The sequence below is a fragment of the Ammospiza nelsoni genome, chromosome 6, assembly GCF_027579445.1.
Source record: "Ammospiza nelsoni isolate bAmmNel1 chromosome 6, bAmmNel1.pri, whole genome shotgun sequence".
Lineage (NCBI taxonomy): Eukaryota > Metazoa > Chordata > Aves > Passeriformes > Passerellidae > Ammospiza > Ammospiza nelsoni.
Genome location: NC_080638.1, coordinates 52098540 through 52346828, shown reverse-complemented (window position 1 = coordinate 52346828; position 248289 = coordinate 52098540). Strand labels below are relative to the sequence as shown.

Genomic DNA, 248289 nt, shown 5'->3' with positions numbered 1-248289 from the left:
CCTGCTGTGGTCACCCAGACCAGGAAGGGGATTTCAGCCACACCAAAAGGTGTGTGTGTGTTGTTATCATGTTGTATTCATATTTCTAAAGTCTTGTACCTTCTCAGCAATACTTCTTGGGGGCAGTTCTTCACAGCACAGACTTCCTCTTCTGCTTGTTGCTGCTTCTTCATCAGAGCTCCCTCCAGGCTCTCCCTGACTGGCCAAGCCCAGCCCCTTTTATCTCAGTTATCTTCATTAGCTACAGCTGCAGCCCAATTAAGGACATCGCAGCTGCAGCCCATCAAAAACAACCAGGGCTTATCAGAGCGAGGCCTATATAGAGATATCCAATATACAATACAGATATTTTACTAGGACTCCTACTACATGTGTGGACTGAGATCACCTGTTAGGAGTTCCAAAATGACATCCCCTTCCTGCCTGGTTCACATTTGCAGAGCATATCATGCAGTACCCAGCCCCACAGCACGGAGCTGGCAAGGGGTCAGTGCTGCCAGGACATCCCCTGCCTGTCACCTGATATTTTATGAAAAATCCCTTTGCCAGGATTTCTTCTCCTGGGAAGGTTCAGCCTCTCCCTGGTTTGCTGCTTTGGAATGTGATTTGGAGAATTGTTAGCCCGGCATGTGAATTGTTTTTAATTAATGGCCAATCACAGCCATGTGATGGACTCTCTGAGTCTGTCACAGGTTTTATTATTCATTCTTGTGTAACCTTCTGATGTATCCTTGCTTCTATTCTTTAGTATAGTTTTAGAATAGAATAGAATAGAATAGAATAGAATAGAATAGAATAGAATATATATCATAAAATAATAAATCAGCCTTCTCAGAACAAGTCAAATTCTCATCTCTCACCTCGTCCTGGGGACCCTCACAACACAACACCTGTCCAGCACCCAGCCTGAAATATCAGCCCCAGCAAGGGGCACCAGTCCAAACTATGGCCTGAGAAAAACAGAGTAGAAAACAGATTGCAACCTCCAGAGGATTTTTTACTTTCACACAGGCAAGGAGAGACAAGCTGGGAATGCTACTTTTAAATCAGAAGTGGAAGTGTGATTTCCTGGAGGGCTTTGCCTCACTCAGTTCTGTGTGATGGTAAGGGTCTTTTGGAAAAACATGACTCTGGCTTCAGTCCAAAACATCCTCAGAATTCCCAGATCCCTGATGAACCAGCAGCATACACACCTGATCTCCAGCCTTTGCTTTTGTTAAATTGTTTTGAAAGGCAGGTCCTATAAGGAACAGAAAGTGATCCTGGAGACCTGTGACAGCAACCTGGGGTCTGCAACATCTCTGCACCAGGATGAGCCCAAGGGAAGGGCACTTTTTGTTGTCCCTTTTCCCAATCCAGGCCAAATTTTATTTCATTCCATTTCAAATACCACACAAGGCAAAGGTAATGGGTAATGTGACAAATCACAAAGAAATCCCCAGGTTTTGTGTATCACCCCACTTCATGTAACACTGCTGCAGTTCTTCCTTGGGAAGACTGATAATGGATTTTGTGTAAGAAAGGAATTTGAGGAGTATTAATTTTTGTGCAGCATGTACTAAAACTGGATATTGTCACTTAAGCCACTGTTCCTTTAAGTTGTGCTGCTTGACACTATGAATTATTCAGATATCTCTATGATATATAGAAGTGGTGTCAGCATTTTAGGGCAGGACTCTCCTCTCTTATCTGCTATAAAATCCCAGTGGCTTCACTGAACTATAAAAGGCAAAATTAGGTCCTCAGCAGCATTGTTGTCTTGCAAGCAGAAAATACTCTTTAACACTGAGTGAAGGGTACCAACAGGCCTTGCTTATAGTATAAAAGCAGATATTTGTAATTCCCTGATGCATCAATACATCTAAAAGGTCATTTAAGTCGTTCAGGAATGAGAAATCAGAGCGTAATGAAGATGGGGGATAGTGTAACATTGCCTATTTCTCTATTGCAGAGTTACTCAGGTTGCTCTGACCCCATGCTGCTAATACCAATGGGCTCATGTGCTGAGCAGTGAGGTGTCTGTGCTGTAGGCAGCAGGGCTGAGCCTGAGCACAGAGCTGTGCTGGGAAAAGGAGGGTGCATGTGGAGTGCAGGAGCCCAGAATAGCCCAGGGGCTGCTGCATCCCCTACAGACTGTTCAGGGCAAACCTCTCAAGCTCAGAGGCTGATTGGGCTACAAACACTTGCCATGAAACTGAACAGTCCCTGGGAAAAGTGCTGATAAATTTTCTATCCTTGCATTGATTTTTTTTCTCCTGTTTTTAACCAATGATGTCAAAGACAATTCAATTGAAACTGTTATAAATTCATTGTCAAGCATGGAAGAACATTCACTCTGCCTCACCAAAACTGAGGGGTTGTTAGAGCTGTAAAAGAAACAAAGATAGAGGAGACAAGAGAAAAAAAAATGCATGTGTTGTGAATACTCTTGGCAAAGCCAGGGCTTAAATTACCAGTGGCTTAAATGATAGAGATCTAAATTCCTGGAGTTTCCTGTGCCTTGTCAGTGTGTGGATGCTAGGGTCAGGGTAACCGAGGTTTAGTGATGCCAAGGCAGATGTAAATTCTTACTTTCCATTTCTCCCATCTCTTTGTTGCAACACTTGTTGTAGGTATTTACAAAAGAGGTATTTACAAAAGGCAAAGATATATCAAACCTTGCTGGCCTTCTTCCCATGTTGGATAGAATGGTAAATATTTTTGGAGGGGGTGTAAACCTTAATGCTGCTGGGAAAAAGCCAAGAGGTACCAAATGGCAGAGAGGAGGAAACTCACCCTATGGGCAGGTGTTTTTCAGAGTATTCTCATCAGCATCTGGTATTTGCCACTGGCAGAGACAGTACAGGGGCTAGCACTTGGATCCAGTCTGCCTGTCTTTCTATTCCTGCTACTGATTGATTTCTTACCTATTCAGAATAAGTTCTGTCAAATTATTTTCCTGACACACACTTGGATCCAAAATCTCAGCGTCTCTTCTCTTTGTGTGGATGATGGTGGAGGATGTGACAGCTCCCCAGCACATGGCTTCAGCTCACAGGCATTTGGCAATCCTGATGATTCAAATCTTGTAAGTAGAGTTGGGAGATTTTTCTTAGTACTTAAAAAAATTACTCAGATATTGAATGGATTGTATGTAGTCTTCTGACTTCACAAGGAAGCTGGATCCCCACCATGCACTAAATTAGTGAAACTTCTGCTCTAGTTGTTAGGTATGTGTTTTGGACATGTCAGTCACCTGCAGCTCCCAGGTAGGAGCAGCATTGACTATTCCTTCTTAGGATTTAGCTTCCAGTCCTTTCCCAATGTAAAGATTAGGGTTGAAGGAAAAAGACTCCATATTTAGAGTTGCACAAAATGGTTATAAGCTTCCATGAAAATGAAGTGGTAGTAAACATTGTGGGTGAGGGGATTTTTACGGGCTTTTTCTATTTGGCTCAAGCATGCCATGTATGCCTGCTCTGCAGCTGCCACTGCAAGAGATCTGACTTGGTATTGCTCCAACCCTGCAAGGGTGCCTCACAGAGCAGATCTGGACCCAACTCGTGAATGTGCACCTCTTGGGTGACTGCAGGACACTTTGAAATGGACTGAAAAACAGCATTTGAGGCACATCTGGAGAACACACACCTTCCATGCTTTCCTTCAAGGAACAGCTCCTCATCTTGACTGGTCCTCAGTTTGGATGCTACTCTTTGCACAGTGTTTATGCCTTTTGAAGGACCTGTTTTTCTGGCAAGGCAAAGAGTTTGCTGGTCACAACCACAATCCTTCTTGGAATATCCTGAAGTCCTTCAAACAAGTTAGTGCATTGGAGAATTTTACTAGCAGTTTCAGGGCACAAAATAAGAAGGCTTTGTGGACACAAGATAAAAACCTCCAGTAAAACATACTATTTTCATAAGGAGAGAGAATGAACTGGATGGCCCAGTTTTATTGCCAGAAGCCAGCATTTAGGAGTGCTGCATAATCTTCCAAGAGACTGCATTTTCCTCATTGCTCAGCCAGATGGGCAAATGGAGGCACAAAGGCTTCTCACAGGATGGTTCAGCTGATCTGGGAAAAGCAGGAAGAATGACACAAGACAGGTCTTCAGGTCGTTGCTTCTTGGAAAAGTGTTCTGGCTGAAAATACTGCTTAATCAGGCTGGAAGGGAGGTTCCTATCTTGATAGCAGAGTTTGGAGCATCGCTCAGTTTTTATTATCACACAGCTTTGTCTCACAAAGAGAGCTCCCATTGTTGCAATCTGGGTGCTGGATTTCAAAACATTAATCAAGGATTAGGTCTTGGTGCTGATTTACTATTGGGAAAACACCAGTGCCACAGAGGGTATATCCCATGTAAATGATTAATGGAGGATGTGTTCTTCGAGGTGGGTCCTTGGCACATATAAACTGGATCACAGTCTGGATGCACAGGCAGCAGTGTGTATTCCTCAGGCTGCCTCAGAAAACCAAGCTCCGGGAGAGTCTCACTGGGATTAATCCTGCCCCTGTGCCCACTCCCGCAGCCCAGAGGGGGCTTTGGAAGAGCCACTCTCTCCGGGGAAGAGAGGGAAGCGGCAGCACAGCTCTGAGCTGTGTCCTCTGTAATACTGATGTATCCCTGCAGAGGGAATGCTTTGGTAAGACTTCAATGAGGCTGTGTATCATCGTGTTCTATCAGGGACCAAATTCACTTCTTGCATCACCTGCTGAGTTCAGGAGTTAACATCAAGAGCATTTTTACCCAGTAGGTTGCTGGTAGTTGTTTTGCTGGGAATTTTTCCTATAATTCTTATTTTGCTACAATTCGCTTTAAAATTTCATCCCCGACTGAACAGGGTGGAAATGCCCATCTGATTCAATGCAAGGGATAGGCTTTGATGCTGTCTTACATGAGCATCAAAAGCTTAAGATAACATGCATATTAAAAGTGTTTTTCACTGGCAGCTGGCAGAAGGCCCCATGGCCAGATGTAACAAGAGGGAATCCATAGCGTGTTGTTTATCAACTCCTTCTACACTTCATCTAAAATGCACAAGGAAATCACAGTGCCTTCTGAAAAACACTGGGAAATAGGTTTTTTTTTCACTAAAACTGAAACTATGAACCCATCAAAAATACCCCAACATTATGTGTTATTTGTATTGATTAAAGTATGTTTTGCAACACTGGGTATGTAATTGACCATAAAACTGTGCACTGACCTAGTCCTTTCCCTCCAATCTAAGTATTTAAAGACTTATCTACACCCAGCCTTTGGTTTCACTGTGCCCACAGATCACCTGGGCCACAGACACTTTCTGATACCTCTCCTCTAGCACTGCTGCCTTGCCTTTCCAAAATGAGGGGATTTTCCTCTACTGCAAGGCCCACCTTGAAGGGGAGATGAGGGAGCAGTACAGGTGATGATGTCCTCTTTATTCAGGTCACAGCCACTCAGACCATTTGCCATCTGGACACCTGGCAGCTTCAATACCACCTCCTGAGCACACAGGCTTCTGGATGCCCAAGCACAGCAAGTCACCATCCCTCAGAGGCCACCTGGGCACCAGAATGGCAGCACTGACAGCAAACCCTTGTGGATGGCATCAGGGTGGATCTGTGGTGTTAACATTTCCAAAAGCACAAACATACCCACTGAGTACTGAAAGCAAGTCTTAATCATCACAGAGACTTCCTCTGTGGATATGAATAATCTCCTCACTTCCCCTGAGGAACCCCCCTGTCTGCTGACCTCTGTTTCTGCAGAAACACCAATAACACTCAAACTTTCCTAGGTAAAACTTTGATGGGTTTTACCTAGGAAAGACAGCTTTTCTTGGGAAAGGGATGAAGCAAACATTAGATGAGCCCAGCAATAAAATGCCCAGGCCAGGCACTGCCACAGTGCAGCTTCATCTGTGTCTGTGACACAGCTGCCAGAGGCTTCTTTCTCTTTTTGACTTTGGTCAATGATGAACAATTGCTCTGCAACATCCCCTGCTCTGCTCCTCCTTCCCCCAGCCACTGACCAGGGACCTGCTAGTCAGATCAGCATGGGAGGGTCTGGGAGAAGCACTTTCCTCTTCCTGTGGGGAAGGATATGATTAAAACCTTGTAAATAAAAGGCTTGACTCAAAAAAAATGCCTGGGTGCCTCCTGGACACAATGCAGCCATGAGCTGTGGCTCAGGGTGGTGAGAAGCAGAGGTGGGACACGGCGTGATGCCATGGCATGCTGGCCATGGCCTGTCTGCCCCAGAGCCCAGGAGCAGTGACCTCTCAGCACAGACACCTGCTGCTTCCATGTCCTAAGGGCTAACTGAGGTGGCAACATCAGGAGAACCTGCCACAGCCAGGACTGCACCTTCTGGAGAACTGTCACCAAGGTGGAACCCGGGTCAGAGCACAGCTCTGGTCCTGGGTGGTGCCTGTTTCACCTGCTCACAGCCATCCCCCTTGAAAGAGCAAACAGGCCTCACCACTGGCTGTACAGTGGGATCCTCTCCTCTCTAGGGAGCTGCCCTGGTGTGGGTTTGTGCCAGGGGAGAATTGTCCTCTTCAGATCTCCTGTGTGCTGTGCTGTGTGCTACCAAGAATCCACGTGCAAATCCCACACAAAGATTTGTGTCTGTGCTCTGTCCTAAGCTCCTCTTACCCTTTTGATAATGGGATAAAAACCTTCCTTAGGACACAGGGACAACATTGTCCATGGAGGGGATGGACTCTTCCAGAAGCAGGGAGGGTCTGCTGTTTTGCTTTAGTAGGGAGCAGGCAGCTGTCTAGTTTGCCAAGGGTATATCTGGGCTCAGAAACCCAGCAGCATAGACCTGTGCAGAACAACAGGAAGAAACTGCAGCTTTACTGAGGCTGAGAAGGATAACATCAAAAGGCAGAAGTTGCAATCCTCCATCCCTCTCTGTTCCCATGTTCCCTCCATGCGCGGGCCATATGCTCTGCATCCCACGCTCTGGCATCGGATTTGATGTTTCTTTATAGCTCGAGGGTGTCTTGACCAGCTTTCCAGTGTGGTCAGAAACCTGATGTTGCACTGGATTAACCCGGGGAGTCAAACCATTTACTCAGGTTCCCAAGGAACACAAAGCTGGCAATTCCCTGAGGCTTTTTAAGGATACTCATGCTGTGTCCTGGTGTACCTTTCATTTTAACAGTGTGATACTGGTCAAAAACCAGTCCACAGAGAGATATCATAGCCCAAGGAAAAGTGCATGAGACTGAAACTCAGGGGATGTGATGCAAAGATAAAGGAAATCTACCCACATGTTGCCTAGGAAATTCACTTTATGAACTTTCCATGCCCTTTACTTGGCTCTGTCCGATGTGTGCAGAAATTGAGGCTGGAAACCCAGCCTCCTGGCAGTAAGGACCAGAACCTGTGACGATATTACCGAAGAACAAGCGATGTCTGCGACTTCAGGGCCGTTTCCTCCCGCACCGCTGAGGTATAAAGGGATCTGCCCTTCCCAGGAGCAGAGAGGCGGCAGGGATGCTGGAGCCATCAACCTGCCGAGGCAGGAGGGACCCGCGGACAAAGGCGGCCACCCCAGAGCGAGCAGGGCAGAGAGCCGCGGCTGACAAAGCCCCCGGCGGGGGCGGAGATGCTCCGGGAGATCCCGCTCCGCTCGCATCCCAAGGCGGCCGCCCGTGGCTCGGGTCCCTCCCCGCGCCAGGGCAGAGCGGGACCGGGGCCATTTCGGCGCCGCTTCCCCGGGCCGCCCGGCAGGCGCGTTTTCCTGCCTGTCCAACCCCACCCTTTCCCGGGATGGTGCTCTCCCCGGTACCTTTTCTTTGAGAAAAACCGAGGAAACCCATCTGAAAAAAAAAAAAAAAAAAAAAAAGAAAAAGAAAAAGAGGCAAAAAGCGGGGTGGCAGCCCCGGGGGGGCAGCGGCGAGGCAGGGCACGGCGGGGCGGGCGGAGGGCGGGCGCAGGGAGGGAGCGAGGGAGCGGCCCCGTCCCTTTGTACCTGCCGTTCGAAGGCGCCAGGCGGGCCCGCATTGGCTGCGGCGGCCGCGGCTCCGTAACCCGAGCCGGGGCGGGCGCGGCGCACCGGGCCCGGCCGGCGCCCAGCCCGGCAGCCAAGGGACGGCTCGGCTCGGCTCGGCTCGGCTCAGCTCGGCTCCGCCGCCAGCAGCCGCCTCTGCCTGCGCGCCGCTGGGCTCGCTGGGGCAGGGCCGCGCCGCCCTGCCCGGCAGGAGGTGGGACCAAGCCGCGGCGCTGCCGCCCCCTCCTCCCTCCCTCGCTCGTTCCCTCCCTCCCGAGGGCTGAGCCATTCCGGGAAGGCGCCGGCTCCCCCACCGCTCCTCGGCAGCGCCGCACCGGCATCGGCCGCCGCCACCGCGCCGGGCTCGGCCCCACGGCGCTCCGGGGCTGCGGAGGCTCAGCGGCGGCAGCGGCGGCGGGCACGGAGCGCGGTGCCCCGGCGGGCGCGGCGGGCGGCGGGCGGGCGGGAGGACAAGTGGACGGAGCGCCCGGGAGCGGGGGGGCGGCCGCCGCGTAGTTGTTTTGCCCGGGGTAAGTTGGCCGATCCCTGCGGAGGCTTCGCTCCGAGCGTGCAGCGCTTGGCTCCCGGCTCCGTGTCGCCCCCAGCCTCCGGGGCAGGGGGGGCGCCTTTTTTTATTTCATCCCCCCCTCCTCCCCCTTTGGTTTGTGTTTTCTTTTTATTATTATTATTATTATTATGGGGTCTATGGGGGAGCAGTATTTCCAGTCCGGCGTTGCTCTTCTTCCTTGTCCAGCGCTCAACGGAGAACTATAATATTTCTTTCCCGAGATGCTGCAGTGATTTTTAGTTATAGGAAATCAGGCGAACAAAATAATCCGAATAACACGAACCATTTGTTATCCTGTGAGAGCGAACGCAGCCTAGGCACAGATGATGGCAAAAAATTCCATGGAAGGGTCTAAAGAAGACCTGAGCAAAATTACGGAAGAGGAGATGCTGAGATGGAGCAAGGAAGAGCTGGTGAAAAGACTGAGGAAAGTGGAGAATGAAAAGATGAACTTAATGGTGGAACACGGCAACTTGATGAAAGACGTGAACCGGCGGCTGCAGCTCCACCTGCACGAGATCCGCGGGCTGAAGGAGGTGAACCAGAAGTTGCAGGACGACAACCAGGAGCTCCGGGAGCTCTGCTGCTTCTTGGACGACGACCGGCAAAAAGGCAAGAAGCTGTCAAGGGAATGGCAGCGCTTCGGGAGGCACACGGCCAGCGTGATGTGGAAGGAGGTGGGCATGTACCAGCAGAAGCTGAAGGACCTGGAGGCGCGGCAGGAGACCCTCCTTCGGGAGAACGTGGAGCTGAAGGAGATGGTGCTGATGCTGGACGAGGAGCGGAGCGGGGCCGGCTCGCGGAGCTCCATCGACAGCCAGGCCAGCCTGACCAACCTGAACGGCGGCTCGGCCACCAGGGACGTGGGGGACGGGAGCAGCACCTCCAGCACGGGCAGCGCGGGCAGCCCCGACCACCATCACCACCACCTCCACCACCACAAGGCCGGCGACAGCAAGGCCGGGGCCATGCGGAGGTCTATGGATGACCTGTCGGCGCCCCTTCACCACCGGAGCATCCCGAACGGCCTCAATGGTGAGCGAGCCCCTGCCCTGCCCTCCCTGCCCCGCGCCGCTCCCCGGGGGGTCCTGGCCATTCCCAACCCTGCCCATCCTTGTGACCACCTTGGCACAGCAGCCCCGGGAGCCGGGAGGGGCACCTGTGTGCGGGGTGTGCGTTATCACTGCGTTCACTGTGTTATCGAGGTCCTGGGCTCAGGGTTGGAGCCTCTTTTATCTCCAGCAGGGTTGGTGGTTGGTTTTGTTTGTTTGTTTTGGGTTTCTGTTTTGACAAAAATCAGCCTGGGTTTTCAGGGTTAAATAAACACTGATTGTGTTCCCACTCTTCCACCTCTTTCTCTCCCCCTTTAAATATTTTGGTTTATGTTTGGTTTGTTTGTGTGCTAGATTGATAAGATTGATAAAGATGGGATGAGATTTTGGAGGCATCTGATGAAAGTTCAGGCTTATCCCACCTGTTAGCTCCACAGGTTCTCAGGGCAGGCTGGCTGTGGAGTGCTCAGCAGTTTTGGAGAGGGGCATCTCGGCTTTCCCCTGTCTCCACTTCAGAAAGAGGAGTTTTGTTTGTAGAGAAGAGATTGCTCTCGAAGGGACGCTGTGCTCACGATTTTGTTCAGGCTAGTCATTGAAGTTAGAAACAAGCTCCACAATGAAATCGTGCCAAGCCTTCTTTGGCAGCTCACATCCAAGCAAAGTTTCTCCTGTTGTCTAATAGTGATCAGGCATTAACATAACATTGAAATATCTTTAAAATGGAGATTTAAAAAAAATCTTTTAAAACCAACAAGACCAAATACATGACTTTTAGAATGTGTTGTCAAGAGGATTCAGTAGGAATCAAACCAGGCAGCAAACTAAAAAGTTCTTATATATAAGACTACTTTTAATGTTCTTAATCCTCTTTTCCCACCAAAGAGGGCTATTTTCTTTGTGGGGTGTCCTTTACCCACCTATAAGCACATAGAGGGGGATGGAGCCCCAGAAGTTGGCTCTGATTGATGTCAGCAGTGGATGTGCTTACTAGATAACCATGCTTTCAGCTCCCAGAGCTTTTGGTGTTCTTTTATATTTCTGGTGATTTGTGGCAAGTCTTTATGTCCCAGGAGACCTGAGGGCATGGAGGATTGATCAACTTGTTTCACAAGTGTTCATCCATGAACGTGCTGTTTGCAGTCCTGCTGCCCCAGTGTGTGTCAGCTCACGGCTGGAGATGTTCTGGCCACCTTGCCCAGTAGTCAGGGATTGCTGTTTTCAAGGATGATCCAGTCACCAGATGGTGCATGGTACAGCAAACATCTTTAAATGTTTGGTGTGGAATTTTTTAATCTCTCTCTCGTAGAGCTGTGTAAATCAGAAGTATCTGCTTTGTAAATCTGCAGATAGCTTCTGCTCTTGACGTGACTTGACTTTATTTTCATAAAGCACTGCTCTCCACAGAGGCTTGAAGAGCACATGACAGGTATTGACTGTTACTGTTATGGAACAGAAAGGATTCACAGCTCTGGTTTGTGAACCTTAGACCGTGTCCCTTTTAGGTGCTGGTAGCAGAACGGGACAAAGCCAGTTGAATTCTTCTGTTAACTCAGGGCTCTTGAGTACACAAAACATAACAATACCTTAGAGCTGTCCCTTCAGTCCGGGGTGACAGCACAGTGGGATACTTCACCTGGGATTCAGAGTCGCCCCTGTCAGCTCAAAAAGGGAAACCTCTGTTTCAGAGCTCGGTCCTCATTGCGCTGTGTGTGGGAATGTGCCCAGCAGCATCTTTTGGACGGGACTGGGAGCCGAGTCTCATGTCCTGCCGTAGGGTAAGGGTAGGAAAGGGAGGGTGACCATCTGCACACAGTGCTTCCATGCCTGCCTCTGCACATCCCTTCTCATTTCCTCTGTGGGAACGATGGGTATGGGCTAGAGCATTTCACTAAAACCTGTAGGTTTTGGTGACTTCTGGTTCTGGGGTGCCTGTGGAAGGTGGTCTCTGTGAGAAGAACTGAAGCTCTTTCCTGCGAACCAGCGCGGCTTCATTTCTGAGGGTGCAACGGAGATGATCGGCACTTTTAAAGCTAATAATCCTTGTAAAGATGTAGACAAGCCTGATCTCTCCACTTAGGTAGTGAAGCTGTAAAATGACTTGAATAGTTGTCATTCTCAGATAGCATCGGTATTCAGCAAGGCCATTTCCCTGGCTGTGCCTTTGGAAATGCCTCTCAATACATATGCAAATGCAGGGCTTATCAGGCCTCTTTTTTGACGGACAGCAAGAAGCCTGGGAGTGTTTGCCTGGGACCAGCAGCAATTCTGTTAAGCCTGTGACGGTGTAGAGGAGCGGGGCAGGAACAGGTGAACATGAAAAACCACTCCAGTGAGTCAGGTGGGCGGTGGAGCTGTCACTGAGCAGCGAGCCGTGTCTGCTGTCCCTGCTCCTGTCCCTGCTCCTGTCCCTGCTCCTGTCCCTGCTCCTGTCCCTGCCTTCCTGCGTGCAGCCGAGAGCTCAGCCTTTTTGTGCTGTCCTCTTGGTGAGCTTTATTTTCCTCAGGAATAAAACAGAAGGAAGCCAGAGGAAAGGGAGTGCGTGGCCTTTCATTTTTTGGTTGTAAGCTTGCTGTTATCTCATGTCTTTAAAGCACTGGAGAGCTGAGCAGAGGGTGAACCAGGGACTGCCCGGCCAGCTCAGCTGCTACTGAAATGAGCAGCCCTGTGTGCTTTCTTAGGGAGAGGAGGTGGCTGAAAGGGTTGCAGTGCAGAATTTAGCATCTCTAGTAAGAACTCGGCAGAAGCTTTGGACAACTGGTGGGAGGAAGGTTGCTACTTCTGAGCTGCTTGCTGGAATATTTTTGCTTATGGAAAAGCTGGAAAGTCCTGAAATTGGGAGCTGGAAAATGCAAAACTACTGCCTCTGCTAATGGTATCCATTGAGCTTCACTTGTTAAGTGCTTTTCTAAAGGAGTCAGGAGTATTGTGGCTGTTCAAACACTTACAGGAAGGTAGATTTTTAGTAGAATCTTAGTGAGCAAAGGTGGGTTAAATGTTTCCAATTTTCTGTTCAGCGATCCTTGGAAGTGAGTTGTTGAACCAGGGCTTGATTTATTTGCCCCAGCGACCCACCCCAGTGTGAGGTGATGAACTCTAGATTTGTAAGGTGAATTCAGAATAAATGATGTAAGTGTAAAAAACACCCCCAACCCAACTGGTGGTCCAGCTTTGCTTCACTTTTCTGAAGTCTATTTACTTCTGCAAGTTGTCTTTCAGAAGCTGATGATTATTATTCACTCATGGAAGATAATAATTATAACATAGTGTGAGAATGGCTAATATTAGAAGACATGTAATCCTGCTTGTTGGGAAAGTGAGAGGTTTGGTCAATCTCTGTGTGCCCAGGGGCCTGGGCTGTGGGACAGGGGCACCCCAAACTGTGGGATGGAAGCTGGCCAGGTGCCTCTGTAAGGATATGTCACAGTTCTAAACCTACCCACATCCAGGGCAGAAATTGAGGCACAGTCACTGTGTGTGCTTGTGAGTGCTTTGGCCCTCCTTTTTATGCATGGTGTGGATCTCTGTGCACACACAATCTTTCTGCCCATCCAGCTTCAGACAGCTCTGTTGAAGCAGCTGCTTGGAATTAGGTTTGAAAAAGAGAATTAAAAAAAAAAGTCGGTACATTTTGTGATATTGATATTAACATGACCTGGGGAAAGAAAAACCCCTCAGGTTTATTCCCACAGGATATATTCCTGGACTGTGAGGTATGTGGGAACATTGGGAGGATGACTCAGAGTTCCCTGAGGCCAGGGCAAGGGCTTCCACCGGTTTTGGCCTTATCTAGATCTCACTGGGACAACTGTTCATCCATCTCCAGCCTGGAGGCATACAGGCTCAACTAGCAATGTGCCCGGGACTGAATCCTGTGCATGCAGGGAAAGCATTCGGGCTTTAGTTTTGGTTCACTCCTATCAGCTGAAGTTGTCATAGAACCTCACCTTCCACTGAAACTGTTTTTTGCTCTAGGTTCCCAAAATGGACTGGGTGGTTTCCAGTGTCTCTGACTTTATTCCAGTTGGGTGAAGTGTTAATTTTCATGCTTTGTTTTTGTAAATTGTTGAAAACATCAACAATTAAAAGTGGTCAGGGAGGCCCAGAAAGAAGCTGTGGGTACAGCAGAGAGCCTGTAGTAGCAGAGATATTAATCTATGGCCTCTTGTTGCTGTCTTCTCCAGTGAAAGAAGAATGCTCTCTTCCTCTCTTCTCTGGGTGAGGGGGTGGGAAGATCTCGAGTTGTATTGATTCCCACTTGTAGATGTCCACATATTTACCTAGAGGGTACAATATATTGCAGTTAAAATGGTGGCAGAGAGAAATGGCTGCTCTCTGTGGGTTGGTATTGATTGGTAATGCAGCTGCCCTTCTTTGCACACCCTTAAGGCCAAAAGACTTGGTTTTATTAGTGTATTAATAATCAATATATTTATTATTTATGATGGCATATTAATGAGGCCTTTGAGACAAGAATATGCAGGGGCAGAGGCAAAAGATGAGGTTCATCCCATTTAATTTGAGATTTCTCCAATAGAGGCTTTAACATCTGCATTGCCCTGGACATCCTTTATTTGCCATGTGGAGAGAGGCACTGTGGTGTGATGATTTATGTGAACCATGTCTGCATCAAAGAGAGCAGAACTGTGTGCTGGTTGTGCTCTTTCCCTCTGCTGATGCCTGGTCAGCTCATTCATATGCAGCCATCTAAAGCCAGATGAGATCAGCCCTGTTCCAGCTCTTGTGTGACCATTGTCCACTTTTGCAGTGCTCCTGTCCTAACTCTGCTGAAAGAGAGGAAATTGCCTTTCTCAGCAGCATTCAGATACCACCCCCTTACAGTCCCTCACTGTGTGGGCAGGCCAGGTCAGAGAAAGTCCTGTTCTCTGTTCTGGAGACCTCTCAGAACTCAGTGGCTCCTGCCAAGATTAAGCACAGATTTGGTTACTTGACCAATTATTTTCTTTCTTATATCAAGAGCACTTTTCATCCTATGAAAATGGCTTTAATGTTGTTTTTTTAATACTGCTGTTTTTAACATGTTGGTATTTTTGGTGCTGTAGGCTGTTACAGACAGACTCCTTGTGATTAAGGCAGGAAATCAGCTCTGGGTTGGTACACTAGATAGGGGTAAGACCTCAGGAGAAACACCTGTTTCCATCTCTGTAAGTTCAATGTGTTCTGCTGTTTGGCTTATCAGTGCTGAGGTCTCAGATATGAAGGGTACAGCTTGAGTTTTTGTAGCCAGCAGCCATTGGCCACTCATTCAAAGGATTTCCATGGAGTGCTTCATTTGAGGCACCTTTGTCATTGTCCACTCCTGCCTTCTGCTGGGGCACTGCCTGTGTGCCAGCCTGCTTGGTTTCCAAGCCTCAGGGTAGCTGGTGTCCCTGAAAACAAGGCTCAGGATGCTTAAATTAAAATTGGGCCATATCTGGAAATATATTCTCCATGGTAATGTGTTCTAATTTTGTTTTCCTCTTGCGTATTATATAGAGATATCTTATTCTCAGCTGTCCTGTTGAAGGAAAAAACCTTGTATTGATTAAAAGACAATTTTCTATGGGCCTTTGATGGAATTATCCACTTACCCTCATTGAAAGCAGTCAGAATAAGGGAAGTAGCCTGTGCTGGTTACATGTAAATGATTTGGTCCTCTGGAGACATTTCATCAAATAAAGCTGAGGATCGAATTAAATGGTGATCTAATGAAGTGGCAGGCTGGGAGCCCAAAATGCAGCCATGGCAGGTGTTACACCTGATGTGTGTGTGGAGAGGAGAGGCATGAATGCCAACACTGACAGAGCATTGCATCTGAAAGCTGAAGGGTTAATACTTTGTGGGGACAAGGGTGCCTGCATCCATGCAACCTTGGGAGTGCTGTGGGCCTGCCCTGGGAGGCGCTGGGCTTTTTATCTGCCCCACAGCATGGCTGTGGCCTTGCTTGCATCTCACACAGACATTCCCATGGCAGGGTCTGCTGACATTGTCTCCTTATAGCATGCTTCTGTACTGGGGCTGCATTTTGGAGATGCTCTGGGAACAGAAAAATGGACAACAGCTGATGGTAGGTGAGATGGGGTGAGGTGCTTAAACTGGCAAAAACATCTGGTATACATCAGGTGTGGAGTGAGGCTAATGAGAAACATCTAAGCCCATTTAAAATTCAGCTAAAATGCTTGAACCCAGAAGGCTGATGTTCTTTCCACACTCAGAGGCAGGCCTTAATGCATCCCACTGCAAAACACACAGCGCTGCTCTCCTGGAACAGAGATGGTTTGGAGGCTGCACATCCAGTTTTCCTGCGAATTAGCTGCAACTGGCTGGGTTTGCTTCTGCATTCTGTATTTTTAACCTGACTTTTTGTCTGCCAGCCAGAATTCATCCTGCCCTGTCGCCAAATGTCATCATCCCCTTGTGGTTAACTTGCTGCAATTCATGAAACACTTGGCTGCCATAAATAGTTATGTGCAGAGGTTCCAGTGCGCGTGGGGCGGGCAGAGCGGCGCTGCGAGGCACTCGCACACGAACATGTCCACCAAGAGAAAGTTGACCCACTTCTGCAAATAGATAACTCCTGGCAGAAAAAGTAACACTGTCTCAGAGAATCTATCTTCCCCTTGCCTACTGAATTGTGAAGCAAAAAGCAAGCCAGCTCCATCTCCTGAATTAGCGGTGATGTGAGCACGGTGCTCCCCATTGAAACCGGGGTGTGTAAATCGGCCCTTGATCTGAGGAGGGCTTAAAATGGCCACAATTTGGTTGTGATTTTCTTTTTTTCAGTATAATGAAAGCTTTTGTTAGTGAACGAGGTGCATGGGGTTCAGGACTCAGCTGCTCTTAGGCATTAGGAAACATTTATCACCATGGCAATTGAAGGCTGCTGGGCAGGTTATTTTGAACACTTTTCTAGTGACTCATGTCTGGGTCAAGACCATTTGTGCCAGGTTACTTTAGCCCCTCTACATACAGGTGTATATAGTCTTCTTTCCCTTAAATTGTTTCTTGCCTTGCTATTTTGCTTCTCTCAGGGAACTCATTGCTTGTTCTGCCTTATGTCTCCAAGATGGTGGTTCACCTTGCTCAGAGCCTCTTTGTGAGGGTCTTTGTGACCTCAAGTCCTTGTGAAGTAGATTACAGGTTAGTTTTGACTGGCTTTGAGACTTCACGGATCTTGCAGTGAGATTGAAGCCATCCTAAATGTGATGTGAGTTATCTCATTGTGTGCTGGGGCTCTCCTAGGGCTTGTAGGACGGGATGTCTCCTGTTTGCCCGGGGTGGGAGGGCTGTCTGCAGCAGAGGGAGCACCGTGGGTGAGTCGGGCTTGTGGCAGCAGGGCTGTGGCCAGCTGCACGCTGCAGCGGCAGGGTGACACGCTAGCTGTCTGCTGCGGTTGTGTCAACGCCGGCTCGCTGGCAGAATTCGTTCAATCAAAGCTGGAGTGCTCTGAAAAGCCCTTCAGACTTTGCTCCATCCCTGGGCTCTGTGCAGTGACACTCAGGACTGCATGCATGCTGCCTTCCCCCCATTTCAGCCCAAACTCCTGTGCTGCTGGGGTTTCATTCATGTACAGCTGCACTGGAATGTCTGTGAGAGGTGAGAGATGAAGTGTGGGGAGCAAATGGATGGGGTAGGGCCCAGGCTGGGAAGCAGGAGGAGATACTTAGCTGCTCTTTCAAACCATCTCCAGGAGAGTAAGATCAAACCATCTCTAGGGGTGCCTGTGCCTGAGGGTTTGATGGCTGTGTCTGACCTGTCCTGCATTCCCAGGACAATGAGAACTCCCTGGCTGCCTCTCTGTCCCTGTGCTGTAGAAGATCCATGAAGAGGAAAGAAGCAGGCAAAAGGACTACTCAAAGTAGAGCAGCAAAACCAAAGCATTGTTTTAGAAAAGAAGAGAAAAGAGAGCATTTCCAGTCCCCAAAGTGTAATATTTCTATGGAAATAGCAGGAAGAGGCTTGCTGTCACTCTCTGATCTAGTGGGACTGACTAGATTTTGTTTGTTCTTTCCCACATCTTCCATCATCTCTGGATCATCTGAAGACAGGTTGCTGTGCATCACAAATGCAAGATTCCTGGTTTCTGACTTTTGATTAAGTGCTAAGCAGTCTCTGGAGGACTGGCATCTATCTTTCATCTGCAGTTTTTTACTTGCTAAGGTACATTTCTCTCACTCTATGACACTTATTGATGATGCCTTGTCCTTTAAATGCCACTTCTGTGACACTCTGCTCCTGGCTGTGACTTTTTATGAGGCCATGGACTGTTCAGTGCTGTGGCACATCTCAGTGGCCAGTGAAGTTACTGTGGGACACTGTTGGACTTGAATGAAATTGAGACTTGGACTCTTTACACTTGCTTTGGTATTTTTTTCAAAGGAAATCCAGAGTGTCTTTAATCTCCAACAAGGGAAGTAATCTGTCCTGTTTAGGCAATGTTCTGCTTGATTTTTGTGTTGCCAGAGGACTACTGCTGGTTATATACATACAGGAATTTACCATTTTCATGTTGATGTTTTCACTGTTTTCCCCTCATTTTTCTTTTTAATACGATCTAATAGAATAGATTCCAGGACAGTCTACATGAAAGTCTACTTTTATGGAGTAGAGTAACATCATCAGATGCTAATGGAGTATCAGTAATTAAAAACAACTAATTTTGGTTGATGCTGAATCTTTTCCAGCTCATAACAAAGGTGTTAAGAAAGTCTTATTTTAATGTACAATCTTAAAGGGCTATTGTGATGCACAGTATTCTTTTGTCTTCTTGGTTTCCTTTTCTTATCTCCCTTACTGGGATTTACAGTCTCATATTTATCTATTTCCCAGCAGCTGAATATAACTTTGATCTATGCTTTGGATCTACGGAGCTTTTAATCCCTTTCCAGTGAGTTAAAAGCTTGTTTGCTGTTGAATGTGATACATAGTTACAGGTTATATGATCTCCACCAGCGGTTCATGCATTGCACAGGGAGGGCACGTTGTGAAAAACTGATAAAATGTTCCCTAGTTCATTTTCCTGATTGCAGCTGAAACCCAGCATGGGAGTCAGTCAATCATTCACTCCTGGTCAAACTGCTGATACAACTGTCCTTTGCTGTTACAAATACCTCTGCACTTGCCTGCTTTAGTTCAGTTATTCATTCATTTCTCTGTGAGGCTTATTTTTGAGGCTGAGTATTTCAGTCAGTGCAGCAGCTTTTCCATCTTTCAGTTCTGCCAACATTTACAGGGTTTTCCTTTTCCATCCTTTTAACACCTTTTATAAATAGGAATCAATTTTTAAAGCCTGTGTGTTTGTTCCTCTTTGATGTCTTGAAGCATGATAATATATGCCTTGTTTGTGGAGATCTTCTCTTGCGGAGTGGCTGCAGTTTCCACCTCAGGAGCAATAATGGTTTCTGCAGCTCTGTCCTCCAGGCCATGTGGGTGTAGCTGCACGTGTGTGACTGTGTTCAACCATCCTCTGAAAGTTCTTTTTGAGTTTAGGTGCAGCTCTTTGCTTCCTGGATTCTGAGCAATTAAGCTGAAAGTCTCTCCCATGCTTGTCTCCTGACCTCTTGTAACAAAATGCAGTTCTCTTTTTATGACATCAGTTGAGACTCTATTGCTTTAGATGTAAGCTTTAAAATAACAAAAGGATGGATGGTTTTGCAAGTTAGAGCACTGGGCTGGGACTCACATTTGGAGTGCTGTCTCATTGTTACGTGGCTTTCTGGTGTAGTCTTTTAGCTAACTTCTGTGATTTGTGGTTCTCCTTTTATACAACCAGGATAATATATTTCCTTTGTCTTCCCCAAGTTTACTGTGGTGCTCAACAGAATTAGACCCTTGCCTCAAATGGGGCCTCTGACCATTGCTATGACACCAGTGATAACAAACAGGTTTTGAGTTATACTGACCTAGCAAGGAAGTAACTCCACACATTTCTAATTCCCAGTTTTGGAGTTGCTTCCAATCTTTTTTCAGTTTTACTGGGATAAAAGCACTTTACATGTTGGGTTGCTTCCCTCTATATTGTATATACTTCTTGGAACCACACGATGATGAAGTGTGGTCAGTCTCTCAGCACCATAAAAAACCAGAAACTTGTCAAATAATAATTCTCTCAAATGAGAAGACAAGCAAAATTAGATAAAAAGCAGGGTTTGCCTCTCCACAAACATAGACAAGTGCAGAAAGATGCTGCTGCTGTCACAGCAACAGGCTACCTTGATATCTTCCAGAGAGTGGACACAGCATTTGTTGTTATTTCAGCTCATCCCATCTAAGTTGCCCAGCTGAATATCATGCTATCTATATATGTGTATTTGAAATGTGTATTTAAAATGTTTATCTGTCAGCCTAGTACAGTTTTGACTGGGGTGAAGAATCACAGCTGTGAAGCAGAAGGGTCCTGCTTGTCACGTTGCTCCCCATGTCACAGCTGTAATTGCTGAAGGCACTCTTCCTCTTTCCAGTTAAATTCTTACCTGATCCCTTGATTGCTTTATTTCTGATGCTGGTAATTTGGTAACTCCTAATGAGTCCTGACTGAAAAGTCATCAAAGTCATTCTTGGGTGTGAACTCAGAGTTTCTTAACCACATGGGCTTTTATTTCCATTTGTGTGGTGGAATTGGGAGGGAGGATCTATTTGTCAGCGTATCACTGATGCCTTAGGAGGGTGACAAGACCACAGTAACTCTTCCTAGGCAATTATGTATGAAAGGTTGTCAGTATGAGTAGTATGGGAAGTTAAAAGCCTTAATTTTCATTTGGAATTGAAGCTCTAATGACTTTCCACTCCCACAGCTCATAAAGACCATGCTTCAGCTTCTAGTTGACCAAGAAAAAAAGGGGAGGGGACATCTTTTGTTTCAGACTTTTTTGTGCAAATTTTTTATGGAAAACCAGATTTATGAGTCACTGTTCTTAGTATAAAAGATGATTACTGGTGTATGAACCTCAGAAAAGTGACATTTTATGACTTTGCCACTAGCCACACAATTTTGCTTTCTCTCTCTTCAATTAGTTAAGTAAAACAACATCTTGGTTTGAAAGGACTGATTTTATTCCTATTTGTTGTTTGCCTTATACACTAATTATTTTCTCTATGTAAAGCTAAACAGCAGAGAGGGGAAGAGAAAGGATCATCCCAAATGAATGCTCTCTAATTTTCAAAATGATGGGTGTAGATCCCATGGGGTTAAGTGAAGTGTATTCAGTCACATCCCTCTCTTGCAGCATAGTAAGGAAGAGAAACTGGATCACGTAAATCCTTTTGTTAACCCTAGGAACATAATTAACTTCCTCTGGAAATTTGTTCTTTAAAAACACAACCCTCTAAACATCAATGTTGTTTAATCTGTGCTTAAAAGTAAAGCTATGTTTTTATACACTTCTCTGTGTTATGTTGTTGTGTTATTTGGTTTTTTTTTCCCAAGAAACAAGGGAGCATTTTGTATCTCAGTAGCATCTGCTGCCTCACACAAGCGAGAGCCCAGGGCAGGAGTGTTGGTAGAGGTGGCATGTGCAGGTCACAGTCCTGCTCTGGCTCTGTAGCAGCAGCTCCAGAGCTCTCACAGTGCCAAGTGATCCAGAGCATGTTTGTCTTTGTGGGTCCACCAGGGATATTGAAGGGCATCTTCTGATCAAAGCACAGGTGCTCAGCATTTTCAAGTATTGAGTATTCTGAGAGTGATGCAGGCTTCATTCTTGCAAGTGGCTGAGGTGATTAGCTGATTTTCTTGGCCATGGGGCTGTGTTCTTGAGAAAGCATTGCTCCAGAGCTGTAAATGACCTCTGTCCATAGCAGCATAGGTCAAACAAGTTTTCTGATCCCACAGCTCTGGAGACAAGTTTGCTCAGAGACCTGCAAGATGAGGGATGGATCACATAAACAGCAGCTGATGCAGTTGTTGGAAAGGCCTCTATTTTTATTTTCTTCTTGTTTTCGTCTTGGCCAGGTTGGACAGAGAAGGTTTTCAATGGAAGATCTGCTCTCCTGTGCTTCATTCTGCCTTATTTGGATAAAAATTACGGGGTTGTCCTTTTTAAGTTTTTCTTCTAGTTGGCAGTGTAAAGTGAAGGAGAGATAATATTTTTGGGACAGCCTTGGAACTGCCCCGTAAAAGGAATGCTGTATAAAGAGTAATACTCCCTGACTCTGTTATGTTCAAGGTTGGCCATATTTGAATTTAATATTTTTTTTCGCAGGAGAGATTTCATGTGTGAATTTAAACCAAAACTGTGTCATGCACAAAGGGACAGGTTTCTTCTGTTGGAAACAACATCTGTAGAGCTGGAGGGAAGGGCTGGGCTGCGTGGAGTGTGTCCTGGCATGGGGAGCCATGGAGGTGCTGACTTCTGGAGCTGCTGTGGGAGGGTAGGGAGCAAGAGGGCAGTTGGGGGCAAAACTTTCATCAAGCTCAGATGAAGCTCTAATGCAGCCCTTGTGTTGTGCTGAGGGGAGAAGATGTTCTCAGTGTGTGAGGAATGGGCTGCAAGAGCTGCCTGCCTAGCTCAGGATGGGGTTGGAGACCACCACAAAGGGATGTGGCAGCAGCTGAACGAGGGGATGGAGTAAATCACTGCAAAGATGTGGTTTGGGAGCTAGCTGTTAAAAATAACAGCTGATTTTGTTGAACTGGATTGAACTCACTCCAGCTCAGCATTGATGATGGTGCCTGGAGCTATTAAGATTGTATTTTGATCAGCAAGTCAAAAGGAAGTGTACCACTAGTTATGAATACATTTTCAGAATTACAAGCAAAGGAGATCTCAGAATAGTAATGGGCAGAAAAAGTTGCCTGAAGGAACCAGTTTCCTTGATAAATGCTGGAAGAGGTGTGGACCTGAACTTTGCACTCCTTCCCATATCAGCTTTTTAAAAATGTGCCAACAGATCTAGAATCTGAGTTTTGAACTTGTTAAAATCCTGAGTAGACATAATGCAATATGGCAGGAAAACCAATAATGTTGAGGTTTTGAAAATACAAATGGTTCAGCTGTAGATGTGTGATGTGGGTTAAGAAGGGTGTGTGTGTCCTGTGCTGTCTGTCGTTGACCCAGTTGGTTATCCAGTGATGAATTCTGATCTGGATGTTTCGAATGACAGATCTGGGTTCTGAAGTGCTGATGATTAGATTAAGACAGTGTAGTAAACCTTAATGGTGCATGAAGAGCTACTGCTGGATTTGCAGTAATACCTACTTTTCTGCCTTAGAATAGCATGAATAATACTTTATGGTTGTATAACTCCTTCCAGACAAGGAGTCTAGGAGTGCTTTGTAAACGCTAATGAGTTTGGCCTCATAGCATATTTATAAGCCTGAGAAGAAGCATTATTCCCCTTTTTTACAGTTTGGATGTTGAGTAGCCTAAGTATGCAAAGAACATGCAGCAGAGCTTTCATCTGCTGACCCTCAGTCCTGGGTCTGCAGGACTCGCTAGGCTTCCTAAATGTGCTCAGAAATTTACTGCAGATTCATTCCAGAAAAAAGGTTGGGGTGTTTTGCAAACCTCTGAGTGTCCTTTGTAAAGCATAAGGCATTGTAATTATTTGATGATAATTTCGTGCTTGCCGTTTTGTTCTACAGCAGCAGAGATTGAAATTAATCCTCTGCTGGAATGAAATCAGATTGGGCATTATGAATATTGTTTCCTTGCCCAGAACAAAGAGACTTAGTTAATGTGAATGCAAACTTCTGTTATCTTTACGTGGGAGTTGCAGGTGGGTAAGGAATGTGAGGTCAGGGGGATTGGGAGCAGATAATTGCCCATGTCAAAGGGCAGTGAGAGTGATGCCTGTGAAAAACGCCTTGCAAAGTAGGTGGGATCAGACACTGCAGTGGGCACACTCAGATCTTTCCTTAGCAGCTTTCTCAGATGTTCATCCCAGAATGTCTGCATTATTTCTACAGATTCATGTAGTGGGATATTCTGCAACATGAGCCCCATGTGGATTGTGGATAAATTTTGTAAATGTTTTGGTGTGAATTTAGTGTTTGGTGACACATGCTGCAAAGACAGGTCTAGAGGGATAAGTCCCTCTTTAGCTGTAGGATAAACATATGCAAGCAGGCATTTCACACAGTGCTTTCACATCCCTGACCTGAAAAACTGCTTCCAAATCTCACAGCTTCTTCATGGACTGGAGACCAGTGAAGATCACAGCAAAGAGTCTATAGAGTTCTAGATGTGGAGATGGTGATCTCCATGATGTGGTGGTTAGAATTAGCAGCATTTCTGGTCTGATAGAATGATAAAATAGTCTGGTTGGAAGGGACCTTTAGAGATCTTCCAGTTCAGCCCCCCTGCAATGAGCAGGGACAACTTCAACCTGATCAGGTTTCTTAAAGCTCCATCCAAACTAACCTTGAGTGTTTCAAGGGGTGGGCATCCACCACCTCTCTGGGCAACCTGTGCCAGTGTTTTACCACCCTCATTGTAAAAAATGCCTTTCTTAGATTTAATCTAAATCTGCCTTCTTTTAGTTTATAACCATTATCCGTGTTCTATCCAAAAAGGCCCTAATAAAGATTTTGTCCCCATCTATCTTATAACCTCCCTTAAGTACTGAAGACCACACTGAGGTCTCCCAGCAGCCTTTTCTTCTCCAGGCTAAACAAACCCAACTCTCTCAGCTTTTTCTCTTGGAGAGCTGTTTCAACCCTCTGATCATTTCTGTACCTCTCTTTTGGACCTGCTCCAAACATGGACAAACAGGTTCATGTCTTTCATTTGTGAAACTGTGTTCAGTGTGTTGCTGCACTTCAGACCTGTGTATCACTGAATCAAGTGCCATTAAAGCAGTTGCCTCTTCCTTATGACTGGATTTCTGTCTGATTCTGGTATATGAAATGCTATATTGGCATGTGACTTTTTCCTTATCTGGTTACTTCTGGAACACAGCTTAGCCTTAGCTCCTCAGCACAGAACAAAAGCTTTCCTGAAACTGTTTGCACATGGCTACAAATAGAAACCTCAGGTGATTAGCAAGAGGTTTTGGCAAGTCATGCAGATACAAGGGCTATTTCAGTGTGTGATGTGGCATCCTTGCAGAGCTGGGGGCAGGAGCATCCTGTAGGGAGGCTCTAGTTGACTGTGCAGTGCTTAATCTTTCTAATACATCCCATAATGTGTAGTGGAAGATCTAGATAATGCAAGAAAACAGTTATTTATCTGGGATTAACCTACATAAAACATCTACATTGAGCAGAAACTAGGCCAGAACACCACTCAGTCTGATGAGGGGTAGTTGAGGGACCTGGGGAAAAGGAGGCTTAGCTCCTTCGTGCTCTCTACAGCTACCTGAAAGGAGGTTAGAACAAGGTGGAGGTTGGTCACTTCTCCCAGATAACAAGCAATAGGAAAACAAGAAATTAGCTTAAGTTTTACCAGGAAAGGTTGAGTTTGATATTAGGAGAGATTTATTCAGCAAAAGGGTTGTCAGGCATTGGAATTGGCTGCCCAGGGAAGAGGTGGAGGCAGAATCCCTGGAGATGTTTAAAAGATGTGTGGATGTGGCACTGTGGGACAAGGTTTAGTGGTGGACTTGGCAGTCCTTGGTTAATGATTGGACTCAATGGTATTCAAGGATCTTTTCCAACTAAAATGATTTGGTAATTCCATGATCCTATGAATTGCAGTGTGGTACATCTTCTAAAATCAAAAGAGCCTTTGTGGTTATTTCAGTGAGTGGACATTAGCTCTGGATTTTGTCTTAGTACCCCTTTTGTTGTTTTGTACCACTTGACTTAGTACTACAGTCTATGTGTATTGATGTTTTTGTATTAAAAAAAAAAATCGACTTTGGCCTTCCAAGCACCCAAACAAGCACACCAAATAAGTAGAGCACAATTAATATAATCTTTTTAACAAACAGGTTGGCTGGTTCTCAGTACTCCTTATGAAGAATAGTCTGCCTGTTTTTCCAAATTCCTGCTCTGTTAGTGGTGCACAAGGCATTCTCCTAAAGATTTATTATGGTAGGAGCTACAGAGTAATGCTTGGTAAATAGATTTATACATGTGACACTCTACTGAATGGGAGATTTATACTTGGCTATTCCATTGCTGCTCATTACCATATGATGTTTCATTGAATGCAATTACGTCTGCCTCTACTCTCTAAAGTCCAGAAAGGTTTCACAATATTTCTATCTTCCTCTGCTCAGCAGAGCCTCACAAAGAGGCACTTTGCTGTGTGATGAATGGGGTTTGAGGGTGGCTTTGTCTCTGGTAGGCCTGGATGTGTGAGGGATGGTGGGTTTTGGCTGTTAGCAAGACTCATAGAGTTGTCGTGCTGAAGGTGTTTGAGAAGATTTGCTCAACTTTGCCTGAACTCTCACAGATTTGTGCTGCAGGACTGACCTGGTCTTATATGTTGTTAACTGTGAAGACCTTTGTAACTCCTGCAGGTTTCAAAGAGGCGTAGGTCTTTCCTCTTGATGGATTTACTGTAGCATATTCATCACACCAGCTCAAGATCACAGAATTTTCTCTGACACTAGAAGGATGATTTAGATTTTTATTAGCTGATATTTTTCACCTAGTTTCTTTGGCCCATATTTTACTGTTTACTGCCATTATCTGCTACATTTTTAATCAGAAAACATGAAATCAAAATAATTTTTTTCCTGCTTTGGAAATCAGCGCAATGTAAAATCTTTTCAAAACTGTGCCCTAAAACAATGGGAAATGCTGGGTATTTTATTTAGTGCAGATATTTTGTGAGACACCTTGACTACACTGAGGTCTGTGGCAAAACTTTCCTTGGCTTTGAAAGGACTGGAACGTTACTTCTTATTTTCTGTTTGCCTGCAACTTTTCATTCCTGGCTATTGCATATTACATCTTCAATGATTTCTCTTCAACGCGCCTTTTAGAAACTATGACCCTTTTTGTCCATGGTCAAGCCCAGTTTTGCTGCACCCCTGTGCTCTGAGACCTCATTCATAAACATCTCTCATAAAGAGCACGGCTCTTTATCCCGTGTCCAGGGATGCGAGAGAATCCCGAACAATGGCGGGGCTGAGACAAAAGCCGGCATTGTGCTGAGGGCGCCGGGGCGGGAGGGTTTGGGGGCCCGGGAGCCTCTCCGGGCTGGGACCATTGTGCCCCTAATTGGATTGGATTGGATTGGATTGGATTGGATTGGATTGGATTGGATTGCTGATGGTCGTGGTGGCCATTCTGAGGGACCCACCAGGACCCACCGGGACCTGCTGCATCAAACCTGGCAGCGACTGGGGTAGGCAGATGACCTCTGGAGTCCGTGTGGTTGAGTGAGACCTAATACGGGGCAAATGCACCAGGTTGCAACTTTATTAGTGATTAGAGCCAGAGATAAGCCTCAGCACGTTGCCTAATCTGCAGAGTCTAATTCCAGACATTGAAGGCAGGGATGCTGATGCAGCCCGAGGCCTGCTCAGGCCCGGGGAGCTGCGGGGACTGCAGACAGCGAGAGAGGGAGTTTGGGGGACGTGGGGTAGGTTCTGATCAGCTCCTGCTGTGGGGGAATTTCTGAGGGGTCTGGGGCAGGTCCTGATCAGCCCTGCTGTGATGGAGTTTCTGAGGGACCTGGGGCAGGTTCTGATCAGCCCCTGCTGAGAGGGAATTTGGGTAACTTGGGTCTGGGGCAGGTTCTGATCAGCCCCTGCTGTGGGGGAGTTTGAGGGACCTGGGCCTGGGGCAGGTTCTGATCAGCCCCTGCTGTGGGGGAGTTTGAGGGACCTGGGCCTGGGGCAGGTTCTGATCAGCCCCTGCTGTGGGGGAGTTTCTGGGTGACCTGGGGCAGGTTCTGATCAGCCCCTCCTGAGGGGGATGCTGGGGCAGGGAGGCAGCCACAGAAAGTGTGAAACTGGAGGCAGAGTCATACAACTGGTGACTTCAAACCCAGTTTAACATTTGCTACAGCTGGTCACAAATATTCACATTGACCAAGGATTGCTCCTTTCAGACGAAAATAAAGGTGCAGGCTATGGCTTAAAGTGACTTGTAGAATATTTAACAGGGAAACAAACTTTCGCATTTCAATTTTTGCATCTGAGGCTGTTCTTGGCACTATTTTGAGTTTTTTGTCATCTTTTTAGACTGGGCTCCCTTTCCTGTGATCCAGGATAATGTCTTAGGTGGGTTTGGCCTGTGGTGATTGATCCATGCTGGATGTATTAGTCTGTGACTGAATCCTGGTAACGTGTCTGCATGAATGGTGGTGGAAAATGTCAGAGGTTGCAGGCAAAGATGAATCACCATAGGCCAGGGGCTAAGACAGCACAGCAAGTATGATGCTGTGGTATGCTCTGTTATTGGATTTTCTCCAGGGTCTGCTCTTTGGGGAGCTTTGGCCTCATGGCATGCTGCAGAGACCTGCTGCTTGGTGCCATCCTTTAAGCACAATGTGGGAGCTCCAGTTGGATTGTGTACAGATCTTGGGCTGTGCTACAAATATATGCATTGAAATGCTTGGCAGATTCACTCTGCAAATCCAGACAAGCCCATGCAGCCCTAACATTTTAATCTGTGGCTTGGAAATCTGCCTCTCAGAGCCACTGCAAACTGCCTTGTTCTGGACTATTTTGGATGGCATCTCTTTTTCTTCAGACCCACCTAGACAAGTACACAAATATGATCCAAGAAACTAGCTTGTTAATACCCAAATCCTCAAAACTTTGTTGTTCAGAGGAGCTGGTTTTGGCCTTTATTTTGGCAAACGGGTATTAAACTAATCCCACCCAATCTCTGTAGTGACAGGATGACCTATTTCTTTTTAATCTTATAAATTAAGTTGTTAAAGTTACTACATCTCACTGGTTATGCCCCTTGCCTCCGGGCAAAACGCATTTGGGATTCCTGCTTCTCTAGTTTTTCTCTTAGCCCTTCCTGTGTTTTGACTTGTATTTTGGAACACCTAGCTCTGTATTTGAGACTGAAAAGGCCTGAGAATCCTCATTTGCTCTAAGAGAAGTATCACTGGGGTAACATTTACCCCCAAGCGGTGGCAGGCCACAGAAATTAGAGATTCTGGAGAAACCAAAATCTTGTCTTTGTGATGTTAAATTTTTTAGTTTGTTATGGGGGAATTTGGAGATGTTAAATTCTCTAATGGTCTGTTCAGGACTGGGAAGTGACCTGGCCAAGGCCTGGCTGTTGGTGAGACCTTGGCAGGTCCCAGGTTGGCATCCCTGTCCCTGGGAGAGCACTTTGCTGGGCTTCTGTGTCAACTTCCCTGTGGCTTTGCACTGTTTTCCCTTTTATCACCCAGCCAGGGCTTGCTGTTGGACCTTTGCCTCCAGAGTTTAGGAGAGGAGCCACTGACTTCCCTTTCTGACCAAGGCAGCTTTGCATTAACTGGTCTTCTCTGTTCAAAAAAGTGGGAATCAAGAGAAGTTTCTGTTGCTTTAAATAAATGTTGGACTGGACTTGATTTTGTGAAGTCAAAATCTGTGAATAGCAAATGATACAGACTAAATATCTGGTGCCAGGTGGCCTGTCCAGGCCATTTGGGCATCTTACCAACAGGTGTAAAGTGGATATTGTTCCACCACTCTTGTGTTTCATGCATCACCTTCCATCAGGGTAGGTTTTGCATTGTTCTCAGGTGCTTGGGGAAGGTGAAGCAGGAGCTGAAGTGAAGTTGCTCAGCCCACAACTTCATGGCTTGCCTGTGATAGGTGATCTGTGTGAAGGTTTCCCGGACAGATGCAAATGTTGGGTTTGTATGTCTGTTTTTGTTTACTGCTTGCATGCTTCACTCCAGAGCAGTGTTAGTGCTGCTGTAGACACCTCCTATGTCATAGCTTCTGATGGAGCTGATCAGAGCAGGATTGCTCCTAAAACCTTAAGAGAAGCCTAAACCCTTCTACCTCAGAAAAGGGGAACTCCTTGTTTGCTCTCTTAGAAGGTGGTGGTGTGACTTCTTCCCACCCACTTCCTTGGTGGTAAGGACAGCAGAAGCAAGACACTTGAGAGAAGAACTTGTATTGGTCCAGAGTGCAAATCTTCATGTGCTGGGAGGAGGTTTGGTGAGCAGCAGGCTCCTCAGCACCTGCTGGCAGCTCCTTTCTGGGAGCCTCTGGTGCTGCATCCTCTGCTGCCAGCCCTCAGCCACCCACGGCCGTGGGGGCTCCCGGCACTGCGGGGTTGGGAAATACTTTATTCACTAATCTCCAGACAGTGTGGCCTTGGTTAGATAAATCCATGCCTATAGGCAGCTTTCTGGGGCTCATTATAATACTAATTCAGTAGAATTCCTAATTAGAGACCAGTGGTTTCGTGTAGGTATTTGAACTTGGTGTAACTTTCTTAGGGTGGAGGAATCCTCCACTGAAAGCTGCTTTGGCAGAAATGAGATTGGAATCTAAGAAAGGATGTCTATAAAATAAAACATCCATTTTAAGTGTGTTGTATGGCTGGTGTATTGCTTCAGATCAGCCAGGGTTTGGAATTATTATTTTAGTTGACTTTCTGTGTGCAAAATATACCTCTTCCTTGGGGTACTAGGAAGGACAGTTTTCAAGCCTAAGTCTAGTGTTTCTCTGCTTCAGATAATTTGAATTATGATTAAATAAGAACAGGCTTCAAGAGACAGAGAGAATCCAAAGCAAGCCTTGTCTGACCCCTTGATAATTGTGGAGAAATCCAAGCAATGCCCCTCTTTGACCATTCGGGGTTAGATATGTTCAGAACAAGCAGAACAAAAATTAATTATAGCCCATGTATTTTAATTTTGTAAAGTGGAAGAAGCAATCTGTCTGCACTGTAACTATGGCCTGGTTGGGCTTGTGATCCCTTCTATTTATATTGCCTCTTCTGTTTGAAAGGGCTGCTTTAGAAGGGTTTAGTTCAGGGAGTGTTTGAGCATGTGTTTTTGTGTTGGTGTTGCACTCTATCATTGCTCTAATGCTTCTCTGGGGAATGTGATACAATAGTTAATGCCAGCTATGCTGTTAAATAATAGCTCTTTCAGGAAGGAAGTGAAGAATAATTTATGTACAGGAAAACAGAGCAGGTATACAGAGAACAATAAAATAGATAAGCTGTGATTTCATTAGAACAGTTGAGCCAAAAGTGGCTTGGACTCCATGATCCATGCTGGTGCCCTCCTGCCTGCTTCCAGCAGTGGCAGCTCCATGAGGATGCTCCATGGATGGCCTGTGGCTGGGGCTCCAGGGCCTTGAACACTCAGGAGGACACAGTGAGGAGTGAAAACCCAGAGCTGTTCAGCCAGTGCTGGGATGTGCATTCAGCAGCCCAAATGCAGTGTCCTTGCCCATGCACTGCCAAAATCCTGCACTGCTAAGGGTTTCAGGTGGGAAAGGGTGGTACCCCTAAAGGGGCACTGGTGGAGCTTGTTTATACAGAGAATGGATTATAAGCTGTGACCTGCCTTTTGATTGTACCAATATGCTCACTCTTATCTAAATAGATTTGTGCATTAGCGTACTTAATTATCTGCTGGACACTCTCAACTTTTGTTTGGATAGCCTTCCTTTTGTATGTAAAGGTAAATAAATACTGATAGAGTAGATTGGGCTCCATGTGGGCTGTGGGGCTGAACAGGAGTCTCTGCTTTGCTCCTGTGAGCTCCTCAAATAAACAGAGATCTTCTCTAGTGCTACTGGGAGAACTCCCCACTAATTTTAAAAGTAACCTATAAATCAAAAGCATATCGCACTCTTTCCTCTAGGATTTTACTTTTAGAGGTGGTTTACTTTTGCAGTGCACAGCTGAAATGGCAGCTTTTGATTAGCCCTTGCCTTTAGTCACAGAGATGTATTATTTAAGTGTAAATACATTTCCATAAGAAGTGGTATCCTGTGTCTGAGCTGTTGGGAAGTGATCACTGTTTATCTTGTCATAGAAACTTCTTACCCTTTCTGCAGGCTTCACCTGACCACCCCCAGCCCCTCTCTCCCCATTTCATGTGTGTGGTGGCCTCTCAAGCAGAGAAGGCATGAAAGCAAAGAAATCCCAGTTGCAATCTCGTAAAGAAACAGACCACCTATGTGATGGGGCACCTGGGCATGTGGATCAGCAGTATATTTTGAGAATGTGGATTACCTGTGGTGGGGCTGCAGTTCACATTCCCATATGACAGGGGATGGGATAATGCTATCCCATCCCTCTGGCTATAGCACCACTATCGCTTTTCTACTGAGGTTCAGATGGTAATTTTAAACCATGGGAAAATATTTTTTCTCTTTGAAGAGTATTGTTAGTCACTTGAAGTCTCCTCCCTTGTTCCTTTGCTGAATGCATCAGCCCTCGATCAGGTTGCAGAGGGGAGCCCAGGATTCCCCGGTGCTGTGGAGGGGACTGCCCTCGCTGGGGGGATGCAGGGGACAGAGGGGACTGGCATTGCTTTTCCTATGGCTTTGACTCGTGTGAGTGTGCTGGTCTGTGTTTGTGAGGGCAGGAACGTGACAGACACTTTGAGTTATTCTTGGATCAGATTAACCAACGTTTCAGAGGAGAACTTCTACAAATTCACAAATTACAGTTAGGTCAAGAAAAGACTAATTGCCTGCAATTTTCCTTCTACCCCTTCTCACCTCCCAGCGTATCTGTGTTCCCTCACTGAATAATATTCCACCTCTCTGGAAGTGTAGTCAAGTGCCTGCATGAATTTCAATGGAAGTGTCATTACAGTAAAAATGCTTGGTGTGTTATGTACTGCCAGGTGTTATTGGCACAGGGGGGAAATCTGCACTTTAACAGATCCTTGGCTTAATGAAGAAGTGAAAATGATGCCTGGTATCTTAGGGTTGGTTGGTTTTTTTTAAATGGAAAAGCTATCCCTGATCTCTTATGAACAATGCACAGTCACTATAAAGTACTTGCATTTCAATAGTACTGTTTTTTTTTCCTCTCAGTGCTGGGTTGAGGGAGATCTGATAATGCAATCCAGGGTGGAAAACTTTGAAAACTTGAGCTGTTAAAATAAAACACAGCGTGCTGTGTTGTATTAAAAGATAAGGCTACAAAGGTGTGGTGCTTATTTTCGTGGGCTTTTCTTTTCTAGAAGCAAGAGGTGGGTTTGACAAAGAGCAGGGAGCGGGGCGGAGGCAAATTGGGACTGTGCTTGTGATGATTGTGTGCTACCAGGCCATAGATCCATTTATAATTGTTAGAAATATTAGGTCTCTCCTAGAGGATAATGACTGACTGTAGGAAGCAACTTGTGAGATAAATATAGTATCTTTTTGAAGCTTTCTGCCTTTTTTTCCTAAGCTCCTGGGAACTGTTTCCACCTGTGAACACCTCTCCAGTCCCGGGGAGGGTGAGGAAATCCCCGCCTGCCGCTGGGTGTGTGCCAGGCGTGATGTTGCCCTTATGGCAAAAACAAACCTCAAAAAAAACCCCAACAAACCCAGGGCTTGTGCAGCTTCAAAGGAAAGGCAGGGCTGTGGGCAAGGGTATGCTGAGAATCTGACCCTGGGAGCACAAAGCCAAAAGGGCAGCGGCAGGAGCAGGTTATGGCCGTGCCGGCACAGCGGCTCTCAGGCTGTTTGTTCAGTTGCACTTTAATTAAAAGCTGGGGTGGTTGCAGCCACATTGTTATTTATTTATTTGTGCTGGTAGAAGCTCTTCTCTTTAGGAAAGTTTAGGTTTCTGGAAGGGAAGTGGTCTGAGTGTTGAAGAAGCTTTTCTAAAGAATAGCTTGTGGCATTGAGGTCCATCTCCAAGGGCCTCAGTCCCATCTTCTTTGGTGGGCATGGTCCAGTGATGATCTCACAGATACAAAACTGACAGTAATGTTGTTTTTTAAATGTTGTTTGTTTAATTTTTATAGTATTGTAGAAATATTTAGGTTGGGAAAGACCCTAGAGATGACTGAGACCAGTCCTTAACCCAGCACTGCCAAGTCTATCACTAACCCATGCTCTAAATGCCTCATTTGCACCTCGATTAAATACCTCCATCACTTCCCTAAGCAGCCTGTTCCAATGCTGGGCAACCCTTTAGGTGAAGAAAGCTTTCCTAAAAGCCAGACTAAACCTCTCCTGGAGCAACTTGAGACCATTCCCTCTTTTTTTTATTAGGATCATCTCCTTCTGCTGGAAACTAGAGACCCAGAAAAAAATGCCCTTTCTTGGTGAGGGAATGTTGGTTGATTTAGTTTTCTTTCCCTGGTGCAGATGCCAGGCCAAATCTCACCCTCTGCCATTTGTGTCCCTGCCTTATTACTGCTGTTTCTGTTCCAGAAGGTGAAAGCACCAATCCAGGTATCTGTGTGATCCAGTTAGATCTGGGCAGGCACAAACATTCCCAAAAATGTGATAAACTGATGGATTTTTTTTAAGGAGTAGAGTGTTGTCAATCCATCCATACCAGATAATTTTTAGATCTATTTTGTTTCTGTGCACCAAGGCCTGTGATCTTGATGACATTCATGATTTGACTTTTTTGTGAGGTATTCAATTAGAATATTGCATTAAAATTCTGCTGTCTTTAATGATACTCATGTGGAAAGTACAGGCAGGTAATTACACATAATTTCCATGTTTTTTTTTTCTGAGATAGACAACAGTCTTCACCTATACTAGGATGAGTGACACAGAACAATCTTTCATCGAGTATGCCTTAATTAATACAAATGTTAACTAGTCTTACAAATAAGTCTCATTTAAATGTCAAACATTTGTTATTCTTTGCCTATGAGTAATTTTTCTTGCTTGCATGTGTGTGAATTAAGCATATGCTTTGAAGTCATTGAGTATCCGAGGTCACAACTGAAAATAGGGAGGTACATTGTTTGTTTGCGATCAAGGGTAAAAGAAATTCTTGATTTCTTGCTGTGTGGTGTTCAAGGGAGAGAGAAGTGCTCTGAAGCATTTGTGTGGTGCTATGGGACCTTCCTGAATGCTGGAGTTCTTAGGGAAGAACTTTTTACTTTTCATTACAAATTTCCTTGTTTGTACAGTCTGCACCAGAGCCATCCTGTATGGGTGTCATTCCCAGCTGCAGAGCTGTGAATCCAGATATGCCACTTCAAAAAAGGATGAGTGACAAGGCAGTGACAAGTCCTGCTATTGCTTTCCCTCTGTATTCACCAGTGTATTTATCCTATTGCCAAATGATCGGCACAGAGGTGGTTACAAGCCTTTGCATTTCAGCAGTCTTTATGTGGAAATAAGTGACAGCAGCCTGAACCCTGCAAGCCTGTGCTGATCTCCTGTTTCCTGGTGGTGACCAGGGGAGCCTGCCCTGCTGCAAGCTGACACACAGCAGCTCCTCTGCTGCTGGGATGCTCAGTTTTAGGTAGGGCAGGCTGCTGCTGGCCTGCTTCAGCCCATCACTGCTGGTGGGAATCCTTGGAAGGGCCATTGGTGAGGATGTTTGGAAGTGCCTCTGTTGGGGATACTTGGAAAAGTCCTTGTTGGGGATCCTCATAGAAGTCCTCAGTAAGGACACTTGAAAAAGTCCTGGTGTGACCAATTCTTTAAGCTATATCTGGAATGGATGTTGGCTTTATTTCCTTCAGGGATCTCTCACTTGCAGCTTTTGCTATTTTAAGAGGAGACAAGTGAGGTTTTCCTGTGGTGAAGGAGGTGAAAAGGGAAGCTTTTGTAGGAAGCCACAAGGCAGGTGCCAAGATACTGCTTTCCAGTTGTACTTTAAGGCTTTGTGCAGCTGCTGCTGAGACAACTGGTTCATGGAAATGCTGCTGGAGCTGTAATTCTCTCCTAAGCTTGGCCATGGGACTGCAAAAGCACCCAAAGGAAAACCAAGCTTGTCCTGCTGGAAAGTCCATCCAACACAGAAAGGTTGATTTGCAGCCCAGCCAGGCATTCGGATCTTGGGTGTTTGGACCTACAAACCCCTCATTGCTGCAAGCTCAGGAGAACTGGCTCTTGTCTGAGCTGGCTTTCCACTGTGGCCTGGCCATTGAAGCTGCTGGATGAGATAGACGTGCAGGAACTGAGTAAGTGTCAGAGTTGGAAACTGGAAATGATGCTCTTCATCTGGGAATGCTACAGGGAAGAAGGCTCCAAATGTTGGCCTTCCCAGCCAAACTTTTCATATCCATTTATACTTCTTCACCATAGCACAGCATTTTCTGATTCTGTTCTCTTTGTGGAAGAGACTGGGGCAGGGTGAGGGAGAAGCTGCAAGGAACAGTGGTCTGTGGAGGAATGCAGAAGTTTAAAGTGTGGAGCAAGGCTGCCAGGAGCAATTGCACTGGGGCAGTTGTTTTGGAGCAGAACTGCTCCCCAGACAGCCTGGTTTGGGGGAGACTGACCTGGCTCACCTCCTCCCCACTGCCTGACCCTTTGCTTCCTCTCATGCTTGGTACTGGGGCCTGGGAAGAGGCCTCTGATTATTTTATTGCTGAGTTTAGGGCTGCTTCTGGAGCTGTCTTGAGCACAGTGCCTTTGAGGAGGGTTAGCCTGTGCTTTGATTAGGCAATCTGTGCTTTGGGCAATAAAGAGCCTTAATTCTGCACTGAGAGTTTTGCAAAACAGACATGAGGCCTGGGAAAACAGATATTTGAGTCAAAGAGTCCATCCTGGGCTGCTGAGTTCCAGGCAGAAGATAGGAAAAAAGTATTTCAGTGGTTCTAATGTCTTGCAGTATCATGGCCTTGGGTGACAACAGAAATAAAAAAAGGCAAGAATTTTCTCCCCTGTAATGAAGGAAATGAAGAGTGACCCCTTGGACTGTCCATAACCTCCCAGCTTGTCAGGGATGCTCTCACAGATTCCCCTGCCAGCCTGGGTTCCTGCCTTGAAACACATCTGATTTATCTAATCTCTGCTAAAGCATCCTGAGTGATAAGGGATGTTTTTATTTCTCCATTCCTCCTCATGCTGTCTGGGGGGCTGCAGTATTTCATGAAAGCACAAAGCTGCTGTTTTAGGCAGCAGTGGGCTTGTTGGCTACTTGAATCAGGCACGCTGTCCTTCTCCAGGTTTTGTGCAGGACTGATCCCACTGGCAGCAATAGATAACAGCAGTTCCCTGTTGTGCAGATGGAGGTATTAATGGTCCTTTTTGGGGATAGTGAGCCAGCCCTGGGGGTTACCCACACTTGGGTTTCCAATGGCTGCATTGAAATTTTTGGTGGCATGATCCTGTTTGTATCCCTCAGAGCCTGATGTATATCAGGGGTGGCTTTCAAGCTCTGAATTGCCATCCCTTGAGCTGGGATTGCAAGCTGATCACTCTGCAGAACTGCCAGAATGTGCCTGTGACCTGCTCTGGGATGGACTTCAGCACCTGCAGGGCTCTGAAGTTGGACTTGTGGGGCCAGCTTGGAGCTGCTCCCTCAGCCTGAGCCTTCCCCGGAGCCAAGCCAGCAAAATGGGTTCAAACAGGCTGCTGCTAATCTGCTTAATGTCTCCACATGAGATAGCACATGAGATAGCATAGAAAATAGCAATGAAATAGTACATGGAATAGCAATGAAATAGCACATGGAATAGCACAGGAATAGCACATAAAATAGCAATGAAATAGCAATGAAATAGTACATGGAATAGTAATGAAATAGCACATGGAATAGCACAGGAATAGCACATAAAATAGCAATGAAATAGCAATGAAACAGCACATGGAATAGCACATGAAATAGCAATGAAATAGTACATGGAATAGCACATGAAATAGCACATGAAACAGCTCATGAAATAGCACATGGAATAGCAATGAAATAGCAATGAAATAGCACATGGAATAGCAATGAAATAGCTCATGAAACAGCTCATGAAATAGCAATTAAATAGCACATGAAATAGCACATTGTCTGCTGCTGCTGGTGGGAAACAGGGCTCTTATCACTGCTGGTTTCAAGTGCCCAGTCACGCTGCCAAAACAGATACAATTAAAGTCCCAGAGCTGATCTGATGAAATTAAAATTAAAAATTTGGCTTATTTATTTGTATTTAAAACAAATCATCCTTCCCTCAAAAGAGCTGAACTCCTCCAAAAAAGTCTCCAGCCAATCCTCACCCTTCAGCTGTGGCTCGTTTGATGCTTTCCAGCCTCTTTTTGTGGTTCCTGTCTGAAAGGAGAGCTGGGGGTGAGTGCAGTGCTGGGAGGGAGGAAGAGCACATGGTGCTTGTCCTGCTCTGTTCTCACATGCTTCCAGGACTGGGAGGTGCAGGAATGGGAGCCTCCCAGGGTGTGTCATTGCTGCAGTACATCCTCAGGTCCGTGGGTCTGGTGCCTGCTTCTGGTGTTTGTTTGCTCTGTGCTGTGCAGTTCCTCCTGTCTGAGCACAGCCTCACTGCAGGAACATGCTGTACATCGCTGTTCTTGGGGGAGGGAGCGTGCTGGAGGTGCTGAACACGTGTGTACCCTGGTGTGATGGCATCAGAGCAAGGATGGAAGGGGCTGTTTCTTCCTTGGCTGCACTGGCATTGTTGTGGTGATGTGACTTTTGTGTGTTCAGACAAGGCTTTGGGCAGAAAAGTGCCATTTTGGAGATGGTTGGCCTGGTGGAAGAAGCTGCTGTTCCCTGCAGAGTGGGACCTTCATTAGTGTCACCACTGATCTGCCAGGCACAAGTTGCCTGGAAAAACTCTTGACTTTCTTTGGCCAGAGCCAGCAATCAAGCTGCTGGGGCAGAAGTCTGTATTTTGTTATAAAGGGAGCAATAGGCATTTGGGATCTTGTTTGTTTAAATACATATTCTTGAAATGAAAGTAAAGCATAAAACAGCACCAAAAGAAGGCAGAGAAGCAGCAAGAAATGAAGATGTGAAGGAGGAAGAACTTCAGCAAAGTCTAGAAGAGATGAAAATGTAGATAGGATCTAAGAAATAAATGCAAGGTGAAGGCATGGTCAGACATGGCTTTCCTTGAGCACAGGGGGTGCAGACCCTCTCTCACAGGCAGCTGTGGTATCTGTGCCTGCAGTGCACTGCAGGATCCATCTGCCTTGGAGGCAGTGGCTGATCTCCCAGGTCAGGGTCCAGCCTCCTAACTCCCCTTGCATCAGCAGGGGTGTAGTCTGAGAAAGGACCCTTTGCTGAGGACTAGAAGAGACCAGCGATACAGCTGTGATCTCCTAGTCAAAGAGTAGAGACTTCAGTGGATCTTTTCTTTCACTTGTATTTGAAAAAAATAGAGATGAGAAGCCTTTTCTGAAGCATCTTGTTCTTTTCAAAGCCTACAGAAGATTTATTTTTGCCTGTTCCACCTATTTGAAAAGATGTGGGAAGACAGGTAGTGCTCTGCAGCACTCATCAATGTGTACTTGAACTCCTGGTACAATAGCTAATGAGATTGCTATCAAAACCTAGTCAGTGATTTATACGAGGGTGGCTGCTAGCATCCAGCTTATGGAATTCTCTGGGATTTGAATAAAACTTTGTGTTTTCATAGGATATTACTCTCCATGCTTTAATAAACAGCATTTCATTGTCACAACTTAAGAATGTCCAACTCTATAGTAGGAGTTCTAGTAAAATCTATGTATTGTATAAGTGGCCTTGCCCCAATCCTAGTTGTTCTAAATGGGCTGCAGCTGTGATGTCCTTAATTGGGCAGCAGCTGTGGCTAATGAAGATAACTGGGATAAAAGGGGGTGGATTGGCTGGGCAGGGAGAGTCTTGGAGGAGTCCTGATGAAGAAGCAGGAGCAGCACTGCTGTGAAGAGCTGTGTGTGAGAAAACCACTCAGAAGGTACGGGACTCTAGAAAAATGATAATAACAATATGAATACAACACAACTCCTTCATCTGAGGGCAGCATTTCAGCACATCACATCCTTATTTGTCTGTGATGTTCTGCTTCACTGCCACTGTCCCACCATGGGGTGAAAAACTTCAATACAAAAGCCCAAGTGCCTTAAGAAAGAAATCTCTTGTCACAAAACTATGTTGCTTTCACACAAATGTGGAACACGAACAAACTCTTCTTTAACAGCCACTTTGAACAAGTTTCCAATTGGTAAGGGAATCACTTTTTCCCCCCCCTTTGAGAAATTCAGAAGTCATCCTCTCTTATTCGGTTGTGTAGGGTGAATTGTCATCCACCAACTGTTGTCAGGCTGAGTTAAAAGTTTTGTGGGAACCACCTGAGGCTTTGGAAACTGCTGTGGTTAATGTGTTCAATCTCACCTGTCTCTGTGGTTAGAGCTGACCTTGGGCTCCCTGCTTTGATGGTGCCTGGGGTAATGGGGCTGTAAGCACTTCCCCAGGAGAAAAAACAATTCAGTGTTACAAAGGAGAGCACAGGCAGGAAGGTGGGATGGATTATCATAGCCTGAGGTGGGGCTGCTCTACCTCAGTGGGCACCACTGCAGGATCTCATGCGCTTGTTGCAATTATTCCCTGGGCAGAAACAGGATCTCATGCACTTGTTGCAGTTATTCTCTGGGCAGAAACAGGGAGGCAGAAATAGGATCTCATGCACTTGTTGCAATTATTCTCTGGGCAGAAACAAAGAGGCAGCCCTTCCCTTGCAATGGCTGCCACGGTCCCCTGTGTGTCCCTTCTTTAGCTGTGATATCTCCAGTCACTTGGGGATGAAAAACTTGACTTTATTTGGTGTCTGAAGAGCAGCTCAGACAAGACTTGTCTGTCTGTGACTAGGCTTATAATGCAAATAGCAACTACATAATAATAATATTTAAGGGAAAGATTGCTAGCAGGATTAAGATTCCAATCTGGTTTTTTCCCCAATTTTTCCTGGGGTTTTGTTGTTAGGTAAATGCTCATCCGCTCTGTCTGACTGCTTGTCACGCAGCATTTGCAGAGATGGATTCTTGTGCGTTAGTTACATCTTTTTATAGAGGTTCATGAGATGAAACTGTGTAGCTGCTTCACTTCAGAAATGCTCTTTTCAATACCTCTGGGGTTTTGTTTCCCACCATTGTTCCCTCCCTGTAGGACTGCCATTTAATATGAATTGAAGCTTCAAAACAAGCCCAAAGATGTCCCTTTCTTTTAACTCTTTGGGGTGGAAAGAGGAAGTTTGAATGTTTTAAACTCAACAGATCTATTAATTTACTTCGCTGAAGTCAGGCTACCTGCCTCCCTCCAGTAGCAAGGTGCCAGATCTGGAAATGGATTTGAGGAGGGGGCTAAGAGGGTGTAGATACACGGTTTGTTGTAATTTGGAGTGGAGCTGCAGCTGAGCCTCATCCCCAATGGGCTACAGCTGTGCAGGGCAGGTGAACAGTGTTGAAGGTGATGAGCCATGGAGTGCCCAGGGGCACTGACCAAAGGGCACACAGGTGCAATGCATGTACCATAGGAGTATAAAAGAATGAAAGGCTGTTCTTGCACTCTTGCTGAAGAACAAGAAAGAGCAGATGCTTGCAGCCTTCTGAAGTGATGTGATGTTACTCTACATGGGCAGATGTCACCTTCTGATGTGGTATGGTGTTACGCTGTATGGGCAGATGCTGAAAGCCTTCTGAAGGTATTTGGTGATATTCTGTGTATTGTGGCCATCTCAACTGTGATGTGCTGTGACAAGAGGAGCCTAAGGACCAGCAGCATTCCCAGTCCCTGGTGATGTCCTTCAGCTGTGGGACAAGGCTCTCTTCTCTCACCCCTTCTTTTGCTGAACAGGGTGGCCAAGGGCAGTTGATGCTGGAGCTGGTCCAGGCCAGGTAAAGGTGAGCTTCTCCCACTTGGGCAGAGGAATGGAGAGGCTGGTGGCTTGCATTGATGTGGTTGTAGTCTCTTTGAGAGAATGGGAAAAGCAAAAGTTGCTGGATTCTGGTTGTATTTCTGCCCTAGCTGAAATGGCCCTTTGCCCTGCTGCTTTCTGATGTTTTCTTACACCTCTTGTGCAAGGGTGGAAGTAACATGATTTCAGGAGGATAGGTCTGTAGCCCAAATTCTCAGCAATGTCGAAGTGCCTCATACCCCTTGAAGGAAAATTGAGTTGAGTACTTAAATGCTCATTGATAATGATGTTGATTGCTTTGGTGAATTATTTGCTCTATTGGTTGGCTAATGTCCAGTCTCAGACTTAAAGGAGGGATTGGCCCTTGCGGCAGCAAAAATACTGCTCCAGAGTGTTTTTATTCAGAGACTGGAGGCAGCAGGGACCCATTGTCACTGTGTGTTGTATCACCCAGCCCCTAGCAGCACTTCTGTAACACCCTCCTGGGGATTGCAACCAGTAATTCTGCACTTGCATTGGGGTTTTGTGCTCAGATCTTCCCTAGCAACTCTCTGAAGTAAGGAAATTGCAGCTCTGGCAATCCCAGGCTTGGGTCCTCTTGACCCTTTCAGAAATGGCACAAACATCATCTGACGCGTTAAAACCTTCCCCGCTGGGCAGTGTAGATGGGAGCTGAGTGTGTTCAGTTCTTGCAGAGCTGAGCTGTTAAATTGAAAGTGCCTGTAGTTACTCTCCTGAAGGGAGAGAAACATCTTAAATCTTTAAACCTCTCATGCCCATCCTTTTGTGCCGTGCTGTGAGAATGTGTATCAGAAAATTCCTACCTGAATGTAGCCGTGCCAAGATGTGCTTGCAGATCTCAGCCTTCTCCTGCTGAGCATGAACTGGTGCCTGCCATGGGCAGGGTCACTCGTGGGGGTCTTTCAAGGCTACTGAGGGCTGTTGTCAGTGCTTTTGAAAGCAATGCATGTTTCAGAAAACCACAGTTATGGTGTAGTTGCTCCATTCACACAATGGAGATCTCAAGGATTATTAGTTTCTATGCTGAAATATTTTCTTCTAAAGTAACAGTGGATGGCATGTGTGTCTGACCAGATCTGTTTTGAGCTCTGGGATGAGTGTGCTTTGTGCTTTCATTTTATTCAGATTTGGTTTAACTAATGAGAAGCACAAGTAAATGTTCTTTGTTGCCTAGAGGGAGATCTTGAATGTGGATCATTAAGAAACGGGGTCAGATAAAGAAGAGAAAATACCACTGTCCCCAAACTGGAACTTGCAAACCCATGCACTGTGCAACGCCCCATGGAGCTGGAAATCTTCTGTCAATGCTCATATGACTGTGATGGTCTGCAGTGATGATAGCAGTGCCTGGCTCCAGGGTCTGTGCTATCCCTACTTGTCACAATCACTGTGCTTCAGAAGCCTGGATTGCATTTCCTCCCGGAGTGTTTGTCTGATTGATTGCCCACAGCACATAACAATTTGAGAACGAGTTTGTTTTTAGTAATGAACCTTTATGGCTTTTGCAAAGTGGGTCTTCACAGTCTGTTTGGGGCAGAACAGCTCCACCTGACCTCTGGTTTGGGAAGAATGCCAGCCCGCAGGGAGGAAAGACAAGGTTATCAGGGAAAGGGGAAATGAAAGGTTTTTCTTACACTTAACACTTACTGTGAGCTGAAAAGTCACAGCTTGGCAAAATATATGTTTCTCCGAAATTCTGAAAAAAATATTGAATTAATGTAGCTGTAAGTTATGTGAAATGAAATCCAAAGGAATTAATTAGAATTCTGAACCATATGGTCATGTGAATCTGGAGACCACACAACTGCGTTTTCGTATCCGATGTTGACACATTAAAATTCATCAGTTTGCAGGCAGAGTTGTCTTAGTTAATTTAACTAATACCATAACATTCCTGAGATGCATCATTACACCTCATAATGTAAACATAAACCAGGATGATTAGTGGAGAACCACTCACTTCAAAGAATTAATATAGCTGAAAAACTGCTTGCAATTTAGAAGGATTAAAAGAAGATGCTAAATATGTCTCCTTATGCCCCTTGTTAAAGCCAGACCTTTATCAGTTTACACAGTACCTGATTTCTGGTGGTGCATAAAAGCCAATGGCTTGTTTACACTTGTTTCTGTACCATTGAGGTGCTTGTGTGTTTGGGATTGCCACAAACATTCTGAAATTAGAGTTTTGAGGAAGAGGTTGTTCAGTTTGTTAACCTGAGTTGTCCCCTTGGCTGCAAAAATGTGTGTTCCCTAATGCGAGGTGCCCCTTGTCATGCCTCGGAAGGAAGAAACGATGCCCTCAGGGAGAAGGAGCTGAAAGGGAAGCCAGCACTTCAGCTGAAATGCTGAGGGGCATCTTGGCTGCACTGTCGTGGGAAGAGAAGAGTGGCCCACCTCTGTTGTCTTTAACCAGGTCCAGGTTGGACCTTCCTTTTGGTGTAGGGAGGTGGAAAAGGCTCAGCTCTCCTCTTGTGCACAGGTTGAACTGGAGACTTTCTGCTCAGAGGTGAAACTAAGGCAGATGGGTGTCACAGGAGAGCTGGGTTCAGAAGGTTAATGCATTCTTGATGTCTGCTTAGACACTGGGATTTTTCCCCCCGATGGTTTCTTGTGGTGTTATATGTTTTATGTATCTGTGGTACGTACGTGTACCAAGAGACAGAACACACTCCTTGTGATTACAGAAGCCAGCTTGCAGACTTCTGTGGCTGGCAACAAAAATGTTCTTAGGGGTTTTATGATTGTTTTCAAAACCTCTCTATTTGTGTGCACAGCTTGGGGCTGTGTTGGTCAAAGGCTGACCAAGGGACACCAGGTCAGGAGAGCACTGGTTGCGCTTCAGAGTGTTGTGTGATCCTCTGCTAGCTCCAGCATAATTTGGAAATCCTGTCCTTGTGAGGAAGGCCAGCAGCTTTGGACCTCCTCCGCTTCATGGAATACAGTGTGCAAAGCAGATAGGCTCGTGTGTTTGCCTGCTTTGTTGGTAGGGTCTGGGACCAGCCTCAGACAGAGCAGTTAGTCCTGGAGGGACTGGGCTTAGCACAAAATATGCAGACATCAATAACAGGCCTCAAATGAACCAATTGATTTGAAAACTGTGATATTGACTTGTGAACTGTTACTAATGGATTAAGCAGCAACAGGATGCGAGTCTTTCAGGGGTCATTTAGCTCATCTCTCTGCCCTAAGGCAAGACCACCTCATATCTAAGTAGGTGTTTTTATAGCCTGGTCTTAAAACCTCCACAGATGGCAACTCCATAACCTCAGCAGGCAGTGGCTTCCAGTGTGGCACTGTCATTCCCAACTGGAAGGATTTTTGTAACCTTTAACCGAAATCTTTATCACTGCAATTTAGGTCTGGTTTTGCCATGTCCAGTCTGCTGTGGGAAAGGAGAACAGGTTATTCTTTCCACCTACTTGTCACGTATTTCAGATATAGTTATCGTGTCTATTCTCAGTCTTCACTAGACTAAACAACCTAGTTCCTTCAGTCATCCTTTGTAGGTCATGTTTTCTAGGCTGCAGAGAAGTCTTGTTCCCCAGTGGACTGTCAAATCAATGTGCTTCCTTTTTTGAAGTGTTATGCCCCAAACCAGCTGGCTGTGTGAGGGTGATGCTAAGCAGAGAGGGAGGAGCTGGTACAGGCCAACTGCTGGTCACCAGGAGCTCAGAGTGCCCATCTCTGTGGGGAGTACTAAAGCCCTTGAGAAAGGCTCACATGCCTCATGGCCTGCCCTCAGAGAGGGAGAAACCTTGGCACAGGGGCTGGTGTCGTTGAGCTTCCCACATGCCCAACAGCCCTAGCAGAGTTTGCAGCCTGAGTTTTTTGACAGGGCTACTGGGTCTTAGAAGTATCCATGAGCAGGCCCTTGCTTTTGTAGTCCAGTCTTCTGTTTAGATTGTTACTGACTTCTGTATCAAGCAGAAATACATGAAAAAGAGGAGGCTGAGGGAAAAGAGTGGAGTATTAGTTTCTCATTTGGCTCATGCAGCGAGCTGCCTGAGTTTCCAGAGAGCCACTCAAGATTTGACTCTTTAAAAAATTGGCAGGTTGCCATTGCTTTAGGAATTAATTTTTTTTCTTTGCTCCTAGAGCTTCTGCTGATTCCATAAGAAACTGTTGGAGTGGGGGCAGGGGGAATACCTTGTGCAATGAAATGAAACCAAGGGATCATCCTTATTTCCTTAGTGTGATATGGGTTGAGGGACCTCCTCTGCCTTGGAATTGCAATTTATGCTTGGCCTCAAAACAGACCTTACAGGGTGACAGGAAAGGGTCCAGCTACCCAGCATGTCTTCTTCAGTGACAAAGCTGGTTGCTTACCAGCCTCTCCTTCCTTGCCACCAGTCTGCTTGTCCTGGTCCAGGAATTCCAGCATTAAAGTCAAGCCAACTCCTACATTCACACTTGGAATAAAGGATAAAACAAAGCAAGCTCCCAAACATGGCCAACAGGTACCTTGCAGCCAAGCTGCTTGCCCAAAGCAGGCATCAAGCCCATGTCCCAACTGGCATTACCTGTGGCAAAGGAATGATTAAAGGAGCCCTCCAGCCTTTTTCCCAGAGCTTAGGATCACACCCCTGTGCATTTTTCTCTCTGCTTGTTGATGGATGCTGCTTCCTTGCTTTCCCCTCCCTGAACCAGTGGGCTGGGTGCCAGCCTGGAGTTGTGCAAGCTCTCAGCCTTGTGAGGCTGCCAGGCATGGCCATGGGGTAAGGGGACACAGGGCTCTTCTTGCAGCATTTGGAGTAGATAATCCTAATTTCCCCCTTTTTTCCCCCACCATTTCTGGCAACAGTTGTAAAAGATGGAAGATAATTACCCTGTGAAACAGATTTGATTTCTTACCAGGTCTTTTGTCTCTGCCAGACACTCTTAAAACTTGAGGGTTTTGGAGGGAGAATTTCATAACACATGACTGATCATTCAGCAGTCCACGTGTGGATCCGACCTTGGAGTGTTTGTACAGACTTGGTGGAGCTGCTGAATACAAATATTTTTCTTTTTCTTCCTCTGTATTTGCAAAACATTTGGGTCCCGATCATCTGCTGTGCTGCCATTTGGAGCTGCACACGCTGACACACCGTTTGTTCCGCTGCCACTCGGCAGGTTAAACAGTAACCTGCTTGGGACACTCATTACTTGGTGAAACATCTCTCAGGGCTTGAAACCAAGGCTCTGCTGCTATACACAGCAAGATTTATGGCCTGGTGGATAAATTGGATTTAGCAGAGCTGAGGCAGTAATAAAATGATTGTATCAGATTGCAGTGTGTGAATGTGGGGGTCATGCAGGACTCAAATACCTCCTGAACATACTCGCTTTTCTTGTATGTCCTCCCTCTCCTGTAAAACTGTGCTAAAGCAGTGATAAAAAAACAAAGCAGATAGGTTTGGAAAGAATCACTTCTGACTGGCTGACTTCAGAAGGATGGGTAATTTTAAAACAACAGCATTGTTTCTTTGAGGTTGAACTGGCTCAGAGTATTTCTTCTCCCCCTTCTCCCACCCCAAAGGAGAGATTTTATTTTCTTGAAAGTATAGGTCCTATCTGAGGGGAAAAAGAAGTGGTGTTTTCTTGCTAAAGGTTTTGAGGGAAACCTTCATGGAGAATTCAACCTGTGTTCTTAAATCTTTGAGAAGTGGACTGTACTGCATGTTTCTTCCTCTGCTCCTTGAAACACCTGTTACCTCAAACAGGGAAAGTAGTAAGAAAATTCTGGCAGTGCAAAGAAAGGAGGCTGGAAGATCAACACAGTCTTCTTAGTCTATCCAGCATCCCACTGGGATTACTATTCTGGCCTGCAGTTGTTTGTTTGTTGGGTTTGGACAGAAGATGAGATGTTACTGATGAAACGCTGGATGAAGGCAGAACAAAACTGTGGGGTGACTGGGCCAACAGTGAAGGCACAACTGTTGATGCATTTGCAAAGGACAGGCCTGTACCTGGCTTCAAAACTTGCTCTCAGGTTGTTGCTGTGCCTACCTGAGTGTGCCTCTGACTGGCTAAAATGGCTTTTGACCTGGATTTTTGGGCCCATTCATAGTGTGCTCTCCCTGGCTGAGAAGGGTAGACCAGCACCAAATCCATACTGGAAGCTGGTCCTGTTTATTTCTGTTCTTATCAACTCAGAATTGAGGTAGAGAGCTTCTCAGACATGGTTGTATGCTCCAGAGCTCCCTGGGAGGGGATGAGAATCAGCCAAGCACGCACTGTGTGATCATTTGGATTAAGTGATCTCTTCCTGGGAAAAGAGGATGGAGGGAGAATCATGTGCTGAGGGCATCGTGATGAGGAGAGGTGTCTCTTCCCTTCTGGAGCAAAGCAGCTGCCCTTCCATGTACTTCAGAGCCTCACAAAGCCTCCGTGAGCCTCCAGCCATGCAGGCTAATACGGATTACATTAATATAGTCAACCCAAAGATTAATTTTATAAAGCGAACTAGATTGGGGAGCAGGTAAACTTTCTCCCTTCAACCAGTTTTCATTAAAATGATTGGGAGGGTGTGCCTGTACCTTGTCATGGAGTGCAACTCAGGGATGGATGGGTACCTGTGGGAATGGAGGCTGCAGTGGAGGATCTGGGCATCACGTAACCTCCTCCAGGGGTGGTTGTGTGTCAGGACTTGTTTCCTTGGCCGCAGCACTATCCTGCTCTACTTGCTCCAGATCTGCCCAGCATTGCTCCTGGTTCTCCCTGCCACACCTTCTGCAGGCAACAGATAAGTGCTTTTGGGGGATGATGTAAGATTTTCCGTGTATGAATGCTACAAAGTTGATTTTAGGGCAGCATGGTTAAATTGCATTCTGCCTAATGGTGAAGTGTGCTTCTTGGATAGGTTTTGCTGAGTTTCAGATTTTGTCTAATCTAAAAAACAGTTGCTGTTCCTGGGAAACAGGCGTTCCCAAAACAAATGCAGTGCTAAGTGAGAGTGGCTGACAGCTGGGGTGCACAGGAGATTTATTTACATTTTATATATATATATATATATATCTTTACAAAGATAATGGTAAAAGGAAATCAATAGCAATAGTGGTTGCAGTCTGAGAGAAGTGTGTCTGGACATTTTGTGGACACAGACATTTTCTGGCATTGATGACTACAGTTGGTAGAAACCCTGCTCGTTCCATTAAAAATAATGTTCATAATTGGTCGGTTCAAAATTCACCAGTACAGATCATTGCTTTCCAGAAGCAGCATTTTATGCTTTTCATTGGACATTGCTTACAGCATCAGTGGACAGTGCAAGGAGAAAATGGGCTCATTAGATATGAACTTAATTGAGAGTGACATGACTGGGTATTAATATTAGTCTTGCCTCAGGCTTTTCCTTTCTTTTTTTTTTTTTTTTTTGTGTGTTTAGAGTCATGCTAGTAGATCCTGAACATTTTATCCATTTACCGAATTCCACAACAGTTCCTTCACTAAAAGGCATAGGTTTTCCTTTTTGTTTCTAAAAGGAGATGCAGCATCTGATGTCCTCCTCCTCCAGATGCAGGAGGGCAGGGCTCTGCCTGGCTCTGAGCACAGGTCACACTTGCTACCGATGTGACCTTTTTGATGGTATTTCTGTTTGCAGGAATCTGCATTTGTGCTGGTTACGGCGGTTTATGGAATTTAACTTGGCATTTATTTTTCTGAGGAATGGTCTGGTGACAAGAAGCTGACACAGATTTCTTCGGGGTCCTGCCCCCTGGGCACTCCTACCTGTTTCCCCTCCCCCCTGAAATATGCCTTGGAGAAGAAACAAATTGTGAGGTGAAATGGAGGGGTCTGTTTTCAGTGGGAGCAGGAGCAGCGCGCAGGGGAGGCGGGTGGGCTGCGATTGGCGCGGAGGGAGGCGCTGGTTGGGATAAATAGCGGGATGCGCTCCTTTGTGCTGAGAGCTTTCCCGTTTGTGTTGCTGTCACGACTGATTCAGCTCTTTTTGGTACCTCGGCTTTTCTTTTAGGGCATGGTTCTTTCCCACCACCCCTCCCTTGCTGGGGGAAGGCAAGGATGCCCCTCGCAGGGTGGGTGCTTTGCGTGCGCTCTCCTCCCAGCCAGGGTGCACAATTATCAGAACGGATTGTCTCACAAGTCACTGCCATCTGTGCAGGGCGCCTCGTTCGCCAAACAAAAGGATTTGGAGGGGATGAGGGGTACGGCTTTAAAAAGCCCAGCTGAGTGGAAGAAAGGGATGCTGTCACCCACTTGTGACTGCACATGGCGGGAGCTTTGTTCCCTCCCGGAATGCTCAGCATCACTCGTGCTACCTGCAGCCATGCCAGCCCCTGGCAGCCTGGTCTGTGATTGGGGGATAGGGTAATACAGTCAGTCATTCTGCCTGCTGCTGCTATGGTTTGTTTTGTTTATAGATATTTTACAGGGTTTGGTCTGACAGTTTTGTCTCCTGGGTAATTAAGCTGAATTATTGAAGGCCCTGAAATTAACACTGTCCTTTTTAATTATTGAAATTAAATAAATCTCAGCCTGTTCATCAAGTTAGGTTATTTCCTCTTTCTGATTTTGAAGGGGTGTGTGAACTTGTTGGGAAGAATGTGAGCACTCAGGTAGCTTGGTTTTAAAATTTTGTTTAACAAAGTATGGGGAAATCCTGAGGTCCAGGTAAGGTCTCTTAAAACATCCAAGCCTTAAAAGAGAAGAGAGTAGGTGGGAAAAGTTCAGAGTCTGGTAAGCACTGCTGGTCAGATTTTTTCTGCCCAATATTAGAGAATAAGATTCTCTTGGCGATTATTCTGGAGCAGGGGAGTAGTTTTAGAAATATGTTTTCATTTTTTTCTTTTAGATTGTAACACTGGCAACAGCCTTTTTACTGGCCTGATTATATGTGTAGGTTTAAAAAATCTTTTTCTTCAAACATTCAAATTTATTTTGTCATTATTTCATTTTTTACTATTTCGTTATTCCTATTTGCTGTGGATTTGAGAATCCTCCTCCTTTGCTGTCTGGGTAATCCTCAGTGGTGGATTTCCAGGAGCCTAATTTGGTTAACTCCAGTATTAGCACCAAGGTTCTGGCCTTTGTTCCCTAGCTTTGGGTCAGCTGTACCCAGCCTCATGCCTATGAATCACCCAGGCTTCTTTCCCTTAACAAGGATTTACAAAGTCTGGCTCTTCTGTACCAAGTTCTATCAATTCTTGCAGGATCAAGAGCTGTAAGCATGGATAGTGATACCCACGTTTGTGGGGCTGCTCCCCATGGGGGTGGTCAAATGGGAACTGAGATGCTCAGATCCCATCAGTGCTGCTGCCTGTTGGGAGTGACATTTTGTGCCAGTGAGGGAGCAATTGGCGTTAGAACAATGACCAGCAGCAGTCAGAGGGTAGTTCAGGCTGGAAAGGGCCTCAGGACATCTTTTCTTCAACATGCTAACCATAGCAGGGTTGTCCATGAGATCAGAGGAGGTTCTCTTGGGTCTGGAGACCATGCAGCCTCTCAGGTCAGTTTGCTGCAGTGTTGGATTGAAGGAAAAGGAAGCTCCTCAGCCAATAAGTCTTTGTGTTTCTGCTTATGCATGTGCAAATGTCTAAAGCCACAGAGGAGGTCACAGGTGGGTTAGGACAGCTGGAGAGCAGGAGGAGTGGCTCCAGGCCCAGCTAATTTAACTGGTTTCTCTGTGCGCACCCAACACTCTTTATTGATAAGCATATTGTTGTATTTCCTTGGCAACAGTGTTATGGCAACTGCTGACTTCCAGTTTGCAGAGTGAAGGTAAAGGAGGGCAGGTGGTGGAGAGGCTGGCATGGGGTAGGGGCCAAGGGGAGAAATATGAGCCCTGATCTCCAGTTGCTGCATGGGGCTTCAGTGCTGCTTTCACATCTGCTGGCTGCAGCAGGAGTGTGCCAAGGAAGGGCTTGAGGATGTGGCTTTGCCTTGAGAAACATCTGCAGCTCTTCACTCCTGAAGAGCCTGGTCACCACATGAAAGAGAGGAGCTGGTGTGTGGTTAGGGCAGTGGATTGGGCCTCCTGGCACTGGGATTGGCCACAGACTGCTGGTGTGACCTTAGGCAAGTCACCTGGCTTCTCTGTGTCTGGGGTGCCATTGGCATGATGGGGATAGCAGGGTTTGTTCCATTCAGCACGTCCAGCTGAATTCTGGGCTCTTTGGGCAGCCTTGGCTTTCCTGGCACTGCAGAACAGGGCTTCAGGCTCTGCTCTGCCTTGTCTGGGTGCTGCTGTCACAGCCAGGCTGACATGCTCAGGTAGGCCACTGCTTTGCAAGTAAGGAATATTGCCTCAGGAGCCAGGAGGACACAGCTACTGAGGATTGCCACCCACGGGTGGGCTGAAGGGCAGAGTGCCTGGTCCCCAGCTTTAGGCAAGGCACAGGGGCTGTCTCTCCTCCAGTCCTGCAGAAGGAGACTCTGCTCCCTTACCTCTCCACAGCTCTGCTGTTTGCTTTCTGAGTGCTCAGAGCCTCTGTCCTCCCTGCAGAAGCAGAAACACCAGCTTGTCCCATGTGGGTTCCTGCACAGCAGTGAGTGGCTCAGAGGGGGTTTCAGCATCTCACTTGGAGGATTTCTTTGGTCTGACTTTGCCAAGCTCAGGGGTGAAATGGACAGGTAGAATGTACTGGAGGTGCCCATCACCAAGGCATTTGCAGGCTTCTGAGTCCTTGCATCTTACTTTTATTCATGCACCTGAGAATTTACAGGAAAATAAGCAGTATTCTTAAATAATACTATTTTTAAAGCACATAATTTAAAGGTTTTAATCTTTGTCTACCTTCTGGCCCACATTGCCTTTCATTCCTTCTCAGATGAATGGGTGAAAGAGGGGATCACTGGGGGTGTGTGTGTTTCTGGGGAATATTCACTAGAGCATCTCCCAGGTCACTTGCAAAGAAGCATTTTAGCATTCAGATGCCAAGCCGGTACTTCAGAAAGCTCCTTCAAATGAAATATTTGGCAAATCCATTTTCACATCCCTTAAAAGTGTGGGAAGATTTTTTTTTTTTTAATTTAAAAATCTGGTTTGGGCCCTTCTAATTTTCAGGAAAGACTGATGGAAGGATTATGACCAACCCTAATTTTGCAAATGAGGTAAGGGAGCAAAGCTTGTATAACAAAACCACAGGATAATGTGTCATCTTGTGCCCTTTCTTCACTCACTGGCTGAATACACTTTACTTGTAATGATGTGTGAACTTTTCTTCAAGTGAATTCTGGAATAAATTTTGCCAGAGGAAAAAGAATCTCAGGACTACCAGATCTCATGATATTTCCCTGCTGTTTGAGGCATGCAAATTATGGGCGAGTTTCTATTCTGTTAAGTTCCCACAAGCCTAAACCAAATCCTTAAGGAGAAGCAGGAGAAGCCAATGGGAAAGACGTTTCCCAAGACTGCAGGACCTTTTTTTTTCCTTTTAGCCTTGCAAAGAGTCTTGGGTTTGGTTTGTTGGGTTTTTTTGTTGTTTTTTACTTTTAATGAGCAGCAATATTAGCTAAGATTCCTGCTCTTAGGAGCACCAGGCATGAATTTTCCCATTGCTGTGTGGGCATGTTGTGTGAGCAAGGAGTGGTGGATTCAATCCACTGGGGCTCAGTGCTCCCGCTGTTTTCATATTGGTGTCTGTGAACTGAGCACTGGGTGCTGAACAGGTGAAAGGCTGGGTCACCATGCAGGAGGGGCTGAGCAGAGGGCATTGGGGCTGGGAGGTGCAGGGCAGGTTTGGTGCCTCTCAGGGGCTGTGATGGCAGGGGAAAAAGCCTTGCCTGGGATCACACCTCTCAATGCTGGAAAAGCCTGACTATCTTGTCCTGCCTATCTCTACAGTGCTCACTTTGAACTGGCCTCTAATGTCTGTTGTCCCCCCAGAAGGATGCTTTTCCAAGCTGGTGATCCCTGGATCTGGCTGAGACCTGGTGCTGTTGTTGTTTTCTTGGATTCCAAGTGCTGCATCCCTTTGCAGTCTGGAAACCAGGCACAAATTGTTTGCCCAATATCTTTTCCTCAGGTAAACATTGCTTAAGATGCTGCAGCTGTGTTATGCAATGCAGATAGGTGGGGACAGTTTTTCCTTCTGCCAGCAGTAGAAAGGGAAAGTTGTTTTGCCAAGATAAAAGTGGGATTTTCTCCAATAGCTGGGTGCACAATATAACATCCCTTTTTCAACTTTGTTATCCTTGGCAGCTAGAGGTGGCTGGAGCTCTGTTCCTGGAGGGAGAGATGGGTGAATCAGACAAGGTTTTCAGAGTGCAGCATTTTTGACCAGGTTCTGGACAGATCCCTGCTCTCCAGGGGCAAAGGAGGACACAAAATGGGCTCTGCACGCACCTGGGTCAGCACAGCATGCAGGGCTGCTCTGAGTGCTGGCTGTGCCTGCCCCTCCAGCTGCCATCCTGCCCATGCATTGTGCTGCTCCTGCCCCTCCGCTGCCATCCTGCCCATGCATTGTGCTGCTCCTGCCCCTCCAGCTGTGATCCTGCCCCTCCAGCTGCCATCCTGCCTGTGCATTGTGCTGCTCCTGCCCCTCCACTGCCACCCTGCCTGTGCATTGTGCTGCTCCTGCCCCTCCAGCTGTGATCCTGCCCCTCCAGCTGCCATCCTGCCCATGCCTTGTGCTGCTCCTGCCCCTCCACTGCCACCCTGCCTGTGCATTGTGCTGCTCCTGCCCCTCCAGCTGCCATCCTGCCTGTGCATTGTGCTGCTCCTGCCCCTCCAGCTGCCATCCTGCCCATGCCTTGTGCTGCTCCTGCCCCTCCACTGCCACCCTGCCTGTGCATTGTGCTGCTCCTGCCCCTCCAGCTGCCATCCTGCCTGTGCATTGTGCTGCTCCTGCCCCTCCAGCTGCCATCCTGCCCATGCCTTGTGCTGCTCTTGCCCCTCCACTGCCACCCTGCCTGTGCATTGTGCTGCTCCTGCCCCTCCAGCTGTGATCCTGCCCCTCCAGCTGCCATCCTGCCCATGCCTTGTGCTGCTCCTGCCCCTCCAGCTGCCATCCTGCCCATGCCTTGTGCTGCTCCTGCCCCATCAGCGGAGATGCTGCTCCCGGCTGTGTCCTTGTGCTGTTACTCCCTCCTGGCAGATCTCACCAGGGGTTTGCAGTGCTGGGGCTCTGCTGCTGGCTGCCTGCACGGCAGATCCTTCCCCAGATGCCAGCAAGGCTGTTGGAGCTGGAATGGGAGCGGGGGCTGTGGTCCCTGATGGTGACACGTGTGTCCCCGCGGCGGCAGGGGCACATCAGGGCTGCCTGCAAGGGCCTGGCAGCTGCTCCTCCCTGTGCCTGGACCTGGGGGACACCCAGCACACCCATGGTCTGCAGGAAATAAAACATTTTGTGCTCTTGTGCCACAGACCCGCTGGCAGTTTGGGGGCCTAGGGGGAAGAGGGTGAAGAGTTAAATTTTGTATCTCTTTTTCTTGTCCCTGGTGGTGTCCTTTATGGGCCAAACCACAGACATGTGTGCATCATTTTAGTATCATTCTTTCTAATTCACAGAAGGTTTTAAAAAGTCAAGGATGACCCTGTAGCTGTGGTAAACTCCCTGTGATAAACTTTCCAAGGGCCTTGTGTACTCAAGGCCCCATGGCTTTTCTGGTGATTGAAAATCCATTGAGTAAGTGTATAGTACCTTAACAAGACAGTTGCTTCATGGAAACAGGAGACTTATTTGAAAAATATTTGGTTGTTGTGTTTTTTTAAGTTATTGTCACTGAACCTGTGGGTCTGGTGTCTCTGTATTTCAGTATTTAAAGCAATGCCAGTAAAAGCAAAAAAATAACCCAAAAAGCAAATCTTTGCCCTTTGTCCACTGTCTAAATCAAAAGTAATTACCCAGAGCAGAAGTATTCACACTTCATTATATGAGGACTGACTTTTCCAATTGAGGAATCGTGAGATTGTGAAGAAAATTCAGTTCAAGTATGAGCCCAACTTGGAGTCTGTTAAGTAGTGTCTGTCATCTTCACTTCTTCAGTCAAGCTGTATTAATCTGTCTGAAAGCTCATATTCCCAAGGGCCACCCAGTGCTTGCTATGCTGTGGCAGTGACCTGAAGGAGAGCGTGTTACTTGTGTTAGTTTGAAGAAAAGCTGAAATGAATTTTTTTTGGCTAAGCAAAAACGGCAGTGAAATCAGCAGTGCTAGAGAATCCTAAACCAAGAGGCACTTTATCCATTGCCTCCAGCCTGGACATCCCTCATCTCTGTATGTCATCATACTTGTCCAAAAGACCCATTACTCCTTTGCAGGTGCACAGCTCATCTGGTAATAATGAGACATGGGTATTCAAGTTGGCCAAATTCATCCCTGAGGTCATTTCAGATGACTCCAGGAGGATTAAAACAGGACTGAATTTGCTCCTGGAATCTTCGTGTTTGCAAATTAATTTCTGTGAAATCTATTTTTAATTATGCTGTACCTAATTATACCAGATTTACTATCACAAGGGAGAAATGCTCTAGCGTCCAAAACACACAATATTTTCTGATATCCAAAGCAGAATGAGTATGCCCAGCCCCTTAGATTAATCTTGCACTGAGGCCGTGTGTGACATGTGGTGATGGATATATCCAAAATGCACCAGTATAAGGAGACAGGAGATCAGAAGGGATGTTTGGGATTGGTGAATATGGTCTTGTGCCATAGTGAGCACTCACACTTGACACTGACTGCCTTCTGAAATTTTTGTTCCTGCTGCTTTTATTGCAAGGCAAATTATATTCCTGAATCTCATGCTTTCCTTTCCATTGTGAATGTCTTCAGATTTAGTCTGTGTTCATATTTCCATCTCTTTCAGTTGCTGAACATTTTGCCTTTCCTGCCATATTATTGCCCCAGGCAAATGCTGCTGAGTCCTGGAGGAACACAAGTCTGTCGGTGTGAATCCTGGGTTCTGCTATCATGATGTTGCTTTCATCCTAACAGCAACATCTAACCTCATGATATATGCTGTGAATGTCACAGGCAGCCTTCCCACCTGGGAACCTGTGCTAATGCATTACTTTGGAAGAAGACTCTATGAACACAGTCAAGGGCACCTTAAAATTCCCACTTGGTTGGTACATTTATAGAGAAACATATTTGGGGCAGCCTAGGCTCACAAAAATGTAGTGTAGCCCCTGTGGTGTGCAGGGTGCTGCTGTGCCTGGCAGCTCTGTGCTCAGCACTGCTGCCTGTGAGCAGGACATGGCCCTACCCTGTGGGCTGTGCCAGGCAGGGGAGGAGGGACAGGGAGAAGAAAACCTGCTGCCTGAGGTGTTGGACTTGGGGGTAGGCAAGGAAAAGATGCTGCTCATGGCTGTGCTGAAGGCTTGTGATGCACAGCTCTGATCCAGAAAAGCATATGGAAGTATGACTGACTCTAGGCAATGGCTTTTTATCATTCCTCAGGTTACTGAGCTGTTCAGCCAGGGTTTAACACTTAGCTCTGGTGGAAGTTTTGCTTAGCTGGTATTAAGTTTATTCAGATTTTGTGTCTTGATGGGGAGGCCCAGGTCAGAACTTGGGGTGGGGAAGTTGTATAGCACCACTGGAGCCTGGGAGTGCCAGGCTGGTATTCAGAGTTTCCCTGAGCTGCGTGGCAAGTGCTATAAGTCCTGTGAAGCACACTGGAAGTCCCAGATTTGTTAATGCTGCAGGGACAGCAGGTTTGCTACCCAGTGTGGCTGGGATGCTGCCCTGCCTGAATTGTGCTGCAGAGCACCACAGTGCCCTTTCCATTCCGCTCAGCCGAGTATCCTGTGCTGTGGAGGGGGAAAGCACTGGGGAGCCATTAGCTCTGCTTCAGTGATGAAGCACCAGGCGTGTGGTTTCACAGGCAGCTTCCACTGACCTCGTTCTGGGCAGCTGCCAAGGGCTGGTGCTGGCTGCCCATGCCCAGCTGCACGTCCCCATGCCCAGTGCCAGCCCCAGACAGGGATGCTCTGCGTCAGCAGGTCATCCCAGGATGGCACGGGGAAGCGCTGCCCCTTTAGGCAGCTGCCTGCGCTCGGGTGGGCACAAAAGCTGAGGCCTTGCCCATTGTTAGTGGCAAGCTTTTAAGCAGAATGTAGGCTTTCCAGGTCCCAGGCTTTGGCTCCCTGCCTCCCCCACACTCCAGTTCTTGCCCTTTTTGCAGTCACTGCTACAGGATTCCCCAGATCTGAGGTCCCTAGGCAGCTCTGGTATCTTCTGTGACCAAAACCAGCCCTTTTATGCATTGAGGGAGCAAGTAGGAATGTTTTTATTCTTGTGATACCTCTTAATGCATTTTGCTTGAGGAAGTGTTTGTTAAAAAGGTCGAGTAGGGTTAGAGAAAGATAAATTTGAGCCTCTGGGCGTTCTGTGGCTTGATGGGCATGAAGCTCTTTCTGTTTCTGCCTCTGTCAGGGGCTTGCAGTGCCATCATGTCAAAGGCTGGCACTGGCTACTGCAGCACCATCAAGACTTGCTTTTCTCCTCCTTCTGGCAAGCAGTTTGCTGGGAGACCATTTGTATTATTTAACTAATGATGACTAATACTTAAGAGTGATATCTGAGCAATGCAGGAGTGTGTCAGTCTGAGGTCTCAGCACTTTCTGTCTGGGTTTTGTGCCTGAGAACACAGCCTTCCCTAAAAAGATAAAAAAGCCAAAAAGTGCTTTACTGGAATCCTTTCATTCCTCCTTTTTGAGAGTGAATCATTCTGAAAATGAGTTCTCTAAAAATTCTCATCTCAGTTTTTGTTGAGGCAAAATTGAGTGATAAGTAGTTTTGGGGGACAAACAGAGAAGTTCGGGAGTCCCATGTCTCTTCTGGGACGGGCACTCTGTGTTTTTTGTGTGTGTGTTTTGTCCCAGCTCTGGGTGACAGCCAGATCCCCACCACGTTCCTCCTTCAGTCCCTTGTGTGTTGACACAGGTGTAGGGACTGAGGACATGTATCTCCATTCTTCTGAGGCTTCAAAAGCAGGTCTTGGCTCTTGGCAGCAGCCAGGGATGGCTGAAGGACCCCTGGACTCTGAGGTTGAGGTGTGGATGAGCCTTTGCAAACACAACCCCATGCAGTCCCATTCTGGTTGCTGCAAGGGGAGCAGCAGCCCACAGCCTGGACACTGCACTGGGCAAAGTCCAAGCAGCTCCTTGGAGCCTCTCACACAGCTCAGGGTGATGGAGTAGCCTGACAAAGCAACCCAAAATGAATCTGCTCTGTGACATGTGCAGCTGGTTGGGCAGAGCTTACCGGGAATGAAGCTTTTGCCTCATGCATGACGTTTTTGAGCATCATGTTGTGTCTTGTGTATTGCTCTGCTTTGGCCTGAGTGTCCTGCTCTTGGGTACTCATGGAGCCTCCAAGGTCTGAGAAGTCTCAGAGGTCTCTGTTTAATTTAATTTTTTTTGTTAAATAATTTATACCCAGTTGCAGCCTTCCTCTTTTTTCCTCACTGCCTTTCAGGACAGCACCTGCTTCCCTCCTAAAGAAGCCATTAGCGTGCATGCTCCGAACCAAAATGTTAGCTCAGCTGTAACAGATGGATGGATATGGGCATCATGTAGCAACTTAATGAATAATATCTATCACCTAATTTCCCAAAAGTTGGCATGTAATGAGTCTGATGCTGTGATTATTACCTCTGTAAATCATGACTTTAGGATGCTGACAGTCCCTCCTGCCCCAAGGATATGGGGCCTCCAGGCAGTGATGTACGTTTAGTTGCTGATGTGTTCAGGAGCTTGCCATCGCCTCTGAGTTATCTTCTGCAGCACAGACACTGCACAGATTAGTGCAGATTGGAGGGGAGGGAGCTGCTGTGTGCATGTGTGTGTGTTTGTTCCCTGGAACCAGCTGCTGGAGGTGCTGTGGGCTGGGCTGTGTGGGATGGAGGTATGACTCCCAGGCTGGCGTTTTTGGTCTCTCCTCAGGACTAAAGAATAAGGGGATGGAAATGGAGATTGCTCACACCTGTGTAGAGATGCTTGTTTGTGGTGAATACCTCTGTAGACAGAGGACTTTGACCTACCAAACACAACCTTGGCTTCAAGGGCTAAAGCTGCCAAACCTCTGCCCAAACCTCCTCCCACTACAGGAAATTTCTGTCCCTGATTTCTTCCTACCACAAACCACATCTGGCCATAAAGCAGAGCCAGTGCCCATATTGTGGGCTCTCAGCTTGCTCATGCAGTTGATTCCTAGCCAGGGGAGGCATCTCTGCTTGCAGGGCCCTCCCATACCTTCTTGTTCTTCATCAATTGATTGTAAAATTATTATTCTGATGGGCTTTTAAGGTGTCTTTCATTAGATCCTCTGCTATGACAGTTGATAGGGATGTGGATGAATCAGATATTGCAACTGACCCTTGGAAAGCAGCTACTGCCAGTCTGTCTGCCTGTGCTGCTGGCTGATGCTGCTGTTTTGCTGTGCTGTCTCCCCTGCTTGGGTACCTCTGTGTGTTTGTTTAATTTCTCTTTTCCTTTGAATTTGCCCCCATCTCATGGTGTGTGGGTGAGTGTGGTTATAGCTGGCTGCATGTGGCCCAGAGCAATGGACACCCTGATGCTGTGGTCCTCTCCTCCACTGCAGTGCCTCTGAACCTTATCACCTCTGTGATAAGCAGAGGTGAAAATAGCCTGGAAACTGTGACAATGGCTGCTTTGGGTCAGACTGAGGATCCCCTTGGCCTCATGTCCTGTCTCCAGTAGTGCTCAGGGGAATAAGAACCAGGGCAAAGTGGTGACCACGTATGATGATGGGTTTCCCTACAATACTCTCCCAGCCGCCAGAGATTTGCAGCTGAAGGACTTCCCAAGCCAGAAGTGTTACCTTTGGGTTTGGTGGCCCCTATGCAGCCACCACTGGCAGTGCCACAGCTGCTGTGCTCTCAATTCCTGCAGCTCAGGCCCAAAGCCCAGATGCTCACCTGGTTAGTGGGGGGATGGCTGTAAAATCAGCCGTGCTGTGGCTGTCTGGGTGATGTGAGCCATAGCTCATTTCCAAAGGCACTGGGTACTCTGGGCTGCATGGGCTGGGGCTGCTCAGCCATGTGCTGGTGTCTGTGTGTTTCAGGGGGAGCCACTGAGGGGCTGGGAGAGGAGACCCACAGTGCTGATGGACCATGTCTTGTGCAGGGGGTGGCATGCCTGAATTAGCCTCTCCTCCCTCTGTCGTGTTGGCTTGCACAGAGGTGACCAGTGTCACCCCAGATGGGTCAGCTCCCACAGTGCTGTCACCCTCATCTCACCCTGTCCTGCAGGGCTCCCTGCTGGAAGTGTGGGCAGGTTCTGCAGAAGGAAGGTGAGGATTCCAGCAGCCTGCTGGAAGTGCAGGGCCAGGGGGGCACATGCAAATACCCCGAGAGCTCATACTCTCAGGCATCTTTTTACAGCTAAAAGATGCCCTGGAGCATTTCCTTGGTTTCCTTTCTTCCCCCAAATAAGCAAACACCATCCTGCCAATGCTTTGTGGTGTTCCCATACCTGCTGGAAAATTCCTATCTGCTCAAGCAAGACTGCTCGTGCTGACGGATTTCCCAGTGAAACACCAGTTTCTTCTCTTTAGCTCTCAGCAGTGAATTGGCTGCAGTTGGTCTGAGTCTGTTGAGCCTTTTTGTCACTAAAGACATTGTAGTGCTTATGGCATTACTGGTTACATAAGCTGGCTGTCTCCAAGGGGCTTTGCTGTGGCAGGATGCTCCTTTAGGGTGAGGGAAGAGCCTGCCTCAAAACAGGGGGACGTGAAAAAAAATACACATACGTGCTTGACTTACTTGAACTTAACCCACCCTGCAGGAAAACGCAGATTTTGGAGTTTTCATGCATTCTCTCTGGCTCCACAGATTAGAAGGGGACCGTGGGAAAGCTGCCAGGGCTTGGAGATCAATCCAGCCTTTGTAAATCCTTTCATCTGACTGGCGGCTCCGTACAATTGAGTATTACCCACTTTATTATTGTTGGCTGATTAAATTCCTGTTGGTCAACACAAATAGTGCTGTGTAGGCTGTGCCTTCATGGGATGGAGATTGGCATTGCAAAGCACTTCCTAGAGAAAGGCAGGGGCAACCTGTCACTTAAAACCACATTCAGAGGGTGTTTGGCAGCCATGGGGAGGAGGGGGGGAGAACAAATCCCCCCATGCAGGCAACTTCCCAGGCATTTCTCGCATGCCTGCCGAGGTTCAGTTGGCAGTGAGGGAGTGTGAGGTGGGGTCTCCACTTTTCTGGCAGCAGTGGGAGCAAGCAGCCTCAGCAGGGATGCACTCACCAAGCCCTGTCTCTGCAAGGTGGGGGAGGTGTGGTGGGGGGTGACTCCAGCCTGTATAACCAGGATTAATAGGATGAAATTAGGTGAAGGAGAAAGTTGTCAGGAAATGTTTCCTCAAGGTGAAAGCTGTTAGGCTGCAGCACAGCTTCTCAAGGGAAGCAATGGGCACTTACCTACCTGGGTTGTGCTTAAATGACAATCTGAGAAAAATCTGCCTTTGGGGAGGAGATGGATGTTATCGGTGACTTCAGGGGCTCCAGGGAGATGTGACTGCTCCCCAGAGGTAGTGCATTTCTAGGAGGGATGGGGGGCTGCAGGGTCGTCAGCTGAGGTTCAGGTTGGGCTACTGTCTTCCAAAGCAGGATGTTACCAGTAAGCGAGCAGCTGGGACTTGCCCTGGTGTTAGGGCTCCTGAAACAGCACCCCCTAATTTTTTTGGCCTTTCAAAATGCTATTTCTATGTAATGCCTGGCTTGTAAGAGGGAGGGCACAGAACATATTTCTCGGGAGTGGGAGTAACTGGCAAACAAATAATTTGGGAACCTCTGTGCTAGATGACCTGAAAGATATTTATGCTTTTATGAATGGTGTTACTTTGACCATCCATGTATTTTTACATCACTGTCCTTGTGCCTGAACCAATGAAACACCCTTTATCTTAGGGTGAATGATTTGTTTCCTATCTTTGTGCAGCATGCACCCCTAGAAAATGAACCCACCACAGAATATGCATCTGAAAGCCAGCAGGCAGAGGTGGATCCTGTGTGCTGCTGCGTGGTGGGTCTGACAGTGAGCCATGAAGGCTGCCTTGGCCCAAGAAAGCACATGTCAAAGGCTGCCTGGCCTAGGAGAGCCATGTCAGCCTGCCTGGCAGAGTGCCCTCAGCAGCCAGGCCCAAGAGCTGGAGAGAGGGGCAATAAACTGGTTAATAAATAACAGGGAAAGCTGGCAGTGTTGCATAGTTTTAGTTTCTGCATGCAACCTCAGAGAAACGTGGCAAAGGTTCGCACAGCCCTTTGCAACATTGTGTGAGCACTTGTTTGGCTTGGTGGATCAGAAGGTCTTTTCCTGCACTCTGAATCATTGTGGGACTGATTTTATTATCCCCAGGGGCCAAATGAGAGCTTGGGCTCTCCTTGGCTACCCCAGGCCTGGTTTGCTGTCACCCCCAGGGATTTTTCCTGTGGGGTGCTGCCAGGACAGCTGCCCTGACAGCCAGGGTTGCTCAGCATCCCCTGTGAAGGCCATTTCTGGCAGAGATCAATCAGCTCTGTAGTGTACTTCCCTAAAACTCTTGGCTCAGGGTGGTAGCGAGGACAAGAGTGAGTTACAATTATTAGGGGAACTTATTTGAGTGTAGACTTGCTGCTTCTAAATGATATCTCCTATTGTTATTGTAGTAGCACTGTACTATTAACTTGTTTTAAAACAGGTTTTGTTCCCTTGTCTCATTGTTTCAATCCAGCCCAGTGATACACTGTAATCTGTGCCTCCACCTTGTTTCTGCTCCCATCAGACACTGCATTATGAAAGTCTTAGGTATGCATTGTCTAGCGTTTCTTTCCAGGCATGAATTGTACATTTGCAGTATTTGGATTCTTAAGCCATACCCTGTGTCACTTGCTTGGGTATCTGGAGTTCTTGTTCTGCTCAGTTCTGGGTTATAGCATATTTCGGTTGGCCCACTGCTGTTCCCAGCTGGTCCTGACAGAGCCCATGCTGTTTTGGCATAGCCAACACATTCCACTTGACAGCCCTTCTCCTGTTTAATTTCCTCTTGCTGACTCCCACGCCAGGAAAGGGCTGCAGGTAGGAGTAGGGGCATTGCTGTTTCCCAAAACAAGGAATTTCCTTTCACCCTCAGGTAAGAACAGAGGCAACAGTCTCTGCTCTCTTTGTGTAATTTGATGGCATAAAGGGTCTCCTCTGTGGCACAGTTGTTTGTGGTTTTTTGGTTGAAGTTTTCTCAGGTGAAAGCTGGCAGGGATTGGATCCATGCCATCTTCCAGCTTGACACTGAAGTACAGTGAATAAAGTGTGCATACTTTATAATTCTTTATGTGTGGCTGTTTCTCCTGACTGTAGTGAGTCCCTGGAGAAGTTTAGGAGGAAGCACATCTTCATCTCATGATCTCACACCACCGTTGGATTGTGTTTATCACAAACCAGTTAAGTTAGAAGACAACTGTAATATGTAATGTTTAACTATAAGCTGCAGTAGGAGAGCGTGAAGCTGAGGGGGTTTCTGCTGCTGGATGGGAAGGAGGAACTGGGCAGGGGAAGAGAAAATAAATTCCTCAGAAAACCCCCAGATCACAGGGGAACATTCTCTTCTGCTCTGGACTGCAGCAGAGTATTTCTTCCCAAAACACTGGGTCTCGGGGAGAGGCCAGCACATTAAGCCAGCTAACTGCAAAACACACAGAGAAATCCCAAACTGAGCTGTAGGTGAACACTGGAGCCTTCCCAGGTGCCCATCCTTGCTGGTAGGAGTCACTGACTCCACAACTGCAGTTATTTTTGGCAAGTAGGACTGGGTGTGGGGCTTCTGCCTGCAGTTTAGCAAAGCTCCATATCCCTGGCCACAGAAATTTGTGTCTTTGACACGTTCATGCACAATCCCCAACTCCAGAAGAGCTTAGTGTGCAGGGATTTAGACATTTCCTGGTGATGGACTCACAGCTATTTTAGGCTTTCTCCCCTTTTCTCTCTGAGGGTCTGACTAGAAATTTCATCCAGAGCTAAAAATTACTTGAAACTGAGTATGTGGGATAAAAAAAAAGAAAAAAGCTCTTTTGATAAAACAGTGTTTTCCTACCAAAAGCTGCTTTACCTAAAGTTTCCCAGCCAGCCCTCATCCCAAGTGGTGTGGCACTGTGAAATGAGGCATCTCCCTGGCCTCTTGGCCAAGAGCCCTCCCTGCCAGCCCCCAGGTGGGAATGAGGTTTGTTGCCATCCTGTGCAAAAATGCCATTTGTAACTGGGGAAATGCTTTTTGCTGCAAAAAGCATCAACACCTTTGCCACATTGCACTCCTTTAGGCTCAGGGAGAGAGCTGGGAGCAGACAGTGCTGAGGTTAAAGATGAGATGTAGGGCAGCCTGTGAGGGGGGGGGATAATGAATTCATGGGCACATGGAGACCATTCAGCAAGCTCTGGGCTCCTGTGGGGCCCTGGGTGGAAGGACTTTGATCTGACTCCAGCCTTGTCCCAACTTTGAATGGTTCCTGCTCTCAGCCCTGCCCTCACTGCAGACAAAGGCGAGGGGAGCAGGGAAGAGGAAGGGGGGCTGTTTACCCTCATCAGAATGGTCGAGTGGCCTGAGTCAATACAGCCTATTTTTCATTAACCTAATCATTAGTTTTTCCTCACTGCCAATTAAATTTTTCCTGTCAGTACTCAGAAGGGCATCATTTGAATCTATGAGATTTTTTTTTTAATTTAATAGGGAGCTTCCTGGACATAGTGGGGTTATTTGAGGAGTGGAAATGAAAGTTGAATTTCTGTCTGGATGGAAGAAGATTTTTTGAGTTTTAATTATCACGCAGCTTGGATTCCTGACGGTTGAGGACTGTGTTGGAAAGGCTGGCTTCCATTGTGTGGAGTGGATAATTATGCAGCCCTCTCCCAGGCTCACTGCATTTATTGTCCTGAAGAATCTTCCCAAGCAAAAGGGGGGAGAAGATTTACAACCCAAAATGCATTTTTAGAGCCTGCAAAACTTTCAACTTGATGTTTGCAAAGGGAAACTTCTGCAACTATTTGAGATTTTGTTTACCCTTTCAACAAAATAACCCCCATCAATTAATCTGGTAATCTGCCTTTCCCCTCACAGGTTGCTTAGGAAATAGTTTTGTAAGCTAAGAGAGCCCTTCTGCAGCTGGATTGCTTTGTGCTATCAGTTTCTAAGCAGAATTCCTGGCAGTGCGAATTTCTGCATAAAATCTACTGTCCCATTTGTATGTAGAGTGTTGAATAGAAGATTTACAGCCATCCAAAACTTGGAAGTGTTTCTTACCTAGGAGGTAATGTTAATCTATCCAGGAGAACGTGTTAAAGGATTCAAAGAAACCAAAAATGCCAAAGCAAAGCTCATTTACAACTGTTCTCTTTCACAAGCCTTTGGATTAACCTCGTGTCTTTCTCACTGGGTTTTGAACCATGGATAGTTTGAAGTTTGCCATGAAAATAGAGACATTTCAGCAAAGGTCTGGTCAAATCTGGGGAAGCTTTTGGAACTGCAACAATCCCACTAAATCCTCCAAGGGTGGGATGAAATCTGCATGTGTTCAGGTGGGATCTGATCTGGGGGCAAACATCCTGTGCAACTTTGATTAGTGTGATGAGATGAAAGAGAAAAATGCTCATTGTGGATGCTCACTCTTTTTCTCCTTGCTGAGAAGTGGAGCAGCAATAGTGCAAACTGGGGACCGGGGAGGAGATTCTGGAAGCACTTGTGCTCATTTCAGTGGATTTGTAAGAGATAATTTAGCAGGACAGCTGTGCATGCAAACATTTCAGACAGGCCATATTTCCAGGGCTTTCTGACTGTGACAGGGTGGCAGAGGACTCTGAACCCAGCCTGACTTTCATTTGCAATTCTTTTTTGTTTGAAGTTCTTTTGGCATGAACCCAAGAGGATTTGGGCTTCTGCTAGCTACGTTCCAGTCTGAAAAGACCACGTGGTTGTTTTGGGGAAGTTAGCAATTTATTGTGGGGGTTTCTGGGTTATTAAAATAGCTTAAAACAACCCAGTCTCCATTTCCCATCCTCACTTTTCAAATCAGTGCTTTCATTTGTGCTGCCCAAAGACCCATAGACACAGACTGTGCTGTCTCTGTAGCCTTCTCCAGCCCTTTCCTCTGACAGGGTGCCTCCAAGCCTTGACCACAGTTGGACTGTCAGTGCTTCTGAGGCTGCTTCCTCACCCACGTGGTTTCCTGGCATTCTCCAGCTTCCCTACATACACTGAGCAGCCTCTTTTTTAAGCTTCTTCAGCTAGAGACCATATGTTGTTACTATAGTCATACCAAGCCTCGTGCATGTTGGCCTTCTGTGATTTAGGACTGTGAATTTATGTGGAAAAGCTGGATAACTCTTAAAGATAAAAACCCTCTTTTTTGGTGGGGAAGTACTTTTGAAACCTCTGTCTGTATTTTACACAGCCATCTGTTTCTAATATAACTTTTTTATTGCAAACATCCCAGTAGTGTCAGAGAGCTTTACCCCAGCACTTGTTCTTCTCCCCACAGTCTTTCCAGCTCTCTTTTCTCCTTTGCCAGCCACTCTGCAATTAGGTGAGACTTTCTGCAGGTGATGGAAAACCAAAAGGCATGGATGGTTTCAGATTGCCGAATCTGACAAGACAACAGAGGCTGCTTAGTGATTTCATTTTTTGCCTTCAAGTAACTCGTGATGTTTGCTTTCTGGAATTAAAGTGAAACATCCACAGTTTTTCCTCATGTGATATTGCACAGGGTAGACATGGAAAACAGGGTTGAAGGGCTCTCAGTTTCACCTAAGCAATCCCTTTGCCCCAGGTCAGACTCGGCTCTACCTAAACTGCTCCTGACAGATGTTTGTTTAACCTGCTTGTGAAAGTCATCATCAATGGCAATTCCACTGCCTCCCAAGGCAACCTCTTCTACCCCTAAATATTGCTGATATTAGAGACCTTGCTCTTCCTGGATGGAGATGGAGTACAATTTATTAACTTTTTAATTCTTCTGGCAATCATTTACATGTTTGAGTCGTTTACTTTATCTATGTTTGGTCTTTTCTTCCCCAGGCTAAGCAAGCTGGATTCTTTCAAGCTCTCCTGCTAGACTGTACTTTCCACACTCTGATCCTCCTTATTTCTCTCCTGAATTTTTTCCAAATAGCCTGCATGAGTCTTGAAGCGTGATGCCTAAAAGTGGACACAGATCTGTATCCAAGATCTTTAATAGTACTGGTAAGGGAGGATTATTTCCCTTGTTTACATACAGGTCTCTTGTTTCTGCATCATGATACGATCTCAGATATTGTTTTCAGCCTAACAACTGGTTCATGCACAGTTTACAAGTTGCAATGTAGTCTCCAAGATCCTTTTTCTCAGGACTGCTGTGTGCTGAATGAGGAATCAAAGGATGCTGCCATAAAGGTTTGGGATCACCTTGGCAGAGGCTGTGAGTGTGGCAGGCTGGCAGTGGGATGGACTGAGCCTTGGGTTGATGCTGTAGAGACAGGGAGAGCAGCGACCTCAGCAGTATCCAAAGTCAGGCAGGAAGGGTTGGGTTTTGGCAATGGGAGAGGGGAATTGAGTAACTGGATTGATACAAACAGAAAGGAGTACAGCCTGTCCCATAGGTTTCAGGGAATTTCCCCTGGGACCATACTCTCATGCTGCAGTGTTCATCAGTGCCCCCAAAAGGAGGTTGTGGAGCAAAATGGGCCACTCTTGCAGAAAGATCCACACTACCCCAAATGTTGAGTCCTTTGTAGCCAGTGGAAAGACACTAATCGGCTTTGGGGCTTTTTCTGACCTGGTCACGTGATTGTGCTATCAAGATTAAAGCAGCACGAGGAAGGAAAAGAGGCTTAAACAGCTGAGGGTGCCTAGCAGGTCATTTTAACCTTTTCATAATCATTAAAGCTGCAGAATCCCATTAGCAGTGAGTGACTTGCAGCTTCTCTCCTCTAACAAGCACTGGTGACACAACTTTCTGTTCACCTTTGTTTTCCCCCCAGGAGAGAGCAACCCAGCTGGACCCAAACATTGAGCCAAGTTTGGCCATTCCTTCATGTGGTTTGAGGAGTTTGTTGTACCAAGGAGAATCAATCCATGGGTCTATCAAAAGCAGAGGATTTATCTCTCAGTTTCTAAAATTAGACTCTCTTGGAAGGTCCTGCTCAGGCCGTACTGTGGTAGATCAGCCCTTGTCCATCTGTGGCTGTAGCAGAGAGGTACAGGATAAGGAAGATTATGATGATCTCCTAAGTCACTTCTTTGGCACTGGTCAGTGGGCTATGGCTTTACTCTGCTGGATTGGTGACAGCAGAAGATCCTGCACTGCTACAGGGCAGCTCTGACATGGGAAGCAAAGCTTTTTGAGTGAAGCTGTGTTAACTAAGGCATGAGGCCCTCAAAGAGCCTCTAGTTTATTGGTGTTACTCATTTTTTTCTCTCTTGCAAGTTTTCATGAGTGCAGCATCATGTCCAGTAGTCAGTCTGATCCTCCTCTGTCTTTCCTCCAACTGTATCTTCTTTTGTCTCCCTTCATATCATCTAGTAAGCTCTGGTGTAGAAATTCTTGCCCCACAGTATCTGGAAGACAGGATCACTCTGATCCACCTGAAACCTGAACATTGTCATAATTTCTTTAGAATTGTCCTTTCTGCATTCAGGCAGAAACCATTGAGTACATCTAGTGCTTGCCCAGCAAATGGCTTCTTAAAGAGGCCAAGGAGACCCTGGATTCTGCCTGGTGTCAGTGGGCTGTGATGGGTGCTGCAGGTATTACAGCACCTGGGATTGATCTGGAGAGCACCTGCTTTCTCAGACAGGGCAGGCTTCCATGTACAGGGAGGGAGAGCACTGCAGGGGATGCAAATCAGCTTTTCTCTGTTACATGAACACCAGTCAAGGCTGTCTGGCTGTGCGTGTCTTGGAAATTAATATTTCTATCAGTGTGTTTGCTTATTTCATCTAATTACAGTCTATTCACTCTTGACTGAAGGCTTAGTCTGAGGCTGAACCATCAGAAACTCACACTGATTTTTCTCAGGGTGATGCCCACAGTCAGGCATTAAACACAACTTATAAAGCAAACACCTTTTTTTCCTTGGCTGTTTACCTTCAGAATTTCTGGGGGAATAGCAGGGAAGATCTCCCCGGGAAACCTGGCTGGGCAGCAGTGACTGGTGCCAGGGCTGAGGCAGTCTGTCACACAGGCAGCACCTCTGAGAAGCCTGGTGAAGGTGCTATCCTCTGCATGCAGGCTTACAGGAGGGCTGTGGAGAGCCACAGCAGCACTGCCAACTGCCAGCAGCAGAAGTGCAGCTCCTGGTTGTCCCTCAGGAGGAGGAAGGTGTGGTTTCAGATGACAGGACTGGGAGGAGTTTTACCACGTTCCTGTTTGGCAGGTTTCATGGTTGTGGGGGTTGGACATCCTCAGATGCAGATGTTCTCCAGTGGTGGCTGCTGTTCTGTGCTGTGATAGAGGGACAGCCCCCACAGAAATTGTCATGTCCACATCACCCAAGCAAGGAAGGAGAAACTGGCAGCCACCATGCTGCAGCACATGGACACACTGCTCCTTCCCTATCAGCCACCTCCTAGTGAAATCCTGATTTCAGGAGCTCCTCAACTGTTGGCAGTCATTGTGGGCAGATATTTTGCTGTGTGCAGAGATGATGTCATGGCTGGGAGTCACAGTAGTGAGCTGTAACAACCAGGGTCAGGAGAGACCGTACCAGACTCTTGCAGACCAGCTTGAGGCTGCTGAGCACCCTGAGAGGTCTAATGAACTGAAACTGAGTCAGGAACATGCAGTCTTGGAAACCTTCAGAGCTCGTAGTTAGAGGCTTGCTATGAAATGTTAATTAAATAGCTGCAGCAGCATATGTTCCATCCTGCCAGAGCTGCACACAGCCATGTTGCCTGTGCATAGCCAGTCTTGTTAGAGTTAAAAATGTGTGTTATTCTGAGACTATATTTCTTTGTTATTCGTGATTGGACTGGCTGCACCCTTCTCTGCTGTTTTGACTGGTGTTTGAGTACCTGAGCTATGCCTGAGCTATCACCTGCACCTTGAGAATGAGGCCTCATCCTACCAGGCTCATTCAGACAGATGTTCTTGTGGGTGGCTTTGGATGCTGCAGATGGGCCTTTTATTTATTTAGTGTAGTCTAAGGCAGTGTGTTCTGTAGATGTGCTGCACCTCAGCTATGGAAATATTTACGATTTGGCCTTAGTTCTCTTTCTGTGAGTGCATTCCTGCCATCTCTTTAACAGTGGCTGACAGAGTGCAGAGGAAATTCTCCCTGCACAAGCCACAGTGAATGAGGTGGTGGGACAAGAGCAAGAGCAGGTTGGTGTGGTTTGCTTGCTGAATATCTTACAGAGGTACAAAACACTGGGAGCTTCTATTTACCATAGACCTCGTTGTTGTGTATTCTCTTACCACATCTCAAGGGAGACCCCAAATTGTGACTAAGATGCTACTGGAAAGGCATGGGATTTGGGAATAGCAGAGTATGATATTTTGGACACGATGATCATGAAGATGTGAAGATGATCAGGGAGCTGGAACACCTCTCCTCTGAGGAGAAGCTGAGACAGTTGGGGTTGTTCAGCCTGGAAAAGAGAAGGCTCCAAGGAGTCTTGGAGCAGCTTTTCAGTACCCAAAGGGGGCTATGAGAGAGCTGGAGAGGAACTTTCTACAGGGGTATATAGTGATAAGGAGATGGGTTAATGGCTTTGGACTGACAGAGGTCAGGCTTAGGTTAGGTATAAGGAAAGAAGTTAGTACAGTGAGAGTGGTGGAATGCTGTCACAGGTTGTCCCAGAGGACATCCTTGGAAACATTCAAGGGCATGTGGATGAGGCTCTGGGCAGCCTGATGTAGTTGAGGATGTCCCTGCTTGCTGCAGGGCTGTACTAGGTGACTGTTCAAGGTCCCTTCCACACAGATTATTCTGAGATTCTGCACCAAGGCCGACCAAAGAGCATTCCCTGAAACCTCTGGTGGTGCCATAGCAGAGGGCAGCACCTGTGAAACCAAAGGAACTCAGCTTTGGCTTTGTGGTGCCCCTGCTCACATTTGAGCCATCCACTGACTTCAGCCTGTTGTGAAATCTTGCCTTGCATACCAGTGTGAAACAGGACTTTGGGATTGGGGTTTTCTGGTAGGGACAGAAAGATGGGGGCTGCCTAGGAAAACCAAGGGTGGTGCATTTGTCCATCTCTCCCAATAGTTTCCCTTAATGACAATATTCAAGATGTGTGAGTTTCATCTGCTTTCCAACTCCTCTGAAAGAGTGCTGTTGCTTTAATAAATCATCTTCTTTACAAGATATAACCACTGGCCATTTTTCAGCCTGCTTGTGTGTGTCAAGAAGCAAGACCAGTAGAGCACTACGAATATGAAATATAGTGGGGAAGAGCAGAGATGTGATAATGAAACTGCCAACAAACAGCAAAGTGTTTTATTGAGCACAGGTGAAGGCCTTCTTATGAGATGATCTTTGATGGAAGGAGAGGAAGAGAAAATGTCAGCATTCTATCATGCAAAGAAGGCAGCTGGCAGAGCATCATTCCTTCGTGTGCCTTTCCTCTGTGGTTTGGGAGAATCCTTTAGGGATGCTGCTTTTTATGAGGATAGGAGGAGCCTTGTTTGCAGGACATTGACAACATATAGCTGTGCTTTGCTGTCATGAATCAAGCTCAGTTAAAGGAGCTCCTGGGGAAGAAGTGCATGGAAGCAGGGGGTGTCCAGCCTGGCTGCTGGGTGTGTGGGGCGCTTCTGAGCTGCATGGGGGGACAGAGCTGCAGTGGGGCACCATGCCCTGGCCTGCCAGCCAGCACTCCAGCTGGGCTCTGTGTAACCTGTGCTTTGTAGCAAAAAGGCAAATCAAGAGTGTTGGAACCCAGAACATCCCTCTGGCTGTCCTGAGCAGCCAAGACCCCTGGCAGGGGGCTCAGAGACCCTGGCACAGAGCCCAAGATGCCTGTGTGCTTTTGATTATGACCCATGGAGCAAGTTACCAACCTTAGATGAAGATCTGCAGGCCACGACATTTGAGTAGAACGATAGTGAATTTATCATGGGGTCAAAAATAGATTTTTGGGGTTTTTAGAATGGGGGTTCAGGGGGCAAGATGGAGGGATCTGGGCATGTCCAGCCTTTCTCCTTTTTCTTCTTCTTGGCCTCCATCTTCTGCTGTGATGTTGGCACTTTTAGATTGGTTTAGAGAAGAAGCTCACTGTCTAACGTAGGTGATAGGTATTGGAAAGTGATTGTAAACATTGTATATGTAATTTTTAGTATAAAGACACAACACCGCCTGGAGGCAGGCAGAGTGCCTGGACTGTCTTGCTGAGTGGACTTCAGCAGGACAGGAGAAAGAATTTTATAGATAAGATACAATAAATAACCTTGAGACTGAGAAATGAAGAGCCCTGGCTCCTTCTTCAAGTGCTGGGCTGGGAAAAGAGACTTTAACTTATCTCGGGGTGTCTCTGACCAGTGAGAGGCCCCGAGACAAAAGGACAAGGCACTGGTGAGGCCTCACTTGGAGTACTGTATTCAGTTCTGGGCCCCTCACTTTAAGAGGGACGTTGAGTTACTTGAGCGTGTCCAGAGGAGAGCAACGAAACTAATAAGGGGCTTGGAACACAAGCCATATGAAGAGCGACTGAGGGAGCTGGGGTTGTTCAGCCTGGAGAAAAGGAGACTAAGGGGTGACCTCATCACTCTCTACAACTTCCTGAAGGGTGGCTGTGGTGAGCTGGGGGTCGGCCTCTTTCTCCGGGCGACAACGGATAGAACAAGAGGACACAGTCTCAAGTTGCGTCAAGCTAGATGTAAGTTAGAAGTAAGAAGGAAATACTTCACAGAAAGAGTGGTCAGAAACTGGAATCATTTACCCAGTGAGGTGGTAGAGGCATCATCCCTTGAAGAATTTAAAAAAAGACTGGATGTGGCACTTGCTGCCATGATCTAGTTGAACAGTTAGAACATCGGCTGGACTAGATGATCTTATAGGTCTCTTCCAGTCTTGAAAATTCTGTGATTCTGTGATTCTGTGACAAATCAAACCTCAGTGGGGTGCTGTGGAAGAGAACTAAAGCTCTGTTCGTTCAGGTCTGCTTGTGTCATTTTGTTTGATATTGCCCCGGCTGGGTGTAAGGACTGTCCTGCTGGGAATGAGTCCTATCAAAGGGCTCTTGACAATTTTCTCCTCTCACAGACACCTACATTAACCTTTTCTGACATCTCTGGTGTGAGCTGCCCTAAGTAAAGGGCAGCTTTTTCCTTATATTCATTTAGGTGCTAGCACCTCATTATGAGAAGATCTTAAATAAAAGTGTCTCAATCCCAACCTTGCAGCTACCACACAAACCTCTGCTCTGCATTACTGTGGTTGGAGAAGTGGCATGCAAGGAAATGAAACCATTTATTTTGCTGCTGTCAAAATAAATGTGTAATTTATTATATTTACCCCTCTGCCAGATTCCTCTGAAATCTCAGATGAGAATCAGAAAGGCTACAAGTGTCTTTTAAAATTACACTGTTCTGTGCTCTGCAGGCTGCAAGATTGTTCTGTTTGTAAAAACAATTTCTAATTTATGTTTTTACAAAGCTTGAGGAGCCAGGCAGTTCCCTGCTCTCCAAGAGACCATTGAGTTAAAACAAGGTAGACTGATTTGTCTTGCCTCCATTTAGCTGTAATGAGTATTAAGTGGTTTATCTGTGTGGAGAAAAGTTACTCAGCTAGATTACACCCAAGCTGAATTGCATCCCATTCCAGATGGAGTATGTTTTTTAGAACAGTAAATCTTGAGGAGGGTGGATAATAACAGTAATGAACCTTCCTGAGCTGGAGTGCAGCTCGTGGACATAATGTGGGGAGCTCTACATCCAATTAGTTTTCCTAAGGCTTTGTAAAGAAACAGGACTTCAGGTTTCTCAGCTCTGTGAACAATTTAGCTTGTAGAATTTACGTGGTGCAAGTGAGGATGGCTGATGGGGATTGCAGTTTTCCCTGTCGTGGGCAGCAGCCTGGCAGGGCACGTTCTGCCTCTCCCCAGCCTCCTCTGCTGTGTGATGGCTGCCACAGGGAGGGAGGCTGCTGAGTGGGATGTGAAATGTTGTGATGGGAAATTTCCTTCCCTCTGGTGCCATCTGGCCCACTGAGGCACCCACTGCTTGTGCAGCTGGTTCTCATGGCCCCAAGGGGTAACTAGAGGAGGATGTTGGCCCCAATGGCATCCCAGGCAGCACTGAAAGTGCCAGAAAGGTTATCCTTGACCACGTGTCCTTGGCCACCATGCTGGTCTGGTCACCAGCAGGGCACTAGCAGGTATGAGTGGACTCAAAGTCAGTGCCATGAGGTGTGGCTGGGTGGCTGTGCAGGGTTACACTGCTCCAGGGCCTGAGTCTGGGAGCTGCTGCAGCCACTGAGGAGAGTGCTTTGGGGCTGGTGAGGGTGGAGCCCTGCTCACAGCTTTGGCACAGCAGTGAGGACCATTTGTATGATTTCTGATGAAAAGGGATGTGAGGGTCTGATCAGTCAGTGATCCAGCTCTGCTGCCTGTCCTGGATGGTCAGTGAGCCTCTCCTTGTCTCCTGGCTCTGGGGGAGGCAGGAGAGGACGGAAGCTCACTGATAAGAGAAAGGTCAGAGGCAGAAAAATGTTGGGAATGTATTTCTTGATATAACATGGGTGAGACCTAGCCTGGAGTTTCACTGCTTAGCCTGGCAGTGTTATTGGCTGCTGCTGTGAGAGTTATGGGCTTTTTTAGAACTGAGATCAAGATGCAAATGGTTCATCTGGCACCTGCCTCAACACAGGCAGGTCCAGAAGATGGAGCTGATTCCTCTCTGAGGGCATAGCAAAGACTGGGATGGCTCTGAGCACTCATTTGGGGTTTTTTTCTATTTTTTCCCTGTGTATATTTTATGTTTTCATAGGGTGTTTTCTGGCTGAGGTCAGACATCAAGCATGGTTTGGGTTTGAACAGTGGTGTCTGAAGAATTCTAGCAGTTCTCAGGTCAGGCTTTCAGAGCCAGTGGTGGGCATTGGTTCCCAAGAATGCAGGGCTTGCCTGCCCGAGGAATATCCTTTTTTTTGGTAAGGGGTATGAAACCACAGAGAGGCAATAATTCTCTATTTCCTTTTCTTTGGCAGTCATGCCCTATTCTTTTCATCAGCCAGACAGTCAGTCCTGGTAGCATTCAGAGCCTGAACATGGCAGCTTTTGCATCACCATTCATCCTCTTAACCTAAATTCCTTGTAGCTGCTGGCACAATGAGGGTACTGGCGGAGCTGGAATGCAGGTGGGAAGGACACCTTATCTGACCAGATCTGCCAGTGGAAGCTGTTGTATTCAGCACACAGCCAGTAGTCTCTGGTTGTCTTCAGACAGAGCTGGAGACTGGTTTTGGAGCTGTTTAGCCAAATGGGTATTGTTGTACTGATATTAGGGGTAAGTTAACAAAGTGGGATGGCCTGGGGCACAGAGGAGGTCAGACCAAAGAATCCATGGTCCTCCTGGCTTTGACAATCTCAAACTCCCCTTGCACCCTGCTGGAGGACAGGTTCATTACTGATTCAGCAGGTCCTTCAAGCTGATCCTGAAATCTTGCTGCATTCAGCACCAATCTGCAGCAGCATTCTGCTCACCACCCTTAGCTGTGCACGGGTAATGCTGTGGTGCACGAGGCCTTCGCAGGAAAGTGCTTTAGATTGATTCTGTAACTGCTTGGTTTGCTCTCTCCTCTGACCTGGAGACTCCCCCATGTTGGGGTGGTTGTTGGGCTGAGTTTGTGCTCCCTGCAGCTCAAGCTGGTGTTGCTGTGAACGTTGCCACCACTTAAGCTGTTCACTGAACTTACATAGCTCCCTACAGTGTCTTCTTAACCTTTCTCATGAGGACTTGTTTGGATTTCCTGGGTTTGAACAAAGCATAATCCAGTCAGAAAACTGAGCATTTTTCCTCTGAGAGTGTGCTTTAGATGGGCACTTGACTCAGATCCATCCTGCTGTTCCTTTGTGTGCTTTGGCACTGGTCTGTTGGCACTTCTTTGAGCATATTCCAGTTTATCCCTTGAGTGGCCAAGGCAGTGTCAGTGATTAGCTGTGGCTCCCCTGCTGGCCCTTCTGCTGAGGGGCCAGAGGAGCATTCAGCCTTAGAGCTGAGAGCCTTTGGCAGCCACAGAGACAGAGAGGAGCTGTTCAGCACAGAGCCAGCCCAAACCTCACCCCTGTGCCTGCTGAGTGTTCCTGTGCCAGAGCTATAGCCAGAGGTGCCTGCTTTCCATGGGGGGCTGATCCCAAAATGTGCTGGTGCCACAGCAGCCCAAACCTCACCCCTGTGCCTGCTGAGTGTTCCTGTGCCAGAGCTATAGCCAGAGGTGCCTGCTTTCCATGGAGAGCTATCCCAAAAGGTGCTGGGGCCACAGCAGCACACCCCACTCAGCACCTGGTTCCTTGTCCATTCATGCTCAGCAGGAAGTCCTGGGGTGGGGCAGTGGCTTCTGCAGTCACACCATAATAAATGAGATGAGGGAAGTTGTAATTTTGCACTTTTTAGAGCCCCTTTAGCAGTGTGGAAAATGTTTGGAGTTTTTAATATATTTATGTTTCAAATCTTTCTCCTGCTGTGGCAGCTAATGGCCTCTGCTACTCAAATTACAAGTGGAGGAGAAATTTTGCAAAGATCCAGTTGTAGTGGGGGAACTCATCAAGCTGTAATGAGACTGGAGAAAAGCTTGTCCCGGTGTCCTTTATTTTCTTCCCTGTGAAATTTTCAGATGTGTTTCTTCTAGGCATGGTTCAAAACAAGAGCCAGATGCTTTGGAGAGCAGTCAGCCACCCACAGAGCTCTCCAGTGACTTATCCTCTGTGCCAGGCCACCCTGTCTGGTGCTGCTGCAGTGCTAAACTGGCCATTGCATTCCTTCAGGTTGAATATTACCATTTTATGTGAGGGTATTCCCTGTTTTATTGTCCTGGTGTTTTTCTGGTTAGTGTCACATGCTTCCACTGGAAAAAACAGATGTCCTGGGCAGGCACTTGTTGTGTGTGTCAGGCTGTGTGCATGCTGCAGCTCTGTGGCCCTGCTGAATACACTTCTCTCCCTTTTACAGCACTGGGAGCTGTGGCACTGACCTCCTCTTAGAGCTGTGCCAACAGCTTGGTTTTGTGAGTTTCTCAGTTGTTTTTTGAAAGAAAAAGGCACGTGTCTGGAGGGGTTGTTTATTCAAACCTAAAAGAAAACATCTTGTTCTGCTGTGGAGTATTTTGGTGCAGTGTAGATGAATGGGAATAGCTTTCAAAACTAGGAAATTACTTTTATGAAAATACAAAACACAGGGTTTCAACTTCACTTTCCTTCTCTATCACCCACCTCTCAAACTGGTATTGATGCAGATCCACAGAAGATATTGCTGTTGCTGAATCTCAACATTTTAATGAAAAAAACCTTTGATGGAGTCCCCCATCACCCTACACACATAGGGTTTCATTCATCAAGTCATTCCCAAACTTGCCTTTTACAGAGTAGGAAAACATGTTGCTTCTGACACAAAACTTGCCTGTACCACAAGAAACTTAAATGTGTTTTTTTTTTCTCTTTTCCTAAAGATTCATCTTCCAACTATATCAGGCAACTTGAAACAAAAGTGAAGCTCCTGGAGGATGACAACAAGCTCCTTTCCCAGGTAGGTTTTATTGCCTAATAGATACTAGTGTGCCCCAGTTCTCCTGTTTCCGTATGGTTGTGTCTGACTGCCCATGTTGATGCACACTGGCTTTTGGTAAACATCCTGTGCAGGAAGAACACAATTCATAGATAGAATTGTGTGATCCTTTTGTTGAAGTTAAAAAATAGATAGAATTTGGTCTCCTTTTGTTAAAATTAAAAAAATATAGGGAAAAAAAGTGAATCCTCTGTGAGTGTCTGTGTGTGTTTCAGAGATGCATTAATGCCTCCCTGCAGAGCTCCTTGACCCACCTCTGCTCCTGGGGATGCCATGAGAGTCCAGCTTTGCCTGTCCTTGCTGTAGGATTTTGCCTTCCTTGCCCATTTACATTGACTTTTATCTTGTTGAAAGAGGAGACTGTTGTCAAAGGACAGCCTTGGGAATAGTTGTGTGTGGTGCAGGCTCCCAGCTTTTATTTGAGATCTTACTTAAATCTGAACAGACTCTCTAAAGGGGCACTTTTTGCTTGCATCTCCCTTTCAAAGTCTACTCCACGTGCCACTGTGCTTTTGATCACTCATGCTGCTTACCTGTCTTTATATAGCAATGTCAAGCAGTGAGAAGAAAACAGCCATTCTGCCTGGGATGTCCTCTGGATCCCCTGTGAAACACAGCAGTTGGTGTAAACAGGGGCAGCTCTGCTGCATTTAATAAGGCACTGTCTATTTAAACCATTGGAAAAATGATCCTTTTTTTACCTGTTCTTTGCATCCTTTCACTGCTTTTATGTTCTACCTTCCTGTGATTTGTAAAGATTTTTTCCCTATACTTTGCTTCTTATTTCAAGCACTATGTTTCACAGTAATTTTGTTCCAGATTCTTCCCAATTATAAGGGCTGGAAGTAGAAAAGCCCTGGTAATATTTTTTTTAAATGCCTTTTTTCCAGTTGTGCTGTTCTTTGCATTTCACCAAATCAGAGAATAGATTGTTCCAGGTCACATTTTTAAAACATTCTCATTTAAAATAAACTCACAAAAATAATAGAGAGCTCTATGTGTACTGAAATTTTAATAACATCGTTTTGTCAATTTTTTTTTTAAATGCATATTTTTACCTGACTCTGAGCTTTTTTTAAAGATTACTCCTTTCTCCCAGCATACTTGTTGGCATTACTAGCCATGAAAAAAAACTCAGAGGGCACCAAAGGGTTAAACCCCAAAGGGTGCTCTACTCACCAGCTTTGTAGTTGCTTCATGTATTAATTGATTGCTAGTTTGATTTTAAGTCCCCCTGTCTTTCTCCCAAACTGTGACTGAGCTGGTGTCTGGTGGCTTTAATTGGAGCTATTGACAGGCAGATGGATGTGCATGGGTTCAGGGATGGGCTCAGTGTGCCCTTGGCCTGGCTTTGTCCTGCCACAGCCAAGCACTTTACTCTGTCACATCTGCCTTGGGAGGTCAGGAAGAAGTTGGTAACTAATGGTGAACATGAACAGGGTCTGCATAGCTGCATGGGCTTGTTGCTTTGGGAGGATGAAACCCAGTTAATTTTGGGTTGTGCAGGGCTGCTTGAGGCTCATCAGCCCTTCACCTTCATGCTGCCCTGGGTGTGAGGGCTGTGCCTTTTCCTCCACTGTCCTCAGGTGTCATCACCTTTTGGGCTGTATTATTACAAATATTTGAATCCAGGAGGGTGGGAAATTACCTTAAAATAGCTCTGTGTTCTGGAGAAGGCCAGTCACATCCTCAGTGGCAGCAGGCACTGATGCCAGCCTGGCCTGGCTCTGATGTGCTGTGCAGCTCCTGTGTGATGTTTGAATGGCTCTCCAGAAACACCAGGACCCAACTTGATTTAGATTACATTCAGGAAATAACTTTCTTTTATTATAAGCAGGGACTTAGTTGTCCTTAGGGCAACAGGACTGTTGAAGCTGCCATGGGCTGGCTGAACTCCCTGGGAATACTGAGCTGCATCACCTCCAGCCTGTCATGCTACACACCCACATCTGGATTTTTTTCTCTTTTAATGAGAAAGATTAGAAAAATCTGTATAGACACAGGCTCACATGCATATGTACATACAGTTCCCAGCACTTTCCCAGAAAGCATAATCCACTTACTGTGTTTTTACTTGCTTTGTCTGACTGGGAAGTGTTTGGCTGTTACCATGTGGATTTTGGGATAAGACTCTACTCAGAAAGGATCCTGGCAAACTTTCTCCTGTTTTCAAAGTTGCCAGGTGATCCTGGCTGTTTGAACTCTGCAGTGCCAAACTGGCTTGTCAACACCAAAGTCACATTTCAGCTCTGCTTGGCTTTCTCCCTGGGAGTATTGACTTTGCAATAATATTTGCAGCCTGGTGTCAAGAAGTTCTATCACCAGTGTGCTGAGGGGTGATGAAACCTGACGTCCTAAGTAACAAACAGTGCCTGTGCATTAAGGGATTAACAAATCAGGGGTGGTTATGGAAGTCTTCCTGGCTTCCTTCCAACTGCTAAACATAGAGCTGAAATAGTGCTTCATCCAGAGAAACCTGAGAAGGCTGGTGCTGCAAAGGATATTTGCAAGCTTTATGGATGGATTTATATTCCAGTGGCCAGTGACACAATACCATTTTGCTGGCTGCTGCATCCTCAGTGAGATTTGTTGCTTTATCTTCTCCAGCATCTCTGGAGTGAAGGTGTGCTGAGAGGTGGTGCCTTTGTAGCCCCTTCTGGAATCCAGATGTTGCAGGGGATCTCAAGCTTGCACTTTTTCTCCTGCTTCCCACATATCCTTTCCCTAGAAGCACTTTAGAAGAAAGCCCCAGTGGGACAGGCAAAAGCTCCCCAGCCCATGCCTGGCAGCTGCTCTGCACTGTACATGTCACCTGCAGCACAGGTGTGCTGGGGTTCACACTTCTGTTTTTCCAGTGACTTGTTTGAACAGGTTAATGAAGAGAGCTTTTCTTATTTTTAGAGATCAAGAAATACCATCTCACAAGCCACACTCCAGTGGGAGGAAAGCAAAGGGAGATAAGGGTATTGCTATAATAGCCATATATGTGGGGTTTTTTTGTTGTTGTTTTGACTTTGGTTTTCTAGGGAAGGGTATGATCTGTATTTCCAGTTGGAAAATGATATGCTTCTGACATTGCTAACCCATCAGTATTCATCACTCTCTCCATTTTCTTTTCTCTGAGGAGAAATAACTCCTGTTTTTAGTTTTTTTGACACAGTTTATGCTGTGATGCTTTGTTGGTGTGACCATGTCAGCTAGAAGGTCATGCTCTTGGCTGGCATCACTGTGCTGGCAAAGTCTCTGGCAGCAATTCTGGCAACCCACAACTTTTGTTGCCCTGGTTTATATTGTCTGGGGAGAGGTTGTAGCAAATGCCACTACCAGAAAAGGCCACTCAGTCCTGCTCTCCAGTGCTGGTAGGTGTCTGTGGTGTGGCCACAGTGGCAAAGACCCCACAAAGCCTGGTGGGGATGGTGTGAACCTTTCTCACAGGTGCAGCTGGGTTCTGGAAGTTTTAGTTGTGCAGTGTGAAGAAGATCAATGAAATCTCTGAGAAATGTTGGGTGTTGGTTTCAGAGAGCTTCACGGGCATCACTTCTGTAGCCTCACATTCTCCAGGGAAGACTTGCACTGAGCTCTGCTGTGTGCATGGATTTGGTCTGTGCAACATCACGTGGGTAAAGTCCTGATATTCCTCTGTGTCATTGAGGGAAGTGCCCAGAAGATCTGATGTTAACCTTTCTTTAGTGGTGTCTGGTTGCCCAGGCAAGGGTGCCTTCCATATTGCTAAGATACAATCCCTGAGGTGGGAGACCATATTTGCTTTCCATTCCTCTGAGCTAAAAGTGTCCAAGCACAAAATAAACCCCTTAAGCTACTTCATGCTGCCCCTTGAACAAACTGGATTTTTTAATTTCACACTTTCCCCTTAGGTTAGAGAGACCTGTATTTACAACATTTGGGAGCTCCAAAGGTCAGTTCTGGGTAGTTTCATAACTAGTGCACACATTATAGGGGTAATAAGGGTAACAAACTTCTGGCCATTCTTTCACATTATTTTGCATTTTCAGCTCATTCTGTACACATGCAAAGGTTGAGCACTTTTAGCTAAAACTGGAGTTTATAGGCTGTGTGGACTTATCACTTTTCTCTCTTTTTGTAACCAAGTACTGTGCACCATGGGCTGGCTGTCAGGGCTCCTTTTGGTTTGTAGTCTCTGCTGAGCTGTGTCTACCTTTTCCCTTGATAGCAGGAATGCCAGAGGCATTTTTCTATTCAGGCATGCTCAGGGCACATTACACATCTTTGTTTCAAAAAGCCCAGCTTTAAAGAAATCAGATGCATTGGGCAGGTGATGCTCTAAGTAACTGGACATTTGGCAATGAAGTCCTGGTGCCTCTTTCACAGGTTCCCTGGTGCAGAGCAGAAACAAAAAATTCTTCTCTAGGGAGTGACAGCCCTTGAGATTTATGAGTATTTAATTAAAATTGCCAAATAGACTTCAGTAGCAGCACTTGACAGCAGTGAAGTGGCTGAGATTTAGAGTTTCCTTGGAAGATCTTTAGAGCATCCCTACAAGTTCTTGAAAACTGTTCTTAGTCTCACTTTTAAGAAATTGCATGCTTTCCCTGAATTAAAAAGCTGCAGCTAAATGAGTCAATAAAATATTAACTAATTTAATAGTAGGAATGGTAGATATTATTAACTCATTAGATAGGAGGCAATGCCTGAAAACTGCTATTGAAACAGGGCTGAGGTGTTTGAGCAAGGAACTTCCATGGTCACAGCATCTGCAGCTGCCACAATTCTTGGGCAAATGGGATCTTGGCACAACCATGCACTCAGCAGGCAGTTTCCAGCACATCCTTCTGAAAATAAGGGGGAAAAGGAGCCTGACAATCATTAGCACTGCAAAGAACAAAGATGTAAATGCCATTCAGTGGAGAGAAATGCCATTCTGATTTCTTCCCAAGGAGGAGAAAAAGAAATTGCTCACAATGTGCTGGCTGGCTTCAGCGGAGTCAGAGTGCAATTTCCCCCTTATTTTATTATCAGCCACTTCTGTGCCAAGTCTGCCATTAACAGTGCCTGCTTGCAGAGTTGCCTCTGGCTCTCAGAGGTGCTGTAAGGTCTCAGCATTGGGGCCTCTCTGTGAATTGGCTCTGGAGGTTTGTCTGAGGCCATGGCTTGTGCCAGGAGCACTGCACACGCTCACCACGACAGGAACAAAATTACAAACCTGTCTGATTTCCCCAAAGCCTGCCTATTGTTTGTGCGTGAGGAGGATAAGTATAATTGCTTTAATTTAAGGCCTCACAAGGGAAATAGAATTTTTTTTGGTAATATAGAGCAACTCAGACATGAAAGTTTTCCAGGCAGTTGGTCTCCATTTAAATTCAGAATACTGAAGGGGATTTGCCCTCAGTTACTCTATTACCATTTTTAGACAGTGTTTCAATGTTTAGTTGCATATTAATTTTAAGTAATGAAAAAGGAGATTCATATTTGGGGTCACATCCAAATATTCCTTTCAAGTCAACGGTGAGAATTCCTACAGGACTCCATGCATTTTGGAGTACAACTCTTGAAGAAAGATTTTCAGAGACCTTCTCTCTTGAGACCAAAACTTTGATATAGTTTTGAGAGAACACTGCATTGCTTACATGTGCAAATGCAAAATATGATAACAGAACCCCTCAAATGTTGCTTCCTTAGTTGTGGAAGCAGAATCTTAATAAAAAAATCCAACATAGGATGCAAAGCCAATCAATATCTATTGTCATTATATTGCAAATGTTCATATTGTTGTTCCCTTATTGCAAGTGTTTCACACCTCCTTGGTGTTTCTTGTAGGCATCTCCTCAGAGCACTGGCTCTTCCTTCTTGTCACAGCAGCCAACTGACTCCAGTTCCCCTCAACCAACCAACCCACTCTTTTATAGCACTCTTCTTCTTATTGGTTACAGCTGGGGCCTGTTAAAGTCAGGCCTGCTCCTAATCTTTAATAATTAGCCCAGCTGCAACTTCTTAGGGGTAAGATTACATTCTATTTTCTTATATTCTATCCCCCTACAAATGTCCAAGTGTGTTCCATTTCACTTCTTCTATGAATTGCAATAACAAGACTGATCTGACCAATTTGCTATCCAATAAGCTGACTTGAGATGTAAGTAACAATATGTACTTGTTGAAATGTTTTTCTTCCCCAGATAAGAAATGTAAACTTTTATAGAAGCAGTTCAAAATACCTTCAAGCCCTCTAAGATAGTGGAGTTCCTTCAGTTTACTTTGGACATGAGAGACTTGAGCTGCTCCCTACCAAAATAATTATTCTCTAAATAAATACTTAGAAGTGCATTTATATACTTCTAAAGTACATGATCAGTGACAGAAATGAGCTTTTGCAACTTGCAATGAAATCTGGCTGCTGTGTCTTCTGGGGGTTGTCACCTGTGGCATCCAGGGATTTTATGAGAATGTAAAGAGAGTTCCCTAAAAACCTAGGAAATATAATTCAAAAGATCTGGCTTCAGAAGTCAACTAACAGATAGAAAGAGACATGCTGGGTTAATTCACTCTTACAAATTTGAGACCATCATATAATTTCTTGCAACTTCAAATTTTGGAAGGGCTGGAGCTGAATTTCAGTGTCTGAGTGTGTGTGAGAGAGATGCACACATGCAAAGCTCTGTCATGCCCCATTTGTTTCTGTTGTGGGTAAGCAAGAACATTGGGTTTAATGAGGCTCAGTTTAACCTCCAGCTGTGAAATACAGGATTAGTCATATCCTGTGCTTAACCAGCTTTGTAATAATTTCACTAAATTCCACTTTTTATCTCTGTATGAGGACAGGGCCAGGGAAAAAGCTCTTAATTGCAGTTAGATCAGGCTATGAAGAAGCAGCTTTTTGTGTCTTTGATACATGTGGAGAAGTTCAAAGTACACAGAGTCTCAGTGATCCGTCCATCTGAGAAGTACTGAAAAATGTCTTGAGGGGAAACTATGCAATAACTGCAGGGGCTTTAAAACAGATTTTTACAATGAGTAAAATGCCAAATTCAAGCCCAGATCAAGAAAGATTGAGAGTCTGACATCTGAAGACTACTTGGGCAACAATGGGAAGGATGTTAATCGTTCATTGCTTTGAGAACAAAAAAGCCTCTTTACTCAAAACTGCAAGTTTATGACAAGACTTTCAGTTTTGTTTTTTCTTGAAGCCAACAATGCAAATCGAAATCTTTATAAGAGACTTTTAAAGAATATTCAGATTATCTCAAAAAAATTGAGACTGGCTGTAATTGATTCTCCCTGGCTGCTTGAGTTCTGGTTCAGCAAAGAGCTTGGAACATCTGAGTGGTCCTCCAGAGGGGAGGCACTTGGCTGCCCAGCATGAGCTGAATCCTGAAAGGGACCTTTGCTGCTTTATCAGCAGAGGTTCAGGTCTTTATTTATCTTATTCCCAGCTCTGTTGTTTCATGGGATGTGGGGATTGCCCCGAGGGCAGCCCAGCAGCGGTGCTGTGGTGTGATTTTGGAGGAGGGACTGGTTCCCTGTAGCCTCCTTGCCTGGAGTGCAGCTGACAGGAGAAAATGAAAGGTGACTCTGGGGGATAGTCCAGAGCTGTGCTTGACCCTACATCCATATCAACATCTGCTTCCCTGGAGGGGCTGGGGCAGCATTCTGTAGTTTCTCTGCTGGCACCCCAGTAAAGATGCTGATTTTGGTTCTAATGAGCCATGATGGGCTCTATTAATCTGTGACTCTGAAACTCCAGCCCTGCAAGCCACAGACCAGACTTGGGCTGCACCAAATGCCAGTGGCTGTAGCTCCATTTGGCTTTGTTAACTACTGAGCTGCATTTCTGTTTGGGTTATAGGCTGTGATACTTGGATCTCTCAGTTGTGCCAGCTCATATATCCTCCTGAGCAAAGCTTGCCAGTTGTGTGATTATAATTATATACTGCAATTTGGTTTGAACTGATTATTTGAGTCTCCTGTGAGTTATGGGCTTGATCTTTCTCTGCAGATCTCAAACAAGAGGACAAAAATGCAGACATCCTTGAATATTAGCAGTGTACTTAAGTTCCCTACCTCAGTTGCTACAGAGAATGGAGAAGTTTGAAACCTGCACTGCTTTTATATCCTGTACCCCACTGAGATGCTAATAAAACTCTTTTTCCAAGAGTGATTTTACATGGTAGAATCTGCTAATCTACTGTCTCCTGCCTTTCCCAAAGTTGTTAGCTGCCCCAACAACAGAGAATTCCAGCTGTCACCAATGCAGCCAGGTGAAATCTGGTTGCCCCTCTGGTTTTGTGAACACGGATCATGATGTGAGGGGGAAGTCAGAGCCTAGGCAGAAATGGGGATCCTCACCCCTGTGTTACATTTGTGAATGGCCAAGATCCAGCCATGGCACAATGCCCAAATGCATTTCCAATTCTACATGGACTACTAAAAATGGATTTACTGATGGAGCTGGCTGAGGCTGTGCTTGTGACGTCCTGGCTGAATACTGAAGAGGGAATCAGGAGAGTGGGTGTTTGACAGACCCTTATCCCCTAAAGCCTTTGTCACCAGTTCAAGTGATCCCCAGATGTGTTACATGTACAACAGGGATATGAACCAGTGTGAAGGAATTTAATCTCTCCTGTTACAGAAAACTCATATTATTGCATGACATGGAAGATGTTAAATAGTTTTAATCTCATCCTTTAATTTTTTTTCCCTATTTGCAGAGTTCTTTCAAAATCAAAACTGTTGATTTTTTTATTGCACTCTCATGTGTGTGATTTCCAGCTTACCTGATAAATGCTGCTGAAGCTAATGGGACTCTTCACATATACTTAAAGTCAGATATGTGCTATGCTGAGCTTATTTTTGCCTGAATATGTCTTGTAGTGATAACTGCAATTACTGAACCTTAATTCAATTATTTGCTAGCTTCACACAGTGAAATTGCCCATCCCTCAGATTCCTGGTGCGTGAGACACTAAAACATGGACTAATGAGATAAGGGGGAAATGTTTGTGCAGGGGTGTGTGGCAGGGGATGCTCTCTGGGGCACGAGGCTGCCTGACAGGGCCAATCCCTCCTGGTGCTGAGGAGCAGTGCCCATTGCCCTAATGCCCCTGTGGGAGCTGGGCAAGGCAGGTGCTTTGCACCACCTGTGTGTTATTTGAGATGTGTTTCTGCTTTGCTTTAGCTCAGTAAAACATCACTGATGTACTGTGATAGCTGGGCCTGCCTTGGGCCAGCTCCTTGTTACAGGGTGTCACCATGATGTTTTCTCTTCACATCTCTTCGCCAGGATTCTTCTCCTGAGAAGCTGAGAAAAGCTCAGAAAAGAAATGTAAACAATAATTATCTAATTGCTTGGAATGTGGCCTGGAGTTTGCTCACCAACAGGTGCATCTTTGATTGGTTCCATGTGAATTGTTTTTAATTAAGGACCAGTCCCAGTCCAGCTGTGTCGGACTCTCTGGTCAGTCACGGGTTTTTGTCATCATTCTTGTCTAGCCTTCTGATGGCTCTTTTCTCTATAGTTTAGTATAGTTTTAGTATATAATTTATATAATATAATATAACATAACATAACATAATGCAATACAATGCAATACAATATAATATAATACCATATAATAAAATAATAAATCAGCCTTCTAAGAACTTGGAGTCAGATTCTCATCTCTCACCCCATCCTGGGGACCCTCACAACACCACAACAACAGGGCTGTGTGCTCTGATAGTGCCTTTGCCCTATGCAGGTGTGCTCAAGTGTGGTAGCTGAGAAGAAGAGTAAGGTGGTCAAGCTTTACCAACTGTTTGGGGGGATCACCATGCTCTGAATCTGGATAGTCAGGTATTAGTGTTTGTGCAGATGGGTTCTGCAAGGCTTCATTCATGAATATAGGGAAAAGGGTTGAAGTTCAGGTAATGATGTTATCTTGCCAAGTAAGACAATATTGACACCTGCATATAAGACCTTTGGTCACCTATGGCACAGTTATGAGTTTTTTTCAAGATAATAAAATAACTTTTTTTCTGTTAGGTTTCCACTTGTATAATGTTCTTCTGTTCTCTTCTAGCTGGCTGAGTGCAACAGCTTCCCAAGGAATTTCAGTAAGGCAGAGAGAGCTAATGCATCCACAAGCAGCTTTTTGGAACTGGGGGGCTGCCTTTTAGTGCTGCTGCTGATTGTTTAGGGCTCTGATTGCTCATTCTTTCACTTGCTAATGTTGGTGATTTCCATTTTTTAATCATCTGAATGTATTAAATATGCCACTAATTTATTTTTATTTCTGCCCTGTACCTGTGCAAGAGACATTGGTTAGTGATATCTGTGTTTTGGCCAAGTTCAAATCAATGCCATTTGCCTATGTGAAGAAAAGCGTGCACTTTCAGCTAAATTGCTACAGGAAATAACAGAAAAAGGTCTTGAGCTAAATCTTCCATTTAATTACTCAGTTGCAAACAATGGGTTGTTGAGTGTCAAAATTGAGGCAGTTTCAATTACTGGAACAATTATGGTTTAGAGTGTTGTTGCTGGTAGGTTAAGAATTTATATTACAGTGACAGACAAGTAATCCAGGTAATGGGCAGTGCAAGAGTCCATAAAGATGAAGGCAGCCTGACACTGAAATAAAACCTTCTCCATTTTTTTTCCTCTTCACAAACGTATATAATCAAAAGCCAAGGTCTCAACAGAGTTTTCCATCTAACATCCAAGATTTATGGATGAAACTAAAATCTGAAGTAAGAGCAATTTTTTTTAAATATTGGCTTTTTTTTTCCCCATATAGAGAATTACCCAAATCATAAACCAAGATCCTTATGGGCATACATGGTCAGGGTGTGATGCCCTTGCCCTATAGCTGAGGACCAAGTTCACTCTGATGTTTAAATGATGGCTGAAGGAAATCCTGTGCTTTGTGAAAGGGAAGTTAGCCACTGAAAAATGGAAATTGTTTGTCTGTCACAGTGCTGGGTGATGGTGTGGCATAACGATTTGTCCAAAGAAAATCTTCTGAACTAGTGTCAATAATGGCATGTTCTCTTGTCAATGTTGAGTTCCTTGCAGTATTCCTTTCCATCTATTTGCATTTCATGCTGTTACATAATTTCTTCTAAAGTTGTGTTGAAAGCAGATACAATATTAATACATTTAATGGTGTGGTGTGTAATCTGCTGTCTCCTGAGCTTAGTGCAAGTGGGTCTGCATTGTGGGAAAATGAGGCTGATTATTATAAACCCTTGGAAATGACAGTCCTTTGGGAAGTCTGCTGTCTGTGACTCATGTATGCTTGATTCTCTGTGTTCTGGACACATTTTGCCATCCCTTTATACTCCCCAGAGGTAAATAAAAAGGGGCTCAGGGCCTTCAATTTGGTGCTTTGTTGTGTGTTTTTAAAAATCACTTGTGAACCAAGAGAGAAAGTTTTCACGGTGCAGGGGGTTAGAAATGAGTTCCAAAGGGGTGGGGAGAGCTGTGGTGCTCAGGTGCCTGCAGGCTGTCCCTCCTTGCCCCTGCCTGCAGCTGGAGGATGCTCTTGGTCTCCAGCAGCTCTTTATCACTTCTGCCAAGGCTCCAGGGGTGCTCAGGCACTGGATGCCAATGTTTAGACACCCAGATTGCTCCCCAATGACCCCACAGCCCATGGGGAGAAGGGAAGCTGTGACCCTTTGTGAAGGCTTTAATATTTCCACAGGGCACAGGGTCAAACTGATCATTTATGATTAAATACTTCTTAAAATCTGTCTTCAGCCTTCATCTGTTAGAATTTATGTGAAGGGAGAAAAAAGTGTTTTCAATTAAAGGCTACTTATGTAACAACCCTGTTTTGAATGCTAATTCATGAATTACTGGGAGCTGACAGTGCTGCTTTTTAATTTTCCATGGTCACTTCAGAACATAATTCTAACTGAAATAATTTTTTGCTAATCTCTCATAAATACTGAGAACTTTCTGTCAAGTAAATTTCCGTCTTTCTGTATTTAATTTATGTTAAGAACAGTCCATTTTGTTGCATCAAAGAATTTCAGAATGAAATATTTGTCTTCTTTTTTCTCCCTTCTAGCAGAAGTAACACTGAAGGGTAGCAGAAAAGATAATTTGTCTGACTTGTCTCTAAGTTTTCAACACTTTATCTTCACAGTTGGTCCAACACGGCCACAGCACTGATCTGACTTTACTGGACAGAAACGAAGAGGAAAATAAATGTTGCTTTGTAGCACTTTGACCTTAAAATACCACAAACACCATCCATCTTCTTGTGTTATTTGTGTTATTTTTCAATTGAATCACTCAGCACAGCAGGTCAAAAAGTCAGAGGCCACCATTTCTTCTCTTTGCTAGCAGGATGGAAAGCTTTGATAGGAACAAGTGTTTGCTGTTTCTTCATTGTTTTGTTTTGCCTTTTTTTTTTTTAATGTAATTTCAGTCTTTGGTAAGTACCAAGACTTTAATTTCTATCTCAAGCATTTAAAATTATACATTATTTGTTATGGAAAATATCCCTTTCCACCCACCAAATTGCTTGTTTTCTACACAGAAAAAAAGTTGGTTTTGCAGTTATTTATACTAAAAAACTTGGTTTGGTGACCCTACACTTTTCTCACTGGTAGGAATAGACCAAACTCCCTTCCCTGGTGGGAGGGACAGGCCTGTGTCCATTTGTTTCATAACAGGCTGGCAAAGTCTTGGGCTTTGGTCCAGTGGCATCTTCTGGGTCATTGTGAAGTCCTGCCCAGTTGAAAAATTTATCCATAAATGTTTTGTCATATTTTGTGAGTGCTGAGGAGTGATTGTGTTGGAATGCTGGCAGTGGGGTGTCAGTGCTGGCAGTGTGGGGCGCAGGTTTGTGCTGCCACGTGAAGGTGCTGGCTCTGCAGGCTTGTCCCTGTGCTTATCAGAAAGTGCTGAGCTGGACCAAGGGCAGGTCTTGCACTTTTGTACCACTGTGAAAGTCAGGACATGCTTGCTTTTTCTTTTTCTTTTTTTTTTTTCTTCTTTGAACTATGGATGAAACTAGGGTTTGAAAAATATTGACAGTAAGACAGCAAGAGCCACTCTTGGAGCAGTCAGAGGCCAGTTGTTGGTGTTTGCTGGGGGTGTGAGTCTCCTGAGTTCTCCCTTGGTCTCCTTTGCTGTGTCCCTCCTTCTGTCTGTTCCTCAGCTCAGGAAACATTTCCAATAAAAGTTCAGCTGGGACAGCATGCTCCCATGGAGTTTTAGTTCAGGTGAAAATGATTCTGCTGATAAATTTCTTGAAACTCCAGAAATGTGAAGTGATTTTACCTGAAGGATAATTTATTATAGATATGTTGCCCTTTAGTTGAGATAATCTCCAGCAATGATGATGAACAGAGATGATCAGGGATTCTACTTTTAAAATGTCTTTCTGACTAGAAAAGCAATTTGGGATCCACTTAAATCTCAGTAATGAAAATTGGGTAAGGTAATAAGAGATTTCATTTTGTGAGTGAATTGACAATGCAAATACCAGGATTTTTAATTTAGGTTTAAGTGGAGTAATGGCTACTCATTCTGATGCATCATTAGTCATATTGCTTTTTAATGAGGGATTCACTTTCTTTCCCTGGTTAGCTCTAACACTGATAGCAAAGCCCAAGGAATGTGCAAATGTTTAGGGAGGTCTGTTGAATATGTGTCACTGCACCATGTTAATTTTAAAAAGGGAGAAAAAGCAGTTTTCTTTCAATGGTGAAAAACCACACATTTCCCTTTAGTACAGGGAAGATAAATAGTGCAGAGCTGTGATTGGTAGCCTGTTGTAAAAACCCACAAGCAATAAAGTAAGATACATTCCCAAATAACTTCTAGAAAATATAGAAGGAAAATTGCACTGAGTGCAGGGCTCGTGGAAGAGGCTTTATGACAGACAGTGGGAGGAAAAAGTTTACTCTGCCCATCTCTGACAGGGATGTCTTATAAATAATGGCAGGTGAAGACTCTTTTTGCACTAGCAAACCCACTCGCTCCAAACACCTTGTTCCTCTTCTGGAGACATCTCTGCTCAGTGTTTTTATTTCTTAGATGTCTTTCCTTTTTCTTACCCTATTTTTTTTTCTCTTTTTCCTTTCTGTTCTTTAATTAAGAGCTCGTTTTGTTGTTCATTGAACTCAGTGGGAATCTTTCCATCAAATTGAATGCATTAGGTCAGATTCATAATCAGCCGCCACTGAAACAACCTAACAATAGTTTTGTCACACGCTAGTGAAATCTTAAATGGGATTTGCTTTAAAAAAAGCAATAGAACTAATCCATTATAGACACTTGTTAGAGCAGAGTTTTGACTGTATCTGTGTATTTACCAACACAATTTCAACCAATTTAAACCAAATTGAAATTAAGGCAGACTTTTTCTCCAGGCAGGAGCATAGGGCAGTTAATTAAATCAATTTAGACTAGTGTGGTTTTAGTGACAGCAGTGTGATACTGGGGGCTCTCTGGACTTGGTTTGGTTGTCTCCCTTCCTTAGCTGGGTAAACCATTTTGACTTTCTGTGAGGATAAGCTGTAATGTGATGAAACACATGGGGAATCCAATGTAGATCAACCCATTCAGATCTGGGGGCAAGACAGCTAGTTTCTGGGATGCAAATGCCCAGCAAATCTCTCTTTGTTCAGGCCTGTTTACACATTTCTGGTACCCCACCATGGTGTGGCATCCTGCAGGTCTCAGTGTGGTTTGCAAAAGTCTGAGTAACCCATGGTCTGTAAACTGCTGAGGCCACACACTCTTCTGGAGCAGAGATTTGAGGGGATCTGCAACCCCTGGGGTCTCCAGCACAAAGATACAACCTCACATTTTGCCTCTGCTGTTTTGTTCTGCTTTTCCCTTGGCCACACATGTGCCCCTTCATCCCAGATGTCAGGGCAGAGTGCCTGAGCTCCCGAGCTGGCAGCCCAGAGCAATGCCAGGAGCTCTCCAGGAGGTTGCTGTGTCCACACACAGGAGGGGAGAAGGGGTTGCACACAGCAGGGATGTGGGAGCACGACCAGCCAAGGAGAAATCCTGTCAGGATAACCACCAAGAGACATCACATGCCTGGGACACTGCCAGTAAACCAAGAGTCTTCTTATCATCCTCAATTGTGACCTGCTAACCTTGCTTTGAAGTGATACACCTCCCAGGAGTAGTGGAAACTCAGTTTTGCAGCAGTCACTTTTCAGCTTCAGAAGGAGTTATCTCCTTCAGATCTCTCTCTCTCTGACTCTCTGTTGTGAAATGTGAAAGAAATACAGGCCACATCTTCTCTCTTCATAAATTCAAGGGGATCCCAGATATCTGATATGCTGAACTCATTCTGTACCACTTGACTCCATGTGAGACACTGCAGCTCCCAGCAGATTGGGTCACACAGGACTGGCATCCATTTCTCATTATGGCTTTCTTGAGAACTGCCCTTCTCTTCACAGCTTATAAAAGGAAAGTTGATAGGGTGAGGCCTCCAGAATGGTTGTGAAAGTACTGGGTCACTGTAGAAGTTTTAACCTAAGAAAACAACACTTTGGAATAAAACCAAAGCTGAATATCAACTGAAACAGGCCATGTAGCTGCAAGAAAATATATATGACACTGATAGAAAATAATGTATCCACTCAGAGTGCATTAATTCTTCTCTTTGAGCAGGAAATGGAAATGAACTTCTGATGTTTCCAGAGATCTGTGCATGACAACAGTCTCCAAAGTCCCTGTTATGTTCAGGCCTTTGGTTTACTGTGGGGTTTTTACATACAATTGATATGATTTATGAGATTTCTTGTTAAATTTTATTGCTCCAATGATTTTTCTTTGGTTCTTTTGAAGTAGAAAACATAATTTCTGTAGTAAATGGCAGTTGAAAGTCTTAATAGAGCATAAAAATCTGAAAGGTCATGATTTTAAAACTTTAATATAGAGGACAGTGCACTGCTTGATACTGCTAAAAATATGAAAAGTTAATGAGATGTTTATTGGTGATAAAGATAGAATCTTCTCACAGACCTTTGATTTGGCTGCTTGTGTATTGGCTTTTTCTGGGTGTACTTTTATAAATGAGAAACACTTCTCATTCTTCACATTTCAAGATCACAGAGAGTTAAAAACACAAGGCAGAAACTTTGTCCCAGGGTGATTGTTCAGTCCTCCTAACACCCAGTGCTCCTTCCCCTGTGAGTGCAGACTATTGGTTGCATTTATCTGGTTTTTAGGGTCATATTAACCACCTTCATTTGTTTGACTATGTTTAAGACCTGTGGGTACAAGCAAATTTATAACCAAATAAGAAACTGTTCCTGTCACAACACACATTTTGCAAGCTTTCGTGAATGACAGTAGTTTACACAGCCTTAATCTAGAAAATGTCTCCTAGTGTGGGTTTTTTTTGGTTAATTGGTTTGTTTGTTTGTTTGGGGTTTGTGGATTTTTTGCAGATTTTGATTTAATCTGCACAACTAACAATTTTTTTTAATTTTTTGAAAAATCTGCAAAAAAATCTGGATTTTTTGCAGATTTTGATTAATCTGCATAAGACTAAAAAATTAATATTGATTAATCTGCATAAGACTAAAAAAATTATTTTTTATGTGCTTCTTGGCAAATGTTTTGTATTGAGCATGTAGGAACTTAGGTAAAACAAAAATGCCTTCCTGCAGTATCACTTAATGTAGCAGACCTTCACCAGTTCACCTCCAGTTGCTTGCAGGTGTTTTCTCTAGGACTGGAATGGAAAAAGCACTTAATTCCAGTGTTCACTGTCACTGTTGGTGCAGGGAGGAGTAAAGAGGGGACAAATGTGGTCATGGCAAAAGCCAGGACATCAGGAGGGGCCCAGCTTTCTTTCCTCCCATTAACATTTCCTGTTTTCTGTTGTTTTTGCAGCAGTCCAGCGCGGGGGACCTGCGGACCCTGAGGAAAGGATTGTCCCCGTACCACTCTGAGTCCCAGCTCTCCTCACTGCCACAGTACCAGGACGCCCTGCAGAACGTAAGAGACATTTTGTGTTTCCCCCCCTGCAGCTGCTGGTTGCCCCAAGGAGTGCTGTTACTCATGATTTTTTGTTAATCTTGTCAGCCAGGCTGGGATACATCCAGTTACAGGGGAGCTCTCACAAGGGATTGCTCACCCTGGAGTTGCAAACATGCAGCAAAAACCTTGGGAGGATTTGGAGCCCCTGGAACATTAATCTTTGCCTGATTTTAGTTCATCAGCTTCCCAGCGTGGGTTTTCAGTAACTGACAGTCACTCTTGTGAATCTTTTAAAGCTGGGGTGATGCTTGGTACACCTGCAGCGTCTTGGTAAATGCCCTGTGCCTGCTGTAAAAAAGCTGGTTGTGGGTGAAGCTTGCCATGTGTCTGGCAGTGCATGGACAGGGTTGTTTAGTGAGTAAGTTCTTAGGTTTTTCTGTATCACAAATGAGGTTTGGGTTTCCTAAGATTTGCCTGCATTGCTTCCCAAACCTCAGAACAACTTTGACTAAAGCCTCCTGCATAAGATGGAATCTGTGCTGCTGTGCTAGGGCATGGCTGAGGAGCCCTGCCAGCTGTTTGCCTTCCAGATGTTACCCTCATGCCTCGGCCTCTATGTTTGGGTGGTGATGCTGTTTTCCAGATTAGAGGAAGAGTGTAGAAACAGTCAGAGAGTCCTGCTGGGAGTGGGCTGTGAGTGTTAGGAATGTGAGCAAAATCCTGATGGCAGCAGAGCTGGAGAACCTCACTGCTCCATGTCTGGAACCCTGGACAGCAGGGCTGCAGCTTCTGTAGGACCAGTCATGTGTTGGCTGCTTGACTGGGAAAAAGTCATTCTGTAGATTTTGTCTATCTCTTACAGTTGTAAAGAAGGGCACAATGATAATTTAACAAAGTTTGCATAAATAAAACTCAAGTATGGAAGCATATCCCCTTCCTATCCCTGCTAAATGTCAGGATAGATAGAGATGCTTCAAGCTAAAAAAAGAGGGATAAAGCTGTCCAGGTGAATATTCACTTCTGTAACTTTGTGCCCCATGTGTAAAGACAGGACACTTTACAGGGAGTGCAGAGAGACTTGAACCAGGAGATGTTTGTCTGGCTGTGCCAGCCTTACAATTTTAGAGATTTTGCTTTGCTTCCCTGGTGCTCAGGCTTTTGATTCCCAGCTTTGTTCCAGGTTGGTGATGCTCAGTCAGCCTGTGCTGGTTGCCCCAAGGATTTTACATTTACTACTCATGATTTACATTGATCTTGTCAGTCAGGCTGGGATACATCCAGCAGCTCTCTGCAGAGGGGCTGTGCTGGGATGGGAGCTGGCAGGAGAGTTTTCTGCTTGAGCATTGGCCCCTGCAGCTCACTGGTGCTCTGTGAGGGCTGGTGGCAGATGGTCCTGCCTGCTGGATTCCTTCCTGGCCAATTGTCCCTGTTTTCTCTCCTTCCTCAAGGAAGAGATGGCACCTGGCATTTATGGAGAGTCCTGGGTGCTGTGTGGCATTCACTTTCATCTGTCACCCTAGCTGTGTTCTGCCTTCTTTGTGGGAAGTCAATAGAGAAAAACAAAAACAGCTTTGGATCCAAATCCACCTTGTCTGAGATGCTTATGTAGCCATTTATTTATTTATTTCTAACAAAATATCTTTGGTTTGTGGCTTGATGTGATACACTGTTTTTGTGACGAGGATAATGACCACAGATTCATGAAAATGTATTTGAATGACTTGAGCATGCCCAGAAGTGGATATTTAGATGTACCTGGGTTTCTCTGTGGCTTTTTTTAACAGAAAGCAGGCATGAGTTTGTGAGAAATCATTCTTCTCTGTGCCTGCACAAGCTTCCTGTGGGTGAGTGATGGCCAGTTGGTGTCAGCTTCAAAGCTGCCCCATCCATTCAGGGTTCCATCACTGGCACTGCCTGTGTAACCCCTTTGGGAAGTTCCCAGCTCATCCCTGTCACTGTCACACAGGTAACGAGCAGGCATCACCCCAGATCTCCAGGCTCTGACATAGCCCAGTGTAGGACACAGCTGGGTGTTCCTGGTGTGTCCTGGATCAGGGACAGCAGTGCACCCTCAGGATGCAGAAGCAGAAGACTCTCACAGTTGTGCTCTGTGCATTGGGCTTCACGCACACAGATAATTACAGATTTGCTGTGTAGTCTGCAGTTACCAAATATCCAGGAACAGCAGTCCTTGTTAGTCTGGCCTACAAGACCCTGTCCTTTGCAGGGGAAGGTGTGATATATTGTTAGGTTGAACTGATAGCAAAGAGTCAACTTTTCCAGCTCTGGGAGCTGCCACCCAGTGTCATTTCATGGAGTACCAGAGTACTGTGTCCTTTGGGAGGTGAGGGTGATTTCCTCTGGCTTGGACTCATGAGAGGAGGCAGCAACAAGCTCCTAATGGGATCTGCCATTTCTCTGGGATGGGACTGGATAGGCTGGCTCTGTTTTTCCCATTGCCAGAGCCTCCAGAGCTGCTCAGTCTCATGTGAGCTGCTGTCCCAGGCATGAGAGCTGCCTTTGAGAGCTGTCTTTGAGGTACCAGAGCCGTGCCCTGCTGAGGACTCTGTGGCCCACCTGGCATCTGGGTGTCATGGTTTCACTGCAGCTGGCAGCTAAACCCCACAGAGCTGCTTGCTCACTGCCCCCTCCCCCAGGGGGACATCCCAGACCCCTGCAGCACAGCTGGGGGGCTGAGGTATAGCCCAGAGCTTGCACTTCTCTCTTTGGCCTCTCCGTGGCTGCCATGTGGACACATGTTCCCTGCAGACTTTCATGTACCTGCTTGCTGCCCACAGGCCCATCTCAGTGCCCAGGCATGAGAAGGTGACCTGAGGGCTGCTGATGCTCCTGTGGTGGTACCATCAGCTTGAGAGGCTCAGAAACCAGCTGCCTGGAGGAACCATTTATCCACACTGGCGAAGAACACCATTAAACATGAACCAGCTTGTTGCTAGCAGTCAGAGCTAGCCTGGCTGGCTTACACTTTAAATCTGCTAGCAGTGTTCATGTGATTTATAATGGGAATCCTGCCTTTGGTGGGAGTAATTCAATGGAAATACCGAGGGTGGTGTGCATGGAGTGTGGGTGGGAAAGTGTGTGTGAAAGCAGCAGGAATTCTAGATGAGGGGATGCTTTGGCCCTGCTGATGGCCACAGATGTGACTGGCAGCAAAGAACTGGGTAAACACCCCAGGATGTGTGGTTTATGTCAGGACTGGGAGGTCTGGGCTGTGATAAGGCCACAGCACAGATGGCTCACCAGCAGAGGACTGGATCCCTGATAACAGGAGCAGTGTCGCACCACAATTTTTCTTCCTGTGGTTCCAAGAGGAAGGAATAGATAAGATGACCAAAGTGATGGAAAGGAGGCAACAGGCAGCAGCTTTCCTAGGGTTTTTGGAGGGTAAACAAGATGCTGAGATAAAGGTCAGCCTGTAATCACCACTGACTCCTAAGGCATGTGAAAAATGTGTCCCAGAGCCCATTTCTTTGCTGTCAATGAGGAGGGATGCTAAGGCTGTCATTAGGGCTTGCTAGTGGGTGTCCCTTGTTTTCTGTGGCACACACAGGGACCCTGGCCACCTTTTGGTGAACTTGTGAGTGTGTGTTTGTAGGTGTGTGGGTGTGAGTGACAGGTTAGGTTAGAATAATCCTCACCTTCCTCTTCCTTCAGTTTTTGTACTAAGTTTGTAGTGTTCCCTTGGTGAGGAGCAGGAGCTCCTTGTGGTTCCCCATGTGGGTGCAGGATGTGTCTGCTGGTGCTGTGGCTGGAGCCCATCCTGGGTCTGGAACTGGGAATCCCTGGGGAAAGTACCTGCAGATACACTCTGTGGGAGCTGAGACAAGCTCTGTCTTTTTGAGAGGACTGCTGATGATGCCAATACCTGTAGGGGGATAGAATATAAGGTAGTATAGAATGTAGTCTTACCCCCTAAAGAGTTGCAGCTGGGTTAATTAGTAAGGATTAGGAACAGGCCTGGTGTTAACAGGCCACGCCTGTAGCCAATAAGAAGAGTGTTATAAAAGAATGGATTGGTTAGCTGAGGGAACTGGAATCAGTTGGTTGCTGTGAGGACAAGGAGGAGTCAGTGCCTGGAGGAGCTGCCTACAAGAAACATGAAGGAGGTACAAAACTCCAGCAATATGGAACCTTTGCAGTATAGTGACAACAGCACTCTTGCACTATACTGACAACAAATACCCAGCTTTTATACAGGTCCCTGAGGACAACAATAAGCATCTCCAGATAAAAGGGAGATTTCTGTTAGAGTATTCAAAGCTGCTTCTCAGGAGTCTGTGTAGACTACAGATCATTCTGGAGAGACACAATTTCTTTTTCCCTTCTAAATCTGTTCCAAACCCAACCAGGTCCATAGGAAAATTCATAGTAGTGTGGTTATGTACTGGAGGGCACTCAGCTTAGAGGGCTGCTGAGTCTCTGGCTTCCTGACACTGTTCCTGACTGTATTTTTCTCCAGTGCCCACTTCTTGAAGGATGCAAAGCCTGGGAGATACCTCTGGCAGCACCAGCCCCTTGCCTTGATTGCCACAAGGAGTCACATTCTGTACCTCTGCCTTGCAGAGATGCCTGAGGGAAGTGGATTTTGTTTTGCCAGATGGCACACTTGCTATTACAACAACAAGCCCAAATGTTTGTGGTCTGTAGGTGTAAAGAGAAGCCATTAGATGGAGTGGGAAGGGATGATGAGTCCTTGGCTGAAGCTCTGGCTGTCTGCTGAGCCTGTGAGAGCAGTGGTGGGAGAGGTGATGTGAGGGAACGTAGCAGCTAAACCCCAACCCCAGTGGCAGTCCTGGCTCTCCCTTTTGGCTGGAAAAACAGTGGCTCCATCCTGCTCAGTACAAGGGCTAAGGCAGAAGAAAAGTGAGAAGGTAAAGGTCTATCTCTCCCTCAGCTCCCTGCAGAGGAAGGACAAAGCTCCTGAACAACCTGGTGTAGGCAAGGAGATGTAACTGGGGCCCAGGCCTGGTCTGGGGACTCACAGGGCAAATCTTGTAGTCCCTCCTCAGCCTGCATGGGAATAAATCTATTCCTCTCAGGGAGAAGAACTGGATCAGCTTCTTAAAGTCAACTTGACTTTTCAAATCAAGCTTGAAATCGCTAAAGATCACCCCACTGTTCTCATTGTGATGTCCTGAAGATGCACCCAAGAAGAGTCAGGGGAACCCTTGGAGCACTGATTGCCCCTGCATGGGGCCCCAAGGTGTCTCAGCAGAGCACAGCAGCCCCTCCCCTGCCAGCAAGGAACCCCCAGCCCTCACAGTGCTACATGAACCCTGGGCATGGGCATCTCCAGAACTGCATTTACATCTTCAGCATCTCATTGTGGCCTCTCAAAATGCCTCCAGCCCCTTCTGTTGCTTCAGAAGCCCCTCCTGTGCTGTTCCCTGATGGTCCCCTGCCTTCTCCCATCCCTGCACCCATCCCCTGTCACTGTCAGGTGAGCTGAGCTCAGCTGGTGTGTGTCAGAGGATGACTCCAGGCTGATTTCTCACCTTCCCACATCAGTGGTGGCCATGGTGCCTTTTTAGGCAGGGGGAAGCAATGATTGAGAGAAACATGACAAGAAGGCAGCTCCTTCCCACTGGCTTCACTGATACCACCAGGATGTTACTGAGCAGGCAAAAAGAGGAATTCAAGGTGCCTGATTTGCCGCTGCAGCAACAGTATCTGTGGAGGAAAATGAAAGGTTTGTCAGGATTTATGGCACAGGGAGTGCTATGGTGAAACTGAGAACAAACCAATTAATTTTTGAAAGCAGGTGCCCTTCATCTGCTGCTGTTGCAGAGGCTCTGAGCAGTGGGTGGCTTTTTCCCCCATGGCAGCTGACCAGCACAAAGTTGGGCAGTGACAGAGTTGGGGGTTTTGAGGAGCAAAAGAGGCATTGAGAGGCCATGCCCATAATCCACCCTTACAGGTGACCACAGGAAGCAAGAAAAATCTATCTGCTTTGAGGATCTGCTGTGGGTTCTCATGCTCATTTTTCGTGTACCTTGTGTGGGGCTGGCAGTGGCTCAGGGGAGCGGCAGGAGCACAAGGGACCCTTGGTCTGCCGCAGGTCTGGAGGGGTGCCAGGCTCAAATGGGCCATGCAGATGTGCACCCTCCTGTGCACATCCTCCACCACTCAGAGGCTTTCACCTGCATCGTCCCCTAAGCAGATTTGCTTCAAAATCATGGAAGTCTTAAGAATGCCCACCGTTTCCTTCTGCAAACAAATGTGCTTGGTGTCCCTTTATCAGAAGCGCCTCTGGGGTTGCTCACGCTGACAGTGCCCCTGTGAGTCAGTCAGGGTTGGTGCACTCGGCTGCTGGCACGGCTGGGCTGGCTCTGTCCAGGTTCTGTTCGCTCCTGTCACGTAATCACGGGCTGGAGCTGCTCTGCACAGCTGTTGGAGGGGGTTTCACAGTCCGAGGGGGCAGCTGGAGCTGTTGGGGGTGATTTTGTGATTTTACCACCATGCCCCATCCCCACTGCTGCCCACAGAGCGAACGCTGCCCTCGCCCCAGCCGGAGGAGCTGTGTGTGACTCACCGGCTCTGCGTGCTCCAAGGAGCCTCCCGAGTCTGGAGCTTCCATCAGCTCAGGGCTGAGAAAAGACACCCTTCCTGTTTGTAATGACATCCATTGCAAACAATGTCCTGACTTTGTTTTTCTGTTCGGGGCAGTCTCTGAAATCTTCCCTTCCCTTGGGTGCCCCAGCACAGCCCGTGCAGCCAGCCTGCCAGGGAGAGGAGCCATTCTTCTGTGATGTTTGCTGAGAAAGCAATGAAGGAGTTAAATTGCTTATTTAATAATCAGAAAGTGCCATGTAAGTCCTTGTTATTACTTAAGCAGACATCCATGCCTGCTGGGGGCACCATGAAGGTGCAGGAGGAGCTGGCTGGGACACACAGACGGGCTCTGTCTGGCTCCCGTGTGGACCCAGCAGTTAATTCATGGATTTGAATGTTTACATGACCAGCTGCTCTCTGTGATTAAAGGCAGCAAATTAAGTAATGCCAGAGGAGATTATCATCTGCAATAAAGTCCTTGATTTGATAAGGAAGATGCTAATACAGGGGACTGATGGTTCTGAACTCACTGCCTGTCAGGGACCTGTGTTGTGCTGGAGAGCTGGGTCTGTCTAGGAATCCTCCTGGTGCCAGGCTGTCAGGTGCTTGCAGCTGCAGGGCAGCCCACCCTGTCTTTGGGACTGTGCAGCCATTGAAGTGTCCCAGAAGGAGCTGGAGGTTGAGTTTGAGGTAGGTGCTGGCAGGATTTCTGTACAATAGGCATGGAATAACCACAGCCAAGCACCATCAGTGCTCTGGATCATCTGCCAGGCAGACAGGACACACAGGGATGCTCCCTGGCTCCTGTCAGGGTGTCCCATGCTCAGATATCAGAGGTCTGGCATCATCTACAGTAGGGTGGCAAAAAGGTGTGGTCTGCAGAGGAGCTGGCACTGTCACTTCTTTGTACCTCCAGGAAATGTTGTAGCCCTGGAGTGCCACCAGTAACCCTGTCCCTGCAGGGCCCTGGGAGGAGCTGGGATCCCTCAGGAGCACCACACGTGGTGGCAATGGCAGAGCTGCCGTGGGCATGAGAAGATTGGGCAGGGAGGGAAGGGACTTTGCAGGAAGGGAGGGTGGAATGTCAGCCTGGAGTTGTCCTGCTCCAGCCGGCCCTTGCTTTGTTTCAGCCATTAACCCTTTGCAGCTGCAGGGAAGGGAAATGTGGCCCGGGATGCAGAACGATGAGGGAATTTCTCAGGCTGGTGGTAACAGGAGATTTTTTTGTGTGTGATCACCCAGGAACGTCCCTCATCTTTGTGTGAAGGGAGATTTCTCACTCTGAATGGACCATCAGTCCGTGTGAACCCAGTGCTGCCCTTGGTGCTGCCTGTGCACTCTTGTGATGGGGACACCGTGCTTCAGGGGTTTGATGCATTCCCTGCCTTCCCTTCTCCCATGCCAGGGTGCCCTTGTGCTCTCAGTCCTTGGTTTGGATGCTGGTTTTCCCTCATCTGCTCCAGGCACTCCCTTTAACTTGCAGCCACATGTGCCATTCACAACAAAAATGTGCCGGGCCCCTGTTCTGTCAGCACAGCAGGGCTGGGGTGCCAGCCATGGCACCTTTCCATGGTCCTGGCCCTGCCACCCACTTCCCATGAACTGTTCCTGCATGTTACTGCCTCCTGCTTGTCTCTTAACACTTCCTAATTTGCAGAGTGGCATTGACACCTTCATTTATTTTTTATTTATTTAAAACACCTGGATGGTGACAGGTGCTAAGGAAGGGTCCAAGTACAATTCAAATCTGGGTAAGCAGGTTGCAAACAAAACCACTGTGAGATAAATAGACATGCCTGGGAATTTTATGATGAGCTGTCTGACAGTGCCTGGTGTAATGTAATTTTCTGTGTTCTGTCTCGGCAATAAAAACTTCACGGTGTCTGATATGACTCCATTTAGCTTTAATGCTGTCTGAGGTATGCCATTAGAAAAATGTGGCTTATATAATCGGGTTTGAATTCTAAATGCTTGTTTTTTGAAATGGGAGACAAAAAGTAATAGAAGGCAAGGGGAAGATGTGAGGTTCAGAAGCATCAATATTTGCTCATATGTTCCATATTGGTCTGAGACATCCCCTGTGCCTAGGTTGTGCCTGCTGGCTGAAGTAAAACCAGCATGATGCTCTCTTTTGGGTTTTGAAATTTAGTCTTTTGCAGTCTTTCTGCAGATCAGGAATAGCTCTCTTGGCAGTGAGGTAGGAAAGGGTGTCATTAAAAGACAGAATGTAATTGAGCAAAAAGAGATTGAAAACTGACGGCAGGCCCAAGGTCTCATGTCTTTCAGATCCCTGGAGGAATCAAGGAGAAATTGTTTATCACAATTTCTTTTTTCTTTTTTTTTAATTTCTGATCCAGAACCTCTAAAAGAGCAGACACCTGTCATGCCCAGTTAGGCTTTTTTCTTCCTGGGTTCCAAAGCATTCCCACTGTTATGAAGAGATGTTAATGTTTTAAGCCTTACTTTACCTCTGTGGAGGTGTGTCATTACTGGGATTTCTCAGTGTGCCCTATTGCAGAGAGTCTTCTTAATTTTAGTCCTCCAAGTGCACAGGAATGGAGTATTGGTACACAGGAATTGGAGTATGGCAGTGCTTGTCAGCATCTGTGCTGGAGCACATCCCATGCAGTCACACAGAGCCAGCAAGGACTCATTAGGAGACTTGGTTTTAGACCGGGGTGATGACATTGTGGTGTGACACTGCAGCAGATGTTGGCCAGCAGCTGCAAGTTGAAGCCTCTGCTTTCATTTTTCTGGTGTCAGATTGAAAAGGATCATTGGCACTGTTTGTGGTCTGGGGATTTTCTCTCTCACATTAGCACTGTTGCTTTGCTGATGATGGTCTTTGTCTGGGGCAGTGAATGGGGCTACTTTGATTTGCTTTGTTTTCTGCTTTGGTTTGGAGGGTGTCAGTGTCATTCTAGCAACAGAGAATTGGGGAACTTATCCCCTGTGTGTAACATGTTGCTTCAAGGGTGCTCTGGCATGAGGGACTGCAGGGTTTCTCTCTTCTCTTAGTCAGTTCTGCAGTTGGACTGTGAGTCTCCATAGAGCCTTGGAGACAAGCCCTGCCAACTCCAGGGAGAGGTTTCTGGGAGGGTCTCAGATGGAATTGAGCTTCTCTGGTAGATTTGTGGTTTTGGTGTGCATGGTGTGGGGAGGGGACTGATGCCACATGGGAGCAGTAAGCTCTGAGAAGTGCATTGGTCCCATCATTGATACCACCAAATATTTGTGCTTGAAATGGAAGAACAAGTGAGGGCTGTTAGGGAAATGTGTTCAGTGGTGCTTCAGTACTGCTGTCTGCACAGAGGCAGCAGAGGAATAGATCTTGTGGTTTTCCCTGTGGAAAAGGCCCTGGATATGGGGGTACTTGGCATTGTCCTCCTTTGAGGGATGCTGAGAGTCTCATCAGGACCCTCTGAGGACACTGCAGTCCCAGAGCCATCCTGGCAGCAGAGACAGGGCTGTTCTGTCCAGGGCTGAGCTCATCAGAGATCCATGCCACAGCAATCTAGAGTGGTCTGAGCAGCCACAGTGGTTTGGAGAGAAGCAAAAGCACCAACTGGCTGAGGAGGCTTGGGATGGGTCACACACAGCTCCACAGCCTCTGGTTCCCTGGGACTTTTGCTTCTTAAGGAGAGCTACCTTTGGGTCTCAGAGGTGCAGTGGTTGATAAACCCTGTGCATGAGGAGGAAAGGTGCTTCCCTATACCCCTCTCCTTAATTAGGCATTACCTTAATTAGGCAATCTCACTGCTGGGCAGCTCTTCCTCTGCTGGGGTGACTGGCTGTGGCTGCAGCTGGAAGTGGTATGCTGTTTCTCAACATCTCTGTTATAAATTTTAATGGCATTTTTGGTGACTTCTGAGCAGTCTTGTAGCACCATTCATTTATATAATTACATAATGCCTCAGCCATGTGTCTGAGGGTGGAGAGTAAACCACCTCTGAACTACCAAACACTATAAAAACCTGGCAAGTGGAAAAGCCATATGTGCATCTAATACAGAGACTGCACGTTCGACAAAAGCAGACGGGGAGAGGAAACTGAGAGTGACACTTGCCTCAGAACACACCATGTTGCTTTTTGCCTATATGGACAATTTCTACTTCTTAGGATGTAACCAGATTAACCTTGCTATTATTGTCTGCCAGGGTGCTGAGTCAGTGGTGTTCCTGTGCCTGTGGAAATGTCAGCTGTAGGGAACAGGAAGGGCATGGGTTTCTGCAGTGGTGGGGCTCCTCAGATTAGCTGAGTTGGAGTGCTGGGGTGCAGCTGTGGGAATTCTTGCCTACAGTTTCCAAATGCATCTGTTCTAGGCATGAGGAATCTCCTCCATCTGTGCAGTTTTACTTACTACTTAAACACTGACTTCTTGAGGTTTTGCCTGCCCTACTTCCAACCTCCTGTCTCAAATCTCTGGTTCCCTCTCCTCTGCATTTCACCTCAATGGATTTCCTGCTGGGTAAAATACACATCCTCCTCTTCCTTCCCATTCCCTCCCTTCTCCCACTGCTGGCAGTTTTCCAATATAGCAACCTTGACCTTTTCTCCAATTCCTTCCATTTCCTCCTCTTCAGCTAACACTGTTGGTGAACTCTGCCCGTTTTCCTCTCCTCCATCCTCCAAAGGCTGGCCATGCATCCTGCTGGATATGTTGTCACTTCTTTCCTTGCTGACTGCAGTTCTGGCCTCCTTTATGTGTGCCTCTGTGCAGGAAGCTGATAGGAGTTTGGCTGAAGCTTTTTTTCTTTTTTGTGAACCACATGAAATCAGTGGGAATGAAGCACCAACCCCTTTAAAAATGCTGACTGTCTGTGTGTCTGGGAAGAGCCTTCCCTGGGGGTGCAGCTGCACAAGAAGCTCTGCCTGCAGTGATGAACATGAAGCCACCCTTAGCCATGTGTGTATTTTGCTGGGTGCATCCCAAAGCTGCAGAGATTGCATTGCTGCCAAATATTGCACCCCCAAAGACTGGGGATGTTGGTGAGATCCTTGCTTGCTCCCCCACCTTCTTCACAGGTGTGTTTGACCTTTTGTAGCACCAGCCTGGCATGGTGGGGAGCTCTCTGTGGCCTGGAGCAATGGCTCAATGGCATGGCCATGGTTCACTCAGCATTGATGATGATGGCACTCAGCAATTTGGAGATCTCTTTCTGCTGGCTGGGGCTTTTGACTTCTAAGGATCAAGGATCATGCCTATTTTAGAAATGAAGCAATCTGTCACTTTGACTACAAGGTTTGGGTCTACCTCTTTTGCTGCATTTCTCATCCTTTATAAAGTTATTTTTCCCTTCATCAGTCAAATTCTCTACCTGTGTTCAGGGGCCACTCAGTTGAGTGCCTTTGTCTGAGAAGGAAGGTGACCCTGTGAATGCTTTTTGTGTGATATAATATATCCAGTGTATCACTGTGTTTGCAAGAATGCTTTTATCTTGTCAGTATGGTGATTGGTTAAGTACGATCAAGCTCTTTAGAAAAAAACATTTCTCTCTAATCATTTTTGTTTCATTTGTATTCTGTAATAACTTTGAGAGTGATTGTGATCATGGAAGTGCTTTGTAGCTCATTAGTGCCTTCAGTTATGTGAGGAGAAGCTGCTGCTGTCTTTCATATGGGAGACCTCGTGATCTACTCTAGTTTGGCCAAGAAACTGTATTTAAAATGTTGTCAGCAGCAATATCCAGCAGAATTCCTTTAAACTTTGTTATATTACTCCCAACTCCAAAGAGATATTAGATGTTAGACCTTTGTTTGGCATTTCCTGTGCTAGTTCTGAAGAGGGCCATGGGAGAAGATCCGTATCAAGTATGACCACAAATTCCTGAATATTCTTCTTTCTTTTGTCATGAAGCTGCTCATTTATGGAAAGAAAGGACTCTGTTGCATTTACCAGCCCTGTGAGAAGTTTGTACCCCATTTTGCAGCTGTAGACTGGCTGGATCCAGTCCCTAGTGCTCCCCTCAGCCTCTGGCTTTTCTGTCTGATGTTATGGATGGGGTGGCTGAGGATGTGTCCCCAGATGGCCAAGCTGTAACACTCTGCCCCTAGGTCCAGAATCGTGTGAGTGCCTCTGCTTTTTCAGGCTGTTAAATAACCTTAGAGAATTTCTGTGGGGTTAGTAAGTCTAACTTTCCTTTTCTGTGATGCCACCCCTCTGCAAAGGAACTTTGTGTATCACCTGTAACTCAGTTCATGAAGGTTGCTATTTTGAGTGAATGGCTGTTGGTCATGGCATGGGTTAGGCACAGATCTGTGGCCAGGGCTTGAAAGGCTCTGTGCTTTTTGTCTGTAGCCTAATGGATTAGCCCAACTTTTCCTTTTTAACATGCCACAAATGCTTTTAGGAGTAAAAAGGCTCCTACAACTTAAAACATTTGGAAGAATGAGAGCTGAGAAAGTGCCCCATCCATTGGTTCTCCTTTGCTGTAAAAGTGGCGAGGCTCTGGCACTGGTTGCCCAGAGAAGCTGTGGATCCCTCCCTGGAAGTGTTCAAGGCCAGGCTGGGTGGGACTTCAGGCAGCCTCCTTTAGTGGAAGGTTCCCTGCCCATGGCAGGGGCTTGGAACTAGAGGATCTTTAGGGTCCCTTCCAACCCAAACCATTCTGTATTTCTATTATTCTGTGATTCTTCTGGCACAACTAACTTGCTGGCCTTGGTATGGAAGGCAAAATGATGAGACAAAGCATAAAAATGCTGTGTTTTTAAACCAGGGAAGAGGTGAATGGAGTGCCTCGTGTGTTGTGTGTGAAAGCATTCCTGTGATGGTGCTACATGCTGCTCTGCCATCCCAATTTGCTTTCAGAGGCCCCCAAGTATAATAATTCTTTGTGTTTCCTAAAGGATGTGAAAGCTAAATACAAGTTTGGTCAATGATTTCATTGTTGATTTCTCCTGGAGTTACAAAGCAATGCAAAAATATTAGGACAGGCAGGGTGCATCTCACTGAATAAAGATATTGTGTCTCTCATAATTCAAGCTGGATGCCTGTAGAAAAAGGAAAGCCCTATGAAAAATGCTTACAAGGCTGGTTGGACAGTAGAAATCTTTTGTAAAATGTAATTTCGGCATCGTTCCCACTGGAATCCTTCATGCAGGAGGACTGGCCAGCATTTTGGAAACAAACCCAGCCAACATTAGATTTGGACATCTGCTTGTTTTAAGGTTGCTTTCACAATTTTCTCTGTAGCTGAAGATGGGTACTTGATGTCAATGTGGAAGCACTGCCAGAGAAGCAATGAAGTTATGCCAACTGTTTCTTTCATGAGCACAGCTTCTTAGAAATGACTGTTTGATGCTGGAAAATCTTCTTGTTTGCATTGCTCCCATGTTTAGAAGGATGGGTACTGTTTGATCTTGTCCTTGTGGAAAGCTATCCTAAATGAACAAAAAATGTTTCTTGAATAAATTTAGATTTAAACCAGGGTGATCTCCTGCCTGAACACATCTAGACTGAGTGCTGGTACTTAAATAGTGTCAAATCAAGTGACTTGTGAGGAAGGAGTAGTGGTGTCCTTTGTCTCTGAAGGTGGCTGAGGGGATTAAATTTGAGACAAGCTAGTGGTCAAATTTTCTGAATCTTTTATTTATCCTTACTTAAATCCCCCAAAGGGGAGTTAACACATATCTTATGTGGTTTCCACAGGGACCAGCTCGCATGGCATCTGACCTTGCACCTTCCCCTGCAGCAGGGTATGTCCCTGTGGGGCAGAAGCCAGAGGCTGTGGTGCATGCTATGAAGGTAAGGCTGTGTGGGGCACTGGGGTGTCAGAGCTGGGCATTGCCCCTGCTTGTGGGAACAGCTGAGCACAGAAATTGATACACAGGCAGCATGTTGGTAACCAGCACCTGTATCATGATGAATAAGCATTGCTTCTTAAAATAGTTGCAGAGCTAAGCAAGATTATGCACAGCTATTTTTTGGGGGTTGGAAGCCTCCAATAAAAGCTGCTGATGCTGAAGGTGTTGGTTGCCCTTTGTTTTCATCAGCCCTGTGTAAACTGGGGCGCTGGGGTGACAGTGGTGACCAAAATGCTGTTTTAAAAAGGGACACAAAACCTGCATTTCCTCATATATTTTGTTATTGAAAATCCTGCAGCACTCTTCAAAGGAGAAAGATTTTATTTTATGAAAATATACAACAAACAGTGTAGGATGTGCATCATCAGTAGGGATTAAGTCAGGACCATTCACAGTGGGACCATGGGAGACTGGTAGGGGAGTTAAAGGAGAAAACTTGTGATTTCACAGCAGCTTTCAGGTTCTAGTGACCATCCATTAGCAGAAAAAGTGTAATTCCCCAGTGCTACATGTTTAACTAGTTAAGCAAGATACTTCTGTGCTTCCTTCTAAAGCAAAAATCCTTTACAAGGTGCAATAGGGATGGCTGGGAAGTCCCTTAACTAAATTAGTCTTTGGTTGAAATATAGTGATTTATAGATTTGGATTTGCTGAAGCATTTTGTACGGGTTTAAAGAGATTACATCAACTCAAAGGAGAATTCCTGGATGGCTGCTCTGGAGCTCAGATCCCTATGGTCCTAGCTGGAAAAAAGGTCCAGCAGTGGCATCACCAGCTTGGATTATCTTAGACCTGGAGACAGATGCTTACAAAGCTCTTTGCTTTGTACCTTTCCACATCTGACACATAAATAAATGGCACAGATTTGCTTGTAGTTGTGATCCACAAATTCCTAAATTTTATAATTTTTAGTGTTTCTGTCTTAGTATATCATGCCTGTCCAGGGTCTCTTGGCTCCAGCACAGATATTGTGATGGTGGTGGTGATGGTAAAACCAACAAATGTCAGGAGAAGCAGTAGTAGTGTGGCTGGCAAGGATATTGGTTCCACTGGGCACTTGCCAGATCCCAGGAGGATTTGAATTAATGCCACTATTTCTCAAGTAGCTATTAAAGGCAAGACAAGTTTGATTTCATTTGGATCTAATTAGAATTTAAATTATAAATGATCCTTCAAATTGAAAATCTCTTGATTTTTCAGCTTTCTTGAGACTTTATACATCCAAATTGTATAACCCCTATTGATTGATTGTATAACTCCTTAAGAGGAGGATATCCAGCATGGCCAAGGATTAAGAAATACCTTTAGCACAGTTTTTGCTTGTTCCCAAAGGAGCTGACCACACAAGTGGCAGTTCACTTGCTGCCATATATTTGTCCTGTGTTTTCCAACAAGTTTCTTCTTTGCTTGTTGTGAGTGGCTCTGTGCTATGAGAAAGCTCCATCCTGTACTATGCTGCAATGTGCTTGTGGGTGACATTTCTCCTCTGTGTGTATAGATATATACATATATTTATATATATATATACATACTGATGGATCTGCTGAACTGTTGCCTTGCAGAATGTTGCAAACCCATGGGAACCTTTGTTTTTCTCTCACTTTGCATTGATTTGTCTTTGATTGCATTTGATCATCAAAGCTCTGATGCAGTCCAGACTACTGCTGTTGGCTTTTTCTTCCCAGTCTGTGGAGTTCATACCTTTCTGCTCCTCTCTTCATTGCTTTTGGCAAGGTGGTGGTGAGGGATAGTACTAAGCAGAGCTGGTAGTGTTTTTAAATTACAAGATCAAATACTTCTAAATTGATTATGATCATATTCTGGGGAGCAGTTAGTTTCCTATTTGCTTTAGGAATTGCAGGACTGAATTTCTCACTAAGGGCAAGAAACATAAATGGTTTTAAGATATGATTTGATAAGTATATGAAAAGGATTGAAAATTAATAAGGAAGATTCACGGAAGCTGGAAATTAAGTTTGGAAAGTCTGGTGCAGTGATTCATTTAAAGGAATTGAAAGGAACTTGGATGGTTGTTTGCACATATTAGTAATCCCTCTGCTTCAGAGCTTTGTGGATTCCTAGGAAGGGCTAGAAGAAATTCAGGAGAAATTCTCCTCTTCGACATCATAGTTTGTCTGGTGAGGTGCATTTGTCTGTCTCCAAAACCCTGGAATCTGTCATGGCTTGAGTCAGGGAGCAGGTGACACAGCAGTCACATCTCATGGGGCATGAATGATCCCCCCAATGTGTTCTGCTCACTCACTTGAGGTTGAAAATGTTCTCACATCTGAGGTGAGGAGGAAATTCTCCTGTAGGCCAGTGTGGCGCAGAGGGATGAGGAGGTGTCTGTTTTTCCATCCTGTGGCCCACTTCCAGGGATCATCTGGAAACCGAAAGCCTGAGGAATCTGGTCATGGTCTCAATCTCTCCTCTCCCTTGTGGCACAGTTAAATAGTTGGTAGGTGCTGGTCTCCAGCTGCAGACCTATTTTGCCATGCCATGCTGTAGCAGATGGATAGGTGTTATTTGCCCCCTGCAGAACTGGGCAGCTTTTCCAGTGGCAGCCCTGCACGTGGGAAGGTGGATGCAGCTGCTGCCTTGCACCCTCACCTCCTGTGGCACAGATCATGGCTCTCTCTTGAGAAGAGAGCAGCTACAAATGAGACTTTGTGCTTTGGCTTTGTACCACAGCAGATATTGGAAGAGACACTGCTTGGTTGAGAAAGGGAGTGCTTATGGCTCAGCAGGCCAGTTCCTTACTGCAAGAACAGGCAAGGAGAGATGGAAAGGGGAATATGATCAAGGGGATGGAGCACCTCTCCTGCGAAGAAAGGCTGAGGGTGTTTGGGTTGGAAAAGAGAAGGCTCCAGAGGCACCCTGTAGCACCTTCCAGTCCTGTAAAGGAGGCTCATAAAAAAGAGGGAGAGGGACTTTTATGTCACATAGTGACAGGACAAGAGGCAGTGGTTTTAAACTGAAAGAAGGCAGGTTTAGATTATCTGTGGGGAAGGAATTCTTTACTGTGAGAGTGGTGAGGCACTGGCACAGGTTGTCCAGAGAAGCTGTGAATGCTCCATCCCTGGAAGTGTTCAGGGCCAGACTGGATGGCGATCTGAGCAAACTGCTCTAATGGATGGCGTCCATGCCAAACCATTCTATTATTCCATGATTCTGTGCAGTTCTGCTCCACTTGTCTTGTGGAACACCTGCATGCAAGCCTGTCCACCAGTGATGAGGCTGCAAGGATGTGGCTCCCAGCAAAAGCCACTGAGGGACTGTCCACTCCACATGGATCTGCAGGGCCTCTGTCTGCCCCCACATACATAATATCCCCTGGGCTTTTTCCTTGGGATTTTCTACCAGCTAAATTCTATCTGTGTGGCTGAAGTACTGCCTGCAATTTAGCACAGGTTCTTCCTTGAGCATGTTTAGGATTTTCTTTATTTTTCCTTCTGAAATAGTTTTGTTTGTTTGCACCTACTAAATAAGGAGCAAGATGACAGGTTGGCACTCCTAACAGCTGTTTTTGCTAACAAGAATAAAAGGTACATATGCTACAGCTCACTATCTCACTGAACATCAAAGCACTTTTCTTAGGAGCTGAGCAAACCTGCTAAAGACGTGGGGAGGTGATGAGGAGACAAATGTAGAAGAATGACATTTAGCCTGTAGCCCAGCTGCCCCCACAGCAGCAGCCTGGACCTTTTCCATGCACTCTGAGCCGTCAAGCAGGTGATCATCACTCCCACTAATTGTGGACAAGATGGGATTTGGCCTTCCAAAACTTGGGAAAAATCCTAGCAGGGCATAGGGACTGTTCCCTTGCTGAAGTGGGATGTTTCCCAGTGCTGTGTCCAGCTGACTTATGAAGCAAGAAAATTAGTGAGGTTTGCACAATTTGGGAAGTATCCCTCAATTTCAGCGTGCTTTGTGTTGCAGAAACGAATACCTCAATTTTCAGGTTCCCTTCCAAAGCTTTACTGCTGCCATTCAGACTCTTTACTACTGTCATTCAGACTCTTTAGTGGTGATTTTTAGAGTGAATATTTGTTTTTAAAATATATTTGGCTATATGGGGTCAGTACAGCAAGTCAGAAGGCATGTGGCATATCAGGTGACTTTGAGGTGACACTGTCTGGCTCACAGACATCAGTGTGGTCTCAAAGAACACTGAGGTGTTCCTCAGTTTATTTATCAGCAGGGAAAATGCCAGAGAAGCCAGCATGCCCACTGAGAGCTAGGTCAGAGTTGTTTTTGGGAGTAACTTCCCTGTGCAGGAGAGCAGCATTTCCCACTCCAGCCCCATGCCTGAGCAGGGCAGGCTGCTCTCACTGCTGGCATTTTACCCAGGGAGACCACAAAGGGAGATCACCAAGGGCTGCTGTGTCAGCAAAGGGCCCAGTGCTGTCACTGCAGCGTGATGAAAAGCAAAAAGCAGGGGATGGCATGAGCCCCTTAGAGCCTGGGGTGCATTTGTGTGTTTCCTTCAGGCTCCTGGGCTGAGGGGTGGCAGAAAGCACAGGAGGACACACCCCAGTTTCCTAGACCCTCACTGAATGCACAGTCCTTGAACTTTACTGATCCAGAGGTAGCTGATGTGGAGGCATGTTTGTATTCCCCAGTGCTGTAACTGGAGGAACATTAACCTGCTCCTTCTAAACAGCTGAGGAGGCATCTGGCAGGGTCTGAGAATAGCTGGGGCTGGGTCAGCACTAAGGAAAGGCCTTCCTGTCTTTCTTCAGGAGGTTATTCCACTCTTCAGAGTGTATTTTCTGCCAACATGCCTTTCCTGGATAGGCTGTTGCATTTTATCACTATGAATCCCATTTTCCCATACCCAAGATGCTAACACATCTTTACCAAGTGCCTAGCCAGACATGGGTTGAGCCTGGGAAGCAGGATGATTTCCAGGGTAAATGAGATTCAGAAATGAAATACAAACATAACTTCCATCTGATCATCGTTCAGCTCCAGCTCTGGCTGGGTAACACTATTAAAAGACATTTCCACTGAAGGAAATAATATGCTGTGCCACCTTTTCACACCTCCTGGGCTAAGGAATGTGGGTTTAGTTTGAGCACAAGTTGTAGAAAAACAGTTTATTTTAGTCCTCTGAGACTCCTGTGCCTGCAGGATGGATGGCTGTGGGGAGCAGAGGCTGGGGCTGATGAGATCTTTAACCAACCCACCCCGTGGCTTCCTTGACTCTTGCCCTGTGGCCACAGGCAGTGTTTGGCTGCAGGCAGGCAGCCCTGTGCTCCCTGCCAGGCTGTGCTCCTGCAGGCTGTGCAGCCAGCTCTGCAAGCACACAGGCTCCAGACAGGCAAGTTCAATGTGTGAGTCCAGCTGGATCAATAATTAATTCCCTCCTCTTTAGCAGAAAATAGATGCTCTCTTTGTCAGCACGTACATGCTTTTTGCATCCCTCTTGCCCTTCCTCTCTTAGAATGGATGTGGATAATTCCTGTCTGTGCAGAGACTGGTCCCAAGTAGGCTGCAGGCCCTAGGAGAATGACCTATTTTTGTTTGTAACTCATTTGGAGTGCAGCAGGATTGCTGTGCTGAGGCAGACCTGGGGATAATCTTCCCTGGTATCCCATTTTGTGGAGCAGCCAGTGCTGTTCATCCCTCAGCAAAGGCTGAATCCCATCCTAGCATGGCTCTGTACCTCCCTGGGGCGTGTAGGAATATTTATTCACACAACTACACCTTGTTCATATTCCTGTGTGTGTGGATGCACAATGGTGAATGAGAGCACGTGGTGTTTGATGATGTTGGGTGGTTGCAGGATCTCTGCCCTGCACACTGAGCTGACCACCTGGCTCAGCACTGGTGAAGCTCTGGGTGAGGAGTGTTATGAGTGTGTAAATCAGCACAGAGGCAAGAATAAAACCTGGGGGCTCCTGTGCTGTGCCCACCTTGTGGGATGTGCCTGTCTGGAGGAACTGTCAGAATGCATGGGATGTGACAGAGGGGTATCCCTGGGGTCAGTGCTTCCAGCTGGAAAAGAAGGCTGCCTTTAGCTCCAGGCTAAAGTCTCCTTTTGTGATCAAAGGACGACAGCTGGGCACCTTCTCCCTGAAGGAGCTCTGTGAGGATGGCCAGGACAGTGGGGTGTGGCAGGGCAGGGCTGGCTCCCACTTGAGCTGCTCTGGAGGTTTGGGGTGTGGGCAGCCCATGGTGAGGGACAGCATCATGCTTGTTGGGGTGCTGCCTGGAAGGTGGGACTACCAGCAGCCCTCCTGGGAGAGAGACACTTGTGGGCACAAGCCACCTGCTGCCAATGGTTCCCAGGACTGGCAGCAGCCCCTCCATGAAGGTGGTGGGACAGAGGTGGTGGGACAGAGGCAGGACATGGCTGGGGGACAGGGAGGACAGAGGTGCCCAGCTTGATGTTACATTTGTCTTTGCTTGTCTTGAGGTTTTGTGAATCCTGCCAATTTAAATACTTGTTAATTATGTTCTTAGGGACACACATAACTGTTTGAGGATCATAATGGTTTTGTAATGCTGTTTTTTTTCTAGGTCCTTGAGGTCCATGAAAATTTGGACAGGCAAATGCAAGACAACTATGAGGAAGACCTAAGTGAAAAGGAGAAGGCAATTGTTCGTGAAATGTGCAATGTAAGAACTCCTCCCAGCAGCTCTTGGGGTTCCTTTTGTGGTCTTAAAAGTATGGAGGAACAGGGATCTGCTGCATGTAAGCCTTGTGAGGTCCATAGGCACAAGGGAAGAGTGTATGCTCTGCTGACCACAGTTTTGGGTAATCTGAGTGCCTTGTTCACTGCACAGAGCAGCCTTTGCTCAATAGATAGTTCCCACTTTGCTGCCTCCCTGCCGAGGAGAGCCCTGTTGGCAATTGTCTTCAACTGTGCCCTTAAGGACTCACTTTGGGTTAAGCAACAATTGCTTGCCTTGTTTGAAGCTGTACAGCTTGAACAGGTTTGAGTCCAAACCATGTGGTAATGTCAGAGGGAGAATCTTGTCTGGAGCCATTGAACAGCATCATGATGTGTGGGGTGCTTTAACTCTGCTGATGGTTTGGGCAGCCACACAGTTAACTGAGCTGGCCACATCCCATATGGTGAGTGCTGTGCCCTGCTGTGGCTGCTGCCATGGCATTGCCTCCAGCCTCAGAGCACCTTGGCCATGCTCTGGCTTTGAACACAAAGTTTGAGATTTCTGCTGGAACACAGCCTGAGCCCCCTGTCCTCTGCAGCTGGGGATGTGCTGTTCAATTGCCAGAGTAGGGAGGAGAATGCCTATGAGCCTTCTTTTTTTTTAGGTCCACATAAGAGGTGGGTCCAGGTGGCATCATTTAGTGCCTTCCAGCAGTTGAGAGAGGCCTGATGCTCTGTTTAAATTCTGAAACCCACCTTAACCCTAAAAGGAGGTGTGAACACGAGTGCACCTTGTCGAGCTGAATCAATGTGAGCATCTCCTATAAGTAAAGCAAAGAATAAATTAAAGCCTCCTTTTTAGGATATTTTGTCTGCTTAATTTCCCTTGTAGCTATGCTGGGGGAAAGGTAAAATACTGTAACTTCATCCTCCCAAACTGACTCATCTCTATTTGTCTATCATCAGCTGTTTTCTTTTTAAATATTCATTCCATGTAGATTCAAGGCAGCTATAAAGTTTTGTGCAGTTTATTTTTTATTTAAATAGTGGCCCTAGAGTGATAAAATGTATGTTTTTAGAAAGTCGTGTATATATAATTTTAATCATTATCTTTTTCATTATCTTTTCTGTTCATGGTAGCATCTTCTCTGTAAGCATGGCAGGGTTGACCTACCATTGAACTTATGTTCTGAATCTAGTGTATTTGTTTTGTACTATTACCCCAGGCAAAAACGGTTCTAATTTCAAGAGGGACTAATTAGAAAAATGCATCAATGGTTTCTTTCCTTGGAAACTGGTGCAAAGATGCCATCCAGTGTCCCTGCTGAGAACTGCAGCCCAGCTCTAGGAAAGGGCTGGTTTTGGCTTTCAGACTGCAATTAAAACAATATTGCTATTCCTCAGTGGCTTTGATGTTGGACTTTTTTTAAATTTTAATTCCTGTCTTTCTCTCCTCAAACCCTTTATTTTTTCTTGCAGGTTGTCTGGCGAAAGCTGGGTGATGCTGCGAGCTCCAAACCCTCCATCAGGCAACATCTGTCAGGAAACCAGTTCAAGGGTCCCTTGTAGGAACACTGTCCTGGCAACTGGAAGTGATGGATTCTGTGAAGACTAAAGAGGCAGAGCTCAGTGTTTCTGGCTGCCTGTTCTTTGGGAGTTGGGGTTGAGGTTTTTCAGGGTTTCTTTGTTTCTTTTTTTTTTCCAACTTTTTTTTTTTTTTTTTTTGTAACAATAGTGTAAATATGGCAGCTAAAGGCCTGATTTCCAGGCTGTGGTGCTCTGGAGCTACTGTTCACCGGGTAACCATCCAATAATGCCAGACTTGCATCATTTTTATTGTAGTTCAAACCTGCTTTGTTGTAATGATCTGTTTGTAGAACTAACTAACTCAAGAGAATTTCTAAGAGGAACAAGAAGAACCCTTAACCAGCGGAGAAGTCACCATTTGTATTGCTCCTGTCCACCTGCTTGTCTGTGATTCGTAGCCAGGTTAGTGGCTCCAGGCAGCCAAGGAAAATGCAATTCAAATTCCTTGGCTTACTGCCTGCCAAGTTCATGGGCTGCTGACACTTTTTTTGGAGGTCCTTGTTTTGAAGAATGACATGCAACTGTTTTCACAAAGCTCTGTGTAAAATACTGAGTGGCAAGCTAAAAACACTTGTACTGCCCCACTTTGTACGGTGGTACTCATCACACAAGTGTTCATAAAGGTTAAGACTCCATGTCAGGTGGTAATGAACAATTTTTCATGATCAAATGACACAAGATTTCTACAGATGTAATGTGAATGAAGTCACTTAGCCACACAACAGTATTCCCTACAAAATGGCAACACTTTTCTTGTAAAGCTTTCACTATGAAATAATTCAGCAGAAACTGCTATCCTGACAGTGCTTATGGCTTTCACAGGATCTTCAAAAGCAGCTCATCTTTCACATAGGAAGATTTGGGGTGGGTTTTTTTAATGTTCTTGCTGGATCCCTCACCTATAATGGTTCCTGTGTAAAGTAACCAAACAACAACCTTGCAGAGCTGAATAAAAACTCCATAAATGCAGGCTGTCAGGTGAGACTACTTCCTGCCATTCAAGCTTTATTTTTATTAATGAACCAAAACAAGTGGGTTTTGCTTCTTCAAATGGTTGTATATAAAACAATGGGACTTACATTTTGCTATTGTGGAGTAGCTGCCTGTGTAGTTGTAAGAATTTGACTCCCTCCTTTTCCAAGTTGTCACAGCAGCTGTCCCTGTATTTCATTAGCTGTTCTTTCCCAATAGTCCAAGGAAGTGGGGCTTCGTTATTAGAACTCATTGGTGTAAAATAATTTTAAAGACAGGCATGTGAAAAGATCAAAGCCTCCTCTTCAAAAGTTGCATTGATTTTAGTGATTAGTTATAGGATGTAATGACCTCAAACACCACTAATTTCTTTTTATTCCCTACAAGAATCAGTCAGAGCTACAGACAGCTGTATTAGGACAGGTTCTTCCTCTAAATTAATTTGTTCTACCAGTTGAGTTCTTGACTTGTGGTATTGTATTACATGGAGCACTGATACAATACCAAGGAAAGTATGTTGTTTATTATGAATTATGAAAGGTAATTGGTCCTGTGGTGTACAATAAACTACAGCTGCCTGGCTGAAGAATTTTGAGTGTCAGAGCTGAAACCTGTAACCAGTAAAAAAATAGAGAAGGAATACAACCAAAATACAAAATAACCAGTAAGAGTAAGCACCACTTCATTATTCATTGCAGAAATATAAATGTAACAGTTGAGTAGGTTATTTAAAAATAACCAAGAACCACCCCCAAAACACAAGTGCATACTCTCACTCACACACCCACCAGTAGATTATTTCCTACTACTGCTCAGTCAGTGAACACTGAGCTAGATAGCTCTCAGTCTAATAGTATTTACATCCCATGGAGTCTGGAAAAATCCATTCTAGAGTCTGACTGTCTCCTTTAAGCATCTTTAGAGGATTCTGGATTTCCTCCTCCTTGCTTTTTATTTTGACCTCCAGTTTCTAGTCACCATTGGTCGGTGATTATTTGTCTTCCTCCTGTACAATTTATACATTGAGATTTCTGTGACAGAAAAGGTGATGTAAAGCAGAGCATCATTATTCCTTAACATCTGAAGCCAAAACGAGGGTTACTTTAGTGTATCTGCTTGAAAGCCCATTTTAACTTTGGTGGCATCTGATTGCTGGATTAAGCAGAGAGTTGAAGTATATTTGGAACAAGGTTGACTTGTGTCAGTGAATTTAAACTAAAGCAACACAAGTGTTGCCAGCACTTGGAGAGAGTTAACTGTGTTCATGACATGCTTGCTATTTAAGGGGTATATGAGGCTTTTAGCAGGTCCTCCCACTAGACAAGAGCTATACTCATCAGATTACTAGTCTCACCACTATGTAATTCCCACTCAAATATTCCCTGCTCTCAAATCTCTCTCAAAATCTATTCATTGACTTCAAGCAAAGCTTGTTTGGTTCCACCTGCAGATCTCACCTACAAGGGAAACAGTGCTGCAGGTGAGTTCAATTAGCCCTGCAAATCCCGAAGAGCCACTTTATAGGGTAGCCAGCAGTTCAGCTGAACAAACTTCATACTCATAGGGTACTGCCCCTTTTCAGATTTTATTTATCATCTTCAATGTAAGATGCACATCACTGATTTTGCAGAAGAACATGGCAGTGCTGTACCTTGCAGTGTTACTGTTTGGGGGTTTTTAGGCCTGCCAATCTTCATACTTATTGCATTTGAGCTATAAAATGTCTTCCTGGGGTGAAATGATGCTCAATGACTTTACAGGATGACTTGGGTGCTGAATTTTCAGCTGTCTAAATAGAAATTTTATATGCATATTTAAATTCACTTACCTATGCGCTCAGTATTCAGTGAAAACTACCTGAGGAGTTTTGTACGTGAAGTTGGAGGGAAGCATCCCTTGCAATAGTGGCCATTAAATTCATATATTTGGGGCAATAGCCCAAGATAATTTCTTCAAGATTGAAGCCCTGGGTTCTGCAATCCTCTGGCAAAGAAAGCATCCACTGTTTACAAATGGACTTTGCTTGCTTAAGGAAAGTAAAATCACATCCTTGACTTTTGTTGGAGTGACTGGAGTAAGCAGTGTTTCCCTACCAGTTCATGAAATGCTGCAGTGTAACCAGCTTCAGTTGGCTCTTTGCACCTTGATAAGACTGCTGAGCACAACCTTGTTTGAGAATGGCACATTTTTATCCAAATATTAGATATTAAATGAAATCAGTGTTAAAGTGACCTTTTATCTTTCTAGAAGCTGGGGGGGAAGAGTACTACTGATCTTTTTCAAAGTGCATGACTGTAAAGTGATAAAATTGTATATTTTTCATAATGTGGGGAAAGTCTATTTGTGCTGCTTTAGAAATCAGTTGAAAGTTTGATTTCTGTTAAACCTGTGATCTTACAGCCCTGCTATATTTTCTGTATGATTTACAAAGAACTGGAAAAGTTAGCACCTGCTGTTGTGTATATAGCAAAATTCTTTAGACCTTAGCACGCGTTTTTACCTATTATTGAACCACTCTGGCTTTTTTGGGGAAGGAAAGTAATAGTACAGTTTTTTTTGATAATGTGTGTAAAACATTCTTTTAAAATATTTTAGTAAAAATGAAGTAAGAGATTGATTGTGATAGTGTATACTTCTAGCTGAATAAAATAAAATACATTCTTTTTAAATAAACTGATGAGTAAGATTTGGGAGACCACTGCTGAAATACCTTGGAGTAAGCCTCTTGGAATAACCATAGTTATGACCTCTGAACTAATATGAAAAACCTGGAAATCCACTAAATTCAGAACCAATTTTATTTGGGTAGAGTGAACAAAGTAGTCCCATTTATAACTATGATGTACATCACAGTAGGCTGTTACATTCAGACTTTCACACTTAGAAAATATATATATTATGTACAGGAATTTGCAAATAGGTGTAAACATACAATATTTTAAGATACCAGTACATTCCAAACCAAAACTATCAGCAAGGCAAACACCTCAAAATTATTCCAGTCAGCTAGCATTCAGAATCTCTCTTAAATAAAGCAGCGTTTATGCTTGACATCGTGTTGGTTTACTTACTATTAAAAATGAAGTTTCTTATTATAGATCAAATATCATAGTATCTGGCTATTTTGATACTTAAAAATAGGCACTGATTTCTAGAAGGAAATTTTCTTCTTACTGATATAATTGAGCCAATATGGCTGGTTTTGCTAGTACAAAGTAATCCAGTGCTGGAATAAGTCAAGACAATTTAAACTTAAGTCAAATGTATAAAAGTTAGAATAGATACTGCAAAGCTGATTAAAATCTAGAAGCCTATATAACTCACCATAAACCATACTGCAAACAGATCAGCTAAATTTTCATTTAATCTCGTTTCTTCATCTAAATTATACAGATTACCCTCCTCTTCATCTTTACAATGTAGGTTTTGGCTATCTACTCCTGCCTAATCAACATAAAGGTATATTCGTGCAAATGACCTCATGCTATCTCATCCAGGTAGCACGTCCAAGTCCTGCTACAGGTGGCATACCAGGTGGTGGAATTGGAGGTGGTACAGGTGGCTGTCCCCCTGGGGGAACAGTAGGAGGGGGGTAACTAGCTGGTGGCATTCCCAGCCCTGGAGGTGGATGAGGTGGCACTGCATGAGTTGGAGGCAGTCTCGGAGGTGGGAAATTAGGGTTGTATGTAGGCGGAGGAGGATATCCAGGAGTAGGAGGTGGAATATTGGGTGGGGGGAAAGAAGCAGGGGGTGGAGGTGGAACTGGTGGTGGAGGGTTGGGAGGGTAGACATGAGGATGATATGGTAGATGAGCTGGTGGTCCATAGGCCGGTGGTAAAGCTCCGTATGTTGGTCCTTCTGTCTTCATCATTGACTGCAGACTCTGGTAACCCTCCCCTGACATGTAGGAATTTGTAGTAGACATCCCTGTAATGTAACTGGTGGGGGGTGGGGGTGGGGGACGATGTGGCAGAGGGGGAGGTTGATGTACTGGGGCAGGATGGGCAGGAGGAGGAATCTGGACCTTTGGCACATCTACTGAGTCCACAGTAGTAGATTGCTCTGGTTCTCCCATTGAAACTGCTGTTGTCAAAGGAGGCTTGCGCTCTGAAAAAGAAAATTTAATTTGTTTTTTTGAAGGATAGTGGCAAGAACAGCTTCTGAATACTTCATATTTTTCCTCCAGTAAATTAGCAAAAGAGAACTCAATGTTGTAAGTCTCTGAATGCCATATGGTATCCAGTCAGACCATCTCAGGTCACTAAAAACCAACTAAGCTGCCTATCAAAGCTTCAAGGTCAGCTTTTCCCATTCTAAAAGTTAAATTCATCTTTCTTATAACTATTTTTTATACTTTAAATATTGTTGTACAATCATCAGAATTAACAGACTGGATGGATGGAATCACAACTAGTGGATTAAAAAGTCATAGGATTTGTGATACCAAAATCTTTAGTTCAGTGCTTACACCTTTAGCTCAGGCCTCCTTTCTACCTCTCTGGTAGTGCAGGAGGTGGCCTGGGATTACCCTCTGCACTTCACCTGCCTCCCATATTGGGAAACTTTATTTGAGAGCACAGGCCAAAGTCTCAAGTCTTTAACGCTCAGTTCTAAACCTGTTTACCAAAAAAGAGAAAAAGAAAACCAAAGGGTAAGTAAGAAGGACATGAAATCTGATCAGCTTTGCCCACTGATTAATTTCAGTGAACTTAGTACCTGACACTCTGGAGAAGTTCATAAAAATGTCAGCATTTAAAGAATTATAATTAGCCACTTCTGGAAAGAACATGCTTTAGGCAGTCTTCTCTTTAAATAAGAATTGTTTGTTTTCCCCTCTTAATGCAGACATTGTAAAGTAAGTAATACCACTAGGATGACTAACTTAACAGCAACCTCTCTGTATGGTCATAGAGATTATTAGAAGAACCAACAAAAAAGAGTTTGGGACATCTAGGTTGTATATATGAGCATCTACAAAATTGTTCAGTAAGAAAAGCTATTTAGAAACACATGCAGGGCTGTCATTTCTAGTGGCATACTACACTGTTAAACAGAATTTGAGATAAATCCTCCTCCTAGTTCACTTGGTCAAGATGCATTCTTTGTTTTCACCTGACTTTTGCACTGAGCTGCCCTTTATTTTGATTATGTTTCAGTGCTTGTACAATTACATCCTTGTATAAACAAAAAAGAAAATTTCAGGTAACAAGGGAAATAAATCCATTACCTGCCTAAGTAGGATTTTAACAGCAAAACTGCCCCCTAGGAAAGCCACATAATTAAATCACACAAGGTGGGCATGCTGGCTGTGGTACTCCTGATTTCAGTGACTTCAAGCTCCTAAATTGTAGCAGACAATAATTTCCTCATTTGCTCATTTTCAGAACCATTCTGGATGCAAGATGTGCATTCAAGATTTAACAACTGAAGGAATAATGACCATGGTATTTAGAAAACCTTCATTCTTAATTAGAATTTAACAAATGAGAAAAATTGTCCTACTATATTTCAGAGCACTGCTTTTCTCTCTCCTAGTTCTCTTTAGAAACTGCCATCTTACAGTTACATTATGGACTATGGGCAGTGAAATATTTATGTCATATTTAAGGGTCACTGGAAGACAACTAATGCATCAGGGTGCTGGAAGCACATTTTTACAACAGTACAGTTTATTTTGCAAACATACAGCATGTGTGCAGTATTAGTGTTCCTTGGCAGAAAAAAATCCTCTTTTTAGGTACAGCAAAGAAAGCATCCCCCTGTGGTGGGTTTTTTTTTGGTATTTTTTGTATTATTGTTTGGAAGTTGCACACCTGCAGAATTCCTGTACGACAGACATAACATGGAAAACTTCTATAGGAAAGCAGAAGGCTGCTCTAGTAATCCATTGTGGCATCTATCATCATTTTGAGATCAAGAAGTTCCTTTTAGCTTCCTATTAACAATTAGTTTTCATCTTCTAGGCCTTTAACTGTTGCAGCTTTGTTTTGCCTTTATCCATCTAGTATAGTCTTGTTTCCATTGTAAGTTTTTTAGTTCTGTCTGGAAAAGCCTGTGCTACTATGATGAAATTCCCTCTAGAGCTTATCAATTTTATATTTTTACTTGCCAAGCAGATGAATCAAGGCAACAAACCCCTGCCCCCACCTGAATGAAAAGCAAGGAAATTAATAAGAATAAATGTTTTTAAGAAAATAAAAGCTTACCTGGAGGTGGATGTGCAGGAGGTATTGGTGGATGTGAAGTTTCAATTTTAGGAATTTTAGATGGAGGCGGTGGTTCTAAAAAACATTTATTAATTTGTGATTGGTTATTGCTTTGCAATATTTTCCAAATTCCAACTCTGCTCTCATGATAATGATTATCATATCACATTACACTATACAAAAGTACAGTGGAAATCCTATTTACTAGGTATGCTTAATAAAGAAAACTAAAATCAACACCTTTGCATAAATAAAGTAGCATCAAGTACCACACACAAGTCTTCCAAGAGAACGTATGCCTACAAGTTCAAGTGACTTTGTAACTAGAGACAAACTCCCAAGAACAGCATGTAAGTGAAGATGAGCAAGTGTATGCTTTCTAGCCCAAAACTTTAACTTGTAAATAGTTGGAACAGCTCTCAGAAGAAGCTGACCTTTGCTCAGCTAGGGAAATATGTGTCATGAACCCAACAAAATAGCGATTGGACAGGGAGAGGAGGGAGAAGAGACAGCTGTCTGGAATCTATTTGCAGAGCTACAGGGGAATAAGTGCCAGGTTTCCTTAAGAAGTACATCCTAGGATCCTGAACTACTTTGTTCCAAACCAGTAAAGTGAAGAAAAACCCCCAAATAAACAAAATAACCAGGCATGATCACTGCAGTGAGTATACATTTCTTTCACTACACTATCTATTGACACAAAGTGCCTTTCAGTGGCAGCCATGCCAACAACCAACTACAGACACTGATTACCAACCACTAACTCTTAGTGCAGCTATTTAATGACATGGTACCTTCAGTCACTTCAGGGCCTCACAGCTTGCTGAGGAACTATTCCCAAATGATCCATGGAGTTATACATTGAGAGTTGACTAGTTTAGCAAGATTTCTACTGAATTGACTCTATTAAGGAACTCTTTGGGCACAGTTATACTCAATTTATTTTAAGTTTTGTAGTTAGGAACATCTTAAAAACAGTTATTGTATATATTTAGAGTACATTATCAGGATCAAAAATAGTTTAGAACTGCCAAGCCTGTAAGCAGACGAACTAAGTGCATGTCAGCAAATTACTTATTCTGGTTTAAACACTAAAATGGAAGCAACATGAATAGAATATTAATATTTACCTGCTGCCTTTGTTTCTTCTTTTGGAGATACAGCCTGTTTGAAAAAAAATAAAGAAAAAAAGGATAAGAATAACATCATTGCAGTCATCTTTTCTCCCAGGTAACAAGTGACAGGACCAGAAGAATAAGCCTCAAGTTGTGCCAAGGGAGGTTTAGATTGGACATGAGGTAAAATTTCTTCACGGAAAGGGTGGTCAGGCATTGGAACAGGCTGCCCACAGAAGTGGTTCAATCACCATCCCTGCAGGCATTCAAAAGATGTGTAGATGTGGCCCTTGGGGACATGGTTTAGGGGTAGACTTGACAGTGCTGCATTAATGACTGGAGTTGATGATCTTTAAGATCTTTCCCAACCTAATGCTTCTATAGTTTCTTATGCAAGATGAACAAAGTTCAAATCACACTGGGAAAGCCCAGTTTAACCAGTAGAATGAAAAGACTGGAAAAATAGCAGGTATTTTATATGCAGGACTTCCTGCTGTTCCCACTGCTGAGTATTACATCTCATTTCATGTATTTATCATCCACTGCACACACGTCATGGTCGGGTTCACTGCTCACTGAGCTGGAAACAAGAGGCTTGGCCTCTGTTCCCAGCTCTGCCTTAACCTGTCACTCAACCTTTGCCAAAATCACTTCAGGCTCTTATGCTTTATTTACCAGTACAGGAGGGCAGTGAAAGTGTTGCACAGCATAAAACATTTCAGAAGCCTTCAGATGGAAAGCATTGTATAAAATCCAAATGTTATGCCAGGAAAAAAATGTATGCACACTGAACAAAATCCACAAACCCTCACATCATCCTTTCAAGCACAAGTTTTTGGTTGGGTTTTTTTATTGGTTTGGTTGGTTGTTCTTTCACTGCAGTTTTATGAAACAACCACAAAATAAAAAAATCTTCCCAGATTACATGGTCCCACTGAGATGACTACTTGATGGTTTCTGAGAAAAGCAAGAGAACTTCACTGAAATTTTAAGTACAAGTATATTTAGATTGAATGAGGCAGGTCAGAGGGGTACAATACATAGCTTCTCTGTCTTTTCAATGAAAATGGTTTTTAAGGGACTGTTTACCTCTAGTAGCTTTACCTGCACAAATTGTTCTGTTTCCTTCATTTCACTTTCCACAGTACACTTCAATCCAACTTGAACAGTACTTTCCCTTAATTCTTATGGGTGTTCTCAAAATTTTTGGTGTCTAATTTTTGCCTGCTTGAGGCAACCTCATTCTTATATTCCTTTGATAGTCATTTCAATTTTCCAGACAACATCCAGCTGCTTTCCTGCTTTTTAAGGACAATCTTTATCTTACCATTTCAAACACACACACAGTTTTTTCTTAGTGACTCTCATGGACTCATCTGCTGCCTTCATTTTACTTGGATAGTCTTTTCTTGACTTTCTAGCACTAAATCCATGCCTGTAAAACTGCATCAGCTCTCCCTGCACTTTCAAATAGAAGCAAATCACTACTTGTTGGATCTTTTCCAAAAATCACTTATTTTGTGAAGTCAGTTGATCACTTCGGGTGAGAAGCAATTCAATTACTGTGCATTTGTTAATACAGAGCAATATTAAAAAAACAACATCAAGGTACACCATTACAGTAGAACAAGAAACTGGAGCAAAATAACTCATGAGAGAAAAAAACAAATACAAATTTAAACTGCATTTATGCTAAAGGAAAAAAAAAGAATCAAGCAGCCACAATTGTCCAACAACAGCAGCTGCTAAAATAGAGATACGCATTTATTGGGTCATTCTACTGCACTGTAGATTGTACTGCCCCAGCCAGAACACCTGAGGGTCACAATAAACAATAATAAATTATCAACATTATCTACTGTCAGGCTGGTGGATATTTAATACCTTCAGCTGAATCTACACAATGGAACTGCTCCTTTACTGCTGTTTCCATGAGCAATAAAATTGTCCCCACAACAATTTCTAGTTTAATCCAAATGAAAATACTATTTACATCTAATGATTCACCAGTATGTTTTTAGTGAAATTAACTGAAAATTCAAGCACTCTTCACCACTGGAGATGTAGAGGATGTGCAGATGCTTTAGACATCTGATATGGGTCTGTAAGTCATGGGCCAATGCCTCAGCTGCTTGAAAGCATCTTGGCTCAGTAGAAGGTAATGGAAGTTACAAGAGTTCATGTAAATTGAAAATCTGGCCCCAGGAACAAAGTGTATTTCTGTTCTGCACAGACCAAAGGAGAAGTCATGCAAAGCCCTATTTATAGAAGCAGACAAAGATTTTAAGTAAGGTTTATGGTACATCTAACTCAAGAACATTCTAGAAGCACCAAGTAAATCTTTCAAACACCACACATCTTATTCTCCCAGACTGCTTTCTGAATAAAGAACAATTCTGGATCATCACATTTAATTTTCTCAAATTCATGCTGCTTGTGGTGTATTCCTACAAAACTCCTTTGAGTTTTGAAACATCCTTTGCTTTTTATTTGTTGTGGCTGTTTAGAGTGTATCTACTATTTTTTCCATGATTATTAGGTGATGGACCTCAAACTAATTTCAGGAAAAGATCAATTCCACTGATGGCTTGACCAGAGGTGACTGTTTGAGAACAACAGATAGTATCCATGCAAAAGCACCACTTTTTTCCACAAGATACTTCATTAATATATGGGATGGGGCAAAATCAGTAGTACTGTAATGGTAGATTCTGAATGATCCTGAATTACAGGAATGAACAAGCATTTGTAACAACTCAGATGGCACACATAGGAAAAACCAAAATTGTTATTAACAGTTTCTGATGTGCCAAACTACCCCAGGCATTTTTGTTGAAGAAAAATACTAAGAGATCCTACAGGTCTGACAACTCAAGCAGAATTTGTGCTGATGGCATAAAAAGTATGAAGTAAAAAGTATAAGAAATACGTAATAGCTATAAAGAACTCTCACACTTTATAAGCAAATTATTAATATTATCACCTTTCTATCCTGAACAATGCTAAAGTTCAGTGCAACAACTAAAAACTTCAGAGCAGGTCTTTTCCTCTAGTAAGCTCTATCCTGCACTTGCAAGACCAAGGTTTTACAGAGTTATAGTTTTGTCATTTTTGGGAGGTTGCCATCAGGAAGATGCTGCAGTTTTCCACTTCCATTTCATTCCAATATTTGCTGCTTACTTCAAGGTTTTGTTTTGGTTTGGTTTTTTTGTTGTTGTTTTGGGTTTTTTTCTCTGATATCTGTTCTCTAGTTTGGGCACACATTCATTGCAAGCTGGAGCAAAAGGTCAGAACAAAATTTACAACCTAAATGGACTTGTTCCAAAGACTGTACTTCTGAAAACACTCCTGTTGCTGAGTACACACAAAAGAAGACTTGGGTAAGACTTTTTTAAACTTGTAAGTGGAAAAAAAACCAAAACAGAAATACACATTAAAATCGGAAAGCTTCATTTGAACTTGATGGCTGTTGAAAAGTGCTCAGACTACTTGTGACACTATCCAACTGCTAACGTAGCTTCTTATTTTCAATTATGATGAGATATTATGGACAAAGTGAGGCTATAAAATCTGATAATATATAGGCTGTGACTGTTAAAGGATTATTTTAAAATACTTTTCTTTCAAGAATTTTGACATAACTTTAGAAGTCACTGTTCTGTTAATATTAGTAATCAGAGTCAAATAACGTCTTCATCAGCATTGTGCAGATCTCTACATTCAGGTGAAGCACAAGAAACCCTCCCTAAGTTAAACCTGCTTAATAAAGAACACAATGAAGTTTGATAGCCCAGAACCACAAGCACTGAGAACCTGAACAGCTCATGTTGACTGCAAAGCCTCTCCATGGCTTTTGGCTCAAGTGGAGTAAGAATGCCACATGTCAGACTGTAAAGGCTTTTTGGCATTAACAAAGCTGCCACATAAACAAGGAAAATCAACTACATAAAATTAATTACAAGGCTCATTCTTAATGCAAACACAAGTCTTCTGCACACTGTGGCCTTTAAATCAAATGGGCATCAGATCAGCCTGAAAATAAATTGCAAGTTAAAGTTCAACTTACTGCTGGTCTTTTAATCTGCCTAGGAGGGCTTGACTGGGGAGAGGGCTTTTTAGATTGCTGTGCTTGTGTTTGCTGCTGCTGCTGTTGCTGTGCTGACTGCTGAGACTCTTTTTGCTGCTGGGTCTGGGATTGCTCTGAACTCTGGGATTGCTGGGACTGCTGTACTGTAGGTGCCTGGGGTGTAGACTGAAGAGATGGTGGCTGCTGCAACTGATGAGGAGTATGATGAGGCATTTGCTGTTTTCCCTGTGAGTATAGATCCAGGATCTGATGGCAGATATCTTAATAATAAAGAAAGAAAATTCCAAAGTATTACAGCCTTATAATGTATAAGTGTATATTTAACACAATTATCAACTCTGATTTTTACTGGACATCAACTTTGGAAAAATTAATTACAAATATTACTCATCATAATAATGAATGAAATAACTTTTTAAAAGCAGATTAATTTTCAACTTATACTTGCATTTCTGAGTTTCTTCTGTCTCTCCTGAGCAATATGTATATGCACACTTTCAGAAGAAGAATACAGTGTCTTGGTAATAACACACTGTATGTCATTACTGTGCCTGGAGAGCCAGGTAGCCACACTCCCAGGACAGTAATACAGCAAGAAAGCACGTGGAAGATTATATGTCAAAACATACATCTCTTGTTAGGCCAGTCAAAAAAGTTTTAGGAAACTAAGCAAAGGATTAGCATTAAATTCTTCTTCCAACATGTTAGGAGCTAAAGGTCCCCCTTAATCTGTTCATCATTCATGGTACAAGACAAAAAACCTTCTATCCTAGCATAATTTGGTCAAAGAGAACAATTATCAATGGGAAAACTGCTGGAAATCAGGCTTCATTAGTTCCAGTGTTTGTAGAAACACTTATTTAAAAAGGGGAGTAGATAATAATTTAAAAAATAGAAAACACATCATGACAATTCTGGCTAATTACATGTGTTATAAACTAAACAAACTGTAAAGCAAACATTGAACAAAAGACTAATCATGATGATTAAATATGCTTCTAAGCTAAGCTAGTTCTATTTAAAACCTGATTAAGGCACAGCACATGCAACCCAAGTTACATACTTGACACAAGGTTATTTTGACTGCAACCTGGATAAAATGCTATTTGCATTTACTTATGACCTAGGCCACACAGTTACAAGAAATATTGTGTGAAATGGTTTTCATACCTTCCAAAACATCAACAGGAACATCTTGGACAAACTGCTCCCACCAGCGCCTGTACATTGGTTTGGATGTCCATTCCTGTATTTCAAACTTACACAATCGGCCTGCTAAGTACATGACTGCAACAGCAATGATCTCAGGCTCCCACTGCAGGGACAGCGTAGTGCAGAGGCTGCAGCAGAGAATAAACCAAGCAAAACACAACCCTGCAGATTACCTGATTGTCCAAATGCACTTTAATGTACAGCAGCTATAATTCACAGGGTATAAAGTCCCACCACAATTTTAACTTCTCAGGCAATTTTAATTAAGAGCCTTGTTAAACAAAAGAGTTTACAAAATCAATTTCTAGACTACCATTGTCATGAAATCAGGTGCCAAATCAGATTTTAGAGCTTCTAAAATGCTTGTCAATAAAATGTAAACAAATACTGAAAAACCTCCAGAACCCCACAGAACAGCCAACAAGAATTTGTAAAGCAATTTGTCAAGCACAACACAAGTTTTAGATCAACATATAAAAGGTTATCTCTTGAATAGACTTTGTTAAAGCTAATGCTAAAACAATTGATGTTATTGGTATTATTGATATGAACTAAGTTTCTGTCATAATCAATTACTGTTTTTTGATATCAATTTTAAATGATGAAATATTTTTTCTCTATTTTCTCCACAGATTCTGTAGCATATAATCTGTTTACAGAATTTTAAATCCAGCCAGCCAGCTGAATTTCCATTAATTCACTGTGGCTGTGTAAGAACAGAACCCTTTATTCTAAGGGTCTGTAGTGCAAAGCACAGAATTATTTTCCCAGGATCCAAAACCAAAGTAAACTTCTAACATGGTGCTTATTAACCAAGCACAACATAAGCTCCTCAGAACAGAGGTAATTATTAAGCATGACTTGAAACAACCCCTCCAACTTCATGCCAGCGTTTTCCTGAAGTGCATTTTAATTGTTAGGTTTTTAAATATTAAACACCATCTAATTCCAAGTACAATGGTGTCCAAATTTTGATGGATAAGTTACAGTACTTTGACAGGCTTAACAGTGACAGTTATGCTATAATTTTGTTCTACATGTAAGACTGACAGCCGCTGAAGTAAACATCTCTTGAGATCCCCATTAATTTTGGTCAAAATAATTTGGAGAGTTTACAAAATCTGAACCCACACAGGGCTAATTCAAATCAGGCACATGATTAAAAATACACCTCTTTTTCATGATGTTCTACTGCTGTAGGCATGACTGAAAGCCATGTATTCACAATTTCTGGACAGTCAGACCATTTACACATTTTCTGAAGGGTTTGCTATGGAAATAAAAAGTAATATTCAAGTCCTTAATAAATTAACTTGCCCAGCTCTGTAGAATCCCCCTGAACAAGATTAAAGTGTGTCAAGTTGTTCTGGTTTTTTTCAAATATCACATGAGAAATGCTTTTACATGCACTCCCATTAATTGATGTCATTCTTACAAGTTCATTATTCAAGAAATTGTAAATCCAGAATTAAAAACTGTATTCCTCAGTGAATTCAATGGTTATTTCATTATTACCAAAATATCACATTAAAAATATATTGATGGAATTCAGAAGTGACTTATTTTTTTCAGAGTGTAAAATATATCATAGATTTGGCAAGAAGCTGGTTTGTATTCTGGGAATTAGGAATTTGGTTTGGCCCTTTCAAACAATAAGTTTCTTTTTAATGCAGCACTAAATTAGTGCTACAACATTGCAGAGATCTTACTGGTCTACTTCATACTCATTCCAGATTCTGTGCTCAATGGAACTATCAGGATAATGATGGAAAGAAAAACTGAGGAACATGACCAAGAAAACATGTAACAAGCAGAAAAAAAATTGGAATATTTGTCAAAAAATATCCAATACCAGAACAATGCAAGCAACAGTAACTATTTCACTTTCAGAATGTTTCCTAGGTGTATCTTACCTGTCATTGACAAATGTCCATGCCATTTGAACCAGTTTTTGAATTTTATTTTTGTCTCCTGAAAAGCAATCAGAAAAAAAATAGGACATAAAATTAGGAGGGACAAACAACTGGAAGTAGAATATTCTTGCACTGTTAATATATTAAGTTCTGGAAATCAGTAACAGGCATTACTTGCTCACCCTGCCAATATTTTACCTTTGAGTTGTTTGGCATACTTGAGAAGAAATTGGTATGGATGTTCCACTTGCAAATCAAACTTTATTGTTTGTAGTAAGATTCTTTCAAGTACCATCACTTCTTCCTATAGAGAGTTACAAGGTAACCACAGTATTATTTCTTTTTTCACTGAAAAACACTTTATGCTAGTACTGGCCATGACTTCACAGCACCTCCAGGCAGCCACGTTTGTCCCCAAGGAGAACAGAAAGCTCTCCAACTTACAATATTATTTTAAACTCAGGTACCTTTTCTTCACATTTATTTGAGAGAGGACAGGGGATGTGATGTTTAAAATCCCCATTCCTCTGCAGAGGAATGAACTGAACTAGACACATCATGAAATTGCCAAAAACACAATCACAACAAAAATATAAGCTCTACCACATTTCACTCAAAAGTTTCAAATCCTTCTGCTATTTAAAATAAACAAATTTTAAGAAAAGCATAGTTTTGCTAAGTCAGTGCTGTAAACAAGAAACTTCTCAATGCTTTTGAGATCTAGTTCTCTTATTTAAGATTCACTATTAACTACTTCCTAAAATCCCATTCAGATGATTTATGTCTTGGTAACATTTCTTGCTCTGGCTGAAATTACTCAATTTACTTTAATTTGCAAAATAATATCAGAATTTACATGAAATAAAATGCAAACTTTCAATGAAAACAATTATTAGTAAGCTCCCAAAGCTACTTTTATTAGGAAGAATTACTTTCATAGCTACCCACCATGTTACCCATAAGAGCAATAAATGCATGCTGAACATCTAATGTAATTTAGAACAACTGAAAATCAGTCAATGCTCTATTGAGTGTGTGTCACTTTACTACAGTACAACAGGATGAAATCAATTCCAACATGAGTATTTTTACCTTTGGGTCATCTCCAAACTGCCCAAACTGTACATCATTTAGCAAGCTACGAGCTGTTTTAATTATGTCTTTACATTTCTTGGGTGTTTCTTCAACCTTTCCTGCCAGGAAGAGACAGCAGGCTCCTGTCACCTGAAAAAAGGCAAGTACTTTCACAAAGTGGTCTGCATGTAGATATGCAATACAGTGTAGCATTACAAAAGCACTGTCTGTTTCCATTAACAGTACTGTAGAAGTCTCCCAGGAAAGACTTAATGAGCATACTAATTTCTATTTTAATATAGTGTTAAACTTTTATTTTTTCAGAGGAAATACACAGAATTTGGAGGACTGTCTATTTTATACAACTTCATTTCAAGGTCAGAAACCCAAAGCACAATTTGTCCCAATTCAATGCTGTCTTGTCAAGCAGTTTTAAAACTGTATTACACTTCTTTTTTTCTTTCAGCTAATACAGAAGTGCCAGCACTACAGCTGCTACTCCTAAAGAACAATATCAGCAAGTCATAACTGCAATGTCAATACATTTCTGGGAGTAAACAGAAATGTGTAAACAGGAAAGAACAATGAACTTTAAGCTGTAATAATTAAAAGAAAAAAATGCCAATTTTCCATCTTTCTGTAGTGAACAGCAATTGTAGCACCCAAATGATTAACCATCATTTCAAATAGTCCCTGCCTAGTGCAATCACTAAATTAAGTCATCAATATTCTAAATACTTACATATCTTGGGAACTGTTTGAAGGAATGAAACATGTAAAAGCGATGGAAATAAATTATTCCGGTTGCTAGAGTGTCATAATGTCTGTGGTGCAGATTAAGGACTTTCAAACAGCACACAAAACAAATTTAAAACCAAACATGCACAATGGATTATGCTTTATCAAGTACTTCAAGTAATTGGTTGTTCAGTGACCATTCAGAAAACACTGCAAGTAAAACAGGAGTTTTAGGGAAAAAAAAAGCCACAAAAGCCCTTAGAGCTGTGTAAACACTGTGATCAGGCCCAGATGCAGCTGATATCTAAAGCATTTGTTGAAGGTGTGCAAAGTCCTGACTGTATTTCCAAGAGGATGCACATAAGGTCACCCCTGGGTTTCACCATACCTGCCTCAGAGAAGGTCAAATCCAGCAGTGAATACACGAAGGAACAGAACAATTATCACTTCACATTCAAGTGCTGGCATGGAGGAAAGACCTAAAAAATGCAGCTAAAATCTGAACATGCTCTGTATTCTTCACTTTAAGACAGGTAAAAATTTTGTCTTCACCATGCCTTATTAAGAAACAACTAAGGAGATTAGAGCACAGGAATATAGGAAGCAGAAAATTTAAGTGGCTGTCTAAGAGGGAGTGGGCCAGTCTGGAGAACTTACACACAGTAAATCCCAAAAACCCAATGAAACAAAAAAACAGCCACCAAGGACCAAGACTGGGGAGGCAGAGGTTAGAAGCCTCAAAGGCACAATCTAGAAAGCTGGGGGAAAAATTCAAAATTTGAGAAGTCATGTAGATTCATATACTGAAACAGAGTTTCATAACTCACAGAAGTTACTCTTAATTGGAAAGTTTGTATCATCTAACTTCCAAATTGGAACCTTGGATGGAAATTTTGTAGGATCACATCACATCAAAAGGCACTTCAACACAAATATATTTCTGATTAGCAATTAAACATCTGAACAGCTGAGTATATCACAATTGTTGTATATTTCATTCTGAAATCTCACCATTCAGAAAGACATGTCACACCAACAGGGGTGCAAAGGATACAGCCCTAAGCGTGTTCCCACGTCGAAAATGAATCTGGCCCCTTCCCTGCGGTATCGTGCCTCTGTAGCTGGATCAAGCCCTTCAAGCTGGGATGGTGTGTGTGCCAAATCTTTCTTATCCCAGTACCAGCATGGCTTTGTATGGTCCAGGTTTGCCAAGTTTACAGAAGGGCTGGAATTTTCTTTATTCTCCTTCATTTATTAAAACAGAATTGTCTTTGCTGTTTAAATTTTCAAAAAATGAAGTCTTCAGAGAGTCACTTTAGGACCTTGAAGAAAAGAAAAAGGAATTTTTTAAAAATAGAGAGAACTGTCTTCTCCAGTTCCTGCTCAAAGAGGAGTAAAGAAGAATAGTGCTTAGCCTTGTCTGTTGGAAAGAACTTTTTCCTACGCTCAAAGACAAGGAATAAAGAATTTTGCCTTTATCCTCAACATATATTGCAAATACAATCAAAGAAAAAGCCATAAGTTTTATCCTTGCTATTACCTGTTTAATAAGGAGACTTCAAGAATACATCTCCAACAATATCTGCTATTTCTTAGTAGAACAACTTCCATCTACTTTGTCAATAAAACTAGGAAAAAGCAGTTCAGTGATGGCTGTAGGGAGATTTGGCAAGTTAGGGGGATTAGCTGACTACTGGTAACTAGGGAAGGCCCTGGTGAGGTGAGCCTTAAATACCTGCCTGCTCCCAGGGATACCCCGAGCAGCAACCACTTGGCAGAAGCTTTGTAAAGTGATCTGCACTTGCATTACTTAAAGAAAAAATGTATCAGTGTTCTTTCACATACCAAAATTGAGACAACCAATGTGAGTTTACAGAGTAAGGCAGCATCTAAAATCATCCCCCAAACAAAGCAACTGAACACACCCCAAGGGTCTCCCACTTGCCTGTGTTTACCAGCACTTTGTGCACACAGATGCAGATCACCAAGCTCTGCAGGCACCTTTCTGGCCTTTGAATTATGACAGACATTCAGCCATGCCTCAGCTTAAACAATGAGCACTCGCTGCCTTTATTTCTTTCAGGCACAAACCTGCTCTTACTCCAATTCAACCAGCTACAGATACTACTCACAGATTACTACAGTCACCTACAAAGGTTTGCATAACAGACAGTCATTAACATATGATGCAATATATCTGCTCTAAGCAAGACACTCACAGCAAGACCCAAAATTTAAGACTCTTAAAATCAGCTATTACTTTTCGAGACGTTTCCCTTCCGAAAACGGAAGGAAGATCACGCGAACAGCCACAGAACGATGCCTACCATCAGCACCTCGCTCACCTTCAAAAAGTTTCTCTTTTTCAGAATAAAGGAAACTGTCTTTGCCTCACGGAGGTTTTGGAATCACCTTCACAACTCGTGGTATCGGTCACAGACAGATCTAAATTCTGCCACAAGAAAAAGTAAATGGCTACTACAAACTATTTCCAGAATCAACAAAAGCGCGCCAGGCCACGACTACACATTCCCATCACATTTACCAGAAAGATGCGATTTTTTATAACTGCAACGATTCTTCTTCCTTACGAGATATTCTGCTTTCTAACTTCTAAAGTACTTGAAACCCAAGTAACACTAAAAGCGCCTGAAGCGACACGATCTGTTTCTATAAAGGAGCGAACGCGTTTCCGAATACGGAACCAGGAATTAAAATCATCACCCGCAAACATCTTCAATGAACCATCTCAAACGTCCCAATCCACACCGCAACGCCCGACAATAATAAGTTTTCCCTGCCTTTTTACGCACCCCAGTAAAGTGGAAGAGAGTTCCAGAGTTAGATCGCGGCTTTTCCATACCTTACCTGAGCCGAACGCACGGACCGCGGCTCCGCCCCGGCAGCCCGAACCGGGCCGGGGATGCTCACACCGCCCCCCACACCCGCCCGCCCGCCCTGCACGGGGCTGCCGGTGCCCGGGGAGGCGCTCGCTCCCCACCCCGGCCTCCCCGCTCCGTTCCCCCCGTGCCCAGGCGGCGGCGGTCGCCGGCGGGCGGCCCGGGCGGGCCCCGCGCACTCACAGGGCTCGCGGGGAGCGGGAGCCGCACCGGAGCGCGGGGCCTCTCAGCGACAGCGCGGCCTCCGCGCCCTGCGCGCCGCCATCTTGGGAGCCAGGCCAGGCCGCGCGCTGCGTCATCACGTCGCCAGGGCGTAGCGCGCGAGGACGGAGGCGCCGCCAATGGGAAGCGGCAGCGCCCCCTCTGCCTCCCGCCCAATCCCGGCTTCGTCAGCGGCTGCTGAGCCGCGGCAGGAGGCCGACGGGCCGCCGTACCCTGGGAGCGAACCAATCGGAACGCTAAGGGGGAAGATTGCGAGTCTCAGAGACCAATTGATACCTGAAGGCGGGCCAACGGGGACTGAATGACAGCCAATGGGCGCGCTGCCGTGCCCTTTCTGAGGTCGCCGCGGGCGCGGGAGGGGCGGGGCCTTCCGGCGGGCGGCAGCTCGGCCAATGGCGGCAGGGGGCGCAGGAGGGGGCGGGGCCGGGCGAAGCGGCCGCCTCCCCTCGGCGGGCAGCGGCGTCCGGCGCGGGCTCGGGTGCGCCGCTCCCTCGGGCCAGGCAGGAGCGGCCGCTGCCGGAGGTAAGGCGGGGCCTGCCCGCGCCCCCTCCCCTGCCGCCGCCGCTCGCCCCGCCGCGCCGCGGGCCCTTCCTCGCAGCCCTCCGCGCGGCGTGGGCTCGCCCCGCTCCACCGCCTTCCCCGCAGGAGGCGCCGCTCTTTCCGGACACCCGCTCGCGCCGCCCCAGGGCGCGCTCCGCGGGCCTCGCCGACCCTGCCTTCCCCCGCGTGGCCGGTGCGGGCTGGGCTGGGCCTCCTTCCCCGGGAGCCGCAGCCTCGGTCGCGGCCCGGCCCGGCCTGTCCCTGTCCCGCTGCCCGGCCGGAGGGGCCGGCGCGTCCCCCGGGTCCGCCGTGGGCGGGTTCGCTCCAGCCCGGCCTGCGCGGGTTTGTGCGGAGCGAGGCGGCGGCACTGGCGTTCTCCCTTGCCCCATCCCCCCTCGAGAGGCTGATCGAAACGAGAGTAAAGCAAATGGCTTAAAACTGCTTTCCTCATGATGTGATTATTTTTGGTTTTGATTTTTTTTTAAATATGTTTGATACGGTGTGAATGCTCCCTGCTCCTAGTTCAGTTTGCCGTGGAGCCTCCCGTGCCCCAGCTCTCGGGGGCGGCTCTGCGGGTGTGCGGCTCCTCAGAGCCCTCCTCTGGCTGGAGAAGAGTGCTCTGCTTTCTTTCCTTTCTCAGCCCCTCTGCTTAAGCAGAGCAGTTAAATCTTCGGAGGAAAAAAAAGGGAGGGGGAGTTGAAACTAGAATAAATCGTAAACTGTTTATTGACAGGGGTGTTGCTCCTGAAACAGCCTCGCTATTTCAGCCTTCCCCTATCGTTACAACAGCTGCCTGTCCCATGAACCCTTCCTCCTCTTCCTCACCCAGCAACACTTGATTAGAGTTGCTCGAGCTGAGGTTGTGCTTTGCCTTCAGTTCTTAAATTTTGAATTTGGCATGCAATTTTTTTAGCCTACATTCAGCTCTCAGAATAAGCTCAGTTCTTCCTTTTGGTAGTTGTCCCTCATGGTTCTAAGCTGCTCTTGCTCCAATCTTGGTGTCTGCTCTTCTGGATGGACTTGTCCTTGGAACCTAAGCTTGCTCCGGAGATGAGGCTGAAAGTAGATTGTTTTTGTCCCTTGTAAGAGCATGTAATGTAGGCACCTGTCTATTCAAGTGACTGCTTTGTTCGTTGAAAATTGCTACAATGTTAGCTTAATGTCTCGCAAGTGTTTTCTGCCTTCAGTTGTTGTAATGCCATGACTGTCAAGTGAAACATAAGTATTTTGTCGGTGAGTGAAAAACAACTGTGGCATTCTGTATGTCCACTATCAGGTTCCTGGTACAAAATAGTCAGCCAGTGTACAAGCTGTGGGAAGGAAAGGCACGATGGGCTCAAAGGCGGGGGTGGCTTCCTGATATTTTTGCTCAATTAAGTAACTTAATATGGCAGAGATTCAAGCCTGCTGGCTTGTGCCCGAGTAAAGTTTTCAGTTATGTTTAGCAGGGATTGAAGTATATATTGCAGTAGAGTTGAAAACACATTCTTGACATTGTGTGCTGAGAAATAGATTTAGGCTGTTGGGGGAAGAAATGCCACAAGCCCCAAAATCATTTGTAATCTATATCACTATTTCCAGAGATGGCCTGATCTGCTGCTGAAATCAGATGTGCTTGAAATAGAATTCTGATTTCAGTATGGTACAGAAATTAAAAATAGACTGCATTATGCCTCTCTGTATGGAAAAGTGTGCATCTTGATGGTGTTTTCATTGTAATAAATCTATTTAGACATGTCTACTGTATCTGTGTAATACTTCATCATAGTGGTGCTGGTTATGTAGTTAATGTGAAAAATTGTGTAGTTCTCAGCAAGTGAGTATTTCAGTGGTTGCTTTTTTGAAAAAACAAAGGCACTTTAAGGGTACTGGAGGTCTTAAGGGATCTGTATCTTTTCTGGTGGGCTGGCATAGTGCTCAGTGCATGAGACCTCATGATGCCTGTGGCTCAACCGTTTGGAAGCCTGTGTGCTTCTGTTAAGTCTGCCCTACTGATGGTTGAAGTCAGGGTGGCTTGCTTTATTCTTAATTAGGAGTTATATTATTTAAAGTGAGGTTAATATTTTCTAAATTAAGAACATTATTTAGGAACATGCAGATAAAGACAGTGCATAAGGGTTTTTAATTAATTCTGCTCTAAAGGAATTAGGGAAAAAAGTTTGTGGGTGTCTTCATGATGAACAAAATTAAAGCTAAGAAATAAAATTACAAAGTGGGCTGGTAAATTGGTAGAGCTTATCAGTTTCTTTTTTCTTTTCTGGTCAAATGGCTGTGTGAAGATCTGATTTAAGAAAGAGGCAAGGGAGTTAAGAGCTTGTTTTCTGTGGATAGATAGTAAACTATCTTCCCTAGAAAGATCAGTCAGGTGTTGATAGTAAGAAGCACTCCATCTGCTTAAGAAAGCTTTAATGGGAGGCCAAGAGGTATGGGGACAAACCTGTAGTAAATAATGTAATAGTTGCAAGTTAGCAAGCTGATAAAAGTGAATTAAGAAGTACATACTTTTTTTGAACTGTTCTGTTGGATCTGGACTTTTTTTTTTTTTTTTGCCTTTCAGCATTTTGTGCTACCTTCAAATTAATAATTTCTTACCAGAAGTTTATATTTAATGCATGAGGCAGTCTTGTGCTTAGTTAGTATCTAGCTAGGTTCAGCTGGGTGGGGAGGGAGATAATGTCAAAATGACAGGACTTCCTTTTTTCAGTAGATTAGTACTACCTCATGCATCTGTAATCAGAATACTGTCAAGACATGTTTTCTTGGATCCTAATTGTAAGAATAAATGTCATTTGGAATTTGATTCCTGACAATTAGCTAAATTTGTGGTAGTTAGTATTTTTTGTAAGTGCATCAGCCAAATGTTTAGCTAATTTTAGGAGCTTCTTTTGATATTATTCTTGATAGATTGGCTTCTTCCCAGTATCACAGTCACCACTATCACCATCATTCTTTCCTTAACCTTACACTGGAGTGGGATTAGCAGTTTGTTCTTTGCAGAGTAGATGAATGCAGTGCATACAGCAGTGGTTCAGTCTTTCCTAGTTCCAAATACTTTATGCTTGTGCTCATGGTTGACACACCTGTGGTGGTAAAGCTTTTTATAGTAAAGGGAATTATTTGATTCTGACCATCCTTTGCCAAAGAACTTGTTAGAGACACTTCAGCTTCCTAGGTTTGGCTTTAGATGACTAATAATGTTTTTAACTTAGACTGTTATGTAAAATATAAGAAAGAACCTCTCAAAACTAAAAGTACAGCTGGAGTTTTTCATTGCTTCATAAAAATGGTCCATCAGTATTGGTTGGCCTTAGTCTTGTGTATTTGGAGCTAGGCTTGTGTTTGTAGCAGTTAAGAGGTGACTTCATGCCCAAGTGTATTTTAACATTGCTTTGCATTTTTGGTCTTGCCCTTCCTCTGCTTTAACCTTCCTTGCTCCCTTTTTCTGTTTTTAGCTGCTCTGCCCTACATTGCCTCTTGATTGCATCTTTTCTAACAAATGACTATTCCAGTTGCTCCATGTATTCCTGCCCTTCCTTTACCACTTCCCATCCTGTTCAGGTAGTCTGTTACTCCTTTTTCTTTCTTTGCAATAAGGAAGAATTAGAGCTGTATTCTTTCATTTCAGTTCTGGGTTCTGTGACCAGGCCAGAGCAGCAGACCTGTCACTGCAGGAGGCTTCCACCTGTGTATCTGACCTGGGCTGCATCATGCAGAGGTGTGAATGACTGGGCTTGAGATCAGTTTTATCTCCAGCACTGGTGTTTACAGGCTCTGAAGCTGGCCAGATGTACCCATAACACATAAAGCAGAAATAAAGGAAAATACATGGTTCTGAGAATCTAGCTGCTAATATCCTATTAGGAATCAAAATACAATATAACTTGTAACTTGAGAGATATCATTTTACTTTTCAGAAGGATTTTATGAGCCTGATGTTAAAGTGTGTTGTGTACTGGGGGATGACAGATTAGTTGGTTTATTTTATTCTTGGGTATATTCCCAATATCTCTGAAGGAATTGGCTAACCTGTCCTGTAAGTGCCTACAGCAGTGTTTGAACATATGGTTTTCAGCTAGTGTTTTAAAGTAGGCCAAAATTGTTTTTGTAATTGAAGATAGATTGTAAAGTCTGACAGTTCTATTCAGTTCCTTTGTTATTGTTTCTGTTCAGAGTGTGATAACCTGCACTGAAAGGAGGGGAGTCAGTCTCTGGGGCTCCTGTGTTAGCTATCTGATTCTAGCCTTTTGCATGCAGATCAGTTTGTAGATTGTCCTTTATATATGTTTGTATATATTTTAGAATATGATAAATAATGATGGAATCATCTCAATAAAACTAAGTCTCTTACGTTACAAATGCTGCCTGCATTTCTCAGTTAATCTTGCTTTGTATTTAATGCTTTATAGCACTGGTGCCCAAAGTTTTCAAGTAATGTTTCAGCAGAGTAGGAAGAGGATGTGGTGTGTGGATTTCTGCTTCCACAGGACCTGAATTGCTGGTTCAGAACTTCCAGTATGCTGGGTCTTGCCTGGTGTGCCCATTCCTGTGCCAAGCTAAGGGAGGATAAGTTACTTTGTGGGAAGGGGTTGGTGCCAACCAAGCATGAGGTGCAGGTGTTTCCTGCCCTTACAGGTCCTGTGGGAGTTGTCTTTGTGGCCACTGTTGGAGGTGCTTGGTTATCTTTATTTGATGACAGTTTATAGATGTAGCCACATAATAACTTCAAGAACTAAGAGAAGGAGATTTTGCATTTAAATATTTCTGACAAGGACTTCTGAAAGATCTCTTTTTACAGGTTTCCCTCTAGGTAATTCAAATGAACTGATGTCTGCAATTATATAATTTGTGGAATTGTATGTCTGCTTTGTCCCACTGCTCAAGTCATCAGTGAGGATGATAATCAGTGTTAGTCCCAGTACTAATCCCTGGGCTATGCTGGTGTGACTGGTCTCCAGCTGAACCTCCTGCCATTCACCACAGCCTCTTCAATCCAGCAGTGCAGCCAGTTTTCACTCCACCTCACTGTCCACTACTTTAGTTGGTAGTTCATCAGCTTGTGTGAGTATGTGGTGGTAGATGATGTTAAAAGCCTTATCAATGCAGAGATGAGCAGCATCCACTGCTCTCCCATCAAGGTTATTTGCTTCGACAGCTTCCCTCCCCTCAGCCCTGTGAGGCCACATCTGGAGTGTAGTGTCCAGTTCTGAGCCCCCAGTGTGAGAGCTGGAGTTACTGAGGAGGGGCCTGAGGTGATTAAGGGACTTTCCTCACATGAAGAAAGGCTGGGAGAGTTGAGACTGCTTGGCCTGGAGAAAAGAAGGCTCAGCAGGATCTCCTCAGTGTGTACAAATACCTGAAGGGAGGGTGCAAAGAATGAGGGCCAGGTTTTTTCAGGGGTGACAAGAAGTAAGAGGCAACAGAGGATGTTCTCTCTGAGCATCAGGAAATACTTTCTTACTGTGAAGGTGACTGACCACAGTTTGGAGACTGAGTCTTCATTCTTTGAGGTATTTAAAAGCTGTCTGGACATGGTCCTGGGCAGCTGGCTCCAGGTGGCACTGCCTGAGCAGGGGGGTTGAACAGTCAGTCTCCAATGGTCACTTTCACTGTGACTTTTTTTAAAGTTTGTTTAAATGTTTGTATTCCTGATCCTATTTCACCAAAGATCCATCAAATCTCAGGACCTTCTTGTCTTTCTTGTACTTTGTCCCTTGCCAGATTCAACTCAAATGGGCTTCAGCTTTCCTGGCATGCTCAAACAATACCTTGGTTTTTGCGGAGTCGGCTGGCCATGCTTTCACTTCTTCTGTTTCTTTGTTTGAGTTTTGTCAGGAGAGTCTTGTCAATTGATGCAGACCTGTCATTTTCACTTAACATCCTGCACATAGAGGTGGTGCATTCCTGAGCTTGGAAGAAGTGATGGTTGAAAGTTCACCTCTTAAGATCTTTATAATGATGGAGTAGTAGCAGAATAGCTTTATTTCTATCCTGTAGTTTTCAAATGTGTACTCTTAGAAGAAGTGAAAGTAGTAGGCCTCTAGAGTGTATTTTGTGAAACCATGAGCAGATGCCCGAGTTAACAAACACCAAGTTAGCCTTGTGCATCAAATCTCTAGTTCCAGGCAGCTGTATAAGATTTGTTTTAGCATGCAAGGTTACTTGTTTTTTCCCCTAAATACAACAGAATAGAATTTATCATTTTCAAAAGTAGAAGGTGTTAAGCATATAGATGCTTTTGTTACATTTTTGATACCTGCTGTACAGACAGCATTCCAGTGTTTGTTAAAATGGTTCTGTTTTATTGCAGTGGTAGTCACTATTCCTTATTCTGGTTTCAGCATTTGTTTTTCCAGACTTTCACTGGGATATGATGAATTGTCACCACTATGCTCTTCTATTCTTTTGATAGAATGGGACAGAGGTTGATATTTTATGGGACAGTGTTCATAAAGTTGGTTTTCTTGCTTCTTCAAAACCAGTGATAAAATGTTCAGATCTTCCAGACTTAGCTGGTTTTCCCTGCGTCTATTTACAGGTTTATTTATTCAGTTTTGTCAATTGAACCCTAGATACAAAAGCATTTCTTTAATGCATCTGCATAGTTTCTTGTTGAATATATTACTCAGAAATACCTACTGGCCTGTATCTAAAAGTCTGTGACCCATTTGTCCAGGGTTTAGTTTTTCACATAAACAAAACTGACTTTTCAAAATAGCCTCACAGCCTTCTGGGTTAGTCTCCACTGCCACATACAGGCTGTGGCATCTGGGTGGTCTGTGAGCTTCCAGGTGGCAAGGTTAGAGCTGCTGGGATTCAGGAAACTGGTGACTGACACATTGCAACAGTCTTGTTGTGGAACTCCAGCTCCAATCTCTGTAAACCAGCAGCCATTCTATAACTTCTGCTGCTCACTTTGAAGGGTAACTGCCTGTCTTTGGATATTCCTGGTATGTCTTTTATATATGTGTGTATATATATATATATATGTATGTATATGTATATATGTGTGTATATATATGCTTATATATATATGTATGTATATATATGTATGTATGTATGTATTGATGGTCCTGCAACTGGATAGTCCTTGATAATCCTTTCTTTGGAAACTGCCATTTTCAAATGAAGTGGATCTCAGCAGGAAGCTGAGCTGTGTATGGATTAATTCCTTTGCTTAAGGAACTTTGTGTGCTGGGATAGTATTTTTAGAATTGCAGAAAGTAATCAGGGTTGGCTGGTGAAGAAAGAAATGGCTGGTTACTTTGGATGACCACCTACAATGTGTAATCTTCCCCTTTGCTAAGCGGAGTTGCATTGATAGCATATTAATATATTAACTTTACTTAAAATAGAGAAGCATCCATTCCCTCTGGGGTATGCTGCACCTGATTCTGTCAGTCAGGAGCAAGGAAAATGGATGTTGTCAGACCAATTTGAGAAGCTCTGTGTGCTGATACAGTGAGTACACTAATAGAACTGTAAAACTTAGAGCTGCAGAAAATGACTGTTGGGTTTTCATGTGGTTGTCAGATTCAGATTGTAGCTGTTCTCTGCCCCTATTTCCAAAAGTCAGCATTCAAGCAGTTATTTGTTCCCAGCTGATGCTTGGGAACAGTGAGCTCTGTAAGGGCTCATGAAATTACAATTTTTGCATTTGTCAATTCCCTATTTGAAAAAAGAATTCCTGTTTTCAAGACAATGACAGATAATATTATGATTTCCTTCTGTCACTGTAGGATGCTTGGCTTCTACAGCCTGTTTCTCTGGCTTTCTGAGTCTTTGAATCCATGCCTGAATATAAAAAACCCCTGACCTGTTGCACTTTGAGTTTGAAGAAAAAAATGAATAGACTAATAAAAAATTGCTTGCTATATTCTGTGATGTCTAAGAGTTGATCTCGAAATGGCTTGGAGGTATAGTGTAGAGTTTCATAATGATATGAACAGCCAAAAACTTTGCAGACTCTAGTAAACAGTGATTGCAGTCTTAAAGGCATGGTGTATGCCTGGTTTGAAAGTGGGAAGTTAGTGCAGTGCTGCTGGTTTTATTTGTCATACTGGAGTTTTACCATAGCACTCCAAGACAGCAAAATTCTGTGCAACTTTGAGGAATATTTTACCTTTTGTAAAGTTAAAGTTGTGTCTTTTCCAGAAAGCTCTCAGATGCCAGATCAGGTTAATAACACAAAGCTGGTTTGAGCACATTTCTGCAGACTTCTGTCCTCACCCTACATGAAGCATTGTCCTAAGGCCTAGGGCATGGCTGCTCTAGGTTTGGAAAGTGCTGCTGCTCCCAAAATGGATTTTTCTCTGGTGGATACAGATTCACCAGTGTCACCTGCAGCAAAATATCAGGTGCAGCTTTGCTACAATAGCCATGGTGTTTGTATTCAGTTCTGTCCTCTGTGTCTCTCAGGAAGAATTACTTGGTCTGAGTAGAAGTCATCTCTGTCTATTTACAATTTGCCTGATTTGTAGATTATGGTTCTATTTGTGGTAGCAGGAAACCCAGCTACAAGAACTGGGAATCCTAACACTGACAGCCAGTCTTTTCTGGAGTCATGGTTTTTCCCTTGTTTGAGATTATATTCATTAGGAACAAATTTTCTTTTTGGGCTGATGGATATAAGTATCCTCTTGCAAGTGTTGCAGGTGTGACTTGTTAACACAGTGTCCCTTTGTGGTCCTTTATGGCCAAAGGAGACCTGGTGGTGTTGCTGGTGGGGGACGTGGGGCTGGGGCTGTGACAGCAGGCCTGAGGCTGCTGCTGGAGCTGCATTCTTGCTGCAGCACAGGAACCATGCAGGTCTCAGATGAGATGGAAGATGAGGGGTCTGCAGGGACCTGGGACTGTTGAAAGTCCAGACTGCTGGAATCTGGCACAAGTGGATTATCTTTGCTGCCTGTGCAGAAGTGAGATAGGCCCAGCAAACTAGCAAGGAAGGTACTTAGAAATAAAAACATTGAAATCTCAGTTTGGAGGGGGCAGAGGCAAGACAAGCTCAGGCTTCCTAGAGGTTTGTAGAAAGACTACAGAAATCTTTTCAGCTCTTTATCTGAACAGTTTGAAACACTGCTTGTAGGGTCTGGTCAGCCCTACTCTGTGATTCAGTGCAGGCTGGGAGTCTGAGGGATAGGCTGAGGAAATTACTAGGGGTGTGCACCAAATTAAGCCAGGGCAGGAAAACAGATTCTCAGCAGACATGCTAACAGTTTATTAGGATACTAGAGGCAGTTACCTTGTGAAAACATGCTGGTCAATCTTTCTGCCTTAATACAGAGAGGAGACCTTTGTTCAGAAAGTTATATGGCCTTCCTAGATATTTTAGAACTGGAGTGGGCAATGTACTTACTCTGTAATGTGTGCTAAAATAAATGTTTAAACTATTTCTTCAGCTTGTGTTGTCACCTGTGAGCATACCAGAAAAACAAGTGCTGCCTAGCAGTTCTCCTATTATTCTTCTAAATGGTGAGGATTAATATTCTGAGAAGATTATGGCAGTTTACTGGACCTTATAGTCTGTATGCATTTTGTTTATTATTTTATCAAACATCTGAAAGCTCGGGGATGAAGCTAGGTAACACTTAATACTGCTGTGCCTTTCTTGTTCCTTAGAGCCCAGTAAATGTGTATGTTAAAAGCTGCTTTATTTCAAACCACTGCAGAGTTTGAGTAAACATGGAAGAGACTGTAAGGTCTCAAGTTGCCAGCTATGAATGCCAGAAGGTATGAAGGGGCTTGGAAGAATATGCAGCTTCATTTTCAAGGTCTAGAATAAAAAAAATCTGAAAACTGCCAGTGTTTTTCCTAAAACTTCTAGACACCTAGTGGAATAATCACCATTTTAACCCCTAGCTAGGGAGTGGGCTTAAGGCAAATGGGTTTGGAAGACTTTCTGACAGTTGTTCAGCCCTCGGTTACATCACTTATCAGGCATTCATAGCAGAAACTTCTTAACTTTTTTTTCAATGTGCATAGCTCTTAAATGTTGTCAGAAGTTCCTCACCCAACTGTCTTTTGGGATTTACAAATGCAGAGTGCTTGGTCTGCCGTGGGTGGTTTGAGGACACTAAAATTGCAGTGAATTGAAGTGTAATCATAACTGGGCTTGAGGGCTGTGATCTCTTCTCTAAGGGTTTGCCAGCAAAAGAAGCAGCTCTGTAATAAATGTAAAATGGTAAAATGTTTATTTCAAGCCATTAAGGAGCATCCCCAGAGTATTTCTTATCAATTGCATTGCAGTAAATCTGTGCACTGCTCCAGTTTATACATTGGCAACCATTGCATGACTCTCCTCCAACTTTACATGGAATGAATGACAGTAATGCTCATTCATTATTTCCACAAATGAGCAGTGATAGATTTATATATATGTGTGTTCAATGAGCTGATGTTGCCCTGAGCCCAGAGCAGGAGGGCAGGCCAGGTGTACCCTCTGTGTGGCTGAAAGAGCAGCACATTCTCATGGAGCTGCAGTGCCACTCTGAACTTTTTGCCTCCATGCAACCCTGATCCTATACCAGCCTGATCTGTCAGGTGTCTTTCAGAAGTGCACAAGGCACACAGCATAATTTAACAGCAAGCCCATTAACTGGCATAACTATTCCCACATCTTGGAAGGCCTGAGAACAGGTACCAAATACCCAATGGATTTCTCCAAACTTTTTGTTGTTCACTCTAGTTCCTGCTGTGGTTCCTGGCTGCTTGGAAGCTCTGAGAATTCAATAGACATTTCTGGACCATGTTTTGTTTCTTGTGGTCTGATAGTGATCCCAAACTCTCCTGGTCAGGATGAAGTGCTGCCAGTACCATCTCTGACTACATCTTTAAGGAATTCATCTGCTTCAGAAGCTTGATGGAGCAGCTGTGCTTCATACTCTTAGCTGGAAAAAATACAGCAGTTCCTTTAAAACTGCTTAGAATCCCTTCTTTAAGGACCGGGTATTCCAGGAAGCAACTTGAAACTGTAGCTGAATTCAGATATTTATAATTTCAAGCACAGTTTAATTGTGTATGCTGGGTAGTGTCAATTCAGTGTCCAAATATAGATACTTAAGTAGTTTTTTGTTTCCAGCAGCAGTATTGAAACATTCAGCCAATTTAAGTCGGTACAAGACATGAATGTATAATGAAACTCGTTTTGAGGGCAAGAATTGTGTGTGTTGCCACATAGCCTAGAAGAAGTCTTGAAGCTTGTGAAACTTGTTTTCAGCTCTGGATATCATCTTTCCTTCCTGCCTTTCATTAGAGTGGTTTGCAAGAGGTGTTTTGTAACTTTGTGAACATATTGGAAGGATTCTGTGGGCAGTAAGTTCTTTTCAGTGAAATGCAGGTGATGAATCTGATGTATGGTTACATCTGCATCACCTGGCTGCTTGGAGGAGTAACTTCAACATGAAGTTACATGGGAAGGTGCCAGGGCTGTGGCCATCCCTTTCTAGGATGTGCTGCCCATGCTGGGACTGGAGCTGTGGTTTGTCAGCATGATGGCCCTACATAATTATCTAATTGGAAGGGAGCAGTGTGGGAGGCAATAGTAAATCATACTGGAGTTGCAGTAGGTGTGGAAAGCAGAGGGTAGGCAAAGGTGTTAAAGCAAAAACTAAGCTGAACTGAGAGGAGAATTTTTCAGTGTGCAGCAATAATTGTGGGCCCAATTGCTACTAGGTTGCTTGAGGGCATTCCACTTATGTGGAATTATTGTTGCAATTAAACAGTAGTCCTTGGCATTAAGTGTCTTTAGCTTTAAATCTCTTCCTTTGAGACAATTCAGTTAATTGGAATATATGTTATTGCCTAGTTATGTGTTATTGATGCTGTTGACTATAATGCAATTAAAAAGGGACTTAAAAAAATTTACACAGTGATAGCCAAGAATTTGTTTTGCTATTCAGCTAGGCTCCTTTCCTTCTGCTCTAGCAGTTACATGAAGCAAGTCACAGTAAATATGTAGTTATATGTATCAATATGCATTAATCTTTTCTGTGCATTCTAGAGAATTTGGAAAAAAGTGGATTGTGTCCACCCACACTTTTTTTCCACTAACACAAATGGAGGAATGGGTTAAATTTTTATTAGTAGTTCTTTCCCCCATTTATATAGGTGCTGCCTCTTTTTTGGTGGTTGAAATGACTATGATTCTTAGTAACCAAGACAGAGCTATATGACAGCCACATTTTGGGTTAAAAGACAATTGCCATGGAAATATGATGCTTAGATAGCATCATTCTGAAGTCCTAATTGCATGCAAGACCTTGCCAGAATTTCAAAGCACATCAGCTCTCTTGGACTGGGACAGAGCTTCTGCTCTTAGGTGCTCGCTCTGGAGCAATGTAGTGAGTGTTACAGTGTTTTGTTGCACCTCTATTAACATAGTATTACTTAATTTTAACTTGTGCCTTCATAGTTATCAATGTAACTAATTTTTTCTACTTTTGCGAAGTAGTCTGACTAAGCAAAATACAGGAAATGGTGATGGCAAGTTTTTTGATCTCATTAGTCATCATTAATATTGAGATTTCCATGAAGTTGCTTGGTAAATGTGCCAGCATGGCCAAGGAGTTGCTGTCTGAAATGACATACTGAAGTGATTTTGAGCCTTGTTGGCACATTGCAATGGCAAGTAGAACAGGTTGTGTTAAGCCATCACAGGACCTATTTTTGAAAATTGTGGAATATTTAGATCTTTACAAAGCCATTTAAGTACAGCAAAGGTAGCACATAATTACTAGTTCATGTCTTAGCATATGAACACTTTTACTTAAGCATTGTGTAGTATGTATGTGCACAGGATAACAGGTAAAATCAAAGTAACTTTCTATTACATACTGGCTAATAAATATTTTGGTCCATATTAACATTTCTGTATTTATGGTTTTGCCATTTGGGAAATTTTCTTATGTAAGCACTGGGAGGCTCGATCTACACAACAATTATCTTACTTGTTTTGTAGACTGAACTTTTTCAAAGTTTCTTTTATATGTTGAGGGTGTTTCTTCTGGGTTTACACTGCCATAGCAAACAGCTCTTCCAGGATAAAACATATAAGTAGTGTTCTCACAAACAATCAGAATTTTGCATATGGGTTTATTGAAGCATATGTCAGTCATGTGACTATCTTATGCCTTAGTAAACAGCCCTTACAAAGAGTTCAGTAAAAAGATGGTCTAGCTGAAAAAAGATGCATTGCAAGAACTGGATTTTCCTGAATAACTACAAAAGCAAAAATGTTACCTAACAATTTTTTTTGTTTACTTAGTTGATGTTAACTGTTTTTAAAGCAATGGCATACATATACTGTAATTGTACTCAAACTCATCCTGTAGGAAGAGAAAGCATTCATTTGGAAGCATTAAGAACATTTCTTTATACATTTCTAGTAATTTTCTTGCCAGTAAATTCTTTTCATTAGTGAAGGCTAGAGAGACATTTTCTGTATCAGTCTTTATTTTTTCCCCATTGGGGTAAAAGTTTATTCTTAAGCAGTTAAATTTATTTAGATGATTGTATTTTTTATATTGTACTGTGTCTTTAGAGAAGAGCAAAGCTTATAACCACTGGTGTGGTAGATTCCTCAAAGAAAAAAAAATGCTTGTGAGAAGCAAGTATCCCAGAGAGGGCAGACAGAGGGAAATGGTACCTGTCTCCTGAAGGGAATAAAACCCATCTGCTAAGTGAGAGAGATGAGAAAAGCTATGGGAAGGAAATAACTGAATCAAAAGACTTGAGACTTTCAAAGACTTTTTCTCAGGAATACTGTTCTTTTTAAGAAGTGATGGTGACAACCTATTTAATTTGCTTTACCTGAGCAATGAAATGTTCAGAGTCCTATTGCAAATAGATCATGCAGTTTAATCAGGTCTTTGAAAAGAAAATAAATGTGAGTTTGTGTATGAAGTAGGAAAAGCTGCCCTGGATAATTTCACAAGGAAGGGAAGCTTACTATATTGCAGCTTGGGCTGCAAGAAGCAGCGTGAACACATCCAGGAAAATCCCTCTGTCCTGCTTTTCCTGTAGGTCTCTAAGTAGCCTGCTCTTGATTGCCGTCACTGTTGCTTTTCCTCTGGTAAAAGAGGTGAGAGGAGAAGAAAAATAAAGGAGACTGTGGTAAGGATGAAAACTGTAGACTTCACAAAGAAACAGAGCAGGCCAACTTCTCACTATTCCTCCAGGAGACAGTGGAAGCTGTTCAGTGCAGTCCTTTGTAGATGGGAAGGTATGAGGGAGTGTAGTAAGTGCTTTTCAACCAAGAAGATTGTGGAGGAAGACCTGTGTTTTTGGCTGGTCTTGAGTCCAGGAAGCAGACACTAGAAAGGGAGGGGGCAATGGTAAGCAGAACCTCATAAAATGGAATTTAAAAAAACCTGCAGCATGTAACCAATATAAGTGTGTTCCAGGATGTCTCTCTTCCTGCAGAACGTGAGTATCTGGGGCTGTGGCTTGCTGCTGGAGGTGGCTTTGGCTTTCTTGACTTGATGTTCAAATGGAAAGCCTAAGCAGCTGGCCTATATTTTATATAGAATAGAGTGTTCAGATTAACTAGCAAGAAGGAGCTGCATTTGAGGGGTGCAAGTTGTTTTGGGAGAGCAGAAGATCCTAGGGCACCCTCTGTTAGCTGTGTTGTGCATTGGACTGATTATAAATACAGCACCTTGTCACAAGGAGCATGTGCATCAAAGGTAGCTCTTCAAGGAAATTGTGTGGGTTATGGCTAAGGGAATCAGAAATTCACATTGTATTTTAAGTGGAATGCAGTCATAAGTGCAAAAAATATGGGGTTTTCTATTATTAATCTTATTAGTGCTTTCTTTAGGTCATTTTTATCAGCGTTGTCATCAGTGTTACAGAAATACTTCCTATCGTGTTTAAAAAAAAATTAATTTGTTATTATTCTTCTGTACAATCACAGAAGGTCCAACTTCCAAAAGAGCTTGCAACTTAAACAGACGAACTGAGACATGCTGGAGAAAGAAAATACACAGACAGTGAATTGCAGTGACATTTGTATTTAGAACAGATTTTGGGACAAGTTTGTAGAGGAAGTGGAAGAAAAAGGAAAAAGCGGTCAGAGGAGAGGAGAATTAATAGCAAGAAGAGAAGGGGTGGAGTACCTCAAAGATGAAAGAGCTGGGGGGAAAGGGATTGAATCAGTAACTAATTAGTCATTTATTTAGTGGGAACATTTAGATTAATACCTTAGGAGTGATGAGAATGCTAATGTGGTTTCCAAGTGACATGATGTAGGTGGTTTTCAGAAGAAAACATAGCGTTCATTGTAAATGTATAAGCTGAATTTTTCTTAAAGATCACAGATCTCTTCCTCCACCCACACTGTTCTTACACTTCTTGATTTCATCTATTTGCTATGAAATGTATTTATCTTTTTAGCCACAGTCATAAGATTCAAGTTTAGGAGAAAAAGCCAGACTTGATTAGTGGAAGCAAAAGATCGCATCCTGTGTAGAACTGGTCATATCAAGTGTAAAATTGTGTTCTCCTACATACAGATTGGAGAGCTCCTGTCAGTTGCCTATAGGCATTAAGTTTGTCCTTTAAGACCCTGGCTTCTTAACATATGTTGATGTAAGAGATGATACACTTCCCTCTCTGAAGCAGAGGGGAAAAGGACTTAGGCTAGGCAGTCAAGCCAGAAAAAGAAGTTGCAAGCCTCATTTGTGTGCATCCCACTCATCTGTCCTCCCTTTTGATGCAGCCAGGGAATGTATCCCACAGCCACCTACAATACTCACCTCTCCTTGCCCTTTGCATGGCTTGAGAATTCCCTTGTCTTCTCCTTGTCTGCCCTTGTTTACCCATATGTATCTTTCTAATACAGATTCTAGATCTGCACCCTCTGCCATCTGTGCATGTGTATGCCAAGTAGATGCATGGAGTGGTAACTATTATGTAATAATGAGAACATAATGTAATTAATATCTACAAGGATCTGTGTTAAAGAAAATACAATGTTAAGATACTGCATTGAAATGTACTGAGTCCTTGAAGCAAAGTTGAACTTGGAGAGATAACTATTGCTGTGGGAATTCCTAACTTGGTTGGTATGTAAAAGTCTGGCAAATTTTGGGTACCTGGTTTACTGCTCTGTAAAGTACAAGTAATAGCTGAAGCTATTCCAAGTCCCAGAGGAGATGAGGAGGGTGACAGAGCATAGCAGGGATTCTGAGGCCACTGGAAAAGAAATTGAGATACACATCCAGAAGAAATCAGATTTCATGTGGTCTGCATCATGTAGGATAAATTTTTTAAGTCCAGCACAGTTAATTTTTAACATAGTGTTTACTTAGCTCAATGATCATATTCACAGTTTTGTAACAAAGGTTGCAACTTGCATTTTTACCCAGTTAAAGAGAGGGAGAGGTAGGTGTCTTTACAGTGGTCAATGACAGATCTTTTAATTTTTTTTTCCTATCAAATCTGACTGCAGCTCTATGTAGCACTACAGTGAACTGAGGCGTTTGTTAATGATTAAATGGAAGTTTTTTTCTGACCTATTATTTGGAAAGATCTGTGTTTTATCATGCAAGCTTGGCATTGCTTCCATAACAAAATGCGGTCCTGTGATGAAGTCAAACTCTCTTATACCAGAAGTATTAGGTTTCTTAAATAGAATACTAAAGCAGTCATGGTTATTTTTTAAATAAAACAACAAAAATGCATTCACTTGGTGGCAGTTCTTTAGTACTTCTGGGGTTTTGTGTGGACTTCTCATGGTTACCTTCTAAAGCTGTTAGGTAAACATGCTCACTTTTTAAAGCTGTAAGTCAAAAGGAAGTGTATTTTACAGCTCATTAAAATATTATTTTTGTGTGTGATGTGGAAAGCAGTTCAAAGTCTGACCCAATACTGCTCTTTGATAGCAGTATTAGGGAGATGGATCATTTACACCCCTCACTGCCAGTTTTGGCATGGTGCTCTTTGTCAAGCCAGCTGATACACTATATTTGGAAATGTGGCTGTGTTCTGTATTACTAAGCTTATTCATCATTGCTGTCAGTGTACTCGCTCTTTGGAAAATGCTTTCAGGAATTTTCAGCAACGTTCATTTGAAAGAAAGCATGGCATAGTACTTAAAAGCTATTCACCAGAATACAGCCAGAAAGCCAAACTCAAAAAGAAAAAAAAAAACCAAATTGCTTTTCCACTGAAATGTGTGCTGCTTCTTCAGACATCCATAAAGTTTGTGATTCATCTGAAGGATTTTTTGTTTTGCTTCCCCTCATGTAGTACTGCTGTATTTTTATATATATATGTATCTTTTATATGTGTTTATTGCTTTTTCTGTTGTCATGCAGGTACTGCCAAACACCCCTTCCTTTCATTGCTGTGTCAAAAAGAGAGTTCATACTTTCTTTCTAAACAATTGTTTTAGTCACTTGCAGAAAAAAACCCCCACCTTTTTGTCTGAAATTTTATTTAAAATAAAAAATATACTGTTTTTCTTCCACACCTGAAGTTACAAATATGCCATGGAATTCTAGGATTTTTTTTTTAATCGAATTGAAATTTAACTCTATAATCTGTTTCATGAGCTGAATTACAAAGGTGGTTTCACAAAGGAAGCACACTTACTTTCTCCATATCGGGTCTTCTGCTATCATTATAATCATCATTTGCTGGTTAAATACAGCAGAGCACTCCTTAACTAAACTTTTTCCCAACCACAAAATTGGATGAAGTGTTCTGTTAGATTTCAGAAGTTTTGAAAAAACATTCATAATCTATTTTTAAATTATTTATTTCATACAATATAATGTGTGACTTTTTAATGATACATAGACTTCACAGTGCTGGTATTTGGAATTCATTTTCCAGACAGCTATGTATAGCAGCAAATCCTTTCAAATTATGGCTCTTGCTAAACAATACAGCTGTCAAATGCATTAGGTTTAAATAGTTATATCTGTTTCATGTTACTGAGCAGTGAATGAAGATGAGTATGTAGGAAGTAGAAACCTGTTTTTCTGGTTGGGAATTGGATCCAAAAGTACAGTTTTGATCAAGGTAGATGATTCCTTAAAAGGAAATACTTCCTTAACCAGATGTCCCAAGATGTCAGTCTGATGGTTTTGCTTTTTTTGTGTGTGTGAGAGAGAGACTTGCTGATTTAATCATGCATGCAGAATATTTTCTCTGTAGAAATTCTGATGGCTAAGAAGCAATAGTTAGACAGGATGCATGTATCAAAGGAGAGAGCAGAGATACTCACAGAACTTATTTCATATTCATATACTGGTAGCAGTATACTGAAAAAATGCATTTCTGATTATGGTGCCATCAATCTTATGAGTTGTGTTCAATGAGCTTGTTTTCTCCTATGGTATGTTTGCTGTGTTTTATTTGAGCATCAGTAGTAGCTGAGACATATCTTGTATTTGTCTTGAATTTCTTACTTGTGTAAACCAGATTTCAGCTAGTTTTCTGGTGTTGGTCTCTGAAACAATATTCATCTAGGGTAGCAATATAAATACAAAGCATTGTTCAAATTTTCCTTTTCATTGTATTTGGGAAGCTGAAGTTCAATCCTCTGAAATCAGCTTTATCTTTAGACATAATCCTTGCCAATACTTTCATTGGAATAATGGATTATTGCTACTAACGTGTTTCATACAAGGAAAAATTCAAAAATGGATGCTGACTGTGTACCATATTTGAACAGCTTTATGTATTGCTGTGTTGTTTTTCTGAATCCACAGTGGCACTTTTCATGTCTCCATTTATAAAATGTGCACAGTTTTCTTTGGTTTTTTTCTTCTCATAAATTTACTGATGGATGTTTATATTTCAAGCAGATTATTCCTCTCAATACAACTTTAAAATAATAATGGAAAGAAAAAAGCATGCAGTATATTGGTAGTTGTTTATACAGAACATTTGCTAAGATTGTTTTTCCCCAGTTTATTGATCAGTTAGCTTGCTTTATTTTTGGAAATGAGAAAACAAAATCCTTCAAAATAATTTCATTTTTTTTTCAACATGCATATCTTAATACTTATGAGTATCTTGATATAAACTATAGGTTATCATTCAAATCTTTTATAATGAAATATACAGTGTATAAGTATTTTAATTTTCTGATGATTCTAAAGATGCAGGGACTTGTGCTTAGAGGGAATGTAGAAAACATTTGTATGAATCAACACAGAACTGTACTGTTCTTGCTCTAGAAATTTTGGACTCCATCTACAGTCCTGCTATTGGATCCATTTCAGACCCATCTGACTTGATTTTTCTCAAGAGCTGAAGAGTCTAAAAGAAATGTAGCAGGATGACATATAGGAGAGTGGAACATGCAATAGGTGATGTGCAAATAAAGTCTTGGTGAAAGATGTACCGTGAGAAAACTCCTGGGGGGTAAAGAAAAAAAAAAAAACAGAAGGAAAGATTGTATAATGGGAAGACCATGAAAATAAACTCTTAAGTTAATTTTTTGTTGATATTGTTATTCTTTATCTTTGTCTCACAGTGCATTATGGCAGGTTGACCTTTTATATGGATCCTATTTCCAGTGAGCACTATTATAAATTCAACATGGATTGCATAATGAGCATTACTGCCCCCTTCATCTGTGCTGAAAAATATTAAGAAATCTCCTATCAAATGTAACTGTTTGTGGTAGAACAGCACCTTTCAAGGGGATGTGCAGTGTTCACTCACAAACATCAAGAGATGTGATCAGACAATGGTTCTCACATTGAATCTGTGGGATCTCTCCTTACCAGCTGCATGTGTGGGCTTTTCATGGTAGAAACTGTATTGGGAAAGTAAGTTATGCAGCTCAGGGGGACTGATAAAATGAAGCAGCCCAGGTGGGTTGTTTGAGCCTCTGACATCTATCTGTCAGAGAGTGCTAAAATCAGGGGATGTGGATATGCCCCAGGACTTCACTGTTTGTGTGTACTCAGAGCTAGTTTTGTTCTTGCTCTATGTTTAATGTCAGAAAGTGAAAGACTCAGTTTCTTTGCCTTCCCTTTGGAAAACACCTTATAGTTTTGCCTTACTTCCCTTTTATGAGGTGTTGCTTTTCAGTCCGTTTCGAGCTCCTTTAATTTTGAGTTAATGAGTTAACAGTGTTAACTTAGCTTGCTTCCTGATCATTCAAAGCTACTATTTAAAATAAACCTTGGGTTTGGTAGCTTCTTGTTCTCTCTAATCTTAATGGAAAAGCAAAGCAGCCAGATTATATACCTTTACTACTAGAATTTTCAGCTGCTGGTCAGTACATTGCAGTGTTAATACCAGTTGCCAAAGAGCAAAACTTTTTGGTAGCATATGAGAGGAAACATGTAATTTTGGGTCAGCTAACTACAGTGACCAAGGATAAAGTTATTTCTTTTATATATACTGAATGTTCAGAACAACTGGAGCCTAAAGTACTGTTTCTGTACAGTGACTTTTGCGTTTTATGGATGTTACTGTGCAATGTGTTGTAACTTTAAGCTGCTGTGGCTGTGGAGATCTTGATGATTTAGGCAGATGTTTGAAATATTTGAGATGTATGAAGTTGTGGACATGACTGTCTCTCTCCCATTTCACTGCAAAGTAACTGGACTGAGAATCTTCTGTGCTGTACAGGAAGATATTATTTACTGTACAGACTACTAGTAGATGTGAAGACTTCAGTTGCAATAACATGTGGAATTGTAAAGAAGAAAACTAGATCTGGAGATTGAGAGGCTCCATTTTTTGCTTTAGCTTCAAAGTTAAATCAGGTTGCTTAGGGCCTTGCCAAGTCAAATTTTTAAATTCTCCAAGGTTGCTTGGAGATGCTGTTAAATCTCCATCCTGTTCAGTGCTCAACCATCCTCAGGGTGAGGAGTTTCCTTATGGCTATGTGGAATTTCCTTTGAGACATTGTGTGTCTGTTGTCTCTTGAGTTTTTGCTGTGTTTTCCAATAAGAATCTGCCTTCACCTTTGCATAATTCCCTATCATGTAGATAGATGAAGCGTAGATGAAGGCAGTAGTGGACTCCCTTTCATCTCCAGACTGCACAAATGATTCTTTCATCTTATGTGTTAGCCCTTTTAGTGGCCTTCCTCTGGATGTGCTTCAGTTTGCCAGCACCTCCTGCTCTGTGTGGCCCAAAGCTGCAGCACTGGGCATGTGGCCTCACCACTGCAAGCAGAGGGGAATAATTGCTTCTCCTGACCTGCTGTTTGTGTTCTTGCTTATGCAGCTCAAACTGCAGTTAGTTTTCACTGGTTTGTGGGTGCTGCCTTTGTTGAACTTGCTGTCTCCTAGAGTCTCCAAATCCTTTTCTACAGAGCTGCTGCTGGTCCAGTCTGCAGCTATGATGATCTTTTCCTTCCCAAATTCAGGATACTTTATCTTTGTATAACTTCAAGTCACTTCTGGCTTCTTCCTCCAGTTAGTTGGGATCCTTCTGAATGCTGCTCCTGCCCTTCATCATGTTGACTGCTTTTCCCATTTTATATTGTTTGTAAATGTGTGAGAATCCTTTCTGTTCTAGCATCCAAATCTGGTGATTATTGGCTGGTATTGTCTACTGAGAAATACTGCACCTAATCTGTGGGCATAAAGGATTATGGACCAAAACTATTTGCCTGCCTATTCAGTCCATGTCTCCTCAGTTTGACAATTGAGGTGCTATGGAAGATAGTGTTAAAAACCTTGCATAAGTCAAAGCACTGGCAACCACCAGTTCTCCCTGGTCCATGAAGCCACTTACGCTTCTGCTTAAGGCAGTGCAGGGTTTGCCTTTAGAAGTCTGTTTTCTGATTCCAGTCACATTTATGTCCATCATGCCTGGAAATAGCTTCCTTTTAGAACTCATTCTACATTTGGTACTGCTGAAACTCACTGTTTTCTAGTTCTCTGGATCCTTTACTCTCTGCTGCCTCCACCTTGCCTTTCAGTTGGATTTTGTTTGTTTGATTTTAAGTTACCATGACTTTTCAAAGCTGGTAGCCAGCAGCCTTCTGGAGACATCAACATTTTTAGTACTTTGGATGTTTCCCATCTGATCCTATGTACTTGCATAGGTCCAGTTTACCTAGATAGCTTTTTGATTTGGTTGCCCCTCTCCCTCAGACTTTGCTAAATGCAGAAATATGGTAAACCTGATAGCGGCACTTAGTGGTAAAGACCATGCCCAAAGTGTCGGGTGTATCAACTTTTTCTGTACCTTTTATCACTAGGTAGCTTCCTGATTTAGCAGCTGAATTACACTTTCCCCAGAGTGTTTTTTGCTCATGGTAAAAGCTTTTCTTCTTGCCTTTCACATTTATCCTCAATATCGGCTCCAAACAAGCTTTGGCCTCCGTCTTTCATCCTCTGCTTGCCCAGATAGTGCACCTATATTCTCCTCCAGCTGGCTGTCCCCAGTTCCAGTTTACCTCTGTTTCTGTTTCATTTGAGCTCTGTCAGTGAGGAGTCCTGTGCACAGTCAGCTGGCCTCCTGCTCTTTGGTGCTCAGAGAATAGAGTCCAGGAAGATGACTGGCTGTCATGGACTCATTTGTAGCCTCCCAAGTCATTCTGCTTACCATTCCCTGAGCAAGCCCCAGCTCTGTCTGCTGCAGTGAGTCCAGAGCCTTTAGCCTGCTTTTTTCCTTCCTTTCTTTTCTCAAGACTTTTGCTATGATTTCACAATTACTGCATCCGAGGCAGTTGGCTGTCTCATGTGTAAGCAGTTCTTCCTTATTCATGAGTACCAGATCCTGCTCAGCCCCTCCTCTAGGAGCCTCTTCAGTGCCAGCATCAGAAATTGCTCCCAGTGCATGTGAGAAATTCCCTGGATATTTCACACCTTACTACAATGCTGTTCCAGGAGGTGTTGTGTGATTTAAGTCCTGCATGAGAACAAGGGGCACTGAATATTGGAATACCAGCCTAAGATGATGTTCCATCTACTTTGGGAACGGAAAATAAGTTTTCTTTAACTAGTTGCCTTGAATCAGAAGAAGCTGCAGCAAAGACATACAGATGGTATTTTGATTTTATTTGAAATTGAATACTTAATTTTCAATTCATTTTGAATTACTGTGTAACATACAGTCAAAATACTAATTCAGCTGCTATTGGCCATGCAGCTGATGAGATAAAATAACCTGGTTTTCTATAGCCTGAATACTTTGGAATCCATAATATTTGTTCACAACTAATGAATTTGCATGTGATTAGAATAATTTTTCTTTTTGTCTCTAAGATTTCTAGTTTCTAATTACCATGAAGTAATTAATATGCAACTACATGAAATACTACTTCAGATTGTACTGTATAGCTCTTATGTTCAGGCCATGCACATAATACTTGCACATATATATGTGTGAGAAATAATTTCTCATTCTTTTCTTTTTCATGTGACTAGTGAAAGAAGATCTTGTTCATTCATACTTATCATATTTTGTTTCACTGTAATTGGTGACAGTGTGCTTCTTAATCTGTTTTAGTTGGAAGATGGGGAAGAAAAGCCGAGTAAAAACTCAGAAGTCAGGTACAGGAGCCACAGCGACAGTATCTCCAAAGGAAATGTTGAATCTAATTAGTGAGTTGTTGCAAAGTAAGTTTTGTTTGTATGCCTCTCTGGGAAAAGGGATGCTGTGCAAACCACACAAAAACATTTTCTTACTGAAGCTAGTGAGTTGTATTTTTTCTGCAACTGGCCAAGCTTGCTATTTCAGAGTGCTTAAGGTGCTTTGAGATGCATACTAAACCACCTCTGTTAATATATGCCACCATTGGCTTATTTAAATGGGTATTTATTGGACAGACCATATTTGTGGCAACATTTGGCTTTTCATCTGAATACAAGTATAAATACTGGGTGAGATTAGATTTTTAAACAACCAGATATCTTGGCATTGAAGCTTTGTCAAAAATGTTTTTCTTGTAACCTTGAAAAATTACCCTGTTTCCATTTATCACTTGAACAGTGCTTTGAACTGATACTAGAGTAGGGAAGTTAACTGTGGGAATCAGTAATACAACTCAGTTCAACTGCACAGATATTTTTGTTGCTTAGATAAATTTGTTGTTGTTGTTGTTTGGAAACTTTTCATAGTGCTTAGATCTTGTGTATAGACCAAAGATTGTTTCACTTGTTGAGGGACTTGGAACTCATCCATTATTTCTAGTAAATATGAAAAGCAGAGCATAATTTCATACAATGATGCTAAAATACTATTGACTCTTTCTACTGTCATTAGTAACTGTGCTGTGATACAGTTCTTTTTGAAACACAACACAACTCCAGATTTTCGTATTCTGGACACATCTAAGTGTTGCCTTAGAAAAATTAAAATTTTTCTTAGCATTGTTCATGAGGAGGAGACAAGGAGTTGGCAAAGCAGTTTGATGCTTATGCTACAATTGGCCTCTGCTTTGCTACCAAAAATAAAATGTGGATCTAATTTGCTAAGCAAAGACAAGTATCAGCTGTTCTTTTTGTCAAGCTTCCATATTTTCTTCAATGCTAAGATTTTTCAAATCACTTGAGCAAGGTAATCTTCAGCTGTCCACTTGGATTTACATGGTTTAGATCAAGAAATCCACACACTGACATTTAGAATATTGGCAGAGACACTGTGGATGTAATCTAAAGCTGAAGCATGGCTTTGTGTTCCTTTACTTGTCCCTGCAGTACTTGTGCATCTATGAAAACAGTAATGACTAGGCAGGTCAAATGTATGTACCAACAAATTTCTCAATTATTTAAGGTATTCTCTGTGCTATTATTATCTACTTTCATTACAGCAAGAGTGATGGCAAGCAGGGTAATTTAAACAGAGTGCTTTGCTTGAATTATTGAAAACAGACAGTTTTTTTGTTGTTTGTCTTATCTGAGATATTATTTACTTAATGGCCTGGTTGTTTACTTTTTTTTCCTTGCCAGCTCTTTAGACATTTGCTATTTCTTATATCTGAAGGAATATTAAAAATAAAATAAGTTATACTGTTAAGATTTCAAAAGTCTAAATTAATTACTTGTCTTATAATAGGATGTTTGTAACAGTGGAGATAGTTTTATTTGCCATATAAACATAAACATATTTGAAGGACAGATAGTACTCAGGTTCTGTTAAGTTACTGTGAAAACATAATTCTGAGATTAAAATATGTGTGTGCATATATATATGTATATATATATATATATATGTAGATATATAAATATATATGTGAATGTTTATATATATATGTTTTCAAAATGTACTTAATTAAAGAAAACATTTCTATTTCCAGAATGCAGCAGTCCTCCCCCAGGTCCTGGTAAGGAATGGGAGGAATATGTCCAGATCCGTTCGCTTGTGGAGAAAATCCGCAAAAAGCAGAAAGGTAAATGTGAAACACTTGCAGTGTTTCTGAAATGTTCAGGTGGGCTTCACCACTGGCATTAACCATTTTAATACTCAGAATTTTGAATGATTATGACAAACAAATGATCCTGTGAGAATTTTGTCTGATAAGTACAAAAGGAGCTTGAGATTGTTTTCTCATCACCATCTGAAGGAGTAGAAATAACAATCCTTAGAGAATAATAGGCTGCCTTGGTTCCTTGTGGCATGGTCTGCTGCTCTGCCTCTAAAAATCTGAACATTCTAAAGTTAAATTTGTAACTGTTTTACATTAAGGCTTTACTGGATGTTGAAACAGTTTCAGCAAGACGACATCAGGGCATCAAGTGATGACAAAAGTCACAAAATAAATGCAGCAGCTAATAAGTCTCTCTCTGCTCTAAATGATGCACATAATCAAAATAAAGAAATTATTGTAATATCACAGTTCATGAGGAATTTTTTTACCAGTTTTCCAAAGTTTAAGGTATGCTTTTTTTTTCATACTAGATCAGTTTTCTTCTATTATGGAATGTAACCTCTTGCTGTTGATAATACTTTTTTTATATTAATTTTTTATGTTTGGAGGCATACTCTAAAAAATCTTTTTCATATAATTTTAGTAAAAGGAACTTCTTTCATGACAGATATATTTTAATGACTGAGAAATAACTTGCAATGAAAAAATTTGGCCTGGATGTACCTGAAAAAGTCCTAAACAATTCTTTCTTCTCTGGTATTTATACAGTTATAGCAAGAAAGCCAGACTACATATAGATGGAGCTTGACTAGTTCATGGTGTTACTTGATAAAGTAAATACTTAAGAGGCTTGAAATTTCCCTTTTACACCTGTTTTTAATATATTTTGACTGATGCGAGAAGATCTTACTCCATGAAAGGACTTTGCACACCTCTGAACATCAGTTTTTGGTAGAGACTGTATGGAAGAATAAATGATTCTCTTTCAGTGACTGCATTCTGTAGTGATGTAGATGTGAACTTGATTCATTTTTAACTCTGCCATGACTTGGTATAAACTTACTGTGCATGTGCAGGTTTTTATGATGTAATATAATTGTTAAAGTAAGTCATAATTCAGGTTAATAAGAGCACACTTAGCACTGGGGTTGGCCTCTCTGAATCTTTCTTCTGCACCAGAAAGATTAAACTATCCACAGGGAAGATGCTGCTGGCAGAGATGGTAGAATTAGTGTAACAGTATCATGTTAATAGAGCATAGTTTTTTCTTTGGATGATACAAAACCTACTAACCACACTGCTATTGACATACAAGTGTCTTTGCATGTAACATTTTTACATACATAGTGAGCAGCAATGGTGTCTTTCAAGACTATTTTTAATAGAACATAGTAGTTAATCTACAGAGTTTTCTAACTTAATAAAGGCTTTAGACCTAATAATATATAATTAATATATATTGCCAAAAATGTTATACTTTGTGCTTTTCTTTACTAGAACATGGGGTTGCAGGATGTGAACGAGAATGATCTTTGGTATGGAAAACTCTTAATTTGAAAACTGAGCTTTTTAAATTTCTAAAATTTTCCTTGTTTGACTCATTAGCAAAATCTTAAATAAAGCTAATTTTCAATATAGATTTTCATCAGTACAGCTTTATTTTGTTCCATGTAGAAACTATTTATTTCCCAGTGGTGCTTATGACTTGAAGGAGGTGACCTTCTCTTTAATTTGGAAAAAATTGGGAAGTATCGGTCCACATTGTATATGAGAAACAGAAGTAGAATTTTAGAGATGCTTGAAGAATGGTCCCAAGTACAAACTGGATGTTCAAAGCTTCCAGTAGTCCCATGCAGTAACAAAAGATGGAAATCACAAGAGCAAAATCTTGGACAGTGTAAATACCTACCAAATTCTGTAGAAACTATGCAACTAGCCGTACTATGTTTGTGAGGGCATTATATTAAAAAAATGCTTTGCAAATGCTTAATAAATTTTTATACTGCATTATCAAAGATGAAAGTTTTAAATGATGCTTGTATTTTTAAGTTAACTACAGATTTGTTTGATTCTGGGCCTTGAAATGCAAAATTTGGAGGCAGGAGGGGGATATTTTAAATACACTAATGCTACTTGCCTAAAATAATTTTGATCTCAAAATGTGTTTTATTCTTTGTGCTTAGCCAAAATATCTTTGGATGTAATGCTGATGACATTTTGTCACTCATAAAATGGCCTGAGCATTTTGGGGTTCTTTGTACTCATTTAATGTTATCTGAGTTTGGGTTGAAGAGAACACACAGAGGCAAAGAGGTACAAAAGGAGCTGGCTGAGAATAGCCAGGAACTATTACAGAGAGATTCAAATGCATTCACAGTAGAAGAAAGCTGAGGAAATGAATGAGGCTTGTGATTCCACTGGTGGACCACATGCTGTTGGAGAATTAAAGTGTAAAAATTTGGATGAGCTCTGTGATGTCAGGAGGATGATCCTTAGATAGTTTAGATCTATCCTTAGATCTATCCTTAGATATTTTAGTAGATCCATATGCTACAGGAAAGGGCTATCTGTCTTGTATGTGAAAGAAGGAACTCAAGATCTGCTTATCATCAGTTGCCGTGCTGAATTAATGAAATTGCAGCTTGCCTCTCAAATTCTTCCTTGTCTGTATCAACATGTTGTGGTGATTGCATTTATCATTGATATTAAGATTGGGAATATTTTGGCTTTTATTAAAAGGGAAAGAAGAGGAGAGTTTCATATTTCATTACTGCTCAGTTTGGGCAGTTGCATTTTTAAGATGACTGGTAAGCCATTTTGGCACAATAATGAATTTGAGGAAAATTGGGTATGACATTTATATAATATTGAGTAACACTTAACAGAGACCAGTTCTGACTCAGCTTCTTCAAAGTAGCACTGCTGTGAGATGGCAGATAGCTTTTAACATGGGCCTCTATACTGAGCTTTTTTATCTTTCTGGATCCTCTTATTTCTGCATTTGTTTTTCAATAAATTGTGTATATAGGTTTGTCTGTTGTCTTTGATGGAAAAAGAGATGACTATTTCCCTGAATTGATAAAGTGGGCAACTGAAAATGGAGCATCCACAGAGGGTTTTGAAATAGCTAACTTTGAAGAGGAGGGATTTGGTTTGAAAGCAACAAGAGAGATAAAGGTGAGCATGTGAACATTTGACTTAGATTAGAAAATTGTGTTTGGAATGTATCTGCAAAACTCTGAAATGCTCACCCTTTTCCCCCTTTTAACTGCTTATGCTGTTCTGAAACATTACCAATTCTATGTACTTGAGAATAACATTATTGATAAAAATTGATAAAATAGAGTATTATTTTTGATGACTACTGATAGTACTGTGAATTTTTAATCAATCTTTTACACTGATGTATCCCTTTATTCCATGTTTTCTAACTATTTAGTCTCTTCTTTCATGTCCCTTTTAAAGAACTGAAAAAGTTTTTGCCTGAAAAAGAGGTATTTGCAGTACCTATTTAGTCTCTTCTTCATTCATGTTCCTTCTTTTAAAGAATTGGTCTTTTTGTCTCAGAAAGAGATGTTTGCAATACCTATTTTCCAGTGAAAAGGAAAAAAAACCCCAAATTATGATATTATGATAATGTTAAAGGATTTTTTTATCATCAGATAAGGAGTATAGACACACACAGAGTTAGGTAACTGCTAAAAAGTAAGCATTTAAAATTGTCTTTCCATTCCCATTTTTAGCTGGGAAACAGGTTTGAAGACAAATCAGCTGTTGTAGAATGACTATTAGAAAATAAGCCCTGTATAATAATTTAAGAGCTTCATTAGCACTCAGTTAATACATTGATAAAAATCCTGATCAGTTCTGCTAGAATAAAAACAGCCAATATGAAAAAACTCTACTGTGAGAAAATATGTGATATGTAATTATTAGCAATATAATGTGTCTGATAGCTTTAAGGTTGTGTTTTACATCTTAGCAGTTCCAAAATGGGAGGGCTTTATTTTGTATCTGAGTGCCTGTTTTAAAGCTTTGTGTAATGCAGATTAAAACACTGCTTACCACAATGTGAAACACAGGTTGTTTGTTGAATTTGCAGTGGAAGAGAAGGAAGAATTTTGATTCAGAATAATTTTGATTTTAAAAAAATAATGGAAACAACTTGTAATTTAAAGTTGGTGTATATTTGAGACACTTGGCATACAATATAAATGCTGGCTGACCTTCTATTGCATTTCTTTCCTTTCTGTAGGCTGAAGAATTGTTTCTGTGGGTTCCTAGAAAACTGTTGATGACGGTTGAGTCAGCTAAAAATTCAGTTTTAGGTAAGAGCTCAAGGAAGTTCTTAAGAAAGAAATTAATATTTATGGGATGTTTCAGTAGGAGACTTTCTTTTTTTAGCTGATCTTCTTTATTACAGGGCTTGCTTATCATGCCAGCCATCAGGTTGGGAATACTTAGAAACTTGAAGTGTCAGTGGAAAGAATTTAATTTCCCGGTTACTTTCTGGCTGAGTGCACTGGATATCTTCCACAAGTGTTTGTGTTATTTTGAACATGTATTATGTAGCTTGTATAGTACTTGGAGATAAAATGTTCTGAGCTATTGAGAATATTGTTCTAGTTTTGTAATGCAATTGTACACGAGGCATTTGCTGTGTCAAAAATCTTGCAGTATAATAAAGCGTAGGCTAAATATTTTAGAAACCTGAAAAGCTTTTTCTTTTTGTTGAGTGCTTACCTGTTATTTAATCATGTTAATTTAAAGCAAATCTAGGATGATATTTTCCATGGAGAACCAATTTAGTTCCTCACCTTTCTTGGTTGATTCAGGATCTCTGTACTCTCAAGATCGAATTCTTCAAGCCATGGGCAATATAACATTGGCATTCCATCTCCTTTGTGAGCGAGCCAACCCCAACTCTTTCTGGCTGCCCTACATCCAGACTCTCCCCAGTGAATATGATACTCCTCTCTATTTTGAAGAAGATGAAGTACAGCATCTTCAATCAACTCAGGCCATACATGATGTTTTTAGCCAATATAAAAATACAGCTCGACAATATGCCTATTTCTACAAAGTTATTCAGGTAAGAATCTTAAATATAGTATATACATGTGGTTCTCATGATCCTTATTGTGGAAGCTGTGAAAGCAGTGATGCTGAATAATAGTACAAGTATATTGCCCTTGAAAGTCTGAATCATTAAAGCAATTTCCTGCCTTTTTTTTTTTTAACTGCTGTTGAAATTCTGCAGTTCTGTAGGGTTATAGATATATAAAAATGTATTTAGGTTGTTGAGAGAAGTGATTATTGCCCTTTGTTTAAAAGTGGGTGAGGCTTCATCTGGAATACTGTACAATTTTGGGCCCACCAGTGCAAAAGACACTTGTTGAGAAACTGGACTGAGACCAGAGGAGGGCTATTAAGATGTAATTTGCTTGAGCCCTTTATCTGTATGGGAGACCAAGGGATCTGGATTTGTTTGTTTTGGAGAAAAGGAGATTAGGAATGATCCAGTCACTGCTTTCATCTTGCTATTGTTAGCCAGTCTCTAGAAGTTTGTGGGTTGGGAACTTTTCTACATGACCTGCAGAGATCTGCAACCTATGCATGCTTGTATGATTCTTTGAAAACTGTGTAATTTGCACTTAAAGTAAAATTATAATTGTTAATTGACAGAATAAAACCATTGCATATGTTGTATTTCCAATGAACTGGATTAACTGTTGTTTTCAGTTCTGTTTAGTGTAATTACTTTTGATTGCTTTCAAATACAAAGATAAACCCATCTGGTAACAGTTAGGGTATGGAGAGGCTTGAGATGGGTGAACTTTTCATTGTGTTCTGAAGTAATGATTTAAACCAAGTTTCTGACAGAACTCTGTTGGTCTGACTGATATCTGGATATAATGTTGTAAGTGAATGTTGATGTGTTGTTCTCAAGGTAGTGCTCAGTGTCCAAACACTCAAAGCTTTTTGTGGCACAATCTGTATAAAAAATGTATGGCTCTGTGTACTGAATCTCCCCAAATGTGTGATCTAGAGACATTTTGTTTGGCCATGACAGAGGTCAGAAGACACAAGGCAATTCTATTCTCCTTTAGTGTTATCAGAGTTCCAAAGCTGTTCTGTCAACTGTTTTAATTTAATAAAAGTTACATTATTTTGTGTAGCTGTTTGGTGTTTCAAGAACTGAATATGTTTCAAACACAAATTCAGTTTATGGAGTGTAAGGAGCAGAGGGATACATTTTGAAAACTGAAGTAATTGAAAAGGATTGGTGAAAGTCAAATCTGATGCACAAGGAATAAGCTAGAAATAGTGGCCTTGATATTGGAAGGGAAATGAACTCTTCCTTTCAGTTGTCACAGTAGAAGAGGCAATAGTTCAGCCAACTCTTTCTTTCTTGCTGTGGCCTCTCCTGGACTGCCAGTCCACACTTGGTCTTCCAGCCTTCACTTAGTTTCTCAAAATATGCTCCCCGATCAAACACAGCTTCTAAATGTTGGGCCTTAGAACATTTTTTTCACCCTAAAAGGGTCTTCTGTTTTTAACAAGTTATTAGCAGAATATTGTGGAACATTATCCAATTCTTCTAGCTGCTATTCTTGCTCTTGCAGTTCTTTTCAGAACTGAGTCAGCTGAACTATCATATGACCAGTTCCTTCATTTTCACTAATCCTGCACCAGTACTATTATGGGAGAGGTTGTGTGGCTGCAACATTAGTTAAAAAAAAAACCTCTGAAATGCAGAATGGTCAGAAAATGAGATCAATTTTTTTTTGGTTCTCCTGACAAATGCTTTTATTGCTTGCCTTGTGTTCTTGTTACATATCTTGTTCTATAGCTATTGTTTCACATTGTTGAACATGAGATGAAGGTAGATCAGGTAGGATTCATTTGCTTTATTTACTTTCCTGTGCAGGATAAGAGGTAATAAGTATTTAGTTAAATTTTAAGTGGGCCCTGGTTGTTTGGTGCCTTACTACAGCACTGCCATGTAACCACAATTTCAGCTGAATGTTTCTTCACTACTATTCAGCAAATAGTGCTGTTCACATTAGAAAATCAAATGAACTCAGTTGGCTCCAGGAATGCCAACTGTATGTATTGGGCAGCTATTATTAATGTTTTTGATGAAAACTTATGGAAAAGTTTAAATTTTTGATTTCTGCTTCTGCTCTCAAAAATAAGAGCCTCTAATTTATTAAATGGTGGAGAAAAGGAGTTCATAGAGGAAAAAATAGAAGTCTCTTTCTTCCCTAAAGCAGTACCATTTTTCCTTATTCATAAAAGCTGAAATTAATTTTAGTATCAGCTTGCACGTACTCATATCATGTTTTGAACAAAATTGACCCACAAAATACTAATGCTAAGGGTAATTCATGAGCAGATGGAAAAGGGAACAAACAGAGAAAGAGAAATTTTTCATATAAATGAAAAAAGCAAAGCAAACCCACTTGTCTATGAAAGGCAGTGTACTCTGCAAGCTTTATTAAATGAGGGTGTTTTAGATTTTTGTATACCATCATTTCATTCAGTATTACTACTGCTTTAGTAGAAGTGTTTAAATGAAAGCTGTCCTGTGTGACCAGGATTTTCATATTGCTTTCAATATGCAGACTAATTTTTTTAAAGTAGAAATACCTTTTAAAGTATATATTTTTAAGTACAGATACATTTTTTATAATACAAAAACCTTAAAACTATGTTTACTTTATTCATAGTTGTTCTACTGTGGGAAGTAATGCTAACAGCATCCTGAAATAGAAGCTGGGGGTTTTTGCTAATTGAAGATACTAAAAAAGGCACTGCTTTCTGCAAACAAAATATTTCTAATGGTGGAGGGAATAAAAGGGTTAACAGGTCCTGTCTTCAAATGCTTCTTTTTCTTTCCAAATAGTGTTGCTAGACTGCTTTTAAAATAATTTGGCTTCTGATGGTGAGCAGTTTCAAACATGGTTTGAGAAGTGCTGCTCTGTTTTATTTCCTTAGCTTCTCCATGAAGGGTGAGTGCTGCAGTCCTGACTCGTTCTCCAAGTGCTTAGTCTGGCTACACATGAAGAATGGGCAGATTTATGAATTTCACAGCTGTTGCAAGCTAAACTGTAGTCTGGTTTGATAAGCAGAAACAGGTGGGATGTTGAGCAGACAAAAATAAACTCTTGAGCATGTTAGCCAGGCTCTATAAACCACACTGACACCTCTCTAAACATATGTAAATTGATAACTAAAAAATAGTTAAAAGTTGTTGCAGATGTACTTCAGTGGTGCATTTGGCCTCTGCATTGGTATCAAAATACAAGGAATGCTCAAAAGATTATTTTCATTGCTGCAGACTTGTAGTTTGCAAGATTTTTTATAGTTTGTTCCAAAGAGAAATTCTGTAAGCTGCAGGGTTTTCCCTTCTCAGGGGAAGAGAAAGGAAGGTATGTCTGTGACTTCCTTAACATTTATGAGCACTGTATGCCTGCAGAAGGGTGAACAAAGCCCAGATATTTATGGCTTAATGTTAAAAATTTTTTGTCCACTGAAATGTGGTAAGATAGACACAAGAGGGAGCCATATAGTTTACAGACAATCACAGTTAGATCATATTCCTAAAGAAAATACAGCCAAGTTTGAAGCTTTTTTAAAAGAATATGCAGTGGTCTTTGTGTTTAATTTTCAGGTGCATCTCTATGCCTGTTTGTAGTCAGCTACAGAGAAGTTTTTGTGAATCAAAACAAGATATGAAGACAAGGAATGCACTTAGAGAAGGTGGAAGTGTCCAAACTATTTACATTTTGAACATGATGAGTTTGAAGCAGTGTTGTATCTTTTCCCCAGCTGCAGTAAAGGCTGTTACTACCTGCCTAAATAAAAGATAATTTTATGATAACTTTTAGTTGTCTTTTAAAATCTTTGAAGTGGTAAGTCCAAAGCCAGCAGACCATTAGCTAACCATACCTTTTGCCATGACCGTATGCATTCAGTGACACTCTGTGAGTAAGTAGTATCTCTACAAAGCTGCCTCTCATGTGCTGGAAAAAACACCAGTTTTGTGGGACTGTCCAGAATGACAGTTTGGCTTTGATGTACACAGTGTTTTCAGCCTGTAGTCTTTGGACCACTGAGGGACCACATTTTTTTTCCTGAAGAGCAAGTTATCAGTCTGGAATAAAAAAACAAAAGACCTGAACCTCAGCCAATATGGTTGACAGTACAGTGGGCCTCTGCTATAAGGCCTGATCAGGAGGAAGGAAGAAGTGAATGAGGCCTTCTACAGATAGCTAAAAACAGCCTCACATTTGCAGGGCCTGGTCGTCAGTGGGGACCTCACTCCAGTATCTGTTAAAGGAACAGCACAGCAGGGCATAAGCAGTCCAGGAGGTTTGTGGAGAGCTTCCTCAGCCAAGCAGTGGAGGGCCCAGTGAGGAGAGGTGCTACTTGCATTCAGGGACCTCAGACTTACAAACAAAGAAGAGTTTGTTAGAGATGCAGAGGTTGAAGACAGCCTTGGCAGTAGTGACCATGAGGTGGTGGATTTCAGGATCCTGAGAGGAGCAAACAGAAAGGTCATGATGCTGGACTTCAGGAGAGCAGTATTGGCTACTTCATGGACCTGCTTGGAAGAGTCCCATGGGATAAGGCTTTGGAGAGAAGAAGGATCCAAGAAAGAAAACATGGTTGCTATTGATAGAGCACCTCCTCTAAGTTCAGGAGCAGTTCATCCCAAAAGCAGGAAGTCAGGAAAAAGTGCCAGGAGACCTTCATGAATCAGCAAGGAACTCCTGGCAAAAACTCAGACCTTAAAAGGAGTCATAGGGAAGGTGAAAGCAGGGACAGGTAACTTGTAAGGAATATGGAGATATTGTCCAGTCATCCAGGGATGTGGTTAAGAAACCTAAAGCCCAGTAGGAGTTGCATCTTACAAGAGATATCAAAGGTGATAAAAAGGGTTTCTATATGTACATAGGTGACCAAAGGACTAGAGGAAATGTGGGCCTGCTGCTGGATGGAGTGGGGGACTGTGACATAGTACATGTCAAATGGGGGTACCAAATGCCTTCCTTTACTGGTAAGACTGGCCTTGAAGAGTTGCAAGCCCCAGAATGCCATCTAGAGGTGCCTGGACAAGCTTGAGAAATGGGCTCTTGGGAACCTCATGAAATTCACCAGGGGAAAGTGCAAGGTGCTGCACCTGTGTTGGGGCAACTCATGCTATCAATACAGCTGTGGGTTGAAGGGATTGAGAGCAGCCCTGCAAAGATGGACTTTGGGAGTGCTGGTGAAGGAGCCAGCAATGTGTGCTTGCAGCTCAGAAAGCCAGTTGTACCCTGGGCTGCATCAAAAGCAGGGTGGCCAGCAGGTTGGGAGAGGGGATTCAATCCCTCTGCTCTGGTGAGACCCCACCTGGAGTACTGTCCCCAGCACAGGAAGGACATGGAGAGATTCCAGAGGACAGCCACAGAAATAATCAGAGGGCTGAAGCGTCTCTCCTGTGAGAAAATGCTGAAAGAGCTGGCCTTGTTCATCCTGGACAAAAAAAAAAGGGAGGTCTTAAAGCAGCCTTTCCATAGTTAAAAGGGGTGAAAAAGATGGGGACCAACTTTTTAGCAGGGCTTGTTGCAAGGACCAAGGGTAATGGTTTTAAAAAAGAGGGTTGATTTAGACTAGGTCTAAGGAAGGTATTACAAAAAGAGAGAGGGTTGATTTAGACTAGAAGGTATTTTTTACAAAAAGAGAGGTGAAACACTGACACAGGTTGCTCAGAGAAGTTGTTGATGCCCTATTTCTGGAAACATTCCAGGTCAGGTTGGATGGGTCTCTGAGCAACCATGATCCAGTTGAAGATGTTCCTGTTCATCACAGCGAGGAGTTGGAGTAGGTGACCCTTAGAGGTCCTTTCAAAGCAAATTTGATGCCTCTTAATGATCTTTGAGCAATGATTTCCGAATCATCTTCCCATGATGATTGGGAAACTTTCCTGAGGATTGGAAGAAAGCAAACTCACTCCTATCCTCAGGATAGAAAGATCATTCCAGGGAACTACAAGCCTGTTATCCTCACTTCAGTTTCTCGTGAGGTGTCATCCAGTGGGACTTTGACAGGCTGGAGAAATGGGATGCTAATTGATATTTAGCAAGAAGTGCAAAGTCCTGCACTTGGAGTGAAATGATCCCATTATTATGTTGGGGGACAAGCTAAGCATGAGCCAGCAATGTGTCCTTGCAGCCAAAGGGCTAATGGCATCCTGGCTGCATTAGATTGCTGGCAGCATGTTGAGAGAGGTGATCCTTCTCCTCTGCTCAGCACTGGTGAGGCCATGCTCAGAGTACTGTGTCCAGTACTGGGCCCCCCAGTACAAGAGGGATCAGTTTAATTCTAAAATTCTTACTGAATGAAGAAGGCAGTCACCTATTTAAGTAACATTTTAGCAAGTAAACTTAGATTCTTTGACTCACTTTTATGTTTCTTTGCAAAGTTAATGAGCAAATACTTGCTTTCTTTTCCTTCTGTCAAGCTCCTCTTACTCAAGGAGACAGAAGCTGCCCCATGAGTCACACTCTTTTAAATATTTTTTAAAAATAGAATTTGGTAGAAGTTGTTACAATTTTTAGGTATTATCTGTAGTCTGATTTTCTTCCAGCATTTCACAGGAACACTGTCAAACAGTTTTCTGACTAGGGTGTATTGACATCTGGACACTGTGAAAATGTTGTTGTAGTCCTGTTGTGAATACAAGCTTTGCAGTAATCTATCCAAAGATGTTTTTATCTGTTTGTGTGCAGTACTGGACAGAGAACTTAATTTCCTGGAGGCTGTAATCCCTTTTGATCAGATACTAAATTTCATATATTCATATAAAATTTGACTAATTGATTTAGCGTGAATGAAATTCTAAAATTCAGCCATTAGCTGTTGGGGACTGGAATATCATTTTAGTTTGGATGTTTAACACATCGAGTTCTAGATTTCATCATAGCATCTTTAAAATCTGATACTGTGTGTGACTTCAATATTGGGTATATTAGATGAGATTTCACATCTCTAGCATAATTTTTACACCAATTTTTGAAGTTGTGATGATACTTTCAATGTGACTTATGCTGCTCTTACATTATTTTTCTGTGTTGTTTTTAATCTATCCTATTCCAATAAGCATATGATTTTCCAGGTCAGCGTGAAGTAGAACATCTGGTGTCTCTCTGTACTTGGCTTGAAGATACCACCATTTAACTTTTGTGTGCTAAATGTTACTTAAGCTGAATGCAGACAAGTATACTGTCTTTTAAAACACCCTATTGAAGTAATCAGAAAATTTTATTATTTTTAAGTTGATAATAATAGAGTAATAATTTTTAAGTTGATAATAATAGAGTAATAGAGAATATTTTAGTGCTTCCAAAGAGATTAACCAAAATGCAGTCAAAAGCAGATGTATTTGAAACAGAAATTCAATTTTGTTTCTGTACCAGGTAGGTCTTCAGAATTCTCCATCTTCCTCCCTGCTTGATTTATACTCATTGGCATACCAGTCAAATAGCTTTTTTTCAGAAATGATGTCAGCGACACTGTGAAAAATGAGTGGAAGAAAGATGGCACAGTTGTAAACCCTGTAAAATCTTTCCCTTTTTTTTACTTGTCTACTATGCATGTCACCTTAAGGAGAGATTTAAAATTACATTGAGTGGGCAGTTGCAAAGGTAAAAATAGTGTTGCTATATAATTTGCTTTGTCTGTGTTTCAATGCCCAAGTTGTTCTTCTTGATCAATAATAAATAAATAGGCAGTTAATAATGAAATATATTTATGCTTTTCTGTGTTTTTCCTCTCTGTGAAGGCCAAAATATTGTATTAATCTGTTTTGCTGGCAGCAGATTGAAGATTGACAGTATGCTTGTACTGTACCACTTAGTGTAGCTATTGTAAGGTGGTTTAGACTTTGCAAACGTGTGCCAAATTCCTGATTTTTGTGTCACTTCTGATATATCCCACCCCCGGCCATGATGACAGGAACAGCGATCCTGGGGCTTCGTGGGGCCATTCCTGTGGCTGCCCCTCTCCACGGCAGAAGCAGCTCCAGGCTTTGCTGGGCTGTGTCTGTCCGAGGCAGGCAGATGAAGAGCTCGAGTCCTTGCGTGGGTGGGAGGTTCTGCTGCCTTCTTCCCCTGTTCCTTCCTTGCCTTCCCCGGGAACACGGCGACAGCTCTGGGCTTGGAGCCAGCCGGACACAGGAGGAGGTGTTGGGCTGTTCAGGCAGCGTTTGCTCCTCAAGCAGCTGTTCCCTATCTCCTCCAAGGGAAAGGTGGCAGGCCATATGGAGGCATCCTGTGGTCCAGATTCAGACGATGGGCACCAGTTGGACCATGCTGGCCTAGATCGGAATACAGGCACATCCTGCTTGGTGTCTGCTATTTCTTAGAGTCAAAATGATTCGAAGTTGGAGGACAGACAGGATAAAACATATCTTTCATTTTGGATATAGATGTTATCTTTCATTGTACAGACATTGTTAAGATCTCCTAATCAGCAGGTTTTAATTTATTTTATATTCTGAATGGATTCTGCTGTAGTGGCCTAAACGCCTGCTTTCCTCTGGAGAAGCAGAGATGTACTTCAAAGCGTATGTGCCATGCAAAACAAAATTTGTTTCTGCTTAGTTTAAACCACATTTGGGAGGAATAATACATTCTCTTGTTAGTAGTATGGGCTTTTAAGGCATTTTTTTGAAGATGGGGTTCTCAACCACTCTCCTAGTTGAGAATGCAGATAAGCATCTCTTTTTACAGCCAATAGAGTGGAGACAGTTTTTTGTTTGCTTTTCTGTTAGTAGCCTTTTTTTTAAACTGAGTTGCACTTTGTGGGACATTTGAGTCTATCCCCACGGATATTGTCTGTGTCTTTTGTGGAAGTGAGTGCCTCAGCAGACATCAGGAGATCATCATGCACTTACAAGTATACTTTCTCATATAAAGTTTGTACTTATTGTGCAGATTTAATATTTTTCCTGATATAACAGCAGTTACAAATGTTCCATAAATTTAAAATATTATAACAAGCTGATGCTTCTTAGAGCGGAATACTCAAAGGATGTATTCTTTAAGCACTGCAAAATTATACAGGGTACTTATCTTTGTTAAAATTAGTAATTTAACTAAATTACAAAGTGGATTATCCTCTTCAGTCAGACCCAATGCTAATACTCCACACAGTAGGACATTGATATGTTGCTAAGTAAACCAAAGTTTATTTTCTTGTACTGTTGTTTGAATGCAGGTTGAAGAGGAAATGGTAGGTTTTTAGTTTTGGATGTGTGTGCCCCTGTAGCCCCGGTACCTGTCATTCCAGGACTTACCATGGCCTGTGGGAGCTTGATTATGAGGTGATCGTGATCCAGCCTTCCACCTAAGTGGCTCCTGGTAGGATTTGTTGGAAAACTTGAGTAATAGAATCACAGGTAACAAAACTTGGCTATGGTGCATAATATTGGTGCTTGTTAGCAAACTCTTTTGTTGAGAAGTGGTTGTGAATTGGAAACACCATTTCTGTCCTTTCAAAGCAGTTCACTTCAGGGTTTCCATCACAGCATTTTATTTGTGGCTTGTGATTCACCTAATAGTGGAGTTCACTAATAGTAGAGTTGTGGGATGGATTTGTGCATGAACGTAGTTCCTGGGTGTTGCACTAAACAGAATCATAAAGTATCCAGAGTTGGAAGGGACCCACAAGGATCATCAAAGTCCAGCTCCTGAAATTAACAAGGTAAAATGTTTCCTGAAATGAAAAATGCTCAAGGTAAACTTTGTACCTCAGGAGGAGCCTATAGAGGAAAAGATGTGTCATGATATACAAACACAGACCCTTGCAAGGAAGCTGTGTTTTGTAGCTATCTTACTGTATCTGTGTGAATGAAACGCTGCAGAATGAGCCTGTAAATAAATTTAAGGCTCAACATGAACAGTAAACTCAGACTTTGCAAGGAGATTTACCACAGGAAATAGTGGAGCTCATGTGTCCTTCTGTCACGTGAACTGCTTTGGGAAGGACTCAGGAGGCTGTCTCATTACAAAACATAGTTTCTCTTACTTCAGCCCAGCTTCTCCCATTTCAGCCCTTAATGGGACTGCACTCAGCTCTAAGTGATTTTGTGAAAGGACAAAAAGTGGTATAGAGAACTTGGTCACTTATTTAAATGCTGTGTCTGAGTGTCTTCTGTTTTGGGAAAGATTAGTGTTTCAGAATTGTGTATGTATATGTACACACATACAGAATAAGTAGTATTCTGAAATGGAGTAATCAAGAAGTGGATGTTAAGGAGTCCATGGCTGTCTTGCCTCTATTTAAAAAAGGAGATGGCACACGATTGGAGGTGGGGTGCTCATTTCAGTCAGTTCAGAGTTGTTTCTGTGTATCTGTCTACCAAACAGTAATATCCACGTTGTATGTAAAGTGGGTTGTCAGTCCTTCAGACCCTTGAGTTAATAGTTAATGATTTGAGTTGTCTGTTGTGCCACTGCTGCCTCATTAACAAAGAACAACTTTGCAGGTAGAAGGTACAGAAAAAGGGACTGCACAGTAAATTCCATTGCACCAGAAGGAGTCATTCCACTTTGCTTCTGCTGCGTGAATCCCCTAATAGTCTGGAACAGTGCTTTCTTGTGTATATTGGCTGAAAGTAAATAAAAATTGCTGACATACAGAATTAAGCAAGAATATTATTTAGATTTAAAAAGTTTCAGTCCTTTTTTTATATTAAGATTCATTCTATTAGGTTTTGCAAAGTAGAATTATCTTTTTTCTGTTAGGAAAATCATATAATGGCATGAGTTTGGGAACATTATTCCTAGCACTTCATGAATTGGCCTGTTTGAAAATTCTATAGCATGCTTCTGTAGTTATAAACTGTTGTTACAAAGTAAAATAATCTTTGGCTTTGTCTCCTGTCCTGTCTCCTGTACAGTAAACTGGCTTCCCTCATTAGGTTAGGCAGCATATGTCCAATGGAAAAAGCGAATTCTTGTTTCCCTGTAGATCACTAGGATCCTCCATTCTGAATTCTTTATTTTACTTAGCTTTAGGGCAGTTAAAGCCTCAGCAGCTCCACAGAGAGGAGTTTCTCTTCAAGGCTGCTGCTTCAAAGGATTTCCAGAGCTGGGAAAGGGACAGTAACCAGCAAATGCTGACAGATCTTCCTGCTTCTGGCCCTGAATGTGTGTGTGTTTGTGTTTTTGTACACCTACACATTGGCCTGAAACCATCAAGTAGCATCCACCAAGGCTCATAACAAAATCTCCCCATGTTAATGAGTACAGTGGAAAGAGGGAAGAATCTGCAAAGAAGAGGAAGAAAAAATTGTTTGGTCAAAAGCAACTAACCCTTGGGGTTTATGTTCAAAGGAATGAAAGTTAACAAGGTGGAAACTTAAAGTGGTTTTGGCTTTAACTGTTTCAAGCACCCTTAGTGTTTTGGGGGCTGTGAAGGGAGTGCAGTGGTAGCCTCAGTTTACTCTTAACACTAGCTATGATCATTTCCTGGGGTAGAAGTGGAGCTGTCTCTGCTTCAATGGGGATACAAGAGGTTTCTGAGATTATTGAAATCTGATTTAGTGATATCCATGCAGTGATTGCCCACAACTTTGCCTTGGACCTGGTGAGTACTTGAAATAGTTGTCACGAAGTCCAACAATCTCTTTGTCTACAAACTCAGGAAACAAACAAAAATGAGGATTTTTTAAAAACCTTTTTCTGGCTATGTATTACAGTGGAGCAGTAGATGGGTCCAATGATCAGTTTATCTCAGCTTAGAGGTGGTGTCTTTTAAAAGACAATTAACTTTGATCACATCTAATGATTAAAATAATTTTTTCTTACTTGGATTATACAAGGGTTAATAGCACAGAGGAATACACTGGGCAATATGACTTCACATAAAAATACATCAGCTCTTTTCAAGGCATCTAGTAATGTAGATGTGAACACAAATTTAACACTAAGTAAACTTTAATTCTTCCTTCTACTCAGATATTGTATTGTGTGTTATAGTAATTGGACTTGTTCTTTGCATCACTTGGTAAACAAGCAAATGTTAAACCAATTTTAATGGAAATTCTCCATCAAGATTAAGAACTCTGATAAATGAGCTGTAGCATTTTGTGATTGAATAGGGAAAAGGGTTACTGTCTGCAGAAGTCTGGCCACTCTGACAGGAGGTGAATGCCTCTGGGCTGGAAAGCAGAGTGAAGGCTGTGATGGCTTCTTAGCTGGAAGGGCACCCACTATTCTGCACTGCAGCCTTCATGCCATTGAAATGAAACAAGTCCTCAAAGTGGGAGTCCTTTAGCATCTACTTTGTGCAACTTGAGAATCATTACCTTGTGATGTCCATCTAAAAGTTTGATGGAGAAATTAATACCACAGAGGCCCCTATGGCACATCAGGAGTGTTGCTTGTTTGTGAGGCATTAAACATGAGATGTGAACCACTGGATATTGCTGCTTCACAGAAAGAGAAAATATGTTTGGAAGTGTCCTTTTTTTCCTTTTTTTTTTCTCTCCCCCCCCACCCCCCTTCCTCTGATTGCCATACTGAGTAACTGGCTTCTAGTCTGATAGTGTTTTAGGTGACTAGAATAACAGTCTGTCTCTTTCCACAGTGGCTGCAGACAATCTGGCAGCAATCACTGTTACTTTTTAATATTTCTGGTTATTTTGAGATATCCTCCAAATGTCTCAAAGAAGCCTTGGAACACTGAAGGGGAAAAAGCATTTTTTATTCATTTTTTTTTTTTTAGGAATAGCAGCATCAGGAGGAAAATGAAATTCAGCATGCCACTATTTGTTTTGCAGTGGTCATCACCCTGATTGCCAGCTCTGACAATATTTTCACAGAAAGGGTAACGAAATAAATGGTATTTGTTCTTTATAATAACTCTTTCAGTAGAATGTCAGGACCTGCATCTAAATGAATATATTCACATTTTCATGTTCCCATTTTTTATTTAAAGCTTTCCCTCCCAACTTTCTGAAACTACTTCATACAGACTTGGTAAGTTAAAATTAGGGTTCATGTAGTGGATAATGTCACATTTGAAAGCTAATCTGTAGAGACCTAGCTGCATGAACCTGCAAAAGCTAGATCTGATTTTTTTTTTTTTTTACATATTAAGTGTTTGTTTAGTTTAAATATGTCTGTATCTTTTTTGAGCAGTCTGAGCAATTTGCATGCTATGCAGCAGTCATCTTCTATACTTTATTAAATATCTGTCAATTATAAATATCAAGGTTTTACATTAATGTCAAGATAGTACATCAAAAATTCATGGAATATGTGACTTTTTTCAAGGGTATTTAATACTTAATGCATTTGTGTCATTTTTCTTTCTAGATATATTGACAGGTTTTATTAAGTGTTTGTTAGGGAGATTTCATTTTTACCAAGGGACTATAAAGAGAAGCTGCATACTAAATCAAATTCTTAATCAGAATATTGTTCTTTTTTGTGTGTCTTCAGATTCTTGTAATCTATAGGGTTTTAAAGTTACATAGTAAAATAGACCAAATCAGAAATCTAACATGATCAAATATGCTGACGTATCTTAACTTTAAAAGAGCTACTAGAATATTGTACCACAAGATGTTATAAATATGGTAATTACATGTGCTGGGATTTTTATTCTGCCCTGCGTCTTTTAGACCATATATTTTGTCCTTTATTGTAATTTCCTAGTGGTTTTATGTGAGTTACATCTGGATGGTGTCCACTTTGGGGCCATCCCAAATTTTCACAGACATACAAACCAGAAGGATGACAGAGCATTTGGCAGCATCCAGGATCTTTGCCCATGGGTTGGGTGTTTAGGTTGGCTCTTACAGGGGGCTGCTTGTGTGAAATGAACAATTGATCTCCCTGCAATCCACTGATCTAATACATGCTTCCTACAGAGAGGACAATGACAACATGTATAGGTCTTGCATCCTACGGTTGTTTGCTCCAGGTTGGGGTTGAGGCTGTGGGCTGGTGCTCCTGGAACGGGGTGTGTGCTGGAACGGCACACAGGGGCTGTAGCCGTCGCTTTTTGGCTGTTGAGCCCCTGCAGTGTCTGTGATGCCTTTTCACTTCCAGTGCATTATGGCCATAGTCATTCTTACCCTTGGAAAAACAGCATGTTCCGCTAAATCCTGCTGTTTCGGGGACAGGAGCAAGCAGGAGAGAACAGAGAGGACACACAGGGGTGTTTGCGTTCCCGGGACCTTTCTCCTGGGATGGACAGGTCGGACCCCGCTCGGCGGGGCGCTTGTCCACACTGCAGGTGCGCGGTGCGGCGCTCGGCCTGTGGGGTGCCGGCGGTGCTCGGCCTGTGGGGTGCCGTGGCCCCTCGGAGCAGTGCGCGGTGCCGCTCGGCCTGTGGGCTGCCCTGGCCCCTCGGAGAAGTGCGCGGTGCCGCTTGGCCTGTGGGGTGCCGTGGCCCCTCGGAGCAGTGCGCGGTGCCGCTCGGCCTGTGGGGAGCCGTGGCCCCTCGGAGCAGTGCGCGGTGCCGCTCGGCCTGTGGGGAGCCGTTGCCCCTCGGAGCAGTGCGCGGTGCCGCTTGGCCTGTGGGTGCCCTGGCCCCGCCGAGGGGAGCGGAGCAGTGCGCAGCGGCGCCGGCAGGGGGCAGTGCCGGCCCGCGCGGCCGGCGGTGTGAGGGCCCGGCCCGGGGGCGGCGGGGCCGGGCACGGCCGGGGGCCGGGGCAGCGGCACCCGCGGGGCTCCGGGCACTGCAGGCGGAATGCTGGATGTAAACTCGAGGCGCACAATGAGACCCCGCTCCTCACACCGATCGCCACGGGCCGGAGGGAAGCACGGCCGTGCTGGAAAGGGAAACTGAGGGGCTGATACTCGCAGTGTTGGTGTTGTCTTTCCCCGCTTAATTTATCAAGCTGCTGCAAAATACATCACTAACACTAGCAATAAGAGTTGAAATTAGATTGTCATGAATAAAAACTACAGGGAGGGTTTTGTTAGCAATAATTAATTCCAGCTGAAGGCTGAGTTTCTGTGTTCGTTTCTGGACTCGGGTCTGGACTGTCCGGCAGCGAAGGTGCCTCCTGAGATGTCTTGGCTTTGTCTCAGTCCTGGGTTTATGCTGAATATTTTTGTGAGAAGAAACAACTGTACAATGTGTTGCTACAATTAAATTCGAAGGGATTTGTTACACAATGACCATGCTATCGATGTGAGTGAAAGTCATATGGAAACGTAGAGTGCTGTACAAAGAAAAAAAAAATTAAAAGTGAGGGGAGGGACAGGAGGCGCTGGAATTGTTAACTTCGGTCGTGTTCCGGAGAAAGCCCATCGGAAGGGTTAACCGAGGGGCTGAGGGAGAGCAGCCACCTGGGACCTCACACCCAATTGGCAGTCTTTTGTAATATATAATTTGCCTAAAATTGCGCGCTGAGCACAAGCTTTTGTTTTCTAATTGATTTACGGTTTGAGCCACTTTTACCTCATCCCCTACTGTCCTGCACACAGTGCCAGCAAGTACATTACAGTGAGAAATGATAAATTACCACGCACTTGTGATGCTAATGCATCAAGAGTAAAAAACTGCGTACTACATGGAGCTTCATGCATTAAAAGCGTCGCAAAGATAGAGCTATGCAAAAAATCATTTGTATCTTCTGAAATAACCGTTTGATCATTTGCTTCAATTCGTCTCAGAGACCTAATTGAACCTGAAGATTAAAATTTATGCTGCTGTGGCTTTCCATTTGTGAATTGGAACAAAGTTCTAAAGAAAATGTGTGAATGTAGGCTTAAAGCTACCTGTATTTTCGAGACTTTAAATAAGTTAATTAGTTAGAAAAATAACGGGTATCAGAGCTTCTTAAAGCTTTTAGACATTAAATGTTTGCTTGTTAATGAGAGCTGCGTTACACATTCTCAAATTACACAGCTCCACTTTTAGATAGGAGCGTGTGTAGATGGGTTAATGTAGATACTGCCTAATCAGTGTTTGTCACCAAAGCTATTTAAATATTTTAATCTGCTTTTGTTTCAGAGGTGTAGTGCAACTTTTACTGAATAACGCTGTTACAGGTATCAAGGAAGAATTGAAAATCTTGTATAATATTTCTTGCATTTCTGAAATACCTCACTGATATCACAGAGGAGAAAAAAATGTGGAAGTTGGTGAAAGCTAATGCACACTTATTGTCTGATTTCTTTCTCCCACTGTGCATCGAGGGCTGGATTGTGTTTTACCTTCACATACTCAGTCCACCTTAAATTTTTTTTATTTTTGTACAATGTCTGTGGGTTCCAGCCTTGAAATATGAAGAAACAGATTTATGGCGGCTGCTGGGCACAACAAATTAAGTTGACAGTGATGTATGAGAGCATAATAGCATGATGATCCCTCTGTAGCGCGGCTGGACGCCTCCTGCTTCATTTGGCTCTTGTTAGGATCTGTTAGGCAGCTAAATAATGAAATTCTGCTGACTGATTTCTGATTTCTCTTTTCTTCCTCTTTTCACCTTTTTATGCAACTTACATTTTGCAGACCCATCCTAATGCCAGCAAACTGCCCTTAAAGGATTCTTTCACTTATGACGACTACAGGTTGGTCTGTCTTTTAATTTTTTTTTCTTTGTTTCTTTTCTGTTTTTACTATGGTAAACTATGGGGCCCTGGAAGTGTTAATTGGTGGGAAAGCCCTATTGTTACTGAAATGTTAATTGTAGAATTTGATACTAATGCACTTTATTAATGAAGAAGAAAGTGAAATAAATATGCAGATTTTAATTGTTACAAAGGAATAGTCATTCATTATAAGCAGTTAGTTTATCCCACTGGCACACATAGTCAGATTACTAAGGTTAATTTCTTGTTTCTTAAGAAAATAATTCACTTGACGTGGCAGGAGTTTTAGGGTTTGGAGAAATTTTTTTAATTTCTTTTTTTTTTTCATAAAAGTCTCTACCAGCACATACTAGCAAAAGTTATTATCTAGAGCTGCTGCTGTTGAACAGGAGAGCTGGAGAATGGAAGTTGTACACATGAAGCATTAGTGTCACTTGGAGGTGCTATAAGGGGTGACAGAACTAAGATTAAAAGAATAATAATTAAGATAATGAGAGCTTTAATTCTGTTAAATGATTAAAATAGCATGAATAAAAGGCATTCATAAGAGATTTTCTAGCCTAGTTGTACTTGTGGGTAAGGCTATGAAAGTGGGATTTCTGAAGCATGCCTCCTTCACTTAAAGGAAGGAACACACCAATTTACAAGTGAGGTGTTCTAAAATTTTACAGGCAAATTGCAACAATTAACATGAAGCATATTATTACTGTGTTTCAAGCAGTGTTTGTATATCAGAATTATCTACAATTTAACTTTAACTTTCTTTTTAGACATTAGGTTGATTTCAGTTTGCCACTGTCTTTCTTATCAATCTAGTTCTTCTGAAGAAATCCTTCACAAGTCTTATTCTGTATATTAAGTACATGTTAGTGGTGGAGTCTGTGGGAATTAAAATTATTTTGACCTTCTCCTGGTGACATCTTTTTTTCCCTCAAAAAACCTCACATCACATATATGTAGTAAGGCCAGAACATGGTGACACTAAGATACTTTTTTCCACTGGTGTTTAATATTAATTTTTTTCAGGTATAAAATAAAAATTGAAATTCTAGAAAGTACTGAAATCCTAAGCTTTTCTAAAGATTTTTATGTTTGAAAAAGTAGCTTGCATTTTGTTTACTTAACCTGACTTACAAGGGTTTTGAATGATGTCCATGTGCTAAAGAATTACATAATACTCTATTGTTTTTACCTGGATATCTGTTTGGAATGTTGTGGGTTTTTTTCCTCTCAATACTATTGAGCAAAAAGTTTGGCAATACTGACCTAAGCCAAAATCTTGCAGATTGAAGAGGAATACTTGGCAAAAGATTGTGCATGTGTCAGGTGGTTGCACTGGTTTCCAGTGCATGCAGTACTTAAGCTTTTTAGAGAGTGAGGGGGAAAACACACCCTGGCTCTTACAAGAGTTTGCACACAGATGAGAGCTCCTGCTGCCCAGCAGGAGAAGCTGCAGAAGCAGGTGACCCTGGGCTTGGGGTGTGTGCTGTGAGGAACATGTGGTGAAGGGCTGGGAAGCAGAAGCTGACACAGGGAGTGGATCCTGGCTGAGGATGCAGGAAATGGAAGGTTCTCTGTAAAGAGAAGGATCTCAGTCCTGGTTTGGTATTTGTTCTGTGTGCATGTCTTGGAAACCTGGGAGCTGCTGCTTTTCCTGCAAGTGATATTGCCTTCTACTGTTCCTATAGTCAGTGTGATCTTGAAGGAAACTAAGTTTGGAAACTCCCAATCTAAATGATTGCTTCAGGTGGGATATGGCCAATTGTGTTTTAATGCTTTGAACATTGACCAGCTCATGGTTTTGCCTTTTGCAGATGGGCAGTTTCCTCTGTTATGACACGGCAGAACCAGATTCCAACAGAAGATGGTTCCAGAGTTACACTGGCTCTAATACCTTTATGGGACATGTGTAATCATACTAATGGACTGGTAAGGATTTCTTCAGTGTTGCTGAAAGACTTTAAAGCTTAAGTATTAAGTCTTTCAACTGCTATACAACAGTTCAGTAGCACTTTCTGTTATGCTTCTTAACACAGGTATGTTATCTTCCCAAGAAATGCTAAAAAATCTAATATCTGAAAGAAAGGTTTGTCAGTTTCTCAAATATCTTATGATAGCTTTTTAGGCAGACCTTTCTTCATCTAGAGAAAACTTTACAATAGATTTGGTACTTGTGTAAAGTTATGTCTTATGTGCATATAATGTACTTTAAAAAGTTTTTATTTACATGACATGTCCAGGCAAGTCTGCAAAGTCTCCTGACATGGAGCTTTGTTTCTGGTGGGCTGAAGAAGATGCACGGCACTGGACAGAATTGTTCTGAGAACAGAAAGCAGGCACTGATGGATGTTGCCTCTCGTAGCTACCACTAGGGAAAGTGGTTAGAGATTTGCAACTAAGAAATACTGCCTGCTCTCCTAACCGTGCCCAAAGAGCCTTGTTACAGAGACAGCAACAACAAGAACAAAGCCTAGTTCAACAAAAACAGTACATCTGTTACTACATCAAAGAAACAAAATGCAAAAATACTACTTTAGGGCATATTAAACATTTAAAAGGTGACATATGTATATAGAAAGTCAGACCTGCTGACATTTTGGCTTACGTGCGCTAGTTCAGGGGATGATTCCTGATTTCATTAACAGACTAGTTAATGCTGAGGTGAGGAAATGGAAACCCAGAGAGGCTGGTTTATCAGTGTTGTTTAGTCATACTCATGCACACTTCAAAAATCATACCCCCTACTTGTGTTTCCAGTAGATATTATTTATTGTAAGCACTGGCTATAACCATCCTATTGAAGTGATCTGGGTCTTTTGTGGGAGGCTTGACCTGAGTGTTAGGACAGCAGTATGTGTTAGTGCTGTTGGTATAAAAAAAGTCTGTTTTAAATGAACAAACTGTAAAGCAAGTTGTTTTTCACTTGACATTTAGCTAATTTAGTGTTACTATGACTGTATCAATTACAGCATGGTAGGCTAGGCTACGAAGGTGCAAGTGTTTGGGGTTTATTATTTATTTATTTTTCCTTATTGCAAGGTGATTACATGTTGTTCTTTAACAGTGATTCTTGCCTTTGCCTATTTGTCATGCAATCTCACAGCTTTGATACAGCACTAAAGTTCATATGAGAGTCTTCAGTATAAAGAAAATTGCTTAAAATTCAGAAATGTGTATTTTTGTAATATAAGTCATAGCTGCAAGCATCAGTACTTCCTGTACCCTTTTCCTGCTGGGCATCTCTTTCAGATGCTTTTGCAGAGACTTGTCTGTATTCATTAGACAACTCTTAATGAATGCCTTCAAAGTTGGGATTAGAGTAAAGAGGAAGAGAATCAAGGTTCTGTGAGGGAAAATTTAAACATATATTAAAAGAGCAGCTATTTATGTTGTTTTACTCATTCAAACTTCTATTTAAATTGATAAAGTAATTTTTATTTTTATTATGCTCTTTAAGAGTGGGTTTGATTTGGAGCCAGCCTCTGGAGCCAAACCTCCTAATGCAGTAGTATATCAGGATTTGAAACATTTTTTTATGCTGAAATATATCCTAAAGGGCAAAGGAGGTTGTGCTGAACTTAAATGTTTTGTATATATATAAAAATTTCAGTCATTTATTTAATATTTCTAGGGAAAATAATTTAAATGGATATAAATTCAGGAAGGATAGAAAACTGTACTATTGGTAATGGGCTAAGAAAAACTACTAAAGCTATTTCTGTTGTGTGCTAGTTGCCTTTTACCATTAGAAATGGGGGGTGACTGCTAAGATAACTGTAGGCTGCCTATATCGTAGTTTATATTATTGGAGACTGAGGTGAGGGTGGGCTCTGCTTTCATCACAGCACAATCCCTGTAAAATACATGAAGGGAACTGTTATTCATTGCAGGAAAGTAAGAAACAAAAGATGACATTGAATGCACCCTGTGTAGTTTATTCCAAATGTAGTGCTGAAACACCTCCCAAATCAATCAGCTACCATACATATCCCTGTTCTTGCTTTATTGCGCAGGGCCCCTTTCCATGAGCTAGATAATAAAATGCTCTTTGGATTTGAACTGGAGCTAGGTCCATCCAGCTTTTTCTTGCCTCTGACACTATTAATTAGATCAACCTGCCTCTAAGAACTATTTCAAAATGGTTGTCTTCATGCATTTCTCATTGTTATTCTTTAGTGGGATTGTATTTTGACAGTCAGAGGTTGATTACCAGTTCTGACAGAGCTTTGAATAAGCTACATTCTGCCTGTTGGGCTGGGTCCATCCTTAATCACTGACCAGGCAGACTATTGCATGCTTTATACACAACTTGAAATTCATGTATCAGTCTGCTTCAGAAATAAAACTGAAGGGATGCAATTTGTCAGCTATCATGTGGGAAGAGAAGTAAACACCCTGTTAATTCTCTTACGTGACTGCTATTAAAAGAAAGAGGAAATAGGAGTCTAGCACTCCATTATGCTTTATAGAAAAGTCTTTCAGAAGTGCTGCTGGGTTTTGTGTGCTGTTTTGGGTTTTTTTTTTTAAAGCAAAACTAAAAATTTAAAAGAAAGATCAGTACTCCAGTGAGGCATGCTTAAACTGACAGAATCCTCCTCTTAAAATAATGGAATTTCCCCAGTCTGTGAAAGCCTTCTGTTCCACCAGCATTTCAAAGGATTGGGGTGGACATTTCACATTCAGAGCTATTTCACTGAGTTTACACACTAAGAAAATTTCAGGACAGGTCAAAAGTTTCTTGTTTGGATGAAAAGTACAGTTTTTCAGAAGATGACTGATTTGTAGAAGGTAGATTTGCTATCCTCTTGCATTTGTAACCTGCAATTCAGGGTAGGATATCTTTCTAAATCGAAAATCTTAATTAAAATTGTGCACTCCAAATTAGAGACTGCACAGGAATTTCTGTGTTCAAGTAGTGCAGCCTGTGTTTCGCAGTGGGCTGTATTGATGACTCTTGTGTTCCTTACTGATCTCCACAAGCCCATTTAACAGACCTGCAGTGAGGCATCTGCACAGGGAGCTTTCTGCAAGCGTCTGCAGGGCCGGGCTGCCCGTGCTTGGGGCTGACATTTTGGATTTGCTCCATTTGAAAGCACTGTTTCGGCTGACAAATGCGCATTTAATGATGCAAGCAGTGCAAAACTATTAATGTGTGAGCCATCAAGCAAGCTTTTGAAATAATCTGAGGAGTTCTGTCTTTGGACAAGCTGCATCCAAGATGGGAATCAGGCTATACTGCAACTCACGTCAGTCAGCTTACAAAAAAGTATGTTTTCATTTTTGAAGGCTGAGAGAGAATTGCTGGCTTTTTCTAGGTTTTTCCCCAGGCTCAGAGCATATTTTTCCGTAAGTTACCTCTGTCAGTACTGAACTCAGACTACCTACCATAAAAGTTGCTTTCTGATTTTTCAGCAGCTTATGTTCCATCCTGTGGCTGCATCTCTGGTCATACTTTTCAAGAACATGCTGTTCATCACTTAATAAAAAATATTACATTTTTAGGATAGCTTTACTTGTTAGTGTGACCCCTTTACAGTTTAGTAATTATTTTGGGGGAAGTGCAGGTTTGTCAAGAGAGTTTATCCTCTTCCATTGCCAGCTACCATCTCAAAAATCCTTTTAGCATTTTAAGAGTATTACTTAACTTTTAGATAAAGGGATTATTTTCAAGTAAATTATAATTCTCTGAAGATTGTATCCCCTAAAGATCCACAGTTATCTAATCCTTTTTCATTGAGAGATCAAAAATGTGTTGGCAGTTGAAGGATAAAGCACAGCATATAGAGCTGTCAGTGCCTTGCTCCCTTGGGCCTCATGGGAGTGACTGAAAGCTCCAGAACTTTATAACAAGCTGCCAGCTTTAGCATGGTACTTTGTCTGTGCTCTGTGGAGGGTACCTTCCTCAGAGCCTTCTGTTCACTTCAGGTAGGTTATTTCCTCCATTAGATTTCTTTAATACAGAGACTTTTTTAAAAAAAAGAGATTGCTCAGGAATCGTAAAGCAATCACTATCAGCTATATTCTGTTGTGCTGAGAAAGAAATGTGTGCAATTCCTATTGTTAATATTTATTTCCAATAGGGAAATTTGTCAGTGGTGGGAGAGAGAAATATAAAATGCTAAAGGTGCTTTTGTCACTCTTTTCCTGGATAGATCACTACAGGCTACAATTTGGAAGATGACCGGTGTGAATGTGTAGCCCTTCAAGATTTCAAGGCTGGAGAACAGGTAGTGTGAAGAGTTGGCTACATTATTGTTGGTCCATTAAGTTCTGTGAACACTTGGTGACTCCCTAGAAAATTTTAATGATGTAGTGGTGTGGATGAAACCCTGCTACATTTGAAATTTATTATGCTGAGCTAATTTTGAGTGAAAATGCTACCAAACTAAATACATGTACATTTTTCAGAATATTTTCTATGACTTGGTAGACCCCGACTGTAGGAGAGTTTTATTCCTTGTATTTTAAAGAACTAGTTGAAATATTTAATAATTGGTGAGTGAACATACAGAGCCACCAAGTTAGGAATTCTGGAAGAGCTTAGTAAAAGGCCCTATCCAAAAGACCAAAGATAAATAATTTTTAGATTTGTCTGTAGTAATGGATTGTAGAGTCTTTTTTAACAATGGTGTTTGTTGGCTTATGTTTCTTGTTAGTCTTTGTTCATGTAAAAGAGGTGAAATGCAGTACAGTTGCCAGTCATTTTAACCCATGCTGTTGTCATTGCAATGCTTAGTGGAAATGAGAAAGGACCTAAAAACATCCTGTGCCCCTTTCACACAGGCATGCATGCATTTACCTCTTCATGCTGAGACAGCAGGAGAGTCTTGCAAAGATGCATGGAACAGTTCAGAATGCAGTCTTTTGATCAGAACTGCTCAAAACCAAAACTGAGTGTGTCCAAACCAGGGATGCACTGGAGACAGTGGTTCCAGGAGTGTAGGAAGCCCCTGTGCTGTGTCAGCTGCCAGCCTAAACCCTCAAGTGGAGCAGCACTCCTTCTCTGACTGCTCCTGTGCAGCCAGCATGGCCAGACAAAGCCTTTGTCTATGAAACATCCTGAAATGTTTTGTAACTCAGCCTCTGAGTTTTTACTTTTACTCTGTTATTTTGCCAGTCTTACAATTTATAATATTGTGATTTTAATTTTTCTTTTGTATGCTACCTTTTTGTAACAAAGAAGTGTCTGGCATTTTTTCTTTATTGAATACATCTTTCCAAAAGTGTATTTATCCTCATTGCTATGCTGAGGTTTAGTGATTGTATATTTTTGCTCTCAGAATTTGTTATGGTAGTCAAATATTTTCTGTTTTTTCCAGTTGTGGTGTGATGAGTTAAAAGGGGTCCACAGTTTTTCCAGAAGTGATCCAATTTATAATTTTCCACAGCTGGCAATGGATGTGTCATATAGCTGTTCTGGCTGCTTTCTCCATTTCAGTTATAGAGGGTTCCTATATTTCAATTTTATTTTAGTAGTTTCACTTTGTCTGCTATTTATCAGAATTTCTGTGCAAACTTTAACTGTTAGTGACATCTTTAAAGCACTGTAATTATATAATGCTTCAGTCCTTTAATATACCATGCAGATGTCATTTCTTACAGTTTTAGCAGGAAGAATGTATGATCCATGCTTTTACTACTAAAAAATGTTAGGCAGCAGAGATCCACAGAGTCTGTCAAACACTGGCCTGAAATAAAGCAATTCTCACTCTGTTTAATTGGATTTTTTGTAAAACAGTCTTGGGGTGTAAGAGCATACTGTGTAATCTATACAGATATGTGACTTTTAGTTTTATATGAGATGTATCACAACAGTTTTAAAACTTGAGAGGGTGAGCAACTCTCTCCTTACCCACTGCCTCAATACACCTGGTCAGGTCACATGTTCATCAGATGAGTGTGTTACAGTATAATGTTCAGTATAATTCAACATCATACTTTAGCATTTAGTGCTTAGGATAAACAGCTCTTATACAAAATGGAAAACAGAGAAAGTAAATGGCATCATTGCTGTTACTGAGCCCTTTTGAGAGCGCTATGTCTTTCTCTGTCAGCTAGAGAGGAATGGAAGCTTGCAGGCATCCAGAGCACTGCTGTACCCTGAGGTTCTGAAGGGAATTCTGTAACTGATGGGACTTCTTTTTCTGACAATTTTGTTATCAAACACAAATGGGAAAATATCCTCTTGATGTGGGAGAATACAATTGCTACTCTGACCTCTAGTCCCATGAATTTCATACTGCCTAGCCCTGAGTTAAATCCATTCTGCAGGTTATATTTAGGAACTTCTTTTTAAATGTGAATTAAAGTAACTATATGCTTTATAAAAAAGAGTTCAGAGTAAAACAAAAATAAATACTGGCTGAACACAGCTCAGATCTCTCTGTGTGCTGTACTGTGGTATATCCATATCTTAAGGTAACATTTAAATGAAAGCAAAGTTGATCTATCAGCAGTATAGTTTTGAGTGGACATTTGGTTGGGGAAAATGATTCCAGAAACACCATTTCTTTTAATGGGCCCTCCTTGTCTCTGATTTTTTTAGCCTTTAATAAACCTTTGAAAGCTTATTTCTGTATGCTGGCACTTTATGTCAGTGGGAAAAACCAGAAAAATTTTTTTTTAAGTACAGAATAAGAATTTCTTCTTGCCTTTCAAAGTCTCTGTTATACATGTATATGTTTACATCTACCTCTAAAGTGTAATTGCCATATTGTATACAGCATTTTAGTCAATACCAGGAAACAAAGCATGTTTCTTCATATAACCAAATATACATTGTACTCAGAATAGTAACTCTTCTAGAAAATAACTTTCAAATTATGTCAATTTTGTGAGCTGATCTTAAGCTTTTTTCCTGTCCCTTCACTTCTCTTTTCATCCTTCTAGATTTACATTTTTTATGGCACTCGGTCAAACGCTGAATTTGTGATCCACAGTGGTTTTTTCTTTGATAATAATTCACATGACAGAGTGAAAATAAAGCTTGGCGTGAGTAAAAGTGACAGGCTGTATGCTATGAAGGCAGAGGTCTTAGCTCGTGCTGGTATCCCAACGTAAGTAAAACACAATGCCATGGCTTTTTCAAAACATTTCCAAAGTCTAGAGTGTCCAGGAAAGCATATATGGAGCTCTTTTGTGATAATTTTCTTAGGTGTTATATTTCTCCTGTTTGTATAGGAAATTAAAGTTATTGTAATAATATTTACAGAAGTTCTCTGAACTGTATTATCATCTAATTTGAACCATATATAAGGAGAAAAGCCTTTGCTTTAATAACCATTTGAACAAAAACAGAGCAAGGATTAATTTGAAGCAATCTGTGGCTTTACTTTCTTTCCTATCCCTTGTAGACATAGTACAATGCTCAGTATGTGAATCACAGCATTTTCCTTTAGTCATTTCAGTCCAGAGGGTACTATTAGGAGCAGCAGACATGAAACATTGCATTTTCATGAATTTATTATGAAAGCTGTGTAAAATAATTTTAAGTGTAAAATAGTAGAGATAATCATTCTTTTCAGATACAAGTTAGGGAAGCTTTTCTGTTTGAGCTAATGTTACCTAATATTTTTTAAGTTACTTTTGTAGCAGTACATTTGTTGTATACTTTATGGTCTTTTATGTTAAAATAAGTTAAAAGGTATGACAATTGGACTTGTATTTACTGTTGTTATTTGATTGTTTCTTTTATTAGTTCAAGTGTTTTTGCCTTGCACTCCACTGAGCCTGCAATCTCTGCCCAGCTTTTGGCTTTCCTTCGAGTGTTTTGTATGAGTGAAGGTAGGATATTTTATGAAGATAACCTAATTTATTTTTGTCTTGTTGGGGGGATTTTTGATTTTTTTTTTTTTTTTTTTGTTAATGTAGGAATGGAATAGACATTTATATAAAACATTAAGATAGGTGATCAGAAAAGTTGAGGAGTTTCAGTTACAAAGAAATTTTTAAGCTACTGAGAAGCCCAATCTTTGGCCATGTCATCTGAGGGAATATTTCAGTAACTCTGAAAGTATGAGATGATACAATTTTTTTATTTCTTTTAATCTCACAGACTCTTGTGAATGAGTGAGCTTTGGAGTTGGATCTCTAGTTCTTAAGTTTCAAAATAGTTTGCAGAACAAGATCCTGCAAGACCTAGGGGTTTACATGCTTAAAATCACAGCATTTTAGTCATCACCACTGGAATAATTTATGTATGAAACTGGAATATTCTATATGATAGAGGAAATATGGAAGAGACATTTCAAAGTTGAGTATTTTCAGTATTTTAGTAATTTGTGAACTAAATATTCAATATTTTGGTAATTGGTAATTGGTAATTTCTGTATTTGCAGACTGTTTTTCTAGTGTTTCTCTTCTGTTACTTTTATTTGTGGGGCAAAATATGTGTACATTTAATAAATATGCACCTTATTTGTGCATGTGAAACTTCTCATTAAATGCTCATAATAGCTCCTTGTTGGTTAGATGCAGTTTTGAAGGTTATGGATGTGACAGTTTGTCATGACAGTGAGAGAACTCCCTTGCAGTAAGGAATACTGTGCAGATGATGTGGATTTTTTGTGCCAGCAGGAATACTGAAGTAGTTGAGTTTCTGCATGTGGTCTATTTGCTTTCTTTAATAAAAACAATGTAACTTAGTGTCATGCCTTTACTTCCTCTTGTCATCTATCTTTTAGAGTTTACTAAGAAATTAGAATATACTGGAACAGTTCAGTTGGAAGGGACTCTTCCATCTCTTACAATTGCCTCATACTTCTGGGAAGTAAATTCAAGGGAAGAAAATTTTAGGATGCTGATGAGGGAGTGAATTTTGACTTGGAGAGGAAAATATAGCTAGTGAATGCTTTAATTGCATTTCTTGGTATATGATTGTGCTCACTTTATTTATATGTCTTAAATAGTGTTTAAGAAAACTGTTTATTGAGAAACTACATGCAAGCTCTTGGTGAAGTTTGTCATAATAGCTTTGCAGTCAAATTTATTAATTAAAACTCAAATGAAATTTGTGTAATATCAAGGAACTCATTAAATATTTTCTGCTCTTGAGTTTTGATGGATGTCTTTTCTGACCACCTGTAGGAAGCTTCTGCTACTGAAAAAGATTATCAAAACAATAGGAAAAAGAATTCCATTGCTATTTGCACGCTCTTTGGCCTGTTCCTTTTATTCTCAAAAAGTTCATTGCGCTCTTTACAAATTTCCTCCCTTTAATTTATGAATGATTTTACAAAACATTCTGTTTCACTGACAGAGATTTATGCTGTGTATGAGAGGCTGTGATGTCTAAAGTATCTTCATTTCCAGGTGGAGAGAAAGCCCATTTGCTGCTGACCTGAAGATTTGCAGTTGTCTCTTTGAGGCAAATCCTAGAAAAAAAGCAGCATATCTGATAATTGTTATTTGAGGAGAGGGTTATTTTTTGCTAGCTGCTCAAATATATACGATTGAAAATAAATCTTTCTGCAGTTTGTCAACTGACAAAGTGAATGATGAGATTGTTTTTTAACAGATTGGTTTTATACTTATTGCAGAAGAGCTGAAGGAGCACTTGATAGGTGAGCATGCGATTGGCAAAATCTTCACTCTGGGGAACTCTGACTTTCCTGTTAGCTGGGACAATGAAGTTAAACTTTGGACATTCCTGGAAGCCAGAGCATCCCTTCTTTTGAAAACCTATAAAACAACTGTGGAGGTAAAATTATCATTATGTGTAATTTAAAAGTCTGAGTTCTTCTGTGCATTGTAATTGTAGGAAAAGATTTTTTGTCCTCCATCTTGTCTTTGCAAACTTCAACCTGAATGTTAGTACATAATTAATTCTGTACTTTTTTAAGTGTAGAAATAGTTTTGCATTATCTAAGGAAAATCAAATAAGATTGCAAAAAAGAAAATTTTGTTAATGTAATTTTGTTAATGTATTTTTCCTTTGATTTTCCAAGTAGAGACTACCTGCTTTTTTCTCTGCAAATAAGATGGAGAATCAGTTTCAACTTGTTGTCTGTTAGTTGCATTCTCCAGACTGCAAAGCAATGTGCATCTATTGCAAATGTATAAGTGCATCTACATGTTGCATGTATTTGTGAAGTAACCTGACTTTGCTTGTCATGCAGACTGATTTATGTGCAGAAATTTTGGGCTTTTTTATGATTTCATGACGAATTTCACTGGGACTCCTTGCAGACCCCCTCATGTCCATTTGGCTCTGCCTGGTGTCTCTCCTGCTCGGAGAAAGAGATGAGGTGAGGGGCTGTTTGGTTGTGTGAGGTGTCAGTAGCAGAGTTGCTTTTTCTTTCCCACCAGGTGGATAAGTCCTTCCTGGAGACCCATGACCTCACCCCACATGCGACAATGGCCATCAAACTGCGCTTGGGTGAGAAGGAGATCCTGGAGAAGGCGGTGAAGAGCGCCGCTGCCAGCAGAGAGTATTACAGCAAACAAATGGCAGACGGAGCTCCGCTGCCCAAGTATGACAAGGGCCACATTGCCTTGCTGGAGAACACTGTGGCAGACTCTAGACTCCCTATTGTCTTGAGAAACCTGGAAGATGTGGAAGAGCAAGGGGACTTAAAGATTGATGAAGCCATTGATGCTGAAGTCACAGAGAATGGGTTTGTAAATGGTGAAAACTCTTTATTTAATGGGACCAAATCAGAAAGTGAAAATCTTAGTAAAGAGAAAAGCAACAGAGGGACTGAAGATGCCAAAGAATCTTCTTCAGAAAGTACTGATGAGGTTAAAGAATAGTCCTAAAATTTTACTTTCTTGTGAAATTAAACTAGCTGAAGTTTATCAACAGTGCATTTATGTTGGTGTGTTCCTTTGTTAACATTTCTCTTTCTGCAGAGAAAAATGGTTTTGCTGCTTTATATAAAAATGAAATTTTAAGTTATTTAAAAGATTTAGCATCCCTTTTCAATTAAGATTGCCATCTTGCTTTCAGGCAAAAACCGGGGAAAAAGGTGCCTTTGGAAGATTTTGCAGCCCTTTGTTGAACCAAATGTATTTTCTTCCTGGGGAAGAATTAAGCTCTTCTATCTGCTGTGCGTTTGTTGTTCTGTCACTCTGACTACCGAAATTAAAAGCTTGCTCTGCCTCCTGCCAAGAAAAGCAGAAGGCAGGACTGACTCGGTATTCAGCATGAAGGTAGGGGAGCAATACAGCAGAAAACTGAATGAGAGGATGAGAAACTTGGGAGACTGGAGGAAAACCTGTTTAAAATCAGGTGTGCCAGTCCAGGAAAAGGTAAGGTGGCAACCTTATGATTGGTAGTTTTAAATGTCAATGAGAATCCAAATTGCATACACTTAAAGTGATCTCTGAAGATTTCAGTTTACTTTGTCTTTTGTTTACTGTATGAAATATCTTTCTTCTTCAGTCGGAGTTAGGCTGCTACAATACAACATTCATGAACTTTTAAAGGCTGACTACTTTTTATTTCCAGGCAGTTTTTATTTACAATGTTGGTAGAGCTACTGGAGATTTTGCAAGCAGATAGGCCAAGCCACAGCTTTAAACTGATCAAAGTGAGGTCACTTCCCAGCTTCTTCAGGTTTTCACAATGAGCTAGAGATTTTCAAAGCTACACTTTTGACTAAACCATTATTAAAAGGAAAATATTAATAATGTTCTTGTCTGCTACTCCTTCATTTCTGTCTTGTTGAATGTAACATTGAATTCACATGGTTACCTGATCTTACTCAACTTTATCTTTTGGTTAAGATATTAATTGATCCTGCTTTCTCAAAGGAAATGGCAATCAGGTTTATGTATTTTTGGCCCAAGTCCAAACCACAGCCAAGTCTGCAGTGGTTTTTGCCATTTAGATTGTGTCTTCATCTGATGCACATTTCTTGCGATACTGCCACAACTTAAGCAGGTCTACTGTCACCAGCAGTTTTGGTCACTGTCATAGTCCATGTTTGAATTTCTGGGTGGAAACCATACAGTCCTAGCACTGTGCAATATCAGAGCAAGGGTAATTCCATGGCTTGACTTTGAAATTACCAGCCTATTAGGAGGAGAGGAGGGCAGAATATTTTTATTTTATGGATCAATTCAGAGGAGTATAAAGTGGTTTCAATCCATTCTCAATATTAAGGACTTTGTCTTTTACTTTTGTATCCTTAAGTTCATGATGATGGATAGAATGGAAAGCTTGGACAGTTGTTTAAAACTCAATAGAGGTTGCAAACTGCTCATCGAAGATCAGTTGCAGTAAATCGTCTTCTGGCACATTTGTAGTTTTTTTAGCCTTGCTTTTTTCATACTGCAACCTGGAACATGTGTTTTTGCATCAATCTTTGGTGCAATACACATTTAAATAGTGACCTTCTTTCAGGTTGTCATAGAAGTTCTGGTGTTCAGCTAGTATCAGTGTGGGGAAAATAGAAAAAATAGTTTTTTAAAACGTATTTCACTAAGAATGGCATGTTGCCATTGCACCTTGGATATTGCTTCATCACTAACAAGATGCTGGACCAGTATTTTTGTAACTATATGCTGCCTTTGGTAGAATGTCATGGAATTGTTGTCTTGACAATTTAAATGTCATACAAGAGTCATTACGTTTTGGTTTTTATTAGGACCAATACTCCACTTCTGTTTCTGCCACTTACATTGCACAACATTGTACTAGATACTATGATGCAATTCTGAAACTAGCCTTCCCTGAAAATTATAACTGTAATTCAGAATTTAAATGCTTTGATTCAATCTGATACACTGTATTTTGTTCCAGTATTTGCTAATATCTATGGCTTAGCAAAGCCTGTGGTCACCACAGGACAGAATGTGTGGGTTTTCTTGAATAAAATATAGTTCTACCATGTCTTCACTAGTGAGTGTAATATACAAACAAAACCTCTACCTGATACTGACTGCTGTATCTTTTGGGGTCTGTGGGGAGAGGAATATCTGTCCAGGTGTACAGATGAAGATTAAAGGACAAATAGCTGGGGAAAAAAAAAAAAAAAGGATTCAATTAAAAGAAAGGAAAGTGTTCTACTGAGTGCATGGTCAAATTCTTACTCTTCATCTGTTAGTGTTATTTAGAAAAATATGTTACACACAATAAAAATAGTGAGTAATCTAATTTTGTAATTTGCATTTTTCCTCTATGCATGTAATGGTTCCTTCAGAAGCACTAACCTAAAACTTAAGCTTTTGAAAACTGAGGTGAAAACAAAAAAAATTGGCACTGATGAGCCCTTATTACCATCTGTCATGAAAACAGACCTTTCAAAGCATTTTAAAGTTAACTTTCTTCATAATGTTTGGTTAAGAGGCTGTTCACACTAATCCCAGGCTAAATGCCAAATCTTGCTTCTGTTTAGCTATCTAAAGTATTCCTGTAAGAAAGACATCACTTGCATTTCTCGGACTGTTCTCCAAAAGCAAAACAGGGGAAAAAAAGCCTTTTGAATTTTACATGAACCTACCTACTGATGAATCATTTCCCTAACAACCTGTAACTAGTTTGGGTCCGTGCCACGAGGTGATGTCCATATTTCCCTCTTGATAAAGTCAAATATACAAAATTGAGCAACAACTGCCAGCCTGAAAAATGTTTTTAAAGTGTAAATGCAACTGTAGCTTAAGTGCTGTCATGAGTGAAGGAGAAATGAGAGCCTTCTGGCTGGGGAGGTGGGATGGTTTTTGTTCTTGGCTAGAATATTTATTCTTTGCCTCAGACATTATTATAAGGTGGCACGTACAGAAAATCTGTGCAGCCCAACAGTAGATGCCTTCTCGAGGCTGATTTGCCTTTAGGGAGAAATGATCATCATGGAGTCCTGAAACTCGCATGATTCAATGGTATTCTGGAAGATTTAGTTTACAAAATCTCCTCTAGTTCACATGTTTGAAACCAGTATGCAGTATCTACTGCTGCCCCTTCTTTCTCCCTCCCTAGTTGTATAGAAAGGCATGTGAAGTAATTATGAAACATTTGAAGTATTTCAATCAGACAAAAGAAAGGTGCTCCCAAAATCTTCTTTTCTGATTTTATGTAATGAAACTCAGTCCAGGTATTTCTTATACTCTGTTCCAAACAGGAGTTTTCAGTAAAAACATTGCCCTCCCAAATTTATCTGATGAAGCATACCCATCCCTTTTCCTCTAGAAGATTTTTAACTGATCCTTGTTGAAGTCAGATATGACCACATGATTTTCACGTAATTACCATCTATATTTAATAGTTTCTATCGAGTTTCCTTCTTTGCATGCACTGCATGCTGTGCAAAGTACAGCACATAAATTGGTGACTCATGGTTAGGAGAGCTTTCTTAGCATTTCCTGGGTTCTACATCTATTTCCTAACAAATGCCACAAGTTTGGAAACCATGTGGACGATTTTTCAGTCAAAATTAAAAAAAAAAAAAACCTCTCAGTCCATAATTAAGAAAAAAGCAAACCACAAATGGTCCTGGGGTTTGGATCTGGTGTAATTTGTAATCATGGAAGATTAAGCTAGGTAGGGGAGGAAGCTGAGGAGGTGTCCTTTCCTAAGTGGAAAAGAGGAGCTGGACAAGTGATCAACAGCTGGTTTGTCTAGCTACCAGTTTGTCCCCTGCCAGGGAGGCAGGGGTTGCTGTTCTGAAGAACAGGAAGTTCAGGAATTATTTCAGTGCATGTTCAAAATCATCTCAAATTAGTTCTGTAATTACTGTGAAATTTCACAATTAGGCAAGGCCTTCACTATGGATCACAAACACATATGGATCACAAACAGTTGCGTTGAACTGGCAGTGAAGAGCAGATGTGAATGGCTGCTGACACCGAGACTTGACTTTGTTTCTTCAGAAAGGTGCTTAAAATCTGTGGGAGTATAGGGGATAGAATCTTACTCGTGAGTAATACTGGTTTCAGAACTGAGTTGCCATTACTTAAGCACAGATTCAAACACCATCAGAAGTAGATAATTGAACTTAAACAGTGGTATTTTATGTAAGTTTGCTGTTTTTAAAAAATGGGCTAACTTGCCAGCCCTGAGTGCACAAGTCAGTTGTCCTTTGAATAGGATTAACAGGGGCCAAAAGCAAATTTCTCTGTAACATCCCATGCATGGCAAACACCAAGAGTAGCTTCATTCCAACTTGTAGCCTTGTTTCACTTACACATGGTTCTGACCAGGTTCCCTCTTGCTTTGTGTTCAGCTGGGGCAACCTGCCTGTGCCCTAGATGCTTTTCTATCTCTGGAGAAGTGTGGGCTGTCCTCTTGGCCAGTTCAGCAGTGCTTGACATGGTGCTGTGGAAGTCAGTAGATTCCTTGGACCCATGCAAATGGAGCATTTATTTCTTTCTTTTAGCTTTCTTTTTGCAAATGCTCTTTGATTTAAATATGCTGCAGTTTGTTGTCGAATTCACAGAAGTTGCCTGTTCCTCCTGTGTAAGGCTGAATTTTGGAAACTGTGTAGGTGTCCTGCATCCAGCAACTGCTTTATGATATGGGTTTAAGGGAAATTCCATTCCCTTTGCTGTATTCCACACTGGTTCACTGCTTTCAGTAATGTTAATACCTCAGCCAAGGCTCCTAATTTCAGCACTACTAAGTGGGCTTGTACACAGATTTGTGCTACAAAGGTATGAATAATGTGCTTTAAAACTGAATCTCCATGCTGAAACAGGCATGCACAAACAGCCTTCTATGAACTGCAAAGGAATTTTTAGATTGCCTTGAATATCTATAAGTCCCACTGCCTTGCAGCAATTAATTCAAGTGATTGGATGCTAGGAATGGTTTATTATAATTGCACACAGGTAGTAATTTATTAGGGTGGCTGTTTCTTTTGGCATATGTCAAGAAGGTCAGAGTTTAGGCTTTTTTGGACATTAACCTAGTCTTCTGAAACTCTGAAGTTCCACTTTTTGGTCATTAATTTTGTACATGCTGAGATTGTGACAATTAACCCACTTAATAAAGGTCAAGTTTCAATTTTTTCCAATTTCTGGAACACTTAACTTTATTCCTTCTTGAAAATGGGCAGATACAGAATGATAAATAGTTATTAAATGAGAACGAAGATGTAGTTCTGCTGTCAAGATACTATTGAATGGTTAGTAACAAAAGGACCAGAGCTGCTATGGATTTGAAATAAAAGGAGTAGCACAGATCAAACTATAGGTAAATAAAATAGAAAAGTGTACATCATAGTGAGTGTTTAAAGTCATTTCTACATACATCCCTGTTGACTGACTCTACCTAAGCTTCTAAATTATGCAAATCCATAATTTGTCCCTTTAATTTTTTCCAGGTACACATGTGATTTTTTCCACAGCTGTAAAACAGCATCAAACCACAGCTAAAAGGCATAAACAAGCAAAGTGAGTAAGGAAGTGGTGGTGGTGTTTTCAGGTGACCAAAACCTAGTTATACTGCATTCCTTAATAATTCCTGGATGAAAGGAGCCACAAGATTAGGTAAAAAGAAGCCCTTGGTTCTGTCTAGTGGCATCAATTCCTAAAGGGTACATTGGCATGTTGTGTCTCTTAAGCTATCACTTAAAAATTCTGAAAAGTATCTATCAAAAAGCATATTTATTACTTTTAAATTGTATCATCCATTGAAGAAATGTATGCAGACAAATCAGAAGTAGTCATTTGCTGTGTTAATAAAATCACTGTACCTTTAGTAGTTTGTCAGCACTGAGTGATGTTTGAAAATCTGTTTTTCACTTTCAGTTTTGAAGTTTTTATGTATTGACTAAGAAAGTGAGTCCTCCTGGAATATTACAGCAGCAGTTTATAGGTCGATGGTAAACACTTCAATGCAGGAATGACACACAAATCTTTCAAATGATAAGGTGTGGAGTGAAAATAATAGTTTCCTGTATAATTTTTTTCATTAAGTAGTGCAAGTACTACTACCCAAACCTAAGAAATGGTGATATAATTTTCACAAATTCTCAGTCCTGTGCTGCTGAACAGGCTCACTTCAAGTACAGGGATACAAACTGTCCAGCACCATTAACATGTGCACAACATTCATATTCGAATGTCATCGCTCAGGATTAGATGAAATTATTTCCCCCTGGAAACAGAGTGTGCCTTTTGTTTTAAAAATGCAACACAGTTTGGCATGATGTGGTTTATTTTTCACAGGAGAGGTCTAGCTGCTGCCTCAAAAACTCTTGCCTTGTCCCCAGAGGTTTTTTACACATGCACACACACTCTTGAGGTATTCCCTGCCCTTTCTCCCTTTGAGAGGTGTTGTTAACCTGTGCTAATGCTGTCTAAACGCTCACTAGCTGGTAGCAATACTTGTGGGACAGATGATTTAGAGCCACTTGATTCAAAACATTCTCAGCTAAAGCTAAGTAATCATTTCAAGTGATCAAATATCATCTGCTGTGAGAAGCAAATACACAGCACAATGGTAGTTATCGAGCTTACTCTGAGCAAAGCATATTAATCTTTTCTTCAGATTTTACTTTTGGGAGTAGTGATATCCTCTGACAGGACAATTCAGTTATCTTCAGCTGAGTTTTCAGAAGCAGCAGCATTTTTCCTCACCAAAATTAGGTTCAACAGGTAGAATTTCAGCCTAAAATGATGTGCAGTCTTGAGGTAGACCTCTCCTGCTTTGCAGCAAGAGAAATTAGCTAGTATTTTCCTTCTCTTTATTAAGAAAGCTATTTTTGTCATCCATATTGGGCAACTGTATAAAAATAGGCAAGTTTTGTATCTTGGCAGGATTAAATGAGAAGTATGTATGTCTTTTTTTCATATCCTTGAATATCAAAGCAAGACAAGCCTATTTAGGAAGTAGAATTTTATTGCTTAACATATATTTGCATCCCGCAGTGAAGACATTCACTTTCATGGCACGTTTTCTCCCAATGGTTTCTAAATGCCTTGCAGCACTCACAAAGCTGAATTTTTGCAGTATTTTTCTGAGATGAAGAAGCATTATTATGTTTTCTGACATGAAGAAGGGGCTGCAATAGGGTGGCAGAGCCTGAATCTCTAGTTCTGGTCACAAGAGCGGGTTACGTTTCTAAGTTCATCTGAAACAGTTTTGTGAACAAACTACACGATTGTTTCTAGAAAGAGGAAAAGAGATGTGCCTGGTACTTGTTTAGAACAAATGTTTACTAAAATAAGCAGTTCCTCTTTATGAACAGAAGATCATTAATTGTTGGGATTTTTTCTCCCTAGCTATGGACTGAGGGAAGAAAGTATTGCTGTGACAGCAGTGCTAAGCCTCCCCCAAGGACAGACTGGGATCCACAGGTGTAATTTTACCTGTTCTGGTCTGGCATCTTCCTGAGCTTGGTCAGTGGTGGCAAATGCAAATAAACTGTTAACTTGGAAAACACTCAGAAACATCCCATTTCCAAGAAGACACAGAGTCAAATACAGACAATGAACTCAAGGTGAAGTCTCTAAATGAGAGAACCTCTAAAGACTAAGGTAATGGCTAGTTGTGATAAAGATATATGAAGTAAGAAAAGGTATTTAGGGAAAGGCATAGCTGGTTGGCTTACTGACAAAAATGTTCTCTTAGGGGTGTGTTAGTCTAAACTGCACAAATCTGCAGGAAATGGTGAGATTTAGCATATCCTCATATAAAAAACTGAAAACATTTGATCTGTCAAAACATCCTATTTTGATATTTCAAGGCTGATTTGTTAAAGAAAAAAACAACAACAGGGCAGTGACATGATCTCTGCATTTCCCTACATGTTGTTTAAGCATTTCATATGTTACTTATGTGTCAAATGTTAAGAATTTGTTGGTCATCTTCAAATCTAGCAAAATTGTGGAAAGCTCAGAGATTGCTGAATCCCATTAATATCACCAGTCAGATAGGGCCCTGCTTTAGGGACAAACCTTCTTCATTAGCTAATATGTTGCTAGCAGAAAATGCATGTGGAGACAGGCCAAAACACAGTTCATGGTCAGTCATGAGAGTCAGAAGAAATCTATGCCTTGTTCATAAAAGCAACTTAAAATTTAAACCCTGCTTTGTGTTTGAAATGACCTTTGAAGAGTATAAGCTTGTATGATTCTATGACTTCAACCCTTTTCTTTGAAATCTTGAAGTCAAAGATTTGAAGAGCTCAATATCTTAACAGCTTTTTGTCCTCTGGTGCAAGTGGTCAAGAACGCATTTTGCTGCAAATTGAAGAACAACCTTGAAGCTGAATTGTGAAGTTGCTGTTTGGTCCAGCTGCAATCCCATTCATCCTCCTTTACGGAGGAGAACCAGATTCTGAAAGGCAGAGAGCATCAGACTGACCCAACAAAATATAGTTAACCACTGACACTTCATGCTATGGCAAACAAAACAAGAAACCTACCACTCCGGAGGAGTCTGAAAAGGCTAAGCATTGGCCTCAATGCTTCAGATTTCTGTAAAAGGAAATAGGCAAAATTAGGATGACAATTGGCCCTCAGTTCTAAGATTGCAAGCAGATTTGAATTGAGGGGGAAAGGTAGAAACTTATTCCATGGGCAAATAATTATGTGGTTGTCTAAGGAGCAAGGTTTTTGCATTGCTTTTGATGCTTTTTCTATGCATAACAGAATGAAAGTTCAGTGGTTTGGGCTGGATTTCCTACATTCCTCAAAAGACCAGTCAGACCAAGTCTGATAACAGACTCATCAGTTTGACAATATGGAGCTTGAGGAAATGTGCATAAGTTTCCCTCCTATTTTATTTTATTTGACAACCTTTTTTTGAAGATCAGAGCATACTTACAATTTTTATAGAACCCCTAAATCATTAGGCTTGCAACATATGCTTATAAATGGGTTTTGTAGTCTGTTCAGTTTTTTCATATGCTGGGTTTATGTCAGGTAAACTGGAATACATGCAGGCTCCTGACTCCCACCTGATTATTAATATCCCCATGAACACCTGCTGGCAAACTGAGTTAACTCTCCATGACTTAAAGTAGCCACTAAATAAGATTGACTTACTTTTCAGCTTTTGGTCCTTTCTGGTCTAGTTTCAAGAGTTTCAAGTCAAATGCAGTGTGTAAGTGACACATCAGCTTTGGAAGAGGTTGATATGGCTGTCCATCATCTTCAGTCTTCTTGGGCTCCTAGAGAGTACAGCTGCTTTGGTCAGCTGGGATTTGGCTATAGGAGCTCACCAGCTAAAAAAATGAACAAGGATGTGCCTAGAGCAGTTGCTACCAAGTTATTTGAAAGGTTGCTATGAAATAATACAGACAGAAAAATAGTAATGAGTCAGTTAAAACCTCAAACATAGAAATGTTAAACCTAATAAGCCTAAAAATCTGAAGTGTGTCAATTTGCCTGGTTTTTACGTTTGTTGGTTTTTTTAAACATCTTTCGTATTTGCAAGATCTCTAAAGACACCCGTGCCCTTTCTGGTAACAGGATAAATACGGTACTTACTGCAATGAGAGCTCATTTTGTTCCATTTCAAACCAAATAAGTGTGCTTTAGAGATCATGGAAGTCTGTAAAGGGATTTGCCTCCAAAGCTAACAAGCCAGCCATGGAACAAAGGGAGAATAGCCCCAGTTTGAAGTCAGCAGTTACCAAAATGCAGTGTGTTGGCTCTCTGAGTGTCAGTTTTCCCTTTTGTAAAGCATTCTACAGTATTCCGGAGCAAGTGCCTCATGCTGTGGTGCAGATCTCTACCTTTGCTCATCCCTTTTCTCCTCTAATTGACATTCAGAGGAAATGGACAGCATGGACAGTCTTTGCTGCATCATTCTCCATAGCTGCATATGAGCATTTTCAAATGTACTCTGTGTGTCTGGTCATAGGAGTCATAGGAGAACATTACTTCATTAGTAAATGCAAGAACTGCAGAAGGAGTTGGTGTTAGCAAAATATCAGGCCAGAACCTTGGACTTGTGCTCCAGATTATCCACTGATCCCACAGCAGGGAGCAGCTGACAAACTGTGCCTCCAGAAGTGCCTAACTTCAGACATGACTGAACCAAGCTCACAGGGTATGTGCATCCCCAATTTCAGCACAATTACAAAGTCACCCTTTGTTAAAAAAAAAAAAAAAAAAAAAAGGACCTGACCATTTCCTATACTCTGAGGAATTTGGAAAAAAAAAAAAAAAAAAAAAAACAAACAAAAACCCCCAAAAAACATAACATCCTAATTCACAAACTGTTCTGTTGTGTTTCTGCCTGAGTCTCAGCAGGCACTAGCTGGTGCCACTTTCAGAGCACTATTTCTTAATTCTCTCTTCTTCACTTCATACTTATCTCACTTTAGAGAGTGTGAAATTTTTCAGTTCATTATGTTCTGAACTGTTATTTAATTGAAGCCCCTAATGTTCAGTCAGTACACACTGCACACAGTCATTTAAAATATTCCAGCAGTGCACATTTTTTATAAGTGCTTCAATTGGAAGTGATCAAGGTTTGAGACTTGCAGCCTATAAAGGCTTCTGCTGTGGAAATGTGAAGTGCTACTTTCAATAATTTCAAACTGCTTCCTAAGCAGGCCTTCTGTTCTGACTCTCTTAAACTCCAGCATAATTTCTCAGCATGGTTTATGCCCAGAACCTTCATTTAATGGCTCACACAGAAAGGAGCAAGTTGCAGGATTTGATGGGGCCTGCTAGCTGTGGAGCATGGTGGGAAGCCCTGCTCTCTGAACAGAGAGGCTGGGTGGGAGATTTTTGTTCTGCTCACCCCATCTTGTCCAGAACTGCTGGAACAGAGTGACTGCCCCCATTGCCCTTTTTTCTGCATGGTGTGTTGCAGCTTTGTCCTCAGCTCCATGGGACCTGGTGTGACTGAAGTATGAGCACAAAGAGCGTCTCTAAATGGATTTTTTCCAGTGACAGGCTCTGAAACTCCAGTGTTGTAAGGTGGAAAGCACCTAGAAGAAACTAGGATGAACCTGCAGCTCCTTAAAGTCTGCTCTGCCCATATTTTGGACATGGCTGCTACCTGTGACAACACAGACTGCAAACCCACTTTTCTTCCCTTTTCCACAAGCTTTGTGCGGATGACAAAAGGAACTGTGCTGGGGATGGTTGTCCTCCATCTTCTCAAGCCTGATTCTGTGCAGCAAAGGAAAGGCTCTGCTTGTAAGAGAAAGAATGAAGCTCACCACTTTCCTTCTCCTGCTGCTCAGAGCAGGTGATACGCAGGAATCACCAGCTGTCTGTTGTGGTGGGACAGGCTGGTGGCAGTGGTAGATGAAGAGTGTCCACTAATTTTCATTGTTCAAATTTAAAGCTGAAGAGGAGTCAGAGATTCCAGTTTTATTGAAAATGCTTGGTAATCTCTAGTAATGACCTAGTCTAACTAAAGAACAAGCACTTGTTAAAGGTCATTTTTTAAGTGCTGTCATCCTCCACTCTAATTAATATCAGCCATGTATGATGTTGGCAGTGGCTTCAAATATTTTAGCATGGGAAGACTGGACTTCCAGTGACATTTTTAATGAAAAAATGTAAATCATCTCTTATGAATGCTGTAATCAAGGTATTCATTAGCTAACCCTGGACTGCAAAGGAACACCTACAGAAATAAGCTGTGAATCTTGGATAATATTGTAGGAGTGAGAAGTCTTCTAGATATAACCCAGTAAGCTGCTATCAGCTAGGGACATGTCTAAAGAGACAGGTAATGGTCTAAATGGTTCATGTAGCCAAAAAGACCATGAAAATGACAAATGAAGCACAAGGAGGCAGAGTGTACACTACTGATTCCTACTGAAAATGTAGAACAAGTAGCTCAGGAATCTGTAGATTTGGGAAACTGTTTCCTTGAAGATCCTTATCCTGATCCTTTATAAAAAGATTGATGAAAGCCCTGAAGCATGAACAGATACTATTATATCCTTTCCAGAATGCACTAGGAATAACCACACCAACTCTAGATTTATACCTTGAGGCAGGAAGGGTTCACTAGAATGCTGACCCTGGATTCAATTACCTGGTATATGTCCATAATGTGCACTTGTCCAAGATAAAGGCATCCAGTGTTGATACAAAGATAGGGGGAAATGGTGATTCTGTTGCTATTCTTGGCAGCTTGTTTCAATATTTGATGACTCACACTTTCAAAAACAAAATTTTCCTATTGCTTCAGGTCCTAATGGTAGATTTTGTACTGCTTTGTTTTGCTGGATGCAAAAACTCTCTCTCTAGTCCCTGGAAATTTCCCTCTGTGAATATACTTGTATGGAATAGTCAAGTTTACCTCCCAGGCTTCTTCTTTTGATGAGAGAGGCACAGAAGGCCTCTTGTTGTACATTTCCTCCAGCCTGAAAGTGATTTTAGGATCTCCCCTCTTTGTTCCTTTAATTTTTCCATACTCCTCAAAGATTCTTCCACTGGATTATATATGGTTGCTCATTAACACCAAAGCTGTTTATGGTGGTATTTATCCTTTCGATTGCCATTTTGCCTGGTCAAATATCAAAGTCCTTCAGTAGTCCGCTTTGTCTTAATGCTTCTTGGCACTTTCATTGAGTTCCACACTCATCATTTCAATCACTGCTGTTGATGATACAATTTCCACAGTTCACAGGTGCAGCCTGTATTCTGGTTTCCTGATATCTGGCTTTGAATTCAAGTGCATTAAAAAGTTCTCAGGTTACATGATCCTTGTTACATTTAACAAGTACTTTGGACACGAATGTAAGAGCTTTGTGATTATCTTAACTTATAATGTCTGAACTATTATATCTTCCTAAATTTTAATTTTTTTTTTTAAGATGAATTTTCTTATTTTTTTAAGTCCAGTGTTAGTGTTTTTTTAAATCTCCTGGAGTTCATGTGCTGCATGCCATGATCGTACCAGAAATTCTATAGTCAAGTTTAATGTCTCCTGGAATATTTTTACTTGCATAGATAAAAATAGGGACATGTTCTCCAGTACATTTTCTTGGAACAGAGATTGCTAAACTCCACACTTTTCACATTTAGTCATAATTTCAGAAAAACAACAGAACATTACTTTGTGAGGTTCAGCTCCAAATTCAGTTTTCCCAATAGTGGGTTGAATCAAAAACTTGACCCTCCAGGTACTTTCTCTTCTTACTGTACAGGACAAGGACTGCACAGAATGAGTGGTTTTGGCCCTTGTTAAATATCTTCATGATCAGGAGATAGTTTGTACAACCATTCATAAGGAAAAACAGGGATCATCTGCACCAGGCAATTCTTGAGGTAGGCATCTCCAGGAATGATCCAAAAGAAATGCTCAGGCAGTGTCAGGCCAGAGATGTTCACAAACTGTATCAGAGCTGTAGAATTTCTTACCAGGGTCTGTGCAAGCCTTCACAATCATAAATCATAGAATGGTTTGGGTTGTAAGGCACCTTAAAGATCCTCTTGTTCCAACCAGCTGCCATGGGCAGGGACACCTTCTACTAGACCAGGTTGCTGAAAGATGCATCCAACTTGGCCTTGAACATTTCCACGGATGGGCACCCACAGCTTCTCTGGGCAACCTGTGCCAGTGCCTCACCACCCTCACAGTAAAGAATTTATTCCTAATATCTAATCTAAACCTATTCTTTTTCAGCATGAAGCCATTTCCCCTTGTCCTTGTAAATAGTCCCTCTACAGGTGCCTTGTACCCCTTCAGGTACTGGGAGACCTCAGTAAGATTTCCCTGGAGCTTTCTCTTCTCCAGGCTAAACACCCCAGTTCACTCATTCTTTCCTCATCAAGGAGGAACTCCATCCCTCTAATCATCTCTGTGGGCCTCCTCTGAATTCACTCCAACAGGTCCACATCTTTGCAGTATTGTGGCCCCAGAGATGGATGCAGCACTCCAGGTAGGGTCTCCTGAGAGCAGAGTCCAGGAGAGTCACCTCCCTCCACCTGCTGGTGATGCTGGCTCTGGTGCAGCCCCGGAGATGGTGTCTCTGTGGGCTGTGCATTGAAGTTCACTTGCAGAAAAGGCCACGGTCATGAGTGACCTGAAGTTGTGTAAGAAAGAGCAGAATCTGATCTGAGTGATACTGCCAAATGACACACATGAGCAGCAGAGGTGCACCCTGCCACCTCTCTCCATCCTGAGCCAAGATTTTCATGTCCTCTGTAGTTCAGACAATTTTTTCTCAATTCCTCCTGCATTTTCATCCAGCAACCCCACTGTGTACCTGCCCTCACGGATGCAGTAGTCTCTGTCCTTCACATACGTCCTTCACACATATCCCACACAGAATCCAAACACAAACCCAAGAACCTTAGTGATTTAAAAGTGTGAAGCATTTCCCAGTTTTCAAAGACATGTGATACACATTTTGGTGTGCACACATAGATGCCAGCTTGTAGCAGCTTCTTTGTGATGTTGAAAACACATAGTGGTAAAGTTTTGCAAACAGGTGGGGAAAGAAAATGTAGCACTGGTTATTTGTATTGAACTCTTGCTGGAGGCCATGTCAAGCTGGCAACCTGTCACACTAGAACCAAATTCCAAAGAGCTCATAGCCTCATGGTCTGTCACTGCTTTGTGTGAACTTTGCACTCCATTCTTCCAAACCCCAATGGCAAGCTGGCCAGTGAGAGGTGTAAAACTCTGAAAAAAAACGATTTCTAAACAAAAGACCAGTGTATTTGCCCTACTAATATCTAAAATGTCTGGCTCATGCTATAAATATAATGAGCTAATAATCTCCATTTCACCATGAGGATGTATTTGTATCAGAAACTTGCAGCGTTTCTCTCAATGACAGATCTATATAGCATTAAAAAAAATCTTGGAAGCAGTTTGATCCTTATTTGGCTATGATCACACAGAATCAATATTGGCACTGTGAGATTAAAATTTCTCCCTACTTTCCTCCAAAGCATAAACCAACTTCTGGAGCCCATTGTAACTACCTTGTGTCTGAATCATAGAAACCTTAGTGTGGTTACCTTGGAACAGCTACCCTAATTCCCAAGATAAATGGCATGCTTACTTTACCAAGAATGCCTAGGAACCTCTGATTCTGAAGATTCTGCTTTTCATATTTATTTATAATCCCATTCATAAACTCATAAAGTTGCAGCTTAAAGTCTGTTGTGTTCCTGATCCCACTACCTGTACCTAGGATTTCCTTCCCAAAACCCTGTTGCTGTGGATGTGAACAGTCAACTTCTTCTGCTGTTGGAAATGGGGGTCTTCTCCAAAACACCAAGAATGTTTTGAGACATCTCTTGTCTTACATACTACATGTTAAGCCTGAGACTGGTTTCATAGCAAGAAGGGAAAATACGGTCAAAATGCAGTGAAAGAATGCATGTATCAGCACACTGTAGTTACAGGTGGAATTAAAGGAGAAATGCTCTGTGAATTGTGCCATGCCCACACTGCCTTCACTTAAACTCTTAAACTCCTTCTGCTTTCACACTGCGTTGAGCATCAGCATTTCAGCTGATTTATGGGGAGAGAATTCCACTAAAATACACATTTTTACAGAGAGTGACAAGCTTGAGTATTCCTCCCTAGCAGATACATGTAAAATCCAGTTGAAATCTATATTAGGTGGATATCCCTGTTTGATTTATTTTTGTTGTTGTTGTTTTAACATGCAGATTTCAGTAGACCTTTTTGGTTATACAGCCCTGGAAAGTTTTAACATCTGTAAATACCTGAGGCATCCAGGGTCCAGGTTGCTCAAGAGGTGCTGAGTGATGCTGAAACAATATCTTGCAGTGGTTCAGCTGATCAAATTGCCATGGTGTGTGGAAGTGGTACTGACCAAGGGCAGGACCCACAGTGATAATCAAGTATCTCAGCTCTTCCACTGCTCTACTCTGTGACTTCAGGAAAGGGGCCCTCTTTTCCTGTGCTGGGCTCTCCACCTATAAAATGATATTTTGAGCTAAATGCTTTGAGAGTGACAGATACTGTCCAAACTTTCCCCGGAAAAACTGAGCTAATTTGGTATCTAGGATGTAGTAGAGTCAAGCCTTGTTTGGTCATATGGGGTAAGACAGCCCTGGTAATACTGGGAAAGAAACCGTCCTGAAATCTCTGCAGTTTCTTCTTGTGAGTTTTGGCTTAAGGCTGCAGTGCCAGTTCATGGAATGAGTGAGAAATGTGTTTGCTGAGATCTGGCCTAAACTCCCACCCACAGGAAAATGGGCAGTGATGTTTGTAGCCACTTGTGAGTCCCAGAGCCACAGCAAATCATAGCCCTCCTGACAGGCTGGCACAACAGCACTCTGTGCAGAGAAGGCACCATGGACCTGCGTTTCAGGAGTGGTGTCCACTTCCACTGCCAGCCCAGTCATGAAGAGCTGTGGGTATTTAAAAACCTTGGTTAAAACCAGGGGCAGAAATGTTGGAATCAGTCATTGTGGGCAGGATGATTTCTGAGGGGCCAGGGTGGTTCTCCACCCCAGAAGCATTCCAATGCAAACACAACTAGTGCTTCTAACCACAGCACTGGCTTTTATCTGAAAATAATTAGCTTAAGAAAAAGAAAACCCCTTCTGTCCTTGCAAAGCTGTGAGGGAAGGGAAGTGCATCTAAGATTGCTTCAAATGAAACAGTGAGGCTCAGAGGAACCAGAGACCTCTGCTTGTATGTTGCATTCCTTACTCCTGAGACAAGTTTATGAAGGAATGGAGTGTCTTTAATCATTTAATTTGGCTAATTTAAAACTACATATGCATAATTTATTTACAGAGAGGTAAAACCATCTAATTCCTGCATTTATTATTGTAACACACAGTATTAGAGTGATTTTTTTTTTACTATTGCAATCTGCACACTGCCTAAGAGTGTTAGTGTGCTACACATCATGCCTGAGTGAGTGTGTTTGAGGGGGTTTGAGACTCCAATTCACATATACCACCCTCCATAAATTATGTACTTAACTTCCATTTATATACAAAGGCATTGCAGAAATTATAATATAAATTAATTTATAGGGCTTTCATACCCAGATATTGTTTTATGCCCTTTATTTCAAAGGAAAAGAAAAACAACAAACAAAAAAGGGTCTTCCCTTTCCCACTCCAGGAGGGGTTGAGTTTTGGTAATATTGCAATTGTGCCTTATGTTAAAAGTGCATTTGGCTCATTCACAGGGAACCTGCCTTGTTGAAACTACCTCCAAATACAATTTATGCAATCTATTCATGTAAGTGGGACACCTTTTCTAATTCCAGCTCATGGGAATTTAATTGCCAGGTTTGAACCTTTGTCAGGATATCTATCATTTTTCAAGGACTTCATGGATGGAAAAAGAATTCAGTGAGGTCCAGGTCTTTTACAAGGCTTGACAACTATTCTGACCTTCTCAGAGTGTAAGACATGAGAGCCCCAAAAGACCTGGCTGAGGCAAAGTGAGAGAATTGATTCCAGAGCTGCCTCATTCACAGGTACCTTTAAATTATATTCCAGCCTGACCCAGAAGGTTTCTGCCATGTAAGTCTCACCCCACTCACCTTTAGATATCTGAATTTCCCCTCATTCCTTTGCTGACCTGGGCTGTACTTTGTGCAACCAGCTTCACTGAAGGCATTGTGTGTCCACCATAATGCCTCTCATCACTAATTCACAGTCCCTTGGCATGTATGAAAGCTTAAATTATTTCCTGCAGTGTGCATTAGCTTGCACATGTCTACACTGAATTTCATCTTCCATCATGCTGTCTGGTCAAGTCTTTCTGGAACATGTCGTAGCTCCCCATAGTCTTGAATAACCTAAAAAATTCTGTGTCATCCGGACATTTTGCTAATTCACTATTTACATACCTACTCCCAGGTCACTAAGAAACATCTCTTACTACAAACTTTGGGCTGACAGGCATAAATTCTTAATGTGTATTGAAACCATGAGCCAATCTAGGGCTATTTCTTAGTTTGATATATTTGAAGTAGCTTTTAATGGCTTATCAGTAGGTGTTGAAGGCAGTGAAATCTGTGACAGCATTGCAGGTTCTGCTTTCTTCAGCTGGGGTTGCTATCAGAGACAATGGGGCTGGCATTCTGCTCTCCTGGATGAGAAACTAGCTCTTTTCTAAATCTGCATGGGATTTGAGCCTCTTCCATTCACTCTATTTTTCCTGTGCAGGAAGAATGACAACTCCCATAGGCAGCAGAAGGAGAAATCTATGTCTCTGTCCTAGGAAATTGGGTTGACCTATTCCCCTGGAGCTGGTCGGCACAAGAGGAGGAAACAAGAGCTGACAGAGAGCAAGACCATGCACAGGGGCAGGAGTAAAGATGTGGGCCAGTCCTGGCTGTTGTTGAGACTCCCACCATGGTTTTCTCCCCCAGCTCTGCTTGTGTGGTTACTGATGTGCCCCTCAAAGTGGGTTCCTGTCTGCTCTCCTTAGAAATACCGAAGGCAATATACAGTGATGTGGCTCTTTTCCCAAAAATGGGTGATGGGCCATGTTCAACATAGCAGGTACAGTGTCTGACTGTGTGCCTTTGGAAGAAAATATGGCATGGCCTCATCCTTTTAATGCACTTCAAGAGTCATTTAACCCACCTGGTTCCTTACGTGTCATTGTAGAAACTCTCTTTCACTTTGTAAATATTTTCTGCTTCTTCTTAAGCTGTAGGAATATATATCAGTACTTGTTGAAAGAGGGAGATTCTGTAGGCTATAGTCTGCTTTGGAGGAGAGGACATTGTTCATCTGAACAATGAAGGTGATGTAGGAAGAAAAGTTGGATTTTAAAATTTTAATAACCAAATTTTACAGAGGAAGACGAATCTCCTTTTCTCTCTCCCTTTAAAATATTCTCAAATGATATTACATATCTGAGGGTTGTTAGGTCTCCTGGCAATGCCAGCACCACCCTGAAAAGGTTACCACTGATGTCTGAAGGTATGTCCAGCAGCAGCAAAGAGAAAACATGAGCTGAACACTCAAACAATGAAAGCGTGCCACTAGCAATGATGCTTTGTTCACACCAATAGAATGGTGTCTATTTCTCAGAGGTATTTGTCATTCCAGGGTATATGCAGGCTCAAGTATATGAAATTCATTTGGATTATGGTCGGCAGCACTTAGGAGGTTATCTTTGCAATCAGAAGAAAAAAGGCTTTTAATTACAAGCACAGTAATAATATCAAGCTGGGGCAAATCCTGTGCTTGATCCTGTACTACTGCTCTGGAGTTCTGCCTGGGTTGGATACTTGTCTCTGTTTCCTCATGAAATCCCTTCCTGAACTGGATGTTTTTGGTAGAATCATTTTTGCAATAAAATGATGGAGAGCAGAGAAATATTTGTCTCATGCTGAGCACACTTGGGAAAACACTGCTCTGCCCACAGCCCCTACCTGACCACAGGGAGAAGGCCACAGACCTGCACAGGTGCCTTTGTAAACCATTGCTCATTCCTACCATGGTCAGGGACCAGAGTCCTTCAGCCACAAGCTCAGACCTCTGCTGTGCTGGTGAAACCGGCAGCAAAACCCCCTCGCGCTGTCCCAGCAGCACATCAGGTATAGAAGAAGATAAAATCTCTTTTTCCAGCTTGTCAGCACTCCTGTATGAAGCAATGCTTGTGTGATCTCCTTCCTGTGGTGCCCAGCTCTCCACACGTGGGCTGCACTGATCCCAAGTGCCTTGGCTGGTAGGTGCTGTTACCCCTGGGAGGCGGCTGTGCTGCAGCTGCAGTGAAGGCACCCACTTCCCCCAGAACCTCTGCACTCACCTGGTTTCCAGCCTGGAGGCTTTGGCCAGCTCTGCCTTCCATTGCATCTCCCACATCATCCCACACCTCATCATCCTCCACTCTCTGCCTCATCCTCCAGCCTTTCCTGCCCCCTCCTGCCCTCAGCCACCCTCCAGCTTCCTCCCCGCCCCTCCAGCCATCCCTGTCTGCCTTCCTCTTGTCGGCTCTGTTTGCCTCCCACAGGCTGTGCCTTTCTGCAGATGGACTGGCCAGTCACCCACGGCTCTCCATGGGGTGCTGGCTCCCAGTAGACATCAAGGGCCCTTTTCATCCTCCTCTCTTTGAGGTGATCTGCACCTCCTGGGGGTTCCATGAACACCAGAGCTGTCCTAGGGAGCTGGAGTTCAGCAGCACATCCCTGCAGAAAGCTTTTGTGTGGGGGCTAGGCACACAGCGTAGACAGTCTGAGGGTTGCCGTATGTCTTTGGGGTTTGTGGCTGTGCATGAGGTGGAGGGAAGGGGAGCAAGGGACAGGAGCCCTGTGGAACAAGATGCACACAAGACTCCAGGCTTTTTGGAAGCTGTGGTTTCAGATATAAGCTGAGCCATTAAACAAAGCTGCCTCCAGCACTGCCCTGTCAGAGCAAGGAAATGGGGCCAGCCCCTGCTCCAAGGCAGCACCAAGTCCCTTTAATCCCATGGTGTCCTGGCCAGGCCTGCCCTTACTTGCTTTGCGGAGGATGCGAGCCTCGGGGAAGCCCAGGCCTGAGGGAGCCCAGCCCTGGGGCAGCTCAGCCCGGAGGGAGCCCGGCCCCGAGGAACTCAGGCCTGAGGGAGCCCAGCCCGGAGGGAGCCCAGACCCGAGGAGCCCAGGCCCGAGGGAGCCCGGCCCGGAGGGAGCCCGGCCCCGGGGCTGTGCGGTCCCGCATGGAGCTCTGCTCGTCCCCTCTGCCTCTCGGAGCCAGGGGAACCCGGCCGGGCCCCAGAGCCGCACGGTGCTTGCCTGGAGCTGGGCTTTGTTAAGGAGGAGGAGTTTGTCCCTCGACATTTTCACAGCTCGGGAAAGAACAGGAGGGATTGATGACTCTGAGCCCAGGAAAGACAAAGAGGTGATAGTGCCCTACTGGGCTTTGATAAACCCAGGCAAGCAGCCACCACTTGTTCTTACAATCCCTCACTCCCACATATGCACGAGAAACGCTATTGTGGGGCTTTTTCAACATTACTGCATACTTATTAACTGACGTGCTTTTGTTTTCTATCAAAAATCTTGTTTCTAAACCTCTCCTTATAACTCACCACAGAGACACATGCACACACTAATTTTTCTGTCAAAGAAATCAGTACTGTAACATTTGAAGGGGAAAGTAAAAGACCATTTTAAACTACTTTTTTTTTTTTTCTTTTCACCATTTTCTTTCACCAAATTACTCTTCAGCTCTTAATTTCACAGACATTGTGCTCAGTTTCAGTAGCCTGCAGAGGTCTGTGGAGGTGTGATTGGGGAAGCTTTTGCTAACAAAACCCTCTTCGTTTCTTTCTCATAAGCACAGTGTTTGCACCTTGCAAACCTGACACTCGTACTGAGGCACAGATTTGTAAAGGTATTTTGGCATCTCCCTCCCAGCAAGTCAGACTTGGAGATTTGGCTTTTCCAGTATGATAGTTTGCTCTTTTATTTGTTGGATTTTCCTCCTGTTGGAGGAATGGCAAATCTGATTTGACTTCTCTGGGGGCAAAATCACATAAGAACAAGGCAAAATCCTTTAAAAATATCACCTGATTAATCCTCTCAGATATCCATCAGGAAAAACAGGCACTTTAACTCATTTTCTCCCCACAAAGCAACTGGCTCAGAATAAGAGAACCCATTTCTAATTCAGGGTGATGGCTACCTGGCTGGATGCAGCAACATGCAGATGCACTGAAGAAAATGCGCCACAGCAGCTTCCTAGCAGGACTTCACAGCTTCCAACCCCTGAGTGCTTTTTAAGCACCAACTCAGTAATTATGCATCATGGACAGGCCTACTTTTCCACCATCGCTTCTACATTTCACTGCAGCTTTGCAAAATGACCAGATGATTGAGATCTGGAAAGTTCATGCTCTCTGTCCTGTATTCAGGCTATTGCACAACACTGCTGTGCCATTGGGGCACTTTTTTGTGAACACAATTGTCTTTGCTGCTGTCCTGCCTAGAGGGCCACAGGGAGCAGGACCTGTGGTGCTCATTTCTGGATAAGCACATGATGTGATAGTGATTAATTTATTACATACATGGAGAAGAGACCCAGAGAGAGCAGGGACACAGGAGTGAGCAATACAGGAACACAGAATGCCAGCTCATATCAGTGGACATATCAGCTACAGAATGTCCTGCTCCCACTTGGGACCAATGACTGGAATACCTTTCACAGAGGTGGAAGCCTGTTGGAGGCACAAGCCATAGGTGAGGCTGCAGCTCAGCACCGATGTGTATCCGAAGGGATTGTCAGGCTGGAGATGCTCTGCTTGCTGTGTCCTGTAGGATGCTGCATCTGAATAGCATCTTTTGTGCCAGGCATTTCCATGATGGAACCTGAGATATTATAATTCCAAAATACCCACCAGACCCCAGAAAACTGCTGAAATGCATTTGAAATAGCAGAATTCTGATGTGGTCAATTAACCCCCTGCTATGCAGAACCCTGATATCTCTGTATAAATAAAATAAAAGGCAATAGTGTTGGATTGATGGCATAGCTGGGGAAGAAAGCAGCGATACCATTAGATAGCTCCTTATGAATTATTTATTGGGCGCTGTGATCAGAGCTCTGTTTAGCCTCTGTCCTGCTCTAGGTCACCACAAGCATACACCCCATGCCCTAACTCAGAGCATTAAGCAGCCATGCCAAAGACAGGATCTTTGCATGACTGCCTCTAGATCCCAGCACATACCCGTGTAGCCCCTATAATGGACAAGCACATGTATTATTAAGCAGCAGAAAGCACTTGTACAAGGCTGACGGCACACATGACTTATTTACACTGACCTAAAATAGCAGCACTTTAAATGATACAAACACAGAAGACTTTAAAGTGCTCCATGGAGATTTGTGAATACAGGAGAACCCTTTGGCTAATCCTGAAACATTGTTTTCTTAAAAAGTCATCTGATTTTCTTTTATGCACCTGCCATTACTTTCCCTACCTAGAAGTGACTTCCTTTGGTTTTCCCTATATATTGGATTATTAGCAGCTCGGTTATTAACAATCCTCCCACTTTTGTTGGCAGATGCAGCCTTTCAGAGCTGACAGCTCCTAAGGGCTTAGGAATACTCTCCCGCAGGCTTGCATGGTAGAGGATTCATGGGGTTTTCCCTTCTTTTAGCTGAGATTCCTGATGGAAAGTGGCTTAAATGGCTCCACTTCAGCTATGCCCACTGGCCAGGCTTGGCACATTTTGTCCCCACTGTCACTTGGTGTCTGTTTGGGGGCAGGGGCTTTGTGCTCAGATGAGGAGGGAGGTCACTGCCAGGGTGGATGGGAAAAGCTCCTGGGGGTGTGCCAGGATCATGGGGTGAAGGACAGAACCAGTGAAACCTTAAAAGGAATGTATGTGTGTGCAGGGTGGGGGGGACCTTAAAGATTATTTAACCAAAAAAAAACCCCTCAGAGTCTGACTTATATGAAATTTAATTTAATTTATTTTTACACCAGCAGCTGTCAGTTCAAAGAACAAAAACAAAGTAGCCATCTGTGCTTAATTTCATAAATCTACTGTAGATTGTCACATGATAGTGGAACTTGGACAAAAACATGTCATGTGATTGGGTCCAGTCCCTTTAAAGTCAGGCTTTCATATGTAATCAGATGTAGTTGCAGCCATAGGCATGAGGCCCAACAAAGCAGGCAGTGACATGTCATGATCTGAGAGGGGTCAATCTGACAGAAACCCTCATTTCTAGGACTTGTATCATCTCCCCTTCTTCTCATGGCAGAATTGTTTTGGTTCCTTTTTTCATTATGTTATGTTTTTAATTATCGGCATTGGAGCAAAACTATGAGCTTATTAGATAATAGCAATGCCTGCAAATGAAATACAACATGAAACAACTCCCCTCCAGGGAGAGCTGCAATGGCATGGAAAAAGCAGGGGGCCAGGAAGCTGTGAAGTACCAAGGGTGGTTGCAGTCATGCAGTTTCACCTTCCATTGGTGATTCTTTAGATGTGACAAAAAGCATTTTCGTTAAACCTCCACCGAACACAGGTAAATCAGAGAAACATAAAGAAATGAGATTTTCTTTATCCATTTGAGAGGCAGGGCTAATAGAGAAAGTCAGAATGTGTTTACTCTCCAAAATCATATTACTAAGAAAGTGCAAGGGAGAGAGATCAGAGGGGGTGTAATTAAAATACAGATCAAAAAGTCACATTTTTCAATTTGCCATGTGAAAAAAAATAACAATCAGCTTGTCATATTCTCATTAAATACCAGATGGTTGAGCATGAGTAATAGATCTCTGGCTGACAGAAATCTGCAAACTCTTTTCTTTGGAGAGTTTTTAACTTCAGCAATCCGACCATATCGAATAGTCAATAATGCTATCAAGGTGAATGTATTTGTTTAGTATTTACGTGCATGTATTTGTCTGTATGTGCATGTGGGGAGGAAACCAGAGCTGGGCCCCAGAGAAAGTAAAATTGATTCTTAGCAGGTGAGTTTATCTGTCTAAAACACTTTTACTCTCACACTCACAGACACAAGGGTTTCCTGAGGTTTAATGCTTTCCACCTTCTCATGGACAATTAACTGATGACCGCAGCTAGGCTGAAAGGAAAGTGCCACAGCTCCTTTAGCTGATGCAGTACATAACTATAAATCAGGATGTTGCTCTTGCTCTGAGCCCCACAGATCAATCTCTTTCTTGCACCTCTGCTGTTCCCTCCAGTGGAGATCCAGCAGCTGCAGGCAGCCCTGTCCTGCTGCCTTTTCCAGGGCCAGGTCACCCCCAGACCAACTCCGGCAAAAGTTTTACCATGCTCAAATTAGTTGTCTGGTTTGCTGTCACTAGTGCTGTGTTACAATGACACTGACAGGCTCTGGCCATAGACCACCCCTGAGATGGTATGAGGAGAGAATGTACAAGATGCTTCTTTTCTTCCACACAACATGCAACATGATGCAGCACAAGGACGTGGTCACGTTGGGAAGCTCAGACCCAGCCATATCAGAGGGTGCCCATGGAGGCAGCACCGTCAGTATCACCGGTCTGCTGAAGCCAAACCAGCCTTTCTGTAGCCGGGTTCCTGTCTTGATCCCAAGTACAAAGATGCATCTGATTGCTCCCTCACTGGACTTCAGCCATTTGCAAGGCTTGATAACAGCACAGCCAAATGACTGAGAGCCCTGAAAGGCCGATGTAATAAAGAAAACATTTAAGCCTGTCAGCAACACATGGAATTTCAAAGAAATCCTGTATGTGTGCAGAGGGAGCAGCCATGCTCCTCTTGCCTGCTCCAGCCTGTCGTGGAAGTGAACACACACTGGTCTCTCTTGGAGACCTTGCATTTTATTTTAATCTCATCATCACCACCCCCTGCCCCCTTCTTCTTCTTGTTGCTGTTTTTCCTTAACCTAAAAGAAGTCATTTTGAATGAAAGTAGATTATCTGGTCCTTGTATACAGAAAAACATCAATTACTGTCTAAGAACAATAGTTTTTGTGGTAGGAGTGTGGTAGCTTTATTCTCCTACAAGTTTGGGCTGGACTGATACTTAGACATTAATGCCAGAAGAGAGCTTTTGAGGTTTCTTGGCCTACTCTTTTTGCCAGTAAGGGATATTTCCCTACGGTATATTGTAACCGAGCTTTAATTAAAAAAATTAGAAGGCGTTAAAGCAGCACAAAGTAATAGCCTCCTTCGGTGAACCTCACATTTCCAACCTACCTGTTAGTCTCAGGCCTTCTTCATTCAACCTACTGACACATCTGAGCTCTTGGAAGATCCGGATCTCACAAGGCTGTGTTGTTCAGGGGTACTTAGAAGTGATATATCTACATTAGCACAGCAATGAATTGGCATGGGTAGAACACCATGCTAATCAGTTTGGATTGCTTCTCATCCTCAAGCTAGTTCTTTTAGACCTACCTCATTTAGCGCTACAATGTGCAGTGCAGATGTATCCACACACTGTCCAAGTCTTTGGGAATGACACTGTTATGTGGAGCTCAGAAAATCCATGGGTGGTGGGAACAGGGGTGAAATGGAAAAGTTTGGGGTCTCCTCACCCAAGGCTTCTAGGTGGTTGATACAGAGGTGTTTTCTTTTTCTATGAGGACTTGGTGCCACTGAGATCTGTAGAAGTTTTGACATCACCTACAGCTGTTCTAAAACTTTATCCTCTGTTTATTTTTCTAGTCAGAGTAAAAATGTTTTTCCAATGATAATACACTAGTCTCTCAAAACTGTTGATTTCTTCTTAAATTCTATTTCTTCTTAAATTCTTAAATTCTATTCAGTTTTGCCAGTTTCACAATATTTTCCTTATGCACCTTTCGTTTTTTTAGTTAATACCAGCATATATTACTGCCTGAATCACCTTTTTTTTGTGACTTGCCATCTTATCATACTAGCCTCACTTTTCAGCTGTTACTTTTTCAGGAGTTCACCCCTCATCTTCTCATTTTCTCTTGGATTGACAAGGCTGACAGAGGCACCTGTAAGCACTTGCTTTCTTGATCCTGGCTTTAATGATTAGCTTAAGGAGTCTCATATGCTCCTGTCATACCTATTGCTACCTCTGTCAACATTCTTTTCAACACAGCAGACTTTGATTGCGCTTAGAGACAAGGTCTGCAGCACCTGTTTTCAAAGGAAGTGGAAAGGCAGATATTCTGCTTATGAAGATTGACTTAGTAATGGAGCCAAGGTTAACAAATTCACCTGGAGATTTCCTACGGCTCTTGACTCTGTGCTTTTCTAATCTGGAAGGATGTACTGATGGTAAGGTAACAGTATCCTCACCTGCAGACACTGGCAGTGGTTTTTGGCAACTTCCACGCTGTTTGGCTTCTCTTTGAGATCTGTTCACTCTCTGTTTAGCAGACCATGCCTTGCTTGCCTGCCTTGTATTTGCAGGTAAGGTGGTTTTGGAGAGCTGCTGATGAGCCTCTTTCATTGGTTTGCTTTCATCAAGACAACACATCCAGCCACTGATACTCCAGAAGACATCTAACAGGGCACAAACCAGGAGGAAATTTCCATGTGGATTTAGCCCACCTGCAGCTGTTTCATCTCTCAAGTCCTCATGACCAAGGTCAGAGGCTTGAGCAGAGCTGCTGTTTGCTCATCAGAACAAAGGAAGTCTTTAAGCTGGTTTTACCACCCTATCAAACTTCTGTGGGTGAGGCAGGAGAGAACAAACTCGTTTTCAGGACCACAGAGGTATACAAATCTCAGGGTAAGCAGATGTACATATAGGTGTCTGATGACTCGTCTGATATACCTGATTAGTGAGAAAGGGTGCTTTTGAGGTTAAGACACTGGAGAGGATTCAGGAAATCTGGATTTTGTTCCCAGCCCCACCACAGATTTGCCTGTTGCATCTTGAGTAAGTATGTTTGTTTGTACCTCAGCTCTCTGGGTGTAAAGGGGCACAGGACTCCTTACTTTTTCTTCAGAAAGTTAGGACAAGCACATGGGTAAGTGCCCCTAACCCACGTGGGCTCTCATCTCACTGGGATCTCTTAGTACCATCACTGTGTGAATCACAGTGCTCAAGGGAAGAGAGAAACCCATACTTAACACATGTATGTACAAAGGATGAACGGTTCCAGAAGTATCAGTGAAGTATCAAAAGTTGGCCACTTCTGGGAACAGTAATCATCTTCCTGGCATCTGTCTCTGGCAATCTCAAGCTGTTAATGAAAATTTGAATCAAACAAGGACTGAGCATTTTATTTCATGGTTTGCCGGGCACTTAAGTATTTAAATGCCTCCATTTACCTTCCTTCATAACAATGCATATTCAGGTCCTGTCTGCAAGAACAACAGAATTGAAACAAATGCAGAGCAAGACAAAGCTTCCTGGGCAACATGGAAGTAGTGGGCAGCAACACTATTTCTCTTTGTTCATTAGTCATATTGATTGCATTTATTACATGGTCACATAACATTAATTGTTAGATGGGCCTACCAGAAATGTTTGGTATGATAATTTGTCCATCCTTCTGTTGGATTCAAATTCTGTTCTTGCTGGCTGAATTACAAATACAACCAACCCCAGTCATTCAGCCCTCCACACTCTCCTGCCACCAAAAATAAACGTTATTATTGTTATTTGCAATTGCAGTAATATGAGTGAGTGAGAATCTCATGAGATGGCCCATTATGTGTTTTTCTGGTTGATTCAGTGGTCTTTCTACCCTTTTAACCCATTCTAGGTTAGTATTCAGAGATCATGCTTTGAGGTTCTGTCTTGCAGTATCTTGCTTTAAGGCTGTTGTAAGGCACTCTCTTGAGACTCTCTTTTCTTGGCAAACTCTTGTAGCAGCAGGCTTTGTAGGCAGACTTCTTTCATTACATAACCTTTTCCTCTTGATAAGGCATCTGTAGTACCAGAGGGAGGAGGATGCCTGATGCAGACAGGTTTTATCCTCCCACCTTATTTTTGTGTCCATGCATTTTCTCCTCTTTAAGAGAACTCTAATACTTCCCCTTGCTACTGAAAGTAGGTGGAGGAACAGTCAGTTTTTCCTATCCTTGGCAAAATGTTTTCCTGGCACTGCTGCATATTGTGGAGCAAGGAGCACAAACACTCTCACTGTTGCAGTGAAGCAGGAGGAAGGAGCTGTGCTCCAGCTAGATTTTTTGGGCAGGTATGTGATCCATCAGACATCCACTGACAGCACCAATAGAGCAGTGACGTGAGCACCTATGCTAGATACTCCATGTACAGCTGATATTACAGTGGTGCAGTAAAACACATGATGTCACCTCCTGGCACACTCTGAACATGCACAGTGGAGTGGGAAATGCCATAAGGTTTGCTGGGAAACAGGCCTTTCAAACCTCATAGCCATCTGAGCCCACCTCCTTGGGAGCAGAGATTTAGACTTGAGTCTTACATTCTGGGCATGTATCCTCATCCTTTAGCCTTACAGAGAAAGGTGAGAGAGTCAGGTTTGTTTTATAATTGAATGCAGGTGTTTAATGAGATCAGATTCAGCAGAGTATTATTAAGGAAGTCCAGTTCCCAAATACCTAAGAGCATGGTGATGAGGACACTCTCCTCAATGGGAGACCAGGGTTTGAATCTGCTTTTTAATCAGATGTGTGGGCAAGGAGAGAGGAGGAAGGCTTGAAAGCAATTTCCTACCTCTTATGTGGCTAAGGGAAAAATATGGGCAAGATAACTGTTAGTTGTTTTTCAGTATTTTTTCTTATCTCTGAGAAAGGATTTACAGCCGGGATTCCCAGAGGAGATAGGTGCCACCTTCTCTCCCAGTGGTCGCTATAACTGCATCTGCTTAATTGCTTACCACTAAATACTGCACACCACATGGCCTCTTGTGGACATTTCTTATCTGTCAGCCTGGGCAGCTTCTTTTTCTATTCTCTAGCTTCTCTAATCCCATCCTGAGGCATCAGATTTACTTTCTCCCCTACACCAGACCTGGCATCCTGGGATGCCTGTGTCTCTAACCCAGGGCTGAGGATTCCAGAACACACTGGGGTAAATGGAAGTTAAGTATTAAACCAGTGTGGTTTTCCTCTTTTGGTGTGAAATCTCCTTTTGCCGGAACTATGGACACGTAGGACAGTGAGGAAAGCAGTAGGCTGGAGCATGTACACAATTAATCAAGCCTTGCGATCCTCTTTGTCTCAGATCTTTGGTAATGAATTTCCTCTGGCTAAAATGACATGTTTAAGGTCCTTGTGCTCTTAAAGTCAGCCTGCTTTGTACTTTCTGCTGTGTATGTGGGACTCACAGGGAACTGGTAAGAGATAATTGTACTCCCACTAGTCCATGACTCTGGCTTTATAGATCAAAAAGTTTTTCAGATATCAGCCAGGAAAAAATAAATATATTTTTGAATAAATATATTTCTTGAAGGTTTTTTTTCTTCTAAATTAACTAGTTGCGTTTGTATGGGATGTTTCTCAAATTCTTTGTTTTGCCATGGAAACTTATATTCTGCCTTAAATTACATTTACTTCAGTGGAAAATATCCCCATTACCACATACTGTAACCTCCACTAACTTTCCTATGAGAAAAGTATAAGTGTGGAGGAATAAAGCAGTGAAAAATAACAGTTAGTTTCTTTTCTAGATCTGTGATTGACACCAAAGCCTATCTGACAAATAAATTAGTCGTATTTTCCAACATTTTATTTCACTACTTTCACTGCTCTGGTCACTTTTCCTCCAGCCTTGACATTTCAGGAAGAAGAAAGAGTATAAGGAAAGTGTTAGTCTTTGTTTCAGGATAGAATCACCCTTTTCCCTTAGGGAACTCAAAGCAGCATGTTCCTGTCACAGATTACCCTGTAGAGACCCCAGGCCCATCCTTGTTGGGATGAAGTGTTAACTCCCTTCAGAAGGATGCTAAATTTCATCCATGACTGAACAAGTCTTCAGATTCAGAGTTCTCCCCACCTGCTGATGTCCCTGACCTGACACACATGGCATTACATATGTGCATTTCCCTTGTTTGCTTCCATCATGAGGTCAGGTTTTCCACCTCTTGCAAAAAGTGGAAAAAAGTTATCTCCAAGTCTTGTCATGTTCTGGTTGGCAATGCACCATTTTCTGCCACACTGAGCTGTGACTCTATAACATCCACCAAGTAACCTTTTAAGTGAAGCTCTTCTACACTCTCTCCTGGATGCAGTAGCTGGTGTTAGGAACCTCACCAGAGCTTTACCTCTCCAGTTCCTGCTCTGCAGGTCTTCAGGTTAACGTTTCTAGCTTTAATCAAAAAGATGATGTCAACAGGAATCAAACTGTAGGCTTTCCCAGTGCTGATTGTAACCTTTATTGTTGGTTAATTGATAAAAGTGCTAAAAGTCTGCTTCAGAATTTCTGTTTCATAAAAATGTCTTCTTTGTTGAAGTATCAATTAACTGTCTTGGTTCAAAGTTTATTTCTCTTGCGAGGAACCATTTATTCTGTAATAATTGTCTAGATTCTGACATTAAATACTGTAATTTCTCCTGCTATGCTTAAAACCACTTCCAAAGGCTTCTATGTATTATTTCCTTGCCATTTTCTACATAAATAGCTGGAGTTTTTTCATGCTTGGGGAGATTAATAAAACTATAGAGTAGATTGTGAAATTCATCCCAAACCAAAATACAATGAGCTCCATTCCAAGACCTCCTGCAGGCTCCATTTCTTTAATTAAATATATGCCAAGGTTCCTCTCCATGAAGTAAATATATAAAACTGCATATTTGAGGGCAATTATAAGCTACTGTATTTTGACATTTCTTCACTGCAAATCTTTTAACCTTTATTAAGGGAATTCTGGTTGAATGGATTTCTACTTGAGATATATATAGCAAGAAAAGCTTAATGTCTGTATGAAATTATGGACAAACTAAGGGGAAATCACAGGAAATGTGAGTAAATGAAACCCTGATTTTGGTCCTGCCAAAGGCTGTGGCCAGGAAATGTTCATCATTAGCAGGAGCTGCATGATTGTACTTAAGGTAGAGACGGGTGTTTGTTGTGGGGAATCTTCACCTTTCTTCATTCAGAGTCTGGCTTTGCTGGTGTACAGAACAATGTTTCCAAGCCTTGTTGCAGTAGTGGCACAGGAAAGGAGTCGAGGCTGGTTTCAAATGGGTCAGTGCAGTGGGTTGGTGCTGACTGGATGCCTGACACCAATCAAAGCCTTTCTACAGCTGGACAGGGGAGACAAAAGTAAAACAACAGGTTCATGAGCTGAGATAGGGACAGAGATCACTCACCAAATACAACATGGGCAAAACAGACTCAAATTAGAGATATTAACTGAATTTATTATGAATGATATCAGAGCAAGATAATGAGAAGTAAAACAAAACCTTAAAAACAACTTCTCCCCACTCCTACCTCTTTTCTCACTCTACCTCCTCCCCTCTGGCAGCCCAGGGAGATGGGGAATGGGGGCTGTGGTCAGTTCATCACACATTGTTTCTGCTGCTGTTCAGGGAGAGGAGTCCTGCTTCACTCTCCTCTGGTCACAGTTACAACACCACAATATCTTTAAATTTTTTTCTTCTTCCTAAATATGTCATCACAGAGGTGTTACCACCATTTCTAATTGGCCCAGCCTCGAATAGCAGCATGTCCATCTTTGGAGCTGCCAGGGATTGGCTCTGCTGGACATGGAGGGAGCTTCTGGCAGCTTCCCACAGATGCCACCTGTGTAGCATCCCCACTACCAAAGCTTGGCCATGCAAAGCCAATTCAGGCAGATGCTGTGTGTACAAGCCCAGACAGCCAAGACAAAAGCCCTCTGCTCCTGCACTGTTTGGTTTTGAATGGGAGCAAGACATCAGTTTCCTCCTTCTCTTTGGTCAATCTTTCTCTGTCAGTAGTTTCTCCTGACTGAGCGGTGGTGTGAAATGTGAGATATGAGTGTGAGAGTGACTCTGGATAAATAAGCAGGGCAGGATGGCCTGGGAAGGGGAGCTCTGGATTGGGAAGAATTGCTCCAAGGGAGGGACATTTGCAGGTGTGTTGACACTAAAGTGGAGGACACAGGAAATTCCTGGGGGGTATGGACCTTCTGCCCTCAGGAACAGGGGGCTGATGTGCTGTCAGTGGCCACATTGTGAGTGGGATTGCCAAGGCAGAGGTGGGTGGTGGATATGCAGGAGAGCCATCAAAGTCCTGGACTGCATCCAGGTTTCCATTCCCAGAGGAGGCCAGAGTCCTGCTGACCCTTGTATTTTTATCTCAGACCAGCAGACATGCCTGGTATTTTTCCAAAACTACTCTGGATATCAGGGGAAAGTGAGAGAAAACTTTTCTGAGGAGGACACAAGAAGGATGAAAGTAGAGGTTGTAGGCAGGGTTCTGTTTCAGACATGGCCTGGAGCAGCAGAAGATCCTGCAGCTGCCATTGCAGACACTGGCATGTAGGTTCACTCATGTGGGAAACCCCTGTGATATGGGAAACTTCCTGGCAAAGAAACCACTGTTCCTGCTCGAGCCAGGACAGAGCAGCATGGCCACAGTTTGGGTGTCATTTTGAGCAAACCCAGCAGTGTTTGGGAGCTGCTGGAGGCTGGTGGTTTGCAAACTGTCCACATGGTTCTGCCTTGTGTATGACCTTGAACTTTGCTTAAACTGGAGTTCTGTCCTGGAAACACAGACCAACACATGCTACACTTATGCACTGTTAGATCTGAGCCTGTTCAAGACTTGACAACAGGTTACCTGATGAAAGCAGGCTTAGTTCACTTAAAATCCAGAAATAGAGAGTTTCAGATGAATTTTCTTACATTGCATAGTTTCCAGCTTTTTTTTTTTTTTTTTTTTTTTTTTTTTTTTTTTTTTTGCTGGTAATCATCCTTTCATAGGAAAGGACAGCAGAATAAAACTTGAACTTGCTATTCCTAGCTGGTCAAAACAGATATTGTGTCTCCATAACTCTGAATTTTCCTCCCACTACATGTGTTGAAGGTTTGCCATGGATATTTTTCTGCCTTTTAAGAAAAAACATTAGATGATCCATCTATAAGAGGATCTCTGACATCAATTGGTAATGGATACTGCACATTAAAAAGATTCATTCTGAACAGCTCCTGCCCCACACAAACCCTAAGCCTGTTTGGCCTGACCTTCTGTGGCTTTTCTTGCCTGCAGAATAACTCATGAAATTTTTAGCATTCCTGCAATCATAACATCTGGGCCTCATTGTTCTATACCTTGGGAAAAAGGGGGGCAGTGACAAACACACTTTCAATTCACATCCTCTTTCGTCTGGTTTTCTACAAATCTTGAATCAAGATGCTCAAGCACAAATTTTTGCTGGTTGTTTCTGGCTGCTCTCCTGAGGACCAGCCAGCCGAGTGATCCTGTGCACACAGCACAGGGTGCTTCTTTGTGTTGGGCAAGTAAACAGAAGAGTCACTTATTCAAAATATTCTCTGTATTGGGTTTGTGTGGCAAGATTTCTGTGGCAAGGATGTCTATAGGGGTGGCTTCTGTGAGAAGGTACTGGAAGCTCCCTCTATGTCAAGTGGAGGCAATGCCAGTGGGCTGCATGATGGAGCCAATGCTGGCCAAGGCTGAACCCATCAGCAACAGTGAATGCCTTGAGGGTAACATTTTTAAGAGAAAGAGAAAAAATTGCAGCACTGGAACAATTGCAGCTGAAGAAAAGACTGAGAATGTGTGAGAGGAAAACCCCTGCAGACACCCAGTGCAGGAGGAGGAGGAGGTGGTATTCCAGGCATTAGAGGTGAGATCCTCTGCAGTCCATGGCGTAGTCCATGGTGAAGCAGCTGTATCCCTGCAGCATGTGGATTTCCACAGTGGACCAGAGAATCGCCTGCAGCCCCTGGAGGAGCCAGTGACAGAGCAGGAGGATGCCCAAAGGAGGCTGTGACCCCATGGAAATCTTGCACTGGAACAGGGTCCTGACAGGACTTGTGGACCTGTGGAGAGAGGAGACAGTGCTGGAGCAGGTTTGCTGTCAGGAACTGTGATGCTGCTGGTGACCCATGCTGGAGAATTCTGTTCCTGAAGGACTGCACCCCGAGGTGGTGATCCACACTGGAGCAGTTGATGAAGAGAGGCCTTGGGCAGTACTCAGATTGGAGAATTGTGTCCTCTCTGGCAGGGACTCCATGTGGAACAAGGGAAGAGTGTGAGGAGTCCCTCTCCTGAGAAGGAAGAAACAGCAAAGCCAATGTGTGATGAACTGACCATTGCCCCCATTCCCTGGCACCATTGGTGAGGAGGAAGGAGAGGATCTGGGAGTGAAGTTAAACCTGGGAAGAAGGGAGGTGTGAGGAGGAGGTGTTTTTTAAGATTTGGTTTTATTTCTCATTATCTTATTTGATTGGTGACAAATGAAATTAATTTTTTCAAGTTGAATCTGTTCTGCCCATTAGCTCTTCCTCTCCTTATCTTGACCCATGAGTCTTTCCTTGTTATTTTCTCTCCCCTGTCAAGCTGAGAAGGGAAGTGACAAAGGGGCTTTGGTGGACACCTGACATCCAGTCAGGGTCATCCCACCACATGCTGGAAGATTTTTAGCAACCTATTAGAAATATCAAATTAGTGCTACTATGTGAATTATGTTGTCTTTTGTCCCTTCAGCAGCTCTACAGGAGTTTCTCTCTTGTACATCACTAAACTTTGAGCTATGCACATTAAGAGGAATTCAGTGATTTGAAGAAAATCATCCTCCTGTACTTGTTGCAAAGAGAAGTTGAATAGTTTAAAAAAACCAATTATGACCCTTAGTATTGTACTCTTCACTAATAATTTACTTTTGCATCAGCTGCACTTTGTCATGTTACACAGCATGTAGGAAATGCCATCAATAAGCTGTAGCCTTTCAAAGGTTGGGGGTCACGGTGTCCATTCTGATGGACAAAAGCATTATAGGAGCAATGCATGTGTTTGGGGCTGGAAAGGGTAAGATTTTGGTACAGCCACAGGCTCATTAACTAAAGGAGTACAGTGCTGCTTTGTTGTTATGATTTGATAGAATGCTTGGAAACAAGCAAAGATCAGTTTGTGTTTGCAAAGGAATAATTCAGCTTCGTGTGGATGCCTTTTATTTTTAGAGAAATGTGTCTCCCTTAGACCCTTGTAAAAATAAATTGTGTGGAGCAGAGGGACATTGCCTGCATGCAGAATCAACTATTTGCCAAATGTTTTCTTTGTTTAAAATATGCACTTGCTAGACTGAAGCCCAAACTGCAAAGTTCAAACCAACACTCAAATTCTAAACAGCGCAGACTTTAAAGTCACTGAAGTCCAACTGGGAATCATGGCACTATAAGCAGTCCTGGAGTTAAATTTTTACAGCAGCCTTTGCTTACAAAATATCAGAAGAGGTGCAAGTGCTACCACCTGTTTCCTTCGTCACCACTCCCTGTTTTTGCAACAGCTCAGTGGTTACTGTGCTCCACCAGAATGGGAATGACCCACGTTCGGTTTTCGGAGAGATGATAAAGCATTTGAACCCAGGGACTCTCAGGATGTGCTCAAGAGGGTCTCCTTCAGACAGTCCTGCAAAAGGACACTGTTTTCATCAAATACTAGATTTAAAAAAAAAAAAGGATTTGAGCATGAATATTTTTTATCCCAGGCAATATTACCTAGAAGAGAGAGACGAGGGTAGCAAGCCTTGCTCCAGCAAAAACTTTGTTAGGATAGACTACTCAAGCAGGTGTTGGAGCTAAGAGCTGGAACCAATTTTTATTTTTTTCCTAAGTGGACACCTTCATCCTCACTAAGTTAGTGTCAAGGACGTGCTTTGTGTCCCTGTCTGGCTCCCTTAGCACACAGGATTACTGCGGGCAGGGCAGGGCAATAACTGAAAACCCGGATTTGGCAGGGGATGATGGGGTGGGGCAGCAGGGAAGGGATGTCTCCATCAGCCCAGGAGGGGCCACTCTTTCACATCCCTAGGGAAACACATCAAGCCATAGGATAGAAATACAGGGCAATCAATGGCCTGATATTCCTTATTCACCCCAGTTAGGTACCCACATTTCTAGATAACACTGTTGTTCAGAGGCCATAATCAATGACAGCCTGTAGGGGAATGTTAGGTGACCAGTTATTCATTATAGGTTCATTTAGTTTAATAACTATGAATAACTTTGCAGACAAGGAGTTACTTGGTAAAGTGGAAGGGGTTATTTTAAAATCTAATTTTTATTTTTAGTGAAACATGACAAAGGACAACAATTAGTGAGAATACCTAGCTGATAATAGCTCCAGTATATGAAAACAGGAGATTTATCATTCAACATATCACAGTGCATGGCTTGAACCTTCAGAGCTGCTTCTTAGCAATTATAAGAGGATACCTGTGGGTGTTGGGCGCTTGGATGTTTCTAGTTCCTTGGCTCCAAGTGCTCCTTCACAAGGCTATTCTGTGAACCAGGTTCAAAGCTTTCAGTGGGGAAATCTCCCGTGAAAGACTCTTGCTTCCTCTGTGATCCCTGGTAATCTTTCCCTAAGAGAAAAATCTGCATTACTGTGGTCTGATTTAAATATGCAAGCAGAGTTTGACTCTTTCCCTCACTCTGTAATTAATGTACAAAGTACCCATCTCTTGGCAGCATCTCTGGGTGGTGTGTAACACAGGAGCACTCGGCCCACCTGGGCTGCAGAGCTGGGGTTTGCTCCTGCCACCAAAGTGGACACTACCGGGCAAGGAAAAAGCAAACTGAAGGAAGGCTGCCGTGCTTCAGTGACCTGAAGAGAAAGGCCTGATGTACCCAGCTGGGATGACAGCCACCGAGAGACCCCAGTGGACATCCTCGGGGAAGAAGCTCCATAGATGGAGTCCCTGCCGAGAACGTTCAAACAGCAAACCCAAGCGCAGCAAAACTGTACAGTTAAAAAAAAAAGAAGGGAAAAAAAGATAGTTTTCATGTTCCATAAGGCTATGATTATGTGATATACATATTTTTATTCAAGATCAAAGCGTTGTTTTTAATAGTTAAATATTCACATATGCAAATGAGCTTTGATTTGCATAAAGTGATAATTATGTTATTCATTAGGACTTGGTAAATGTTGTGTTCAAATTCCATGATCATTTTGCTTTAGGGTTACTGAGAAACAAGTTTATGAGTTTGAGGGAAAATCTATTGTGAAAGTAAACGGCGGAGTTTATTTCCACCAAGCCGGGATGATTTCCCTACCTCCTACGTTCCCAGGATGGCATGTCCAGTCTAGCCCATTATATCAGCTAATGTCTGTGGGGAGGCCCAGGGCTGCTGTCCCTGCAAGGTCATCTGTCAATGCCAGCCGGGGAGGGGGAGCTGTCAGTCTCGCCGTGTCATTGTCCCTGCCCAGCTGCCCCGCCGCGCTCTGCCCGGCCGGCTCGGGGCTGCGGGAGCGCTCCCGCTCCCCTCCGCTCACACGCGCCTTCCCCTGGGTCAGCGCGAACAATGGAGCAAGCAGGACAGGGCAAGCCTGTGCCGAGCTGCAGACACTTGATAAATGGGTGGGCAGGCGGCGAGTGACAATATGCAGACAAGTGGTATCATTTGCAAATGGATCCGGCAAGGGAAGCACGAAAACAGAGAGGGGGGGAACGCAAAGTCAGGGGCACGGAAAAGGTTTCTTGTTAACCCTTGCAGGAGGGTGGGAAATATGGTAGCTTGGGTCCCTGGGAAAAAAGAGGTTGGGAATATTGCTTTTTGGTCCCTTGCCTGCCACCTCTGGGAGAGTGGAACACCCCATGAAGAAGGCACATGACATTCATTGCTTTCTTAAACAATGCATTTTTAATATCTTTGTCTCCTGATGCATAGAGATTGGCATCTTGGGAATTACCTGGGATTTACCTTCCTTAATTCCTTCTTTGGAGAGATTCCCATCTCCTTGCTTGCAAGTGGTCAGTGCCTGAGAATAAGGCCCAGTGCTTGGGCTGCACTGGCCTCACCCTTCAGACACCCCAACAGTGGCAATACCCATCAGCCTGGCAAGTCAGCGTCCCAGGAAGACCCCACATGCCACTGGCAGGCCACTGGAAACAGGAAGGGAGGAAGGGATCAGGACTGCTGTGCGTGCAAATGGCTCTTCAGGACAGGCTTACCTAGTGAGACAAATTGGCAAACAGGAGAGGTGCCATGCATGTTTTAAATATTTGTGTATGTAAATACTTTGTAAAGGCCAGTCATGAGATTAAATCCCCTCCTTTCCCCTAAACCCTTTCTAAACACTGGAATGAGAAGAAATCATCATCCAGAAGATTGAATGCAGAAAGGAATAGACAGTCTACTTAAGCTGTAGGACCAATTTTTTTCATTACAAAACTGTTATATGTCTCTCCTAGTGGCCAACAATCTCCACCTTTCTTTCATGTGCATATTTTTTCTGGCCTCAGTCACACAAGAAGCACTGTTTCCATGCTGTTTGCTTCCAATGAACATGATGTTTTCACACACCACGAGATTTGCCTTCCTGTCTCAAGCCCAGTTGTGCCAGTGGAGTGGATCCTGCCCTGCTCTCCTCAGACTCCATGGTGCATGCCAAGGAAGTCTTGGCACCTGCTTAGAGAATGTATTCAGGGATGGCTGGTGGGGCAGAACACTTTGGGATCATGGAGTTACCCTCAATCTGCTTGTGGCAGCATCACCTCTGCAAATGAGCCCCACACAATTTCCAAGATCATGAGGATGGGGAGTTGTCTACAAAAGCTGGGTCACCCACAGTCACAGACTGTGTGTAGAGGCAATGCAATGACCAAGCTTTGGGTTTATGTTTGGTTCTTTGTACAGAAGAGGTTTTGAGAAGAGCTGAACAGATCTGTAGAATGCTGTCTAGGTGTCACAAATTCTTCTCTGCTTATGACAGAGCCACTTCCACAGAGGTTAAGGATGTTTCCAGCACAGACCCCACAACTCATCTAAACTAAAACAACAATCAGCCCCCTGTTTCATGACAGGTGGTTGCATCAGCTTGCAGTGAACACTGGCAAAATGAACTAGGTTAGGATGTAATTCTTCCACGGTGAGATTTGCAACCAGGGTTTTGTGGTGATAGAGGTTCTCAGAGTGCAGTATTTTGTATGATACGACCTCTCCACCATCTCTCCTGCCACCCTTAAGCATAGTGTAAACTTTGAAGTAATGCTTCCAGCCCTTTTCCCTGCAAAGACATGTCATGCCTTTTCTCTCTCTCTTGCTGGATATCAGCTGTAGTTAACATATTTTAGTTATTCTATTTAAATGCACTAAAAATACAGGTCAAATAGCTGGATCATCCATTGACTGCCTCATTATCCTATTGAATGAGGACTCTTTTTGGCTTTTACTGTGGAGATGGACAGGATATATTAGAACTTGTCTGTCATTAATAACTTCAGCACACCCATCTAAATGGCCAATTAATGTTCACATCTGCCTTAATTTTATTTATTAACTTGTGTTACCTATAACAGCTACTAATGCTTTTGGAACTTATTTCCCCTCATTCCTGATTTTTCTTCTGTTCTTTGGCCCCAGATTAATGCTATATTTCTTTCAGAACCTCTCTCATTGTAGGACGATGGACAAGATGACCTGATAGCCTTTCCCATCTCTAATTTCTATATGCACGCTTCCCTCATTAGGACACTCCCGCACAATAAAAGGCAGAATACCAGACTTAATATCTGAAAAAAGTGTTCTCCTTTTCCCCAGCCGTCTTGCTGTGCTGTCAGGCCTGATTTAGCCTTACCAGCTGCGCATCTGTTGCTCTTCAGGGCACTGAGAGCCCGAAGATGGGAGGAGGTCATTAAGGGTCGTACAGACTCCATCATTAGAAACAAAACTGCACATCTCCTTTCTCATCCTTTTTTTTTTTTTTTTTTTTTAGCTTTCACATTGGTCAGAGAAACAAAATGTATGGGTTTTACTTTTCTTAGTGCTTGGCCTAAGCACTGTCTTTCTGGCCATCAACAGCAGAGCTTTTCTCTTAACTGCTGTTGTACCAGATCATTCAATTGCCCATGGAAATCCTCACTTATGCACATGGCTTCAGTGCTGAGGACAGGCATTTAGTGTTGCTGCTTCTACATGCCAATGATTACAACAGTAAAAAAAAAAAGAAGTTGGTCCTATAGTGAATTTTTTAAAATTGTATTTCGGACAATTGATTTTCCTTTGCTGTTTTGTGTGGTAGCGGAAAAAAATTGAAGATTTCTCTCGGCCTCATTTTCCTCATCTGACAGTGTAGATGGCAAATTTCATGGAATTAAATTCCTTTATCTTTGTGAGATACGTGAAAATCACACTTGGCTGCTCCCTGTTTCATATTATCTGCATTAGGGGATGAATTCGGGCTTACTCTGAACCACCCTGGAAATCCTTGTTATGACAGTTTTGCTTGATCTTGAATGTGACTGGCCTTTCATTTCACCTGAGGTGACTGAAAAGAAGCTGGAGAGCAGCTGAACAAACGCAAAACTCTGTGGTAAGAAATCTGTAGTCAGAGCAAGACTGAAAAAGTGATATTTGGAAAAATAATAACTAACAGTAAATTCCTGTTCTGGCTAGTGCTTTCTGCACTGATCCTTTGGAGAAACTCCTGGGCCCAGAGGGGAAATGGATGCCTTTTTTGGACATCCTTGAGGATGTAAACTACAAATCACTAAGCAGTCTTGTACAGCTCTGCCAATGAGGTAGTTCTAGATGTTGGTCCAGGATCCTCCTTTGAGGCTTGTCAAGTCCCTTCAATGGGCTGACTTTCAGTTACTCTAAAGTCACTTTGAACATAAGGGAAATGTTAAGGTAAGTGCAAAGGATATTGGTTTTATTGCAATCCAAATTTAACAGCATAGTTACTCAATTTCAAGACAGGTGGATAGAAATAGAAAAACATAATTATAACTATCTATATGTTAGATCACCCAAGAGGTGTCTCTCTCTGTTTTATCCAGCTAGCAAGCTGTCAGATTCTTATGCAATGTCTTGGCATATCCCTTCCTTACATAGAAGTGTAGTCTCAGGCTGAGCTTTCAGATTTAGGAACAGGTTTATCTTTACAACCCCCAACCTTCCCTGAGGATCCATTCTGAATCTGATATCTGTGCAGGATAAATGCTCCCTTCTGCCTTGCCAAGCAGGGGATCAGCCCTCAGCATATGACTTCTTTATACACTGAAAGCAACATTTCGTGTAACCACCTATGCTTGATTCAACCTTACTTCTACAAAGAGAGAAATGAGAATAGTGTGCATAGTGTTTTCCAATTTCTCATCAAGATCAGACATGATGATAAGTAACCGCTTTGGTGTGATAGCAGGTGTTAGCTGGGGTGAATCAACCTTGGGCTGCACTCTGAGGCATTCTGGGGCAAGGAATTCCAGTGCTGTGGATATTACTGACTAGTGATAAAGAGAGTTACATTCACAAATCATCCTTTTATTTTGTATCTGTTTAATTTTAATCTTAATTTATTATAAACAGGGGAAAAACATATTCAAACCCCTACAAAGGCAGAAGATTCTGGTTTTAATATTAAAATATGTCATTTGCAACAACCTTTATGGTTTTGTCATATACTCTCAATAAATGACTTCTAAGATTGATTAAAGACCTTAGCTTTGCTTCACATGTTAATCAATCTCACCAGCCAATTAAAGCTTTGGTGCTAGAGAGCAACAGAGATCATGTCTCTGGCAGCATTCATTGTGCAAGCCAAACCTTTCTGACCTAATACTGGTAAAGAAACTCATGGCGATTTATGGGAAAAGAACATAAAATAATTGCAATGTTATTCATGTTGATACTTGATGAGTAGATATTTAGAAGTGGTATTTCAGAAGAGGTAAAAGTTAATGCAGAATTGGCTTTCCTGGACTGAAGCAGAATTTGTGCTTTAGAATAGCAGACTCCTACTTCTGAGCTACCCATGCTCTTCCTTCTTTTTATGACTCAGAATATGTCAATTAAATTTGCTTCAATTTCGCTACCTGTAAAAAGGGAATAAAACGACCTGGTTTTCCATCTGGATGAGCTGAGGATGAATTAGCTCATGCTGGAAGTAAATGAAAAGCAAGATATCTGTTCCAGAGATACTACAGTTTCCCTCCTGAACAATTTAACTGAAAATGAATTTGGAGCAGCAAGAGCAGAACTACATCAAGCTTGCAGGTCACTGCTTCCTGGTCCTGACTGCACTGAGCATGGCAGGCTATGGGAAATGAGCAGAGTGGGATACAGTCCATTTTCTCCCTGTCTCCACAGCTGACCTGCTTAGTAGCTTTTATAACAGTGAGGCCACAAACTAGACATGGAAAATCAACACTTGTTGTGTCAGTTCAACTCAGTGCTGAGGCACACTGATGTGCCTGAGTTATACATGAATAAACAGATGATTTCAACCACCAGGGCTACAAGCCCCTGCATTTTTCAGAGGATTTTTAACTCACTCTAAACATAAATTCTGCACTGTGTAGGATGTAGTGATTAAGTGGCCAAGCAAGGACTGCTTTTTTAAGTGTATGTGCCCTGGTCCTTTTACAATGGGCTGCTGTGTCTTGATTGAGCTCTCTGAGTATAATGTAATTTTTAAAATAAAAACCAATGATAATAAATAAAGAGTTACAGTAAAACAAAAATTGAAAACAACTGCAAACAGCACAAAAAGTCTTTTATATTTTCCATGGTGAATATTTATTACAAAATTCTTTGGTATTGTGAGGTATTGCGAAATTCTTTATTTCACAGAACATACATTTGAGAGTGTTGAAAGATCAAATTCCTAGAATTCATCTATTCTTGAGGTGGATGCTAACAACATGTTAGGACTAGACTGAGGGCATTATCTGAGTTCCATGTATAGCCTGAATTCCAGACGAGACTGCAGCCAATTTTATTTATGTTTCATCTTGGTATAATATCTTCCTGTCATTCAATTGTCTTGCTCTAAACACTGCAGGAAAGTTACTTTCAAATGATTGTCTGGGTGTCAGGGGCTAGCAAGCTAATAGTCTAATTACTTTTGTAGTCTTTATTAGTTGAAATGTTTATTAGAAAGGTTACTTTTTATCCAATGAAAGATGACAATCTGGGTTTGATTGAGCGCTGTTTGTTGTTTTAATATTGTTAGCTGCGTGAATGGGTTAACACACTTCTCATCTTCCAGAAGCTGAAGGCTATGAGAAATCCCAGGGGTAGCCACTCCTCAGCCCACATTTGCTGCCTTTGCCAAGAAAAGATCCCATAAGATTTCACCCCCTCCATCACTTAAGGGTTGTGATGATTTTTAATGTCACTGCCTAGATGGCCTGGAGATTTTTATCTATTGCACTTTCAGGTCACCTTAATATTATCTCACTCAGAGAGGGGAAAAAGTTTCTAGTGGGATAATATTAAGTTATACAGCATGACACAAGGTCATACTGTGAGAGACAGGAATATATGAATAAAGCCAGTGGCCATGAGAGTCACCAGTGTGAAAAAAACCCAAACAGAAAAAAAAAATAAAAAAGAAAGAAAGAAGAGAAAGGAACAAAGAGTAAGAGGGGAAAAGTGCTGGTGGAGGAGAGAAGTGAGAAGGGGACAAAGGAGAAAGATTAAAGGAGAAAAAGAAAGGATCAGGGTCAGAGTGGGTAATGTAAAGTCATCTTTCTTATCCCAATCATCTGCACACTGTGTGCTCTCGGTGGCCATGTTCATACTGAATTAGCTTCAGACTGTTTCTTTTCTCTGGGACTCCATCTTTTTGAAAATACATCATCAGTACAACTCCATCCTGAAGGCATATTACGCTAATGCATCATTATTGCGCCGGCTGACTGATGATGCTCCCGTGTCATACATCACCAGCGCTGCGCCTCGCTCTGATGAAATGCTGCAGTGATACATAATCAGGGAGAAGCACACAGGTCCCGCAGCTAATGACTCCAGAGATGTAAACTACCCAGAATTAAAGCTAAAGCCTTGGAGAAGGAGAGCCAGGAAAAGCCAGCATCCCTAAGAGTCTGGCAGCAACCTGAAACTCCTGAGAAAACCTACAGTAACTTTGAGTTACATTAGTGGAAGTGCCTGGAAGGCTGCCAAAATCCAGCTGCTGGGCTTGGACAAAAGTCACGAAAGCCTTAGCAACATGGCAGTAATGAGAGGCAGCTACCAGGAGCCGGGGAGGGCATACAGCAACATCCCACTCCAGCCCTGCCTGCGAAGGCAAAATCACAGCTTGACTGATAAGCAGATACACAACAAGGCAAGGGGAGGAATGGGGAAGATGGGGACACCTGTTATGGGGCAGCTGGCTTGGCTCCCTTGGCTCCCTTCCAGATAAGCATCTCTCCTCGCCTCCCTAAAACACAGTCCTGCTGCCTCCGTGGCCTCCTGTGGCAGCCAGTGGCTGCTGTGATGGATGGGCTTGCAGAATCCAGCCCTGGCCAGTGTGAAGTTGCATCACCCTCTTGTTAATCTGTATTAGGAGTGGGGTGGAAGAAGATTAGGAACTTGGCTTAATGCAGCCTGAAACTTGGCATGAAACAGCAACTTCTTGATCCGCACACATATACACTCTTCCTGTCCTGCAAAGGGTTTGCCCAATGCCATGTAAAAGCCCAACTTGTTGTTTTGTACACACTTTCCTTTAGCTTGGTGCTTCCTCCCAGTACAGCCCATGCACCTGTCTCCTACTCCCAACCAGAGTCTGGTTCTCCCTCTGCTTGTGGCCTCCCAGTGCCCTGCAGCAATTTCTGTCTCTGTGCCGCAGTTCCCCAGCAGCCAGAGTGGGACCTGTGGATAATCCTCTGCTAGACACAGAGTTGTTCTTTTCTGAGCAAGGTTTCTGTTCTCTGTTTCAGATTGCTTCTTAGAAAATCAGTCTGAAATAGTCTTTCTTCTCATAGGATATGTCCCTCACTTCACCAGTTGTAATTCCCCTGGGGATAAACACATATGATGGTCAAGTCATTGCTAATAATAATTCCATGAGCTGGATTCCTCTCAGCCTTTCTCCATCATGTCACCTATGCAACAGAGGGACTAGAGCACATCTGAAGTATCTCTGCCATTCAGAATGGAATTACTCCAAATCTACACCCACATAGCTGAAAGTTGAATTTGCTCCAGTGGTGCTAACCAAAGAGGATTTTTATCAGATAGGTTGGAAATGTAAACTTTCAAAATTAGAAAAGGCCTCAACTCAGCATAGCAATGCATCATTTTCTCCCTTAGTCTTATAAAACTACTGTGTAGCTGCCATACTTCACATATCTTTTAATGGACTTGATATTCTGCTTTTTCACAAGGGAAATAATCCCATCACAAGGCTGCAACTATATTAAGGAGTATTGGTTTGCAGTACTCGTCATGTAAATACCAAATCTGGCTGCATGCATGGAGTATGATATTTAAGAATGAATGTGCTGCAGGAAGAAGATCTGAGACTTTGCAAGAATGAATGAATTTTGGCACCATTAAACAATAGTTTTGCTTTTAAAACTTGATCCCTTGCAAGCCACTGCTGGCTGTAATTTCTTGTAATGCATTCCTTTGTAAATTCTGTTCTAGTACAGGAGAACTCAGACCAGGTCTCTGAAAGATTAATTTCAGATCTTTGAGAGATTCATTGACAACTGGCGTTCATCATCTATAGGAATGACAGGCAAGGAAAGGCTTCACAGCAAAATCACAAGTGTGTGTGCAAACACATTCTTGGAGAGCTGTCTCTTTGCAAAATAATCATTGTCTCTGAGTCTCCAACCCCTAATTTACAGTTTCTGAATGGCCATAACCAGGAGCCAGAGTCCCTGTCAGCGGGTCAGTGGTAACAGGACTAACAAATAAGTGCCACAGGATACCTTGAGGCAAATCAGCCCCTGACAGGTTCATCCCTTCTGTTGAAGGTGGTTGGAAGACAGACTGGGCCAACAGCTATGTCCCTGCCTTCCCTTCCTAGACCTGACAAAGTTCTGTTCAAAGCTAATGATAAGCCTGAAATAAAATAATGACAGTTCAGTTCAGGTAAGCAGTGTGAAACACAGATGGCTATGTGGGCTGTCCAAGTAGCTTTGGCCTGCAACAACAGGGACTGCAAAATTAATCTGAAAATATCAATTTTTTTCCTACTTTTTATGCTGTCAGAAGCCCTGTTGTTTCTCAGGTGATTTTCCAGCACTGAGACTCACTCAGCTTATAATTCTGTCCCTCCACTACTGGTCAAGATCAGGAGAGAGATTCTGAAAACAATAGTTAAAAGACAGTTGGACAATGCAAGGAAAGGAGTGAGGATGCCCTTAGGGAGAGACAAAGTAGGTGGCAGAAGATGGGGCAGACAGGAAAGAGCTGAATGTTTCAGTAATGCACGGCTACATTTGCTTGAATTTAAGTCTGATTTTAGCCTGTGGTTTGTGTTGCTATTTGCCTGAACACCTGGAGCTGCACAACTTTTTGATATTTATTTCATATCTTGTGTCTGTCCAGCCATATAAGAAGACAACACAGAAGTTAGCCTGAAGTTAGCCTCTGAAGAGGTCACAGATTTGTACTGCCTTTGCATCAACCAGAAACTTCTCAAAGGAAATCAGTAATGCAACTTCTTTTCTTTGGATTTAATTAAAGAAACATTTCAGACTGCAATTTGAAAGCAAACACAAACAAAAAAACCCCTTAACCATTGGCTTTCGCTTACAGATATTGTCTACCCTGTGCACTGAAAGATGAGGGGGAGGAGTCATTCAACAGCACATAGAGAACAATTTCTAATGTCCTCATTTTTTTGCATGCACACCAAGCATTTTAGTCCTATTGTGTCTTTTCACAATCTGATTGGAGTAATTAGTAAATAGGTCACTTTGCCCACCTGGAGGACTGTGAAACTCCAGGAAAAGCCAAAGAACCTCATGTAAGTCCTTGGACCAGCTACTTAAGTGGTAGCTGGTCCAAGGCTACCACTTTAGTTGCTTACAGTCTCCCCCCATGTCCTTTGAATATCAATGTATAATATACATCTTAAGTCTAGTTAAATGCTCAGAGAAGACAACAGAATTGGTATGAAACCCTACAGCAGTGCAGAAATTATCAAAAATATGTTGTCTTCCATGATCTTTAGTTTTCTGCTGGACAAACATCAAGGGGAATGTCAAGTCTCAGCTATTTTCTCAAGAAACTGCTCCCCAAAAATCCAGACTATTATTTCAACCTCCTAGATAAAGAATGGCTGGCAGTTCTGAGCCTTGGGCTCCCTGGATTTTACTATTTTAAGACTGAAGCTAGGCTGAAAAGAGGCTAACACAGGAGACAGAGCCAAGGCCACCAAGAGCAAGAAGGTCCTCTGCTGCGAGGGCACCATGCAACACTCTGCTGTCTTACCAGCAGCACAAGGGAAGAAATCCTTGAGTAAAAAGAGGGTTCAATTTATTCTAGAACAAAATGTCCATGAGAGATACTAGTCAGAACCTTAATACACTTCTGCATTCTTCCATGGAAAGTAAGAGTGTATACAGCTTGAATTTCTCTGGATTTCAAAGGCAAGAATTAAATTTGACTCAACACTCATCTAACACCAATCTGCACCACGTAGGTTCAAGCCAGATCTAGTCAAGTATTTTGTGCTTGAGAGTGTGGAATTCCTTTCTACTTTGCACAGCATTTAATACACTAATTGAGCTGTAGTCATTAAACTCAAACAATCACAACTAACATTCAGTCTGTTTCTGCTGGACAACCTTCAATACAAGTTATGTTTGAATTTATTCTGAATGTACATTTATTCCAAATGGAGGTAAATAAATGAGTGACACTATGGTGTAGGTGGGATCTGTGAAAAGAGACATCAACTGTGGAATATCTTCTGGAAAAAGAAACACATATTCATCTTTGAGGTATTTATTTATAGCATACACACACACACACACATATATATATATACACACACACATCACCCAGGGTTATTCAATCACATGTAAGTTCACCTCCATTTTGGTAAAGGACTTTCTCAGGCAACAGAATAAGCAATTGAACACTTTAAAAATTTCCTGCTGTGCAACGTCTCCTCATTTTCCAGTTTTACTATTTTGGTAATTCTGAATTAGCATTTATTCATAGCAATCCCTAAAGTGTCACCAAATGAATTCTGCACTAAAAGAAAATGCTCTGTCTGTGTTCCCTCTATGTGCAAACACGATGGGGCAGGGAGCTTTCTCCCCATGGAACTTCTGTCAGCGTGGAGCTGGGTCAGAGAGTTTGTGCAGTGGAGCAGCCCTGTCACCCTTCTCACTCCCTCTCCTCATGGACAGGACCCTGAGCACCCAGGAGGGCCTGAGCATGAAGTTCAGGACAAGCAGCTGCAGATAGATGTGGCAGTGACTCTGCTGTGTTTGGAAAGCAGCTGCCTCTTGGGTTAAAGATTGAAGACCAGCCATTTTCCATTCTTAGCAGAGAAAGTAGAAATTTAATTTTTTTCCTCTGGGTGAACAGGAATGGGAGTTTGATAAGAAGGCGCAACAAATGAACTTGAGAGCTATTTAAGTTTTGTTTTCTTCAGTGGGGGAAAGAATTTGTCCTTATGTCAGAATTACTCTTGGAGATGAGAACAAGGAAAGCAAAGCTGGGACTTGTAATTGTTGGAATTGTAACTCCACTCTCCTTGGCAGCATCTGCTCCTGAACAGGCCCAGTAAGCATGGAAGCTCTTCCCACACAAGGTTGTGCACCTATTCCTTACTCTTTACAGGCCAGAGTCTGCATGTTCACAAGCCAGACCTTTAAATCACCAGAAGGTCTTACCAGCTTTCTTTAGGAAGGCTCAATATATTAATGCAAAAGGCATGATTCAAAACATTTTGTAGATCATAGGCATGAGGGTGGGAAAACCCACCAACTTTTAGCATATTTTCCATCTAATTTTTTTTTTCTTTCACAGGCAGTGAATGCAGGATGTATTGTAAAGAGTAAATTTCTCAGGCAAGTGGAGACAAATTTTCATGGGGGTCTTAGGGAAATTTGATCTTTGCTCATCAAGCAAGAAGACACTTTCTCAAGCTGTGGAGATGACAGCAGCTGTGCATGTTACTGGGGAGAATGAAAAAAATTTGCATCAAGCAAAAAAGAAAAAAAAAAGGGGGGGAAGAATGGGGGGACCAGTATATGGAAAAACTGTCAGTTTCATCCCTTAGCAGGATCATCTAGTAACACAAAAGTCTCCTCAAGGATGCTTGGGTTTAGGATTTACAACATCATGGAAACACCTTTCCTAACCAAAGGTAGTTAGAAAATGTGTTACAGTATTTGGAAGACTTTGTTCCAAGCAGCAAAGCTGCACAGAAATTCTGCAGGCATCCCTGGGACATAAATATATGTCCTGATTACCTGCTATCCCTCCTGGGTACAGGTGTTTCAGGCCGAGCTGCCAGTACTTTAACACAGTAAGCCTAAAACACTAATTTCTTTTGGAACATATAGAAAGAATGTGAATATTTAAAGTATTTTTACCCACTCTGCAATTTAGCCATGGCTAAGGAGAGAGCATTTTTGACAGCCAGGTGTGGTCAGTATTCCAGCCTTATACCTCCTCAAGGCCGAGGTTGGTGGTGTCTCTGAACAGGCTCTCCTCTCCTCATCACGTGCTCCCAAGATGAAATGTCTCTGCGTGGCTCAACCACGTACACACAGCTCCCATCCCAGCAGCTCCTAGCACACCTGTGCAGCCTGGGGTGACTAAATAAAAGAGGCTCATAAAGCAGCACTTACATTTCATTCATTTCATTCACCAGCTCGAGATTTTAGGAATGGAATGGAGCACAGCTGGCCTTTGGATGTCAGATATACTCCATGAGCCAGCCCTGGTTCAGGACACAGGCAGAAGGCTTCTCGTGGCTCTCCACAGGCAGTAGGGAGGAAGCATGTTGGCACTCTCACAGCTGGCAGTGGGGCTGGCACAGGGGAGCTGTAAATAC

The 248289-nt window shown here is 42.9% G+C and overlaps 3 protein-coding genes and 1 long non-coding RNA gene across 7 annotated transcripts in view; 2 read left to right on the top strand and 2 right to left on the bottom strand.

Annotated features, from left to right (window-relative positions):
• Positions 1–187, bottom strand: part of LOC132075179 (uncharacterized) — a 2019-nt gene extending 1832 nt beyond the window's left edge. Inside the window, exon 1 of the long non-coding RNA XR_009418728.1 lies at positions 100–187. This is a non-coding gene — a long non-coding RNA (uncharacterized LOC132075179). The remainder of the gene's footprint in view (positions 1–99) is intronic.
• An 8316-nt stretch (positions 188–8503) lies between these two features.
• On the top strand, positions 8504–120940 carry CCDC85C (coiled-coil domain containing 85C). Of its 2 annotated transcripts, none has more exons than XM_059473572.1 (6): positions 8504–9566; positions 77682–77758; positions 94629–94730; positions 108934–109029; positions 115614–115712; positions 117188–120940. In XM_059473572.1, exons 1-6 carry the CDS (start codon positions 8855–8857, stop codon positions 117275–117277), a joined length of 1176 nt encoding a protein of 391 aa, XP_059329555.1. In that variant the 5' UTR covers positions 8504–8854; the 3' UTR covers positions 117278–120940. The 2 variants fall into 2 exon arrangements, with proteins under 2 accessions (XP_059329555.1, XP_059329554.1); XM_059473571.1 differs by having other exon boundaries at positions 94626–94730.
• A 107-nt stretch (positions 120941–121047) lies between these two features.
• Positions 121048–137817, bottom strand: CCNK (cyclin K). 3 transcript variants are annotated; one of them, XM_059473569.1, is made up of 11 exons: positions 137696–137817; positions 135667–135934; positions 134617–134698; positions 133893–134024; positions 132999–133104; positions 132801–132858; positions 130846–131015; positions 129655–129935; positions 125604–125637; positions 124474–124548; positions 121048–122374 (listed from the first exon to the last, which is right to left on the bottom strand). In XM_059473569.1, exons 2-11 carry the CDS (start codon positions 135861–135863, stop codon positions 121752–121754), a joined length of 1758 nt encoding a protein of 585 aa, XP_059329552.1. In that variant the 5' UTR covers positions 135864–135934; positions 137696–137817; the 3' UTR covers positions 121048–121751. The 3 variants fall into 3 exon arrangements, with proteins under 3 accessions (XP_059329552.1, XP_059329553.1, XP_059329551.1); XM_059473570.1 differs by having other exon boundaries at positions 137481–137708; XM_059473568.1 differs by lacking the exon at positions 137696–137817 and adding an exon at positions 136958–137083.
• Positions 137818–138186: 369 nt separating this feature from the next.
• Positions 138187–200270, top strand: SETD3 (SET domain containing 3, actin N3(tau)-histidine methyltransferase). The gene is made up of 13 exons (XM_059474391.1): positions 138187–138256; positions 161705–161814; positions 163494–163586; positions 166594–166742; positions 167821–167893; positions 168401–168657; positions 185094–185152; positions 186988–187102; positions 191326–191400; positions 194063–194229; positions 194871–194956; positions 196711–196871; positions 197480–200270. Exons 2-13 carry the CDS (start codon positions 161712–161714, stop codon positions 197921–197923), a joined length of 1782 nt encoding a protein of 593 aa, XP_059330374.1. The 5' UTR covers positions 138187–138256; positions 161705–161711; the 3' UTR covers positions 197924–200270.
• The last annotated feature ends 48019 nt before the right edge of the window (positions 200271–248289 follow it).

What these genes read in the sequence shown, in the direction of transcription:
- CCDC85C (XM_059473571.1), top strand. Translation starts at nt 8,855, where the DNA reads ATGATGGCAAAAAATTCCATGGAAGGGTCTAAAGAAGACCTGAGCAAA. An exon ending in CATCCCGAACGGCCTCAATG is followed by an intron (nt 9,567 to 77,681) that starts GTGAGCGAGCCC and finishes CTTTTCCTAAAG; the next exon opens with ATTCATCTTCCAACTATATC. An exon ending in TTGTTCGTGAAATGTGCAAT is followed by an intron (nt 115,713 to 117,187) that starts GTAAGAACTCCT and finishes TTTTTCTTGCAG; the next exon opens with GTTGTCTGGCGAAAGCTGGG.
- CCNK (XM_059473569.1), bottom strand. Translation starts at nt 135,863, where the DNA reads ATGAAGGAGAATAAAGAAAATTCCAGCCCTTCTGTAAACTTGGCAAAC. An exon ending in GTATGCCAAACAACTCAAAG is followed by an intron (nt 132,859 to 132,998) that starts GTAAAATATTGG and finishes ATTGCTTTTCAG; the next exon opens with GAGACAAAAATAAAATTCAA. An exon ending in GGCAGATTAAAAGACCAGCA is followed by an intron (nt 125,638 to 129,654) that starts GTAAGTTGAACT and finishes TTTTTCAAACAG; the next exon opens with GCTGTATCTCCAAAAGAAGA.
- SETD3 (XM_059474391.1), top strand. Translation starts at nt 161,712, where the DNA reads ATGGGGAAGAAAAGCCGAGTAAAAACTCAGAAGTCAGGTACAGGAGCC. An exon ending in AAGCAACAAGAGAGATAAAG is followed by an intron (nt 166,743 to 167,820) that starts GTGAGCATGTGA and finishes TCCTTTCTGTAG; the next exon opens with GCTGAAGAATTGTTTCTGTG. An exon ending in TTCACTTATGACGACTACAG is followed by an intron (nt 185,153 to 186,987) that starts GTTGGTCTGTCT and finishes TGCCTTTTGCAG; the next exon opens with ATGGGCAGTTTCCTCTGTTA.